General features: G+C 34.7%; 2 protein-coding genes and 2 long non-coding RNA genes across 4 annotated transcripts in view; 2 read left to right on the forward strand and 2 right to left on the reverse strand.

Annotated features, from left to right (window-relative positions):
• Positions 1 to 2,279: 2,279 nt before the first annotated feature.
• LOC145269801 (uncharacterized) lies at positions 2,280 to 125,155 on the reverse strand. Its single transcript, XR_013865246.1, has 3 exons — positions 125,046 to 125,155; positions 9,280 to 9,394; positions 2,280 to 4,555 (listed from the first exon to the last, which is right to left on the reverse strand). It is a non-coding gene; the product is annotated as an uncharacterized LOC145269801 (long non-coding RNA).
• On the forward strand, positions 69,951 to 83,971 carry LOC145269804 (uncharacterized). Its single transcript, XR_013865248.1, has 2 exons — positions 69,951 to 70,051; positions 80,036 to 83,971. It is a non-coding gene; the product is annotated as an uncharacterized LOC145269804 (long non-coding RNA).
• A 28,176-nt stretch (positions 125,156 to 153,331) lies between the features above and the next one.
• Positions 153,332 to 217,500, forward strand: part of LOC145269211 (uncharacterized) — a 113,949-nt gene continuing 49,780 nt past the window's right edge. Inside the window, exons 1-5 of the mRNA XM_080124829.1 lie at positions 153,332 to 153,445; positions 156,259 to 156,347; positions 157,997 to 158,111; positions 160,385 to 160,421; positions 160,747 to 162,657. Of these exons, the coding sequence (XP_079980955.1) occupies positions 161,862 to 162,657 (796 nt within the window). The 5' untranslated portion in view covers positions 153,332 to 153,445; positions 156,259 to 156,347; positions 157,997 to 158,111; positions 160,385 to 160,421; positions 160,747 to 161,861. The remainder of the gene's footprint in view (positions 153,446 to 156,258; positions 156,348 to 157,996; positions 158,112 to 160,384; positions 160,422 to 160,746; positions 162,658 to 217,500) is intronic.
• On the reverse strand, positions 195,413 to 201,529 carry LOC145269794 (uncharacterized). The gene has a single exon (XM_080125509.1). It carries the CDS (start codon positions 200,568 to 200,570, stop codon positions 199,167 to 199,169), a length of 1,404 nt encoding a protein of 467 aa, XP_079981635.1. The 5' UTR covers positions 200,571 to 201,529; the 3' UTR covers positions 195,413 to 199,166.

Raw genomic sequence — 217,500 nt, forward strand, 5'->3', positions numbered from 1 at the left:
CTGGTTCTAGAAGTCTTCGTTTGGCTCAAACTGATCAAGTGTGATGATTTCTTCATGTTCAAAACTGAGCGAGTGGCCATGTTCAGCACAGTGGAAGAAAAGTGCGTTTAACCAGTTGTTGATCTTTACATCTCTTGTATGTTTATTGAGTCTTATTTCTAAGTTACGTTGTGTTTCTCCTATGTATGTTTGGTGGTTTTTAATGTTTGGTTTATCATTAAAAAGTTTGTGTCGTCTGTATAACAAATCTATTGAGGGTGTTGCAAATTGTATTATTAGTATTGGTAATGAGGAGATATCTATTTAGTAGGGATGTCTATTGTTACATGTTTCTCTTGGCTTGTTAGAATATATTTTGTGGCTTTTGTCTTCACATTAGAAATGAAATAAGTACTTTTTAAATAAAAATAAGTTTTTAAGCAATGATTCAAAAGTACCGCGACTTCAGCTCGTCACAAATTGAAAAAAGAAAGATAACCGTCTTCTTTTTTTTAGAGTTGAGAACTTTGGTGGCTTTTAAGCGCCAGAATTAATCTCATTTTCTATTTCTGGCATGTGTTTGCTGTAAACAAAATTTGGGCTATCGTACTTGAAAAATGATCACATTTCACTGATCAGTTTTTTGCACTACTCGACCAAATTTCCCTTTTTTATTCTCTTAAAGAAATACATGAGTTTTTGATTTAATATATTTTATTTCTTTTTATGGAGTGATTTTTTTTATCTAAAAACACATTGAATGAAGTAGAAAACATTATTGTAGGTATTCAATCTTTTCAGGACAAAATTAAAAATGTGAGGTTTCACTTAAAAAATCAACATGTTTTTTTAAAAGGTTTTAAACTTTTGACTTTACATGTAAATTTGCACAAAAATATTCTTTTTTGTTTTAAATAAGATTATTTTATTTATTGATCTTTTATCTTCAAATTGTGATATATAAATCTGAGGTTAGAAAATTAATTATTTTCATTTTAATAGACATTTCAAAATGGGGGATGAATTAAAAATAAAACGTTTGTCTAGAATATTATATTCAGTTTATTGGAAAGAGCATAATATTTTACACTAAACCTGCAAATATTGTAAAAATTTAACAAAAAATGTTGATAGATTTTTAAAGTGAAAAATTGAAAAAAGAATAACTCATAAAATTCAATGAATTTTATTACGTAGAAAAATGGCTGCATGGGTGCGTGCAGGAACTTTGTAAACAGTTTTTTTTTTTAATAAATAATATTTCTATTATTTTTCAAAAAACTTTAATAGTTTATTTTTCAAGTATATTCCATAAGGAAATTAAACAAACCACTTTAAGAAGAGAAATTACGAGTTTTGTATATTTTATTAGCAGTTTTGTGTTAAGGGTGTCAAAAACTCCCCCAAAATTCTGCCACACCTAATGGTGCGAGTAGTAATGTAAGTAATTGTTCTTATGTGTAGTTTTTCTGTGTATTTTGAACATTAGATCAATTTCTCATCTTATGATAAATACATCTAGTAAGTGTAGGGAGTTGTCTTGCTGGGATTCATATGTAAATTTTATAGAGAGTCCAACTGAATTTAGTTTATTCTTTAGTTGTTCTTTTTGCACATTTACAGGGAGAAAACTAACAAATAAATATAGATAAAAATGCAGTACAAAATTTATAAAGCCAACAGAGTACGATACATTTCTAGACAACAGTGTAACCAAAAGAAGATATGTTACTCGTATATGTTTATATATCTATAACAATGCACTATATATTTATTAGTATATCTATAAAAGTGAACCTTTTATCTACAGATTTTAAATTTAGTATATATTTTTTTAATTACAAGAAAGTAACTTTTTAGAAAAAATACAAAGTTTTTTACTTCATTTCTTTAAAGAATTTAACGTTTCTGTTTATAATAAATAAAAAATCTGTAATGATCAAAATATAATATTTATGTGTATTTTACGACCTGGCAACGCAGGGTTGTCTACTAGTATATTTATGAAAGTGAAAATGTGTGTTACCAAGTCTCAACTTTATACACTTTATACTTGAAAATTGGTATATAGGGTATTCAGACACGTGAAAAAGTTTTAATCGGTATTTCTGTTTATAATAAAAAAAATCTGCAAAAATAAACATATAATATTTATGCGTATTTTACAACTGGACATCGCCAGTTTGCCTGCTAGTATATCTCTAAAAATGAGAATGTGTGTTTGTGAGAACAACTCTCAACCTATGTACTTTTTTATCTGAATACTTAGAAAATTATTATATAGAGTATTCAGACGTGGAAAAGTTTAAACCAGTATTTATTCGGAAACAAGAGCTCTTTAGGAGTAAAAATTGAAAAGTTGGGAATTGGAGTAATCGGATTTGTATGTTGTTCAACTGTTTCACGATTATGCATGCGTGAATCATTCACAGCTTCCTTATGTTAAGAATAGATTTGAAAACAATTTTCACATACGTGGTAAGCTGGCCTAATGGTTGTCGTTCTTGACTCACTCTCTTTAGGTTTTAGTTTCGATGTTAGCTCGAGTAAAAAACATAATACTCACATGCAAATGTCTCAGTTTCTTTCCATTTTATTTACTATATTGGGTACAATATAACAATCAGTGCATGATTGGCTTTAATAATGATTAATGCTAAATCTGCATAAATTAAACATCATATTTATAAGTATTATATGACCGGGCTATGCCGGGCAACCTGCTAGTTATATTGAAAAATATGTGTTTATTTTTTAGCATCATTACTTTTTGAAAACGAGTTAGTATGCTTTAAAATTAAGAAAGAGAGAGCAACGTTTTGAATTGGATGATCAGTGGACTAATATGTTTTTCGTACTAAATATGAGAAGCAGATTGGTCTATATTTGCTAGCCATGTGAGTGTCCTCATTTTTGGGAATAAGTGATGTACTGCCTACAGTAAGCCATTCAGGCGGCTCTTCATCACCACTGATGATTCTATTGAATGCCTTGGCATAGTGATGATGAAGTGCGCTCAGTTTTTTCAGCCAGAAAGTTGGTATGTGGTCTTTTTCTGGAGTCTTGAAATTACTGCATTGAGCTACCTTCTTGCAGACAGATTCCTTGGTAACTTTTAGAGCTAGCACTCTCCAGTATGTGTTTGCATGTGTCTGGTTACCTGAGTTTGTTGTGCAAATGCTTTACCACACACTTCACAAGAAAAAGGCTTCTCTCCAGTGTGTGTTTGCATGTGTCTTGTTACATGATGTTTATGTGCAAATTCTTTACCACACACTTCACAAGAAAAAGGTTTCTCTCCAGTATGTGTTCGCATGTGTGTTGTTACATGAGTTTGATGTGCAAATGCTTTACTGCACACTTTACAAGAAAAAGGTTTCTCTCCAGTGTGTGTTCGCATATGTCTCTTTACATCATTTTTTTGTGCAAATGCTTTACCACACACTTCACAAGAAAAAGGTTTCTCTCCAGTGTGTGTTCGCATGTGTTCTGTTATATGATATTTTTGTGCAAATTCTTTACCACAAATTTCACAATAAACAAGTTTCTCTCCAGTGTGTGTTTGCATATGTCTCGATATATTATTTTGATATGCAAACGCTTTACCACACACTTCACAAGAAAAAGGTTTCTCTCCAGTGTGTGTTTGCATGTGTTCTGTTATATGATATTTTTGTGCAAATTCTTTACCACAATATTCACAATAAACAGGTTTCTCTCCAGTGTGTGTTTGCATGTCTCGATACATTATTTTGATATGCAAACGCTTTACCACACACTTCACAAGAAAAAGGTTTCTCTCCAGTGTGTGTTTGCATGTGTTCTGTTACATGATATGGATGTGTAAATGCTTTACCACAAATTTCACAAGAGAAAGGTTTCTCTCCAGTGTGTGTGTGTGCATGTCTTGTTATTATTTTATGGGCAAAGTTTTTACCACACAAGGTTTCTTTCTTTTTTATTTTATTTTACTTCAATCGACGTTCTCAGATATCTAGGGGCCCACAATCTGGGGCTAACACTTGAAGTCTATATGAGATACATAGATATTCAAATGTTCCATTTAAGTTCTTTATCTTTCAAACACGGAGTTAGTAAAAAGTTGAGAACATAATTTTCCTCTCCCCAATTAACCATATTTATATGTTGTAGTATATCTCTCATTTTGGTTTCTTGGCCTTACTGGATTCCAGGACAAGTATTTTTCTAGTCTGCTGGAGTATCCAACTTAATGCTAGTAAGGAGATCTTATTTGGTCAGCAATACTATGTGATTTTGAATATTTGGTCAGGGTTTATTTCTATGGAAAAAGTATCCGCATGCCAGGTTGTTCTGACAAACCCCTGGACAGAGAGACTTAAACACTCGAGGACAGTGTCTAGTAGGCATTCAATTTCTCTCCAGTAGGTATTCAAATCCTCTCCAGTAGGTATTCAAGTTTTCTCTCCAGTTTGTTCGCATGTTTGATGGTACATCACGATTGTTTGCAATGAGCGTATTAGCCATATGTACCCAAAAGTACATTAGTTGTATGCATTTGAGACAATTATTCCAACGAGGGTTCCATTTATTAAGCCTACAAGTAGAAGAAATACATAGTTATCAGTAAAATGTGTTTTTATATGATCATAAACTACATTTCACATGCAAATGTTTTACAATGTTAGATTTCAAATAAATACAGATTGATTAATATTGAATAGATGTTTTATAGATTAAAAAATATTTGTACATTTAATTGTTTTAATGAAAACATGTGTTTTCAATGTAAATAATGATATATAATGCCAGCTCACTATAAAACCAAAAGAGTCCACATGAAATCAATATTGGATGTGAATTGATTGATGAATACTCAACATATATGATAGATCCAGTGAATGTTTATGCCTTTTATAAGATCATATTTGAACCTTACATATTATCATAATGTATGTAGATTCTCACAATTTGGTTAACTATAAATAATTATTTCAACTAGTTCCATATTTAATAAACTTAAGAATAGAAGAAATACATACTCAGTTTTTCATAAAATTCTATTTCATAAAAGAAAAACTCGTATAGTTCAGAAGGATATGCTTTCTCTTGTTTTACAACGTTTAACTTGGAGCAATTGGCATTATATTGATATTCTGCAAAAAAAGACCAATTTCACAAAATAATATAGTTTTGTACATGTTTTTCGCAAAATATTAAGATGCCATGAAACATAACCAAATAAAAATCATTCATCCTTTTCACATGAAAAAATGGAAATATCTAATATGCATGTAATAAATCTGGTAATTCTTTTCCCACGCTTTTTAAAAACTTTTACAAATATGTCTTAATATATTTCATTAGTTCATATATTTACCCACATAAAAAATAACATCAAGTTGAAGGTTAAAAATATTATAAACCGTCATTATTGATAAGAAAGATGTTTGCATCCTTTAATAAAATATTAAAGAAACATAAGTTATAATATTTGTATTATTTTTACTTGAATACTTTATTAAAATTAGGTTTATTTATACACAAATACAAGTGGATTATCATTTAATATTATATCTTTTTTTTTTTGAGAAAATTCGATTTTTATGAAAATATGTTTGTGTGTAATTGCCGTTGAAAATAAATCATTTGCAATACCTGTGCCTTGAATTTCTGGAATTATCAACGCATAAATTTAATGCTGCAAGTTTATACAGTGCTTCGTGCAACCAATTGTAAGAGATAAAGCATATTGGCATAGGATCTTTTGTGTCATCTATTATGGCTATAGTATCTTTACTAAATATAGGATGTATTGCTTTTATAAAAACAATTGTAATTAAAAATTTATACAATAATTTAGTAATGTGGACGAATATTGAATCCAATATTTAATTTATCAAGAAAGTTAAGCTAGCGCATAAGTTTTGTTTGATGAAGAAAATTGACTGTTGGTCACCTTAGATATGATTTGGGTCTGGAAGTAGTAAAGTGAGAAATAATGGAGTTTTGCATTTAAACAAAACTTCGTATTTACAACATTCACTAGTGCCATTTACTAGAATGAAAAGGGGAAGATTGCAGCCATATATCTCTGCCAAGTAGAACATGTTGCAACACTAATATTCTTAGAAATTCTACACCATACTGAGAAAGAAAATATGTTGCACTTGGAAAATCAAACTGTGAGATTGGACGGTTTCCTACACCAAACTGAGATAGAAAATATGTTGGAATTGAAAAAATCAAACTGTTCAGATGATCACGCTTGGTATTGAAATGCAGACATATACAGTTGGCAAGTGAAAGTAACATTATAATTTATAAACTGATAATTGTGTAAATATCTATCCCTATTGTTGTGAGTTTAGAGTGCTAGTGCGCATGCGCACCAGATGTTTACAAATAGAACGAAATTGGCGCCTTTTCCCAGCTTAGTCATTCGTTACCAACCATGTTGTTGTACCGGCTGAATTTTATGTTGAATAAAACCTTTCTAATATCTTAAAAGGCCTTTATTTTTCATTACAATTTATTCAACATAAAATTAAAAATTAACAGCAACAATGGATGCTATACTGAGACCTGGTAAACTCAAAGGATCGTCAGATACAACCGCTGACGAATGGAATCATTGGTATCGTACCCTCATCAACTGCATCGACTCTCTCACAGTCGCTCATCCTCAAAATCCTCCGAATAAGTTATGTATTCTGATTAATTTCATCTCACCGAAGGTCTATTCTCTTATATCTCACTGTTCAACATTCGAGAGGGCTATTAGCATCCTTCAAGCAACCTATGTAAAACCGGTAAATTCTGTGTTTGCTCGTCACCTTCTCGCCACTAGGAACCAAAATCAAGGTGAATCTATTGATCAGTTTCTCCTAAAACTAAAGAATCTTTCTAAGGATTGTAAATTTGAAGATGTTACTGCCTCTCAATATGCGGAGCTAGCGATACGTGACACATTTATCACAGGTCTCACTTCCTCAACTATTAGGCAGAGATTACTTGAAAGTTTTGAAATTAACCTAGATCATGCAACTGCACGAAGTCTAGAAATGGCCCAACATAATGCAGCAGCTTATTACACATCAATTGTAGCAAAGGCATCTATTCATGCAGATAAATCTGAAAATAACTCTAGTTTGGAACTAACTAATGAATGTGCTGCTGTTTCCAGAAATAATCAGGCGACTCACTTCGCCAGATGCCAATTCTGTGGACGAGAAAATCATTCTCGAAATATTTGCCCAGCTCGGAATGCAGGCTGCCTTAAATGCGGAAAGAGGGGCCACTTCTCTAAAGTCTGCCGATCTAAAATAAAACAAACAACTTATAATACCAGGACTAGTTCTGCATATATTGCCCTCACTGCGTCATCCCAATGCACTCCATGCACACAATATTCTGTAGTAAATGCAACAATTAATAGTACCTGTTTGAAAGCTATGGTAGACAGTGGAAGCACTCATAACTTTATACGAATGAACATCGTGAGATCACTCGGCCTTAGTATATTACCTTCTAATGATACGGTAAGCATGGCTTCCTCGAATCTCATGAGCAAAACCTTAGGACACTGTGTTGCGTCCATCGCTGTTAATGGACAAATTTACACTAATATGCGTCTATCTATCCTTCCCAACTTGTGTGCTCCAATTATACTAGGACAAGAGTTCATGCAATTGCATAACCGGGTGGAATTCCGTTATAATGGAAAGATACCATCTTTACAGATTTGTAACGTCACTCAGATGAAAATCGAGCCACCGTCTCTTTTTGCTAATTTAGCAAAGAATTGTAAACCCATCGCAACAAAAAGCAGAAACTACTCAGCATCGGACTGCGAATTTATCCGGAATGAGATACAAAAATTATTAAAAGAAGGTATCATAATCAAATCGAATTCCCCATGGAGAGCCCAAGTACTAGTAACTAGAAATGAAAGACATAAGCGTCGCATGGTCGTTGACTATTCTGCAACTATAAATCGGTTTACACTTTTGGATGCTTTTCTGCTTCCCAAAATTTCGAATATCATACGCCAACTATCACAGTACAAAATTTTCAATAAGTTGGACCTGAAGTTTGCATATTATCAATGCCCTATACGTAGAGACGAGAGAATTTACACAGCATTTGAAGCTGACGGAGGACTATACGAGTTTTCTAGGTTACCTTTTGGGCTAACGAACTCAGTAGCTGTGTTTCAACGTATTATGCATAATCTGATTCAAGAACATGAACTCCAAGGTACATTTGCCTACATTGATGACATTGTCATCGGAGGAAAAACTAATAAAGAATTAAACGAAAATATGGAAGCTTTTAAAAAGGTTATCAACCGTCTTAACTTGCAACTAAACCCTGTAAAATGTGAATATGGTATAACCAAACTAAACTTTCTAGGGCACTTATTGGAAAATGGAACAATCAGTCCTGATCCAGACAGACTTACACCACTAAAAGAATTACTGATTCCGAACTGCAGTAAGTCACTCAGGCGGGCTCTAGGTCTCTTCTCATACTATTCACCATGGATAGAGAATTTCTCAGATCGGATTTCACGTTTATTAAACATTACATCCTTTCCTATCACTGAGAAACTCAAAAATCAATTTCAAGCCATGAAAGATAAAATTTGCAAGGCTTCGGTTGCAGCCATTGAGGATGAAGTTCCTTTTACGATAGAAACTGATGCATCTGCGACAGCATTAGCAGCCATATATCTCTGCCAAGTAGAACATGTTGCAACACTAATATTATTCTTAGAAATCCTATACCATACTGAGAAAGAAAATATGTTGCACTTGGAAAATCAAACTGTGAGATTGGACGGTTTCCTACACCAAACTGAGAAAGAAAATATGTTAGACTTGGAAAAATCAAACTGTGAGATTAGATGGTTTCCTACACCAAACTGAGAGAGAAAATATGTTGAACTTGGAAAAATCAAACTGTTCAGATGATCACGCTTGGTATTGAAATGCAGACATATACAGTTGGCAAGTAAAAGTAACATTATAATTTAGAAACTGATAATTGTGTAAATATCCCTATCTCAAAATTTAAAGAAATATAACACTATTATTATGTTTAAATTCATCTTATTAAAACTTTTATGGCTCTACTTTTTATTATTCAACATATTATGGACATTATTAATTTCTGATTAGAACATCAGTAAAGTTTTTGGTGTTTAAATTAACTAGCCTTACAAAAATTTACAATTCAAATAAAACAAAATTCACACAATTAAAATAGTCATTAAAAAAATAAGGGAAATTAAAAATTTTTACAAATAAAAATAATTACCTGTTATTTAAAAAATATTTGAATCTTAAGCAGTATTTTTTCTTTAAAGGCCATGAAGCTATGCTTCAGGATTCCGACAATAGACATAAGGCAGTTCAGATTTTCTGGAATTGGTCTGAAAAAAGAATTAATAAAATAATTTTCGTTTAATATAATAAAAAGACATGAATTGGAACAAATAGATTGCTTCTAAGAAGGTTTGTTTGTTGTTACCTCAACCAGGGTGATGCATCTACTACAAGTCTTTTCCTTATAGACAGAATACTAAACAGAATTTCCAATCTAAAAAATTGCATACAATCAACCGAGCGCCAGCCCTTCTCCCATCGCCATAATGTTGCATCCATGTATCTGTTTTACAATTACTTTAATGAAGTGTTCTGATGAACTCATAGCACTTGTGCCCCATGAATATCCCAACATATCATATAGGCAACAGAATATTACTGTTAAGTATATACGTTCCTAGATTAATGAAATTTTTTTTTTTCTACAACGCACCCAACACTTATCAAGGCCTGGAGGCGATCCGAGGATAAGGGTTAATGAATGAGAAAATATCATAATCATTAATAGTGGAAATCTGCTAAATTAGATGACTTAAGGGGATGGCTCATCAAGAACTTGTTCGGTTTGGACCTCAAGACGACCATAATTTAGTCAGTTGAAAAGCAGGAAAAAGAAATAAAGTTCCACAAGCGTGTAGTTCTCAGAAAGAAGCTTAGTTCATGGAATCTACGTTAAGGTTTAGGCTTAGATAAAGAGTGGGGAAAATAATTGATAGTGGTATCAGCATGAAAGTCAGGCAAGTTGGGACAATAGATTAGAGCTCAGACGAGCACTTGCCATGAAAAAAAGGTGAAGCAAAGACAGGCTCGCAATGTCTTTCTGTGGAAATGTGGTTGCAAGGAAGAAAAAAGGGCATCCCCCACTAGGTTACGAAATCTATTTTGAACTCTGTCAAGGTGTGATGTTTCTAGTAGCTCTTGACCAGATGTGGCAATAGTACTCCATCGTAACACATACATGACTTTTATACAGGTAAAGAATTTCATCAGCAGTGAGATATCTACTGGAGCGGTAGAATGATTCAACCATTTTCTCAGCAGACTTGGTAACAGATTACATGTACGTGTTTCATCTCAGATGAGGAGTAAAGATCAGACCTAGAAGCTTGTAAAAACATGGATCAAGATGAGCCATTTATTTCAATTGATCCTAGATGAGGATCAGTGTTGATTATGTAAAGATAGAAGTTTTTTTTGTTTGATGCATTAAAAGTAATCAGTCACTTCTTTCCCCATTGACCATGTGTGCAAAGATGAGAAGAAAAAAAATCAGAGAAGACTTGTTCGTATATGGCCTTTGATATATTGCCATAGATGGTAGTGTTGTCAGCATATCTACAAATAAACTTAGGATGCGATTTGGGAGATCACTGACGTAGATCTGTCGACATGTTCCACAAATCTCAAAACCTCAACATGAAATATCTAAAAAAAAAACATGAATAAACCTAGAACCCCATCCTCCAACATAGACCCCTAGTACCATGTCTCCTTCTCCAACATTAGTTGTCTACGTTCCAACCTTCCAGAGGTTGAAATCCAATTACAGGAGATGAAACCAGACATATACTTTCTAAGTCAAACAGGCATAGGACCGGCCACTTCCCTAGATGAGTTAATAATTAAAGGATACTCTAACTTAGCATTTAAATCTGACCCCCAAGATAGCCATGGTTATGGAATATGTGCCTACATAAAAGATGGCTTCCTGTGTGGTAGGGATATCTGCAGAGAGGACCCTAATTTACCTTATATGTGCTTCCGGGTTGCACTTCCTTACACCATTGCATTTATATTTGCTCTCTATCACCCCCACAACAGCGGGGTTACTATCTTTAAGAGTATATCTGAGAAAATTGACCAGATCCTGTCTGCTCATCCTTCGGCTAACATTCACATTTGTGGAGACTTCAATGTCCATAATGTGGAAAGGCTGACCCACTCAAATAAAACAGATGATGAGGGGAGGTTCTGTCATGATTTTGCCATTGCATATGACCTCATTCAGATTGTTCGCGAATCTACTCGTGTGCCCGATACTACTGGTCAGTATGCAAGCCTTCTAGACCTTTTTCTCACAACTTCCCCTGAGCTATGTTCTATCTCAACTGGGATCCTCCAACCACTCTGTTGTATCAGTTAAGATAAAAATGAAATGTAATAAGTCTTCAGACGTACCTCTCCACCGTAGTGTATATCAATACTCTATGGCTGACTGGGATAGCTTCCATACATTCATATTTGATCTACCTTAATTTCATGTTTAAAAAGGATGTGTCCTCTATAGTATCAGACGTGACCGAATGGTTAATTGTAGGCATACACCGATTCATACCATCCAAAGAATTCCAATTAAAACCAAACAGCCAGCCATGGTTCTCCCCAGAATGTGCTGCTGCCATTGCGCACAGAAATCACTTTTTCCATAGCTATCAATGTAATAGATGTACCAAGACTAAAGCTGCTTTCAGGACTGCCAGCAACCACTGTAAAAGAGTAATAAAAAATGCAAGAGAGCTATATGCTCAGTCTGTTAAATCCAAAGTAACTGAGCAGCGGCTTGGTTCCCACCAGTTTTGGTAAATAATAAACAGGATCCTGAACAGAAGCGTGGATTCTATCCCAACCATCATCAATGGACCTGAGGTCATCTCGTCAGCATCAGACAAGGCCAAACTATTTGCCAAGAACTTTACAGCTAATTCTACCCTTTGTGGTGAAGGCCATCAACTCCCCGTATTTCCTCCTATAACAGACAACACACTATGCAACATACAAATATCTGTGCATGAAGTCGCCAAGCTAGTCAAGAACCTTGATTCCAGTAAAGCAACTGGTCCAGACGGCATAAAGATGTTATAAAGCAGTTCGTCAAAGTCCTCTTTCTAACACTGCAATTATTCATCCAATTTTGCAATATAGTGTGGTCATGCGAATGAACTGCGAGGTGGAAAATCTTTCCTGTTATCTAACCTTGTTTATTCTGTATATTTGTTGTGTTTTATTTTTAAAACAATACATTTACATTTAATTGTCGATCCAAGATGTGAAAATGCCAAGAACAGATTAAATATAATTGAGTCAAACTTTGTTTGTCATTGTTTTCTTAAGTGACATAGTTACATTTAAATGTAAAATGTACGTGTATGTTAGGTTGACTGGCGAGCCTGATGAAGAAGAAATGGAAATTGATGATACCACAGAGGAAGTAGAGAGCAACACAGGATGATAAACACACATAGACAGTCCTCCATCGTTAAGACAACCTTCACGTTTCAGAACAAGAGTGCCAAGAAACTTGTCAACACAAATGCATAGAAAATTGCACAAATTCACCGGTGCACATAAAAATGATCATGATAATTCATCCTTTGGTCACAGCGAGGGGGAGGGTGTATTATCTTGAAGTTATTTGCTAATTGTACAGGAAGTACTAGTGAGTTATCAACACAGATGCATAAAAATGTCCACAAGTTCTCTTCCATATTTACAGGACTTTAGTGTCTTTTGTAAAATAAATGAAAAATATTTAAAAAATAAATAAATTACTAACATCTACGATGTTTTATCTTTATTTAAAAAATGCGTTTTTAGTACTTAAAATAGAAGTTAGAAAATTATTTTGTTTACATAAAATAATACATTTCTACTAAGATGAAAAAAAATGTTTATTACATTCTGTGATTGTTAATAAATGCGGAAAATTTTATTTAAAATTGAGTTTCTGAATTTTGGTGAATTTTTAAGTGAAGGGACTTCCTGTTGTTATTCTTATTATTATCATCATCATCATCATCATTTGTGAGTATCAGTATTATCCTCCAACCTTTTTCCAAATTTTCATTCAAAAATTATTCTATACGTAATATGTTTGGTAATAGCGATGATTTAAATATAAAAATAATTTTCAAGGCACTTAAAAAAAACTTTAAAAAAAAAAAAAGAAACATAAAAAACGAAACTTTAAAAACAAAAGTAAACAATAAAAATCCGATTCAAGTGATTTCTATAGTACCATTTTTCGTTTCTATGCAATCATGGAATGTTGACTCATTTCTCTATTAAAACAAAGGCAATCATAATGGTTTCGACGCGCCCCTGTAGTAAAACAAAGGGAATCATAATGTAATAAAAAAGAGCTTCAAAATCAATTAAATTAATAAATACTTACTTTTTTTTTTTTTTTTTTTTGGCAATCTGTTTTTAACAAAGAAACGATTATAAGATGAGTTAATTTAAACGAGACGAGTTTGACGGGTGGAAGTCAACATTTTCAGATGGCGACCGGAAAAGTAAGTTCGCAGAAAATTAAAATATTTGTTTCATTTTATTGTGTTTTCATGTTTTTTTTTATTTATTTATTTTTTTTATTTTCATTATTATTTTTATTATTATTATTATTATTATTATTATTATTATTATTATTATTATTATTATTATTATTATTATTATTATTTATTTATTTATTTATTTATTTATTTATTTTGTTTATCTTATTTTATTTATTTATTTTTTGCTTTGTTATACATATTAACGTACTCGAGCCATGATTGGCGATCACGCATATTAACGTACTCGTTCCATTACCACGGCATAGGAAATGGACGATGATAGTTATGTATGGGCAAAAATGATCGAATATAGGGGAAGCTGTTTTGAAAGCCGATTTAGCATACATTTTTGTAGGTTTCCGACTACTTTAAAAACTTTGGGTTTGTTTTTCGAAAAAGTTGTCAAAAAACAAATATATAACAAATAAATGTTATCAAAGGCAAGATGTTACTTTTCTACCAAACTGGATATAATTTTCGTGTTTTTATTCAATTTAACATGTTTATTCAGCTCGAAAAGCATACAGTGTTTACCGATGTATTGGAAAATTCAAAATGGCGACCGATTCTCTCTTTAACACGGTAAGTTTTGAAAAAGGTGTAATAAATAAAAAACCGGGTAAAATACTGTTAAAAACTCGCTCACTATATGTTACCGTGACATAGCTTGACATATATTCGGCGGGTTTTTAATAGTATTTTGTATAGTTTTTTTTATTTATAACACCTTTTCCCAAACTTACGGTGTTAAAGAGGGTGTGAGACGCCATCTTGAATTTTCCAATACATCGGTAAACACTGTATGTTTTTCGAGCTGAATAAATATGTTACATTAAATAAAAACACAAAAAATATATCCAGTTAGGTAGAAAAGTAACTTATCTTGCCTTTGATAACATTTATTTGTTATATATTTGTTTTTTGACAACTTTTTCGAATCTATGTGTACAGTAATACAAACCCAAAACTTTTTGTTTTGTTTAACTTAATATAATTCTTTTACTTAACATATTTACCGAATTTCACACTTCAAAACTCAAAAGCGGGATAATTAAACACAATCGAAGTTCTGATATTCAGACGTCAAAATAAGGTTTTCAAACAAGTTTTTTTTTATCTATAATCCTGTCCCTTACAACAACACAATATGTTTTGTTCAGTTTCAGATGATTATTTTAAGCATATTTAGAACCCCCTCAAAACAAGGGGGGTGTAAGCAAAATATCGTTTATGACAAATAAGTACACTGTTATAAAGTTCATTCTTCTCTTAATAATCGCTGAAAATTTCGTATTGATTGGATTATTACCTGATTTTTGGTAGATTCTTAAAAAGACGGTCCGTCAAAACGTACTTACCTGCCCCCACCCCAGTTTTGGCAGTGCCTAGATTACATGGAAGCCCAAAATTTCAGACAGTCAAAAGGCTGTTTGAAAATGACGTAAAGTAGTTTAAAGAGAGGTAGAGAGGGATGTTTTTCTTTATTGACCCAAACGTGCAGCCCGTTTTTTTTTTGTTTTTTTTTTAATGAAACCGTGGTCCTTGCTCCTTTAATTGAAAAAAATTAGGGCTTGAATTACATTTTTCGAGTAGTTATAAGCTTGGAAAGACAGGGGTCGAATTAATTCACGCCTCCCATTTTGAAATGTCTATTAAAAAGTAAATAATTAATTTACTCACTAAAGTGTTATATATCATAAATTGAAGATAAAAGATCAATTAATAATATATTCAAATTTTTAAAAAGTAGTGATTTTTAGAAATTTACCTGTAAAGTCTGAAGTTTAAAACCTATTTTTTTAAAAAGAAGCACGTTGTTTGTATTTTTGTTGTTTTGTTTTTATGAAACCTTGGTCCTTGCTCCTTTAATTGAAAAAAAATTAGGGCTTGAATTAAATTTTTCGAGGAGTTATAAGCTTGGAAAGACGGGGTGGAATTATTCAATATTTTTCACGAAATTTTTGACACACCTGAACGTTTGTATCACTTTTCCATTTTTAAATTTAATTATTTTTCTATGTTCCTCTTTTTCAATTAATTATTTTTTCAAGATTATATTAAATTATGTTACGCCGAAACTTTCACATTCATGCAAGCAAAGAAAAGATTAACATCTTACATATAAAAAGTATGCAAAACCTGTAATTAAAAAAAAAGTAGAAATATTTTTTGAAGTATGATTTTTTTTGTGTGTGTGAAAATATTAAATAAACAATGCGTAGATAGACATTGTAGATCAATACGATATTGAGTTTGTCTTTTGTTACCATATAAAGTATGGAAAACAGTAATTAACCAAATTAACATTGTACATATTTAATGAAGCTGTATTTCATATTTAATATAAACATGTTTGTAATATTATTAATCATCAAACGATGTAAATCTTAAAAATTAACAAAATTATACAATTATTTTATTTATTTATTTCATTTATTTTATTTATTTATTTAAATTATTTATTTATTTTATAATTTATTTTATTAATTTATTATTTTATTTATTTATTTAAATTATTTATTGTTTTTATTTTATTTATTTATTTATTTATTTTATTTATTTAATTATTTATGTTATTTACTTATTATTTTATTTATTTATTTATTTGGAAATTTTTACCTGGTTTCCACCTTTACATTTTTATTAAAACGATGATCTGCATAAGTTTCACATTAATTTCATGCAAGCAAGGAAAATATTAACAGCTTACATATAAAAAGTATGCAAAACCTGTACTTAAAAAAAAGTAGAAATATTTTTTGCTACTATTATTTTTTTTTGTGTGTAAAAATATTAAATAAACAATGCGTAGATAGGCATTGTAGGTAGATCAATACGATATTGAGTGTGTCTCTTGCTACGATATAAAGTATGGAAAACAGTAATTAACCAAATTAACATTGTACATATTTAATGAAGCTGTATTTCATATTTAATATAAAAATGTTTTTCATATTATTAATCATCAAATGATGTAAATCTTAAAACTTAACAAAATCAGACAATTATTTATTTATTTATTTATTTGGAAAGTTGTACCTGGTTTCCACCTTTACATTTTTATTTAAATGATGATCTTTATAAGTTTTCGGATATGCTGAAGACGAATATTGCATTTAAATTTTCAACAAATAAAACATTTTCCAGATAATAAGTAATGCCATTTCTTAAATTATTGTGTGTGGTCATCTTAGTACGTGCGAGCATGTACTTGTGTGTATAAACACAACCCTGAGAAACTGTGCAAAACTACAAATGCGTATCTCGAATAGCAAATCAAGTTTCACAATTTTATTCGTTTTCAGCATACCCAAAAACTATAGTAGTCGTCATTTTTAAGGAAAATGTTACAATGGAAACCAAGTAAAAATTTATTTTTTTTGTTTAAGATTTACCTTGAAAAAGTTCTCATTGTTATATATTACTCAATTAATTATTATTTCCTGATGTTTTAAGGCTGTTCACACACACACACACACACACACACACACACACACACACACACACACACACACACGCACACACACACACACACAAATCTAGTGTAGACCTGTACAATGCACACTGTTAAGGGAAAACCTTTGACATTCTGAGTGATGTTGATGTTCCCTTATTTAGAAGTCTTTTCCTTTCGAAATCATGTGTTCTCTTTTTTGCTTTGATTAACTCTTGCAAAATAAATAGCCTATCTACCATTCATACACACACATTATATATATATATATATATATATATATATATATATATATATATATATATATATATATATATATATATATATATATATATATATAATTGCAGCGATCCAATGAATGTCAAAAAAACCCTTTTCGAAATGAAATGTTTGAGTTTCATATTAAAGATTTTTATTATTCTGAGCAAGACAAAGAATACTTTTAAAATTTTATCTCCTTATCCTATAGGGTTTCGATGTCTACCATCTCATCAGAGGAGAGAATATTAGCAAATATTTATAAAGGTATGTACCCTATTTGCTAAAGTCAGTGAAACATGGAAAGTCAAAGTCAAAATAAATGATTCATCAGAAGTCATATAGCAAGAGACTTTGAAGAAAAGGATATGAAAATTGTAGATCCAAATTGCGTTGTAAAATCCATGGTGAACATTCTTTAAAGCAGTGAGGTAATAAGATCCAAGCTGTATATTGGGTAATCCGCATAGCTGAGTAGATATCATTGTGAGAGAAAATTCCACTGACCTCATTGTATTAAAAGCAAGTAATGGAATTTTATTGGCTGAAGAAAAATCTCAAAATAAAAGTAAGAATTGTTTATTAAAGAAAATCTGCATATTTGCTGGACTGAACTAATGAATTTAACGCTATATTGCATAAGTGACTGTGTATTTTCATTAGTTTTCAAAACCCGAGAGAGGTGGTGTTCCTATATAATTTCATCTATCTATGTCTACTTGATCCTCCTCACTTTTTTGCGTCAGATAATGCCATAACAATCCTCTCCTTATACTTAAATGGGACGAAATATGTAATTCTAACTTGTTCACTATAAAGAAACATATAATATTGATAAGCCTATATAATCAGGAACACAACAAAGCACGTGAGTAAATACATGTGACTTTTTGTGGATATTTTTCACGTTAAAAGATACAAAAATAATGGGCAATCAACAATTCTCCCCAACTATCCAGCAATCATGAGGTAGTTTGCTCAGCAACCGAGAAGGCTAACATGCTTGCCAGTCAGTTTGCCTCCAACTCCACACTGGACCCTGCTAACAACCCACTCCCTGACTTTTTTTTTGCAGACAGACACCACACTAGACGATCTGCAAATCACCACTTTTCAGGTACATGCTATCATAAATAATATTGACACTTCAAAAGCATGTGGACCTGATCTCATCCCGGCTGTGCTATTAAAGAAAGTGCTCTGCTGAAGTAGCTCCACTTCTCTCCAAACTTTACAACAAATGTCTTAGTAAATCTTGCTTTCCTGACTGGTAGAAAACTACTTCTGTGGTAATAGTTTCTAAGAATTCTGGCGAAAGAATTGACCCAGTAAATTATCGCCCCATTAGCCTCCTCCCAAGATCTAGTCTATCACCTTACAGATGCTAAACTTCTGACTGACAAACAATATGGATTTAGGTAAGCCCGTTCCACAGCAGACATCCTAACCGTAATCTCTGAACATGTATACCATTTACTGCACAAAGCAGGGGAGGGTAGAGCGGTAGCTCTAGATATATCTAAGACTTTTGACAGGGTATGGCATGAAGGTCTTCTCAGGAAAACCAGACCATACGGTATCACTGGACGAATACTTAACATAATAAAATCCTTCTTAGATAAGAGAAAAATTCACGTTGTCCTCGAAGGTCATACATCTAAACAATAGGATATAAATGCGGGAGTGCCTCAAGGGTCTATCCTTGGACCTCTATTGTTCCTAATATTCATAAATGACATCCTGACAAAATTGTTTTTAGGATGGGTATATATGCTGATGACACCATGCTCTATAACTGACACGACAGAAAAGCAAATAAACCTATATCTAAAGGAAACACATATCCAAAGAAATGGCAGAAACACTCTGTAGTGGAATGGGGGAAAAATGGATGGTCACAATCAATGCTGCCAAGACTAACCTTGTTTCCTTCAATGATTATAAGAAATCTCTGCCACCAGAAGCAATGGCCAAAGACTCTTTATCTGAAAGTACATCTTTTAAATTCCTCAGCCTAACGTTCACAGGAAACATGAGTTGGAACAATTACATTTTTTTTATTACATTTTCACCCCAAACAAGGCACATTGCCACTTTGGTGTGGGGGGCACTAACAGGGGAAACAACTACTAGGGTACTATGTAGGGATTTCGGCAGCAAGATGTCGGTTCATGTTGCACTTGAACTTATGCACGTCAGTACAGTTGGGGATGCAGGGACCTGAAATGGAATTCCAAAATCTAGCAGTTCTGGGGAAGAAACTACTGGAGTAGAAAGATGTTTTACATCTAGGAATCTCTACAGTGTGTGGGTGGGATTTAGCAGCCTGTCGGGTTTGTCGAGGGTGTTCACGTCGTGGGGGCACAAGTGCTTGAAGTTCGTCAGAGCATTCACCATTAAAATACTTGTAGAACAGGCAGAAGGATACAACGTTTCGTCGATGGGACAGAGGCTGGAGCCTAGATGCCACTTCAGGGCCTATCAGATTGGCGACTCTCTTTTGAACCTTGTCAAGGAGCGAGAGACTAGTAGCAGATGCACCAGCCCAAATATGACAGCAATACTCCATACATGGGCGAATGGTGGCCTTATAGAGGTACGGGATACTTTCGGGCATTAGTAGTTTTCTAGCATGGTAGAGAGAGCCCAACTTCCTTGCAGCGGCCCTGGCAATGCATTCAATGTAATTGTTCCAACTCATATTCCCTGTGAACGTTAGGCCAAGGAGTTTGAAAGATGTACTCCCAGATAAAGAGTCGTTGGCATTTGCTATATGTGGTAGAGAAGGTTTCTTGTAATTATTGAATGAAACTAGTTTAGTCTTGGCGGCATTGAACGTAACCATCCATTTTTATCCCCATTCCACTACAGATATGGACTCCTGCAAAGAAGGTAGGTTCTCTCTACTGTGCTAGAAAGCTACCAACCTCTGAAAGTATCCTGTACCTCTATAAAGCCATCATTCGCCCATGTATGGAGTAGTGTTTTCACATTTGGGCTGGTGCATCTGCTACTTGTCTCTCGCTCCTAGACAAGGTTCAAAAGAGAGTCGCCAACCTGATAGGTCGTGAACTGTCATCTAAGCTTCAGCCTTTGTCCCATCGATGAAATGTTGCATCCTTCTGTCTGTTCTACAAGTACTTTAACGATAAATGCTTTGACAAACGGCAAGCACATGTACCTCCTCGACATAAATACACCCGATAAACCTGGCAAGCAGCTAAATCCCACCCCTTCACAGATGTATATCTCTAGATGTAAGAGAGCTTTCTAATCCAGTAGTTTCTTCACCAGAAGCGCTAGACTTTGGAATTCCCTTCCGGGTCCCTACTTCCCAACTGTATTGATATGCAGAAGTTCAAGTTTAATGTGAACCGACAACTTGCTGCCCAACTCCCTACATAGTACCTCTGATAGTAACCCCCTACATCAAATAAACAATGTGCCTTGTTAGGGGTGAAAATAATAAAAATATTTGATAATGCAGAACTATAATTGAAATAACGACACGTTAAACTACAAAACCGATGTATTTGACTCATTATCACTTTCTGAATATTGATGCTATTATCGTCAGCTGTTATTTTGGTTGAATTGTTCATTGAGTTTTATATAAAAAGTTTATAAAATAATTTAAAAATGTAACGCCATTTGTGATCGTCCAAGATGAGCTCGTGACCTGAAATACTGTCTAATATGAATAAATGTCAAGCATGAAAATCTGGAGAAGCTTATATACTGAATTACTTCATGAAATACAACAAAACCAAAGCTTATATACTGAATTATTTCATGAAATACAACAAAACCAAAGCTTATATACTGAATAATTTCATGAAATACAACAAAACCAAAGCTTATATACTGAATTATTTCATGAAATACAACAAAACCAAAGCTTATATACTGAATTACTTACATGAAATACAACAAAACAAAAGCTTATATACTGAATTATTTCATGAAATACAACAAAACCAAAGCTTATATACTGAATTACTTCATGAAATACAACAAAACAAAAGCTTATATACTGAATTATTTCATGAAATACAACAAAACAAAAGCTTATATACTGAATTACTTCATGAAATACAACAAAACAAAAGCTTTTATACTGAATTACTTCATGAAATACAACAAAAGCAAAGCTTATATACTGAATTACTTCATGAAATACAACAAAACAAAAGCTTATATACTGAATTACTTCATGAAATACAACAAAACCAAAGCTTATATACTGAATTACTTCATGAAATACAACAAAACCAAAGTTTATATACCGAATTACTTCATGAAATACAACAAAACCAAAGCTTATATACTGAATTACTTCATGAAATACAACAAAACCAAAGCTTATATACTGAATTACTTCATGAAATACAACAAAACAAATGTTATATACTGAATTACTTCATGAAATACAACAAAACCAAAGCTTATATACTGAATTACTTCATGAAATACAACAAAACAAAAGCTTATATACTGAATTACTTCATGAAATACAACAAAACCAAAGCTTATATACTGAATTACTTCATGAAATACAACAAAACCAAAGCTTTTATACTGAATTACTTCATGAAATACAACAAAACCAAAGCTTATATACTGAATTACTTCATGAAATACAACAAAACCAAAGCTTATATACTGAATTACTTCATGAAATACAACAAAACAAAGGTTGTATACTGAATTACTTCATGAAATACAACAAAACCAAAGCTTATATACTGAAATACTTCATGAAATACAACAAAACCAAAGCTTATATACTGAATTACTTCATGAAATACAACAAAACCAAAGCTTATATACTGAATTACTTCATGAAATACAACAAAACCAAAGCTTTTATACTGAATTACTTCATGAAATACAACAAAACCAAAGCTTATATACTGAATTACTTCATGAAATACAACAAAAGCAAAGCTTATATACTGAATTACTTCATGAAATACAACAAAACCAAAGCTTATATACTGAATTACTTCATGAAATACAACAAAACAAAGGTTGTATACTGAATTACTTCATGAAATACAACAAATCCAAAGCTTATATACTGAATTACTTCATGAAATACAACAAAACCAAAGCTTTTATACTGAATTACTTCATGAAATACAACAAAACAGAAGCTTATATACTGAATTACTTCATGAAATACAACAAAACCAAAGCTTATATACTGAATTACTTCATGAAATACAACAAAACCAAAGCTTTTATACTGAATTACTTCATGAAATACAACAAAACCAAAGCTTATATACTGAATTACTTCATGAAATACAACAAAACCAAAGCTTATATACCGAATTACTTCATGAAATACAACAAAACCAAAGCTTATATACTGAATTACTTCATGAAATACAACAAAACAAAGGTTGTATACTGAATTACTTCATGAAATACGACAAATCCAAAGCTTATATACTGAATTACTTCATGAAATACAACAAAACCAAAGCTTATATACTGAATTACTTCATGAAATACAACAAAACCAAAGCTTATATGGTTGTTAACTTAAAAAATAGGAGACCCTTAACATTTTGCCAAGAGCAGAAATCCTGATATCTCACAGTAGATTTCCTAGCAAAAACCTTGGTTGTAGCTTGCTCTTGTTTTGTACGCCCATGCTGATGATTGAATCAAAAACCTATTTTAGAATGTTATTAGAATCCATAAGGAATTTTCACTTCTATGTCTTACATTCAAAGTCATTGCATACCTGTTGCAAATGAGTTAATGTTGACAATATTAGGACAATATTTTTCCTAATTTAAAATGTCTTTCATTTAAAACACATGATATTTTAAATTGTAAAATATTTAACCGACAATTTCTATCTAAAACTTTATTTTAATAGAATAGTTCACGTTTTTTTTAACTTGTTTTTTTTTTTTTTTTTTTTACAGAATTGATGGTTGTAATCAAACGTTTGACACCATGTTATTTTAGATGAGAGGATTGATTTAAAATAAAAAATAAGAATATTTGCTAAATTGAAGTTTTGTGAGTTGAGCAGAATTGTTTCTAATCTTCAGTTCTGAGCCATTTTTAAGGAAGATGACTTTGCGTGTTTTGTTTGTTACTGTGATGTGTTTTTTACGTTATGGTTTAGCGTCGTTTAACATGTCTCTTAATATTGAGTAATGCTTCGGCATTGAGCATACACAAAAATAACTAAGATAACTGTATAATAATTTTTGTGTAATTTGCAATTCCCATTCATACAAAATTAATTCATTAGATAGATTTTCTCATAACAAAACACATTATTCTTTTCTTGTTCTTCGCTAGCAGCGGCCAGGTGTGATAGGACTCCAAGATACCAGATTCGAAGGTACGGGCAAAACTGGGCGGGGAAAAATAGGGGGACCTAGCTTTGAAAGCCGATTTATCATAATTTTTTGTAGGTTTCCGACTACCTTTTGATTGTATTTGAAAGATTAAAAAAGTTAATTTCCTAAAGGAAAAAAATCTGTACACGTGCAAAAAAAGTTATGAAAATGTTTTCACGCCTTTGGCATGGAATATGTGCCTACATTTAGGATGGCTTCCCGTGTGGCAGGGATATCTCTAGAGAAGATCCTAATTTACCCTATATGTGCTTCAGGGTTGCACTTGCTAACACCACTGCATTTATATTTGCTCTCTATCGGCCCCACAACCGCGGAGTTACTATCTTTAAAAGCATATCTGAGAAAATAGACCACATACTGTCTTCACATCCCTTGGCTAACATCCACATCTGTGGTGACTTCAACGTCCATAACGTGGAATGGCTGACCCATTCAAATAAGACAGATGATGAGGGAAGGTTTTGTCATGATTTTGCCATTGCTTATGACCTCACTCAGATTGTTCGTGAACCCACCCGTGTGCCAATACACCCAGTCAATATGCAAGCCTCCTAGACCTTTTTCTCTCAACTTCCCCTGAGCTATATTCATGTTCTGTTCATTCTCCTCTAGGATCCTCCGACCACTCCGTAGTATCAGTTAAGATAAAAACGAAATGTAAGAAGCCCCCAGACGTACCCCTCCACCGTACTGTATACCGATACTCTATGGCTGACTGGGATAGCTTCCGTACATTCATATCTGATTTACCTCTGCACTCCATGTTTAAAAAGGAAGTGTCCTCTATAGTATCAGATCTGACCGAATGGTTAATTGTAGGCATAGACCAATTCATACCATCGAAAAAATTCCAACAAAAACATTACAGCCAGCCATGGTTCTCCCCAGAATGTGCTGCTGCTATGGCGCACAGAAATCACTTTTTCCATAGCTACCAACGTAATAGATGCACTGAGACTAAAGCTGCTTTCAGGCCTGCCAGCAACCACTGTAAAAGAGTAATAAAAAATGCAAGAGAGCTATATGCCCAGTCTGTTAAATCCAAGGTAGCTGATCAGCGGCTTGGTTCCCACCAGTTTTGGCAAATAACAAATAGGATCCTGAACAGAAGTGTGCGTTCTATCCCAACCATTATCAATGGACCAGAGGTCATCTCATCAGCGTCAGATAAGGCCAAACTATTTGCAAAGAACTTTACAGCTAATTCTACCCTATGCGACGAAGGCCATCAACTCCCCATATTTCCTCCTATAACACAGAACAAGCTAGGTAACATACAAATATCCGTGCATGAGGTCGCCAAGCTAATCAAGAACCTAGATTCAAGTAAAGCAACTGGCCCTGATGGCATCCCAATTATAGTGTTAAATAAGCTTCAGCCAGAACTTGCTCCCATACTTACGAAACTGTTTAAGCGCTGCCTTAAGGAGAAGTGCTTTCCGACTCCCTTGAAGACCTCACCAGTTTGCCCTGTATTTAAGAATTCAGGTGATAAGTCATCTCCCTCTCAGTACAGACCAATAAGTCTCCTGTGTGTTATGAGTAAGCTGCTGGAATCTATATTAAATAGAGAAATAGTCAACCACCTCAGCAGGAATAATCTTCTTAGTGACACACAATATGGTTTCCGCTCTGCAAGATCTACCACAGATGTGCTGACGGGTATATCCCACAGGATTAGTGAATCTCTTGAAAAAGGCTCCCTTTCTAGGGCAATTGCTCTTGACATATCAAAGGCCTTCGACAAGGTATGGCATAAGAGTCTACTTCACAAGATTTCCAGCTACGGTATAACAAAATGTTTTCTCAATCATTAAATCATTTCTCTTCGATAGGCTCATAAGAGTAGTGGTAGATGGAAAAAAATCGGAGGCCTGCAATATAAATGCTGGAGTCCCTCAGGGATCAATGCTAGGCCCAACTCTCTTCCTGATCTACATCAATGACTTCCCTAAACACATATTTAAATCATTTGTTAACATCTATGCTGATGACACGACAACATGGCAACACATCAAAGGATGTAAATGACAAAGTTCTCTCTGATTCTCTCTCCTCTGATCTTGAGCGCGTGGTTCAGTGGGGGAAGATGTGGCTGGTTACCTTTAATGCATCCAAAACCAAACTCCTATCATTACATCATCAACGCTCTGATCCCCATCTGGCATCAGTTGTGATGGATGGCTCTCGTGTGGGTGAGGCGCTGTGTTTTGACAAGCTTCTGGGCTTGACCTTTACTCCTGATCTGAAATGGAACACGTACATCAAGTCTGTTGCCAAGGTCGCTGGAAAGATGGTGGTATCCTTCTACCGCTCCAGAAGATATCTCACTACTGATGCAATTCTCTATCTATATAAAAGCCAAGTACGTCCAAGGATGGAATACTGTTGCCATATCCGAGCAGGAGCTGCAAAAAACAGCCTATCCTGCCTTAACAGAGTACAAAATAGACTTTGTGGCTTAGTGGGGGATGCCCTTTTCTCTACCCTGCAACCTCTCTCCCACAGAAGAGACGTTGCGAGCCTATCCTTGTTTTATCGTTATTTCCATGGCAGGTGCTCGTCTGAACTACAATCTCTGGTCCCCCCTCGCCAATCTTTCATGAAAAACACTCTAGCTGAAACCACTGTGAAAAATTTCCCCCACTCTTTATCTGTGCCTAAATCAAAACGCGGATTCCATGAACAAAGCTTTTTTCTTAGAACTGCACGACTGTGGAACTCTGTTCCGTCTGCCTGCTTCCCACCAGACTCCAACTTGGATGTGTTCAAGTCCAATGTTAACAAATTCCTAATGAACTTGGATGTGTTCAAGTCCAATGTTAACAAATTCCTAATGAACCGCCCCCTTCATCAAATCTCCACACTAACGTAATGTACTTGCAATAACCCTTATCCTTGAGTGGCTTCCGGGCCTTGATAAGTGGTGATCAATGTGTAAAAAAAAAAAAGAAAAAAAAATTCAGCTAAATTTTTTAGTTAAATAAATTTATTGTAAAAATCTTATAAAATATAAATATTAGTTTTCTGGGTTTATTTCAAAGATAATTAGTAAAGTAAAGTCCTAAGATATTGAATTTAAAAAAAAAAAAAAAACATCTTTTTTGTACAAAATACAGCTTAATTAGCTCTCAAAAAGCAAGTAATTATGCCGTTCGGTAAAATGCAAGCGATAAAAGTTTGTAAACAGTAATATATGAAAGCCCAACATTTCAGCTAATAAAAACGCTGTTTCAAAATGAAGTCATGATAGTACAAGGAGGTAGGGGTGTCAGATTTCTTTTTTTCCCAGACGTGCATCCATACATTCTAAATTTTAAACGTTTGTATCAATTTTTCTAAATTTTTAATTAATTATTTTTTATATTCCTATTTTTAAATTAATTTTTTTTTAAAATTATTGTTCGAGATTATATAAAAATTATGTTACGCCGAAAGTTTCACATTCTTGCGAGAAAAGAAATTATTAAAATCTTACATATAAAAATTATTAGAAATCTGTAATTTAAAAAAACGTTGAAATATTTTTGCTATTATAATTTGTTAGAGTGAAAATATTAAAGAAACAATGTTTAATTCAATGGTAATATTAGTTCGAGAAATTCATTTTTCTTCGACTTATATCGAATTCATTAATACGGGTTTCGAATTCATTAATACGGACTTCAGGGCTTTTTTCATAATGTTCCTGTAAAATTTTTTTATTATTATTATTGTTACAGATTACGATGCTTTATATAAAAAAGCAAAAATAAATTCTTGCGTTTTTGATTTCGGTTCCTGCTTTTCTTTTTTGCTTCGCATCTCGATTCTAAAAATAGAATTGACGAAATCGTCTTTTCTTTCTTTGTTCTGCTTTTCGGCGCTAAGGAAACTCGCAACCAAACGAGGTCATGGACGTGATATTATGATTTGAGTTATCCCCCTTAGATTGTCCCTCTCTACTAAATAAAATAAAGATTAGTAGGAACCCTTACCACCACCACGGCTTCTGGAGAATAAAAAATATAGGTAATCGTGAAGAAAGAGAGACCCTGTTTCCTCCGTTTAGGCGTTACTGTCTGTCCACCCAGTTACGGAAGCACAAAATGTATATAATGGCACCCTTGAAATAAAAATAAATGTTTTTGTTATATTTTAATTTTAAACATTTTTTAAAAAATTTTTTTTCAAACATATTTACGTTTTTTTTTTAATTTTTTTGCAAACATATTTAAGTTTTATTTTCCCAGACATTTACGTTTTGATGCTTGTTTTTTTTTTTCAAACATTTACGTTTTTTGTTTTGTTTTTACGGTCATGGACGTGATATTATGATTTGAGTTACCCCCCTTAGATTGCCCCTCTCTACTAAATAAAATAAAGATTAGTAGGAACCCCTCCCACCACCACGGCTTCTGGAGAATAAAAAATATATACGCACACTGTTTAAAACTATGTCTTCCGACTTGTCTCTGTTATACATCATACAGTGATACCATGATATCTTTAAAATGGAGTGTGTTGACCAGACGACCTGTCAAATCGTTGACTCATACCGGAGGGGTTGGGAAGTGTTAAATTTGGTTGAACCTTTTATTCAACTCTCTCATTCTCTCTGTTTTCCTTTTTTTCTACACTCTCTCTTTCTTTCCCTCTTCCTCGTGGCTGATGAAATTTCTAGTTTGTTTTTTCTTTGGTTTCCGAGATTGGATCACAGTGTAGTAACTAACTGTTCTGCTGCTATGCATCACTTTCTCTATCCTCGGTCAGTGGAAGAGAATTTCTTCAGACCGATTTTAATACTGGATTTAAAAAATCAAATGTTTATCCTATCGCTTGCAAGCAGATAAAGAAAATAATATTTGATGTCGAGGTTGCCGTTTGTAACAATATAAATTCCAAAAAATCACTTACCTATAAAAATACTAATCAATGGGCACTTTCATTCTTCATTTTTAAGAATTTATCCATATTTATATTTTATATTCAGTGTACTGTTTAAATAAAATAATTTTTAAGCAAGTATTTTAAAAAAAAAGTGCGACATCAGATGTTTTAGAAGTGTAATAAAGAGAAACAAATGTCTCCTTTTATTCGTTAAAAACTAAATTCCTAAATTGGATTTTTCTATTAAAAAAAAAGAGGTTGTATTTTAACAACTCATAAATTAATTTTTAACAATAAAATCATAATTTTTCATTCAATAGAATTTGTCATTTTTTTTCTAAAAATAAAACAACACTTGCAATCACAAAAAAAAATAATTATTATTTCCATTTTCTGCCAACTTGCTTATTTATAAAATTTAAATGTGATATTCGTTTTCAGCATATAAAAAAAACAAAGAGATCGTCATTTTTTAAGCAAAATGTTTAGGGGGAAACCAGGTAAAAATTTCTAAATCAATAAATAAATAGAAGAAAGGTTTATTGGCTTTGGGGTCAAGATCAAAGTGTAGTATATGTAAGGATGCTGCATTTCACTTTCTTATTTTCGGTTAGTGGAGGAGAAATTCTTCATGAATAAGACAATTATTTTTGTTTCTATCCAGAGTGCACCTTTTCCGGGAGCTGGATTTTCCCACATTAAAAACCGACCTAGTCTTTAACTCTGCCCACGTGGGGAGACAAATAACTAAATAAATGAATGAATAAAAGAGCAATCAATAATATTCAAGTGATTATTAGGGACTACTATTTTTATGTGAACTTTTCCAAAATGTACACATGATCTGGTGAAGTCATCAAATGAGGTGCTTGATGCGAGCCACGGCGAACGATTAAAAAAAAAAATTATTATTTACTACTGTAATTTGATTTAATACGAATGTATTTTACATTCAAATAGTTCCTTTAAAGATTTAATGACCGAAATGTAAAAATGATTCATCATTATTGTTAGAAATAATTAAGTAAAATCTTCTTTTTTTTTTCAGTGGGGGTAGAAAACATAACACAAAAATAAAATGTTACGTGACTTTTTTGACATCTACGGAAGAGCAAAAGCCACAATAAAATACTTTGTAAATTCACTACACCTGTTATTTGTTTATTTAAGTTTTCGATACTTTGGAACGATTTAAATTATTTAAACGGAAGACCCCCCCCCCTCCGAATGCTACTTGGGAATAATTTTCCCTTTTACCAGTTAGGTAGAAATATAACTTTGGAGAACATTTATTTGTTATATATTTGCTTTTTTTTGACAACTTTTTCGTGTTATGTGAAAACAACCCCAAATTAAATTATTAAATACAAATAAACGTGAATTACATTATTAAATACAATAAACAGGAATTCCTTTTTGCTTTTTTTAACCTGACCACTTCATACTTCATTACTACTAATTTTTTTTTTTTTTTTTTTTTACTTATTTGAAGTCTTATGAACAGATTGAAATATGAATATGAATAGATTGAAATATATTTTCTTCGAATTTCGAAAAAATAAATAGAGGGGGCGGGGATACACGCACTAAAAAACTATTTCCCATGATATATTTTACGGAAACTGCATTTTATATGTAATTTCATTCTAAAATGGATAAGTATCGAAAATTTCACGAAAATCTGACCATTAGTAGATTTTTGCTAGATTTATTAAACACGGGTATGTTTTCATGTTTGAAATGCTTACTACATAGGAACGTTATTTTAAAACGCCAATTATGTAAACACGATTTTCGTCTCGCAATTTTTTTATTTTCGTACGATGAAAATTTTTTTTTTTAATTATTACTGGTTTATTTTGCCCTTCTTTTAAATGGTACAAAAGTTATACTGATAATATTAATTTATAATAAAGTTACATCGTTTTACATATAGTGGGGGGGGGGTAATTCTGTGGTGACTTTTGGTAGTGACTATTACCTATGGCATTGTTAAGTTAATATGCGTGAACGCCAATAATTTATAGCAATTAAAACATATTTTGCAATTTAATATGCGTGAATTTAATGGTATTCCGGCATAAAGCTCGAGACAATAGTCTCTAACCCCCTTTCACAACAAAAGGAACTAACTTCCCTATACAATACACCGCTTTTGGTTACTATGGGAACAGTTAATTTTTGTGATGATTCGATTTTTAATAATAAACACATTTTATTATTTTAAACAATATACAGGACATTTTAAAAGTAAAACAATATTTGTTTAATAGTAATTATTAAAGAAAAAGTTAAAATTTGACTTTTTTGGCCTTTTTTTATCTAAAAAATGTGGTTTTGTTTTTGAATTTGGCCTTTTTTGCTGAAAGATTTGGCTTCAAACATTTATTGTAGCCTACAATATACAGGATTTTTTTTAAAAGTATAAACAATATAATCACATATTTATTAATTTTTGTGATTCGAGGAATAAACCAATAAAATCTATTTTGCTTTTTATTATTGTTGATTTTTTTTTATTACTGTTGATTTTTTTTATTATTATTGTTGATTTTTATTTTTAAATTATTATTCGATCTGAAAACCCGCACAAATTATTAGTACTTTGCCGCTAATTAATCGAAAAATCGTACGCGTTCTGCTGCAGTGCAGTGCTGCTGCACTTATGGAGAAAATTGTTGATCATGTTATACCTGCAGCAGCTGACCTGTGTTTTTTGGATTATTCTCACTATTCATATTAAGCAATGTAATTCTTTATTATCGGTGGTGGCCATTTCTATACATGCAAGCAAGCGCATTTAAATTTGTCACAAAAAAGTAGTTTTTGGGATATTAATCAATGTAGTTCTTTATGTTATCAGTGGTGGGCGTCAAAAACATGCTCGTGTTTGCGCGTATAGGAATGCCCACCCCACCACACCAGTATATCCCGAAAACTACTTTTTTGTGACAAATTTAAATGTGATATTCGTTTTCAGCATACTCCAAATTATTACTATTAAACAAATATTGTTTTACTTTTAAAATGTCCTGTATATTGTTTAAAATAAGATAAAATGTGTTTATTAGTAAAAATAAATATTAATATTTAAAATAAAATAAAATGTGTTTATTATTAAAAATAAATATTAATATTTAAAATAATAAAATGTGTTTATTATTAAAAATCGAATCATCACAAAAATTAACTGTTCCCATAGTAACCAAAAGCGGTGTATAGGGAAGTTAGTTCCTTTTGTTGTGAAAGGGGGTTAGAGACTATTGTCTCGAGCTTTATGTCGGAATACCATTTTCTCCATGAGTGCAGCAGAACGCGTACGATTTTTCGATTAATTAGCGGTAAGGATACTAATAATTTGCGCGGGTTTTCAGATCGAATAATAATTAAAAAAAAAAAATCAACAATAATAATTAAAAAAAATCAACAATAATAATAAAAAAATCAACAATAATAAAAAACAAAATAGATTTTATTGGTTTATTCCTCGAATCACAAAAATTAATAAATATGTGATTATATTCTTTATACTTTAAAAAAAATCCTGTATATTGTAGGCTACAATAAATGTTTGAAGCCAAATCTTTCAGCAAAAAAGGCCAAATTCAAAAACAAAACCACATTTTTTAGATAAAAAAAGGCCAAAAAAATCAAATTTTAATTTTTTCTTTAATAATTACTATTAAACAAATATTGTTTTACTTTTAAAATGTCCTGTATATTGTTTAAAATAATAAAATGTGTTTATTATTAAAAATCGAATCATTACAAAAATTAACTGTTCCCATAGTAACCAAAAGCGGTGTATAGGGAAGTTAGTTCTTTTTGTTGTGAAAGGGGATTAGAGACTATTGTCTCGAGCTTTATGCCGGAATACCATTTAATTTAACACAACGCAAAAAAAAAAAAAAAAAAAGAAAGGAAATCACAATAAAATGAAAACATATTTTAATTTTCTGCGAACTTGCTTTTCCGGTCGCCATCTGAAAATGTTGACTTCCACCCTTTAAATGAACTTATCTTATAATCGTTTCTTTATTAAAAACAAATTGCCAAACAAAAAGTAAGTATTTATTAATTTAATTGCTTTTGAAGGTCTTTTTTATTACATTATGATTCCCTTTATTTTACAACAGGGGCGCGTCGAAACCATTATGATTGCCTTTGTTTTAATAGAGAAATGAGTCCATGATTGCATATAAACGAAGAATGGTACTATAGAAATCATTCTAATCGAGTTTTTAAATTTTTATTGTTGTTTTTTTTTTACACAGTGATCACCACTTATCAAGGCCCGGAAGCCACTCAGGAATAAGGGTTATTGCAAGTAAATTACATTAGTGTGGAGATTTGATGAAGTGTTTAATTAGGGGGGGGGCGGTTCATTAGGAATTTGTTAACATTGGACTTGAACACATCCAAGTTGGAGTCCGGAGGGAAGCAGGCAGACTGAACAGAGTTCCACAGGCGTGCAGTTCTAAGAAAGAAGCTTTGTTCATGGAATCCGCGTTTTGATTTAGGTACAGATATAGAGTGGGGGAAATTTTTCACAGTGGATTCAGCTAGATGGGTGTTTTTCGTGAAAGATTGGCAAGGGGGGACCAGGGATTGGAGTTCAGACGAGCACCTGCCATCGAAATAACGATAAAACAATGATAGGCTCGCAACGTCTCTTCTGTGGGAGAAAGGTTGCAGGGTAGAGAAAAGGGCATCCCCCACTAAGCCACAACATTTATTTTGTACTCTATCAAGGCAGGATAGGCTGTTTTTAGCAGCTCCTGCCCAGATATGGCAACAGTATTCCATCCTTGGACGTACTTGGCTTTTATATAGATAAAGAATTGCATCAGTAGTGATATATCTTCTGGAGCGGTAGAAGGATCCCACCATCTTTCCAGCGACCTTGGCAACAGACTTGATGTACGTGTTCCATTTCAGATCAGGAGTAAAGGTCAAACCCAGAAGCTTGTCAAAACACGGGGACTCACCCAGACGAAAGCCATCCATCACAATTGATGCCAGCTGGGCATCAGAGCGTTGATGATGTAAGGATAGGAGTTTGGGTTTGGATGCATTAAAGGTAACCAGCCACATCTTCCTCCACTGAACCACACGCTCGAGATCAGAGGAGAGAGAATCCGAGAGAACTTTGTCATTTACAGTCTTTGGTAATGTTGCCATAGATGGTCATGTCATCAGCATAGATATCAACGAATGATTTAAGTATGTGTTTAGGGAGGTCATTGACGTAGATCAGGAAGAGAGTTGGGCCTAGCATTGATCCCTAAGGGACTCCAGCATTTATATTGCATGCCTCCGATTTTTGTCCCTCTTCCACTACTCTTATGAACCTATCGGAGAGAAATGATTTAATGATTGAGAAAACATTTCCAGTTATACCGTAGCTTGAAATCTTGTGAAGTAGACCCTTATGCCATACAATGTCGAAGGCCTTTGATATGTCAAGAGCAATTGCCTTAGAAAGGAAGCCTTTGTCAAGAGATTCACTAATCCTGTGGGATATAACCGTCAGCACATCTGCGGTAGATATTGCAGAGCGGAAACCATATTGTGTGTCACTAAGAAGGTTATTCCTGCTGAGGTGGTTAACTATTTCTCTATTTATATGGATTCCAGCAACTTACTCATAACACATAAATAAATAACCGTTTTCGGTATGATTCATTTAAAATGAAACCTTAAAACCTCGCTACTAAAAACATCACAAGAAGATATTTAACAAATATTTAAGGAAATTTATAATGTTTATAGGAAATATTTATTTTAAAAAATTAAAATGGGGAAAAGGGTGGACAATAATACCGATAGTGAAAAACGTGGATATTGACAACAAACAAAACAAAAACAAACAAACAAACAAACAAATCAACAGGAAGTTCCTCTCCCTTCACTTAAAAATTCATCAAAATTCAGAAATTCAATTTTAATGAAGTTTTCAAACACAGAATATAATAAATCTTTATTTTTATCTTAGTAGAAATGTATTATTTTATGTAAACAAAATAATAATTTTCTAAAGTTCTTTTTTAAGTTCTAGAAACGCATTTATTTTAGTTTTGATGAAGATAAAACATCATAGCAATTTATTTTGTTAAATATTTCTTATATATTTAACAAAAGACATAAATATATTTTATAAAAGACACTAAAGTCCTGTAAATATTGAAGATGTGGTTCTACAATTCACTGTTAAGATCCACTCAAAACAAAAACGTTTTTTTCCATCCCTTCTTATATAATCTTGAGGGCAGATAACTCATTGGTTCTTCCTGTACAATTGGCAGATAATTTCTAGATACTATTCCAACACATTAGTCGATAACTCTTTTTCCGCTACATCTCCCACATGGTGACCACAGGATGAATTATCATGATCATTTTTGTTTGCACCTTTTCTATGCGTCTTGTTCGGCAGCGTGAAGGTTGTCTTAATGATGGAGGAATAATGTCTGTGTGTGTTTATCATCCTGTGTTGCTCTCTACTTCATCTGTGGTATCATCCATTTCCATTCCTTCTTCATAAGGCTCGCCAGTCAACCTAACATACACATATATTTTACATTTAAATGTAAATATGTCGTTTAAAAAACAATTCCAAAGAAAAGTTTGACTCAATTATATTTAATCAGCTCTTGTCATTTTCACACGTGGGATCAACAATTAAATGTAAATGTATTGCTTCAAAAATAAAATATGAGAAATATAGAGAAAAAATAAAATTATGTACAACAAATATAAGTTATTGGCAGCTTCAAACCAAGCCTTAATAGCCAGCCTGCCACTGGGTTTGACCCATGAGAATCGTGGTGTTATGAAATGTTGTTTTCAGGTGAGACTTACCACCTCACAGAGCAATCATGTAATGCGTGGATGACGGGTTCACCAAACTCTCATGATCTGCAATGCCATGTTTCTCAGTCTATCTTTGTTGATAGAAACATAGTAGCAAGTGTTTCCAGAAGATAGGGAGCCTGTAGCAGACTGTGAAAACAGTGTGTCAGTTAAAAAATTCATTCACATAACCACATAAAATTGGGTGAATAATTGCAGTGTTAGAAAGAGAACTTTGATTAACTGCTTTATCATTTTGCTCTTGTGGCGAATGTGGTTGTTGCTCAAGCTGAGGAATATGAACGTAACATCGCACTGAAGAGATGTCTAGCATCATTTGCAAAACAAACCCTTGTTAAACTTTTTCTGATATTTTGATTTTATTCCCTTACCATCACATTATCCTCTACGTAATTCATTCATTTTTTTAGTGTTATTCACTCCAAACAAGACATATTGCCACTTGGATGTAGGAAGTTACTATTTAAGATTATATCTACATGGACACTATGCAGTGAGTTGAGCAACAGGATATCTATTTGCATTACATTTAAATTTCTGTATGTTAGTAACAGTCAAGCAGGAAAGAGGGAGAGAATTCCAAAGTCTAGTAGGTCAAGGTAAGAAAGTATTATAGTAGAAACATAAGCCGCAAGAGAGTTGTATGCTCAGTCAATCAAGCTCAAAGTAGCTTAGCAGTGGCTTGCTTCCCACCAGTTTGGCAAATCAAGGTCTTCAATAAAAACGTGTGCTCGATTCTAACCATCATCAATGGACCTGAGCTACTCTCATCAACATTGAACAAAGCTAAACTCTTTATTAAGTACTTTGCAGGTAATCCTACCCTATGCGATCAGACCTCTTTCCTACTGTGTCTGAAAACATGCTATTCGAATACAAATATCTGTTCTTGATATGTCCGAACTAATCAAAAACCTTGACTCCAATATAGCAATTTGCTCTGACGGCTTTCAAATTATAAAGCTGAAAAAGCCTCAAGCAGAACTAGCTCTCATATTTAAAAAGCCGTTTAAGCATTGTCTTAAGAAAAATTGCTTTCCAACAGCCTAGAAAACTTCATCAATATGTGCTGTATTTAAAAATGAAGGTGATCAGGCATCTCCCTCTTAATAGAGAACAATCAGTCTCCTGTGCATTCTAAGTTGTTGGGATCTTTGTTAAATAGGGAAGAAGTCAACCACTAAGCAAAAATAACCTCCTATAGTTTCCATTCTGCTAGTACTGTTGCTATCTGTTATTGACTTGAATAATCTATCCTTATGTCATTTAAAGAATAAGAAAAAGGAAGATGGAGACATCATTTCAATTTGTTTGAATATTCAGAAGATGTAGTCAATTGCGGCTTAAATGATTTAATATTATTCATGCTGCATACGTGACAGATAGAGTGCAATGTTGATTTGAATGATAATGCTTGTAAAGAAAGATCGTCAAAAAACTTTAAATTGCCTAAAAAACTGCTGAATTTCTTTGATAATTTTTGTAGTTTTTCTTTCACCTCTTTGCCATAAGAATTAAATAATAAAAAGCAAATATTTCCTATAAACACTGAAATTTGCTGTTGACAAACCACATTTAGCACAAATTGATAAGATAGATAAAATTGGTCTCAATAACCTTAATCGTTTGCATGGCGGGAAACTAGGGCTTACTTAAGAAGTACAAACATTTTTACTATCAGTTTTGTAATGTTCCATAGAAAAACGTTGTTCTTTAGGCTGATGTTAGAGTTCGAGAGGAGTTTATATTTTATCTGTATATTCATGTACATGTAAATACGTGTATGTATATATGTCGTATTATTTAGTTGATCGTCTACTGTGTATATTTTTACATTTATGCAACAGTTCTTACAGGAAACGATTGATCTGGATGTATCGAAAGAGTTGTAGACAAACAGTACTTTTTAATAGCTGTAAATAACACAAAACAATGCTGAATTATTTACGGACATTTATTGTAATGATTCTGGCCGGCATCTTCAGAGATTACAACGTCTTCGAATCTTGGCTGTCTGAGGAAATGTTGCTCCTTGCATCATATAGAGACCAACTCCCTTTTAAGTTGTCCATTGTCTGTGGTGTTCTGTTAACAGCTGATTAGAATCTCCCCAAATTCACATCTCATCACGTGTCTAAGACTCCAACCGCTGACATATGACCTCCGTGCTGAAGACGGTGCTGAGTAAAACTGTACAGTGGACAAGGCCACTAGTTCATATATTGACAACATTCTTGTGGAGGAAGCAGAGGTGACAGCAGAGAAAGTGAGAGGCCATGTCGTGAGGTATGGGTTGACTGCAAAACCGGTGGAGTCCCTGGATGGAGGAGCGGCATTTGGGTTGAAACTATGCTGAGATGGCAAAGGAAGCCTTGTCTTTAGACGCGGGAATGCAATACTCGAAATCGGAACCGACCTGAAAAAACAAGAACTCTTCTTGGTCTGCGGGAGACTGGTGGGACACTATCCAATCGCTGACTGGCTCAGGATAGTGTGCAGCTTTATTAAATGAAAAACAGGCACTGATGGCTGGGAGAGCCATGTGACGAAGAAGGTCATGAACATGCTACAGAAATCATCGCGAGAGTGACGAAAGAAGACCCAGTAAAGGGGGAATGGGTACATCAGCGGTGGAGACGCGGGGGTGATTTGGTGTGATGCCAGCAGTCTGGCATTAGGCGTCGTATTAGAGGTGTAACTGTGGAAGATGCGGCATGGCTAAGAAAGAAAAACGACTATTTCCATATCAACGTAGCCAAACTGGAGGCCGCTATGAAAGGAATCAATCTGGCCCTGAAGTGGGGATTGAAAACGATTGAAATCAAATCCGATTCGGCAACAGTAGATTCATGGATCAGGTCGGCAGTGACTGGCGATAAGAGAGTAAGGACCAGAGGTGCTGCAGAAATGCTCATTAAGCACAGGCTTGGAGCACTCGCAGATATGTTAGCGGAATTCCAGTTGAAGGTATCTGTAGTGCTGATCCCATCAGAAAAGAACAAAGCAGATTCGATGACACGGGTAAAGAAGGCCTGACTGCAAGAGAGAAAGGAGATTTTCTCAGTATGCTGTGCAAGGGAGAAAGTTAAAAAATTACATGAAATGCACCACTCTGGTCGAGAACGGACGTTATTGCTGGCAAGAGAGGTTTACCTGGAAACCACCAAGAAGATTAGGGAGGTAGTGGAGCACTGTCAGGAGTGCCAATCGATAGACCCTGGACCATCAAGACACGAAGCAGGAGAGTTACACATTGCAGAGGACTGGAAGCGATTAGCCATTGATGTGACCCATTATTGCCATAAGCTGTATCTGTCGATGGTCGACTGTGGACCGGGTAAGTTTGCCATATGGAGAGAGATAAGGACAGAAGCTGCATGGGCGATTGGAGGGGTCATCGAAGAAATATTTTTGGAGAGAGGGCCAGTTGAGGAACTGTTAATGGACAATGGCCGTGGTTTCCGATCAGAAGCCTTTAAAGAGCTGTGTGATGAGTGGGGAGTAAGGCAATTTTTTGGGCAGCGTATTGGCCGAGTGGCAATGGGATAGTGGAGAGGAATCATCGCACCATCAAGGCTGCTGTGGCAAAAAGCAACATTTCACCCATGGAGGTGGTGTTTTGGTACAACATCTCACCAAAAACCAGACAAGATGAGACAACAGTGCCTCATAGAGCCATCTTTGCATATAAGTGGCGGCATCCGTGCAACACAAAGTGTAGGAATTGAGGGTGAAGAAGCTACCATTAAAGTGGGCGAGGAGGTGTGGATGAAGCCCCCCAATGCAAAATGTACCACTCGTTGGGGGAGGAGGGTCGTAACGGGAATGCAGTCGAAGAACAACGTGATGGTAAATGGCGTTCCCTGGCATATCCTTGACCTGCGTCATGTAACCCTGCCAGTGCACAGTGATGGCAGTGAAGAGGAGGAAGTCGAGATCCACCAAGAAGCTAACGATGCACCCCAATTCGTCTTAGCCCCACATTGTGGTTCTTTAAAACTGGACGAGAATGTCTGTAGTGAACCTGAAAACGTCAACCCCCAAGAAGTTGTCCTCCAGAGGCCTCAACGTGAGAGGAGGAGGCCTGCTTGGATAAAGGATTATGAAGTGTCTTATTGATCTCGAAGATCAGGGGGGGGGACGTTAGTTAGAAAAAAATGTACCGGGCATATCTGCATCGCTCTTTGGGAAAGAAGGAAAGGATGGCTAGCTGATTTTTATACACGAAGGGCATTTTGGAGAAGGCAGGGCATGATGGGAGAAGCTATTTTTTTTTCCTGTCTCTTCCTTTTTTATTCTAGATAGGAGGATATAAAAGCTGGGAAAAGTAAAATAAATAATTAAGATTTATTTATCAGCTCATTCCACTAAAAACTAAAGGCTGTCCTCTAATGCTTCAGTCATTATGTTGCATTTATTTTCCGTACATGTCGAGATTAGAACATGGAGTAATCAGTTAATATTAATTTAAAACTAAATTGCATCAGGGAGTTCGGTTATAAAAATATGGAAAATAAATATTCAAGAATCAACACTTGGGCCTCACTTGCATGAATGTTATGTTGTTTCTATATATGGTCAGCAACAAAACCCTGGATCATTTTTTGTCTAAGAATAATTTGTTGTTTACAAAAAACTGCAAAAATAAATACCATGTTCAACGCTTGAGGCTCACTTGCATAAATGTCCTGTTTATATATATATATATATATATATATATATATATATATATATATATATATATATATATATATATATATTTCAACCTTATGGTATTTTCAAGCATCTAAACTAGACAATTACATTTTTGATACTGCAGTATCAAAAATGTAATTGTCTAGTTTAGATGCTTGAAAATACCATAAGGTTGAAATAAGTTATTGCATCGACAATTATGTAATTTCCGTGTTATATTTTTTATGTTATTGCTCTGTTTACCACATTGAGCTCTCATACCCGGATTTCCTCTGGAATCATTCCATTATAACACTATATATATATATATATATATATATATATATATATATATATATATATATATATATATATATATGCTGTATAAGCAAAGCAGGCTCCTTCAGTCTTAGACAGACTATGGATACCCACAAAGAGTTACTTTGCGTGTGAAATTTTTGTGGCAGGAGGTGCGCAATCTCCAACCACACCTTTCCTGAGACGACATTGTTAAATACCAGTGGCAAGTGAAGTATAGGACGACTGGAAACAAATGCCGAGATAAGCAGAGAGCACATACAGCATGTAGAATTCCCAAATGGTCACCCATCTGGTACTAACCAGGCTCAGCATTGCTTAACTTCGGTGATCTGACGAGAACCGGTGTGTCAACGCGATTATGCGCGCTATATATATATATATATATATATATATATATATATATATATATATATATATATATATATATATATATATATATATATATTATGCTATATATATATATTATGTTATATATATATATTATGCTATATGTATATATTATGCTATATATATATATATATATATATATATATATATTATGCTATATATATATAATGCTATATATATATAATGCTATATATATATATATATATATATATATATATATATATATATATATATATATATATATATATATATATATATATATATATGGTATGGGTTATTTTTTTATCTAAGAATAATTTGATTATATGAAATATTTTTAGTAATACGGTAGTAATTAATTGGTATAATATTTTTTATACTAGACATTATTATGACTATATTTTTAACATAATTCGTAATATATTAAAATTATTTGATTTATTATTTTTACAGACTTATTTACGAGGAAATTTGAACTGCATATACATATAGCCCAAATGTTCAAGCTTATTTTTGTAAATTTGAAAGAACACAGACTGTTTATTGGTCGAATTGTTTTTGAATATCAGTTAATTATTTTTATTTGAAAAATGTTTAGTGTGCTTTATTTTTTAATGATTTTAATTGAGTGTGTTTATTTTTTTAATTTTAAGATTTATGTAAAGCAATTTTGGTGTTAAAAATACAATAAAAATGAAAATGTTTTTTCTTAAGATTCAAGTATTTTTTAAATTATTTCTATTTATAAAAATGTTTTCTTTGCATTTTTAATGATTATTTTGATTGTGTGAATTTTATTTTTTGAATGAAAAATTTTAGTAAGCTCAGTTAATTTGAACTCCACTAACTGTTCTGCGAATGTTCTGCTCTGAAATTAATACTGAAATAAAAGGAATCATGAAAGTTTTAATAAGATAAAGTAAAAAAAATAATAGTCTTATATTTTCAAGGTAGGAATTGATATTTTATATTCATTTGTATTTTTAGAAATACTGTTCTCATTTTGAGTATTTTCGCGTTTGGAAGATCGTACCTTTGACCTTTAAAAAATTTTTTTTATTACATTTTCACCCCAAACAAGGCAAAGTGCCACTTTGATGTGGGAGACTACTATCAGAGACAGAAGTTGCAGGGATACTACATAGGGAGTTGAGCAGCGAGATGTCTGTTTACATTACACATGAACTTCTGCATATCAATACAGCTGGAGAAGCAGGAACCCAGAAGGGAATCCCAAAGTCCAGTAGTTCTGAGAAAGAAACTATTAGAGTAGAAAGCTGTATTTCATCTAGGGATCTCTGCTGTTTAGGGGTGGGATTTTGATGCTCGTCTGGTTTGTCACGTGTTTTTACATGGAACTTGTAAAGCATTGGAGCATTCTCCATTAAATACTTGTAAAACAGGTAGAAAGATGCCACATTTTACAAATGGGACTGAGATTGAAGCTTAGATTACACTCCAGAACCTATCAGGTTAGTGACTCTTTTGAACTTTATTCAGGAGTTAGAGACTAGCAGATGCACCAGCCAAGATGTGACAAAAACACTCGAATGGTGGCTTTGTAAAGGCACAGGATATTTTCAGGCATAAGTAACTTTCTAGTGTGGTAGAGGGACCCCTCATTCTTCACAGCAGCCTAGGCAATGTTCTTTTGTATCTGTTCTAATTCACGTTCCTTGTGAACATTAAGTTGAGGTCTTGAACTAAGTACTTTCATGTAATGTATCTAGCCATAGCTATTGCTGGTTGAGAAGGTTTCATGTAATTATTAACGCAAATGAGCTTAGTCTTATCAGCATTTAATGTGACCATTTTTGTCCTCATTCTGAATGGCTTCCTCTTTTTTTTGGTATTGCATTGGCTATGTATTAATTTCTTTTCCCCTCGTACCTGTTAGACAGCGTAGAGTCGTTAGAAAATATGCCCATCTCAGGGACTATTTTATCAGGGAGGTCATTTATGAATATCCAGAAGAATAAAAGTCCAAGGATCGACCCTTGACGTACACCTTCATTTATATCATATTATTTAGTCTTATGGCCATCGAGAACAACCTTGATTCTTCTCTTTCACGATTTTATTATGTCAAGTTTTCGTCCAGTAATGCTAGAAAAAGACCATGGTGTCATACTCTGTCAAAAGCTCTAGATATATCTAGGGCTATTGCCCTCTCCTTTACTGCCTTAAATGCATCGTACATACGTTCATAGATTACAGTTAGGATATCTGCAGTAGAACGGGCTTGCTTAAATTCACATTGATGATCAGACAGAAGTTTATCAAATGTAAAGTGGTGGACTAAAGCTTGATTAATTATTGACTTTAAAATTTTGGCAAAAGTGGAAGGAGGCTTATGTGACAATAATTTAATGGGTCAATTCTTTTGTAGGATCACTAAGAATAATGATAGTGTTTCTGCTTGTTCTTCTTGGCAGAGAAATATGGCTGCAATTCTTCCTCTTTTTATTCCAGCACTAATGAATGTTGTAAATACGAGTTTTGTTTAAATGCAAAACTCCATTATTTCTCACGTTACTATTTGCAGACCATGAACAGTCAATTTTCTTTATCAAGCATAACTAACATACATACTTATCTACATTTATCCACTCAATAACAAATTGATATTTGTCCACATAACTAAACTATTTTTAAATTACGATTTTTATAAATGCAAAACATGTATTTATTACAGATTCCATCGTGTCATACCTTGGCAAAGCATTAGGTATATATATGCCTACCGCTCCTCTCTTGTCCAGTGTATGGTATATATGTTTGGAGATTACAGTAAGTATATTTGCTGTAGAATGGGCTTGCCTAAATCCATATTGGTTAGTAACTGTAAACTGATGGATTGATTAATTTTGGACTCACATATTTTGGGGAAAAAAGGGAGGAGGCTCATGCAGCAATAATTTAATGTGTCAGATCTTTCGCCAGGAGTCTTGTAAATTAGAACCTTAAAAGTAGTTTTCCAGTCAGGAAAGCAAGATTCGTTAAGGCATTTGTTGTAAGGTTTGGAGAGGACTGCAGCAACCTCGGTGTAGCATTTCTTTTAATAGTACAGACAGGATGAGATTGGGTCCAAATGCTTTTGAGGTGTCCAGGGTTTTTATGGTATAATGCACCTGAGAAGAGGTGATTTTCAGATCATCTAGTATGGTGTTAGTTCACAAAGAAAAATAAGGGAGGGAGCTGTTTCTGGGTCCAATGTAAAGTTTAGGGCCAATCGACTGACAAGAATGCCAGCTTTCTCGGTTGCCATGCCAACAACTTCATGATTGTTGGATTATGTGAAAATTGTTAATTGCCCATTGTTTGCTACACTGTTGTAGATTTTCCAGAAATCACAAGTTCCTCATTTCTGTGCTCTGATGCGTTTCCTGGTGGTTTCAGTGTATTCTCTATCAATTGACGCGATTTCTTTCTTACAATTACTTCTAGCTTCAATAAAATTTTGTCTGCATGTGAGCAATGGCAGCTGCACACGTAGAAGTAAAATATTTGTGAAAGTGGGGTTTTCTATAGAACTTCCAATTAGGAACATGAGCATCAATTGCCGCTTTGAACCATTCAGTGGTCTTATATGCACACTGTCTGCAAGGAGATAAAAGATATTTACCCAAGGGCATCTCTGATGAGGTTTCTGGTGGCTCCTTTGTCAGTCTTATAATGTCGTCGTTTTGAGTAATGGCTCTTCAGATTTGGGTCAAGAATTGCCAGTGATTTCTACCATTATCACGGCATGAGTTAACAGTATTTGTTACATAATCATCGGAGATTGTGGTCAGAAATAGGTCTAGAAGTGAGGTTTGTTGATTTTGCTGGTCTGGGAAATCTGTCGGAAATTATCATGATTCATATATTCTTCAATTTCTTAGAATTGTCAAACATTAAATATACAAACATTTATTTGCATTGTTCAATCAAAACATTGGAGAAATTGCTAGATTTATTACATGCATCGAGAAACATTATTCAAAATGTTTTTCAAAATAAAGATCATAAATACAATATTGTTGCTTTTCCAAAAGATTCATTTCTTTTTCTAAACTTCAAATCTTGTAAATAAAAAAATAAAATTTTGAAATTTTATTTAGTTTAATATATATGAAAAAGAATTCATTTTCTGCATTTTTCTGATTATATTTTTAATTTAATCAAAACTAAATTTGAGGACTTTTTTCAAAATTGTGCATGATTATTTAATTGTGCCTTTAGCTCATAATGCAGACGTCTATCTCTAATTCATCCATTTTAAAACTAACACTGTATACACCTTAACATTATTAACATTATTATTATATAACATTATGAAAATATGTATAAATTATATTATTTAATGAAATTTGTCTTTATTTCATTTTGCAGAATATCCAGCAGTCAATACAATGAAAATTGCACAAAGTTAAAACCTGAAAAAAAAGAGAAATCATATCTTCCTGAACTATACAAGATTTCTTTTATGAAATAGAATTTTATGAAAATATATTGAAAAAATCCTGACAACTGAGTATGTATTTCTTCTATTCTTAGTCTTATAAAATATGGTACAAGTTGAAATAACTATTGCAAGTGCATATGACTAATTGACTCATTGACAGTTTTATAAATGCAGTGAATAGTAGAATAATAAAAACGTATATAAGACGTTAATAATGAGCTGTAAAAATTGTTGATTTGTTAGAACTATCCATTAAAATACACAGAAATTATATTATTTATTAAAATTTGTCTTTATTTCATTTTGAGAAATATGCGGCAATCAATACAGTGCAAATCGCACAAAGTTAAAAGCGAGAAAACAAGAAAAAATCATATCCTTCTGAACTACATGATTTTTTCTTTTATAAAATATAATCTTATGAAAATATATGGACAACTTACTGCCAACTGAGTTTGTATTGTATTCTTAGAGTTACTAAATATGGTACTAGTCGAAATTATCACAAGTGTATATTTCTAATGGACTCATTGACAGTTTTCTAAATGTAGTGAATAGTTGAATAATAAAAACTTGTATGAGACTTTAAAAATGAGCTGCAAAAATGGTTAATTTGTTAGAACTATTGATTAAAATGCACAGAAAATGATTTATATATAACCGAATTATGAGAATTTACATACATTATGTTTATGCGTAAGACTTAAATATCATAAAATGCATAAACATTCACTGAATTTATCAGATATGTTGTATTCATTGATTAATTCACATCAAATATTGATTTGACTCTTTTGATTTTATAGTGAGCTGGCACAAAGTGGAGCATACATTATATATATATATATATATATATATATATATATATATATATATATATATATATATATATATATATCACTGAAAAACTTATTTTCATTGAAACTATTAAATATGCAGGCATTTACTGAATCTTTAATAACGATTCTATATGCATCAATCTATTTCAATCTAATATACTGGAGAGAAACGATATACTTGTGAAATATGTGACTCTTCTTTTAGGGGAAAACAGCACTTGCTCATTCATATGAGAACACATACTGTTGTGCTGTATCATCAAGCCATACAGAGCGTCCCCAGGTTGCGGATAGGGGAAACCCCTCTATTTATAGGGGGTAGCTTTGAATATTAAATCAAAAGCCGCTGACAATGAGGAAATAAAATGAAATTGAATACCAAAAATAATACATACTGGCTGGCCGTCGCCCAGGATAAAAAGGGTCCCTTACCTCGTTCACACACCAGACGAGAAAAGGTGTGAACCCTCTTACCTCAGATAATGGCACTACCATGACAGAGGTCCACTTGGATCAGCCAACAGATCGTGAATTAGATCCTGGCCCCAAACCATCATGTGCAACTACAAGAAAAGGAAAAAGAAGAGGCCTAAAAACCCAACCCTGGACAGTTGCACAAAAGAAGGTATTATTATATTGCTACCATTATTCAAAGTTTGAAAAATGGAGCAAAACGTCGAATGAGATCCTACAAGAGAAAATCAAGAATTCTGACCTCCCTGAAGACAAAAAGCAGACAACAGTTGCAAAACTGCGATCCCTTGTATCACAAATGACGAGATACATAACAGAAGAAGACGAAAATAATATAAAGCATAAAGCCCTAAAAGATGCTCAATATGATTACCTCCCTATTCAGGAAGAGGAGACTGAAAAAAGACTAAAGTCCAGATGGAGTAAGGATGAGAAGTGGACTTTAATTTGGGCTATTGAATATGCCAAGAGCAAATGTGTAAAACAAAAGCAAAGGACAGAAACCTGGAGGGAAATCTTCTTCTATTTCTGTCCATGGAAGAAGGATGTCCCACGGAGTAATTTAACCTCTCAAAAATATAATATTTTAAAAGAACGAGTGTTTAATGAGGAAGAACCAAAATACATGAGAGATGAAATAACAGTCCTAATAAGCACACAGGCTAACCCACTAGAGAAACCTATTCTGTATCCCACCAAATTTGATGAGACCGCAAATGTGAGCCTGCAACACCACCACCTTAGATCAGTGCAACAGTTGTCGGTAGCTACCCAACAGATAACCCTTACAGCACAAAGTCCAACAGAAGTGCATCACTCTATATCAGGAACTCAAATGCCTACAGAATCCTCTACACCAGCTCACTCTCACTATAAAGCAGGTAACACATCTGCATTTCCATCAACGTGTGAAATAACACCTTCATCAGGAAAACCTCCACCTTGTGTTTTGCTTCCAGAACCAGATGATGAGCAATTGGAAATAGAAGAGGAACTCTGTAACACAATAGAAAAAGTCAACAATATGAGCATGGAAGAAAGGCCTAGGTTACCTAAAATACAAGCCTCAAGATTCTTTAAGTCATTGATCATCAAAGTCAATATTGCTCTTATAAGGCTTGTTCCAGAAGAAATAGACCTCAGGCAGCTAAATAACATCACATATGCAGCTGGGCTGTACATTAGCAACAAAATACTTCCTCTGAATAAACACCAAAATAGAAATAAAATACCTAATGTAACCAAAGCAACACCAAAATGGAAAGCCAAGCTGATAAAAAAAATAAACACCTGTAGAAAGGAACTTAGCCAATTAAAGCAGTTCATGAATAATCCCACAGTGGAAGGTAGACTCAGAAACATCGTCAAAAGAATCTGTGCGAAATTTAAAACAAATTGTAAAAATATCAGAAGCATAGTGAAGGAACTGGAAGGCAAAATACCAGCCATTGCCCAAAGAATTAAACATCGCATGGCAAAGATTCATGCAAAGACACAGAATAAGCTTTTTGCAAACAATCCCAGAACTTTCTACAGGAATCTAATAAGAGAGGAAATTAAAATCCAAGATCCCCCATGTAAACAGGAATTAGACGATTACTGGAGACCCTTATTTGAAAAAGAGGAAGTACATAACGAAGAGGCCCAGTGGATCGGGGATATTATCAATGCAAACAAAAATAAAAGAGAAATGCCAGAGCCAGAAATAACGCCAGATAAGATAAGATCAAAGCTGGCACGAGCTTCAAATCACAAGAAACTTGGCATCGACAACATATCTAACTTCTGGTTAAAACAGCTAACAGCATTGCATGATCATTATAGCAGATGTTTCACCAGAATGTTGAAAGCTTATGAAGCGACACCATCATGGCTATTAAAAGGCGATACAAGCTTAATAGTTAAAAGCACAGAAACCAAAAACCCTAGCAAATATCGCCCAATATGCTGCCTAACCACGACTTACAATCTGTTTACTGGATTAATAGCTGACAGCATATATGACCATCTTTCATCCGGTGATTATCTTGAGGAGGAACAAACAGGATGTAGGAAAAACTGCCTGGGCACCAAAGATCAATTGCTCATTAATAAGACCATTTTGGAAGATTGCAGGAAAAGAAAAAGAAATATAAATATGGCATGGATAGATTATCAGAAAGCATTTGATAGTGTACCCCATTCGTGGATACTAAAATGCCTTGAATTATATCAAATCCACCCGACCATACGAGAAATTTTAGCTGCCCAAATGAAGGAGTGACAAACATCCATTACCTTAAACCATAACGGGGGAAGGATATCCATCCCAAATATAAGAATAAAAAAAGGTATCTTCCAAGGAGACAGTTTATCTCCTCTACTATTTTGCCTGTCAATTGATCCTCTAAGTAAGCTTCTAAAGAACTACCAAGGTGCTTATAATCTAAGCTACAGCCGCCAAAGAGAATCCTCCAAGTTAATAAACCATTTATTTTTCATGGATGATCTTAAGCTTTATGCTAGCTCGGATAAGGATTTAGATAATCTACTGAAAATTGTCCACACTTTTTCTAATGACATCAAAATGAAGCTCGGACTGGATAAGTGTGCTATGTGTACTCTGAAAGCTGGCAAGAAGATATCTACTGAAAATATACAGCACGATGAAAATAGTGTAATCAGAGAACTGGATGAACAGGAAACATACAAATACCTCGGCATTGATGAAAATGAGTCCATCCAGCATTCAAAGATGAGAGAGAAACTAAGCCAAGAATATTTACGCCGGGTAAGAAAAATCTGCAAAACTGAAATCACAAACAAGAACAAAATTACGGCAATTAACCAACTTGCCATGCCAGTACTAACATATAGTTTTGGCATTATTGACTGGCCTCAGAAAGACATAAATTGGCTTGACACAAAGACAAGGAAAATGCTAACCTTGTACCGAGTTATTTATCGAAATCAGTGCATGCCTCGTTTGTACCTACCCAGGCGAGAAGGAGGTATGGAACCCTTAGAAGTCAATCATCAACACAGAGCCACAATCGTCAGCATAGGTCAGTACATAATAAGTTCCTGTAACCCCAAGCTTATGAAAATTAAAGACCATTATCAGAATCGAGCAAGTAGCACAACATCTATAACACAACTTGCCACTCATTTTGGAAAAGATTGCCTTACAAATGATACTGAGAACCCAAACAAGCCTGCCACTGACATAGCCCAGAAAAGTCGGAAAAAATACACTAGCTAGTTCCATAGTGTTAAAACAGAAGAATGGACCAACCATAAACGGGCAAAATACCTACCGACTGAACTATCCCAAGAATATATTGATAGGGATGGTTCCCTGGACTGGCTCAAAAGAGGATCCCTCCATTACGACCAAGAGAGGTTGATATTGGCTGCACAAGACCAGGGCCTCATGACAAACGCCTTCAAAAAGATGTGTGGTCTAAGCAACAATAATAAATGCAGGTTCTGTAGCACTGAGGTTGAAATTGTGGGCCACCTGATTTCTGGTTGCAAAGTCCTACTTGGAGACGGTTATTATACAGATCGCCATAACGGAGTTTGCAAATACCTTCACTGGAAGATATGTAAGAAACTAAACGTCCAGTGTAGTAAAAACTCCTGGGAACATATACCCGAACGAACAGTTGGGAATGACAACTATACTATTCACTATGACTACATAATCCCTACTGCTACATATCTTGAAAATGCAGCTGTTAAACCAGATATAGTGATTTGGGACAGAGCAAACAAAAAAGCGACCGTAATAGAGGTCAGTGTACTCAATGATACAGGGCTTAACAGAGTTGAGAGGGAAAAGATTACAAAGTATCAAGGACTTATGTATGATATGAAACGAAATTGGAAATTAAAAGACGTTTCAATTATACCAGTCATCATAGGAGCAACTGGGCTTATGAAAAAGAACTTTAAAAAGAACATAGCACGCATACCCGGTGAACCAAGTGCAAGTGAAATACAAACGATTGCACTGAAAGGGACGGCTAGAATCCTGAAAAGATCTCTTGGTTGGACTCACTAAAATAGGGGTAAATGTCAGACATCTGGTTGGATGTCCGATCCCCTAGAAGAAAAAGTTTAAGAAAAATGAAAAAAAAAAAAAAAGAGAAAAACCATATTCTTGTGAAGTATGTGGCTCTTCTTTTACAATGAAATCCTACTTGGTCATTCACATGCGAACGCATACTAATGAAAAAAAAAGAGAGAAACCATATTCTTGTGAAGTATGTGGCTATTCTTTTACTCAGAAACATACCATGTTGCGACATATGCGAATACATACTGGAGAAAAACCATATTCTTGTGAAGTATGTGGCTCTTCTCTTAGTGGAAAACAGCACTTGCTCATTCATATGCGAACACATACTGGAGAAAAACAATATGCTTGTGAAGTATGTGGTTCTTCTTTTGCACAGAGACATCACATGTTGCAACACATGCGAATAAACCTTAAGAAGATCTCTATCATTCCAGTAATTATAGGAGCAACCGGACTTATGAAAAAGAATTTTACAAACTATCTTACAAATATACCAGGTAAACCAAGTGCAAAGGAGATTCACACAATTGCACTTAAAGGGACGGTTAGAATCTTAAAAAGATCTCTCGGTTGGAGTGTCTAAAATAGCAGGTGTATGTTTGGCATCTGGTAGGATGGCCCATCCCTGGCTTAAACAAAATGATAAGAAAAATGAAAAAATAGAGAGAAACCATATTATTGTGAATTATGTCCCTCTTCTTTTTCAAGGAAACACAGCTTGTTGATTCATATGCGAAGACATATTGGAGAGTAATAATATTTTTCTGAATGATGTGGCTCTTTTACAAATAAACAATATTTAACAATTTGCATGCAAACATATATCAGAGAAACAAAATGAATAAAAGTAAAAAAACAAAGAAAATCCTGAAAGGCCAGCACCTTAGGTAAAAAGGATCCCTCAACTCGTTCATGCAGTAGACGGGAAGAGGAAAGTAATAGTGCAGACATTTTTTCTCTGAAAGCTACAAAATTGCAATACCAGAGTCAAACTCAGATCAGCCATGAGACCTTAAAAAAGACCATGGCCTAACCCTAACCCTAACCCTATCCCCCTACCACTGCTCAAAGGAAGGCACTTTGCTATCAGTATTCAAAGTTTGAAAAGTGGAGAAAAATATCAAATATATATTACTCGAGAAAATAAAAACGTCTAAACTCTTTGAGGAAAAAAAGCTACGCTAGTGTCCTGCCTGCAGTCCCTGCTTTCCTTAGTGGAAAAATATATATCAGAAGAAGAATGCGCCCTCATAAAGAAGGAAGTGGAAAATGACTACGTTCTCATCAAGGAAGAGGAAACAAATCAAAGACAAGAGGTTTTTTTTTTTTTTTTTTTTACAAAGGCGTCACCACATTATCAAGGCCCAGAGGCCACTCAAGGATAAGGGTTAAAGAGTGTACAGTAGAAATTGGTCAATATAGTAATCATTAGTAATGAAAATTTGGTAAATTTAATAACTTATATGGAACGGCTCATCAAGAACTTATTTACTTTAGACTTGAACACAACCATATTGTAGTCAGCCGGAAAGCAGGAAAACGGAAGACAATTCCACAGGCGTGCAGTTCTAAGAAAGAAGCTTTGTTCATGGAATCTACGTTTAGGTTTAGGCACAGATAAAGAGTGGGGGAAATTATTGATAGTGTTTACAGCTAGACGAGTGTTTCTTGTGAAAATTTGGCGAGGGGGGACCATAGATTGAAGCTCAGTTGAACACTTTCCATGAAAATAACGATACATCAGAGACAAACTCGCAACATCTCTTCTGTGAGATAGAGGTTGCAAGGAGGAGAAAAGGACATCTCCTACGAGGCTACGAAGTCTATTTTGAACTCTATCAAGGCAGGACAAGTCCTTTCTAGCAGCTCCTGCCCAGATGTGGCAACAGTATTCCATCCTTGGACGTACCTGGCTCTTATATAGGTAGAGAATAGCATCAGCAGTGAGATATCTACTGGATCGATAGAAAGATCCCACCATTTTTCCAGCGGCCTTGGCAACAGATTTGATATACGTGTTCCATTTAAGATCAGGAGTAATGGTCAAGCCCAGAAGCTTGTCAAAACTTGAGGCCTCCTGAAGACGAGAGCCATTCATTTCAATTGATGACAAATGTGAATTAGAATGTTGATGATGTAAAGAGAGAAGCTTGGTTTTAGATGCATTAAAAGTAACCAGCCATTCCTTTCCCCATTGTACTACGTGCTCAAGATCAGAGGAGAGAGAATTGGAGAGAACTTGGTCGTTTACTGTCTTAGATGTGGTACCATAAATGGTAGTGTCGTCAGCATAAATGTCTACAAATGATGTAAGGATATGATTTGGAAGATCATTAATGTAGATCAGGAAAAGAGTTGGGCCCAGGATGGATCCCTGAGGGACACCGGCATTAATACTGTGAGCTTCTGATTTTTGTCCCTCAACTACTACTCTTATGAACCTATCAGAAAGAAATGATTTAATAATTGAGAAGACTTTTCCAGCTATACCATAGCTAGCGATCTTATGAAGTAAACCTTTATACCATACCCTATCAAAGGCTTTAGATATGTCAAGAGCAATTGCCCTAGAAAGATTGCCACCGTCGAGAGATTTGCTAATCCTATGCGATATAACTGTAAGGACATCTGCTGTAGATCTAGCAGAACGGAAACCATATTGAGTGTCACTAAGAAGGTTATTTTTGTTGAGATGTTTGATTACTTCTGTATTTAACACAGATTCTAGCAACTTATTCATGACGCACAGGAGACTTATTGGCCTGTACTGAGAGGGGGATGAGCGATCACCTGAATTCTTAAATACAGGGCATACTGATGAGATTTTCCAGGGAGATGGGAAACTATTCTCCTTAAGACAACGTTTAAACAGTTTTGTAAGTATGGGCGCTAGTTCAGGTTGAAGTTTTTTGAGTACTATAATTGGAATACCGTCAGGGCCAGTTGCTTTACTCGAATCAAGGTTTTTGATTAGCTTCGCAACATCACATACAGATATACGTATATCACATAGCGTGTTTTCTGATACAGGAGGAAATATTGGGGGTTGGCGGTCTTGGTCGCAAAGGGTAGAATTAGCTGCAAAGTTCTTGACAAAGAGTTTGGCTTTGTCTGATGCTGACGAGATTACCTCAGGTCCATTGATAATAGTTGGGATGGAGCACACGCTTCTGTTCAGGATTCTGTTTGCTATTTGCCAAAACTGGTGGGAACCAAGCCGCTGCTCAGCTACTTTGGACTTAACAGATCGAGCATAGAACACTCTTGCGTTCCTTATTACTTTCTTACAATGGTTGCTGGCAGTCCTGAAAACGGCTTTAGTTTCCATACATCTATTACGTTTGAAGCAGTGGAAAAAGTGATTTCTGTGCGCAATGGCAGCAGCACATTCTGGAGAGAACCATGGCTGTGAGAAGGGAAGAAAATTGGACACTTATGGGCTTTGGACTATGGTGAAACACAGAAAATAAAAACAAGACAGAGACACGGAGAAAAATATTCTTCAACTTCAGCCAAGGGAAATATTCAACTCAGAAAATAACCCAACAACCTGCGTTAATATTTGTTTAGTGAGGTTAAGCTTGACCATATAAAGTCAGAAATAGAAGCCCTCGTAAGAACCAACAAAAATCCTATAAAAATGCAAAAAGTATCTATCGCCAAAAGCAGAATAAATCAGGGTTAGAGCCAGAACCACACCATCAGTCATTAATGGTCCAAACTGAACAGTCTTAACCCAACTATTTTCACTATCACGATTCCCACCACCACCAGGTGACTATTCATAACTACCGAATTGTCCATCAATAAAAATCACATATGGTGCAGGACAAAACCAAATCATATGATGCAACACTCTACATTAATGTTGCTCTCAAAAGCCTTATTCCTCGTAGCTTTATCCTTTATGGAGTTGAACCAAATCACATATGCTGTAGGACTCTACATTGTCAGAAAAAAAACCCTCAATTCCAAAACCAACGCAAGTCCAAAGCAAAAAATATTACACCAGCATGGAAAGGAAGCTCCAGAATCAACTGAACAAATGTAGAAAAGAATAATATTTCCTTATTGCCCCTACAGTGCGGGGGTCATTCAAGAGTCGTCTACAGGCTCAGTTTCCAATATCAGATAATAATAGAGGAGATGGAAAAAGTGGCAAGAGAACTAGAAGGCAATATACCAGCACTTGACAAAAAGATCCAAGCAAAGGAGAACAAACAGAAGGCAAAATATGATTATAAACTCTTCAGGAATAATGCAAGGCTATTCTACAGAAACCTTATAAGAGACAAAAGCAAGACCTGGACGAGTATTGGAGGCCTCTGTTTAAGGATGAAGCCAACTTTGATGCCAATAGATCCAGGATATAGCCACAAAAAATGAAAAGAAGCCAGAAATGCCGGAACCAAAGATAACATCTCCTATGGTAAAACAAAATTTGGACAGATTCCAGAATAACAAAAACCTGGAATTTTAAACGTATCATATTTATGGCTTAAAAAACTTACAACACTCTATTTTCATTATGGTAGATGCTTCACTAAACTGATGAAGAGTGAGGGGGTCACACCAACATGGCTAATAAAAGGTGATACCCTACTTATACATAAAACGGTTGAGATATAACGCCCTAGCAAGTACAGGCCAATCTGCTGTCTCACTACTACTTACAAACTCCTCACTGGTTTTGTTGCAGACAACATTCATGGCAACCTTTCTTCAGGAGTATATCTTGAAAAAGAACAGGAAGGATGCTTGAGGACTTGTTTAGGTAACAAAAACAGTTACTCGTTAACAGGACAATTCTTTTAGACTTTAGGAAGAGGCCGAGAAATCTAAGCCAGTTTATATGCCGCATTAAGTGAACTATTACAAATTGTACATATCTTCTCTAAAGATATGAAATACGGTCTGGATTAATGTGCCAAGTGCTTCATCAGAATTGGAAAGAAGATCCACATATAAAACATACAGTTTGATGAGGATACCGAGGTCAGAGTCCTAGAAGAGCAGGAAAAGTCCAAATACTAGAAAACGATTCAATTCACCAAATATCATGGCATAGAAGAAAACGAAATGAGAATGAGAGAAAAATAGGCAACGGGTATGTGTTGCGTGTCAAAAACAAAGTTACTGCCATGAACATATTATGGATGTGGTGACTCGGCAAAATACACTAAAACCTTCCATTTCAGAAAACTGGAAGAATGTGCCAACCAACAGCGTGCAAAGTATTTCCTGGCTGAACTAAACGAATGGGAGAATGTTTGGCATCCGGTAAAATGCCCCATCCCCAGCAAAAATAAAGTGATAAAAAATTAAAACAAATTGAGAGAAACCATTTTCTTGTGAAATATTTTACTCTTCTTTTACACAAAAACAAAATATGTTGAAACATAACAACACATACTGGAAAAACATTTTCTTGCAAATATATAATTCTTCTTTTACAAGGAAAGAATCATGTCACGACATATGCGAGTGTATACTAAAATGAAAATATTTTGTTAATTATTTTTGTCATCTCTTTTATAAGAAATCCAATATGCTGCAGGCGAATACTTATTTTAAATCAAATCATATTTTTTCATAAAACATACTTTTTACAGACATACATTATGTGGTTCTTCATATTAAATGAATCTAATATTCTAATTTTACAAAGCAATCACATTATTTTAGTAATTTTATGTTGCAATATAGTCGATCACATATTTTGCTATGTGTGACCGCCTTACACATATACAAATAATATTATTAGCATGAAAGCAATGTCCATACAATTCATATTGCAAACATATGGAAAACTTGTAATTTTATTCCGTTTTAAATTATATTGGAAATAAATTGTTGGCTTTATCTATTTAATAAATACAAATGGTTTCTAAGACAAAATCAATTGGAAAATAATGTCATTGTAAACATTTGCAACAATTTGTTGGTGCAGATGTTTAAACAATTTTTTTTTTATTTACTCAAAAAGCTGAGTAATTTTTTGAATGAAATGAAAATATGAACATTTTTTAAATTAAAAAAAAAACGTTCGTTTTATAAAAGAAAAATAATGTAATTTGAACATTTTATAAGATTTATGGCTGAGCTTTTGGATTTATCAGGAATCAATTTTCATTTCATGCGATAAAATGATTTTTAAAATGATATTTCTAATTATACATTTATACTTTAACAGAAAAATAAAACAATATAACCTAAATTGCATAAAAAATGTGTGCAGTTTTTCTGTATTTGTGTATGAATTTGTCTATTTTGTTGCAAGTATTTATAATGTAACCAAAATGTGTGGTGTTTGTTGTGTATTTGTATATGAATTTGTCTTTTTACTTTCAAATATTTATAATGTTACCAAAATGAAACGATTTTTTTTTTTAAATCACGATGTACACAATTATACTCTAAAAGTCGATTATTAGTCGGAAGAAAATATTTTCTAACACAAACTCTATTTCAAACAGTGCCCTGTTAAAAACGTTCTTTTTATAATAATTTGTGCATTGAATCCTAGTTTATGCATGAAGTATTTTATTTTTATCAGTTTAAAAAACAGCATTTGTGATATGTTTACTTAATTTTTGTATGAAGTTTTGTTAAATATAGAAAATAAATCCGCCTGCTTGGGTGCGAAACAGGTGTGATATTTGAGTTGTGTCTAAAGCAGGGAAGCCCTCTGAGGTATCTCTGACATGCGGTGAAACTTGGAGATTTTTTACAAGCTTCTTGATGCTGCTGTTGGTGTGGATCGACTTGTTTGTTACTGTCAGAAATTTAATTTCTTCCTTCTTTTCGTCGTTGTCTTTTATCTTTCCTCCCTTCTTTCCTTCTTTAACTTTACGTCTTTTTAACGAGCTGCTGCTGCTGCTGCTGCTGCTGAAAGAATCACGCCACAATTGGTTCTACTAAGAGATATTTTTCCCGCGAAAATTCAACAAGTGCTCTAGAGAGCGGAGCGAAAGTCAGTTTTGGACAGAGATTCCACGAGGGTAACACGCAAGTTACGAGCTCTGGTCCTACTCAGACATTCAAGTCTTAAAAATAGTAAAAGTTATTTCATTGTTCATAGGAATGAATAATGAGTTTCAGTAAGAGTCGAATCAAGTTCGTTGACTCGAAAAGAAAAGAAAGAATCAATTCTAAGAAGAATTGATCTATAAACTTGACACACGAGATGCGATTAAATGTCAGCGTGTGGAACCCGAAATGTCTTTCCATGTTGTAACCAGTGAGAATTTCATCTGACAAGAAGGACGAACGAAGGTTTTACCAAACAACATTGAGTTTTCAAATTCAAGGATTATTTTCAAAAGAACTTTCAAGGATTCTGTCACTGAAGTGAGGACAGATCGATTTGGAGTGGTGTGAAGAAAATATATATGTAAAAAAAAGGACTCACACACATATATATAAATATAAAAAAAGAAAGGTTAAAAAAACGAAATCATTGTTTTACGCAGTAAGTTCTCTTATTCTAATTTTCTCTTATTTCTGTACTCTCTCTTTAGTGTTAATTAAGCCTTTAGTGCTTGCCATAAGGACATTTTTTGGCAGTCGAATTGGTGAACATATAAACTGTATTTTCTCTTGTAAATTGAACAGATAAACTGTATTTTCTCTTGTAAATTGAACATATGAACTTTTTTCTCAATAATTGAACTTTGCAGCTTTGCTGCCTTATTTCCTCAACCCTTATGCTTTCTTTTTCCCTCAATAAAATGTCAATATTTTTTTTATTCTTAAAGTATTTCCTTGTCTTTATTTTTTCATGTCCTGATTTTTCTAGGCTTATTAACATGAACCACGTGGGATAACCTTCACGGGACTCAGTGAATAAATTTCCCGCATTCTGCCAAAAAATTTACGAACCCTGTTAAGAAATAATTGCACCTAAGCCGAGATTACGGATGTTGCTATATGCTTTAGTTATTGGCAGTGTTCTTACCTGAAATGGTTATTTTCCTCCTATCGGACAAGATTTGGGGAGATACCATTTATTCTGTCAAAAGCTTGAGAAACGTTATATAGGATTATCCCTTTATTGGAAATAATTTAGGGTTGGTTCTGCTGAAGCTGTTAACTTATTCTTCGTATTATGTTCACCAGACTGTATCTGCCTGTCCTTTTTTTCTAGATATTATTTCCCATTTTGGGATAGTCTTAGTTCTTTTGGTTGTTGCATCATTCTTTTTTGGCGGGCTTTCTGTGCGCGCCATCTTGTCTTGTTGGCTTGATTGGTAACGGTTGGCGACATTTTGAGTGACGTCATAGATTATGTGGTAGCTCTCTCTTTCTTTATCTCCAGTATTGATACGTTAAGTGAGAATTAGTTGAAAATAAAATGGCTGCGACGCCAAAGGATGTTCTGTTGAAGAAGTTGAAAATTAATAAGAATAAAATACTTGTAGTGCTAGAAGCGATAGAATCATCTCGTGAAGTGGGAGAGGACAAATATTCTTTATGTAAAAATCAGGTTGAAAGAATACTTGTCGAACGCGGCATTGTTGGAGGAACAGTTAGTCGATATTTATTTAAATGATAATGTCGAAGAAGACATTGTGGAAACTTTCTCCAAGGATTGTGCCTTGTTTAGATTACAAGCTCTGGAGAAATTGGCTGGATTGAGACCTGCCAAAGTTGAAGAATCGGAGACCTTTTTGAAGAAGAGTGATAAAGTCAAGGGTGTAAATATTACCCCTTCTATCGTCTGTCCTAAATTCAATGATAGGGACTTAGAGACAGATAAGCTAGCCTTTTTAAATTTTCACCGGGAGTTCCTGAACTGTTTAATCCAGTTTGGATAGTGACTCGTTGAGATTGGTCGTGTTGAAAAACCATCTCACGGGTTACGCCTTTCAGATTGTTAAACACTTATCGGTATCGGACGAAAATTACGAGATTGCATTAGAGTTGCTTTCCAACGAGTTCCTAGATGAGAGTTGTGTTGTGGACTCAATTTTCTCGTCCTTGTTGAATACTGATCGTTTGTATAGTAATTTGGACGTGAAAAAATTCTTGACTGACGTGAAGACGCAGGCATACGAATTAAAGAATTCCTTCAGTATTGATTTTATGGAATGCAGTACCTCGGGAAATCGATTGTTGGGTTATATCGTATTCGGTAAATTACCCGTTACCATTAGAACAGAATTAGTGCACAAAGTGAACAATAATTACCCTTCTCTGGAGCAGATTTTGGATAACTGTACTGATATTATTAGAACTCTTGAGCTCTGTAAATATGATCCTGGGAGTCGTAGACCAGACTTCTCTGTAAAAAGGTCTAATAACAAGTTTAAACCTTCCTTACCAGATAAAAGACCCTCCACGTTGGAGAATTTCCACGTCAAGACATCTAAAGTCAAATATTGATGTTGTTTTTGTAAAAGTAATGATCACAAGGCTCATATGCGTAAATCCTATCCAACGTTTAAGGACAAGTTGAGAAGGTGTAACGAGTTAGTGATTTGTTCTAGATGCATCAGCCATCTCCATGGGGAAAAAGACTGTTTTTGCAATGGAAGGGAGTCTGAGCTGTGTTGGTCTTGCAATAGACCTGGGCACCGTAGCGTTATGTGTCCCATGGCGGTCAAGCCTACTGTTTCTTCTAACGCTTGTTGGATGACCAGTAGCTCGTCCTTATTACCTGTAGTTAACATTTCGGTTAATGTGGGGGGCAAGGATGTGTCCTTTAACTGTTTGGTAGATACCGGCAGTGAGAGATCTTACTTCTGCAAAGGACTTATAAGAAAGATTTCCATGTCCTCACCCATGAAAAGTCGCAGATTTCTTATAAAGACCTTTTTGGGTAATAAAGTAAGAGACCTGCAGGAGATAGATCTCCGTGTGAAATTTCAGGATGAATCAAGGCAAGTTTCATTCTTGTTGGATGTCCTTTAAAATTGAAGGATTAGGCGGTGTGATATCTGACTTGAGAAAGGACGAGGTGAAATTGGCTGCTGATTTCTCGTGTATGAAAAACGACATGCTGCCAGTCCATGGTCTGATTGGTATTGATGTAATCAAGTTTTTGGGCCCCTTGCAGCTAACCCAATTTAAAGACGGATTTGCATTTAGTTCGTCTCAGGGAATGATTTTGTTTGGAGACGTTTCCGACTTCAAATCCTGTTGTTCTGTGCGGGAGCAGGCTGGCTTGAATTACAATCGAGTCGTAGGGAAATTTTCGTCGTGTAATGTTACTCATGTATACTTTGTTTTGGAGCCTAAATCGAATCATTTGGATCCTTGGAGTTGTTTTGATGAAGCGGCAGTGGATAGGACCATAGAGAATATGTTCAATCTCGAAACATTGGGTGTTACATATGAGGTATGCAGTAACTACGATAAAATAAAAATAGCAGAGTTTCGTTCGTCTATTGAATATCGTGACGAAAGCTACTATGTAAGTTTACCTTGGAACCTAGATAAGTTGAACGAAGTTCCGTCTAGTTATAATGTGGCATTAGCTGTCTTAGACAAAGTAGTAAATAAATTGTCTGACAAAAATCTGTACTCTGATTATTGCAAAGTATTTCTTGATCAGGAGAATGAAGGCATAATTGAGAGAATTCATGTGCTTCGTTCAGAATTTGCCAAGTACACCTGGATACCCCATCGTCCTGTCTACAAAACTGAATCACAGTGCACAACAAAAATAAGGCCTGTGTTCAATTGTTCGTTGAGAACGGTGGTAAGCCGTCCCTCAATGATTGCGCCTATACGGGTGTGAACCTGTACACTGATATACTGGAGCTTTTGTTCAAATTCCGAACCGATACGTTGGTTCTATTAGCGGACATTAGAAAAGCGTTTTTGATGGTCAAATTGAAGAACGAATTTGACAAGAATCGTTTCTGCTTCTTTTTGAAGTTAGAGGACGAGCTGGTCTGTTTCAGGTACAGCACTTTGCTCTTTGGATTTGTGTCCAGCCCGTTCATTTTATGTTATATAGTGAAATATCATGTAGAAAAACATGCCGCAGGACCCTGCCGTGACATGCTGTTGAATAACTTCTATGTCGATAATCTGGTTAAAACACACCAGTCGCAGTCTGAATTGCTGAAGTTATATGTGGAAGCAGTAACTACCATGGAAAAGGGTGGCTTCGAATTGAAAACTTGTAGCAGTAACAGCGAAATAGTTTCGCAACGTATACAGTTGGACAACAATGGTTCCTCTAACGGAATGGTGTGTGAGAAAGTCTTCGGCTATACGTATGATCCGATGTTAGATGAAATTAAATTAAGTAGCGGAGGTGTTGAGAGAGTAGTCTCAACTAAAAGAGACATGTTGTCTGTGAATTCTTCGATCTTTGACCCGTTGGGTCTTGTGTTGCCTATTACTATAAAGGGAAAAATCATGTTGAGCCAAGTATGGAAGTTAGGTATAGGCTGGGACCAAGCAATTCCTAATGATATATTATCTCTTTGGAATAGTTTTCAAAAGAGTCTTAAGGGCATTCAAAACATTGGTTTTAATAGATGTTCGGTTCAAACTGATTTGCCGTATATCTTGATCATGTTCTGTGATGCTTCGAACCGTGCTTACGGAATTGTCGAATAAATGTACCAACGAGGAAGGGCTAACTTATTTTTTGCAAAAGCTAAAGTGGCTCCCTCTGTCAAGAGAACCCTTCCTACGTTGGAATTGTTGGCTGTATTTTTGGGCATTAAACATGTAATTATTTTGGTTAAGATGTTCCCGAATTTGTTCAAGGAAATCATAGTGGCTGTCGGCGCACAAGTAGTGTTGTCGTGGTTATTGTCGGAAACCATCAACACCAAGTGTCAGTTTACGAGAAACCGATTGAAAGATATCAAGTCTATGGTTAACGAACTGACAGATAAGGGTTATACGATCAAGTTTAGATATGTGAATACTGTAGAGAATCCAGCTGATCTGGTAACAAGAGGTGTTCCTCTAGACAAATTTACTAAAAGAGAAGGATTTTTGGTTAAGCGGCCCTGTATGGTTGCGGGGGAATTGCCTGGAATGGCCGGAGTACACTTTGGCTTGCCTTAGTGAGAAGAGTCGGGAGTTCACCACGGCATACACTGGCTGTGAGGTGGAGACGGATGTTGTGCCTGTGATAAAGTTGGAAAGATTTTCCGTTCTTTCTAGGGTTATCAGGATTCTGGCTATGGTTTTTAAATTCATTGCCAAGTTGAAAAAAGTTAAGGATGTTGACCCTTTGGTCAGGGCCAAGCTGTACTTGGTCATGTTCGTACAGAACCAGTTCTTCAGGGAAGAGAGGAATTTCTTGTTGAACTCAAGTGAGAAGGAAGTGTCTAGGCTGGTAGCCAAGTACAATCTATTTTTAGATGAAAGAAATATAATTCGTTGTTGTGGACGAATTGATGGTTGCCTGAAGGTGAAAATGTTGTGGAATCAGTTCGTGAGGATCAGTCTAGACCTGTTAGACATCAGAGATCAGTTAAAGAGAGAAATCCTGATTATCTCTGGTATTAGTTGGAATATGTCCACCTTTTTTCTTTTCTCTTTTTCTTTTTTTGTTCGGGAGAGTGTCAGAAATTTAATTTCTTCCTTCTTTTCGTCGTTGTCTTTTATCTTTCCTCCCTTCTTTCCTTCTTTAACTTTACGTCTTTTTAACGAGCTGCTGCTGCTGCTGAAAGAATCACGCCACAATTGGTTCTACCAAGAGATATTTTTCCCGCGAAAATTCAACAAGTGCTCTAGAGAGCGGAGCGAAAGTCAGTTTTGGACAGAGATTCCACGAGGGTAACACGCAAGTTACGAGCTCTGGTCCTACTCAGACATTCAAGTCTTAAAAATAGTAAAAGTTATTTCATTGTTCATAGGAATGAATAATGAGTTTCAGTAAGAGTCGAATCAAGTTGGTGACTCGAAAAGAAAAGAAAGAATCAATTCTAAGAAGAATTGATCTATAAACTTGACGCACGAGATGCGATTAAATGTCAGCGTGTGGAACCCGAAATGTCTTTCCATGTTGTAACCAGTGAGAATTTCATCTGACAAGAAGGACGAACGAAGGTTTTACCAAACAACATTGAGTTTTCAAATTCAAGGATTATTTTCAAAAGAACTTTCAAGGATTCTGTCACTGAAGTGAGGACAGATCGATTTGGAGTGGCGTGAAGAAAATATATATGTAAAAAAAAGGACTCATACACATATATATAAAGATAAAAAAAAGAAAGGTTAAAAAAAACGAAATCATTGTTTTACGCAGTAAGTTCTCTTATTCTAATTTTCTCTTATTTCTGTACTCTCTCTCTAGTGTTAATTAAGCCTTTAGTGCTTGCCATAAGGACATTTTTTGGCAGTCGAATTGGTGAACATATAAACTGTATTTTCTCTTGTAAATTGAACATATAAACTGTATTTTCTCTTGTAAATTGAACATATGAACTTTTTTCTCAATAATTGAACTTTGCAGCTTTCCTGCCTTCTTTCTCCAACCCTTATGCTTTCTTTTTCCCTCAATAAAATGTCAATATTTTGTTATTCTTAAAGTATTTCCTTGTCTTTATTTTTTCATGTCCTGATTTTTCTAGGCTTATTAACATGAACCACGTGGGATAACCTTCACGGGACTCAGTGAATAAATGTCCCGCATTGCTTATTCAGTTCGGGCGAGGGTGTCTATTGAGTCGGGTTTGTTGGCACGTTGTGTTATGTGTCTTTCTATCTGGTGGTGTTCTTGATAGAAAAATGCGGCATCTTGGGGGTTGGGGCGTGGGAGGAAGACTGGATGGGGGTATTACTATTGGTTCTACAACAGGGGCGACGTCGAATTTTTACACCGCGATCTAAGTATCTTTGTACTTCAGACGCTAAACCAGTTGTGGTCTAGTGATTGTCCATCGTTCTGATGAGGTGGAAGTCGATGTTTGTGTTGCAAACTTCAACTTTTCGGCTAATGAGCATTGGACTTCCGTCGACAGATAGTTCCGAGTTCCTGCCCGTCTTGAATTTGCTCTTAATGTGGACAGTCGCCTCTCTGAGTGCCTTTTCGAGTTGGTCTTTGAAGTCTGTCCGTTTTTTTATCCTCTCGCTATTCTAAGTCCCAGGCTCAGCATAAGTGCTGAAATGCGGTCAACTGACTTGTGAAAAGGTATACTTTTAGGTGGATAAAGGTAGATATGTTTTGTTCCGAGTCGAGCATCTGCTTAAATACATCCTGGTCCAGCATGTATTTCGCGAACTTGACAAATCTGCTTTCGAGGTTGGGGTAGGTTGTTAGTTCTGGTACGACATGTATTGTGTATATTTTTAGTGTTGTGATGAATTTATCGACGTCGTTTTCTGGTCAGAAGGCCTTCTCTTATCATTTGATCGCGCATTAGTAATATATAATTGTAAACTGTTTTTGGCTCCTAGTGGGGGGTATGAGACCAATGAATTGGCCAATCATTTTTATAACCACAAGCTGCAATGAAAACCTTCTAAAGTTACTATAAAAATTGTCGAATTTTGGATTCAATCAGTTCGCCCTTTAGTACATCACGGACCGCATTTGATTCTTGGCCGTCATCTTGGTTACTGCCAATTACACTCAGGATCTGATCCGAACTACGCCGCCATCTTTGTTCAACATAATATCTCAACACGTAACAGGTTATGCGCCCAGCCATCGTCTTTTCTTTGACGGATAGGAATTTAACTTCGAATTGTGGCAGGTAAAATTTATGGGATATCTAAGGATTCGAAAACTACACAAAGTGATACAATCTCCAAGAGAGAATCCTAACGACCCCGGATTTCTCGAAAAGAACCGACTGTTTTTGCAGAACTGATTCAATGCTTAGACGATAGAAGTCTGTCTCTGATTATAAAAGACGCCTCGGATGACGGACGGAATGCATTGTACATATCAAGAGAAAATTATTTATCAAAAGGGAAACCGAAAATTATATCACTATATACAGAACTAACGTCTCTGAAACGTAGCGAGGATGAAACTATTACCGACTACATTATAAGGACAGAAACAACCGCCAATGCCTTAAAACTCTCAGGTGAAATAATAAGCGATAGCTTGTTGATATCACTAACCCTCAAGAGACTTCCAGTCGATTTTAAAATATTTACAACTGTTACATCGCAAAAGACAAACCCATAAATTTCAGTGAATTTAAAGTGGCATTGCGCAGTTACAAATAGACTAAACGTATGCTCGTGGACAATAATAACTCCAGCAATATTATGAAGTTCCAAAATGCTTCTCGAAAGCAGACACCACCAAATTACGCACCTCACCACAAGGTGTTCCCCAAAAGTAATTTTCCCAAGAAAAAGAATAAAATTATCTGCTATAATTGTGGACGACCCAACCAGAAAAGTTTCCAATGTCAATATAAACGCTCTAAAATGGACTCCGTAAAAAACGTTGAGAACTTTGAGGAAAAACATACATTTCTAATCACATGTAACTTTGGCAATGCCACAAACGGTAAAAATCTCCTTGTAAACTGTGGTGCTAGAGCACACGTTATCACCAAGGAATCTGATTTTATTCATTTTAATTTAAACTTTAATCCACATAGTCATTTTGTCGAACTTGCCGACGGATAGTCTTGAAAAGATGCGGCGCTAAAATATCCCTAAAAGATAATAAAGGCGAAATTTGTAACTGTATTCTACAAAACCTATAAAACTTGTTTCCCATTGGTTTTCAGGTGTGCTGAAGGCGAATATCGCATTTAAATTGTCCACAAATAATTAATTTTCAACATTTTAAGCAATGTAATTCTGTATGTTATAAGTGGTGGTCATTGTTGTATCGACAAGCGCGCATATTTTTACCGGTTTTTAAAGGAAAGTTAGTGAAAGTCAAAATCAGCACTTGTGGCGATAAACAAAAATAAACAAAGCTTTAGCGTGTACGTACCTCTCATGAAATGTCATAGATTGAAACAGTGAAATGGTAGGTGTATCAGAATTTTTGTAGGAATTTTTGACACCCCTAACACAAAACTGCGAATAAAATATAAAAACCTCGTAATTTCTCTGTTAAAAGTAGGTTGTTTATTTTTTTATGGATTATACTTCCAAAATAAACTATTAAAGTTGTTTTAAAAGTAATAGAAATATTTTTCCTATTTTTTTAAAAACAGTAATGAATTTTCTGAACTCAATATTTTTCAATTTTTAAACTTTAAAAATCTATCAAAATTTTTCTATTGATTCTATTTTTACGATATTTTCAGGGTCAATGTGAAATTTTATGTTCTTTCCAACAAACCGAATATAATATTTTAGACAAACGTTTTTTTTAATTCACGCCCCCATTTTTAAGTGTCTATTAAAAAGTAAATAATTAATTTACTCACCGAAAAGTAAATAATTAATTTACTCACAAATTGAAGAGAAAAGGTCAATAAATAATATATTCAAATTTAAAAAAAAAAAAAAAAAACGTAGTGTTTTTTTAGAATTTTACCTGTAAAGTTTGAAGTTTAAAACCTTTTCTTTTAAACAACGTTATTTGTTTTTCTTTTTTTTTTTTTGTGATGGAACCTTGGTCCTTGCTCCTTTAATTTAAAAAAAAATTACGGCTTAAATTACATTTTCCGAGGAGTTATAAGCTTGGAAAGACAGGGGGTCGAATAATTCACGCCTCCCATTTTGAAATGTCTATTAAAAAGTAAATAATTAATTTATGTATCAAAGTCTTATATATCACAAATTGAAGAGAAAAGGTCAATAAATAATATATTCAAATTTAAAAAAAAAGTAGTTTTTTAGAAATTTACCTGTAAAGTCCGAATTTTAAAACCTTAAAAAAAAAAATAACACGTTGTTTTTTTTTTATGAAACCTTGGTCCTTGCTCCTTTAATTGAAAAAAAAATTAGGGCTTGAATTACATTTTTCGATGAGTTATAAGCTTGGAAAGATGGGGTGGAATTATTCACTATTTTCACGAAATTTCTGACACACCTAGTGAAATGGTGTTTGGTGCTTATTACACTTATTTATCCGCGCTATTTTTTAAATAGTATTTTCCAGTTTAATTAAAGTTTTAGGTACCTGTTCTTATTAAATTGTTAGGTGAAAGTACAGAATAGGTACACACACAACACGTCTCCATGTTAAGAATGGCCTTTTAAATAATGTCATTATTTCAGTACGGTTCAATAAGTGCATGAGTATTTCTTATTTTTTTTAATAAAATAAAAACTACTCGACGAAATCATTAAAACAATAACGCTAACATAAGTGCCAAAATTTTTGTTTTGTTTGGCTTTTATTTTGTTTGTTTGTTAAATCCGGCCCAATAAATAAATAAATAAATAGAAAAACAAGAAAAGAATACAATGACAATAATAAGAAAACAATCTGTAAAGTTCAAGCGAACTGGAAATTTTCATTTTTTATTTTTAAACAACAAAGAACGCAGGCATCGTAAAACTTTAATTAAACTTGAAAATAATATTTAAAAATAGCGCGAATTCCACTTTGACTTTCATAAATTTTCCTGTTAATAATTACATAAACTCCGGCAAAAAAAAAAAAAAAAAATTTAAATATCCGTCAAAAAACAAAAAAAAACAAAAAAAAAAACAGATAAAGTCATAATTACAAAAATCATGCGCAAATTTCAAGACAAAATAAAATAAAATTAGGCCACACACGCAAAAATTATTTCCTTGTAAAAATAATAACTTCTCCCTCAGTCAAACAAGGTACAACATCGGAGCCGATGCGTATTTCGCTACAGGGAGAGGTAGCATTCGTGTACGTCCGGCCAAATAAATAAATAAAAGGACAATCAATAGTATGCAATTGGGTAATCATGAACAAAGAGAGAGCCTGTTTCCTCCGTTTGACTATAGGTGGCGTTACTGTCTGTCCACCCAGTTACGGAAGCACAAAATGTGTATAATGGCACCCTTGAAATAAAAACAAATGTTTTTGTTAGATTTTAATTTTAAACATTTTTTTGTTTGTGCTTTTTTTTTCAAACATATTTACGTTTTTTTTTTTTGTTTTTTTTTTTTGTTTTTGATTTTGCAAACATATTTAAGTTTTATTTTTCCAAACATTTACATTTTGTTGCTGGTTTATTTTCAAACATTTACGTTTTTTTTTTTTTTGTTTTTACTTACTTTTTTTTGCAAGCATGAACTAAATGTTTTTGCTATATTTTTCTTTTAAACATATTTATGGGCACAACCGTTTTTCCGCGAGTATTTTTTACGCTCTTATAATAATAAAAAAAAAATCAACGTTTTTTCTTTTATCTTTTTTTTATTGACCCCCCCCCCTTTTTTTAAATTTTTCTGCACTTATTTTACCTTTTCCGCGAGTATTTATATATTTGAAAAAGGATATTGTAAAACCTGAATCTTACTTGAAACTACTATTTAAAAAAATAGCGCGGTACAATAAGTGCATAAGCAAACTTTTCAAAAAGAAAAATATTTCAAAAATATTTAGTTTATGCCTGCAAAAAACAAAACAAAAAAAAAACAAAAAAAAACGTAAAAACAAAAAAAAAAAACGTAAAAACAAAAAAAAAGTAAATGTTTGAAAATAAACCAGCAACAAAACGTAAATGTTTGGAAAAATAAAACTTAAATATGTTTGCAAAAACAAAAAAAACGTAAATATGTTTGAAAAAAAAAAAAACTTAAATATATTTGCAAAAAAAACACACAAACAAAAAACATGTTTAAAATTAAAATATAACGAAAAACATTTATTTTTATTTCAAGGGTGTCATTATATACATTTTGTGCTTCTGCTTCCGTAACTGGGTGGACAGACAGTAACGCCACCTATAGTCAAACGGAGGAAACAGGATCTCTCTTTGTTCACGATTACCTGTAATTGACTTTTTGGTCAAGATCAAAGTGTAGTATCTGTTATTGCTGCACTTCTATTTCTTGCTCTCTTTCGGTGGAGGAGAAATCCTTCACGACTGAGACAATTTTTTTTGGTACCTTTTCTCCACATTAAAAAAACGACCCTGGTGTCTAACTCTGTCCCGTGGGGAGGCATAGTAAATAGGGACTATCATCGTCCATTTCCTATGGCGTGGTAATGGCTTGAGTAACTTAATATACGTGATCGCCAATAATTTTTAACAATGAAATAATAATTTGTAATTTAACACACACAACCACACACACACACACAATGAAATAAAATAAAATTTAAAAAATAAGAATAAATAAAATTTAAAAAAGAAATTAAATCATAATAAAATGAAAAAAAAAATTAATTTTCTGCGAACTTGTTTTTCCGGTCGCCATCTTAAAATGTTGACTTCCACCCGTCAAACTCGTCTCGTTTAAATTAACTCATCTTATAATCGTTTCTTTGTTAAAAACAGATTGCTAAACAAAAAGTAAGTATTTATTAATTTAATTGATTTTGAAGCTCTTTTTTATTACATTATGATTCCCTTTGTTTTACTACAGGGGCGCGTCGAAACCATTATGATTGCCTTTGTTTTAATAGAGAAATGAGTCAACATTCCATGATTGCATATAAACGAAGAATCGGGTTTTATTGTTTACTTTTGTTGTTAAAGGTTCTTTCTTTATTTTCCATTATGATTGCCTTTGTTTTAATGGAGAAATGAGCAAATTTGCCGTTTAGTTGTACTAAGTCTATTATCACAAAAAGGGACACGGTGGGTCGACACCAGTATATAGCGCTTAAAAAAAAAAAGAAATAATGAAAGATAAAGTTTTAAAATGATTAAATGTGTTTTATTCTATAATTTAAAATTTTTATTTTATAATTTAAAATTTTTATTTTATAATTTAAAATTTAAAATATTGAACAATAAAATAATACGTTGGTTAACAAAAAAAAAAAAAAAAAGAAGGTACATTTTTAGTTTACTGGCCTCTCGGCATTCACCTTTAATTTGTCAACTCTATAGGTTTTCGGGTACGCTGAGAACGAATATCGCATACATTTTTTGCACAAACACACAGTTATCCGACATCCGTGTGTGAAGACATTCAGTATCCAACGTAATCTCCATCATTTTTAATGGCAGCCATCTTGTTTTCCAATAACGAAAAAACGCCAAAAAAGGCTAAATATGCCACATGTAACTGTAATCCCTCCTCCCCACCACCGACGTTGGCGCAAAAAAAAGTAAGGTTTATTGGAGGGGGGTAGGGATAAATTCCAAGAAATCTTGAGCGAAAGAAAAGAACGTAAAGACAAGACCACAAATCAAAAACAGTATTTAGAATAACATTTATTAAAATAAATTAAAAGATAAATATTACTTTTCACTAAAACAGAACACTGACCACTAATTTCTTTTTTAGGGATATTCGATGTTGCTGGCCACAAATCTGATAATCAAATCCGTTGCAAATTTAAGGTTTGCATGGTATTAACTTCTTTTAATTGATCTAAAAAAAAATTAAGTTTTAACGAGCGGTTTACAAAAGCATATTTTATGTTTTTCATTGTTTTTTTGGAAGGAGGGGTATTCAATTATAGAACTTGTGTAGTTCAACAGGTGCTTCTGCAGTTTAACTAATCGTTTTTCCATAAGTAACACGCCGACATTTACCGAGTAGAATACCGGCGGGAGCGGGTGTTTTGACAGCAATATTTTTGCTATTAAATGAGGTGAAAACTTTTTATTTAAAAAAAAATATTTCTTGTCTTTTAAAATGTCCACTATGTATTCATGCACCTTGTGCAATGTCAAGTGACTTTGTGCGTGCGCGCATATTAGTAAGAAAGTGAAAAGAATGAATGTAATTAAGAAAGTGAAAAAAAGATTGTCTGTTTCAATATCGGGAAGCGAAAAAATATCTGGAATTTTTTGGAGGCCATGTTTTGGCCCATTTGGCTTCGTTGGGCCCTTTTATGCATTTTTTCCTAACTACTAAAAATAAATGCAATATTTGTTCTCAGCATATCCGAAAACCTTTAAAAGTTGACAAATTAAAGGTGAATGCCGAGGGGTAGGTAAACTAAAAAAATACCCAAAGAAATAATGAAAGATGAAGTTTAAAACTTCATCTTTCATTATTTCTATTTTTATTTGTTAAACAATGTGATTAATTTAAATTCCATGATTGCATATAAACGAGGAATGGTTCTATAGAAATCACGAGTTTGTATTACTGTACACATAGATTCGAAAAAGTTGGCAAAAATCAAATATATAACAAATAAATGTTATCAAAGATAAGATAAATTACATTTCTACCTAACTGGATATCTTTTTAGTGTTTTTATTTAATGTAACATGTTTATTCAGCTCGAAAAACATACAATGTTTACCGATGTATTGGAAAATTAAAAATGGCGCCCGACTCTCTCTTTGACACGGTAAGTTTGAGAAAAGGAGTTAAAAATAAAAAATATACAAAATACTGTTAGAAACTTACCGAATATATGTCAGCCCATGTCACATGTATATATATTGAACGAGTTTCTAACCATATTTTGTATAGATTTTTTATTTTTACCTCCTTTTCCCAAACTTACCATGTCAAAGAGAGAATCGGGCACCATTTTTAATTTTCCAATACATCGGTAAACACGTTTTTCGAGCTGAATGAACATTTTACATTAAATAAAAACATTAAAAAATTATCCAGTTAGGTAGAAGAGTAACTTATCTTGCCTTTGATAGAATTTATTTGTTATATATTTGTTTTTTGACAACTTCTTCGAATATATGTGTATAGTAACACAAACCTGAAATCACCCTAATTGGTTTTATTGTTTACTTTTGTTTTTAAAGGGCAGTAGGCACCTCCAAAATTCACCAAATAATTAACCCACCCTAAATATAACACGATGTAACTTTATTATAAGTTCATATTATCAATATAAATTTTGTGGCCCTCTTGCACTTTAAGGAAACAAAAGTATGAGGAAGAAAATAGGACATAAGTCGTATTACACCGGTTGAAAGAATGATTGGATAGTGAAATATTGACGTCATTACTATGAGATATTGATAGAATTTAAAAACTGAAATTTTTGTAAAAGAATTTAATAACTAAGTATTTAATAATTAATAGTATAAAAAATAATATTGTAAAAGTTTCCGTAAAATATTTGAATGGAAATACTGTTTTTTAGTGCGTGCCCCCATATTTATTTTTTTCAAAATTTGAACAACATATATTTAAATCTATCGAAATTTCTATTTTTATGAAACAGCAGAGTTCAAATAAGTAAAAAATATTTATTTTTTTTAAATTTAAATACACGCATTGAACAAAAACTTACCTTGAAGTTTCTTACACAATCCCTAACGGTCCAAAATACATGAATGAAAAAAAAACGGTTTTCAGTATGATTCAGTTAAAATGAAACCTTAGAAACCCGCTCATAAAACATCACAATAAGATATTTAACATGTTAAGGAAATTTTTAATGTTTATATGAATTTTTTAAAAATGAAAATGTGGAAAAAATGTGTAAGAATAATACTGATACTTGCAAATGAAAAAATCAAAAGACAGTGCCTCTCCCTTCACTTAAAAAATTACCAAAATTCAGAAACTCAACCAATTTTAAATAAGTTTTCTGTTTTTATTAAGAATCACAGAATATAATAAACATTTTTATCTTAGTATAAATGTATTATTTTATATAAACAAAATAACCATTTTTTAAAGTTCTATTTTAAGTAATAAAAACGCATTTATTTTAGTTTTGATGAAGATAAAACATCATAGATGTTAGCAATTTAAAAAAAAATATTTCTCATATATTTTACAAAAGACACTAAAGTCCTGTAAATATGGAAGACGTGGTTCTACAATTCATTGTTAAGATCAACTTAAAACAAAAACGTCTTGTTCCATCTCTTCTTATAAAATCTTGAGAGACGGATAACTCACTGCTACTTCTTGTACAATTGGCAGATAACATCTAGATACTATTTCAACATATTAGTCGATAACTCTTTTCCCACTACATCCTCCATGCTGTGACCACAGAATGAATTATCATGATCATTTTTGTGTGTACCAGAGAACTTGTGCAATTTTTTATGCATTTGTGTTGACAAATATCTTGTTCTGCAACGTGAAGATTCCCATCAGTTAAACAATTCATTCGCATGACCACACTATCATTAAAAATCGGATGAATAATTGCAGTGTTAGAAAGAGGACTTTGACAAACTGCTTTATCATTTTGCTCCTGTGGCGACTGTAGTTGTGGCTCAAGCGGAGAAATATTAATGTAGCACTGCACTGAATAGATGGAGAGATGTCAAGAACAACTTACAAAACAGAGAGTTGTATGCTCAGTCTATCAAGTCTAAAGTAGTTGAGCAGCTACTTGGTTCCCACCAGTTCGGCAAATAACAAATGAGGTCCTGAACATAAGCATGTGTTCTATCCCAACCATCGGCAATGGACGTTAGGTACTCTCGTCAGCATTGAACAAAGCCAAACTCTTTGCCAAGAATATTGCAGATAATTCTACCCTATGCAACCAAGACCACCAACCCCCATATTTTATCCTGTATCAGAAAACATGCGATGCAATATACAAATATCTGTGCATGATATTGCTAAGCTAATCAAAAACCTCGATTCCAGTAAAACAACTGGCCCTGACAGCATTCAAATTATAGGGCTGAAAAAGCTTTAACCAGAACAAGCTCCTATACTTAAAAAGCTGTGTAAGCATTGTCTTAAGGACACCCTGGAAAACCTCATCAGTATGTCCCTACTTAAAAATTTAGGTGATCGGTTATCTGCCTTTCAGTACAGAACAATCAGTCTCCTGTTCATCAGAAGTTGCTGGAATCCATGTTAAATTGGGGAGTAGTCCACCATCTCAGCAAAAATAACCTCCTCAGTGACATGCAATATAGTTTACATTCTGCTAGATCTACAGCAGTTGTACTAACAGTTATATCTTTCAAGGGCAATTGCACTTGACATATCAATTGATATTTGATAGGGTCTGGCATAAAGGTCTGTTCCACAAAATCTCCAGTTAAAGTATAGCTAGAAATGTTTTTTCAATTATTAAATCATTTCTCTCTGATAGGTTCATAAGAGTAGTGGTTAATACGCATTAATCAACCAGAAGTAGCTCATATACTTACAAATCTGTGTAAGCATTGTCTTACCAATACCCTGAAAAACCTCATTAGAAACACCTCTATTTAAAAATTCATGTGATGGTTTATCTCCCCCTCAATACGGACGAATCAGTCTCCTGTGCATCAGAAGTAAGTTGCTGGAATCTGTTAAATAGAGAAGTAGTCAAGCACCTCAGCAAAAATAACTTCCTCAGTTACATGCAATATGGTTTACATTCTTTTAGATCAACAACAAATGTGCTAACAATTATATCTATTAGGCTACAAAAACATTAGGACGATGGGAGTTCTTTTTAGGATTCTGTCTATAAGGGAAAGACTAATTGTAGATGAACCAAACTGATGCAACATTGTGACGCTGGGACAAGGGATGGAGCTTGATTAATATTATGCCAATCGATCGTGTCCTTATAGAAATACAGGATCCTGGTAAGTGTGAGTAGTTTTCTAGCATTGTAGATGGAGCCCACCTTCTTTAAAGCAATTAAATTGTTTCAATTCATGTTGTCTGTTGATGTTATGCTGATAGTTTGAATGAAAAACCTTATAATTGTTAAAGGAAAGGAGCTTAGTCTTAGCAGCAATAAATGTTATCTTACTGTCCTAGCTTTTCTTACCTTATGCATTAAGAGATGACTATTAGAATACCTGCAATTGAATGATTTTACCTAAAAGAACAACATTATTCCTATGGAACATTAAAATCTGATAGTAAAAAGTTTTGTACTTTTTAAATAAGCCTCAGTTTCCCACCATTCAAACGACTAAGTTTATTGAGACAAATTTTATCTGTCTTATAAATGTGTGCTAAATGCAATTTGTCAACAGCAAATTTCAGTGTTTATATGGAATATTTTATTTTTATTATTAAAGTCTGTTATGCAAAAAAGGTTACAGAAAAACAACAAAAATTATCAAAGAAATTGAGCAGCTTTTTTTTTTTAGTAATTTATAGTTTTTAGACGATCCTTTACAAGCCTTATCATTCAAATAAGCATTGTACTCCATCTGGCACGTACGCAGCATGAATAATATTTCATCATCTAAGTCGTAATTGACTATATCTTCTGAATATTCAAACAAATTGAAATGATGTCTCCATCTTTATTTTTCTTATTTTTATTCTTTAAATGGCGTAAGGATCGATCGTTTCTCTCAGGAACATATACTAAGATGAACAGCTTTAAATACTCAGGCTACTGAAAGAGATTCTTGTTCGTCGTTTTCTACTAATGATCTTTTAATAACTTATTGGTAATATTTTCCACAGCTGCTTCTTCCTCTTTATTCCTCTTTCTTAGATTCAGCCTTTTCTTTTCTGTCACTTTTGTGTCACTATCTTGCTCCTTCTTACAGATTGAAACGTTGCAAAAGTATTCCTTAAGTTCATAGTAAAAAAAGTGTCACTTCTGATCAAGCGAGTTCTAGTTTTTCCGCCATGGTTTCCAACGTCAATTTTATTGGCCTCGTCAATGTGTGCCAAATAAAATTTGTCAACAACAAATCACCATCTTGTGAATAAGATCCAAGGAAATGATGACAAATATCTTGGCATTCATTGGTTCCTTTGCATAAACCTGCTCTTTCACTTCCATACTTTTTAATTCTTTGAAGATGTCATCTACACAATTAATGATGATAACAACAAACTATCTTGCTGTAGATTGTCCCCAACTTCTACCATAGACAGGTCATCTCCTACTGTTTTGCTGATATTTTCAGACAAGAATTCTGAAGATAACTTGAACGAACAAAGATTGTTACAGATGTAAAATTGATACTATTTCATGTTTAATAAAACTTCTACTATAAACAATTTATTGTACTTGCCATGAACTTGTCAAGTTAAATTGATTCTATGTCATGTTTAATTGATTTTATTTTACGTTAAATTGATTCACTTTTGTGTTTAATAGATTCTATTTCATGATAAATTGATTTTGTTTCAAGTTGAATTGATTCTATTCTATGGTAAATTGATTTTCTTCCATGTCTAATTGATTATATTTTACGTTAAAGTACCTATTTACTATGCCTCCCCACGGGACAGAGTTAGACACCAGGGTCGTTTTTTAACGTGGAGAAAAGGTACAAAAATAAAAATTGTCTCAGTCGTGAAGGATTTCTCCTCCACCGAAAGAGAACAAGAAATGGAAGTGCAACATCTGAAGAACAGATACTACACTTTGATCTTGACCAAAAGTTTGAGTTCATTGTACTCGCCGATGTTTTCAGACAAAAAATCTGAAGTGAACTTGTCAAGTTAAATTGATTCTATGTAATGTTTAGTGTGTTTCATTTTTATGCTTATTTTAATTGTGATGTTTATTTTATGTTTTTCATGTGTAAATTTTTTTTAGTATGGCAATTAACCTTTCTGAATGTTCTGATCAGTTGCAATATCACTAATGTAAAATTCATTTTTTTTGTGTTAAAAATACAATAAAAAAATTTAAATGTTTTGAATACATTTATAACAATTAAAAATTAGAATACTTTAAGGCTTTTTTATTGTGTTAAACCAAAATTATTTTATTTATTATTTTTTGCAGACCTATTACAAAAAATCTGAACTTCTTATATCTGTTGTCGATATTCTTAAGCATAGGTTCGTGATTTTTTAAAGAAAACTTACTGTTTAAGAATCAAATATTTTTGTATAAAAGGTAATTATTTCTATTTATAAAATGTTTAATTTTCATGATTTCTTTAATGATTATTTAAATTGTTTGAATTTTATTTTTTCGAATTGTAAATTTTTGTAAGCTCAATGAATTTGAACCCCAGAAACTTTATGAAGATTCTGCTAAGAAATTAATACTCTCCGAAAGACTTTTGAAAATAAAAATGGAATCATGAAAGTTTTAATAATATAAAATAAAAGAATAATAGTGTTATATTTCTAATTTTTTGAGCTAGGAATTGATACTTAAGATAAATTTTTAAAAAATCAATGTTATATTTCCGAGTTTTTGAGATAGGTATTTATATTTTCTATTTATTTTTTAATTTAAAAAATATTGTTCTTATTTTGAGTATTTTCACAACGTTTGGTAGATCTTACCTTTAACCTTGAACTTGGGAATCCTCCTGTTGAACTGTGCTGAATTTCATGAACTCTCCATAGTTCATTTTCTTTCTGTGGGTGTACTATAATTTGCATCGATAGGCCATAAAATCTGTAAATCTGCACTGTTTATTCTATAATGCAATGTTGGACTTGGCAAAATAAAACTGTTTAGATGATTACTCTTGGCATTTTGGGAAAGCAGCTAAGCACGTGTGTTAATTATGCTTGATGAAGAAAATTGAATGTTGGTCTCCATAAATATGTTCATGGTTTGCAAGTAGTAAAGTGAGAAATAATGGAATTTTGCATTAAAAACAAAAGTCGGATTTACAACATTCATTAGTGTCGTTTATTGACATTTATTGGAATGAAAAGGGGATGACTTGCTGCCGTATTTCTACAAGTAGAACATGCTGAAACACTTGTTATTTTTAATGCTCCTACACTATATTGAGCAAGACAATATGTTGGACGACAAAATCAAACTGTTCAGAGGATTACTCTTGGCATTGTAATGCAGACATATAGAGTTTGCAAGTGAAAGTAAAGTTATAATTTAGAAACTGATTCTTGTAAAAGGCAGATTCTTGTTAGCCTTTCAATTATCTGCTTCAATAAAACGTTTCAGATTGGGTGATTGTCTATTCATAAGTAGGACGTCCCAAACATTATTCCCAAAACGAAGCTGTTTTTATAGACGCAAAACATCCTATATTTATTACAGATACCATAGCCATAATACCTGACACAAACGAACCTCTGCCAATACGGATAAAACTGTTACATAAATTTGAAACGTCTAGTTTTTGTCTCTTACAGTTGGTTGCGATGAAGAAAGTAAAAACATGCATTCAAAAATTTCAAAAAACGAGTCATTAGTATTGCGAACACAAAAACTTATTTTCATAAAAAATTTGAATTTCATTAACTAAAGTAAAATCTAAAATTAAATGATAAGCAATTTGTATATGTGTATAAATAAAACTAATTTTGATAAAGTAATCAAGTCATAAAAATACAAATATTATAATTTATGTTTCTTTAATATTTTATTAAATTATACAAAAATATTTCTCATCAATAATGATTGTTTATTACATTTTTAATTTTCCACTTAATGTTATTATTAATACGGATATAACTGTTACATAAATTTGAGACGTTTTCATTATTTCTTTAAAACCATTCATTTTTAATTTAAGTTAAAAACTTATTAACTACAGGTAAATATATCAACTAATAAAACATATGAAAAAGTTGAAAAGGGAAAAATTGCTAAATTTATTACCTGCATATTAGATATTTCCATTTTTCCTGTGAAAAAGATGAATGATTTTTATTTGGTTATATTTTATCGCATATCAGAGAAATTATGGTGATTTATATATTTTTCAATTTCTTAGAATTTTCAAACATTATATATTCATAGTGATTTATCTATTCTCCAATTTCTTTGAATTTTCAAACGTTATATATTCATAGTGATTTATATATTCTTCAATTTAGAATTTTCAAATATTATATACAGGATGGGCCAAAATAAGGGTCCTATTTTTAAAAATTCATAAATTCATGTAAGTTTTAAGAAGTGTTTTTCGGCCAAAATTTGTTTTGTTTATTTCAAAAAAATCTCGGAAAGGTCAGTCTACACACACATAAAGTTTGGTGAGTTTAACTTTTATTTTGTGGAAGTTATTCAAATTTAAAGATAGAACCCTTATTTTGGCCCACCCTGTATTAGTAGTGATTTATATATTCTTAAATTTCTTAGAATTTTCAAACATTATATATTCATTTATTGTTGATTCGCTAAACGAATCATTTATTTTATGAACTATAAAATTTTATAAATTAAAAAGATGTGTTAAATGTAAAAAATCAAGCTTTTGTGGATATTTTGTTTAATGTCTATGAAAAAGAATTAATTTTCTGCATGGATAAATATTGCAACAAAGGTCCTGATTATATTTTTACTTTAATGAAAAATGAATTTGAGAACTTCTTAAAAATTGTGCATGATTATTTAATTGTGCCTTAGGCTCACAATGCAGATATTAATCTTTAGTTTATCCATTTAAAAAGTAACCCTCTATATACCTACATATTGTAAGCATGTATACACCTTAACACCTTAGTATTTTGCAAAGAACGTGAATAAAATTGTATTATTTACTGAAATTTGTCTTTATTTTATTTTGCAGAATATCCAACAATCAATACAATGCAGATTACACAAAGTTAAAAGCAAGAAAAGAAGAGAAATCATATCTTCTGAACTATATAAGTTTTGTTTTTAAAATATAGAATTTTATGAAAATACATGGAAAAAACTCAGAAAACTGAGTAGGCATTTTTTCTATTCTTATTAAACATGAAATAATTGTTGTAAGTGCAAATAATACTCATTGACAGTTTTATAAATGCAGTAGAATAATAAAAATTTATATCAGATTTTAATAATGAGTTGCAAAAATGATTGATTTGTTCGAACTATCCATTAAAATACACAGAACTTTTTTTATCTATAAGCAAATTGTGAGAATCTATATGCATTATGTAAATATGTAAGGTTCGAATATTATCTTATAAAATGCATAAACATTCACTGGATCTATCATATATGTTGAGTATTCATCAATTAATTCACAACCAATATTGATTAGATGTGTATTCTTTTGGTTTTCTTATGAGCTGGCACACAGAGGAGAATAAATTGTATATATGTCATAATTTACATTGAAAACATGTTTCCATTGAATCACATACAAAAATTAATAATCAAATGTACAAAAATTTACTGAATCTAAAAATATATATTCAATATTCTTCGATCTGTATTTATTTGAAGTTTAAAATATTGCAAAACATTTTCATGTGAAATGTATTTCATGATCATATAAAAACAAACATTTTATTAATAACTATGTATTTTCCATACTCTTAGGCTTAATAAATGAAACATTAGTTGGAATAATTGTCTCAAAACACACAACTAATGTACTTTTAGTTGCATATGATTAATGAGCTTTTAATAAATACAGTATTTAAGTCATCCAAATTATTGAAAAAGCCTTCAGTTAATAGGGAAAACTTATATGAGATCCTCAATTAGGGCTGCAAAATTGTCAGTCTTGTAGGATTATAAATTAAAAAACAGAAAATTAGGTACATATAACTGAGGTGTAAATATCTAAAAACAGTCACTGATTTATCATATATTTTCCGTTTTGATTGATCTGAAAATTATGATATGTGCATGTAATTCTTATATATTATCAATTACATAAAACATTTTATTTAAACGTGAGAAAATTACAAATTGAAAACAATCTACTAAATTTTAAATACATAAGACTTAAACAGAAATCTTTCTTATTCATTCTGTTTATTTAAATAAAAAATTAGAAAAATATAAACAAATCTAACTAAAAAAATTGTAAATATTTAAACTTGGAAAATGAACATTAAGTTAGATACCGGAGAAAAACCTTATTCTTGTAAAGTATGTGGCTCTTCCATTACAAGTAAAAAAGGTTTAACAATTCATATGCGAACACATACTGGAGAGAAACCATATTCTTGTGAAGTATGTGGCTCTTCTTTTACACAGAAACACAATTTTTCAACACATATGCGAACTCATACTGGAGAGAAACCATATTGTTGTGAAGTATGTGGTTCTTCATTTACACAGAAGCTACACATGTTGCGACATATGCGAACACATACTGGAGAGAAACCATATTCGTGTAAAGTATGTGGCTCTTCTTTTAGACGGAAAACTTACATGTGGGAACATATGCGAACACATACTGGAGAAAAACCATATTCTTGTAAAGTATGTGGCTCGTCTTTTACACAGAAACACACCATGGTCACACATATGCGAACACATACTGGTGAAAAACCATATTCTTGTCAAGTATGTGGCTTCTCTTTTGCACAGAAACAACACATGTTAAAACATATGCGAACACATACTGGAGAAAAACCATATTCGTGTGAAGTATGTGGCTCTTCTTTTACAAGAAAACGTGACTTGGTCAGTCATGAGCGAATACATCAGTGTTTGAGAGATAAAGAACTTTAATGGAACATTCGAATATCTATGTATCTCTTATAGAGTTCAAGTGTTAGCCACGGGTTGGGGGGCCTTGCTTTCTGAGAACTTCAACTGAAGTAAAATAAAACAAAAAAGAGAGTATAAGCCCATGGTTGTGGGCTCCATGATTTCTGAGAAATTACACTGAAGTAGAATAAAACAAAAAAAGAGAGAAACCATATTCTTGTGAAATATGTGGCTTCACTTTTACAAATAAAACGAATATGGTGAATTATATGCGAACACATACTGGAGAGAAACCATATGTTTTTAATGTTTGTGACAGTACTTTTACACAGAAACAACATATCTTGCTAAATATGCTAACGCATACTGGAGAGAAACCATATTCTCATGAAGTATGTGGTTTCTCTTTTACACAGAAACGAGCAAGGGCGCGACATATGCTAACGCACAATGGAGAATAACTTAATTATTGTGAAGTATGTGCCTTTTATTTTACCAGGAAACAACATATGTTGCAATACATATGGAAAAAACAAATTCTTGCAAATGTATAGCTCGTTTTTACAAGGAAAGAACTTATGCCACGAATATGCGAGTGTATACTAAAATTAAAACATATTTTTGTTGATTATTCTTTTCTTTTATGAGAAATCCAATATAGGTAATAGAACAATTTTTAAATGTAAAGACATCTGCGATCGTCTAAGATGACCTGGTGATCTATAGGACAAGAAAATAACAACATACAGAACCTAAAACTATCTCTGAAATATATAATATGAGGTTTTCACTTATGTGCTTTACATTACAGGTCCTTGCATACCTGTTACAAATGAGTTAATCTTGACACCATTATATTAGGACACAATATCTTTATTTAAAACTTTTGAACCATATTTTTATTATATAGGATAGATTTATTTAAAGTATAAAGTAAAAATATTCACAAAATTGAAGTTTTCTGAGTTGAGCAAAGTTGTTTGTAATCTTCATATTTAAGGAAGATAACTGTATGTTTTGTCTGTTACAGTGACGTGTCTTTACGTCATGGTGAGTTACGGTTTTGCGTTGAACATGCACAAAAATAACTTACATAACTGTGTAATAATTTTTTGCGTAATTTGAAATTCCCACTCATTAGATAGATTTTCTCATAACAAAACGCATTTTTTCCTGTGCTTCGTTGGCAGCGATCAGATGAGGTGTAACTCCAAGATACCTCATTCGCTTTCCTACATACGTATCACCACCAAACACTTCTCTTTTTATTCAAGTGTTCCCTTTGAATAAATGTGATTTTTACTTCAGCGGCAATCTCTAGTCTTATTCTAAATGACGCTTCCTACTCTATTCTTCAGTTTAATGATAAAAGTAATAAAATTTTTAAAATAAAGTTTATACAGAATCAAATTTTGAATTTTATTGTAAAGGTGTATTCGAATTTTAAAAAAGCTTTATTTTGCAAAATCAAATACTTCCTTAATATTTATATCAAATATCTTTCTACTTAGAATAACATAACAAAAAAGAAGGCAATTGTTATAAGTGTGGACATATGCAGAGGTATCATCAGAAATAAATTGTACAAGAACAACGATCTAAATGTTAAATATAAATTACAACCTAGAAAATTAAGAAAATAAAAATATTTTTCAGACGTTTTCATTTTTATTGTTCCAAACCAACGAAACCAACAGCAACGGGATAAAAGCAGGTATGGCCCACTCCAAACCAAATCTGGCAGAACTGTAAGAAGACCCTCACGATACAAAGACTGACCCCACTCTACAAACCAATGACATGAACTGTCACAAAAACACACACAAATATATATATATATGTATATTTGTGTGTTTTTGTTTTGTGTTTGTTTTTGTTTGACGGAGTCTATATATATATATATATATATATATATATATATATATATATACACACACACACACAATGAACTAAACAGGGAGTATGTTGTGGTAATACAATGCACTAAACCAATTAACTCCCTTTGTATAGGCCCGGATGTAACCTTACCGGCCTAGCTTTCATGCTCAATAAACGTCAATTTAATCGCTACTCTGTTCGGCTCTATTTCCTATAAATAGCACTCCAATAAGTTACACTTCATACAGAACAGCTGTCTATTTAGAATTCGTCATCTCCAGGATTTGTATAGAATAACTACACATTGGAAATATTTCTGAAACTAAACATGGCTTACAACTCAAGAAGTAATGGGCCCAGCGGGAGACTTTACTTCGATGGATCAGAATCAAAATTTGAATTTAAGTGAAACTTTTAGAATATTTACGAATCCAAAAGTTACACAAAATAATTAAGACACAACTTGAAAGCAGAAACGACGGAGACTTTATTGAAAAGAATGCAACTGTCTTTGCAGATTAATACAGTGTTTAGATGACCGAAATGAGAGAAACCTTGGACAATGGCTGCAAAACATTGAACATGTTAAGAGAGCATTATTTATCGAAAGGAAAACCAAAATTATGTCTTTATATATTGAACTGGCATCTCTCAAACGAATGGAAGCCAAGACGATTACAGATTAGAAGGTCTGAAACAACAGCAAATTCATTTAAAATGTCTGGCGAAGTTATTAGTGATAGGCTGTTAATCTCCATGGTTCTTAAAGGGTTGCCGAGTGATTTCAAGCAATTTACCACCATGATAACCCAGAAAGAAAAACCCATGACTTTTAGGCAATTCAATGGGGCACTCAGGAATTACGATGAAATTGAGAAAATGATCACAGAAACAACCGAATCTACAAATATAATGAAATAAAAAAATACCCACTTTAAAACAACAAATATTTATTATACCTTTACCGTGAATAAAAACCGCAATTTCTCCAAAAACAATTTTTCTCCTAAGAAAAGTATGAAAATTATTTAATATAATTGTCGGCGAACTAATCACAAAAGTTTCCAATATAGACAGGACACTCCAATAAAAATGTGGCGAGCTCCGTTAGCGAACATACATTTTTATTTCCATGTACGTTTGAGACTTCAACAAACAGTGACAACTTTCTTGTTGGTTGTAGTGTAACGGCACATGTGATTACGAAGGAATCTGATTTTATCAATTTTAATCCCAACTTTAACCCTCAGAGTCACTTTGTAAAACTAACCGACGGCAGTCGAGTAAACTATATCGTTCTGAAGAGAGGCGATGCTCAAATCTCGCTAAGGAACAATAAAGGTGAACTTTGTTTCTGTATTCTGGAAAACGCTCTTCTAATCCCGAAATTTAAACAGTAAAGAAAATGGAAGACTATATTATTTAAATAGCGTAGTCCCATCAAAAACCGTTTGCTATGAGTTACAGACACGGCATAAAGTAGTCGGGGTAAGGGGACTTCAGATACAGACAGTTGACATCGAGCTGTCATTTGCAACAGATAGGAGTTGATAGCGACATAGATGGACAGTTTTTACAGCTGACAATGAAACAGATAATTGCGACTCACAGACGAACGTAACATTGATAGAACGTGGTGAAGACAGACACACTCACAAGTTCAACCGTTAAATATATGTGAAACATTGGTGTCTGTGTTTTTCCTGTTTGTTTTACTCGATCCTTTTACTTTGTGAACCCGCGTGTGTTCTTATCGACAATCGCTTGCGAGAAAATGATGATCCGGCCATAAGAAATTGACAGAAAATCCACGACACACAACGTTGGAGGTCAGTGGTCTGTCAGGGGCCAAACACATCGGGGCGCACCTCACCTCTGATGGTGCCGTATTCGCTTGGACAATGGTACAGAATTTACTAATAAAGACTTTGAACTTTTATCGTATCAAGCATGAAAACTCGGCCCCTAATTCACAAAATGCAGAAAGATAGTAGCAGACACTTTTGAAATGGCAAGATCTCTACTCATAGAATCAAAACTCCCCCAAAACATCTAGCCGTCGTACGCATATATGGTTGCTGCAATGCTGCATATATACGCAACTCGTGCTTAAGCAAAATACTATCTAAAACCCAATATGAAGCTTTCTGATTCAAATTTAAGCAGAATTCATGTATTTGTTTCAACTTGCTTCGCATTTACAGATAACGTTCACAGGAAACATGAGTTGGAACAATTACATTGAAGGCATTGACAGGACCGCTGCAAGAAAGGTGGGCTCTCTTTACCGTGCTAGAAAACTACTAACACCCGAAAGTATCCTGTACCTCTATAAGGCCACCATTCGCCCATGTATGGAGTATTGCTGCCACATCTGGGCTGGTGCATCTGCTACTAGTCTCTCGCTCCTTGACAAGGTTCAAAAGAGAGTCGCAAACCTGATAGGCCCTAAACTGGCATCTAAGCTTCAGCCTCTGTCCCATCGACGAAATGTTGTATCCCTCTGCCTTTTCTACAAGTATTTTAGTGGTGAATGCTCTGACGAACTGCAATCACTTGTGCCCCCACGACGTGTGCACCCTCGACAAACCCGACAGGCTGCTAAATCCCACCCCCACACTGTAGAGATCCCTAGATGTAAAAGATCTTTTTACTCCAATAGTTTCTTCCCCAGAACCGCTAGACTCTGGAATTCCATTCCAGGACCCTGCTTCCCCAACAGTACTGACGTGCAGAAGTTCAAGTGTAACGTGAACCGACACCTTGCTGCCCAAATCCCTACATAGTACCCCAGTAGTTGTTGCCTCTGATAGTAGCCCCCTACACCAAAGTGGCAATTTGCCTTGTTTGGGGTGAAAATGTAATTTAAAAAAAAGAGCAAATTAAATATTAAAACCAGTAGAGGTATACGATTAAAACAGCCTAGATAATTAAAGAATCTGATGAGTACAATTCACAGAGACGTTTAATTTCAAAAATAAAAATCCATCATATGAAGAGGATGAAATAGTTCCTCAAATTAATAAAACAAATGGCGACAATGAAGTTGCCGTTGACGGGGACAAGAGTATTCATAATGATGATAGCGATGATGCTGATGCTAAAGTCAAACGTTACCCCAAAAGAAGTAGATAACAACCCGATTATTTTGTGGTCGACAATTTGAAAAATTATCAAATCGACTATTGCCATTCCATGGATAATAACGCCAAAAGCTTTATCAAAGCAATTAATTCAGAACATTGTGAATAATGGAAAATAGCAATAAAAAACGAAATAGATGAGTTAACAAAAGTTAATACCTATTTAATAATACTTCTCCCAAAGGATAAATATGTCATGTCTACAAGATAGGTGTTTACAAAAAAGACTACAACATGACACGTGGAACAGTATAAAACTAGATTTTTTGCTAAAAAATACTCTCAGATTTACAGTATAGAATATTTTTCGATGTTTTTACCGACCACAAGTCTAACGACAATCAGAACTTTATTGCTAATCGCATCACAATATGACCTAAACATCCACAAATGGATGTTAAAATGCTTATTTTATATAGTGTTGAGACATGATGTTGAACAAAGATGGTGGCACTAAATCAAATCGGCGAAGACTCAATGTATTCCCGATATCCTTGAGCCGATTGACGCCGTCCTTGTTTTACGCAGCCGACCAACTTTCCTGCGGCCGTCACATCCTGACAATATCAACATCGTCTACTATAATCCCATTGACCGTCACTAAAATTTGAACTAAACTTCTTCGTTTGTTCTTCTTGCTTCCATGTGCTCAGTTTTGTAACGGCCTGTTTTTGTTGTCTTGCCCTATAGGTCACCAGATCATCTCAGACAATCACAAATAGCTTGACATTTTAAAATTATTCTATTAACTTTTTTTATAAAGCTCATTAAACAATTCAAAGAAAATAATAGATTACGATAATGGTATCGATGTTCAGAAAGTGGTCATGGGTCAAAGACATCGGTTTTGTAGCTTAATGAGTCATTATCTCAATTATAGTTATGAATTATTGAATAATTTTTTGTATTTCTTTTGTCGTAAAAAATATTCATGAAATATCACATGTATTTCCTCACATACACTTTTTGTGTTCATGACTATATAGGCTTATTAATGTTATATGTTTCTTTATAGCGAACAAGTTATAATGACATATTTTGCCGCATATAATAAGAGGGAATTATGTTATCGAACACAAAAAAGTGAGGAGGAACAAGCAAACCTTGATAGGCTTGATTATATAGGAAATTCACTCTTTTCTCAGGATTGGAAAACTAATGAAAACAGTCACTTGTGCAATATTCAATATAGGGTTAAATTCAATAGTTCTGTCCAGCAAAGACGGCAAGCAGTACATTCCATTCTGGGGAGCTTAGAAGAAATCCAGACAGTGTAATGACTTCTTCTTCTTAAAACAGTATTTAGTTTCGTAAACAGTGCTTAACTTGTCTATATTACAAATACAATTTTGCCTATGACTTGTAAAACGCTAAAAACAATTTCCCTGATTTTAAAAATGAATTTTGTTACTTTCATTTACTCCTCCTACTCCAGTTGTTCCTTTATTTTTCAATCTTCATTTTGACTGCAATACTATTGTTTGTTGTCTTACATTGAAAATGTTTATTTTTACAATAGCAAATTGTGACAACGCATTTCAACACAGAAATTACTTCCTCCTCCCAAACATTACTTTCTCCATCACCGACTGAGTTGGGAGTAATTACTTTTTTCCTAAAACGATTTTTTAAAATTTCCTTTAAGAGAATAACACAAAAATATAGAATAAAACTTTAAAAGAAAAGCAAAAATATTTCAAATAATTTTATTTTGTCAGATAATTTAGAAAGAACATGAAATAAAACGCGGATTTATTTTCGATATTTAAACAAGACCTCATGCAAAAACGAAGTCAACATATAACAAATTATATGTTTTTCAAATGAAAGTGAATTTTACAAATTCTGCTATAACAGAAAAATGTTTTTGGTTATCACTGACGTGATGTTAATAAAAACTAATGAAATACAAGATTTCATACAAAAATTAGAATCCAATATACGAATTATTAAAGGAAGAATGTTTTTAACATAACACTGTTTCAAATCGTTTTTGTGTTAGAAAATATTTTATTCCAACTAATAATCCATTTTCGGAGTATATTGCATAAATCATGAATTTTATTTAAAATCGTTTCATTTTGGTAACAAAAAATTATCTGAAAGAAAATAGACCAATTCATATACAGATACTGAAAACTGCACAACGTCTGGTAATTGGGTGATATTTTATTTTTATGTTAAAGTATATATATATATATATATATATATATATATATATATATATATATATATATATGTAGAAATATTAAGTGCAAGTCTATAAATGGTCCACAAGTAATCTTTTTTACTATAAAAATCTGAAAAAAATCTTTATAATGTACGTACTTGTCACTGCATGAAAATGTCATATTCCAAAAATCACGTAAATCGATCTAGTAGTTTTTTCTTATTTAAGAAAATCAAATATTATGAGACACTTTATCGAAGAAAAACTTCCCACCATCTTGTTTTTGAATGATACACTGCTAGCGACACCTATTGGGAATATAAGATCGGCAAGGGGGCAGACAATCGACTTTCCACACTATAGAAAAAAAAAACTTGGAAAATTAAGACATTTATAAGTTTTTGAGGATGGGTAAAACAAAAATAACGTTTAAAATTTCAGCAAACGAGTAGTTTCACAGATATGAAGAAATGTTAGTTTAAAGAAAGTAGGTGATCACTTTTCTATAATAATTTAATGTATAATGATCACACACTTTATGGCCACCACTAGTTTAAAACTTGAATTTACGCCGCTGAAATACACATTTGCAGAATTTTTGTTGGAGGAGCGTCAATGGGTGAGTGCTCAATTTACGTAAAATTCTTCATATCTTGGAAACTACTTGTTTGCTGGAATTTTAAACATTATTTTCGTTTTTAACATCCTCAAAAACTTGTCTTAATTTTCCAAGTTTTTTTTTTCTATAGTGTGGAAAGTCGATTGTCTGCCCCTTCTGATCTTACATCTCCATTAGGTGTCGCTAGCAGTTTATCATTCAAAAACAAGATGGTGGGAAGTTTTTCTTCGATAAAATGTCTCATAATATTTGATTTTCTTAAATAAAAACAAACTACTTGATCGATTTACGTGATTTTTGACATATGATATTTAGGTAGTTCTACTGGCTCTCTTTTCTTGGTGTTCATATACCATTTTAAGGTTTGGATTCTGGCAGCTTATCAGATCTTGCCCAGTGCTCACAATGGTGGCTCGGTTTTTATCGTTTGTCTGACAAACACATACTTTCTGCTCATCTTGGGAGATACAGTCTTGGTAGGCACTGGTTCCTGTATAATACTCGGTATAATGTAAAGATTTTTTTTATGTTTGAGTTGAGCCAGTCAACAATGCAAAAGCTATAGGTAACCACTTACATAGCTAGTTGGTCGATGGCAGTCACTTTGTTTTGGCTTGTAATTTTCCTCTCATCCTGCCACGCTGAATTGCATCGTTTTCTTCTATGCCAAGATATTTGTATTTTTTCCTGTTCTTCTAGGTTTTTGATCTCGATATCCTCATCAAGCTGTACGTTTTCTATATGGATCTTTTTCCCAGTTCTATTAGAACAGTTGGCACATTTATCTAGACCAAATGTCATATCTTTAGACAAGGTATGTACAATTTGTAATTAAGCTCACTTAATTCGGCATCTGAACTGGCTTAGATTTCTCTGCCTCTTCCTACAGTCTTCAAGAATGGACCTGTTAATCAGCAACTGTTCATTTTTAAGGTTTACTCTTGAAGAAAAGTGGTCATGAATGCTGTCTTCAACAAGGCTAGTGAAAATTTTTAAGTGGTAGTGAGACAGAAGATTGGCCTGGACTGGCTAGGGCGTTGTGTCTCAACCGTTTTAGTTATGACGGTGGTATCACCTTTTAATAGCCATGTTGGTGTGGCTTTCTAACCCTCCATCAGTGTAGCGAAGCAGATACCATAATAAATATGGAGAGCTGTGAGTATTTTAAGCCAAAGATGAGATAATTCTGGACTCTTTCCAACTTTTTTTTACCATTGAAGATCTTAGCTTTGGTTCCAACATTTCTGGCTTTTCATTTGTTCTCGCTATACCTCAGATCTAAGTGGCATCAAAGATGCTAGGTCCTTCATCCCCAAATAGATGCCCCCAACACTCTTCAAGATTTGCTTTTATGGTGGCTCTTTCACAGTGCTTTTGTCTCTTTGATCCTTTTGTCAAGTGCTGGTATTTTGTCTTCTAGTTCTTTTGCAACTTTTTACATCTCCTCTATTTTTATCTGATATTGGAAACTGAGCGTGTAGATGATGTTTTTTAATCACTGCCACAATTATCAATTATCTTACCTGAGATAATTCCTTTCTACATTCGTTCATTTGTTTCTGGAGCTTCCTTTTCATGCTGGTTTAATATTTTTTGATTTGGACTTGCACTGTTTTGGAATTGAGGGAGTGTTTTTCTGACAATGTAGAGTTCTGCAGCATATGTAATTTTATTCAGCTCTGTGAAGGATTTCCTGTGAGGAACAAATCTTTTGAGAGCGGCATTTATGTTTTTACTTTCTGTCTGGGTCGCTCTTACAGCTTGGATTTTTGGCAGTATTGGTCCTTTTTCCAGGCTCATCAGCTGTACTTCCTTTATGGTATCACAAAGTTCTTCCTCTAAGTTCTTCATCATCTGCCTCTTACAATTCTTGAGATGATAGCAGTTTTTCAGGTATTGATAGTGATGAAAAAGAATCAAGTCTCATTGGTAGTAATGAATACTCAGCCTATGCTGGTGGGAAATCTCTGGTAGATGGAATCGTGGTAGTGAAAAAGATGGATTCAGACTGTTCAGGTTGACCACTAATGACTATGAATAATCCTTTTTTATGACTGGTGGTGTGGTTCTAGCTCTACCCCTGATTTATTCCGCTTTTGTCGATGGTTATTTTTGGCATCTTTATAAAGGTGTCAAGTGGATTTTTGTTGGTTCTCATGCGGACTACTATTTCTGACTTTATATAGTCAAGCTCAGCGTCACTAAACAAATATTTACTGTTATATCTTTGTTAGGTTATTTTTCTGGGTTAAATATTTCCCTTGCCTGGGTAAAAGTTGAAGAATATTTTCCTCCATGTCTTTGTTTCATGTTTTGTGTGTTTGGCTTGAGCTTAATCCATAGCCCATAACAGTGTCCACTTTTCCGCCCTCTCCCATCTGGTCTCTTCTCTTTGTTTTTTACCTCTTCCCAGATGGGAAAGTAGTTTCCCTCTTCCTATAGAGCTTCCTTCTTTATGAGGGAGAAATAAAGGTCTGTAACATTGCTTTTATTGTCGTATGAGTTATGGCGCCCTTATATCCTGAGTGTCAGCTTGTCAGTATTTTCTTTTAACTTTTATTCATTTTGTCTCTCCCGTATGTGTTCGTATATGACAAAGCTGTGTTTCCTTATGAATGTAGAGTGACATAATTCACAATATGGTTTCTCTCTTTGTTTCATTTTTCTAATCATTTTGTTTAAGCCAGGGACGGGGCATCATACCAGATGCCAAACATACACCTGCTATTTTAGACACTCCAACCGAGAGATCTTTTTAAGATTCTAACCGTCCCTTTAAGTGCAATTGTTTGAATCTCCTTTGCACTTGGTTTACCTGGTATATTTGTAAGATAGTTTGTAAAATTCTTTTTCATAAGTCCGGTTGCTCCTATAATTACTGGAATGATAGAGATCTTCTTAAGGTTCAGTATGTATTCGCATATGTATAAGCATAGGTTTTTGTGTGTAAAAGAAGAACACACTTCACACGAATATGGTTTCTCTCTTTTGTTTTATTTTACTTCAGTCGAAGTTCTCAGAAATCAAGGGGCTTACAACCTGGGGCTAACACTTAAACTCTATATAAGATACATATATATTCGAATGTTCCATTTAAGTTCTTTATCTCTCAAGCACCGAGTTAGTAAAGAAATTGAGAACATAATTTTATGTGTTGCAAATTTTCATATATTGTATTATATCTTTCATTTAGGTCTCTTGGTCTTACTGGATTCCAGGACAAGAGTTTATCAAGTCTGGTGGAGTATCCAGCTTTGAGCTATTACTTGAGGTAACATCACTAAGAGAAGCCATACTGGGGATATCTTATTTGGGCTGTGAATACTATGTGTTAGGGTTTACTTTTATAGAAAAGTATCCTCATGCCAAGTTGTTCTGGCAACCCCCTGTACAAACAGACAATAGAAACTTGAGGATATTTTCTAGTAGGCATTGTTTTCGCAAGTAAAAGCACGGGTACGCCATAGTGAGGCGATCTTATTTGGGCAGTTAATACTATGTGATTTTGAATATTTGGTCAGGGTTTACTTTTGTAGATAAAGTATCCTTATGTCAGGTTGTTCTGACAAACCCTGTACAGAGAGATCTTAGACTCTCGAGGATAGTGTCTAGTAGGCATTCAAGTTCTCTCCTCTCCAGTATGTATTCACATGTATGACCAAACTGTGCCTCTTCGTGAATGTAAAGTCACATACTTTATACGATTATGGTTTTTCTCTTTTTTCTTTTTTTTTTGTTTTCTCCAGTATGTGTTTGCATATGTCGCACCATCGTCTGTTTATATGTAAAATAAGAGCCACATACTTCACAAGAATATGGTTTCTCTCTTTGTTTCATTTTTCTTATCATTTTGTTTAAGCCAGGGATGGGGCATCCTACCAGATGCCAAACATACACCTGCTATTTTAGACACTCCAACCGAGAGATCTTTTTAAGATTCTAACCGTCCCTTTAAGTGCAATTGTTTGAATCTCCTTTGCACTTGGTTTACCTGGTATATTTGTAAGATAGTTTGTAAAATTCTTTTTCATAAGTCCGGTTCTCTCCAGTATGTGTTCGCAAATGTATAAGCATAGTTTTTTATGTGTAAAAGAAGAGCCACAGACTTCACAAGAATGTGGTTTTCTCTTTTTTTCATTTTTTTAAAACTTTTTCTTATAGGGGGTGGGACATCCAACCAGATGTCTGACATTTACCCCTATTTTAGTGAGTCTCACCAAGAGATCTTTTCAGGATTCTAGCCGTCCCTTTCAGTGCAATCGTTTGCATTTCACTTGCACTTGGTTCACCGGGTATGCTTACTATGTACTTTTTAAAGTTCTTTTTCATAAGCCCAGTTGTTCCTATAATGACTGGTATAATTGAAACATCTTTTTCCAATTTAGTTTTATATCATACATAAGTCCTTGATACTTTGTTATCGTTTCCCTCTCAGCTCTGTTAAGCCCTGTATCATTGGGTACACTGACCTCTATTATGGTCGCTTTTTTGTTTGCTCTGTCCCAAATCACTATATCTGGTTTAACAGCTGCGTTTTCAAGATATGTACCAGTCGGGATTATGTAGTCATAATGAATGGTGTAGTTGTCATTCCCAACTGTTCGTTCGGGTATATGTTCCCAGGATTTTTTACTACAATGAATGCTGAGTTTCTTACATATCTTCCAGTGAAGGTATTTGCAAACTCCGTTATGGCGATCTGTATAGTAACCATCTCCAAGTAGGACTTTGCAACTAGAAATCAGGTGGCCCACACTCTCAACCTCAGTGCTACAGAACCTGCATTTATTATTGTTGCTTAGACCACTCATCTTTTTGAAGGCGTTTGTCATGAGGCCCTGGTCTTGTGCAGCCAATATCAACCTCTCTTGGTCGTAATGGAGGGATCCTCTTTTGAGCCAGTCCAGGGAACTATCCCTATCAATATATTCTTGGGATATTTCAGTCGGTAGGTATTTTGCCCGTTTATGGTTAGTGCATTCTTCTGTTTTAACACTATGGAACTGGCTAGTGTATTTTTTCCAACTTTTCTGGGCTATGTCAATGGCAGGCATGTTTGGGTTCTCAGTATCATTTGTAAGGCAATCCTTTCCAAAATGAGTGGCAAGTTCTGTTATAGATATTGTACTACTTGCTCCATTCTGATAATGTTCTTTAATTTTCATAAGCTTGGGGTTACAGGAACTTATTATGTACTGACCTATGCTGACGATTGTGGTTCTGTGTTGATGATTGACTTCCGAGAGTCCCATACTTCTTTCTCCCCTGGGTAGGTACAAACGAGGCATGCACTGATTTCGATAAATAACTCGGTACAAGGTTAACATTTTCCTTGTCTTTGTGCCAAGCCAATTTATATCTTTCTGAGGCCAGTCAATAATACCAAAACTATATGTTAGTACTGGCATAGCAAGTTGGTTAATTGCCATAACTTTGTTCTTGTTTGTGATTTCAGTTTTGCAGATTTTTCCTACCCGGCGTAAATATTCTTGGCTTAGTTTCTCTCTCATCTTGGAATGCTGGATGGACTCATTTTCATCAATGCCAAGGTATTTGTATGGTTCCTGTTCATCCAGTTCTCTGATTAAACTATTTTCATCGTGCTGTATATTTTCAGTAGATATCTTCTTGCCAGCTTTCAGAGTACACTTAGCACACTTATCCAGCCCAAGCTTCATTTTGATGTCATTAGAAAAAGTGTGGACAATTTTCAGTAGATGATCTAAATCCTTATCCGAGCTAGCATACAGCTTAAGATCATCCATGAAAAATAAATGCTTTATTAACTTGAAGGATTCTCTTTGGCAGCTGTAGCTTAGATTATAAGCACCTTGGCAGTTCTTTAGAAATTTACTTAGAGGATCAATTGCCAAGCAAAATAGTAGAGGAGATAAACTATCTCCTTGGAAGATTCCTTTTTTTATTCTTATATTTGGAATGGATATCTTTCCCCCGTTATGGTTTAAGGTAATGGATGTTTGTCACTCCTTCATTTGGGCAGCTAAAATTTCTCGTATGGTCGGGTGGATTTTATATAATTCAAGGCATTTTAGTATCCACGAAAATGCTTTCTGATAATCTATCCATGCCATATTTAGATTTCTTTTTCTTTTCCTGCAATCTTCCAAAATGGTCTTATTAATGAGCAATTGCTCTTTGGAGCCCAGGCAGTTTTTCCTACATCCTGTTTGTTCCTCCTCAAGATAATCACCGGATGAAAGTTGGTCATATATGCTGTCAACTATTAATCCAGTGAATAGCTTGTAAGTCGTGGTTATGCAGCATATTGGGCGATATTTGCTGGGGTTTTTGGTTTCTGTGCTTTTAACTATTAAGCTTCTATTGCATTTTAATAGCCATGATGGTGTCGCTTCATAAGCTTTCAGCATTCTGGTGAAACATCTGCTATAATGATCATGCAATGCTGTTAGCTGTTTTAACCAGAAGTTAGATATGTTATCGATGCCAGGTTTCTTGTGATTTGAAGCTCGTGCCAGCTTTGATCTTATTTTACCTGGCGTTATTTCTGGCTCTGGCATTTCTCTTTTATTTTTATTTGCATCGATAATATTCTCGATCAACTGGGCCCATTCGTTATGTACTTCCTCTTTGTCAAATAAGGGTCTCCAGTAATCATCTAATTCCTGTTTACATGGGGGATGTTGGATTGTCATTTCCGTCTCTTATTAGATTCCTGTAGAAAGTTCTGGGATTGTTTGCAAAAAGCTTATTCTGTGTCTTTGCATTAATCTTTGCCATGCGATGTTGAATTCTTTCGGCAATGGCTGGTATTTTGCCTTCCAGTTCCTTCACTATGCTTCTGATATTTTTACAATTTGTTTTAAATTTCGCACAGATTCTTTTGACGATGTTTCTGAGTCTACCTTCCACTGTGGGATTATTCATGAACTGCTTTAATTGGCTAAGTTCCTTTCTACAGGTATTTATTTTTTTTATCAGCTTGGCTTTCCATTTTGGTGTTGCTTTGGTTACATTAGGTGTTTTATTTCTATTTTGGTGTTTATTCAGAGGAAGTATTTTGTTGCTAATGTACAGCCCAGCTGCATATGTGACGTTATTTAGCTGCCTAAGGTCTATTTCTTCTGGAACAAGCCTTATAAGAGCAATATTGACTTTGATGATCAATGACAAAGAATCTTGAAGCTTGTATTTTAGGTAACCTAGGCCTTTTTTTCCATACTCATATTAACTGTTTCTATTGTGTTACAGAGTTCCTCTTCTATTTCCAATTACTCATCATCTGGTTCTGGAAGCAAAACACAAAATGGAGTTTTTCCTGGTGAAGGAGTTATTTCACACGTTGATGAAAATGCAGATGTTCTATCTACTTTATAGTGAGAGTGAGCTGGTGTAGAGGATTCTGTATGTATTTGAGTTCCTGATATAGAGTGATGAACTTCTGTTGGACTTTGTGCTGTAAGGGCTATCTGTTGAGTAGCTACCGACAACTGTTGCACTGATCTAAGATGGTGGTGTCTAAGGTGGTGGTGTCTCTCCAGTATGTGTTCGCATGTGAATGACCAAGTCACGTTTCCTTGTAAAAGCTGAGCAACATATTTCACAACAATATGGTTTCTCTCCAGTATGTGTTCGTATATGTCCCAACATGTTATGTTTATGTGCAAAAGATGAACCACATATTTCACAAGAATATGGTTTCTCTCCAGTATGTATTCGCATATGTCTAAACATATTTGTTTTGTGTGCAAAAGAAGAACCACATACTTCACAAGAATATGGTTTCTCTCCAGTATGTGTTCGCATGTGAATAACCAAGCTATTTTTACTTGTAAAAGCTGAGCTACATATTTCACAAGAATATGGTTTCTCTCCAGTATGTATTCGCATGTGTTTATTCCTATGTTCTTTTTGTGTAAAAGTAGACCCACATACTTCACATGAATATGGTTTCTCTCTTTTATGTTTCTCTCCAGTATGTGTTCGCATGTGAATGACCAAGCCACCTTTCCTTGTAAAAGCTGAGCCACATATTTCACAAGAATATTGTTTCTCTCCAGTATGTGTTCGTATATGTTCCAACATGTTATGTTTATGTGCAAAAGATGAACCACATATTTCACAAGAATATGGTTTCTCTCCAGTATGTATTCGCATATGTCTAAACATAGAGTTTTTGTGTGCAAAAGAAGAACCACATACTTCACAAGAATATGGTTTCTCTCCAGTATGTGTTCGCATGTGAATAACCAAGCTATTTTTACTTGTAAAAGCTGAGCTACATATTTCACAAGAATATGGTTTCTCTCCAGTATGTATTCGCATGTGTTTATTCCTACGTTCTTTTTGTGTAAAAGTAGACCCACATACTTCAAATGAATATGGTTTCTCTCCAGTATGTGTTCGCATGTGAATGACCAAGTCACGTTTCCTTGTAATAGCTGAGCCACATATTTTACAAGAATATATTTTCTCTCCAGTATGTGTTCGTATATGTTCCAACAGTTGATTTTTATGTGCAAAAGATGAACCACATATTTCACAAGAATATGGTTTCTCTCCAGTATGTATTCGCATATGTTTAAACATATTTGTTTTGTGTGCAAAAGAAGAACCACATACTTCACAAGAATATGGTTTCTCTCCAGTATGTGTTCGCATGTGAATGACCAAGTTAGATTTCATTGTAAAAGCTGAGCCACATATTTCACAAGTATATGGTTTCTCTCCAGTATGTGTTCGTATATGTTCAAACATTTGATGTTTAGTTGCAAAAGATGAACCACATATTTCACAATAAAATAATTTCTCTCCAGTATGTATCCGCATATGTCTAAACATATTTGTTTCGTGTGAAAAAGAAGAACCACATACTTCACAAGAATATGGTTTCTCTCCAGTATGTGTGCGCATGTGAATGACCAAGTGATGTTTCCTTGCAAAAGCAAAACCACATATTTCACAAGAATATGGTTTCTCTCTCGTATGTGTTCGCATGTGAATGACCAAGCTTGGTTTCGTTGGTAAAGAAGAGCTACATACTTCACAAGAATATGGTTTCTCTCCAGTATGTATTCGTATATGTAGCAACAACTGTTGTTTTTGTTCAAAAGATGAACCACACATTTCACAGGAATATGATTTCTCGCCAGTATGTGTTTGCATATGCTCTAATTTGTATTGTTTCCATGAAAATGACGAATCACATTTTTTACAATAAATTTTTTTCTCTCCAGTATGTTTTCGCATATTTATTGCTAAATATTATTTTCTTGAAAAAAAAAAAAACGGTCACAAACCTTTCAAGAATTCGGCAGTATCTGGTTTAGTGTTTATTTTCAAAGTTGAAATGTTTACGATTTTTAAAATTTTATTAATTTCTTATATTTTTCTTATTTTTTGTTTTAGAAGAAACAGAATGAATGAGAATGATTTGTTAAAGGTTAATGGATTTAAAATTTAATAGATCATTTACAATTTAAATTGTTCTCATGTTTAACTGAAAATATACACTATATGTTTTTAAAAATAATTGATAATATATATAAGAATTGTGTGCACAGATAATTAAATGAATTAAGTTACATGTACAGATGAATAAAAACAGAAAATATCTGATAAATCAGCGACTGTTTATCTTATAAAATGATATTTTTTGATATCTAATAAGAAGAAAGATTTCTATATCAGTTTTACGGAGTTAAAATTTAGAAGATCATTTACAATTTATATTTTGTCATATTTAAATGAAAATATATATTATGTGTTATGCACAAAAATTTAGTAGTCGAAATAAATAGTTATCAGTAAAATATTTGTTTCTATAGGATCATAAATACATTTCACATGAAAACGTTTTACTTCAAATAATTACAGATTAATGAATATTGACTAGATATTTTAAAGATTCACTAAATTTAATTTTTTCAATGAAAACCAGTTTTTCAATGTATAATGGCATATATATATATATATATATTGTATGTTACTTTGTGTCAGCTCACTATTAAACTAAACGAATCCACATAAAATCAATATTTGATGTGAATTGATTGATGAATAATGAACATATATGGTAGATCCAGTGAATATTTATGCACTTTATGAGCTGATATTTAAACTTAACATGTTAACATAATGTCTATAGATTCTCACAATTCGGTTTTATATACATCATTTTTTGTGTATTTTGATAGATAGTTCAAATAAATCAACAATTTTTAAAGCTCAATCTTAAAGTTTCGTATAAGTTTTTATTATTCTACTATTCACTGCATTAAGAAAACTGTCAATGAGTCTTTAAGTCATATGCACTTGCAATAGTTATTTCAACTATTACCATATTTTATAAGCCTAAGAATAGAAGAAATACATACTCAGTTGTCTGGATTTTTTCCATGTAATTTTTATAAAGTTCTTATTCCTAAAAAGAAAAAAATCGTATAGTTCAGAAGGATGTGATTTCTCTTGTTTTCCAGCTTTTAACGTTTGTAATCTGCATTGTATTGATTGCTGGATGTTCTGCAAAATGAAATAAAGACAAATTTCATTAAATAATATAATTTTATACATGTTTTTTTGTAAAATACTAAGATATTTATGTGTATACATGGTGAATTTTTAATTGGATAAATTAGAGAAAAAACGTTTTTAAATAGATAAATTAGAGACAAAGGTTTGCATTGTGAGCTAAAGACAAATAATCATGGACAATTTTTTACAAAGTCCTGAAATTAATTTTTGCTTAAAGTAAAAATATGATCATTACACTTGTTGCAATAGTTATATATGCAAAAAATGAATTCTTTTTCACAAATAATTAACTAAATAACCACAAAAGTTTCCTTAGTGATTTTCAACATTTCGTATTTTTTTTAATTTACAAAATTTTATAGTTTACAAAAGGAAATGAGATTTAGGTGAAGCAAAAATATTGTATTTATGACTTTTATTTGGTAACACGTTTTGACTTATGTTTCTTGATGCATAAAATACATCAAGAAACATAACATGAATACTGTTAACTCATGCTGTCATAATGGTAGAATTAGCCATAAATTCATTACCCAAAGCTGGAGAGCCATTACTCAAAATGACAGGAAAGCTGATTGGGAAGACATCAGGAATATCGTCAAAGATGTTCCATGCACAAATGAGACCACTAAATGATTCAAAGCAGCAATTTAAGCTCATATTCCCAAACGGAAGTTCTATACAAAAACACTCTCCCCAATTGTTTAGTACTACTGGTGCAGTTGCCATTTCTCACAGGCAGAACAGATACCGTGATTTATCTGATATAAGTCCAGTACAAACAGATAAAAGTTTACTGAAGCTCAAAGTAATTGTAAGAAAGAAATAGCGTCAGCTAAGAAAACACACAGGAACCACTAGAATATGCATCAAAGTACAGAAATTAGGAACTCATGATTTCTACACAATCTACAACAGTGAAGTAAATAATGGACAATCAACAATTCCCACACACTCCAACAATCATGAGGTTGTTTGCACCACAACCAAGAAAGCTAACATGCTTGCCAGTCAGTTTGCTTCAAACTCTACATTGGATCCAACAAACCACTCCCTCCCTTATTTTTCTTCTTCTCGGGTGCATGATATAAAAAACTTAGACATCTCAAAATCTCATCCCAGCTGTACTATAAAAGAAATGCCCTGCTAGGTTGATCCATTCCTCTCCAAACAAATGCCTTAACAAATCTTGTTTTCCTGACTGCTTGAAAACGACTGGTACCAATTCACAAGAATTCTGGTGAAGACCTGACCCATTAAATTATCGCCCCATCAGCCTTCTTCTCTTTGTCAAAATATTTGAGTCCATAATTAATAAAGCTCTAGTTCATTACCTCACAGTTGCTAAGCTTCTGACCAACCAACACTATGGATTTACGCAATCCTGTTCTGCAGCAAATATCCTAACTGTAATCTCCAGACATATGTACCATACACTGGACAAAGCCGGAGATTAGGGCAGTAGCCCTAGATATACCCAATACTTTGCCAAGATATGGCAGGATCGTCTTGTCAGAAAAATCAGATCATACTTAACATAATTAAATCTTTTTTAATAAGAGAAGAATCCAGGTTGTCCTCAATAGTCATACATCTATCCAATATGATATAAATGTGGGTTTAACTCAAGGGTCGATACTTGAACCTTTATTAGTCCTAATATCTATAAATGATGTCCCTGATAAAATTGTCCGTGAGATGGGTATATTTGCTGATGACACCACACTCTATAACAGACACAAGGGGAAAACAAATGAACACATATCTAAGGCAAAGGCCAAAACACTAGAGGAAGACTTCAATCTATAGTGAAATGAGAACGATATGAGAATGTTACCGTCTATTTTCATAGATGGTAACATTCAATACTGCCAAGACTAAGCTTGCTTCCTTCAATAATTACAAGAAACCTTCTCAACAACTAATAGCTATGGCCAAAGATACATTACCCGAAAGTACTTTGTTCAAACTCCTCAGCTTAACATTTGCAAAGAATATGAGTTGGAAAAGATAAATCGCGAACATTGCCAATGGTTCTGCAAAGGTAAGCTCTCTCTACCATGCTAGAAATTTACTCATGCCTGAAAGTATCCTGTACCTCTACAAGGCCATCATTTACTCATATATGGAGTATTGTCAAAATTTTGGCTGCTGCATCTGCTAGTCTTTCCCTCCTGGACAGGGTTCAAAAGAGAGTTGCCAACCCAAAAGGTTCTGAACTGTCATCTAAGCTTCGACCTGTGTATCATCGATGAAATGCTGCATCGCTCTGCTTGTATTACAAGTATTTTAATGGTGGATGCTCTGACGAACTACTAACCCTTGTACCCCCTCAACGTAAATGCTTCTGACAAAACAGCAAAGTCCCACCTCTACACATAGATCCCTAGTTGTAAGAAAGTCTTCTACTCTGATAGTTTCTTCCTCACCAACTGCTAGACTTTTGAATTCCCTTCCGCTTTCCTGCTTCCCCTACTGAGTGTAATAAACATCTTGCTGCTCAACTCCCTACATAGTATCCATGCAACTCATGTCCCTGATAGTAGTCCCTCTCACAACTAAGTGGCACTTTGCCTTGTTTGGGTTGAAAATGTGATAGAAAATTATCTGATATGCCATAAAGTATAATAAAAATCATTTATTCTTTTTCAGAGGAAAAGAATGGAAATCTCTAATATGCATGTAATTGAAAATGTGATAAATAGAAATATCTAATATGCATGTAATTGAAAATGTGATAAATAGAAATATCTAATATGCATGCAATTGAAAATGTGATAAATAGAAATATCTAATATGAATGTAATTGAAAATGTGATGAATAGAAATATCTAATATGCATGTAATTGAAAATGTAATAAATATAAATATCTAATATGCATGTAATTGAAAATGTAATAAATATAAATATCTAATATGCATGTAATTGAAAATGTGATAAATAGAAATATCTAATATGCATGTAATTGAAAATGTAATAAATATAAATATCTAATATGCATGTAATTGAAAATGTAATAAATATAAATATCTAATATGAATGTAATTGAAAATGTGATAAATAGAAATATCTAATATGCATGCAATTGAAAATGTGATAAATAGAAATATCTAATATGAATGTAATTGAAAATGTGATAAATAGAAATATCTAATATGCATGTAATTGAAAATGTGATAAATATAAATATCTAATATGCATGCAATTGAAAATGTGATAAATATAAATATCTAATATGCATGTAATTGAAAATGTGATAAATATAAATCTCTAATATGCATGCAATTGAAAATGTGATAAATAGAAATATCTAATATGCATGTAATTGAAAATGTGATAAATAGAAATATCTAATATGCATGCAATTGAAAATGTGATAAATAGAAATATCTAATATGCATGTAATTGAAAATGTGATAAATAGAAATATCTAATATGCATGTAATTGAAAATGTGATAAATAGAAATATCTAATATGCATGTAATTGAAAATGTGATAAATAGAAATATCTAATATGCATGTAATTGAAAATGTGATAAATAGAAATATCTAATATGCATGCAATTGAAAATGTGATAAATAGAAATATCTAATATGAATGTAATTGAAAATGTGATAAATAGAAATATCTAATATGCATGTAATTGAAAATGTAATAAATATTAATATCTAATATGCATGTAATTGAAAATGTGATAAATATAAATATCTAATATGCATGTAATTGAAAATGTGATAAATAGAAATATCTAATATGCATGTAATTGAAAATGTGATAAATATAAATATCTAATATGCATGTAATTGAAAATGTGATAAATATAAATCTCTAATATGCATGCAATTGAAAATGTGATAAATAGAAATATCTAATATGCATGTAATTGAAAATGTGATAAATAGAAATATCTAATATGCATGCAATTGAAAATGTGATAAATATAAATATCTAATATGCATGTAATTGAAAATGTGATAAATATAAATATCTAATATGCATGTAATTGAAAATGTGATAAATAGAAATATCTAATATGCATGTAATTGAAAATGTGATAAATAGAAATATCTAATATGCATGTAATTGAAAATGTGATAAATATAAATATCTAATATGCATGCAATTGAAAATGTGATAAATAGAAATATCTAATATGAATGTAATTGAAAATGTGATAAATAGAAATATCTAATATGCATGTAATTGAAAATGTAATAAATATTAATATCTAATATGCATGTAATTGAAAATGTGATAAATAGAAATATCTAATATGCATGTAATTGAAAATGTGATAAATAGAAATCTCTAATATGCATGCAATTGAAAATGTGATAAATAGAAATATCTAATATGCATGTAATTGAAAATGTAATAAATATAAATATCTAATATGCATGTAATTGAAAATGTGATAAATAGAAATATCTAATATGCATGTAATTGAAAATGTGATAAATATAAATATCTAATATGCATGCAATTTAAAATGTGATAAATATAAATATCTAATATGCATGTAATTGAAAATGTGATAAATATAAATATCTAATATGCATGTAATTGAAAATGTGATAAATATAAATATCTAATATGCATGCAATTGAAAATGTGATAAATAGAAATATCTAATATGAATGTAATTGAAAATGTGATAAATATAAATATCTAATATGCATGTAATTGAAAATGTAATAAATATTAATATCTAATATGCATGTAATTGAAAATGTGATAGAAATATCTAATATGCATGTAATTGAAAATGTGATAAATAGAAATATCTAATATGCATGTAATTGAAAATGTGATAAATAGAAATATCTAATATGCATGTAATTGAAAATGTGATAAATATAAATATCTAATATGCATGCAATTGAAAATGTGATAAATAGAAATATCTAATATGAATGTAATTGAAAATGTGATAAATAGAAATATCTAATATGCATGTAATTGAAAATGTAATAAATATTAATATCTAATATGCATGTAATTGAAAATGTGATAAATAGAAATATCTAATATGCATGTAATTGAAAATGTGATAAATAGAAATATCTAATATGCATGTAATTGAAAATGTGATAAATAGAAATATCTAATATGCATGTAATTGAAAATGTAATAAATATAAATATCTAATATGCATGTAATTGAAAATGTAATAAATATAAATATCTAATATGAATGTAATTGAAAATGTGATAAATAGAAATATCTAATATGCATGCAATTGAAAATGTGATAAATAGAAATATCTAATATGAATGTAATTGAAAATGTGATAAATATAAATATCTAATATGCATGTAATTGAAAATGTGATAAATATAAATATCTAATATGCATGCAATTTAAAATGTGATAAATATAAATATCTAATATGCATGTAATTGAAAATGTGATAAATATAAATCTCTAATATGCATGCAATTGAAAATGTGATAAATAGAAATATCTAATATGCATGTAATTGAAAATGTGATAAATATAAATATCTAATATGCATGCAATTGAAAATGTGATAAATATAAATATCTAATATGCATGTAATTGAAAATGTGATAAATATAAATATCTAATATGCATGTAATTGAAAATGTGATGAATAGAAATATCTAATATGCATGTAATTGAAAATGTGATAAATAGAAATATCTAATATGCATGTAATTGAAAATGTGATAAATAGAAATATCTAATATGCATGTAATTGAAAATGTAATAAATATAAATATCTAATATGCATGTAATTGAAAATGTAATAAATATAAATATCTAATATGAATGTAATTGAAAATGTGATAAATAGAAATATCTAATATGCATGCAATTGAAAATGTGATAAATAGAAATATCTAATATGAATGTAATTGAAAATGTGATAAATAGAAATATCTAATATGCATGTAATTGAAAATGTGATAAATATAAATATCTAATATGCATGCAATTTAAAATGTGATAAATATAAATATCTAATATGCATGTAATTGAAAATGTGATAAATAGAAATATCTAATATGCATGCAATTGAAAATGTGATAAATATAAATATCTAATATGCATGCAATTGAAAATGTGATAAATATAAATATCTAATATGCATGTAATTGAAAATGTGATAAATAGAAATATCTAATATGCATGTAATTGAAAATGTGATAAATAGAAATATCTAATATGCATGTAATTGAAAATGTGATAAATATAAATATCTAATATGCATGTAATTGAAAATGTGATAAATAGAAATATCTAATATGCATGTAATTGAAAATGTGATAAATATAAATCTCTAATATGCATGCAATTGAAAATGTGATAAATAGAAATATCTAATATGCATGTAATTGAAAATGTGATAAATAGAAATATCTAATATGCATGTAATTGAAAATGTGATAAATATAAATATCTAATATGCATGTAATTGAAAATGTGATAAATATAAATATCTAATATGCATGTAATTGAAAATGTGATAAATAGAAATATCTAATATGCATGTAATTGAAAATGTGATAAATATAAATCTCTAATATGCATGCAATTGAAAATGTGATAAATAGAAATATCTAATATGCATGTAATTGAAAATGTGATAAATAGAAATATCTAATATGCATGTAATTGAAAATGTGATAAATAGAAATATCTAATATGCATGTAATTGAAAATGTGATAAATATAAATATCTATATGCATGTAATTGAAAATGTGATAAATAGAAATATCTAATATGCATGCAATTGAAAATGTGATAAATAGAAATATCTAATATGCATGTTATTGAAAATGTGATAAATAGAAATATCTAATCTGCATGCAATTGAAAATGTGATAAATAGAAATATCTAATATGCATGTAATTGAAAATGTGATAAATATAAAAATCTAATATGCATGTAATTGAAAATGTGATAAATAGAAATATCTAATATGCATGTAATTGAAAATGTGATAAATAGAAATATCTAATATGCATGTAATTGAAAATGTGATAAATATAAATATCTAATATGCATGTAATTGAAAATGTTATAAATAGAAATATCTAATATGCATGTAATTGAAAATGTGATAAATAGAAATATCTAATATGCATGTAATTGAAAATGTGATAAATATAAATATCTAATATGCATGTAATTGAAAATGTGATAAATAGAAATATCTAATATGCATGTAATTGAAAATGTGATAAATATAAATATCTAATATGCATGTAATTGAAAATGTGATAAATATTAATATCTAATATGAATGTAATTGAAAATGTGATAAATAGAAATATCTAATATGCATGTAATTGAAAATGTGATAAATAGAAATATCTAATATGCATGTAATTGAAAATGTGATAAATATAAATATCTAATATGCATGTAATTGAAAATGTGATAAATAGAAATATCTAATATGCATGCAATTGAAAATGTGATAAATAGAAATATCTAATATGCATGTAATAAATCTAGAAATTCTTGTCTCATTTTTTTTACAAACTATTTTATATATCATAATATATTTCATTAGTTCATATATTTACCTGTAGTAAATAATGTTTTTGTTGAAAATGATTTTCATTTAAATAAAAAATCAATAAGTATTATTTTGAAGAAACAATAAACAAGATGTTTCAAATGTATCTAACAGTTTTATCCATATTGGCATAAGGGCGTTTGTGTCATATATTATGGCTATATTATCTGTAATAAATATAGGATGTTTTGCTTCTATAAAAACAATTGTAATTTAAATTTTATACAATAATTTAGTAATATGGACAAATATCAATCTGTTATTGAATGAATTAAAGTAGCTTAGCACGTGTGTTAGTTATGATTGATGAAAAAAAATGGACTGTTAGTCTCCATACATATGTTCATGGTTTGCAAGTAGTAAAGTGAGAAATAATGGAGTTTTACATTTAAACAAAAGTCGTATTTACAACATTAATTAGTGACAAGTAGAACATGTTGAAACACTATCGTTATTCTTAGAGCTCCTACACCATATTGAGCAAGAGAATATGTTGGACGTGGCAAAATCAACAGAGAACCATCCGATTACAGTGATACATTATTGTTGGATGGATTTTTACCATAAAATAAGTTTGAGCTCCTGTCATCAAACATCACAAAGCAAAAGTTGTGTTATTGACTAATAAGAACTCCTCTTTACTATTGTTTCACAAAATTTTGATAATGATTTTAGCACCAAAAATAACGAAAAACTGATGTTGATCAAATATTGTGCTCTTAGATCGTTGCTCTCACTAATAATTTCAACACTTATCGTTTAGCATGTCAATATGTATTACTTATCAAGAGTGGGATTTGCTGTGAATAGGACTCTGGAAATATGATTCTAGAAATTAGCTGTGAATATGATTCTGGACTATTAGGGCATAGCTTACAATGGGATAAATCAAGAAAGCAATAGCATAATATGTCTACAACATGTGTCACATATGAAACAGTTGGAAGGAAGTTGTATTTTCTCTCAAAACACTCAATATCTATAATCCAATTATCAAGTGGAATACTAATAACTAATTTGTTGTAAACAAAAGATATTGAAACCAATATTTTGGAAGGATGTATTTCAATAAGAAGTTTGGAGATTGGATGGTTTTCTATTTTTAAATTTTGAAGGAAGGTGTATTTTCTCTTTCAACTCTCAATATCTATCATCAATTATTCTCCAATAATCTAGTGACATACTAATAACTAATTTGTTGTTAAAAAATATTGACAAAAAATCACATTCACAATTTTCTAGCAAACGTCATAATAAAGAAAAAAATACAAAGTAATGGTAGTTATTCCAATTTTCATTTCATAAAATACAAGAGAAATTTCATGATTATGACAATTTAATTATTTCCTTTTATAAAACAAACACTGCAGATTCACAGATTTTACGGCCTGTCAATGCAACATTATATTACAATGAATGTCAATGCAACATTATATTACAATGAATGTCAATGCAACATTATATTACAATGAATGTCAATGCAACATTATATTACAATGAATGTCAATGCAACATTATATTACAATGAATGTCAATGCAACATTATATTACAATGAATGCCAATACAACATTATATTACAATGAATGTCAATGCAACATTATATTACAGTGAATGTCAATGCAACATTATATTACAATGAATGTCAATGCAACATTATAGTACAATGAATGTCAATGCAATATTATATTACAATGAATGTCAATACAACATTATATTACAATGAATGTCAATGCAACATTATATTACAATGAATGTCAATGCAACATTATATTACAATGAATGTCAATGCAACATTATATTACAATGAATGTTAATACAACATTATATTACAATGAATGTCAATGCAACATTATATTACAATGAATGTCAATGCAACATTATATTACAATGAATGTCAATGCAACATTATATTACAATGAATGTCAATGCAACATTATATTACAATGAATGTCAATGCAACATTATATTACAATGAATGTCAATGCAACATTATATTACAATGAATGTCAATACAACATTATATTACAATGAATGTCAATACAACATTATATTACAATGAATGTCGATGCAACATTATATTACAATGAATGTCAATGCAACATTATATTACAATGAATGTTAATGCAATATTATATTACAATGAATGTCAATGCAACATTATATTACAATGAATGTCGATGCAACATTATATTACAATGAATGTTAATACAACATTATATTACAATGAATGTTAATGCAACATTATATTACAATGAATGTCAATACAACATTATATTACAATGAATGTCAATACAACATTATATTACAATGAATGTCAATGCAACATTATATTACAATGAATGTCAATGCAACATTATATTACAATGAATGTCAATACAACATTATATTACAATGAATGTCAATGCAACATTATATTACAATGAATGTTAATGCAACATTATATTACAATGAATGTCAATACAACATTATATTACAATGAATGTCAATGCAACATTATATTACAATGAATGTCAATGCAACATTATATTACAATGAATGTCAATGCAACATTATATTACAATGAATGTCAATGCAACATTATATTACAATGAATGTCAATGCAACATTATATTACAATGAATGTCAATGCAACATTATATTAACATTGAATGTCAATGCAACATTATATTACAATGAATGTCAATGCAACATTATATTACAATGAATGTCAATGCAACATTATATTACAATGAATGTCAATGCAACATTATATTACAATTAATGTCAATGCAACATTATATTACAATGAATGTTAATACAACATTATATTACAATGAATGTCAATGCAACATTATATTACAATGAATGTCAATGAAACATTATATTACAATGAATGTTCATACAACATTATATTACAATGAATGTCAATGCAACATTATATTACAATGAATGTCAATGTAACATTATATTACAATGAATGTTAATACAACATTATATTACAATGAATGTCAATGCAACATTATATTACAATGAATGTTAATACAACATTATATTACAATGAATGTCAATGCAACATTATATTACAATGAATGTTAATACAACATTATATTACAATGAATGTCAATGCAACATTATATTACAATGAATGCCAATGCAACATTATATTACAATGAATGTCAATGCAACATTATAGTACAATGAATGTCAATGCAACATTATATTACAATGAATGTCAATGCAACATTATATTACAATGAATGTCAATGCAACATTATATTACAATGAATGTCAATGCAACATTATATTACAATGAATGTTAATACAACATTATATTACAATGAATGTCAATGCAACATTATATTACAATGAATGTCAATGTAACATTATATTACAATGAATGTTCATACAACATTATATTACAATGAATGTCAATGCAACATTATATTACAATGAATGTCAATGTAACATTATATTACAATGAATGTTAATACAACATTATATTACAATGAATGTCAATGCAACATTATATTACAATGAATGTCAATGCAACATTATATTGCAATGAATGTCAATGCAACATTATATTACAATGAATGTCAATGCAACATTATATTACAATGAATGCCAATGCAACATTATATTACAATGAATGTCAATGCAACATTATAGTACAATGAATGTCAATGCAACATTATATTACAATGAATGTCAATGCAACATTATATTACAATGAATGCCAATACAACATTATATTACAATGAATGTCAATGCAACATTATATTACAATGAATGTCAATGCAACATTATATTACAATGAATGTCAATGCAACATTATATTACAGTGAATGTCAATGCAACATTATATTACAATGAATGTCAATGCAACATTATATTACAATGAATGTCAATGCAACATTATATTACAATGAATGTCAATGCAACATTATATTACAATGAATGTCAATGCAACATTATATTAACATTGAATGTCAATGCAACATTATATTACAATGAATGTCAATGCAACATTATATTACAATGAATGTCAATGCAACATTATATTACAATGAATGTCAATGCAACATTATATTACAATTAATGTCAATGCAACATTATATTACAATGAATGTTAATACAACATTATATTACAATGAATGTCAATGCAACATTATATTACAATGAATGTCAATGAAACATTATATTACAATGAATGTTCATACAACATTATATTACAATGAATGTCAATGCAACATTATATTACAATGAATGTCAATGTAACATTATATTACAATGAATGTTAATACAACATTATATTACAATGAATGTCAATGCAACATTATATTACAATGAATGTTAATACAACATTATATTACAATGAATGTCAATGCAACATTATATTACAATGAATGTTAATACAACATTATATTACAATGAATGTCAATGCAACATTATATTACAATGAATGCCAATGCAACATTATATTACAATGAATGTCAATGCAACATTATAGTACAATGAATGTCAATGCAACATTATATTACAATGAATGTCAATGCAACATTATATTACAATGAATGTCAATGCAACATTATATTACAATGAATGTCAATGCAACATTATATTACAATGAATGTTAATACAACATTATATTACAATGAATGTCAATGCAACATTATATTACAATGAATGTCAATGTAACATTATATTACAATGAATGTTCATACAACATTATATTACAATGAATGTCAATGCAACATTATATTACAATGAATGTCAATGTAACATTATATTACAATGAATGTTAATACAACATTATATTACAATGAATGTCAATGCAACATTATATTACAATGAATGTCAATGCAACATTATATTGCAATGAATGTCAATGCAACATTATATTACAATGAATGTCAATGCAACATTATATTACAATGAATGCCAATGCAACATTATATTACAATGAATGTCAATGCAACATTATAGTACAATGAATGTCAATGCAACATTATATTACAATGAATGTCAATGCAACATTATATTACAATGAATGCCAATACAACATTATATTACAATGAATGTCAATGCAACATTATATTACAATGAATGTCAATGCAACATTATATTACAATGAATGTCAATGCAACATTATATTACAGTGAATGTCAATGCAACATTATATTACAATGAATGTCAATGCAACATTATATTACAATGAATGTCAATACAACATTATATTACAATGAATGTCAATGCAACATTATATTACAATGAATGTCAATGCAACATTATATTACAGTGAATGTCAATGCAACATTATATTACAATGAATGTTAATACAACATTATATTACAATGAATGTCAATGCAACATTATATTACAATGAATGTCAATGCAACATTATATTACAGTGAATGTCAATGCAACATTATATTACAATGAATGTTAATACAACATTATATTACAATGAATGTTAATACAACATTATATTACAATGAATGTTAATACAACATTATATTACAATGAATGTCAATGCAACATTATATTACAGTGAATGTCAATGCAACATTATATTACAATGAATGTCAATGCAACATTATATTACAATGAATGTCAATGCAACATTATATTACAATGAATGTTAATACAACATTATATTACAATGAATGTCAATGCAACATTATATTACAATGAATGTCAATGCAACATTATATTACAATGAATGCCAATGCAACATTATATTACAATGAATGTCAATGCAACATTATATTACAGTGAATGTCAATGCAACATTATATTACAATGAATGTCAATGCAACATTATAGTACAATGAATGTCAATGCAACATTATATTACAATGAATGTCAATGCAACATTATATTACAATGAATGTCAATGCAACATTATATTACAATGAATGTCAATGTAACATTATATTACAATGAATGTTAATACAACATTATATTACAATGAATGTCAATGCAACATTATATTACAATGAATGTCAATGCAACATTATATTACAATGAATGTCAATGTAACATTATATTACAATGAATGTTAATACAACATTATATTACAATGAATGTCAATGCAACATTATATTACAATGAATGTCAATGCAACATTATATTACAATGAATGTCAATGTAACATTATATTACAATGAATGTTAATACAACATTATATTACAATGAATGTTAATACAACATTATAGTACAATGAATGTCAATGTAACATTATATTACAATGAATGTCAATGTAACATTATATTACAATGAATGTTAATACAACATTATATTACAATGAATGTCAATGCAACATTATATTACAATGAATGTCAATGCAACATTATATTGCAATGAATGTCAATGCAACATTATATTACAATGAATGTCAATGCAACATTATATTACAATGAATGCCAATGCAACATTATATTACAATGAATGTCAATGCAACATTATATTACAATGAATGTCAATGCAACATTATATTACAGTGAATGTCAATGCAACATTATATTACAATGAATGTCAATGCAACATTATAGTACAATGAATGTCAATGCAACATTATATTACAATGAATGTCAATACAACATTATATTACAATGAATGTCAATGCAACATTATATTACAATTAATGTCAATGCAACATTATATTACAATGAATGTCAATGCAACATTATATTACAATGAATGTTAATACAACATTATATTACAATGAATGTCAATGCAACATTATATTACAATGAATGTCGTCCTGCAGAAGTTAAAATTATCTCAATAGAGCCACTTATTGAGAATTATGATTTCTCTGATTTTCTTTCCATAGAATGGAAGTTCTATAGAAAACCCCACTCTCCCCAATGATTTACTTCTACTTATGCAGCTGCCATTGCTCAGAGGCAACGGGCATACTGCAGATTTATCCGATATAAGTAAAGTACAAACAGACAAAAGTTTATAGAAGCTAGAAGACTTTGAAAGAAAGAAGTAGGGACAGCTATGACAGAATATACTGAAACCACAAGAAGTGCAAAACTTAGCAACTCGCGATTTCTGGAAAATCTACAAGTGTAGGCAATAATGGGCAATCAACAGTTCCCCTACAATCCAACAATTATGAGAAAGCTAACATGCTTGTCCGTCAGTTTGCATCAAACTCTATTGTGGGCTTAGCAAACTACTCCCTTCCTTATTTGCCTTGTGCACAGAAATAACATTAAATGATCTGAAAATCTCCCCTTCTCAAGCACATGATATCATAAAAACCCTAAACACCTCAAAAGCATGTGGACCTAATCTTATCTCGGCTGTACTATGAAAAAAAAATAAGGTTCCTCCAGTGCTATCCAAACTTCTAAACAAATGTATTTTCAAATCTTTCTTCCCTGTCTGTTGGAAAACTGCTTCTGTGGTACCAATTTACAAGGATTCTGGGAAAAAAACTGACCCATTAAATTATTATCCCATTAGTCTCCTCCCACTTTTTGCCAAAATATTTGAGTTCATAATTTATCAAACTCTAGGCTACAATTTTACATTTGATAAACTTCTGTCCGACCATCAGTATGGATTTAGGCAAGTCTGTTTTACTGCAAATATCCTAACTGTAATCTCTGAACGTATATACAATGCACTAGATAAGGCAAAGGTGAGGAAGGCAGTAACCCCAGATATATCTAAGGCTTTTGATAGAGTATGGTACGATGGTCTTCCCAGAAAAATCAGATCTATGGCATTACTGGATCCAAACTTAACATAATTAAATCCTTAAATAAGAGACGAATCCAGGTTGTCCTCGATAGTCATACATTTAAACAGTATGATATAAATGTCGCTGTACATCAGAAATTGATCCTTGGACGTTTATTATTCCTGATAAAATAGTCTCTGCGATGGGTATATTTGCTGACAACATTATGCTCTATAACAGGCACGAGGAGAAAAAAAATGAACACATATCTAAATCAATGGCAAAAACCCTAGAGGAAGACCTTCAATCTGTAGAGGAATGGGGACAAAAATGGATGGTAACATTCAATGATGCAAAGACTAAGCTCATTTCCTTTAATAATTACAAGAAACTTTTTCAACTACCAATAGCTATGGCTAAAGATACATTACCTGAAAGTACTTAGTTCTATCTCCTCAAATTAACATTCACAGGGAACAGGAGTTGAAACAGATACATTAAGAGCATTGCCAAGGCTGCTGTGAAGAAAATGAGCTCTTTCTACCATTCTAAAAAGTTACTTATGCCTGAAAGTATCCTGTACCTCTACAAGACCAACATTCGCCCATGTATGGAGTATTGTCGTCACATTTGAGCTGGTGCATTAAAGAATAGTCTCTCCCTCCTGGACAGGGGTCAAAAGAGAGTCGCCAACCTGATAGGTCCTGAACTGTCATCTAAGCTTCAACCTCAGTCCCATTGACGAAATGTTGCATCTTTCTGCCTGTTAAATAAGTATTTTAATAGGCAATGAATTGGTGAACTAAAAGCCCTAGTGCCCCCTGAAATGTAAGAAAGACTTCTACTCTAATAATTTCTTTTCCAGAACAGCTAGACTTTGGAATTCTTTTCCAGGCTCCTAACTGTACTGACATGCAGAAGTTCGAGTGTAATTTAAACTGACATGTTGCTGTTCAACTCCCTACATACTACCCTGCAATTTCTGTCCCTGATAGTAGTCTCCTACATCAAAGTGGCACTTTACTTTTTGGGGTGAAAATGTAATAAAAAAGTTTTAAAAGAGGGTTAAAGGTAAGATTTCAAAACTTTGTTAAAATACTCAAAATGAAAACAAACATATTACTCAACATCCGGGTAACATGCCTCATTAAGATGTTTTCTGTATATTTGTTTTATTTTAATTTTAAAGCAATACATTTAATAAATCTCCGGTGGCTTTAAGCGACAGAATTAATGCCTCTTTCTATTGCGTGCTATAAACAAACGTTAGTAAATATGGGCCACCGTAGTTGAAAAATGATCCTATTTCACTCATCAATTTTTGCCGTTAAAGAAAACAGTCTACCGATTTTTTATTATTTTTATTCTCTTAAAGAAATACATGAGTTTTTGATTAAATATATTTTATTTCTTCTTCATGCGGTGATTTTTTTTTAATATCAAAAAAAAACATTGTGTTATATATTCTTATCATCGAGTTATCCTTGAGGGGTACCAAATTGAGCTTTCGTTACATTTGAATATGTTATATAGAGTTCTTCATTTAGGGGCACATTTTACGTTTTCTATATAACATAAGAAAGATTCCGTGTGATTGTCTCTAATATAAATGGTTGTGTGTTTGATTATCATAAAGGGAATCGTGTGTGTGACATGTAATTTCTGAACCTACCTCTGTTTCTCGCTGTTGAACCATCTGGCAATTTCTCATCCTGGAGGGAGACTTGATACCTGTTTGACGAAGATTTATCACTCCAAGACGATGAAATGGTTTTATAGTTTTTATTTCACTTTCCCCAGAGGTCCTGCAGCAGGTGTAAAGTGAAATCTGCTTGTGTGTTTCTTCTTCACACACGTCAGCGTTCGTCTCCCCCCTCCCCAGTTAAGAGGGGGGAGACCACGGAAAACGTCTGTCTTCTTCAAAGCTCAAATCAAATCTCACAGATCTAGCCAACCACGTCACACATACGTAATTTGGTCAGCTGACCTTTGGTTCTCGTAAACGTGTCTACCTCCACATTTACTCACCTCTCTCTCTCTCTCTCTCTCCCTCTCTATTCTCTTATAGAGACACAGAGAGAGAAAATAGAAAGAGTAAGAAAGCCAGAGATGGGGGGAGATGCTCATTAGCAATTGAATAAAATAGAAAAAACTGTCGTAATTATATGAAATTTTCTGAACAATATAACAAGATTATAAGGTTTCATTTAAAAAAAAAATTCAAGGTTGTTTTAAAAAAGATAAGGTTTTAAACTTTGGACTTTACAGGTAAATTTGCAAATAACTGTTCTTTTTTGTATTGATCTTTTATCTTCAATTTGTGATATATGAATTTGAGAGGGGTACCTGGCGTTCCAGGCATAGCCCTGGTTTTTAGAGGCATGTGTAGATGGGGGGGGGGTAAAATGAAAACAAAGTGAAGTCATAACCCTGTTTAAATATTATAAAAACGTTAAACTATTAAAAACAAATCATGTAAAAAAACAATTAAGAAAATTAACGTGATGCAATCATAATGGCCCGGCAGTGCCCCTGTATGTTTATCAATGATTATAATGAAATAGAAAAAATTGGGGGGGGGTTAAAAAAACCGCTAGTCTAGAATATTATATTCGGTTTATTGGAAAAAAGCATAAAATTTTACGTTGAACCTGAAAATATTGTAAAAATTGAACCAATAGAAAATTTTTTTATAGATTTTTAAAGTTAAAAATTGATAAAAATTTAACTCGTAAAATTCAATTGATTTCATTACGTAAAAAAAAGTGGCTGCATGAATGCACCCAAGTACTTTGTAAACACTATATATTTTATTCACAGTTGTGTGTTAGGGGTGTCAAAAATTCACAAAAACTTCTGATAGACCTATAGGATCACGTCTTTCATATTTACAGGACTTTAGTGTCTTTTGTAAAATATAGGAGAAATATTTTTAAAAAATACATTTGTAACATCTACGATGTTTTATCTTCATCAAAACTAAAATAACAAAAATGAAAATAAATGCGTTTTTCGGACTTAAAATAGAACTTAAGAAAATAGTTATTTTGTTTACATAAAATAATACATTTCTAAGAAAAAAATGTTTTTATATTTTGTGATTGTTAATAAATAAATGAAAAAAATTGCATTAATATGCTTAATATCTTCTTGTGATGATTTTAATAGCAGGGGTTTAAGGTTCCCTTTTACCTGAATCAAATCGAAAACCATTCATGTATTTTGAGCCGTTATGGTGTGCCGAATTATTCTTGAGCTGGAGAAAGTTGCAACAGGTTGCCCAGTTGCAACCTCTAATGTCTGGAAGCACTAATGTGCGTCCAACCTCTCCCACTGCTCGAATGCAAGTGTCCCAAAAAACAACAGCCCCTATGCGGTATTCTGTTGCTTTAAATTCGAAGCAGGGGAGGGCATAATGTGTAATCACGTTCACACGTGATTCACGCATGCCCAAGAATTAGAAGATGGCACAGCAGACGCCCAGAGAGGCAGACGCTTACATAATTTCTCACACATTCCCGTCTCAAGACACAAAAAAGAAAAAGAAGTCTTGGAATATATTTCCTTTTTCTTTTTTCCAGAACCAGACCCCAGGTAAATGCCTCAAAGATCACCTCACATTTAAACCCCGGCTAGTCTCGCTCACCAGTCGATGCAAGATATCAACCCCCCACCTGCTAGTCTCACTTACCAGTCCACGCAAGATATTACCCCGCTGGCCTCGCTTACCAGTCCACGCAAGATATCCCCCTGTTGGCTTCGCTTACCAATCGATGCAAAATATCATCCCCATTGGCCTCGCTTACCAGTCGACGCAAGATATCACCCCACTGGCCTCGCTTACCAGTCGACTCAAGATATCCCCCCACTGGCCTCGCTTACCAGTCGACGCAAAATATCCCCCCCCCCGCTGGCCTCGCTTACCAGTCAGCTCAAGATATTCCCCCCGCTGGCCTCAGTTACCAGTCGACGCAAGATATCCACCCGCTGGCCCCACTACAAGTCGATGCAAGATATCCCCCGCTGGCCTCGCTTACCAGTCGATGCAAGATATCCCCCCACTAGCCTCGCTTACCAGTCGATGCAAGATATCCCCTGTTGGCCTCGATTACCAGTCGATGCAAGATATCCTCCCGCTGGCCTCGCTTACCAGTCGACGCAAGATATCCCTCTGCTGGCCTCGCTTACCAGTCGACACAAGATATCACCCCGCTCGCCTCGCTTACCAGTCGACGTAAAATATCCCCCCCTGTTGGCCTCGCTTACTAGTCGATGCAAGATATCACCCCACTGGCCTCGCTTACCAGTTGACGCAAAATATCCCCCCCATTGGCCTAGCTTACCAGTCGACTCAAGATATTCCCCCCGCTGGCCTCGGTTACCAGTCGACTCAAGATATTCCCCCCGCTGGCCTCGGTTACCAGTCGACGCAAGATATTCCCCCCGTTGGCCTCGGTTACCAGTCGATGCAAGAGATCCCCCCCCCCCCCGCTGGACTCACTTACCAGTCGATGCAAGATATCCCCCCACCCCCGCTGGCCTCGCTTACCAGTCGATGCGAGATATCCCCCCCGCTGGCCTCGCTTACCAGTTGACGCAAGATATCCCCCTGCTGGCCTCGCTTACCAGTCAATGCAAGATATCCCCCTGCTGACCTCTCTTACCAGTCAGCGCAAAATATCCCCCCCCCGCTGGCCTTGCTTACCAGTCGACGCAAGATATCCCTCCGCTGGCCTTGCTTATCAGTCGACGCAAGATATCCCCCCACTAGCTTCGCTTACCAGTTGATGCAAGATATCCCTTCCCTCCCCCGCTGGCCTCGCTTACCAGTCGATCCAATATATCCCCCCACTGGCCTCGCTTACCAGTCGAGGCAAAATATCCCCCCCCCCGCTGGCCTCGTTTACCAGTCGACGCAAGATATCCCCCCACTAGCCTCGCTTACCAGTCGACGCAAGATATCCCCCCACTAGCCTCGCTTACCAGTCGATGCAAGATATCCCCCTATTGGCCTCGCTTACCAGTCGATGCAAGATATCCTCCCGCTGGCCTCGCTTACCAGTCGACGCAAGATATCCCTCTGCTGGCCTCGCTTACCAGTCGACACAAGATATCACCCCGCTCGCCTCGCTTACCAGTCGACGCAAAATATCCCCCCCTGTTGGCCTCGCTTACTAGTCGATGCAAGATATCCCCCCACTGGCCTCGCTTACCAGTCGACTCAAGATATTCCCCCCGCTGGCCTCGGTTACCAGTCGACTCAAGATATTCCCCCCGTTGGCCTTGGTTACCAGTCGACGCAAGATATTCCCCCCGTTGGCCTCGGTTACCAGTCGACGCAAGAGATCCCCCCCCCTCCGCTGGCCTCGCTTACCAGTCGATGCAAGATATCCCCCCCCCGCTGGCCTCGCTTACCTGTCGATGCGAGATATCCCCCCCGCTGGCCTCGCTTACCAGTCGACGCAAGATATCCCCCTGCTGGCCTCGCTTACCAGTCAATGCAAGATATCCCCCCGCTGACCTCTCTTACCAGTCAGCGCAAAATATCCCCCCCCCCGCTGGCCTTGCTTACCAGTTCGACGCAAGATATCCCTCCGCTGGCCTTGCTTATCAGTCGACGCAAGATATCCCCCCACTAGCTTCGCTTACCAGTTGATGCAAGATATCCCTTCCCTCCCCCGCTGGCCTCGCTTACCAGTCGATCCAATATATCCCCCCACTGGCCTCGCTTACCAGTCGAGGCAAAATATCCCCCCCCCGCTGGCCTTGCTTACCAGTCGACGCAAGATATCCCCCCACTAGCCTCGCTTACCAGTCGACGCAAGATATCCCCCCCACTGGCCTCGCAAGATATCACCCCGCTGGCATCGCTTACCAGGTGACGTAAGATATACCCCCGACTAAGCACACCGAATTTAATGTCAAATTTCTCCTTAAAAACGACGACTTCATACATACAGGTCGACCGAATTGCATTTTTTAAGTTCTTTTAAAAGAAAAGCGTTTGACTTGAATCGTAGATTCATAAAGAACTCGAATTGCATTTTTTAAGTTCTTTTAAAAGAAAAGCGTTTGATTTGAATCGTAGATTCATAAAGAACTCGTTTATAAGCGACTTCTTTTTTTTCTTTTTTTCAAAAGACAATGGGATTGCATAACAGAGTCCACGTTTAAAACAACCACTTTTTAATACATCAAGTCGACCATATCATATAAAGTTCTTTTAAAACGACTTTTTTCCAAAACAAATTCAACTCAAATTTTCTTTTCATTAAAGAACTTCATTTAAAAGCGACGATTCTTTTTCCAACACAACAGGATTTCATTTTAATTCTGTATTGAAAACGACTTGCAGGTGCACATAAAAAATTATCCCAAAGTCCGAGTTTTTAACACGTGTTTAACTTCATCGCATAAAATTTTCACGACGACAATTAAAAAGGACAATCCAACGAATGCCTGCAAGAAGTCACAGAAGGTTTTCTCCGAACCTGCAGGCTGTTTAACTCGATATTCAGGGCCCTTCCAGGAAAGAGATACACGCTGGCAGGCATTTTGCCCAGGAAGACACCATCACAGAAATTAATTCAATTTGGTATAGAAATTACTGACGGCAACCTGTTGCAAAATGCGGTGAATTATCCTTGTGCTGGGCTTGAGACAGGGAGAAAGTTGCAACAGGTTGCCCTGTTGCGACCTCTAAGGTCTGGAAGCACTAATGTGCATCCAACCTCTCCCACTGCCCGAATGCCAGTGCCCCAAAAAACAACAGCCCCTATGCGCTATTCTGTCACTTTAAATACGCATGCCCAAGAATTAGAAGATGGCACAGCAGATGCCCAGAGAGGCAGACACTTACATAATTTCTCACAATGGATAAGAGTATGTAATAATATGTTAGGTAATTTCCGAAATTTTACTTTAAAGTTTCTTGTCGCCATCACACAGTGCAAGTGGGGTGGGAGATGGGCTGCCTTGAGCGACTGACTCGCTGGCTTTGTGACTCCCTTTCCTTTTTTGCCTGGTACACGGATTTAGTAGTCAGCCGTTTAGCAGGCCTGTGAGTGTGTGCGCTTCTCTCTCGCCCCATCTTCCTCTTTACCTCTCTCTCCCAATTTGAAACGACCTGTCTGTTCTTCCTCCTTTTTGCCCTTGGCGATTGGCCAATCACAATCCTTGTGGAACTTCTGGCAACGCCACAGTGCCCCGTTTTGTGTGCCCTTTTAAAAAAAATCAGTTTTGAGGTTGGCCATCTTGGAAGAAGCATCCTTTAGACTCCGTTGCTGACCGTTTTTCGGCAACGTATTTTGTATATTTTTTATCCTTTTCTGACAGTAGAGTGCTTTTTTTAAAGGAATGTATTGAAGTGTTTTGTAAAGCACCTCCCTTTCAAAGAAGAACATTCGACGTGCTGTCGATAAATTTCATTTTATTTACCTTGGGTAAAGAGCCCAACTATAAGAACTGTGTCGGAATTTTTGAGCAAAACTGCTTACTCCAAAGAAAGGAGGAATAAGGAGAGAGAGAGACACTGACAACCCTTTATGAAAAAGAGAGTGGACCATTTGTTTGGAACCCTATTTCGGGCGAGAGAGACATTTTAAAAACCCTTTGAAGGTTCGTTTTATTTGTGAAAAACCACGTCTTAAAGGACTCCCTTTTTGGAAATATTTATTCTCATTTTCATTCAGACTTCAAGTAAGCCGTTGATTTTTAAGAAAATTTTCTATATTTTGAAAAGTCTCCCTTTTGAGAGACCATTTTAAAGTGAATTTTTGCCCAGTTGCCTTTTTTCCTTTTTATATTGAATGCCTTTTTGTCTTTGATTTTTTCACCCTTTCTTTTTCTCTATTTGTTACTTAGTAAATTTTATTTTACAAGCTTTTGGGAATTCAAAGCAACCAGCCACCTTTTTCTTTAAATAAACATTTGTAATTCAAACAGTTTACAGGGTCTCAATTAATTACCTTTTATTTCTCTTTGTGTTGTTGCATGACATTATTTTCTCATTTTTTACCCCAATCGTTTCCCAAAAAGACGAGTTTTGGCGACACCCCCAGAAATTTTCGTCAGTAATTGTGATGTTTTCAATATAAAAATAATTTTCAAGGCAGTTAAAAAACTTTAAAAGCAAATGTGAACAATAAAAACTCGGGAAAAATTCACCTTTCGTCTTCCTTTGTTTACAAAGCCTTTTGGCGGAAGTGACGTCCGACAGATTTTTAGCTAGGGATGATCAAAACCGTATAGAATGAACTCTTTTTTTTTTTTTTTTAAGAAGTTTTATTTAAACAGTCTTTGAACTTAATGGATTGGGTTTTCTTTTTTATATCTATGAAATGTTTTATTCTTTTTATCAAACAAAAATAGAACTTTTATAATGAAATATATATTACGGACTGTTTTCCAAACATCGTAATTTTAAAATTAAAGTTAGTTTTATTAAAAAAAAAAAAAAAAGAGGTGTTTTTTCTTTTAGAGATATTTTTCCTCCATTTATCACTTGGAAAATTTATTCAACAATGAAATGCTAAACCAATTTACAATAAAAAAAAATACAAAATTTATTCTTCGAGATTTTTGTAACGAGATTTTATTTATGTGAAAGTTTGTTCAAATAAAGTTTATAATGTAATTGAACAAAAAAACTCGTTTTTTGTATTTTTTAAAAATAAAAGTAACTTTAATTTTAAAATTTCGATACCGACGTTTGCCTTACTTTTATTAGAAAAGTTAGGTAAACGTTCATAAACATATGATTCGGGAGAAAACAATTCATAAATATTAAAAAACAAAAAACAAAACAAAAAAACAGTCCATTAATGTCAAATAAAGACTGTTCGAATAAAACTTCTAAAAAAAAAACAAAAACGTCACTTCCGCCAAATGGTTTTGTAAAGGTGAATTTTACCAAAACTCGATTCGAGTGATTTCTATAAAACTAAAAAAAAAAAACTTTACAAACAAAACTAAACAATAAAAACTCGATTAGAATGATTTCTATAGCACCATTCTTCGTTTTTATGCAATCATGGAATGTTGACTCATTTCTCTATTAAAACAAAGGCAATCATAATGGTTTCGACGCGCCCCTGTAGTAAAACAAAGGGAATCATAATGTATTCCAAAAATAAATATTTCCTATAAACATTGAAAATTTCCTTAACATGTTAAATATCTTCTTGTGATGTTTTTAGTAGCAGGGTTTTAACGTTTCATTTTAACCGAATACCGAAAACTGTTTGTTTCACTTTCCATTCCTGTATTTTGGGCCGTTAGGGATTACGGTAGAGTACGTAATAATATATGTTAGGTATTTGCGTTGTTTTCAAAATAAAAATAATTTTGAAGGCACTTGAAAATAAAAATAAAACTTTATAAACGAAAGTAAACAATAAAAACCCGATTAGAATGATTTCTATAGTACCATTCTTCGTTTCTATGTAATCACGGAATGTTGACTCGTTTCTCTATTAAAACAAAGGCAATCATAATAGTTTCGACGCGCCCCTGTAGTAAAACAAAGGGAATCATAATGTAATAAAAAAAGAGCTTCAAAAGCAATTAAATTAATAAATACTTACTTTTTGTTTGGCAATCTGTTTTTAACAAAGAAACGATTATAAGATGAGTTAATTTAAACGAGACGAGTTTGACGGGTGGAAGTCAACATTTTAAGATGGCGACCGGAAAAGCAAGTTCGCAGAAAATTGAAAAAAATTTTTTTTTCATTTTATTGTGATTTCATTTACAAATTATGTTGAATTAAAAATTATCATTTTATTCTTAAAAACATTTTTATGAGTTTTTAAGAATAAAAAATAAGCACCTATATTTTATGTAAAAAAAATCCAACCAATTTGAATATGAGTGGGGATAAAAAAAAAAAATAACAGTAAGCCTAATTGTTGTTCTTTTTTTTTCATTTATTATTTTTTTTATTTTTTATTATTTAATTATTTATTTTTTTAAATTTTCACCCCAAACAAAGCACTTTGATATATAGAGGGCTATATATATATATATATATATATATATATATATATATATATATATATATATATATATATATATATATATATATATATATAAAGTGATGGTTGTGTAGTTCCAACGAGAAAAAAAATGTATATTTAAAAGAGTGTAGCCATCAACAATTGTGGGTTTTTTTTAAAGGTTTTCATCATATTTTTATTTTAAAATATTTTTATAACGCGTTTCGAGCTTAGGGTGTGCTCTCTTCAGATATTTTCGTAAAAAGTTTTTCTTTAAAATGGGAGTTTGTGGATATGCCTCCGCTGATATTAAATATGTTTTTCATAGTGGTGCGATGCGTGTGTTCAGTGTTTAGCCGTTCTGTCTCCAAGTGTAAGTGTTTCACTGTGACCGGTCAAAGTTAGTTTCAAAGAGTGTTTTTTAGTCCATATGGTGAAGGTTTTTATGGCTTCTTTAGGGTTCTTTTTTAAAGACTTTCTTTCCCCATGTATAGCATACACTCACACACAATCCCATACGCACATATACATGAATATATATGTATGTGTATGGGATTGTGTGTGAGTGTATGCTATACATGGGGAAAGAAAGTCTTTAAAAAAGAACCCTAAAGAAGCCATAAAAACCTTCACCATATGGACTAAAAAACACTCTTTGAAACTAACTTTGACCGGTCACAGTGAAACACTTACACTTGGAGACAGAACGTCTAAACACTGAACACACGCATCGCACCACTATGAAAAACATATTTAATATCAGCGGAGGCATATCCACAAACTCCCATTTTAAAGAAAAACTTTTTACGAAAATATCTGAAGAGAGCACACCCTAAGCTCGAAACGCGTTATAAAAATATTTTAAAATAAAAATATGATGAAAACCTTTAAAAAACCCCACAATTGTTGATGGCTACACTCTTTTATATATATATATATATATATATATATATATATATATATATATATATATATATATATATATATATATATATATATATATATATATATACTTGTGCCCGATATTATTCATACCCCTCGGATCTTTGAGATTTCTATAAGAATATTGCTCAAACCAGAAGGTAGACAATATTAAAGGGATTTCAAACAATAAATCAAGCATAAGCATTTAATTTAAACTCAACAAATAAATAAATTATGCAAGTTTGAAACAGTATACAAAGAAAAACAATAATGGCACTAGTTCAAAATTATTCATACCTCTCTTACTAATAGTCAATAGCATGCCCTTTATTCTTAATAACTGCCTGTAACCGTTTTGGATATTTATCAACAAGGTTTTTACAAGCATCAACACTGATTTTTTACCATTCTTCAATGCAGTAGTTCTCCAAATCCCTCAAATTTCTAGGTTTCCGCTTTTTAACCTCAGTTTTCAATATGTGCCAGAGGTTTTCGATAGGGTTCAGGTCGGGACTCTGGCTAGGCCATTCCAAAATATTAATTTGATTATCCTCAAACCATTTCTTGACTATTTTGGCAGTATGTTTTGGATCATTATCCTGTTGAAGGACCCAGTTTGGTCCTAAATGGAGCTTCTCCGCATCCTGTCTAATGTTTTTCTGGAGTATCTCCAAATATTGCTCCTTCTTCATGGTTCCATCTATCTTGACCAAACTACCTGGACCACTAGCCGAAAAGGAGCCCCAAAACATTAGGCTACCACCACCATGTTTCACCGTGGGTATGGTGTTCTTTGGGTTGTAAGCTTCTCCTTTCTTCCTCCAAACGTAAGAAGCATCCATATGGCCAAACAATTCAATTTTTGTTTCGTCAGTCCACAAAATACTTGAGAAAACGGACTCTGAAGAATTCACATGGGTCCTAGCAAACTTTAGACGTGCTGCAAGGTGTTTTCCGGTGTGCAATGGAGTCCTTCTTGGTCTTCTTCCTTTCAGACCATTTTCATGCAGAGTCCTTTGCAATGTTTGCCTTGATATTTTTATGCCAGAAGACTCCAGATTTTCTAAAATGTCCTTAGTAGTGGTGGTTGGATTTGCATTAACACTGCTTACAATATTCCTGGTAGCTCTAGCAGACAGTTTCCTTTTCCTTCCTCTACCAATCAAGTTGTTTGTTGTGTGGTGGCTCTGGAATTTTTTGATGATGCTCTGTACTGTTGCTGTAGGGACCTCAAATTTCTTGGAAATTGACTTGTAACCTAAACCATCCTTATGTGAATTCACAATTTTAGTCCTAAGATCATTACTAAGCTCTTTTTTCTTCCCCATTCTAATAATTTTTATTCTTTTATTGGTTTTCAGTTGATATCATTTTAATTTCTGAAAAATGCAAAAAACGAAATGAAATTAATCAAAGGTTGTATAAAAGCATTCAAAATAAGAATCAAACAGGAAACAAACAGTCAGAAACTCGATTAATACTGAAAAAATAAGGGGGTATGATTATTTTTGAACATTGCAGATTTTATAAATGGCTGTATATTTCTTTTATTACAAGTATCCCGAGATTTTAAAATGACGAAAATGATCAGAAGAGGTTTATTAAGAATATGTATCAATACGGACGTAAACAATAAATTCTTACAAAGTTACACCTAATAAACTCAATTTTCAAGGAGGGGTATGAATAATATCGGGCACAAGTGTATATATATATATATATATATATATATATATATATATATATATATGTGTGTGTGTGTGTGTGTGTGTGTAAACTCTTTAAAAAATGTTGAACCACTATAAACTTACAAAGCTAGGTAGAAAACTAACACTTAGAAAAAATGATTTCATTTTTTTAAAAGAACAGTGAAGTAGTAAAAATATATTTTTTAAATATGGGATGTGTTTTCTCTTTTAAAAACAATATCTCATTTGTTGGAAAAAATCATATAACTGAGAGTAGCTAACCTGAAGTGAGGTTGTGAAAAAATACAATCTTCTTTGCGACCTTCTTCTCAGGTCTTGTAACCACAGTAACATAAAAAAAAGAATGAAGTGACTCTTCACAAAGGAGGAAGGGTCTTACAAAAATTACCTTACTCTATTAGTATAAATAACCACAAGGCTATTGTTCTTCTTGGCTGTTGGAAGAGCTTCCTTACCTTCGGCAGCTACACCCAGGTAAGTTATGTATTATCACTACACTCTCCCAACAAAAGAAAAAAAAATCATTATATATATATATATAGATATACATAATAAATATATATATATATATATATATATATATATGTGTGTGTGTGTGTGTGTGTATATATGTATATATGTCTTCATAGAAAAAAAGTTTAAGTTGGCGTAACCCTGCAGGGGGACTCACAGGTGCTAGCCCTCAGTCAAGGGCCACCTGGAGATCACAGTGATTCAGGGTACCCTCATTCTGTCTGTTAAGCAAGGCTCTGCTGTCGGTTGTATTTTATTGTCATACCCAAGACTACTCTTATTAAGCAGGTAATAGACTAGGTCTACCCCTTTGTCTCTTTTGAGCTGCACAATCACTGTAGTACCATTTCTGTATAGCGGGTGGGGCCAAGTCAATTCCAACACACTCAAAATGATACCACTCATCACAGGAATCACAGCATATTATATCTTGGTTCCCTGGAGGTCTATTGCAGACAGAACACAACTAAATGGTGCCATCTCCTTCCAAAAATGAACCAGAAGATTCCTGGTTTTGACTGCTATCTGCAGCAACAGGCGAGGATGCACCCGCCTTACTCGGTTGACTTTCCTCAAGGCCATCATCAGATTGCGAAATTTCTATCGGATATAAATTCTTTAACTAAAGGACGTTCACCAAATCATCGCCCTGTCTGACACGAGCTGTTCTTACCACCCAATCTTGTCCTGGGAGAACCTCAAGTATAGTACCCAACATGCAAAAGGGTCGTGGTTTTAAAGTGCCCTTGACCAAGATTACATCATTTCTTTTAATGCGATTCTGGAACGATAACTGAGATCTTCCTGGCATCCTTCCTCTACGATCAAGAAGGTACTCCTTATACCACAGTTCTCTAAATCTTTACAACCATTTATCTCGTAATCCAATCGTATCGATCAACCTTCTCCAGCTGGGAGGAACCACGGTGCAGAGATCATCTCCTCCCAGTGGTAATAATAGACCAGGGCTTTTATTGGGTCTAATAAACATATTGGGTGGGATAATCATTGGTTGCCTGTCAGTGGACTCTTGATAAGTAAGGGGCCTGTTGTTTACTGCCCGCTGAATATCAGAGACAATAGTTAGGAAGGTATAATAATCGACCTTACCCCTACCAATAATTTTGTATGGGCAAGATTTTAAAATCTTGACGCTACGATCCTATACTCCCCCAACCTAAGGGGTAAATAGTGGAATTGTCTCCCACTTAATGTTAAATGACCTAAACTTGGCCTGGTAGTCCTGGAGAAGACAAAGGTGCTCAAACAGTCTTCCACTACCCAGAAAAATTTTTGCATTGTTACTGAGAATCGACTCTGGAACACCATGTGCATTAGTAAATCTGACTAGTGCCTGAAAAAAGGACAATATACTCATGTTTGGCACCACCTCTATATGCACTGCTCTTACACTCAAACAAGTGAATAACAACAGATACATTTTTTCTCACTGTTAACCTCCTTCACCCCAAAATGTCCTGTGAAGTACACTCCAGTTTTCCTAAAAGAAACCTCAAATTTGATACGAGAAGTTGATAGATTGGCCACGTTGCCAAGCGACACCGGCCTAGAATTGTATCTTTTACACTTTGTGCAGGTATTCAGGGCATTTTTGACTGCCTGCCTCCCTTGAGGTACCCAATAGTCACAACATCTCAATTCAGTTAAGGTTGACCCTATACCCAGATGGGAACATTTAAGATGGCAGTCTAATATCACAAGTCGGGCCAGGTGATGATTCTTCCCCAGCAACAAGGAATTCTTAACTTCATAAGAAAACTGAGAAGAACTGTCCAATCGTCCATGCGAAGGGATCAACCCTTCCTCATCCAGAAAAAGATCAAGTGCCTGAACCCGGTTGGGCGCAGGCTTTACCATAGGATTCCGCAGGTAATTCAACTCAGTAGTTCATTCTTGCTCTTGAGAACATTTTATTAAGTAAATTGCGGCTTTCTTGTTGTAGTTGTCTTTCCTTTTCCTTATCAAGCCGATGAATCGGAAGACCAAAGCTAACATCAACAAACGGGTAAACGTTGAGAATCGCCGCATGGAGATCACCAAAGTACACTCTGCATCTACAATCACAGAAAAATTTGTTGACGAACACACAATGTGCTGGCACCTATCATCAAGGCAGGGCAACTTCTGCTCCGGCCAAGTCAAGAACCCACATCGCAACCAAGAATGGCCATGATACCAAAAGTCGAAGTTGTCCCAGAACTTCCTTATCGTTAATCCATGAGTGATTAAGTCAGCCGGGTTTTCAGTGGTAGAAACATACCTGAAGGTTGGCCTTATGCCGTAGTTGGTTTCAAAATCCAGGCTCATTAGCAAAACACCCTTCAGCCTGCCTCTAGCAAAGATACTTTTACTAGTCATCGTTTCTGCCCAAATCCATGACAGTACTACTTGTGCATCTGTTACCACACACAACCTAGAAGGGCGAACACCCTTGCATCCAAACAAGATAGTGAGCAAAACACTTGAGAGCAAGAAATACCGCCATTAGTTCTAAAGTTGGTAATGTCTTATCCTTCACTGGAGCAACTGGTGCTTTGGCGAAGATCAATGCAGAATTGTTGTCCTGAACATAGTATGTGGCAAAGCCATATGCTTCTTTAGAAGCGTCACAAAACAGATCCAATTCTCCAGATCGGTTCCCGTTATGGGCATGTCTGCAGAAATGCATATCACGCAATTTAGATAAGTCTTCTGCCAGGTTCCTCCAAGAAGACTGAAACTCTGGAGGGATTTGTCATCCCACTTCACACCTCGCTTACACAATTCTCCCATCAAAATCCTACTCCTTATAGTCACGGGCAGGCAAAGAGATAAGGGATCAAATACCCTTGCCGATTCCGAAAGGATTTGCCTCTTAGTAGATGCACTCGCATCACACTTAACAGGGGCAGTGCGGAGCTTTTCTGAAATAGGATCGTACCGGTACTCGAGCACCATCTCTGGTCCGACCTCATGAGTACCATGTTTCCTCATCTCATCCCTAAGGCTAACGCAGTTTGAGTTATATGACTGTACCACAAATCCACCTTCCTGCAAACGCTTCCTAACCCGCGAATACAAGATTTGCTGGGCCAGACTCAGTCACCACCAGGTTGTCGACATAAAATTGGTTCTCCATTGACCTTCAGCAAAAGGGTACTGGGCTGCCTGAAACTTCAGGATACTTCTAATATAAAGGGACTCGAGGTAAATTCGAAAATCAGAGTGGCATAGTGGAAACATCGAAGACGATCACCATCCTTAACAAAGAAACAGAACCTGTTCTTGTCTGCTTCTACTGCAAGGCGGACTATCAAGAAAGCTTTCCTGATTCCTAATTTATTCGATCTAAAAGACATCAACAAGTCCAACATATCTCCTGTCATATTCACACCAGAGTAGGTAGCCTCGTTAAGAGAAGCAGAGCCACCGACCTTCAAGCTACAGTTAAATACTGGCCTGATTTTAGTAGTAACTGCTGGATCTGTCTTAAAAATGGGCCGATGAGGTATCCAGACATAATCCACAACATTCTGAGGATCCACCTATATTTCCTGAATGGTGCGCTCCTGTTGCTGTTGAAGGAACACATTTACATACTCTTGGTACTGCCCTTTTTTCTCCAGGCTCCTAACCACTTGATCCAAAATGTGCAAAGCAATAACATGATTTGAAGGTACTACACCCAGTTTATCTGCATTCCAGGGTACCTGCACGTGATATTTCCCATTCCTGAATATTATAGATTCCTGAAATCGAAGAATCATACCCTGATCATATCCTAAAATCTCTTCTCTGTGCTGAATGCCCAACAACTCAATGCTGAACATTTTCTCCAATCCTCTTTCCACATTGCTGAAGGGGAAAACATCCACCCAGGGGTCTGCATAGGTAGGATCCGCTTCCTGGACGAAGCAAACATGAGACGATTCCACATGGGGAGTGTTCTCCATTACTGAGTTGAACAAAGTAGAATCTCTTGAAATAGAGGCAGAATTTGTAGGAAAAAAATGTCTACCTCACCAATAAGAATCAAACCAGCGGGAAAAAAAGTCCGACCCCCCAAACAAGGAGCCAACTGTAAGGGACCCAAATGTTGTACCAGATCCAGACCCATAATTCCACTTATAGACACAAAATCAGTGCCCGACTCAAATTGCCCAGCAAGAGAACATCCAGTTCGTTTGAACTCTTCCAACAGCAAGTGCCAATTTTTGAAATAGAAAGATAGGTCCAATGTATTGGCAAGCAGCAGCAGAAAGTAACCCACATTACCAGACCCTAAGTCCACGTCCAATTTCACCTCTCTGTATATTTGCTCACATTCTTAAAAAAATAGTAGTCAGTCTCAAATGACAATCCAAACTGTCAGAACTCAAGTAACCCAAGGAGTGCAAGACATCACCAGACAAATACGTTCGGCCACTACCAGTATCCAATAGGCAATTTACAGAGATAGTCCTTCTTCCTCGACCAAAGGTAACACAAATAAGAGAAGGTAGTTTACTCGAGTAACAAGAGGGAGTCTGACAATCTGAATCTATGCGGAAAGAAACATCTCGGTTTGTAGTGGCTCCTCTAGATTTTGAAACGGTTACCCGAGAATTGTTTCGATAGATATCAGAATCACCAGCCAACCCGCCGCCTTTAATTAGCAAGCGTTTGATTGCCTCACTTTGGTTATCTCGCAACAAAACTGTCAGAAAAGGGATTCTAGTGCCGCATAACTGAATAAGCTCTCCCTTCAATGCTCTCAAAAATTTCAAAAAATGTATTTTTGCAATTAATCGGGCTCCCGCAGAACCATCCTCAGAGAAATCACAATCAAGAGAGCTGGCCAGTTCTTCCAGGATGGAAGCATTTCTGCTAATGAAAGTCCCAGGATCCTCATAAGAACCCTCCCTTTTGGGGGAGAAATCGATAATATCTTGGAATATCTTATCAATGATGTTATTAACATCTAGATATTCCCTTTTTAATACTGCAAGTGCTTGCTGATAATTTGTATTGACACAACTCAAGTGATTAATCAGCAGAAGACGTCTCGCTGCCAGACAACATTTTAAAAGTTCAATTTTTCTGCATCGTTTGCCATACGTGCAACACAATTTTTAAATCTTGGCAAAAAATTGTAAAAACTCACTCTATCGTTTTCCATTTCACAGCCACTGAACGTTGGTCCAGTGATCTGAACCTATGGAAGTCTAACAGAAAATGATGAATGAGCTCTATCCATAGAAGGTCCAGGCGTATAAGGAAGGAAAGGTCGCTCCAAATAACAACTAGCCTCTGGGAAAGGTAACTTGAAAGAGAGATCCTCTAATTCCTTCCGTATATTCAGCTGGCAAATTAGCCAATCGGACTCCATAAGCTCTCTTTCCTCTTCGGAGACACAGGAAAGTTGCAACTTGCAGATGGAGATTTCAATTCCGTTGATATACTCCATAATTGTTCTGTGGAATACAGAAAATGTAGCAGGAGTAATCTCTGTGCCACAGGACAATATTATGGAATTTCTTTTTTCTCTCACACATAATAGATGTGGTCTTTGTGCTTTGCAAAGCGAACACGTCTACCTGAGGATGTATTGAGTCTTGTATGTCCTGTATTTGAGCTAACATGCCTTCTGATGTATTCTCATTTGTTGTCATTTGTTCAGTACCTTTGTTATCAGTATTTTTTTTTATTGTTGACTGAATTTGACTGAAACTGTCTGCTTCTCTCCAGATGACATTCTGTTTGGAAAAACTTGTTTTGTCTTTGGAATATAAAAATAGATTTACCTCCCTTTTCATCTTATTTCCTTTTCCTTACAATTTAACTAAGGCCCTCTCTCACTGGCCAAAGGTGCCGCTCTTCGACCAATCCCGGCAACCTATTTATTAAGCGGGACTAAAGACTCTCTTTAAACGCCCTCTTTCGTACGAACATCAGTGGAGAAAAGACGTATTATTCCATTTCTCTACTTCTTAACTTGAAAAGAGCCGTCACTCCAGACGTAAAAATAACTTATTTGGACTTCTTAAAAAGCCGCAAACACAATTGTTTTGCAACTTACTTATTTTACGTCTGTGTTAAATACACTTTTATTGTTCTCTGGTTTATATTCGTGTTTCTTTTTCATGTGAATCCAAAGTGTCAGGTCGAAACACAACATTTTGCAAAACAATTCTCAAGTTTAGCTGGTTGTCCCGGAAAAAGAAAACACACAAAAATATAAAATACAGGAGATCATTTTTTAAAGAAGTCCCCTATTTATATATTAAAAAATCTCTACATACACATGAACGAACTGTGTTTAAATTCTCAGGGCGCGAAAGAGTCGCCATCTTTATGACCTCGTGCGGACTGGGAAATATTTGTTGAAAAGGAAATAAATTCTTCGCTATTATTTGCCATTGGGACAAAAAACTTCTTTACTATTTGTCTTGTGACAAAAAAAACTTTTAAAGCAAAGCTTATTTATTGCTTATCCCCCGCCCGACCAACAACAACAATATATATATATATATATATATATATATATATATATATATATATATATATATATATATATATATATATATATATATATATAACTATTCTTGAGCTAAGCTCTGCTCTCGTGGTGAGACAAGAAAATAGAAACATTACTTGGGTCTCTGCACGTATTTCAAAGCTGTGATTCTCCGGTGAGACTCTTTTACGAATTGTCTGTCGCTCTTCGGGAAAAGAAGAAACTGGACTCACTTTGATTTAAAATAAATAAGAGTGAATCCTAATATGAAGAATTTTAAGACATTGAAGGGTGTAAGGGCTCTCGAAGTTGCCCGGGAAGTCTTAAAGGATGATATTACACTTAACATTGAAATGCTGGAACAACGTGAAAGACTAAGAAGGATGACTTTTCAGAAAGAGGAAGATATATTATCAAGGAGATGCTAGTTGAAGTTCGTTCCTTGAATGAAAAAATTAAAGCAATATGCATCAAAGCAGAGTTTGATTTGAAGAACTGTGGTTTCGTCGACGAACAGAAGAAAGAAATTGAGTTTCGGTCTAATGTTAATGATCGTCTTGCCGACATCGAAGACACAGTTAAAGAATTCAACACATCAGAGAAATCTGAATTTGGCTCTGTATCTCTGTTATCCATGCCCAAGTTACAATGTGCAACCTTCAGCGGAATTAATCCATCCAAATTCGAATTGAAGAATTTTATTTCACAATTCAAAAACTGTACAGACTCTGTTAAATCCGGTAAGTCTAAATTGGCTTCATTGAAAGGTTATTTAAGCGATTATTCTTTACAATTGGTTTCTCATCTAACATTGGAAGATGAAAATTTTAATGTTGCTGTCGATCTATTGACAAAGGAAGTTTTAGATATCCCATTTATTATTAAAGACATTTTAAAACAGATAATTTCTGCATCACCTGAATAATATTCAGGTGATGCAGAAATTATCTGTTCATATTCAGTGAATATGACCCTGAATTTGTGTCTGTGAAACAATACTTTGCGGAAGTGAGAGCGGATTTGTCTGAACTGAAAACGTCATATCAGATCGATTTTTTTAGAATAATTCCCCTGGGTTTTTGTTGATCAGTCACAATATGTTTGAAAAGTTACCTGTGGTCTTGAGAAGGGAAATTAGTCACAGAGTGGGCACGAATTACCCGTCTTTGACTCAAATATTTGACAATTATAATGAAGCTGTTTGTGCTCTGTCGTAGAATAATAAATATTCGCAATCAGCAGAAACTAATTCTAAAGGCGATGGAACACGTTAAAAAACAGGAAAAGGGGAAAGGAGATGCTGCCTTACGGAATTTTTCTACTAATTATGCCGGTACATACTGCAAACTTTGCTCAATACGTGGTCACTCTATGTTGAAGTGCAGCAAATTCTCTACTTATAAAACAAGAGTTGAGAGGTGTAAACCGTTGAAATTGTGTATCGGATGTTCCAGTTATAAACACAAAAGCGAAGATTGCCTTGGGCGCCAGAACAATTCTCTCTCCTGCAAACTGTGTCGATCTAAGGCACATATTACACCTTTATGTGATAATCCCCCCAAAAGAATTTCACTATATTCCCATGTTGATGAAAACATCATCATATTACCTATTGTAGCTATTTCATTACATAATAGAACAAAGAAAACTACGGCCTTTTAGACACTGGAAGTCAGCGATATTATTTTTCCAAAAAATGTTAAAAGAACTAAGGTATCTTGATGGAGATTCGAATCTTACCTATTACCAGATGAAAACCTATGCAGGTGTTTTACGGTAAAGAGTCTTGAGCAAATGGTTGTGAATGTTAATGTTGGTAAAGGGAGACAACTCACCATTCCGGTTTTAATAGATGACCAATTTGGAATTAAATTCCAGTTTGATAAGTTTTGTCAAGTAAAGTCCAAGCTAAATAAATTAAAATACAGGTTGGCATTTTCTAGTAAAAATATAGCAATGCTATAAAAATTGACGGTATCCTAGGTGTAGATATTTTCCAATTCGTGACTAACTCCAAAATTATTAAATGCATGAATGGACACGCATGGGATTTACCTCAAGCGATTGCTCCACTTGGTAATGTTCAGCATATTTTATATGCCGATCAAATCTTTTCTGTAGGAACTGGAAGATCCAATCATTGTACCAATTATCATACTATAATATCGGAACATGCCCGTTGCCCAGAGCGCCAATTGAACGCTATATTGGAACCCAAATTAATCTACCAGGATCCATTCTCAGATATATTTGAATCTTCAAATGTGGAGAGGAATTTAGAAATGATGTTTGCTATGGAAACTAATGGCACTTCCCTTGATGAAGAATTAAACGCGGATTATGACCGAAATAAAATCGATAGCTTCAAGAAGTCTATCGAATTTAAAAACAACTCGCATTATGTGGATTTACTCTGGCATAAAGATAAAATTAATTTTGTGCCTTCCAACTACCAAGTCGCTCTGAAAGTACAGAACTTTGCTTTCCTTGGAAAAGAAAAAAATGGCTGAGGCCTATACTGATATTTTTCGTCAACAAGAAACTGAAGGAATTATCGAGAGAATTGAAGTTGCCCCACAGGATTTTCACAAATATATATGGATACCCCATAGACCAGTTTTCAGATTTGATCAACCGGTAACTACTAAAATAAGACCGGTTTTTAATTGTTCCTTAAAGGCTGGAGGTGGTTATTCTCTTAATGAGGCATGTTACCCGGATGTTAATATGTTATGAATAATATGCTTGAACTTTTACTTTTATTCGTCACTGATAAATATATTCTGCTAAGTGATATAAGAAAAGCCTTTCTTGTGATCATACTCAAGTCTGATGAAGATAAAAATAGATTTTGTTTTTTTTTTGTGTGAAAGTTGATTTGTTATCGTTATTGCACATTGATATTTGACTTCGATGCAAGCCCTTTTATATTGAATTATGTCCTGCAGCATAACATGAGTAAATTTCCAAATGACACATGTACTAAGATGTTGAAAAGTCGATTTTATGTTGACAACCTATGTATGACAAGCAATTCTTCGGGGGAGATAATCAGCCTTTGTAACTACCTGCCGGTTTCGAGGAAAAGAGTGACGCTTCAACTGATGTATATAGCTTTATTAAACACCGTGAATACTGTAAAAGAGATTATTACATTTAATAAGGAATACATTTTAATATTAATTTCCAAAAGAAACTTGATAAGTTCTTGAGATAAATTAATGAATGTCAATTACCATGTTGTCTCTCCAAGGGCCAGTAGTCAAAATGATGTGGAATCGTTCTAGCCTCTTTCTCTACTTCCGCTTCGAGCCCGCAGAAATAGGAGGACAGCAACAACTGGTGATAAGGAAAGGGGGTTATTGAAATTGATGGGACTACTATGGCCGCAGCTACACTCCCGCCAAATTATCATCGATCATTGGCGAACCAGTTACTGATCGGTGGCAATTTCACTACAAGATCAAGTCTATTGCCTTATTTTTTTGTTGTTGTTGTTGATGCCAGCAAGTTACGAAAGTGGCGCCAGCAGGGTTTCAATGTGTCCTTGCTGGATCTAAGAAAAGCATACCTGCAGGTCCGAATTAGTGAAACAATGTGGCGATTTCAGACGGTGGTGTTTGCTGGCAGGAGGTACTGCCTTACCAGACTAGGCTTTGGGCTGAACGTGGCACCCCAAATAATGAAGACCATTATTAACACTGTGCTGTCACAGGAAGAGACAATAAAAAATGGGACATCGGCGTACCTTGACATATATGTGAACGAAGACATTGTGTCATTGTCATGTGTGAGGGCCAAACTGGCTGAGTTTGGTTTGACGTGCAAGGATCCAGAACGTTAGGTGAATGGCGTTCGTGTCTTGGGCCTGAATGTTCGACAGGAGAAAGGGACTTTGAAATGGAGGCGCGGACCTGCTGTTCCTGAAGTGCCCGATATCTTCACGAGGCGAGCAGTATTCTCCTTGTGTGGAAAACTTGTGGCGCACCTACCAGTGTGTGGATGGAGTCGCGTGGCAACAGGCATCATAAAAAGGAGGGGAAGTGCAGTCACCAAAGGCTGGGATGATGAAACAGCCGACGATCTGTTGGTTTGCATGGTGAAGGAGACCATCGCAAGGGTAAAGCAGGATGACGTCGCCAAAGGAGACTGGTGCGTGCAGGGAGACAAACTGAATGTGTGGGTGGATGCGAGCTCTCTGGCAATTGGTGTGCTGTTGGAGAAGACTGGTGCTGCGATTGAGGACGCTTGCTGGTTGTGACCGGCGAGTGACGCTGCTCATATCAACCTGGAAGAGCTCAATGCGGTGATAAAGGTTATCAACCTGGCACTCCAGAGGAAAGTCAGGAAATTACGCATACGCACAGATTCACTATGCATGTACCACTGGATATCAGAAACGCTGACACGCAAGACTAGGGTGCGCACTAAGGCAGCCAGCGAGATGCTGATCATATGGAGGTTGGAGACCATAAAAAAGCTGGTAACAGAGTACAACCTGTCTGTGGATGCGGTACTGGTCACTTCAAATTGCAACCTTGCTGATAGGCTCACTCAGATGCCACAGAGATGGTATGAAACCATGAAGAAGAAAGCCGAGCCAGTACCAAAAGTGCAGTGAAAGCTATAGTCAGGGAATGCCAAACATGCCAGTCAATCGACCCCGCCCGGGCCAGATGGCGGAAAGGTCAGCTGGGAGTAAGTTCGACTTGGAACCGACTGGGTATGGACATAACCCACTATGGCAGCCACACTTCTCACCTTTATCGATTGCGGACCGACAAGGTTTGCAATCTGGCGCCCATTAATAAGACAAGATTCCTTAAATGTAATCCGTGAATTGGAGTCCATATTTTATGAAAGGGGGCCGCCTGAAGAGATCCTCACAGACAATGACACGGCCTTCTGCAGTGGGGAGTTCAGACGTTTCGTAGACGAGTGGGGGATCCAGCTCAGACACAGATGTGCATATGTACCAAGTGGCAACGGCATAGCAGATAGGTACCATCGAAGCGTGAAGAGAATCACAGCAAGAAAACAATGCATGATCACAGAGGCAGTCTATAGATATAATGCAACTCCAAAAGATGGCAGGACTGCTGCAAGCGCACCCACCAATGCGATCCATTGCTATCGAGTGCGCATCAAGGACATTGATGCCCGAGGACCGAATGAGTTAGGGGACACTGTTTGGGTGAAGCCTCCCAATAATTGATGCACCAGCAGCTTTCAAAGAGGGCGAATCACTGGAATTATCAGTGAGCAAGCTGTGATAGTCAATGATACTCCATGCCATGTGAAGGATATCCGGCCTGCCCTAAATACAAACCTGTTGGTGAGTAGCAATGATGGTGAATCGTCCAACGATGACCTGTGGATTCGTACTCTTCCCCACGATGGTAGAACTGTGAACCCCAACACTGACACCGATAGTTCCAGCACCCGTTCTGAGAGCTCCGATGAAGATGAAGTCAAACCTTATGGTATGACTGTGCGCCCTAATGCTGATGCTAATGGTTCTGACACCTCTTCTGAGAGCTCTAATGAAGATGAAGTAGTCCAGCCAATCCCTCTTCATAGGAGTGCCCACAACAAACGACCACGACTACGTCCACCATGCCAAATGTGTGGTCTGGAGACCAGAGGGGAGTGTAGATTTGAATGTAATAATCAAAGAGGAAACCGCCCTCGTGTGTGTGTGTGTGTGTGTGTGTGTGGTGTGTGTGTGTGTGTGTGTGTGTGTGTGTGTGTGTGTGTGTGTGTGTCGTGCAGTCATACAACTTACCCTCGCGTGGGATCTGTGAGAAATAGAAATTAAAGATGGCAGCCATGGATTTACAAGATGTAGTCTCGTTGAATCTCACGAGATCTCATATTCCACTGCACATATATGCAAATGGAATGGGGTCAGTTTTCTGATAAAATGTCTTTTGGCAGAGGCAGTGGGGAGAGACGTGTTGGAAGTTGAGAGAGAAAGTTGTCAGTGACGAATTCTAGCTGGACTTTTGCGTATTGTATTTGGTTTATTTTGTTTTGTTGTTTACCAGCCCATTTAACAAATCTGCCGAAACACAGAGTTAGGCTAATAAATCCCTTTCAACATACCGGTATTGATTACACGGGTCACATCTGGGTACAAAGAGAAGGAAAATCTACAAAAATGTATCTTTTGATTTTCACATGTATGAATGTGAGAGCTATTCACATTGACCTTGTGCCAGATATGAGCACTCAAGCTTTCATTCGTTTTTCTTATATTTATGGAGTACCGACTCATATATACAGTGATAATGCACGTTCTTTAATGCTGCTTTAGGTGGCGATGTAATTAAACATTACATCAACAACAATGAATTCAATAATGCATTTACCAGCTCTGATATCATGCACATGCAAATACCTCTTTACTCCCCTTGGATTGGTAGTACTTGGGAGAGAATAAAGAATTCTGCCAAGCCTAGACCTTTCTAGAAACTGGGCAGAGTTATTGAACTGTTTAGTGGGAGCGATGGCAAAGTTCGTTCCGCTCGAATAAAAAGAGGTGATGGTGCAGTGGAAACACATAGTTTCAAGCATTTGTTTCCATTGGAGTTGTCTTTAACTCATAACTATTTTCCTGACACTCCAGTTGAATAGGAATCTGATTAACGGACACCCTCTTCTATTGAAGTTTGTAAGAATCCTAATATGGGACCAGCCAGATGCTTCAGAAGAATTTGTTACTTACAAATCTAAGAGAATCAAGAAACCAACGTCTAATCCAGAATATATGTATTATTAAAAAAAAAAAATTATTAAGAACTACATATACATTCTTGTAATCGGGCCATAATAATGCCTGAAATTTTATTTAAGCAAGCTATTAGCTCTTGTTAAGCATTTATGTTTAAATATTAAGTCCTAAAGGGACATGCAACGAATTCATTCGTCGCATTTTGTTGTTGTTGTTGTTGGGAGAATATAAAAAAAATAGAGTTATCCCTTTTCGTATTATTTCCCTTTCCTTACACTTTAAATAAGGCCCTGTCTCATTGGCCAAAGGTGCCGCTCATCAACCAATCACGGCAATCCATTTATTAAGCGGGAGTAGAGATTCCCTTTAAACGCCCTCTTTCGTACAAACATCATTGGAGAAAAGACGTTTTATTCCATCTCTCTACTTCTTAACTTGAAAGGAGTCTTCACATCCCTCGGCTAACATCCACATCTGGTGACTTCAACGTCCATAACGTGGAATGGCTGACCCATTCAAATAAGACAGAAGGGGAGGTTTTGTCATGATTTTGCCATTGCTTATGACCTCACTAAGATTGTTCGCGAACCCACCCGTGTGCCAATACACCCAATCAATATGCAAGCCTCTTAGAACTTTTTCTCTCAACTTCCCCTGAGCTATGTTCATGTACCGTTCATTCTCCTCTAGGATCCTCCGACCACTCCGTCGTATCAGTTAAGATAAAAACGAAATGTAAGAAGCCCCCAGACGTACCCCTCTACCGTACTGTATACCGATACTCTATGGCTGACTGGGATAGCTTCCGTACATTCATATCTGATTTACCTCTGCACTCCATGTTTAAAAAGGAAGTGTCCTCTATAGTATCAGATCTGACCGAATGGTTAATTGTAGGCATAGACCAATTCATACCATCTAAAAAATTCCAACAAAAACCTTACAGCCAGCCATGGTTCTCCCCAGAATGTGCTGCTGCTATCGCGCACAGAAATCACTTTTTCCATAGCTACCAGCGTAATAGATGCACTGAGACTAAAGCTGCTTTCAGGTCTGCCAGCAACCACTGTAAAAGAGTAATAAAAAATGCAAGAGAGCTATATGCCTCGTCTGTTAAATCCAAAGTAGCTGATCAGCGGCTTGGATCCCACCAGTTTTGGCAAATAACAAATAGGATCCTGAACAGAAGTGTGCGTTCTATCCCAACCATTATCAATGGACCAGAGGTCATCTCGTCAGCGTCAGACAATGCCAAACTATTTGCAAATAAATTTGCAGCTAATTCTACCCTATGCGACGAAGGCCATCAACTCCCCATATTTCCTCCTATAACACAGAACAAGCTAGGTAACATACAAATATCCGTGTGTGAGGTCGCCAAGCTAATAAAAAACCTAGATTCCAGTAAAGCAACTGGCCCTGATGGCATCCCAATTATAGTGTTAAAAAAGCTTCAACCAGAACTTGCTCCCATACTTACGAAACTATTTAAGCGCTGCCTTAAGGAGAAGTGCTTTCCGACCCCCTGGAAGACCTCATCAGTTTGCCCTGTATTGAAGAATTCAGGTGATAAGTCTTCTCCCTCTCAGTACAGACCAATAAGTCTCCTGTGTGTTATGAGTAAGTTGCTGGAATCCATATAAAATAGAGAAATAGTCAACCACCTCAGCAGGAATAACCTTCTTAGTGACACACAATATGGTTTCCGCTCTGCAAGATCTACTGCAGATGTGCTGACGGTTATATCCCACAGGATTAGTGAATATCTTGACAAAGGCTTCCTTTCTAGGGCAATTGCTCTTGACATATCAAAGGCCTTCGACAAGGTATGGCATAAGGGTCTACTTCACAAGATTTCCAGCTACGGTATAACTGGAAATGTTTTCTCAATCATTAAATCATTTCTCTCCGATAGGCTCATAAGAGTAGTGGTAGATGGACAAAAATCAGAGGCCTGCAATATAAATGCTGGAGTCCCTCAGGGGTCAATCCTGGGCCCAACTCTCTTCCTGATCTACATCAATAACCTCCCTAAACACATACTTAAATCATTCGTTGACATCTATGCCGATTACACGACCATCTGCGGCAACACATCAAAGATGACAAAGTTCTCTCTGATTCTCTCTCCTCTGATCTCGAGCGCGTGGTTACGTGGGGGAAGATGTGGCTGGTTACCTTTAATGCATCCAAAACCAAACTCCTATCCTTACATCATCAACGCTCTGATCCCCATCTGGCATCAATTATGATGGATGGCTCTCGTCTGGGTGAGGCCCCGTGTTTTGACAAGCTTCTGGTTTTGACCTTTGCTCCTGATCTAAAATGGAACACGTACATCAAGTCTGTTGCCAAGGTTGCTGGAAAGATGGTGGGATCCTTCTACCGCTCCAGAAGATATCTCACTACTGATGCAATTCTCTATCTATATAAAAGCCAAGTACGTTCAAGGATGGAATACTGTTGCCATATCTGGGCAGGAGCTGCCAAAAACAGCCTACCATGCCTTGACAGAGTACAAAATAGACTTTGTGGTTTAGTGGGGGATGCCCTTTTCTCTACCATGCAACCTCTCTCCCACAGAAGAGACGTTTCGAGCCTATCCTTGTTTTATCGTTATTTTCATGGCAGGTGCTCGTCTGAACTCCAATCCCTGGTCCCCCCTCGCCAATCTTTCACGAAAAACACCCGTCTAGCTGAATCCACTGTGAAAAATTTCCCCCACTCTATATCTGTGCCTAAATCAAAACGCGGATTCCATGAACAAAGCTTCTTTCTTAGAACTGCACGCCTGTGGAACTCTGTTCCGTCTGCCTGCTTCCCTCCGGACTACAACTTGGATGTCTTCAAGTCCAATGTTAACAAATTCCTAATGAACCGCCCCCTTAAGTAAACACTTCATCAAATCTCCACACTAACGTAATGTACTTGTAATAACCCTTATCCCTGAGTGGCTTCCGGGCCTTGATAAGTGGTGATCACTGTGTAAAAAAAAAAAGAAAAGAAAAAGGAGCCGTCAAACTCAAGACGTTAAAATAACTTGGGGGGGGCGGACTTCTTAAAAAGCCGCAAACGCAATTGTTTTGCAACCTACTTATTTTACGTTTGTATTTATTTGAAGTTGAATACACCTTTATTGTTCTCCAACTTGTATATTCACGTTTCTTTTTCGTCTGAGTCCAAAGTGGCTGGTCGAAACACAACAATAATAATGAACCAAGATAACTGAAACTATATATGTAAGTTCCCACTCCCAACCCCGAAAAAAAGTATTAACAATTATTTATTTTTCGCCGTCTTTTTGTTCCAGGTCACATCCTCGAAAAAAAAAAAAAAAAAAAAGGTATTAGAAAGTGAATAATATCTGCCTACCATGGGTTGTTAATAAAAATCCTTTCAATCTTATTTACAATTCTTAATTATTTTGTGGACTTATAAGATAAATTTACATTGATATTTAATCTTAACAGATTGTAAAACATATCATTCACACATGAATTTCATTAGTTAAGATTAGTGGACTTATAAAAAAAAGTCACATTGGCAGATGTTTACTTTAAGCGAAAAAAGTCAGCGACAAAGGGTTATAACTCTTACATGACTGGAGGGGACATTTATAGGGATCACATCATCGGTACCAAGGTTACAGTTAAGACGTCCATATGATTGATTAAAGAGTTTCCTTTTATTCACTTAATGTTAACAAACAATTACTGAAGTTAATAAATATTTTATTTTTAAACAATACAGAAATTTATAAAATAAACTTTTTAAATAACTATATTATTTTAAAACAAAAAAGAAATTTCAATAATTGTTTTATTCATAAACAATGCAGGCAGAACAGCAGAACAGAACAGCAGAACTTAAAACTCTATTAAAGAACATTTTTTTGGTAAATATATGCTACAACAGAACAGCCACCACTCTAATTTGTTTTTTTAGAGGTAACGAGGTCGTTGACAACGAATCTGATAATCAAAATCGGCGCAAATTTACCGTTTGCATGGTATTAACCCCTGAACCCGAAAACTAATTTCTGCCATTTTACAGCCTCCGTTTACGCTACGCGTGAGCGTGCGGTAACATAAACGACGGTTGTTGAATGTGCCTTCACATAGCAAACTGCCTTTTCACATGGCGTACGAATCTTATGTGGAACATTTAAAATTAAATTATACGAAAAAGAAGAAAAGCACTCCAAGTGTGTGTGTGTGTGTGTGTGTGTGTGTGTGTGTGTGTGTGTCGGAAAGACATTTTTTTTTATTGATGGACAATTAAAAATGTGAAGAAAAAAGTGTCCAAAACAAAATTTAAAAAGAATACATGACAGTACTTTTGGGGGGGGGGCGGAGGTTGTCTTACATAGTTTTTAATACGGTTTACAAAAACAGCACCAACTATTTTTATGTTATTCTTTCTTTTTTTGCGGGAGGGGGATTCAATTATAGAACTTGTGTGGCAAATCTCCACACTAACGTAATGTACTTGCAATACCCCTTATCCCTGAGTGGCTTCCGGGCCTTGATAAGTGGTGATCACTGTGTAAAAAAAACAAAAAAAACAGGGGATTCTGCAGTTTAATTAACCATTCTTCCATCAGTAACGCGCCAACATTTACCGATTAGTATACATTTTTAGATTTTACTGCTTTCTGTTTACATTGGGGGAGGAGACGGGGTGGTGTTGAGGCGAATCTCCTGACCGGTCTAAATTGTGACACCTTGCACTTGCTTCATACTTTCGGTAAGCATCAGCGCACTGCAATAGGTGTATCAGAATTTTGTAGGAATTTTATACACCCCTAACACGAAACTGCGAATAAAATATAAAAACACTCGTAATTTCTCTTTTAAAAGTGGGTTGTTTATTTTCTTTACGGATTATACTTCCACAATAAACTATTAAAGTTGTATAAAAAGGAATAGAAACATTATTTATTTATTTAAAAAAAAAACAGTAATGAAATTAATTGAATTTTACGAGTTCAGTATTTTTCAATTTTTAAACTTTAAAAATCCATCAAAATTTTTCTATTAATTTAATTTTTACAATATTTTAAGGGTCAAAGTAAAATTTTATGCTCTTTCCAATAAACTAAATATAATATTTTAGACAAACGTTTTTTTTAATTCACGCCCCCCATTTTGAAATATCTATTAAAAAGTAGATAATTAATTTACTCACCAAAGTTTTATATATCAGAAATTGAAGATAAAAGATCAATAAAAAATATATTCAAATTTAAAACAGAAGTGATTTTTTAAAAATTTACCTGTAAATCCAAAGTTTGAAACCTTTTCTGTTTTAACCACGTTGTTTGTGTTTTTTGTTGTTTGTTTTTAAATGAAACCTTGGTTCTTGCTCCTTTAATTGAAAAAAAAATTAGGGTTTGAATTACATTTTTCGAGTAGTTATAAGCTTGGAAAGACAGGGGTGGACTTATTCAATATTTTTCACGAAATTTCTGACACACCTAGGCAAGCGGTGGAGTTTCCCATTTGGGAAACCTTACGAACAGGTCGTCCCTATTATATACACACGACAGTAAAAGAAATATGAAAATAAAAAAATAAAATTGGCCACGTTCAGACCGCATGGCAAAAATTAATACTTGGCGCCAAACTTCAAACTGTGAATAAGCATTGTTTTTCGTGTTTCAAATGCAACGAAAATAAATAAGTACATATAAATACATACATATATATATATATATATATATATATATATATATATATATATATATATATATATATATATATATTACTGTCATTAAAAGAAAAATATATACATAAAAAATATATACATATATTAGGAAGTTTACCTGCGCCATATACTGGGAATCAGAGAATTTCGATGACTTTCTGGCCCGGTGTAAATCGCAGGCATTGAAATGCAAGTTCCGGGATATCCAGGAAATGGAGGAGCGCCCCATCGAGCAGGTTATATCAGGAACAAAGCACCCAGAACTCCAAAAGCAGCTTCTAGTGAAAGGCGAACAATTGACACTGCCGGAAGCTATAAACTGTGGTAGGACGCATGAAGTTTCCATAACCCACATGAGACAGTTGGCTGAACTAGAGCAGAATAAGCATGAAATAGATGCAATCAAGTACAAACAGTGTAACAGATGCGGAGGCTTCCATCCGAGGCAAAAATGTCAAGCATGGGGTACCACATGTTCCGCGTATGGACAACAAAATCATTGGGCTAAGGTCTACGCAAGCAAAAAATAAAAACGCAGCAGGACGTTTTCCGACACGCACAACATGGAAAGATGGAGGTAATAAACCAGGACATGGAGAAGCACAAAGGGACCAGTACAAACACTGGAAACACGGATACCGTATGCACTCGGTAAATACCTCAGAGGGACAATGAAGGGATTTATAACAAGTTTGAACAAATGTCTTTCGACTCTACTCAAGAACAAGGCGACAGTCGGACAGAGGTTTTTACAGACCTTGTAATTAAGCTTCCCAACCTCCCAAGCACCCATTTTCTGAAAGCTAAGGTTGACACAGGAGCAAAAGGCAACATACTTCCATTACGTACCTTCCGGAAGATGTTCCCACACCTAATAAGTGCAGCAGCACAGCTACTCCCCGGTGCAACAAAGGATAAACGAACTGTTCTAACAGCCTATAATGGCTCTCATATTACCCAACATGGATCCGTTAAAATAGCTTGTTCACACAAAGGAATATGGAAGACCATCAAATTCTTTGTAGTGACAACAGAAGGGCCTACCATCATAGGACTACCTTCAATCAGAGACCTGAGACTGGTAACGTTACACTGTGCAATCCAGGAAACATCAGTGTCAGTACGTTCAACACATGATCTGGTAAATATGTACCCAAACCGTTTTGACAATATCGTCTGTGTTTAGATCCAAAAGATTTAAACAAGGTCATCATGAGATGCCATTACAAGACCCCAACAATGGAAGAACTTGCACATAAACTCTCTTGTTCCAAATATTTCTCCAAGTTGGATGCCAAGAATGGATATTGGTCCATCAAACTAGACGCAGTCTCACAACTGTTGACTACCTTCAACTCCCCTTTTAGAAGAGTCTGTTTCAAGCGGATGCCTTTTGGTCTGGTGATGTTTCAGAATGTGTTTGCCCAGAGGATGGACGTGATTCTGGAGAAGTGCTCTGGCACCTTAGGGCTAGCTGATGATGTCATTGTCTTTGGAAAAACCGAAGAGGAGCATGATAGCAACCTCCACAATCTAATGAGAATTGCTCAAAAGGAAGGACTGTGCTTCAACCGCGAAAAGTGTGCCATCAATGAGAAACAAATTTATTTTTTTGACGCAATCTATGATCAGAATGGTATTCACCATGATCCCAGCAAGGTAACAGAAATAAAAATGTTACCTAGTCAATAAACACTACCGACCTGCAGAGGGTGTTGGGAATCATCACATATATGGCACTTTTCATTCCACACCTGTCCGATCTCACAGCATCTTTGAGAGATCTCCTAAAGAAAGAAGTGGAATACCAGTGGGCAGAAAGTCACCAGAGATCCCTCCAGCAAATCAACAATCTAATTTGCAAAGACATGTTGCTATCATACTTCGACCCTTCCAAGCAAACTGTTATCCAAGTCGATGCATCAAGTAAAGGACTCAGCGCCGCACTCCTGCAAGGAGGTAAACCCATAGCTTTTGCATCCAAGTCCTTAACAGAAACTGAACAACGCTATGCCAACATAGACCGGGAGTTCCTTGCAGTTGTTTTCGGTTGCGAACGATTTCGGACTTATATCTATGGAAGTGCGTTCCAGGTGAAAAGTGATCATAAACTTTTGGAAATGATCAACTTAAAAAAGTTGGTTGCAGCTCCACCTTGCCTCCAACGCATGCTATTACGTTTGCAGGGGTATGATATGACAATTGTATATCGCCCTGGAAAAGATATGGCACTAGTAGATGGATTCTCAAGGTTACCAAATAAAAAAGCTAAAGAAGCTATTGACTTGGATCTGAGGGTGGATTTTGTTCAATTTTCAACCCAAAAGCTATCTCAGCTAAACCAAGCAACAAGTGAAGACGCCACGCTATGTGAATTGAGGGGCATTATTCTGAGAGGTTGGCCCGACACTCTCAGACAAATGAGCAAGAATATGAAACCTTATTGGCCCTATCGAGACGAACTGTCCATTGAAAATGGCATATTATTGAAAGCAAACAAAATAATAATACCTAAATCGATGCAACAAGAGGTATTACAGAAAATACATTATGGGCACCAAGGGATGGAGAAATGTAAACTCCGAGCCAAAAGTTGCGTTTTTTGGCACAACATTAACAAAGACATCGACAACATAATACAACAATGTACTATTTGCCAGCAGCACCAAAAAATGCAGAGTACTGAACCCCTGATGCCCCATGAGATTCCGGTGAGCACATGGCAGATAGTGGCTACCGACTTATTTTACACTGAAGGTCTCAACTTTATGCTCCTTGCGGACTATTATTCCAAGTTCCGATTTGTGCGAGTGTTGAAGGAGTTCTCCAGTCAGGAAGTTATTAAACTGACAAAGCAAATATTTGGAGAACAAGGAATTCCAGAGAGAGTGATAAGTGACAATGGCCCACACTTCAGCTCGATACATTTCAAGCAATTCGTAAAAGAATGGGGGTTTGAACACCATACATCCTCACCTAAGTTTCCGAGGTCAAATGGTTTTTCTGGACGCTGTATCCAGGGAGTGAAATCTGCATTAAAAAAAGCTGCCCCAAGCGGACATGACTTGGATATGGTACTATTATGCTTGCGTTCGACTCCTTTAGATCATACCCTTCCCTCACCAGGTGAGCTTATATACCAAAGGAAGTTAGCAGGGAACATCATAGTTTAATGCACCAACCAAAACGCTAACAAGGAGAAAATAATGGAACGACTGTATCAGAAGCAAGGAAAACAGAAGATGTACCACGATCACCATACAAAAGAGCTGCCCAGACTGCCCATGGGACAACCTGTACGAGTGTTAAATAAAGAAGCAGGTGAATGGTCTCCTGCAGTTGTCACACAATTGGACCGAGAACCAAGGTCGTACATAGTACAGACCCCTTCCGGAAAAACTCTTTTCCGAAATCGACAGCATCTTAGAGTAATCCCCTCCAGAAGCATAGCACATCCAGAGATGCACTCCACTGAAATTCCTCAGGAACCTACCAAGGACGGTTCATCGAGTATAGAGACGGACAGTACACAATGTCAACAGGCACCTTTCAAACGTAGACCCCATGGAGTGCCAGACATGAGCACTTATAGAAACCATATGACAGTTAAACCATCAGATCTGGACGTGTCGTCAGACCCTCCAAAAGATTCAGAGATGAGACAGTTACTAACTCACTTTTTATTTTATTTTTTATCTCATCATTGTAAATAAATTTCTTTTTTTTCTCTTTCCATTTCAATTATTGAAAGAAGAGGGATGTGATAGTATGAACCATTACCTCCCCTTAAAGAACTCTTCAGTAAAGAAGTCTCGGATATGACTTCACTTCCGCTTGACACGGAACTGGAGTTCAATAAAAAATGGAGACCGTATTCCGCTTCTCATAAATGAATCTCATGTTTTGGTATTCTTTTTACATAATGTTTCAGTATCAAATAATGATGACGAAATATAATGAACCCATGTTTTATTTTGTTTATGGTTTTCAGTAGTAAAACAAAAAAAAATTTTTTTTTTTTCTTTTTATGAAGATAAACCATCCTAAAATAGAAGAATTAAAAAAAAAATTTTTACAGCAACATTATGAAAAAGACAACCTAAAGTCTGTATTAATGAATTCGATATAACTCGAAGAAAAATGAATATCTCGAACTACCGTTGAATTAAGCATTGTTTATTTAATATTTTATTTAATTTTAATTTTGTTTATTTAATATTTTATTTAATTTTAATTTTGTTTATTTAATATTTTCTCACAAAAAATATAATAGCAAAAATATTTCTTTTTTTTTTTAATTACAGGTTTTGCATATATAAGATTTTGTTTATTTTCCTTGCTTGAAAGAATGTGAAACTTTCGGCATAACATAATTTTTTTTATATAATATTGACCAATAATTAACAAAAAATATTTTTAAAACAGGAACATAGAAAAATAATTAAATTAAAAAAATGAACAAAATTACACAAACTTTACAAGAGAAATGTACGGATGCTCGCCTGGGAGAAAAAAAGAAACCCAGCACCCCTCCCTCCTTTTAATTACATGACGTCATTTTCAGACAGCTTTTCGACTGTCTCAGATTTTGAGCCTCAGTATATTCCGTGTTTACAAAAGTACGGTTTGTTGCGCTTTTGTGCATGGCAAAAGCACTCGGTTTGGGGCTAATTCAACTATTTTTGTGCGCTAACAAGGTGTTTGTTATTTTAATTCAATATCTCAGTATTTTACTTTAATAAATATCTTTGAAATAGACACAGAAAAGTAATATTAATCTTTTAAAGGATTTTTACAATGGATTTATTTAAATTATTTAATCGGAAAACTAATATTTATTTTTAAAAGGATTTTTACAATGAATTTATTTAACTTCAAACTTTAGCTGAATTGGTTAGCTCGCCATGAAAACATTTTTCACAACTTTTTTTTTTTTTTTTCATGTATACAAATATTTTTTCCCCTTTGGGAAATTAAGTTTAGTTCTTAATCTTTCAAATAAAATAAAAAAGAAATCGGAAACCTACAAAAAAATTATGATAAATCGGCTTTCAAAACTAGCCCCCCCCCCCTCCTTATTCGTTTATTTTGGATCGTACCTAGTTTACCTTTAACGGTGTGCATATAATTGTACCCTAGATTTTTTTTTTGTGATAACAACCTTAAAAATATCAGGAATAAACCTTTTCAAGGCAAATTTTAAACAAAAAAGTAAATTTTTTACTTGGTTTCCACTTTAACATTTCTTTTAAAACGAGGACTTTTCTAAAAAAAAAAAAAAAAAAACGATGCTGAAAACGAATAAAATTGTGAAACTGAATTTGTCATGTGAGATTTCGTGCACGCACATGCGCGTCGAAACTGCTCGCGCATGCGCATAGTTTATTAGAGTCGCATTTATACGCACGAGGGCATCCTCGGGCGTACCAAAATGGACGCCAGCAATAACATAAGAAATGACGTTGCTTAATATCTGGAAAACTACTTATTTGCGAAAAATTTAAATACGATAACCAAAACATCGTCATTAAAAAAAGAAAATATAAGGTGAAAACAAGGGAAAATTTACCAAATTCTACAAATAAATAAATAAATAGGCAATCAATAATATGTAATTAATTGACTATCATCGTCAATTTCCTATGACATTGTAATGCTCGAGTAAGTTAATATGCGTGATCACCAATAATTTTTACAATGAAAGAATATTTTGTAATTTAACACAACGCGAAAAAAAAAAAAAAATAATGAAATCACAATAAAATAAAAAAAAATATTTTAATTTTCTGCGAACTTGCTTTTCCGGTCGCCATCTTAAAATGTTGACTTCCACCCGTCAAACTCGTCTCGTTTAAATTAACTCATCTTATAATCGTTTCTTTGTTAAAAACAGATTGCCAAACAAAAAGTAAGTATTTATTAATTTAATTGTCTTTGAAGCTCTTTTTTATTACATTATGATTCCCTTTGTTTTACTACAGGGGCGCGTCGAAACCATTATGATTGCCTTTGTTTTAATAGAGAAATGAGTCAACATTCCATGATTGCATATAAACGAAGAATTGTATTATAGAAATTACTCTAATCGCGTTTTTATTGTTTACTTTTGTTTTTAAAATTTATTTCTTTTTTTTAAAAAATGCCGTGAAACTAATTTTTATATTGAAACCATCACAATTACCTAACATAACGTACTCTAACATAATCCCTAACTGTTCAAAATACATGAAAAAAAAAAAATGATTCAGTTAAAATGAAACCTTAAAATCCCGCCACTAAAAGCATCACAGAAGATATTTTGATAAATTTTTAGTTAACCGACCCCTCCGCATTCACCTTTAATTTGTTGACTTTGTAGGTTTTCGGGTACAATGAGAACGAATATCGCATTTATTTATTTTATTTTATTGCACAAACATGCAGTTATCCGTATTTGAAAACATTCATTATCCAACGTAATCTCTATCATTTTTAATGGCGGCCATCTTGTTTTTAAATAACGAAAAAACGCCAAAAAAAAAAAAAAAGGCTAAATATGCCACATTTAACTGTAATCCCTCCTCCCCACCACTGGCGTTGGTGCGAAAAAAAAGTCATCTTTGTTGGAGGGTGAAGGGGTAAATTAAAAAAAATCTTGAGCAAAATGAAAGAATGTAAAGACAAGACCACAAATTAAAAGCAGTATTTAGAATAATATTTATTAAAATAAATTAAAAAGGTAAATATTACCGTTCGCTACAACTAAACACTGACCACAAAATTGTCTTAAGAAAATTGCTTTCAAACACCCAGACAACCTACTCAGTATATCCCATATTTAAAAATTAATGTGATCGGTTATCTCTCTCTCAATACAGACCAATAAGTCTCCTGTGCATCATAAGTAAGTTGCTGGAATCTGTGTTAAATAGAGTAGTTAACCACCTCAGCAAAAATAACCTTGTTAGTGACATGCAATATGGTTTCCATTCTGCTAAATCTACAGCAGATGTGCTAACAGTTAAATCCCATTGGATTAGCAGATATTTCAATGGAGGCTCCCTTTCTAAGGCAATTGCTCTTGACATATCAAAGGCCTTTGATAGGATATGACATAATGGTCTACTCCACAAAATCTCCACCTATGGTATAGCTGGAAATGCCGTCAGTTATTAACGTTTCTCTCCGATAGGTTCTTTATAGTAGTTGTTGATGAGCAGAAATCAGAAGCTCACAGTATTAACGCTGGAGTCCCCCAGGGATCCATCCTGGGCCAAATCTCTTTCTGATCTACATCAATGATCTCCCAATTCACATCATGAGATAATTTGTAGACATGACAGTGCCAACACTTAAAACATCGTAAACGACCGATTTCTAACCGATTCTCTCTCCTCTTATGTTGAGCACTTGCTGCAATGGGGAAAGAGGTGGCTGGTTAATTTTAATACATCTAAAACAAAGCTTCTATCTTTACATCATCAACACTCTTATCCTTATCTGACATCAACTGAAATGATTAATTGTGTCTGACCTTTACTCCTAATCTGAAATGGAACACGTACATCAGATCTGTTGCCAAGATTGCTGGAAAAATGATGACATAATCCTACCGCTCCTGTAGATATCTCACTTCTGATACAATTCTGTACCTGTATAAGAGCCAGGTATGTCCAAGGATGGAGTACTGGTCCCACCGTTGGGCAGAAGCTAGAAGAAGCAGATTATCCTACCTTGATAGACTTCAAAATAAACTTTGTAGCCTAGTGGAAGATTCCCTTTTCTCTTCTCTGTAACGCTCTTTCCCATAGAAGAATTATTGCGAGCCTTGCTCTGCTTTATTGTTATTTTCATGAAAAGTGCTCGTCTGAGCTCCGATCTATGGTTCTCACCTTCCCTGATTTTATGAAAAATGCTTGCATAGCTGAAACCACTATCAATAATTTCCCCCACTCCTTATCTGTGCCTAAACCTAAACGGAGATTACCTGAACAAAGTTTCTTTCTTAAAACTGCATGCTTGTGGAACTCTGCTCCGTTTCCTGGTTTCCAACTGACAACAATATGGTTGTCTTCAAGTCCAACATGAACAAATTCTTGTAGAGCCGTCTCCTTAATGCAATTTATCATAACCTTTTCTCATAACTTTTACAGGAAGTTGCTTTTTCTTTGTAACAATAAATCTTATTCATTTATCGACTCATTCCACTAAAAACTAGAGGTTATCCTCCAATGACTCGGTGATTATATTGGATATGTGTGCGTTTATTTTCTCCACATGTCAAGAATAGAACACGAAGTAACGAGGAAATATTCATTTGAAACTAAAACTCATTTGCACTTGGAAAAAAATATCCATATGACCCAAACATCCAAGCATATTTTTGTAACTTTTAAACAAAACAGACTGCTTAGTGTTCAAATAGTTTTTGAATATCAGTTCATTATTTTTATTTGTAAAATGTTTAGTGTTCTTTATTTTTTATGATTATTTTAATTGGGTTTATTTTATTTTTTCATTTATAGATTTTAGTAAGACAATTAATTTGAGCACTATAACCTTTATGAATGTTCTGATCAGTTACAACCTCACGAATGTAAGATTTATTTTTTGGTGTTAAAAATAAAATAAAAAATTAAATATTTTGAATACATTTATAACAATGAGAAATTAGAATACTTCACGTTTTTTTATTGTATGAAACCAAAATTGTATTTATTATTTTTTTCACACCTATTCCAGAAAATCTGAACTATTGTCGAAACCTGCAAGCATAGCTTTGTGACTTTTCAAAACATACTGCTTAAGAATCAAACATTTTTAAATAACAGGTAATCATTTCTATTTATAAAGTGTTTTTTCCAGAATTCTGAAATTTCTTGAAGTTCAATATTGTGTATGCATAGCGAAAATGCAGTCACACAAGCTCAGTAATATTTTTGAAGCTCCTGTTACTTGATGCTAATCTGTGAGAATTCTTCAGAGTTGTAATTGCCATTTTTCTAGTATGCCACTAGATACTTGGAGAGTAGTAGATGATATATAATTAATGTTTTGCGAGAAAATACAACTTCCTTCTGAGAATAATGTTTGTGACATCCTATTTAAAAATAGAAAATCCTCAAATCTCAAAATCTCAGAAATGAAGCTGGTAATTGAAAGCTTAACAAGTGTTCAGAAATATTGGTTTATCCCATAAGCTATGCCCATAATTGTACTGATAAATTACAAAATAATGTTCAGAGCTAATCCCACCTTAGAAAATAATACCTATTGCCATGCTAAACTATGACATGATGGATCCAGATTGATTTTTGACAGGATTTTAAACTAGTCAGAGCACAATATTTGATCAACATTGGCTGCTTTTTGCTATTTTTTGGTGCCAAAGTCAGTATCCAAATTTTATGGATCAACAGTAAAGAGTAACTCTTATTAGTCAATAACATACCCAACTGTTGCTTTGTGCATCAGGGAAGCCACAATTGTCAGTAGGTGGGCTTATTGAGATAGTTTTAAATTATTTTAAATTCTTCATTAAGACAGTCAGTGTACTATAATTCCACATCGACAGGCCATAAAATCTGTTAATCTGCAGTGTTCGTTCTATAATATAGAATCATTTAATCGTCAATGTTTATTCAATAATCATTAAATTTCTATTGTTTTTCATGAAGTTCAACAATTCTTTGCCTGCCATTTTATATGTAGACACACAAGCTCTCAGTAACATTTTTGAAGTTCCTGTTGTTTAATGTGAATCTGTTAGAATTCTTCAGATTTGTAATTGTCATTGGTGTAGTATGCCACTAGAGAGTTGGAAAGTAGTGGATAAGATATATTGAGTGTTTTGAGAGAAAATACAACTTCCGCCAGTGAATAATATTTTTGACATCCTATTTAAAAATAGAAAACTATCCAATCTCAAAAAACCTTTTATTGAAGCAGATAATTGAAAGTGTAACAAATGTTAAAAAATATTGGTTTCATATGTAACACATATATGTTGTAGACATATTACGATATTGCTTCCTTGATTTATCTCATTATAAGCTTTGCCTAGAATAACTCTCATTTGTAGAATCATGTTCACAGCTAATCCAAGCCTAGATTAGTAATACCTATTTCCAAGCTAAACTATAATATGATGGATCCAAATTGATCTTTGACAAGCTCTTTAATGTAGGCAGAACACAAATCTAGGAGCATGAAATTTGATCAACAATATCTGCTTTTTTGTTATTTTGGAGTCTAAAATCAGTATCAAAATGTTATGCATTAACAATAAGGAATAGCACATATTACTCAATAACATAACCAACTTTTGCTTTGTGCTGCTTGACGACAGCCATCAACGTGAGTAGGCATTACAGGAGCTCAGTATTGTTTAGGAGTATTAAGAATAAATATAATGTTTCAGCAGAAGGCTTCACGTTTTTTATTGTATTAAATCAAAATTATTTTATTTATTATTTTTCAGACCTATTCTGGAAAATCTGAACTGCCTATATCTATTGTTGAAATCCTCAAGCATAGCTTCGTGATCTTTAAAGAAAACATACTACTTAATGTTCAAATATATTTTTAAATAACTGGTAATTATTTCTATTTGTAAAAATGTTTAATTTTTATTATTTCTTTAATGATTATTTTGTGTGAATTTTATTTTTTGAATTGCAATTTTGTAAGGTCAATGTATTTGAACACCACAAACTCTGTGAATATTCTGATCAGAATTTATTACTTTCCGTAATATTTTTGAAAATAAAGATACAGAACCATGAAGTTTTAATAAGATAAAGTACAAAAAAATTAGTTTTATATTTCAAAATATTTTAAATAGGTGTCGCTAGTTTATATTTCTATTTTTAGAAATACTATTCTCATTTTGCATATTTTCACAACATTTGGAAGATCTTACTTTTAGCCTTCTTTCGGTGTATCTTGAACTTGGGAATCTTCCTGTTGAACTCGGAAATCTGTTCTAAATTTAGTACTGGATTATATATATTTAGTGTTCCAAGATAAAATATAGTTTCCTTCTACAAATAATGTTTGGATGTCCTATTTAAAAATAGAAAACAATCCAACCTCAAAACTTCTTATTGAAGCAGATAATTGAAAGCTTAACAAGTATTTAAAAAATATTGGTTTTATATGTAGACATATTACGATATTGCTTTCTTGAGTTATCTCATTATAATCTATGCCCATAATAATCCTCATAATTAATAATATGCAAAAACAAAAAAGTCAATAACACAACCAAGTTATATTTTGTGCTGCGTGGGTCGCCATTACAGGAGCTCAGAGGTTAATTTCTGGTAAAAAGCCAACTTAGCTACCTTAATCCATGCAACAACGGATTGATATTTGTCAACATAACTAAATTATAAGTTTTTTTTTATTACAATCGTTTTTAAGTAAGCATATATTTCTTACAGATACCATAGCCATAATACATGAGACAAACAACCTCATGCCAATAGGTTTTATCTCTTACAATTGGTTGCAGAGCACTGTATAAACTTGCAGCATTAAATTTATACGTTCATAATTAAAAAACAAGTCATTGTAAATTATTTATTTTCAATGGCAATTACATAACTATTATTATACCAAAACGTAATTTCATAAAAATTGAATTTCATCAACTAAAGTAATATATAATAATAAATGATAATCAACTTGCATATATGTGTATAAATAAAACTAATTTTAATAAATTAATCAAGTTATAAAAATACAAATATTAGAACTTATGTTTCTTTAATATATTATTAAATTATTCAAAAATATTTCTTATCAATAATGATGGTGTATTACATTTTAAACCTTTCACTTAATGTTATTATTACGTTTCTTTAATATTTTATTAAAACGTCATAAAAATCCAAATATAATTTATGTTTCTTTCATATCTTATTAAATAATTCAAAAATACTTCTCATCAATAAAGACGTTTTAATAGATATTTAATAATTTAGTCTTAATGTTATTAATACAGATTAAACTGTTACATAAATTTTAGAAGTCTTCATTGGTTCTTCAAAATCATTTTTTATTTTAGTGAAAATCATTTTTAGCAATTTTAACCTTCCACGTAATGTTATTATTATTTATTATGGATAAAACTGTTATATAAATTTGACACGTTTAGCGAAAACCATTAAAAATATTTAGTATAGATAAATATATAATGATATATATGAGAAAGTGTTTTAAAAAGCATGGGGAAAGAATTTTCAGATTCTTTACATGCATATTAAATATTTCTACTTTTACATGTGTGAAAGATGAATCATTTTTATTTGGCTATGTTTTATGGAATATCAGAGAAATCGTGGTTGTTTATATATTCTTCAGTTTCATAGAATTTTCAACCATTATATATTCAATCATTTATTTGCATTGTTGAAACAAAAGTGTTGGAACAATTGCTAGATTTATTTCATACACTGTGAAACATTAGTCAAAATGTTTTCCAAAATAAAAATTATGAACAATATTGTTGCTTCTCCAAAAGAAACATTTATTATTATAAACTATAAAACTTTGTAAATTAAAAAAAAATTCTTAAATTAAAAAAAAACGCGAAAGAATTGTGTGGATATTTAGTTTAATATTTATGAAAAGGAATTAATTTTCTACATGGATAATTATTGCAATAAATATCCTGATTATATTTTTACTTTAATCAAAAATGAATTTGAGAACTTCTTAAATAGTTGTGCATGATTAATTGTTCCTTTAGATCATAATGCAGACGTCTATCACTTATTTATCCATTAAAACAGCTTCGCATTTTGCAAACAACGTATACAAAATTATATTATTTCGTGAAATTTGTCTTTATTTCATTTTGCAGAATATACAGCAATCAAGACAACGCAAATAACTTGAAGGTAAAAGCCAGATAATACAAGAAATCATATCATTTTGGAACTTTTTTCTGTTTTATAAAATAGTATTTTATGAAAATACATGGAAAAAATCCTGACAACTGAGTATATATTTCTTCTATTCTTAGGCTTATTAAATATGGTAAAGAAAATAATTCATATTGTGCGTGATTATTTAATTGTGCCTTTAGATTATAATGCAGACGTCTATCTCTAATTTATCCATTTTAAAAGTAACACTGTATACACCTTAACATTATTAACAGTATTATGAAAATATGTATAAATTATATTATTTAATGAAATTTGTCTTTATTTCATTTTGCAGAATATCCAGCAGTCAATACAATGAAAATTGCACAAAGTTAAAAGCCGGAAAAAAAGAGAAATCATATCTTCCTGAACTATACAAGATTTCTTTTATGAAATAGAATTTTATGAAAATATATTGAAAAAATCCTGACAAATTAGTATATATTTCTTCTATTCTTAGGCTTATTAAATATGGTAATAGTTGAAATAACTATTGCAAGTGCATATGACTAATCGACTCATTGACAGTTTTATAAATGCAGTGAATAGTAGAATAATAAAAACTTATATAAGACGTTAATAATGAGCTGCAACAATTGTTGATTTGTAAGAACTATCAATTAAAATACACAAAAAATGATTGATATATAACCGAATTCTGAGAATGCATATACATTATGTTAATACGTAAGGTTTAAATATCTTATAAAGTGCATAAATATTCACTGGAGATTTTTATGATTTACAAAAATTGCTGATTTGCTAGAATAAAATACACAAAACCGAATTGTGAGAATCTGTATCCATTATGTTAATACATAAGGTGTGAATATATTGAACAGAAATATACTACTAATATGGAAAAACTCATATGAGACCCTCAATTTTGGCTGCAAAATTATCAATTTTGTCGAATTATCAATTACAATACACAGAAAATGATATTTTACTGAAGTTTTAGATTTCTCAATATCTTCTCATAATATTGATAAGAAGTCTGATTTATCAGATATTTTCTGATTTGATCGATCTGTAGATGGTAAGTTCATAAACCTTATCAACTGTGCACACAATTCTTATATATATATATATATATATATATATATGTAATGAAATATGCATCAATCAAGTGCAGTTGTAAGCCAAATCCCGGCGGAATATAATGCAGGTGTGAAGTTCATAAACTTTATCAAAAACAGTATATAATGTATATAAACATATATACATAATAAATTATATTTAAAACATATATTTTCATTTAAACATGGCAAACTATAACTTGTAAACAATCTACTAAATTTTAAATCCGTAAAACGTCAACAGAAATCTGTCTTATTCTTTCTTATTCTTTTTATTCAAATAAAAGAAAAATAATGAAAACAGAAAGTAATTAAACTAGAAATCGTGAAAATGAACACTAAATCACATACTGGAGTAAAACCTTTTTCTTGTAAAGTATGTGGCTCTTCTTTTAAAAGTAAACAATCATTATCCATTCATATGCGAACACATACTGGAGAGAAACCATATTCTTGTGAAGTATGTGGCTCTTCTTTCACACAAAAATGCAGCTTGGTCCTTCATATGCGAACACATACTGGAGAGAAACCATATTCTTGTGAAATATGCGGTTCTTTTTTTGCACGGAAACAAAATTTATTGCAACATGTGCAAATACATACTGGAGAGAAACCATATTCTTGTGAAGTATGCGGTACTTCTTTTGCACAGAAGCAACACATGTTACAACATATGCGAACACATACTGGAGAGAAACCATATTCTTGTGAAATATGTGGTACTTCTTTTGCACAGAAAACAAATATTTTGGAACATATGCGAACACATACTGGTGAGAAACCATATTCTTGTGAGGTATGTGGCTCTTCTTTTGTAAGGAAACACGATATGGATATTCATATGCGAAGACATACTGGAGAGAAACCATATTCTTGTGAGGTATGTGGCTTTTCTTTTGCAAGGAAACTCGATATGGCCATTCATATGCGAAGACACACTGGAGAGAAACCATATTCTTGTGAAGTATGTGGCTCTTCTTTTACAAGGAAACCCAGCGTGGCCATTCATATGCGAACACATACTGGAGAGAAACCATATTCTTGTGAAGTATGTGGCTCTTCTTTTACACATAAACAGAGTTTGTGGCGACATATGCGAACACATACTGAAAACAAATCAGATTCTTGTTAATTATGTGGCTCTTTAAAGTAGGCATTCATATGCGACTGAAGTTAAATTAAAAAAGAAACTATTCTTGTGAAGTATTTGTTCTTTTACACATAACATGTTCCAACATATGCGATCACATTCCGGAGAGAAACCATATTCTTGTGAAATATGTGACTATTTTCAATATAACATCATATGTTACAACATATGCGAACACAGCTCTGAAAAGGATGGTTAAAATCTTAAAACGATCTCTTGGTTTAATGTATAAAATAGCAGGTGAATGTTTGGACGTGGTCAGTAATAAATGGGTGAGAATTTGGGACTTTTAGTTGCTGTATGTGCTCTCTGCTTATCTCGGCATTGTTTTCTAGTCGTCATGGTCTTCTCCTTTCCACTGGACTCGAACAGTGCCGATTCAGGAGAGGTGTGGTTGGAGATTGCGCAACCCTTGCCTTACAATTACATGTGCTATTGCCCCTAAGGGGTATTCTTTTTTCTTTTAAGACTGAACGAAAGCAGGGAAGATGCCTAATACATGAAAAAATCATATCCTTGTAAATATATAGCTCTTTTTTTCAAATATCACAATAAAATATGCGAACACACCACTGAAAGGGACGGTTAAAATCTTAAAACGATCTCTCGGTTTGAATGTGTAAAATAGCGGGTGGATGTTTTGCATCTGGTAGGATGCCTAATACATGAAAAACGTTTTGTATACACTCGCAAATGTCACAAGCAAAAATGAAAAATTATTATCTTGTCTCGTTTAGATGCTACAAAATCATATAATTTTATGTCTAGACATCTCTCTCTATCTGTCTCTCTCTCTGTTTGCGTTTGTGTATGTCTCTCTCTCTCTCACTTCGTCTTCCTTAGTCTAAAGACTAGAAAATGGCGTCTGGCTGTTTTTATTTTTAAAAACTTCGATCGTTAATATTTTTTGGAAGCATATTTTTTTTTACTTCACATGTTTGGCTTGTTATTTTTCGTTTAACTATCGTATCTAACTATTTTGAATGTGCTAATAAATTTGGTAACGTTGCCATAGCGTAGAAGTTCATAGTTTAGCTTTAATTAATTTTTTTACCGATAACAACATTTTTAAATTGTAAATTCAGACCGCCCTTAGAGCTTGCTGACGTCAAGATCACGTGACATGACTCAGCAGGTTTTAAATACAAGTTGACCCAAAATAAACGGCCGCGTGTATACTTTATGTAGAAGAGTTGGCGCCTGTATTTTTGGGGGCAGTTATAAATCGATTTAAAAATATGTAATGTTTAACATTAAAATGTCACTTTTGCCCCCCCCCTGCAAAAGATCGATTAGTTGACGTACTTCTGAATGTCATTTTGGGCCAATTTTTCGATATTTGTCGTCCGGAAGGTGGGGCTTTCATATAAGACCAAGTTTGTGAATTTTTGTTCCGTCGGTCGAAAGTTTTTAGCAGACACACAAACATACATACATACATACATACATACACACAAACATACATACATTTTCGCTTTTATATATATAGATTTTAATTACTTTATATTGCAAAACTGTCGAACACATATTTTGCAGTGTGTGATCGCCTTATACATATGCAAATATTATTATTATTAGCATGTAACCAATGTACATACTGTTGATATTGCATGGAAAACTTGTAGTTTTATTTCTGTTTTATGTATTTTATGCTGGAAATAAATAGAGTATTCCGTTTATAAAAGAAAATTGGTTTCTAAGACAACATCGGTTGCAAAATATTGTCAATCAAACATTTTGTGCCTGTGTTTAAATACTTATAATTTATGGCTAATCTTTCGAACTTATCAGAAATCAATTTTTATTTTATGCAAAAAAATGATGATTTTTAAAATCATATTTCTTATACATTTATAATTTAACAGAAAATAAAGTTATATCACATAAATTCCATAGAGAATTTGTGCAGTTTTTCTGTATTTGTATATTTCCTTTCAGATATTTATAATGTTACCAAAATGAAACATTTTCTAAAATAAAATTCATGATTTCTTGAATATACTCTGGATTATTAGTCCGAAGAAAATATTTTCTAACACAGAATCGATTGGCAACAGTGTCATGTAAAAACATCATTTTTCCAATAATAATTTGTATATTGGATCCGAATTTGTGTATGAAAATAACTTTCATTTAAAAAATACAGCATTTGTGATATGTTGATTTATTTTTTATGAGGTTTTATTAAATATAGAAAATAAATCAACGTATTCATGTTCTTTTCCAAACTTATTTGACAATATAAAAAACTATTAAAATTATTAAAAAGATTTTTGCTTACTATAAAAAATTCTATTCTATATTGTGCTATTTTCTGAAACAAAATTAAACTAAAATCGTTTTAGGAAATAAGTTATTACTTACAGCTCAGTCAATGATGGAGAAGGTAATACTTGGGAGTAGGAAGTATTTTTTTGGTAAAATGCGTTGTCAGAATTTGTTACTGTAAAAATAAAAATTTTCAATATAAAAGAACAAACAAGTAGTATTGCAGTCAAAATGAAAATTGAAAAATAAATTGAAAGAGAAAATGATTTAAAAGAACAACTGGAGTAGGAGGAGTAGAAAAAGCAAGAAACAAAATTCATTTTGAAAACCAGGGAAATTGGTTTTCGGTTTTTACATTTGATACATTCAACATTGTATTTGAAATATAGACAAGTTAAGCACTTGCAGTTTGAAACAATATTTACGAAACTGAATAATATTTTCGTAGTGGAATAACTGAAATGGGGGTAAAAAAGAGCTTACCTCGGATATGTCTGTTGTGTTGCACGACGAGGGGAAGAGAATTCCAAGATGGCGTCCATGGGTTTTTATTGGCGTTGACCCCATGCAATTCTCGCAGAATCACGTGAGCTCTCGCACGATTATGCAAATAATTCCCGGCCACTATAAAGGCAGGACGCTGGGAAGCAGCCAGGCAGTGTCGTGCAGAGTGTGTGTTACTGGTTCTGTGGTAGGATTGTTCTTTGTGACGAACCACAAATCTGCAAGAAACAAGTTTTCTTCTGTCTTTTTTCTGTTTCCTTCTATCTCTACAGCCAAAAAATCTCTCTCTTCTAGAGGTGGGCAGTGCAGGGCGAAACTGACTATTTTCTATCTTTGTTCCTGATTTTTGCCGACTACATTTTGCTACAAGCTATTCCAACTCGACTATGACAAAGGTGCGGATAAGCAGTGATATCATCAAGCCGTTTTCTGGCGAGGGAGATGTAGTGTTGCTACAAAAGTGAGACTTGTCTCACAATTTCAGCAGGTGAATGATATAGTGAGTCAGCTACCTTTATATCTGGAAGGTGATGCACAGGCCCTCCACATGGAAATGGAGGAGGACGATCAAAAGAAGATAGACCAGATTGATGCCCGATTAAAAGAGGCACTTACCGACTATGCGTTTGCAACATACAGAAATATAACTATAGTCAGATGGACTGGCGAACATGTGGATCTTTATCCCAACAAAATCAGGCAGTTGGTTGGATTGGCCTAGTTCACAGGAGATGGCCTAGAGAGATTCATGAAATTAACTTTCATCACTGGGTTCCCTGACGTCATCTCAATTGCTTTTCAACAGGTACCAAACATCAAAGCCCTGACCATGGGGGAGCTAATGTCAAGAATGAGTATTTTGACAACGATTGGGAAACAAAATCAGGATGTGGTTGTGGCCACACGTTCACCCAACAACAACAGGGCCAAGAATATTTCTGTTGGTGTGACCTGTTTTAAATGCAATGTTAAAGGCCACCTTCCAAAGAACTGTCGAAAACATGGAACACAGTGTGACCGGTGCGGTGAGAGTGGACACTGGGCTCGGAAAACAAGCAAGGGGTATGCATAAGTGTCAGTCTCCTTCTCCACCAAAATGCGAACATTATGCTCCCGGTGACAGGCATCCATGTTGACGGGACGCAATGTTTGGTGCTTATTGATACAGGACGATTTTACATGCAGACCTTGGCCGGTCTTGGAGAAAAACAAACATGAATGTCGAAATGATTGGTGGAATATCTCCTGCATGCTGCGGTGTTGCAGTGGTCTCTGTATCCACTGATGAAGGTGTGTCTGCCAGAATTATGTGTTGGTGGTGCTTTGCAAGCCGCTGGGGTTTGACTTCTAGGGATCGATGCTATAAAAGCTCTGGGAGGTGTCGCTGTGGAACCTACAGGATCAGTGCAGCTGAGTGGCAGGAAAAATATTAAATGCGCAGCCATTATTATTAATGAACTTGATTTCACCGCCACCTTTGACCATCATTGTGGAAGTGGTCTGAGGACCACCCTCCTGAAACGCTACACAATCGAGTGTCCGAATACCCAGTGCCAGCAGAAATCTGTGAAGAATACATGCAGGAGCTCCATACCTGGATAGACAATGGTTTGCTCATGCCGTACCCAGAGGATTAATTGGGACCCCCCAAAGGCCTAATTCCCCTGATGGCTGTGATACAGGAAAACAAAGCCACAGTGCGCCCGGTGATGAACTACTGGGAGCTAAATCATTACGTAGATGCGTTTACAGTCAACGCATATATTTGTGCGGCTAAGCTGCATGAATAGAGACAAAAACGTGCTAACGTGTTTCTACTAGACCTCAGGAGAGCATACCTACAGGTATGGGTCCATGAGACACTGTGGCCATACAAGACTGTTGAAATCGACAGGAAAAAGTACTGTGTGACCCGTCTAGGGTTCGATTTGAATCTGGCTCTCCTGATAATGAGAGCAATTAATTATTATCCCAGGAAGGAGTTTGTAGGCCGCGCAGCATATGCTTACATTGATGACATATTTGTTAATGAAAACGTGGTGCCTGCAAAACGTGTAAGAGAACACCTAGCGCAGTTCAGGTTGGAGTACAAGGACCCTGAGCAGTTGAAGGACAGTGCACGGGTGCTGGGATTGGCGGTTGGGATGGAATGCAGTGAACTGCGGTGGAAGCAAGGAAATGCAATTCCAGAGGTTCCCAGTATTGTTACGCGACGAACAATGTTCTCTCTGTGTGGTCAACTTGTCGGGCACTCTCAACACATCAATTTTGCTGAACTGGACGCCATATCATAAGGCATCAATTTGGCTCTTCGGTGGCAGGGCAAGGTGCTACACATAAAGACAGATTCTCTTTGCGTATACCATTGAGTATGTGCTGACTGTGGACGTGACGCTGGTTCTATCAGCACGAAACATCGTTGACCGATTGACACGAATACCACAGCGGTGGTTTGAGGCGATGAAAAGAAAAACCGGCTTTACCCGGTTATCGGCGAGGTTCATACAGACAGGCTGGATGAGAGTCAAATCATGGCTATTCACAAAGGAAGTGGACATCCAGGGGTGCGACACACTACCTACTCTGTGAGGAAAGTTGCCAAACCACGACAAAAGTAACTGTTAAAACGTTCATACGGAAATGTGAGGAATGTCAGTCCATTGACCCAGCGCCGGTCAAGTGGGAAAAGGGGAAGCTGGAAGTGAACAAGAATTGGCAGAGAATTGGAATGGATATCACGCTTTATGGCACCTTCCATTTTTTTGAATTCTAACAAACTGTGGTCCATCACATTTCTTCATTTGGTGGAAATTAGCGAGGCAGAACTCGGCAAGCATGATTCATCAGTACGAGGCAGTGTTTCTTGAATGTGGCTTGTCGCATTAAAACCTTTTAGACAACGATACAGCTTTCTGCAGCAACGTGTTCCAAGCATTTGCACATAAATTGTTCACTTGTGATTCCGTTCTGCATGTGCTTTAGCTGGGACTTGCATAGCAGAACTATGTATCACTGTACACTGAAACGAATAGCAGCTAGAATGCGCTGTCCCATACAGGAGGCTGTCTACTGGTATAACATCACACCCAGATACGACGTATCTTCCTTCACTGCGCCTGCCAACAGGATTTATCGATACCAAGTTTTTACTAAAGGAGACCAATCTGGCAACTGCATCCTCAGGTCTCAAGAACAACTCTTACCAGGTTGGAGATTGTGTGTGGGTCAAAAGACCGCAAAATCAATGTACCACAAGGTTCGGCAACGGTGAGGCGACAAAGACAATCAGCCCTTAATCGATTTTGGTGGACGGTGTGCCTCGCCACATGGAGGATCTGCTCCCTCGCCATTATGTTGTAACATCGGAGGAAGAGGAAGACTGACAATACGATGTCTTTTTAAAGGACAGAGAGTATGATGCAGTATGATGGAGAGGATTTTGAGCCATATAATGCACATACTGAAGAATTGGAAGAAGGACCCCTCTTGCCTTTACTAAGGAGTACCCAACAAAGACGGATGCTGCCCTCCCTACCCTGATTGTGAAACACTGCCCATGGAACCAGGAGAAGGGATAATGGAACAGACTGGTAGCAATAACGGTGGTAATGAGGAAGATAGCAATGGGGAAGTGCTGTCCCCGGTTTTTCGAAGAAGTACCCGACAAAGACGACTGCCCCCTGCCCTGTTTGTGATCATGAGATCAGAGGGAAGTGTAGCAGAATTGGTGATAACCGAAATGGGAGGAATAAAGAGCTTACCTTGGATACGTCTGTTGTTGTGTTGCGGGGCGAGCGGAAGAGAGTTACAAGATGGCATCCATGGGTTTTTATTGGCGTTGACCCCACGCAATTCTCGCAGAATTAGATGTGCTCTCGCGCAATTATGCAAATATATCATTCTCGGCCGCTATAAAGGCAGGACGGTGGGAAGCAGTCAGGCAGTGTCCTGCAGATTTTGTGTAGGTGGTTCTGGCGGTTGGATTGTTCTTTGTGACAAACCACGAATCTGCGAGAAGCGAGTTTTCTTCTGTCTTTTTTTTTCTGTCTCCTTTTTTCTCTACGGTCATTACAGCCAAGACATCTCTCTCTTCTAGAGGTGGGTGGTGAAGGGCGAAACTGACTATTTTCTATTTTTGTTCCTGATTTTTGCCTACTACATTTTGCTACAAAATCCCCCCAAAACTTTAGTTACATTTTTTATGGTATCGTCTGAATTTAATTTAAAAAATATATAGCGACCATTGGAGACCATATTATTATTATATTGGAAAACCAGGGAAATTATTTGTCTGCGACATTTTTAAATGTGATATTCCTCTTCAGCACATGAAAACCTATAAAAGTCGTTATAATAAACGTGAGTGTTCATTTGGAAATAAACTGCAAATTGACCAAAACATCTTTAGGATACACGTTTCCTTCAGCCAACGAAAATGTCATATTCCAAAAATTACATAAATTGATCGAATATTTTTATTTTTTACTCAGGAAAATTAATTTTTATGAGAAAGCAAGAATCGTCTGTCTTGCTCCGTCATATTTAATGAAAGGAGAAAACTCAATTTAATGAAAGCAGACAACTCAGTCCCTCTGTATTAATATTCATCAGGGTAGTACAGATACAAAAGGCTCGCATTTGGGGGTCAAGGTAGCACCCGCGATATTTCAGCAAGTCATGCATACCAGGCTGAGCGACCTGGACACTGCCATCGCATATCTAGATGACATCATTATAGCAAGCAAAAGCAGGGAGGAACACGCAAACCATATCAGACAAGTATTCAGTTGAATACAAACTTATGGGTTTAAGGTCAAAGAAGACAAGTGTGAATTTTTTTACACAAAATCAAGTACCTAGTGCATGTCATTGATAAAGATGGCAGACACTCAGATCCGGTTAGGGCGGCCGCCATTAGAGAAATGCCGGCACTGGAAAACATAGCACAATTACAAAGCTTTTTAGGCCTGGTAAATTATTACCAAGGGTTTATCTCTAACATGTACAAATTGCGCGCACCACTTAATCAATTACTAAAGAAGGATAAGATTTGGCAATGGACAGAGGATTGCCAGACAAAAAAATTTAAAAAATCCTTATTTTCAAACTGTTCCTAGCTCATTTTAACCCGAAGTTGGATATAATAGTGGCTAGCAACACGAGCCAATATGGCGTTGGTTGCCTGCATGTTACATAGGATGTCAGACAGCTCCAAACAGCATCTAGCTTTTGTGTCCCGGACTCTGCTTCCAGTAGAGAAAAATTGAATTGAAAACCATGGTTTATAATATCATTCGCGAACTGCCGGTTACACTTCAGGAAATTAAGAATCTATGAATGAAAATTTCATCCGAACTACTAAGCAGTAATGGTCAGAGATCTTGAGATGCAAAAAAAAACAAAAAAAAAAAAACGACTGCGGCGACGATGACAATGTTTTTTTTTATTTAGTTGTTTGCTCATTTTGGGGTTGTGGATTGTCAGCGACAACCGTACTCAGTTCACCTCAGCCAGCAGTGTTCAGAGAATTTTGTGAGACGTACCAAGTTAAACATATTACGCCCCCCCCCCCAGGAGTAACAGCCAGGCTGAACACTTTGTCGACATTCTAAAATGAGCGTTAAAAAAGGCGTGTGGCACACCGACAGAAAAGGCCCGCCAGCAATTTCTGCGGGTCAATAGAATAACAAAAATCCGAACAAACCAGATGCCGGATCCCCACATGAAATGATGTTTGAGTGGAGAATAAATTCAGATATCTGCTATCCAAACATATAATACAATACAGAACCTCCGCAATGTCAACAAAACTGATTAACCTCGGGGATAAAGTATATTTTAAACATTATAAGAATATCGTTTCCTTTGGGAACAGGGCACATTCTTACGAAAAGTCGGCTGTGTTACATACATCATTAAGGTCCAAAATTCAAACATAAGAGGCACCCAAACCTAATTAGGAAACGCATCATCTCAGAGGATCAAAAAGAATCACCATAGGAAAGCAGAGAAGCATTGACTGTTTTGACGTGGAACCTTTAAAAGGCATGCCAGAACTAAGATGTTTCGGCAGAAAAAGGAAGCTGGTCTGTCCCTAAAAGAAAAGATACTGATTTCACACCCGGAGAAATCAGCTTGGGGTGTTGTGTTGTGAGGGAACCACCCTTCAAATGGATGGACTAATATAAACTTGACTCATAGCGATCCCAGGCGGGGATCTAATTCCAGAGTGATAATATTATAGTGATAATATTATAGTGATATATATTATAGACAATATTATAATATTAGTAGATAAGTTATAATAATAATAATAATAATAATAATAATAATAATAATAATAATAATAATAATAATAAACAAACAAAGAAAAACACGGGAGCACAAATAAAGAAAGTTATAGACTGAGAGAGAGAGAGAAAATGACACACAAAAACAAAATGAAACGGTCGAATTCATAAAAAACGAACACACAGACACACACAAAAAGAATGTGAAAGAAAACAAACAAACAAGAGAGCGTTCGCGTTTTAAACTGAAAAAAAAAGACAGCAAGAAATCGATAGTGCTGAGTGAGTAAAAAAAAGTTTTTTGGTCTCTAAGGTCAACATTTTTACTTTCGTTGATAAATCGTCTCGCGTTATTTGGCATTTGTTTTTCTTGTCTTCCCCTGCATTTACCTATTTCGAGATCGTATTAATATTTAGAAATTACCCACCTAGTTAATTGTTTTTTCTGCTGATTGTTAGGATATAGAAATAGTCATGAATGAGGCTGATATAGATACCGCGCCCAATCATATCCTCCGAATTGGGTCAGACAGGTCAAAACTCCCAATATTTACAGGTGTTTTACCTGCAGAGTTTTAAATATGGGTAGAGGCGCTAACAAAGAAGGCCAGGATTCACCGGTTAACATCAACTGATTTGGTCTTTCTGGCTTACGACTATGCTGACAGTTTGTTATTAGAATATATAAGGCTCTACCTAGATGAACATCCTCAGGACAATTGGACCGACTTGATACAACAGTTGACTAACCACTACAGTGAATTTGTCAGTGCAACTGATGCTGCTGTTAGAGCCTTAGTAAGGATCAAGCAACGGCAAGGATAATCACTTTCAAAACTGGCTAATAGGGTTTTAAGATTAGCTAAATTAGCCTATAAGGATGCTGTTCAGAGGAGGTGGAGACAGTTCATAGGGAAGAGGGTTGCAGTTCAGAGGGAGGGGAAGGCAGTTCAGAGGGATGGGGGCAGTTCAAACACAAACAACCCAGCCAGCCTGAATGATCGGCCTATCATCGGCCTATTACATAACCGACGATCAGCCGACAAACACTGTAATGGGCCGATGATGGGCCGATCATTCAGGCTGGCTGGGAATATTATGTGAATGCACTAAATAACCCGTTTGTGAGATAAGACACTGGTAAGAGCCGCTTCCACCTCACTAGCGGAGGCGTTTGCGGCTGACCCCAAAGTTTAAGGTTGTAAGACAGATTAGTAGCCTCCAAGTACATGGAGTGGCAGAGGCTGGAAGAGAAGTCCGAGAAAGAGCAATGGGGTTCGCATTGGGGCTAAGAGCTTTGGAGTGTACTTATGCTATAGTATATACCTTACAGGAGCTAGACTATTATCTAAGCAGGGCTACCTTTATTATTAAAACCAATCACCAACATCTCCAGCATTTGTTCGAGGCAGAGTGGACAAACAAGAAGTAAGCACTTAAACTGAGTTGGTATAACTGCAAGATCGAATACATGTCGGGCAGAAAGAATACCTGTGCTGATTTGCTGTCACGAATTCCTGAACGCTCGACCAGTAAAGATGTAACAAACACTGCTCCGATGGCATCGGCCACCAAAGCGCTCATGACTATCCAGCCTTTTGCATCCAATCGCAAGTAACGTTACTCATCTCTCAATGGACTCTCATTCTTTCTATCTCTTTATTAATATTCTTCATGTATATTAATGTAAATTGCATTCCTTTGCTGATATATAACGGAATGTTTTCTTCGTCATTATGCGACCTTTTGCCTTTCAATCCTTCATCCAATACATTCACCATATACACATGAGGACGGGATCGTCTATCACGCAACCATCCCGTGCTGTCCTCATCACCCCACAATCAGTATTTAAAGCTGTTCATCTTGGTATCTGTTCCTGAGAAAAATAGTATATCCTTATGTCATTTAAAGAATAAAAATAAGAAAAATAAAGATGTAGACATCATTTCAATTTGTTTGAATATTCAAAAGATGTAGTCAATTACCCTCACTGCAATAATCACTTATATGTCCGCAAAAAATTATAGTTCTAATTATATGAATTTATGTATGTAGCAGAAGTAGCAATAACTAAAATGAGGGGAAAAAGAGCTTTCCTCGGGTACGTCTGTTGTATCATCGGTTGGGGGGAAAAAGAGAATTCCAAGATGGCGTCCGGGAGTTTTTATTAGCGTTTACCCCATGCAACTCTCGGAAAATCACGTTTCTTTCTTATGTGATTATGCAAATGGATAATTCCCGGCCACTATAAAAGCAGGAGGCTAGAGACGAGTCGGCAGTGTCCTGCAAATTGTGTGTGTGGGTGTTTCTGGCGATTGGAGTGTGTCTTCTTTTACCACAGTTATCACGGACTACATTTTTGTTTCAAGCTATCTCGGCCCGAATATGGCGAAGGTGCGGATAAGCAGTGATATTATCAAGCCGTTCTCTGGCGAGGGAGACGTTGTAGCGTGGCTGAAAAAAGTGAGACTTGTCGCACAACTTCAGCAGGTGGATGACGTAGCGAGTCTGCTACCTTTATACCTGGAAGGCGATGCGCTGGCCCTCTACATGGAAATGGAGGAGGACGATCAAAAGAAAATAGACCAGATTGAGGCTCGATTAAAGGAGGCATTTACTGATGACGCGTTTGCAGCATATAGAAAAATAACTATGGTTAGATGGGCTGGTGAACGTGTGGATGTGTACGCCAACAAAATCAGGCAGTTGGTTGGATTGGCCGGATTCACAGGAGAAAGCTTAGAGAGACTCACAAAATTAATTTTTGTCACTGGATTCCCTGACACCATCTCAATTGCTCTTCAACAGGTGCCGAACATCAAAGCCCTGGGGGAGCTAATGTCGAGAGCGAGAATTTTGACGACGACTGGCGAACAAAATCAGGATGTGGTTGCGGCCACACGCTCACCCAACAACAGGGCCCAGAATAATCCTGTTAACGTGACCTGTTTCAAATGCAATGTTAAAGGCCACCTTGCAAGGGACTGTCGAAAACGTGGAACACGGTGTTACCGTTGCGGTGAGCTGGGCTCGGAACTGCTCGGGAAACGAGCAAGGGGAGGACGCATAAGCGCCAGTCTCCTTCCCAACCTAGATGTGAACACGACGCTCCCGGTGATAAGCATCCATGTTGACGGGACGCGATGTTTGGCGCTTATTGATACAGGATGCTCCAGGACAATTTTACATGCAGACCGGTGCCGGTCTTGGAGAAAAACAAACGTAAATGTCAACACAATTGGTGGAATGTCCCATGCGTGCTGTGGTGTTGGAACGGTCTCTGTATCGACTGATGAAGGTGTGTCTGCCAGGGTCGATGTGTTGGTGGTGCATGGCAAGCCACTGGGATTTGACTTGCTTCTAGGGATCGACGCCATAAAAGCTCTAGGAGGTGTCGTTGTCAAGCCTACAGGATCAGTGCGGCTGGGCGCCAGGAAAAGTATTAAATGCGCAGCCATTTCTATCGATGAACCAGATTTCACTACTACCTTTGACCATCAAAACCGAACGTGGACCACATCGTGGAAATGGTCTGTGGACCACCCCCCTGAAAGGCTGCATAATCGAGTGTCAGAGTACCCAGTGCCAGCAGAAATTCGTGAAGAATACACGCAGGAGCTCCACACCTGGATAGATAATGGTTGGCTCGTGCCATACCCAGAGGATAAATTGGGACCCCCCAAAGGTCTAATTCCCCTGATGGCTGTGATACAGCAGAACAAAGCCAAAGTGCGCCCGGTGATGGACTACTGGGAGCTAAATCATTACGTAGACGCATTTACGGCCAACGCAGATGTTTGTGCGGCTAAGCTGTGTGAGTGGAGACAAAAAGGTGCTAACGTGTCTCTACTGGACCTCAGAAGAGCATACCTACAAGTCCGGGTCCATGAGACACTGTGGCCATACCAGACTGGAAATCGATGGGAAAAAATACTGTCTGACCCGTCTGGGGTTTGGTTTGAATGTGGCTCCCTTGATAATGAGAGCAATTATCAGCGAAGTACTATCTCAGGAAGAAGTTATAAGCCGCGCAGCATCTGCTTACATTGATGACATTTTTGTCAATGAAGACGTGGTGCCCGCGACCCATGTGAGAGAACACCTCGCGCAGTTCGGGTTGGAGTGCAAGAACCCGGAGCAGTTGAAGGACGGTGCACAGGTGCTGGGATTGGCAGTCAGGATGGAACGCAATGAACTGCGGTGGAAGCGAGGAAATGCAATTCCAGAGGCTCCCAGTATTGTTACGCGACGAACAATCTTTTCCCTGTGTGGTCGACTTGTCGGGCACTTTCCGGTGTGCGGTTGGCTTCGTGTGGCTTGCGGAATACTCAGAAGGAGAGTAAGTTCGGTAACGAAGGGCTGGGATGATGAAGCAAGGGACGCCGTATTACATCATATGATGTTCGAAACCTTAAAATCTGCGCAGCAGAACGATCCGGCACAGGGAAATTGGTGTGTGGACGGCAAAGAGCTGAATGTATGGGTCGATGCTAGCTCCCTAGCAATTGGGGCAGCCTTGGAGATGTGTGAAACTGTGTTGGAAGATGCATGTTGGCTGCGACCTGAAGATGACTCTCAACATATCAACTTGGCTGAACTGGATGCCGTATTGAAAGGCATCAATTTGGCTCTCCAGTGGCAGAGCAAGGTGCTACACATAAAGACAGATTCTGTTTGCGTATACCATTGGGTCTCAGACACGCTAACTGGAAAGGCGCGAGTACGCAACAAAGCAGCAAGCGAGATGCTTATTAGGAGCCGATTAAGCACTCTTAAGGAGCTCTTGAAAGAGTACGGGCTGACAGTGGGTGTGACACTGGTTCCATCAGCACGAAACATTGCTGACCGACTGACACAAGTGCCACAGCGGTGGTTTGAGGCAATGAAAAAGAAAAACGGTCTTGACCCCGTGATAGGCGCGGTCCACACAGACGAGCTGGATGAGAGTCAAATCATGACTATTCACAAAGATAGTGGACATCCGGGGGTGCGACGCACTACCTACTTTGTCAGGAGAAGATGTCCAACCACGACAAAAGCAACTGTCAGAACGGTCATACAGAAATGCGAGGAATGTCAGTCCATTGACCCAGCGCTAGTCAGGTGGGAAAAGGGAAAGCTGGAAGTTAACGAGAATTGGCAGAGAATTGGAATGGATATCACGCATTATGGCACCTTCCATTTTTTAACTTCAACAGACTGTGGTCCATCGCGTTTCTCCATTTGGAGGAAATTGGCAAGGCAGGACTCGGCAAGCGTGATTCATCAGTTGGAGGCAGTGTTCCTCGAGTGTGGCGCGCCGCATGAACTCCTTTTAGACAATGACACAGCTTTCTGCATCAATATGTTCCAAGCATTTGCATGTAAATGGGGAGTTCACTTGCGATTCCGTTGTGCATACGCTCCAGCCGGGAATGGCATAGCGGAGCGATGTCACCGTACAGTGAAACGAATAGCGGCTAGAATGTGTTGTCCCATACAGGAGGCTGTCTACTGGTATAACATCACACCAAGAGACGACACATCTCCCTCCACTGTGCCTGCCAACAGGATTTATCAATACGAAGTTCGAGTAAAGGAGACCAATCTCGCAACTGCGTCCCCAGGTCCCAAGAACAGCTTTAACCAGGTTGGAGATCGCGTATGGGTCAAAAGACCGCAAAATCGATGTACCACGAGGTTCGGCAAGGGTGAGGTGACCAAGGTGATCAGCCCTCAGTCGATTTTAGTGGACGGTGTGCCTCGTCACGTGAAGGATTTGCAGCCTCGCCATTATGTTGTTACATCGGAGGAAGAGGGAGACTCAGACAGTATGATGTCTTCTGAAAAGACAGAGTATGATGCAGGACGACGGAGAGGATTTTGAGCCATATAATGTACATACTGAAGAAGCGGAGGAAGGACCACCCGTCTTGCCTTTACGAAGGAGTACCCGACAGAGACGAATATTGCCCCCCTGCCCTGATTGTGAAACACCGCCTATGGAGCAGACTGGTGGCAATAATGGCGATGAGGAGGATGGCAGGGAGGAAATGCTGCCTCCGGTTCTTCAGAGAAGTACCAGACAGAGACGACTGCCCCCCTGCTCCATTTGTGATCATGAGATCAGGGGGGAGTGTAGCAGAAGTAGCAATAACTAAAATGAGGGGAAAAAGAGCTTACCTCGGGTACGTCTGTTGTGTCACCGGTTGGGGGAAAAAGAGAATTCCAAGATGGTGTCCGGGGGTTTTTATTAGCGTTTACCCCATGCAACTCTCGGAAAATCACGTTTCTTTCTCATGTGATTATGCAAATGGATAATTCCCGGCCACTATAAAAGCAGGAGGCTAGAGACGAGTCGGCAGTGTCCTGCAAATTGTGTGTGTGGGTGTTTCTGGCGATTGGAGTGTGTCTTCTTTTACCACAGTTATCACGGACAGGAATTCCCTCTCTTCTGGAGGTGGGCGATATTGACTATTTTGAAGGTGTACTGTTGCTGACAGAACATTTATTTTTTTTGCCTACTACATTTTTGTTTCAGTATGCTCATGTCATTTTATTATAAATCATGCATTTGCATATTATTTGTTCATGAATTGACCATTATTATCTTTATTTCACAACAAACTTTAATAATAAAAACTAAATATTTCCTATAAACACTAAAATTTGTTGTTAACAAACTGCATTTAGCACAAATTGATAGGACAGATAAAATTCGTCTCAATAAACTTAATCGTTTGCATGACAGGAAAATGGGGCTTCAGAAGTACAAACACGTTTTTACTATCAGTTTTCATGAGAAAAACGTTGTTCTTTACGCTATTGTTAGAGTTCGAGTATACTGGACCTGATAATATATTTTGTGGTCTTTATATTTGAACAACTAGACAAGGCGGTGGAATATGGACTGCCAGTGGAAGTAGACATTCTGTTATTGAATGTAGACAAAAACTTAAAGATTTTGATATAAATATTTGATGGCGAATGCATGTCGGGACAAGATCAAAGTGTAGTATCTGTTCTTCAGATGCTGCACTTCTATTTCTTGTTCTCTTTAGGTGGAGGAGAAATCCTTCACGACTGAGACAATTTTTATTTTTGTACCTTTTCTCCACGTTAAAAAACGACCAACTCTGTCCCGTGGGGAGGCATAGTAAATAGGTGCATGACATTGGTCAGATGAGAGTGGGTAGAGTGAGCATTGAAAGGATCAACTTAAAGTCACAATAGCAGAAACAGTAATTTTCAAGTGAATGAATAATCCTAACGCATGTAGCAAAAGAATCACAATAAAAAGGAACAGATTTATAGTGGTTAATAAATGCTAAATATTTTTTGACAAACAGTGTAGATTTAGTTAAAGTCATTCAACTGCAGGAATTCTAATAGTCTTCTCTGAACGCATATACCATACGTTGAATAAGGAATGGGAAGCTAGGGCAGTAGACCTACAATATACAGTAGCGTCCAAAAGGTAAGGAACGATCGATCATTTTCTTTTTAATGGCTTCTAACTTTATCTATGAAAAAGAAAAAAAAAATTGGGGGGAATTTTCCAATGTTTAATAATGGTAGTTAAAAAATTTTTTTTTTTTAATTTTTGATTTTAATACATATTAGTTATCGAAGCCGCAGTTTTAAAGCGATCAGAACGAGATGATGGAGTGATTTTTCTATCCTCCCTTTTTGTTGTTATTCGGGATCGGCCCGATTTTTTCTTTTCAGTCAATGTGAAGTGGGGTGCTCGCTGGGCAAAACAACGAGCATCTCACTTACGATTAATTCTTCAAAACATTTATACGAAAGTAAACATCTGGAAAAATCAATTAAAAACAAACAAATCATCAGACTTAGCTCTTTGTAATAGATGTGAATTTATTTGCCTGGAATATCTCACTCGTGTTATTTTTTAGTCCGAAGATAAAGAAAAGAAATCCTTCTTGACCGGTTCAATGTTTTTTGACGTCACGTTGGATATTAATTTTTTTAGGAAATGCGTCGAGTAAGGAGCTGAAGGAAAGATAAGAATGTTTTTCTTTCTTTTTGTGTATTGTTTCATCAATGGGAAATCAGCACAAGGTGTGTGGCGGCTGTTGCGCACAAGCGACGGAGCGTGACAGTAACGCGTCTTAACTTTCCGGGTGCCGAGCAAAAAAGAGGTCGAGAGAGTTCTTGAATTTTGGCGCCAAGCCTTTTTTTGTCTTTTTTTCGGAGCTCTCCGGAAACGGTGAAATGTTCAAATGTCCTGACAAAATAAATTCCCGGGTAGACGCTACATACCCCCCTACTAGACAGTATGTCAAACAAAAGAGAGTGGAAAAGTCACTGGGTATACACAGCAAATCGATGAGGACGTTGCACTAATCTGCCAGATTTGGTAGAAGTTGTACTTACTGGTGAATCGAACTTTCCGTTCTGAACTGCAGTGTTTTGTGTCCGTTTGCATGCTAGCACATCGTCATCCAGAATAGCTTTCTTCAGGCGATCAACACTGACTGAATCTCGTCTTCCGTCAATGTCGATAACGAAAAACTTTGAGTAGCGTTTCAATACCTTAAAGGGACCGGAATACGGTGTTTGCAGTCGAGCTGTGCCTCCATCGTTCCGAACAAACACATGAGTCCACGATTGTATGTCTTTGGGGACGTGAGTGCATGTGTTCTGTGTTCTCGGGGCAACGTTAAAAGGTTTCGCCAAGTATTCCCTCACACAAGAGGTATAACTTGTTGGGTCAGGCATGCGTGTAGGAGTGGTCGGTGCGACCATCTGTCCAGGAAGAGTTAGCGTTGTTCCGTAAATCATTTCGGCAGGCGTAAAGCCAATATCTGCTTTTATGGTGGATCTAATGCCTAATAGAATGAAGGGGAGGTACTCTGTCCACCTGTTAGGGTCGGAATGTGCTCTAATGGCTGCTTTCAACTGACGGTGCAGGCGCTCGATCATGCCGTTTGCCGCCGGGTGGTACGAGGTAGTCCTTATGTGTTTGATTCCCAGTAGGCGAGACAACTCAGAAAAAAGATAGGAATCGAATTGTCTGCCCCTATCGGTTATGATGGTGTGAGGCACACCATAACGCGATATCCAATGTGTAACCAGGGCTCGGGCAACAGTTTCTGCGGAAATATCTGCGATGGGGATGGCTTCAGGCCATCTAGAGAATCTGTCGATGCAAGTCAATAAGTATGTGCAGTTTCTCGAATGTGGGAGTGGACCCACTAAATCTATGTGAACGTGTTGAAATCGTGCCTCAGGGGTTGCGAAGGTAGCAAGGGGACTTTTAATATGCCTCTGTACTTTCGATTTCTGGCAAGGGACGCAACTCTTGGTCCATTCGCGAACGTCTCGGTTAATGGCTGTCCAGATGAAACGAGAAGTCACCAGCTTCTGCGTGGAACGAATGCCAGGATGTGACAAGTTGTGTAATTGAAAGAAGACAGCTCGCCTATGCTTAAGGGGTACATAGGGGCGTTCAGGACCGTTCGAAACATCGCACCATATTGTCTCGTTGGAACAAGGTACTGGGACTTGCTTGAAAGTTAGATTTTCGGAGTGACGTAAGCGATTTAGTTCTTCGTCATCCCGTTGGTCGATGGCGATCTGGTGAAGGTCGATTCCGTTAATCGCTTGAATGGCATTGGGTTTAAGTCCGCGCGGGCGCGCGCTCACAGACAGTCCCCTTGTTTGGATATGATGTGTGACATCGTGTTTGACTTTGTCACCGTTAAATATAGGACGCGTTAATTCCGGAAAACCTCGCAGCAAATCTGTATACGGATCCGTGGTGTCTTTACGTATAACTGGGCTGATCTCGGTCAACCCACTGATTATGCCTTGCACGGAACGTCCAGTGTTATTATCAATGAGTTTGCCGCGTTTGACATCTACAAGGATGCCGAAATGGTGCAGAAAATCCGCTCCTAAAATCGGAACGGGTAGCTTTGCGACGATGAAGACCCAACGTAGTGCACGCTGTAATCCAATATTTAATGTTATCGATGTCTCTCCGTAAGTAGGAATGGAGGAGTGATTCACTGCGTGTAGAAATATATTTGATTGAGGATGCTTCTCTTTCACGAACTTCTTAGGGATGATACTGACTTCCGCACCGGTATCAACGAGAAATCGTATACCAGTGGTTCTATCAGTCACGTACAGGGTGCGACGAATGTTGTTCTTGCCAGGAGTGTCTGCCGCTCCTACTGCCTGGCCTGGGCGTTTCCCGAGAGACGTTTCTTCGTATATGAACATGGCTGGTGGCATCGGTAAGCTCTTTCACCGAAATGCGCGTGGTACTTGCAGAGCCCACCGCTGTTCTGAGTGTTGCTAAATCGCCGGCGACGGACTCGCTCAGTGGGGTGCTTATGCATTTTTGGTTTGAGCTCGAGGCCACGTAACTGTTCACTCAGGTCGTGAATCATTTGAGCCTGTCGCTCTAGTTCCTCGTGTATATCCGTGGAGGGGTTTGCGACGTTAGGCAGGGCATCGTTAGAGCTGTGCGTGTGAACTGTGGCTATGGAAACGGTCATGTCCATAATTTTGTCGGCTAGGTCCGCTAGCTCCTCAATGGTTGTGGAGTCATTCGAAGAGGCGAGTATCATTTGAATACTCGATGGCAGTCTATTAACGAAAAGTTGTTTAAGTATGTCCAGCGGTAGAACGCTTTCGCTCATTAATTGTTTCATCCGCCTCAGTAATTGGGATGGTTTTCGGTCGCCGAGTTCCTCTTCTACGAGAAGTTGATGAAGGCGTTTCTGCGGTGAATCGGTTGTCCTCCGAATCAATTCCGATTTGAAATAATCGTAGCTGATCGATCCAGGGGGTGCCATTATCAAGTCGCGGACTTCAGACATCACTTTGTGCGTTAATGCGGCCACCACATGGTTAAATTTCGTCACATCCCTCAGAATCCTTTTCGTGTAGAACTGGGCCTCTACGTGTGCGAACCATAACGTTGGATCGTGCGTCCAAAAAGGAGGAATCCTAAAATAGCCTGAGTAGCCATCGTTGAAGGAAGCGCCTCACTGTCCATCATGGGGAACGCGTTGAAGAGAACGATGATCGCAGAAAATCTCCGTGAGATCCTTTATGCCTAGAAAAACCGATGTGCCGCTAAGGTCGACATGTATGTACGTCATTCGGTGTGCGCGTAGTCGCTGAGAATTTTCCCTTGTGTGATTACAGGTAATATCCACATTTCCTTGCGTGTTCTGCCAAAGTCTGACGAAGAAGAGGGGTCACCAGTGAAGCGGGGTCACTAGTGATGCGCGGGGTCACCAGTGAAGCGGGGTGCTCGCTGGGCAAAACAACGAGCATCTCACTTACGATTAATTCTTCAAAACATTTATACGAAAGTAAACATCTGGAAAAATCAATTAAAAACAAACAAAACATCAGACTTAGCTCTTTGTAATAGATGTGAATTTATTTGCCTGGAATATCTCACTCGTGTTATTTTTAGTCCGAAGATAAAGAAAAGAAATCCTTCTTGACCGGTTCAATGTTTTTTGACGTCACGTTGGATATTAATTTTTTTAGGAAATGCGTCGAGTAAGGAGCTGAAGGAAAGATAAGAATGTTTTTCTTTCTTTTTGTGTATTGTTTCATCAATGGGAAATCAGCACAAGGTGTGTGGCGGCTGTTGCGCACAAGCGACGGAGCGTGACAGTAACACGTCTTAACTTTCCGGGTGCCGAGCAAAAAAGAGGTCGAGAGAGTTCTTGAATTTTGGCGCCAAGCCTTTTTTTGTCTTTTTTTCGGAGCTCTCCGGAAACGGTGAAATGTTCAAATGTCCTGACAAAATAAATTCCCGGGTAGACGCTACAAATGTAAACCTTTTTTTCTATTTTCAATAATCGGAAAAACAACGGTTTTAGACCTTTTCTATATTTTAGCAGTCTTCCCTATGGACTTTTTTTTCATCATAATGGTCACAAATAAGCTGTTTTCTTGTACAGATAGCCTTTTTCGAATATTCGGTGTCGACATTTTGTTGTTGTTAATAAAATTGTTAACGTTTATATTAATTTTCTGCGTTCCTAAACTTTTGGACGCCTGTAGTTTAATTAAATTTATTTATATGTAAAAAAAACCTAATATGTATTAAAATCCAAAATTAAAAAAAAAAACTTTTTCTTTAACTACCATTATTAAACATTGGAAAATTTACCAAAATTTTTTTTTTCTTTCTCATAGATAAAGTTAGAAGCCATTAAAAAAAAATGATCGATCGTTCCTTAACTTTTGGACGCTACTGTATAATAAAAATGCAGGTATGCTTCCGAGTTCAACCCTTAGAATTTTAATATTTCTGATACTCATTAGGAACTTGATAAAATTTGGCCAAGATTGTATATTTACTGTGGACACCATAATTTTTATAGACGTGAGAGAAAAACTAATTTACACATATGTATGTAAAGTACAAAGCCTTAGAAAATTATTATCAGTCTATAGTGGAATGAGGCATAAATGGTAACATTTATTGCTGCTAAACTAAGCTTCTTTCCTTTAAGAATCATAAGAACGCTTCTCATTCACTAATTGTTATGACTAATAACATACTAACTGAAAGTTTTTTGTTCAAATTATCAGCAACATGAATTGGAAAAAACTGATTGATGCAAAGAAGGTGGACTCCATCTACCATGCTAGAAAACTACTCATACTTATCAGGATCCTGTATCTCTATAAAGACACAGTTGGCAAATGAAGGCTGTGTTGTTACCTCATCTGAACTGGTGCAATGGTGCATCAACCACTAGTCTTTTCTTTATAGAAAGAATCCTAAAAAAGAATTTCCAATCTTATAAATTGTATTCTATTAACAAAGCTCCAGCTTTTGTTTTCATCGTTATTATATTGCATCCATGTGTCTTTTCAACAATTACTTTAATGAAAAATGCTCTGACAAACTCATAGCACTTGTGCCCTTTGACATGAATATAATAAACCAAATAGGCCGAATCTTGCTGTAAAGTGTATACGTCCTGTGTCAGAAATCGATCTTAAGAATGCGTGAAAAAAAATTGAATAATTCGACATCCTATCTTTACAAGCTTATAACGATTGAAAAATGTAATTCAACCCCTATTTTTTTTCAATTAAAGGAGCAAAGACCAATTAAAAAAAAATAACAGGTTTAATAGCAAATTATGCAATATTTGTTTTTTAAATCGGTTTTCTTAAAAAAAAAACATTTGAAGAAAATCAACGAAATTTAATTTACTTCGATTATAAAAAAATTGATATAAATTCCAAAAATCACTTGCCTAAAAAAATACTATTCAATGTTTAGTTCCATTCTTCATTGTTCAGAATTTATCCATATTTAGATTTTAAATTCCATTTATTTTTTTAAAGAAAAGAATATTTTAATCAACTATTTGAAAAAAGCATGATTATGCAAACATTTTTACGTTCTTATCGAAAAACCAGAAGTAGCAGTTTGTCCTTGTTTAGAACCACGGATGGACAGAAGGCAGTAAAAACCACATGTTCGCATTAGTCATCTAGCCTTGTACGTGAAGAAACATGTGTTCCCATAGTTAAAAATTAGTCAAATTTTACTTATAAGTTTTTGCCTTTCAAAAAAACAGTCGAGGAATTTTTTTTCTTTTCTCAAAGAAATACATAATTTTTTTATCTCTATATAAATAAAATGAACTAATTTTTTCCCGTCTGATTTTGACCTTAATAGGATTAAAAATCAAGATATTTCATGCAAATATAATATACACAAACGGCAGAACAATATCTGAGGTGTGTTATAGGCTTATTATTTCTCAAATTCCTCGATAATCTTAGATTTATATACTTTTTTCTGCTGAGAAGTCACGGCCAAAATCGATTAAGATCAATGGAAGTGGTAAAATATTTTCTCTCTAATAAATTCCTCCTCCCCCTGCCACCACTTAACACCGTTTGGGGATCGTTCACAAGGAACAGTTGAGAAGAGAACACCGGTTTGGCTTCGTAGTTCTTTCATGTGAAGTTATTTAAAATCACTAAACTAAGCTGCAGTGCTCTGTGGCGTAGTGGTTAGCGTGCTGGACAATTCACATTATATTTTCACGTTCGCGCCGACCTACCGTAGTCGTTTTTTTCCCCCCCTAAACAACTGGGATGGACTTTTCTTGGTGGCCGAACTATTAACGTTGCAGATGTTTTTTTTTTGTTTTTTTTCACACTTTATTTTCCTACTTTTACTCATGACTCCGGGTTTGATCTTTCCTACTTACCTACCATAACATTTTTTAAAACTCCCCCCCCGACCATCCCGGAAACAAACACTCGGGCAACGCCGGGTACCCCCGCTAGTTTATTATATTTTCATTCTTCTTTATCGAGTGATTTTTAAAAAAATATCTATAAAAAGAAAACATTGAATGAAATAAAAAAAAATTGTCGTCAGAGTCCAATACTTACTGGACAATATAAGCAGAACATAGGCTTCCAATTAAAAAAAAATGAGCGTGTTTTTTTTTAAAAAGATTTTATACTTTGGACTTTACAGGTAAATTTCCAAAAAACACTTCTTTTTTGTTTTAATTTACAATATATTATTTATTTATCTTTTATCTTCAATTTGTGATATAAAAAACTTTGGTGAGTAAATTTAAAATTTTAATTTACATTCCAAAATGGGGGGGGGCGGTTAATTAAAAAAAAAACGTTTGTCTAAAATATTATATTCGGTTTATTGGAAAGAGCATAAAATTTCACATTGACCCTGAAAATATTGTAAAACTTTAACCGTTAGAAAAATTTTGATAGATTTTTAAAGTTTAAAAATTGAAAAAAGATTAACTCATAAAATCCAATTGATTTTATTATGTAAAAAAATGGCTGCATGAAGGCGTTTAAAAATGTAATTCAAACACTAATTTTTTTTTTGAATTAAAGAAGCAAAGACTAAAATTTAAAAAAAAATAATAGATTTAATAGCAAATTATGCAATATATTTTTTATAGGATTTCTTTAAAAGATTTAAAGAAAATAAACGAAATTTTACTTTGGTCGAATCTAAAAAAATCAATATAAATACCAAAAAAACACTTACTTATAAAAATTACTAATCAATGTGTAGTTGCATGTTTCATTGTTAAGAATTTATCCATATTTATATTTTAAAATCCATTTATTTTTTAAAAAAATAATTTTTTAAATGCCTATTTGAAAAACCCGCCATGATGCAAATATTTTACGTTTTTATTTAAAACCGGAAACATTTTTCTTTTAATTACAGGTGAACAGAAGGAAGTAAAAACCACACATTCACGTTAGCCATCTACCTTTGCGCGTAAAGAAATTTGTGCTTCCATACCTGAAAAGTAGTCACATTTTATTTATAATTTTTTGCCTTAAAAAACAGTTAAAGAAATTTTTTTTTCTCAAAAAATATACGAGTTTTTCATGTAATATATTTAATTTCCACTTTAATATCTAAAAAAACATTGAATGAAATAGAAATGATTTTCGTAATAAAACGAAACTTTCTTTACAATATAAGAAGATTATAAAGTTTAATGAAAAAAATCAACGTGGTTTTTTAAAAGAAAAGTTTTAAATTTTGAACTTTACAGGTAAATTATAAAAAAAACACTTCTTTTTTTGTTTTAAATTTGAATATATTATTTATTGATCTTTTGTCTTCAATTCGTGATATATAAAACTTTGGTACATTAATTAATTATTTAAATTTAAATAGACATTTCAAAATTGGGGGATTTAAAAAAATGTTTGTCTAAAATATTATATTCGGTTTATTGGAAAGAGCATAAAATGTCATATTGACCCTGGAAATATTGTAAAAATTTAACCATTAGAAAAATTTGGATAGATTTTTAAAGTTTAAAAATTGAAAAATATTTAACTCGTAAAATTCAATTGATTTCATCACGTAAGAAAATGGCTGCATGGAAGCGCGCCGGCACTTTGTAAAGACTTTTTTTAATAAAAAAAATAATATTTCCATTATTTTTTATACAACTTTAATAGTTTATTTTGGAAGTATATTCCATAAAGAAAATAAACAACCCATTTAAAAAGAGAAATTACGAGTTTTTTTTTATTATATTTTATTCACAGTTTCGTGTTAGGGATGTCAAAAATTCTTCCAAAAATCTGATACACCTAGCGCCGCTGCACGGCATTATTCTGTTTGAGTAGATCTCGCTGTTGTAATGGCGAGGCTACGACATGGCAGATACGTAGTTCTGTCAGTAAAAAAAAATGCAGTTATAACATAAAAAACACACAAGAAAACAAAACTTTTATTTTTTTAAAAACACCTTTTTAGAAAAACATCACATGGCCCTCTCTGACAAAACAGCAAATCTGTCACCTCATTGGGGACAAGAATTATCAACTAAAATAGACGGTGGGGGGAATTCGGGAGCTTATGACGCTACACTAGCTAAGTTAAAATGGGTAAACTCAAGAAATAACATACGCTAGCCCTAACAGGGGTAAAAGAATTGGTCGCAGTTCGTTTTGGCTACTCGGTATGATTGAACCAACTGCTAAGTATCATTCAAAATTAGCTCCATTCAAATGACGCAGTCGCAAAAACTTGCACCCACCTTTCATTGAAGTCTGCCGAGGAGAGTTTCATCTTCTCTAGCCTGATACGTATTCTCATGTGCTATTTGAAAAGGCGCTCAAGCTGGGGAGCAGTGAAGGTCTCATCCCATAAACTGCTGTAGCAGCCGACACCCTTGTCAAGTCGACTATATCACACCTCATGCACAATAAAAGCATTTATAAATGTGTGTGTAGAAGGTTGGATTATTCTATGTATATATACACACATTCAAACATTATTTATGTACATATATACATGCATATTTACTAAAACGTTAAATTTTTTTATGCATTTTTATTTATATTTCTTATTTTATTAATTTTGTTGAAATCATATAAGGAGAAACAATTAAGCATATAAAGATTAGCTGCCCAGGATCTACATTCATGTTTTGCTCTTTGATTCAATCAAACCACAGTGAACCCAAGCAACTCGAACGATGCGCACCAACATCAGTACAGACCCACATGTATTTGGCACTGCAGACTCACTTGCAAATCTTAGGCAACTGACTTCGATCGTAGTTTCCCACTAATCTTGACAATTATTTAACGACACGGACAATGCAATCAACAAGTGCAGACTCACTTGCCCTCATCATTCCGGCAATCTTTGCAGATGCATTCACAGACATCTACAGATAGTTTTGACATTGTTTCTTAGGTAATTGATAATAATCAATTATCCAAAATGAAAGCCTTGTCGTGATGTGTATCAGAACATTGCTTTCCACTCAAACACGTCAAGGTGGTATGTTAGCAGAATCAGCCTCATTACCTCACATCACAAGTATTGATGTGCGTGAACATACGTGGTCGTTACATAAATTTTCATTTCGTTTTAACTGCAAACGAAAAAAAAATCATAAAATTTTACTTTTCTCTAATAATTAATGCCAGCAAACTTTGCATTTCATGTAGCATTGATCATAAAACAATCAAGGTACTTCGGAAACTCCTTTGATTGTGACAGGTTCGACAAGTAATTAATTTTACTCACTTGTTTTTAAGTAAGATCGACGCATGTTGTAGCAAGATATTTAACCAAAAGACTTTTGACAGCTGGCAAGCAGAAGTTTCTCCCCCCCCCCCCAAAAAAAAAAAACTTGCGTGTCGGGAGTTTTGTTTTGGGGTTTTATTTAGGGAAGCACCCTCTTGCTTCCCTGGTCTGTTTTTCCCTGTTGGGCCATTGTTTCTTTCCTTTTATTTTTTGACGGTTTGTTCTTTTCTCAAGCTTGCCTTAAGCAGCTAGCTGGTCTGCATCTGGAGTGGTTGGAGTAAAATCTAACGGAATCTCCATTCAGGCCAAATCAGCGAGTCTGGGCCAGAGAGCGAAGGGAGGAGAGGATGGTGGCTAGTGAAAGCCCCAGTGCTGAAATACCTAGGTTGGAGTCCGGGTCCTAGAGAGGGCTACGGCCCAATCTGAGGGTAGGATCAGAGTCCAGAACAAATTCACCATGTTGCAGTTCAAGTTCCACTACAGTGCAGAGCCAGGGTTCTGCCGCCCGTGTCTCTGATACAGACGTTTGAACAGACCCAGACTCCAATCATCGGTCCTCTGCTGGTGCTTCCCCCTGCACTGTACTGATAGAGGTGTTTGTTACATTAGGTGACTTTCCCTGTACTTTTGACATTGCTGTCCCGGCATTGGTAGTAGATATAATCCAGCTAGGGGAGGTTATCTGGTTCAGTAAAATCGATGGAAGAAAAAGACTCTCAGCCCTAGAAGGCCAGGACTCTTAGGGTCAGGAATGAAATCAACCAGCTCCATTAATTTCTCGATTTTGAGAACCACCGACCCAGATCAGGCGTCAACGAGTTTGGTGTCAGGTGACTAGAAACAGACCATGGATATCACCCTAATGAACTCTTACTTCAAATGTAGGAGCTTCACCATGTGGGACCTTCTGCTTCCGACCGACGGTGATGCGGAGATTTCTAGGTCTGACTTGAACTGAAAACATTTACGCTTCAAGCTGAAATACATAAGTAGGAGACGTGGCAACGTCTCTAATATAGACGTCCTCTGTTATGTCGACTCTAAGTAGCTTGGTGCTGTTATGAGTCAATATAGGGACGTCGAAACCATTCTTCCAGTCTGTCATTCCCGTGCTTTTAAGATAGTGGGCTACACTATAAAGATGAACCTGGATCGGGAGGGCTTCCAAAAAATTCACGCCCTGTTCAGATGTGACACCTTGACGATAAGCATCAGCCTTGAGGGTCAAAAACTTCATTCTTGGCATATGGAGAGGGAGTGCCCTAAGAGGAATCCTCAGTGACACTAGCAGCCAGGAAAAGCCAGCCGGAGGGAGCGCTACTACAACAGCAGAGCAGCAGTAACAAGTACAGACGGTTGAAGGATAGTTGTGAAGAAATCAACAAAAACTACAAATACTCCCTCCACAAGATATCAGAAGGTTCATATCCCATAGTTTTATGCCCTTCCGGAGCTCAGGCCATCTACAACTTTGCAGATGCTTTTATATCGAGGAGCTCCTTTTTTGGAGGGGGTGGTAGCCTCACATCCTGGCCTGGAGATGGCTCGAGTGGCTATTTGTGATGGTCCGCTTGCAGAGTGTGAGGTAGTTTCTGCAATGAAGCAGGTCGCCATCAACAGGTCACCAGGACTTGATAGTCTGACCTACAAGTTTATTTGAGGCTGTCGCACATGTTTATTCCAATTCTAACGACAAACAACTGGTTTGCCATGGCATCTATATCGGGTCAAAGTTACCAAAGGCGTGGTCACACTTCTAAAAAAAAAAAGACACATATATTGGGAGTTAGATGATTTTAGGCCCATTACTTTGTTAAATGCAAATTTGAAAATTTTGGTCCAAGTTCTTGCGAATCGTTTGCCGGTCGTTATCATTGAATTGGTTTAACTAATCATAAATGGATTTGAAGACGACAAAGTAGGCGAGCTTATCAATTGGAATCAGTCCAACATGTTCGATAGAGTGGATAATCTTTTCCTGGTGTCTGTTTTGAGAGACAACCGGATTTGGTTCATACTTCTTAACCCTAAACCTAACACGATCAGACTTAAATTGGATTAAGATTATTTTTTACAAAAATCATAAGATTTAATGCAATTACATAAAAGTATATATATATATATATAATTATATATATATATATATATATATATATGTCAGGTCAGGTCACATGCTACTGGTACCATGTAACCCAGTACTACCTGTCTCATGGTCGGGTCACCGGCGACTAAACTGGTTCTCCCACCAGACTTGTTATGTGAGGAGGGTGGCTAGTCTCCCTGAAGGTTTAAAAACAAGACTTTCCAAAGGGCGAATGAACCTTTCTTCGGGGTCAACGGCCAACTAGCACCATGTGTGTTTGTGTGTATGTATGTGTGTTGGGGTGGGGAGGGCTCCCGCAAGTCATGGTGAAGGCAACCTTTCTAGCAAAAGCAAATCACTGATTCAAAAACCCATGAAGCGGGAGACCAGTACCCGCATTAAGCTGGTCTGCAGTTTAACTTGTCGCTGGCTATCTTGCTCTTGCTTATTGCTGGATCTCAACATTTTGAACCGAGAGAAAGAGACTTACCTGTTGTACAAAACTAAGACACTGGAATATCATCTGTGTATAGATACTCCCTCATGCATTTTTCTATTAAAATAGTCCTGTGGCGATTGAAGTCATTTTGGGGCTCATAGACTTTAAATGTCTGAGGGAGTGGCACTCGTCTGATAAGACGTTGCAAGTATCATATATATATGTATATATTTATATATATATATATATACATATATATATATATATATATATATATATATACCATAAAAACGATAGGTGAAATGTGAATGAAAAGGAAAACCTAAACACATACACACATTGAAACGTTATTAATATACATATACACATTCTAACGTTATTAATATACATATACACATTCAAACATTATTTATATACATATACACATTCAAACGTTATTAATATACATATACACATTCAAACATTATTTATATACATATACACATTCAAACGTTATTTATATACATATACACATTCAAACGTTATTTATATACATATACACATTCAAACGTTATTTATATACATATACACATTCAAACGTTTTATATATATACACACATTCAAACGTTATTTATATACATATACACATTCAAACGTTATTTATATGCATATACACATTCAAACGTTATTTATATATATACACATTCAAACGTTATTTATATATATATATACACACATTCAAACGTTATTTATATATATATATATACACATTCAAACGTTATTTATATATATATACACATTCAAACGTTATTTATATACATATACACATTCAAACGTTATTTATATACATATACACATTCAAACGTTATTTATATACATATACACATTCAAACGTTATTTATATAATACACACATTCAAACGTTATTTATATATATATATATACATTCAAACGTTATATATATACACACATTCAAACGTTATTTCTATACATATACACATTCAAACGTTATTTATATACATATACACATTCAAACGTTATATATATATACATTCAAACGTTATTTATATATATACACATTCAAACGTTATTTATATACATATACACATTCAAACGTTATATATATAAACACACATTCAAACGTTATTTATATACATATACACATTCAAACGTTATTTATATACATATACACATTCAAATGTTATTTATATACATACACAGATTCAAACGTTATTTATATACACATAAACATTAAAACGTTATTTATATACATATACACATTCAAACGTTATTTATATACATATATACATTCAAACGTTATTTATATACATATATACATTCAAACGTTATTTATATACATACACACATTCAAACGTTATTTATATACATACACACATTCAAACGTTATTTATATACATACACACATTCAAACGTTATTTATATGCATATACACATTCAAACGTTATTTATATACATATACACGTTCAAACGTTATTTATATACATATATACATGCACATTTACCGAACCGTTAATTTTTTAAATGCATTTTTATTTATATTGATTTGTTAGTTAATATCTTATTAATTTTTAAATGCATTTTTATTTATATTGATTTGTTAGTTAATATCTTATTAATTTTGTTAAAATCATATAAGAAGAAACGGTTAAGGATATATAGATTAGCTGCCCATGATCTACATTCATGTTTTGCCTTTTGATTATTATATTTCCTATAATGGCGGCTAAATTGCAGAATCATTTTCTCTGCGTGATGGTGCTAGTATTTGAAATTAGTGCTGATTCTAGAAATCTTCGTTTGGCTCAATCTGATCAAATGTGATGATTTCTGCATGTTCAAAACTGAGCAAGTGGCCATGTTCAGCACAGTGGGAGAAAAGTGCGTTTTACCGGTTGTTGATCTTTACATCTCTTGTATGTTTATTGAGTCTTATTTCTAACTTATGTTGTGTTTCTCCTATGTATGTTTCGTAGCAATTATTACAAGGCATAGAGTATTTAACGGTGTTGGAAGTGAAGGTTTTGGAGGAGTTCCTGGTGGTTTTTAATGTTTGGTTTATCATTAAAGAAGTTGTTTGTGTCGTGTGTATACCAAATCTATTGAGGGTGTTGCAAAGTGTTGTATTATTAGTATTGGTTGTTATGAGGAGATATCTATTTAGTAGGGATGTGTCTGTTGTTTGATGTTTGCTTGCTTGTTCGACTATATTTTGTGGCTTTTTTCTTCATATTAGAAATAAAATAAGTAACGTTTTTAGTTTGTGATATGTTGAATTTCATCATCAAAGTATTGGGGGCTACGTATTCTAAAGGCACATAATAAAAAGCAAATGACGATGCCCGTTTGTATCTATCATTGTGGTGTGATAGCATAGTCAGAAATCGCCATTAAAAATGCGTGATAATAACTTCAATGATCAGACTTTATTTTTTACAAGGTAGTCACCACTCATCAAGGCCCGGAAGCCACTCGGGGATAAGGGTTATTGTGTGTACAGTACGTTAGTTTTGGAGATCTGATAAAGTGTCTTACTTAAGGAGGCGGTTCATCAGGAACTTGTTCATATTATACTTGAAGACATCCAGGTTGTAGTCAAAACAAACAAGCAACCGGAACAGAGTTCCACAGGCGTGCAGTTCTAAGAAAGAAGCTTTGTTCATGGAATCTACGTTTTGTTTTTGGCACAGATAAGGAGTGGGGAAAATTTTTGACAGTAGTTTCAGCTAGGCAGATGTTTATCATGAAAGATTGGTGAGAGAGGACCAGAGATTGGAGTTCAGACGAGCACCTGCCATGGTAGTAACGATAAAACAAAGACAGGCTCGCAACGTCTCTCCTGTGGGAGAGAGGTTGCAGGGAAGAGAAAAGGGCATCATCCACAAAGCCTATTTTGTACTCTGTCAAGGTAGGATAGGCTGTTTTTAGCAGCTCCTTTCTATCTTTCGAAACTTATAACTACTTTAAAATGTAATTTAAACCCTCTCTTTTTTTCAATAAAAAGAGAAAAGACCAAATTTTAAAATAATACCAGGTTTAATAGCAAAATATGCAAAATTTGTTTTTTAAAATCGCTTTTCTTTAAAAAGAAATAAATAAATTCCAAAAATCACTTACCTATAAAATACTAATCAATGGGTACTTCCATTTTTCATTGTTAAGAATGTATCCATATTTATATTTTATATTTAATGCACTTTTTAGATAAAATAATTTTTTAAGCAATAATTCAAAAAATGGGAAAAATGGGAGATAAACGTCTCCTTTTCTTAGAGTTGAAATCTATGGTGGCCTCTAAGCGCCAGAATTAATCTCATTTTCTATTTCTGGCATGTGTTTGCTGTAAACAAAAGTTGGGCCATTGTACTTGGAAAATGATCACATTTCACGTATCAGTTTTTGCTGTTTAAAAAACTACTCTACCAAATTTCCATTTTTTAATTCTCCTAAAGAAATACATGAGTTTTTGATTTAATACATTTTATTTCTTCTTTATGGAGTGAATTTTTCAATCTATATATATATATATATATATATATATATATATATATATATATATATATATATATAGATAAAAACTGGTAAAAACAAAAATATACAATACGTAAATGTTATATATGCTCAATCGAAAATAAAGAATAAAGGTAAAAGAAATATACAAATGTTTAGAAAAAATGTGAGGAAGGAATATATACAAAATAATATAGAATAATAAAATAAAAAATAAAGATTACAAAATGCAGTAAATTTTATGAAGTCAACATAGTACGATCCATCAAAATATCCAAGAAGCAAAGTGGTAATCGATTAAGTCTACAGTACAGGAAACCCAAAATGATGATCTGAGGTGTAAAATATAAAACATACATTTCTAGACAACAATGTAGCCAAAGGAAGATATTTTACTCATATATGTTTATATATCTACAATAATGTACTATATATTTATTTGTATATCTATAAAAGTGAACCTTTTATCTACAGACTTGAAATTTAGTATGTATATATTTTTTAATTACAAGAAAGTAACTGTTTAGAAAAAACAATATTTACGTTTTTTACTTCATTTCTTTAAAGAATTTAACGTTACGTATAATAGTACAATATTTCTGTTTATAATAAATAAGCAATCTGTCTATTTTCTAGCATCATTACTTTTCGAAAACAAATTTGTATGCTTTAAAATTAATATGGGAGAACACGTTTTCAATTGGATAGTCAGCCCTTCATGTGCTTTTGACTAGTCTTTCAACACTGCTGGAGTATAATTTATTTAACGTTCTCTCAAATCATGACTGTACCCTAATCGATCATGTCACTAATAGCATGGATACTAAAGCCTAAATACCGTTTGGTGACGTCAATATCCACCATAAAAATTGGCTTAGTTCCTCAAGATAAACAGATCGACCCTGTACTTATAGCTTCTCTATAGATAATTTCCTCACAGACACAGTCATGTTCCACACCCTCTTGCCACATCAAGAAGACTACCAACTTTAATTCTAGACCAATTCCTTACCACAGTACCCAAGGATGGTGTGACTCATGCCCATCGTCCACTTGATAACACAGTAGTATCAGTAGACATCATCTTAAATTCCCAAGCCAAATGTTAGAAGTCATTTATCAAAACGACTGTGTACTACGAAAGAAATCACTAAGAAGCTCTCATATAACACATCAGATGCTCAATGGACTAATATGTTTTTCGTGCTAAATAGTATGCGAATGAGAAATCAAATGATGCAAAGCGGCCATCGAAGCACATATGCCCACATGAAATTATAGCAAGAAACGCTTTCTGCTGATTCGTACGTCATAAGTAGGGATGTGACAATAGAATATTCTTTTCATTCTTTTGACTCTCGGGTATATATCAACACAGATACAATTAATCAACCGAGAACCACATCCGTCTATACAAAAACATATAAGATATTAATGGATATGTACTCAAGCGTCAAAACAATGAAAAGAATATGCTGTTGTCACAGCCCTAGTCATAAGGCAATCACAAGTAGACAATTTATAGATGCTAGAAATCCTTGTGAGAGTGAAATAACCAGTCAAGAGAAAGCATGTTAAAATAACCAGGAAACACATAGAATCACAGAAGAGTTGTAACATAATCGTTATTTTTATGAAATGGTGTTGTTAGATTTTAACACTCAGAATCGCACGTTGTGTCTGAGACAATCACACGAAAACAAAAAAAGTCGACTTTTTCAGTTGAAATGAAATACATTTATTTCTGGTTTTCGAAAATAACGCATTATCTCTCGTTTTATAAATCTTTTAGTTTATGTTGTCTTCAATGTAGTTAAATGATAAGGTGGGCGACCCAGGGTTGTAGCTGTTGATAAATCCAATGCCTTTTACAAAGTCTGAAATAAAGCCTTCTAATAAAAAGAAAATCATATGGTATACCTGGACGGATATTAAATATAATTAGACACTTCTTAGACAAGAGGACCATCCAGGGTGCTTTTAATAGACGTACATCCAAACAGTGTAATATTAATGTAGGACTGCCTCAGGGGTCAATCCTTTTGTCATTATTATTCCTTATAATCAATAACGACTTCCCTAATAACATTGTGTCCTAGATGGGTATATTTGCCAATTTTGACCACGCTTTATTAAAGGCACAAAGAAAAACGGATATACACAAATCTTAGATAATGGAAGAATCCTTAGAAAACTACATCTGAACTGTAGTGAGGCCGGAAGATTACTTGAAAGCAGGTACCTTTCTCCCTTTTGCCCCATACTAAGTATGTAAGTCGTTTAAAAGATTGCCGGCAGCATGTTAGCGTTAGGGTTAGCTGTTCTCATATTTTTAATTAAGATTCGAATGTCTTCATGTGTAGCATTGGATTTGACTGCAAATGCTTTGCCACATATATGATAAGAATATGAACGTAATTCTAAGTCCTTTCTGCTAAATTAGCCTCAGAAAAGATGGAAGATATCTTCTCACAAACTTAGACTCTTGAAGACAGTGTCAAGTTGCCATTCAAGTTCTATGAAGAGAGTGTTCTGCAATGTTTTGATATTTTTATCAATATATATTTAAATGCAATTGTTTTACCACACACTTCATATGAATAACAACTCTCGTTAGAGTATGTTTTCATGTGTAGTTAAGCATTGGATTTGACTACAATGGGTTTGTTACATATATTACAAGTTTTCTTAGTAGATTGTAAAGTTGACAATCAATTTCTATGCAGACTGTGTTCTCCAATGTTTTCCTATGTTGCATCAATAGATATTTAAATGTAATTGTTTTACCACACTTCATAGTAATTCTTGTGTCTTCATATGTAGTTTAGCATTGTATTATTCTACAAATACTTTGCCATATATTACAAAGTTATTAGAAGTTAGGAAAATAATATTCTCTTACCCCAGTTGAACATATAAATATGTTGTAGTCTTCCTTTCTTGTAATCTATGCGTCTGACTATCTGAGGTTAACACGTGAACTCTATATGAGATACTTAGATATTCGAATGTTCCATTAAATTTCTTTTTCTCAAACAGTAAAGAAATTGAGAACATAGTTTTCCTCTTCCCAATTAACAATATCTATGTGTTGCAATATATCTTTCGTTTTGGTCTCTGGATCTTACTGGATCCCAGGACAAGATTTATCGTGTCTGGTGGAGTATCCAGCTTTGTGTTGTTACTTGAACTAACATCAATTAGAGAAGGTGTGTCATTCCCCGTAAAAGCTTATGTGGACTAACCATCGAAAGAAAATCGTGTTTGGGCTGGAAATACTATGTAATGTAAATATATGGTAAGGATTTACATCTAAGGAAAATTATCCTTATTCCCGGTTGTTCTGACAAACCCCTTGGACAGAAAGACCTTACACACTCGAGGAAAGTGTCTGGTAGGCATAAAGGTCTCTCCTTAAGCATTGAAATTTTCTCTTTTGTTTGAAGAATTCAAGCGGCTCCATCGTGGGGCTAACACTTTATTCTGTTATGATTTAAATTTATATTCGGCGGCTCATTTAAGAATAGATGCTGTTTACTTTATGGCTGCTATTTGTATTCCGTTACAGCTTGATCTTCCAGGAATTGTTTCTACGTATTTCTGACGATTCTTTTTTATTAAACCAGTTGCTCATGTCACAACCGGTAGAATGTTTATTTATTTCAGAGTCCATGTCATTTTTAGATCATTTATTAGATCCTGATATTTTGTTATCTTTTCCCATTCAGCTCTATATAGGCCAAAATCCTTTGGGACTTTGAAATCGATAATGAGCGCAGCTCTTTCAGGCTTGTTCCAAATTACAATATCTGGTTTGATGGCCTTGTCTTTTATGTATCTGCCCGCCTGTATGCTCCAGTGTGTGTTTGCATATGACTCGTTACATTCGTTTGATGTTCAAATGTTTTACCACAAACTTCACACGAATAAAGTTTCTCTCTAGTGTGTGTTCGCATGTGTACTGTTGCTTGATATTTATGTGTAAATGCTTTACCACACACTTCACAAGGAAACAGTTTCTCTCCAGTGTGGGTTCGCATATGTACCATTGCACACGTCTGCCGTCCAAATGCTTTACCACACACTTTACAAGAAAAAGGTTTTTCTCCAGTGTGTGTCCGCATGTGCATCGTTGCACATGTCTGACGGGCAAATGCTTTACCACAAATTTCACAAGAAAAAGGTTTCTCTCCAGTGTGTGTTCGCATGTGTACCGTTGCTTGATTTTTCTGAGCAAATGGTTTACCACAAATTTCACAAGAGAAAGGTTTCTCTCCAGTGTGTGTTCGCATGTGTACCATTGCACACGTCTGACGTGCAAATGCTTTGCCACACACTTTACAAGAAAAAGGTTTCTCTCCAGTGTGTGTTTGCATGTGTCTTGCCACATGATTTTGATATGCAAATGCTTTACCACAAACTTTACAAGAAAAAGGTTTTTCTCCAGTGTGTGTTCGCATATGTACTGTTAAATTATTTTGAAGTGCAAATGCTTTACCACAAACTTTACAATAAAAAGGTTTTTCTCCAGTGTGTGTTCGCATGTGTTCTGTTAGATTATGTTGATGTGCAAATGCTTTACAACACACTTCACAAGAAAAAGGTTTCTCTCCAGTGTGTGTTCGCATGTGTAGCGTTGCCCTACTTTGATATTCAAATGCTTTACCACACACCTTACAAGAAAAAGGTTTTTCTCCAGTGTGTGTTCGCATGTGCATCGTTGCACATGTCTGACGTGCAAATGCTTTACCACAAATTTCACAAGAAAAAGGTTTCTCGCCAGTGTGTGTTTGCATGTGTACCGTTGCTTGATTTTTCTGAGCAAATGCTTTACCACAAATTTCACAAGAATAAAGTTTCTCTTCAGTGTGTGTTCGCATGTGTACTGTTGCTTGATTTTGATGTGCAAATGGTTTACCACAAATTTCACAAGAGAAAGGTTTCTCTCCAGTGTGTGTTCGCATGTGTTTCGTTACATGATTTTTACGTGCAAATGCTTTACCACAAATTTCACAAGAAAAAGGTTTCTCTCTAGTGTGTGTTCGCATGTGTTGCATTGCACCGCTTTGATCTGCAAATGCTTTACCACATACTTTACAACAAAAAGGTTTCTCTCCAGTGTGAGTTCGCATGTGTTTCATTACATGATTTTTATGTGCAAATGCTTTACCACAAATTTCACAAGAAAAAGGTTTCTCTGCAGTGTGTGTTTGCATGTTTACAACTGCCTGCATGCCTAACGTGCATATGCTTTACGATACACTTTACAAGAAAACGATTTCTCTGCAGAAAAGATGCACCATTCCGCGTAAAAGCTAATGTGGGTTAGGGATAGTAAGGAGATCTTATTTGGGCAGCAAATACTATGTGATTTTTAATATTTGATCAGAGTTAACTTCTATGAAAAAGTATTCTCATGCCAGGTGGTTCTGACAAACCCCTGTACAGAGCGACCTTAGACACTCGAGGACAGTGTCTACTAGGCATTAAAGTTCTCTCCAGTAGGCATTCAGTGTGTGTTTGCATGTATCTTGTTACATTATTTTATGGGCAAATGATTTATAACAAGAAAAAGGCTGTGTTCTAATGTCTGATTTTCATTCAGCATTCGTTACAAATGTTTTATCTTACACGTCCCAAGAAGTTTTCTCTCCAGTGTGTTCGCATGTTTGATGGTACATCACAATTGTTTGCAAATGCTTCGCCACCCACAAACTTCCTCTTTTTTTTCAAAGTTTGCAGCTACTCCTTAGTTTCAGAATAATTTGAAGATGGCATACCACACACTTCACATGTTTTATGTGTCAGCATGTTAGTCTTTAAACTTAAACTGGTTAAATATGTTTTACCACACAATTCAAAAATCTTTATTTTTTCTAGTCTGTTATGATTTCAAATTTCTGGAAAATGCTCCTGCAATATATTTTTATAGCATTTTTAAAAGATAAGCTTTTACAATCGTGTTTATTTCTTACTGAAAATTTTAAACTAAGATTTATTCAAGAATAACATTTGTTTTCAATGTCTCCAAACATGTTTTTATATCAAAATGCAACACATTTTCTTCAGTTTCTGTTTTATTTCTGCAAATTGATTCATCTTTGTTCTTTAATAGAAAATCAGTCATAATCTCAGTTCATAAGAATAAAATTGACGTTCCCGTTTATTATATGAGTTTATTGTCCACTGTAACTCTTACCTGTGAAGAAAAAAAAACAAATTTTACATAAAAAATATGCAATAAATCAAGCCAAAAACTAATAAAAAATAGCTGTTTAATCCAGCTAGCATTATGCTATAAACTGAAGTCCCATTTTACCTCTTTACCAACTGGACGACTCTCTTTCCATTGTGTCTTGACCTTTTCTTTAATATGGGTGTTCTACTAATTAGAGCTTTGTCTCATTTTCTAACTATTTCTTTTGGGACATACATCAAAACTCATTTAAATCTTTGTGGTTGGCTTCTAATAATCAAAGTATACCATTATATCATACTGATTCACTTGAATCCTTAACTATGATCGTGAGTTTATGTGATTTTCCTTTCTTTTCCATAAGAGCGTCCAGGATCTCAAAACAGGGATATTCCACACACATTCATCTCTAAAAAATTATATGGTATCTTGTTATATCTTTTCTTTTTTTACGTATATACATATTTTTTATATACAGCATATTTTAGTTTTTCCCTTTTATTACTCTGAGTAATTTGCCCTTGTACTGACTTCCTATGAAGACTTCTCGTATCTTCCCAACGTCTGAATTTTTAACTTGTTGAGATTTACTATTTGATCCAAAAAAGGGGTTTTAACAATTTTTTTACATGCATTAAAAGTAACTTTATAACACATTTAAAATATGATCTTCTAGACATCAACGTTCAATAAACATCTCTTCAGTTTTCTCGATTTTTTCTAAAGATCGAAACAACAACAACAACAACAACAAAAGTCTGTTAAAACATTGGAACACTAAAAAGGATTTTTATGTGATCACAGGACACTCTAAAAACAAATTTCTTTTCCTTAACTATGATGGTGATTTTATGTGATCTTTCCTTTCTTTTCCAGGATCTCAAAACAGGGATATTCCACACACATTCATATCTAAAAACAAATTATATGGTATCTTGTTATATCTTTTCTTTTTTTACGTATCTATTTTTATATACGGCATATTTTAGTTTTTTCTGATTACTCTGAGTGATTTGACCTTGTACTAACTTCCTATATACCTGAAGACTTCTCGTATCTTGCCAACGTCTGCATTTTTAACTTATTGAGATTTACTATTTGATCCAAAACAGGGTTTTTTACAATTTTTTCTAGACATCAACGTTCAATAAACATCTCTTCAATTTTCTCGATTTTTTCTAAAGAACCAAACAACAACAACAAAAGTCTGTTAAAAGATTGGAACACTAAAAAAATTTTTTTTACGTGATCACAGGACACTCAACATTTTCAATTATATCGGAAATGACATTTACATAAATTCAACATTTTCAATTATATTAGAAATGACATAACTATCAGTCTGACTCTCTCCTTGCTCTGTCTGACTAACTCGAACACTCTTTCAATGCACTAAGAATTCCCTTTCTTTATGATGTCAAAGCCTGCCTTCTCATGCAAAATTCATTCACGTGGATTTTACATAATGCCACACACCTTTGGCAAACAAAGACATTATTAAATAGAATTGTTTCATTTATGATCTTTTTGTTAATCATTATTTCCAACTTGTATTGTCCATTCTTTCAACTGACATAAATATTAGATTTACTTATTTCTAAGAATAATCACTACATTCCTAGAATTTCAATCTCTACTATCTTTTTGACTCTTGCTTACTGGGTTCGATTCTATCTTCTTCCAAATATCATTTTAAAACTTTTCTCGTTTGTTATTTTACTTACTGGCGTATATCCCATTCCATATAATACGTCATAACAAAAACTTATATGAAAATATTATAATCTATATAATATTCTGCTTGTTCATTCCTTAAACTTGTTAATGTGCAAAGTTGTTACTTTGCAACACTGTTACTTTGGCAACCTTTTGTCAGCAAATCAAAAAAAAGGGAATAAATCATAAACATTTACATATCTTTCCATGTTCATAACAACTGATGATCGTGTTTTATTCAGTTTTATATACTTATGTGCACATGTCTCTGCAGCTGTTAATGTGACGGATGACAACAAAAAGATGAAGAGGATGAAAACTACACAATCTGCTAATGTTATGGATGACAACAAGGAGATAAAAACTACAAAAACAGCATTTAGTTGTTGATTGTCGAATAATTATCACACAAACAAAACATAAACTAATAAAATATAAATTAAGGAATAAACGAGATGTTACAGAGTTAAGTCGCACGTTTCCTTACACTCCCCCCTGATCTCATGATCACACACAGGGCAGGGGGGGGGGCAGTCGTCTTTGTCAGGTACTTCTTTGAAGAATCGGACGAAGCACTTCCTCATTGCCATCTTCCTCATTACCACCGTTATGGCCACCAGTCTGTTCCATTATCCCCTCTTGTGGTTCCCTATGCAGTGGTTAACAATCAGGGCAAGGGGGCAGTATTCGTCTTTGTCGGGTACTCCTTTGAAGAATCGGAGGCATCACTTCCTTGGTTTCATCTTCCTCAGTATGTTTCATCATCCCCTCTTGTGGTGCTATAGGTGGTGCTTCACAATCACGGCGGGTGGGCAGTATTTGTCTTTCTCGGTACTTCCTCATGTCCATCGTTCTCATCATTATTGCCACCAGTATGTTCCATTATTCCCTCATCTGGTTCTGTAGATAATGTTTCTATGCTCACCTGAAGGGGCAGTAGGCGATCAGGATCATTCCTGAACTGTATGTGATCTTCCTTATTGTCCTCAGAATCAGAAGAGGTATAACAGGGGTGGATATCTTTTACATGACGTGGTACACCATCAATCAACATGGTTTGAGGACTTATGATTTTGTCTATTTTTCCTCTGCAAAATTTTACAGTGCACCCAGCATTTGGGGGTTTTACCCAAACACGGTCTCCCACTTGATATCGTGTATTGACAATGCTAACCACTGATGGTGTGACATCAATTCCTTTTATACGCTGTTCATAGCAGTAAATCCCACTAGCTGGCGCAGTTTCTGGTGTTGCATCGTCCTTTGGTGTCAAATTATACCAGTACACAGCTTCTGGAATAGAACACTGTGTCCTGGCAGCAATTCTTTTAATGGTGCGGTGACACCGCTCCACTATACAGTTACCTTCTGGAAAATATGCACATCGGTAATGCATTCTAATCCCCCATTTCTGCGTAAATTTCTGAAATTCTTGACATCGAACCGTAGTGGTGTTATCAGTCACAATTTCCAGCGGGGCACCATGTTCAAAAAAGACAGCTCTCAACTGTCGTATAATGCTAGATGCATCCTGTCGTGTCAACAGGCGCCATATCGTGAAACGTGTTGGACCACAATCTGTCAAGGTCAAAAAATGCTTGTCCTCATAATGCGTTACATCCATTCCTACTCAATACCAGTTGTCCTCCACCTCAAGCTTCCCTTTTTGCCATTGGGACGGTGCTGGATCAATTCGCTGACACTCTTCACACGAGTGTATAGCTGCCTTGATTGATGCTCTTGTAGTTAAAGGACACACTCTTCGGACAAAATATGTTGTCCTCCAAATTCCGGGATGTCCACTCTGCGGATGTATTTTATGGATCTGGTCAGGTGTTAATTGATCTGTTACAGCCACGCATGTCTGTTGTGGAGGATCAGATCCTGGCCTCATTAGACAGTCCACCTCTAGTAAAGCTATCAGCCAAGTTCTGCATCAACGAAACTAAGGTAATGTCCACCTGCAAGCTGTATTCATCAACTATATGCTTTATTATTGCTAGTCTTCTTCGTACTAACATCTCACTTGCAGCTCTAGTCTTAACTCGAGCCTTTCCAGTCAAAGTGTCGGTCAACCAGTGGTAAACACACAACGAGTCAGTGTGGAGTTTCACAACCTTAGCCTGCCATTGCAATGCAAAATTAAGTCCTTTTAATGTGGCATCAAGTTCTGCCAAATTTATATGCTGGGCATCATTTTTCGGATGAAGCCAGCACGCATCTTCCACAACAGCACCCAACTGTTCCAACACGACACCTGTAGCCAGTGAACTTGCGTCAACCCATGCATTCAGTTCGTTTCCAGATACCTGCCACCCACCCTGGGCAGGGTGGTTTCTATGTACTCTGGACAACATTTCAGCCATCATTTGCTGGAGAGAACCATCATCCACTATGTCATCCCATCCTTTGGTTACTGAAGTTACTCGTCTTTTTAACAGTCCTGTTGCCGATCGGAGTCATCCACAGACAGGTATATGTCCTACTAATTTACCGCAAATAGAAAACACAATGCGTCTTGTCAATACACTGGATAATTCTGGAATTGCACTCCCTTGCTTCCATCGCAAAGTATTGCCATTCTCATAGACCTCTAGGCCTAACACAGGCACCCCATCCTTTAGGCACTTAGGGTCTTTGCTTATAAACCCAAACGATTCCAGTTTTGCTCAAACCACATCTGCAGACATTATATCCTCATTAACGTAGATGTTGTCAATGTAAGCTGAATCAGCTTTTGCTGTGGTCTCATCTTGCATCAAAACAGTTTTAATAATAGTTGTCATTATTAAGGTTGCTACGTTTAGGCCAAAACCTAAACGTGTCAAACAATATCATTTTCCCTTGATTATCACTGTCTAAAATGGCCATAATGACTCATGGACACGTATCTGCAGGTAGGCTCTCTTCAAATCCAGCAGTGCTACATTACTCCCTTTCTGACGCCACTCTCTTAGCTTAGCAGCGCACACATCTGTGTTTCCAGTGAAAGCATCAACAAGTTGATTCAATTCTCGATAATCTATTTTGGGCCGAATCTTTAGTAGGTTGTTCAACAGTCATGAGCGGAATTAATCCTTTGGGTTGTTCCAGACGTTCCTGTGGGTATGGTATTAACCATCCGTTATCAATCCACGTCTGAAGTTCATCTTCATATGCGGCCCTATTCTTTGTGGAAACTGCATACTCTGGAATGGTGTTGCACAGCCGATCTGGTGCCTGGCTCATAGTCCATTTCAACTTTGCAGTCCATGCCTTTTTGTTGTTGTCAAACGTAACACAGAAGTCCTTTTCTTCAATAGACATGGCTGCATAGACTTCTTTTCCTTCTCCAAGCATTACACCTCCAGTCGCTGTGATTATGACGCCTCCTAGTGCTTGTATTGCATCAATTCCAATCAACATGTGATAGCCAAGGGGTTTTTCTTGCATCACCAGAACATAAACTTTGGTAGTGTCACCCTTCTCAGTACAGATCGTGACTGTCCCTTCACCACAACATGCTCGGGATAAACCATTGATCATCATAATACTGACTGGTTGCTCCCGCCACATCTGACAGTAATATGCACTAATTATGGACTGGGAACACTCCGTGTCTATGAGTGCTGAACATTGCACATCGACAATTTTAACGCCAATGACCGGTAATCCAGTGTTTATTGGTTGGCAAGGGGCAAGGGTGGCGATAGTACCTTGCCCCCAACGTCATTTCCCGAACAGTTGCGAGATATGTGCCCATACTTGTTGCAGTGATAGCATTGTACTGTTCTCTGTGCTCGTGGATATACACACCTCCAATCACTCCAGCAATCCTTAGCAAAATGATTGACCTCCCCACATTTATAGCACACTGGGCCTACATATTATTACTACCTGGGAGAGAATCTACATTGCTTCCATGCAGTTCGACTGTTGCATGTTAAATACTAGTTGCTGTGGCAATTGGCTCCTGTTCCTTACAGATGTTTCGAGCTCAGGCTAATAACTCGTCTGTTATCAATTCATCACGATGCCCGCAACAGTTTGCTGACCTCCTCAGGTAAGCCTACTAAAAAGGCACATCTTAATATCTTATCGTTAACTCCACCAAATGGTACCGACAACTTTCGTAGGTCGGCTAGCTACACATCAACTGTTTCCTTGGGATGAAGTTGTTGGCTTGTGAACTGTTGCATTGCAACAAACGGATCTGTACCAAACGCTGTATACAGGCTATGTTTGATTGCATCCCAGTCTGGTTCATCCCCGAGTTGCTGGTAGACTGCATAGGCCCCTCAGGTTAACCTCAAAGGAATAACTGTGACTGATTCTTTAATTCTGCAGTGTACAGATCTTCTCAGCCTTTTCCACCCATTCGACGAGACGGTCCAGTGGCAGATCCATCAAACTCAGGTATCAAGCGAAAGTCGAATCTGTCCATTTTCTGCCTTTCGAGTCACCACACACCGAGAGCCGAAATAGCTTATAACTCAATAACTTGAGTGTTATTTCTTCCGCCCGTCACACCAATAATTTCCTGGGTATGGTTGACACTGTTGTCCAAACTTCCAACTTCGAAACTTCTGTATACGTAACGCACCTTCTCTCAACTCCAAACGAACTTCTGCTAATCCAACTTATTTCTTTGAAATCCAACTTTAAAATGAACGTCACTCTAAAAAATCAACCCTCTTTTATCTCCAACCAGAAGCATCTCATTTGCATATCGGGTGGTCACATTGCAGACATATAAAGAGATAAGGCAGCCATTTTTTTTTCTTTCTTTTTCATTCATTTCATTTCATTCCATGACCGACCCGTTGAATTATGCACACATGCTAGTTAGGTAAGTCGCACGTTTCCCTACACTCTTTGAGTGATAAATATGGCATTTTTTTATCTCCACCCCTTTTTTGCTTAAGATCGGGACAAATAGGTGGGTTTCACTCTACGTCTTAACTGACGAGCACGTTAATACATACTGGTTATGTCATGATATGGATTTTCTTACCTGCTTCTATCAAAAACCCATCGTTATTAAAAGATAACAATCCAGGGTGGATTATTAATGGGTCTGATGGGCAAACAAATCTTTAAAATATCATCGTGCAATATCTCTCTTTGCTAATCTGACTCAAGGGGGCAAAAATATTTGACAAAAATTAGTTGATGACATCAGCAGTAAAACTAAGTCTGAGAGCATCCAAGGACTTTTCAATGGATTGAAGCACAGCTATATGAAGGAAACCTCTAAAAGAAGCACAATGGTCACAAGCAGATACAATTTCGTTCACATTCATTTAGTGTTTATTACTATCTCCTAGCTTTAATGTGTTCAGCTATTATATGAGCAACAGTGTATGACAAAATATAGTTGATGACATCAGTTCGAGCTAAAAAGGCTCCCTTGAACAACATTCACTTAAATTGGCCTGAAATAAATGGCCAGGAGTCTGTGTGAAATTGAGGAGCGATTCACAATAGTAATTCCACCATAGTACAGATTGTCAGCAATTTTTGTTCCAAATATCCAGTTACAAATAAGTAACTGAATACTCAGTACAGTAGCCACTTAAGAGCTGTCTCTGATCATTGCAGGTCCATTGGGCATCAGGTGTAGACACATATTCATATGAAAGAGGTTACAATGTCACAATATTTCAAAGAGAATTTTCATAAAAGCGCAATTAAGACCATTTTATATAATCCATCGCCAGAGTGGAACCAGTATTAAGCATGGAAGGTGGCTGAGGCTTCAAACAGTGATAACACTAGAAAACCAGTGACAAGGCAGTGGCCTACTGAAGAGTTGTTGAGTATGCAGGAGAGACTGTTGTTGCTGGAATAAATGTTGAGATCGCTGTATTTGCTGTATTGCACTGGTGGTGTTGGCAAACTACATCCTCTCATCTACATCTCTTGCTTGAATTCCTTGTAAGTACTCATCAGGACAAATTATGAGAAGGGTTACGTATGCAAAGCATCGATTTACATAATTTTTGGAATATGACATTTTTATTCAACATTTTATATCCTGAGCTTGGGCAACGAAAGTTTTACTTAATTCTTAATATCAAGCCACTCTGTAATGCATTATTCTATTCTGAAGCCAACATAAAAAAATTTTAATTCTACATTAAAAGGAAAAGTATTAAACCATATATTAACTCCTTCCAACAAACCTGTTGCAAATATAGCTGCTTCCACTGCATGAACTTTTACTCACCCCCTCCTCCAGTAACAATGAAATAGCAATGTCCCTTAATCTCTTTGAAGAGTGTAATTTTTCAGTAAATATATAACCTTTACAAACTAACCCAGTAACATTAACTACCCATGCGGGGTCACAGAAATACTTGAATTAAGACTCAGGCGTGGGGCAAACCCACTCGGTGCTGATGAACATGTAGATCTTCCCAGGTTATCCGTCTAGGAGAAGGAAAACTCTGAAGCTAAACCTAAGGGGAGGAAGACCTATCCAGTCTTGGATGACAACCTTCCTAGAGCTGGTGACTCAAACAAATTACCGGTCTGCAAACCTAAACTGCTTAAGGAGTAGATAGGCACTGTCTATCGCCCAGCTTTCATACTCCTTTTTTGCCTATTAGCTAGGCGTAGAGGTCGAATCACAGGGATTCAATAGAAACACTCAGTGGTCGATCTTGTTTCTTGACTAAGGCAATGAACAGTGTGTTTCCCACTCCCGACACATCCCATTCCTCTGAACTGGACACTTAGAAGTGCTTGAATGCTATAATGCCAGTGCAAGTAGATTGAGTTGACCATCGTCTGATGGGTTGAGGGTACCAGATATACTGTTCCTGGCTGCTGTTCCTGACTGGTAGTACAGGTGCCCTAACTCTTTGGTAGTGATTAGAGCGGTTGCTCCATCAACAGTTGAATAATACTGGGATGTTTGTAGTGCCAGGGACCCTGCACTCATCCTCAGTGGGCTTTCAGAAACCACAATCCTAGTAGATGGAAGGTTAACTGATGGTCTACTTGTGTTGCATGGTATTCTGCATAACTTGTTCAGCACCCCTTACCTCTCTGGGCTTAGAACTAATTTAAATGATGTTGAAGCATTTCTTTTTACAAACACCCTGGATATCTTAGCACTAAGTGAGACTAACCTACACCTCCATTCCCTCTAACTACTTTAACAAGCCCGGATATCTTCCACTCTGTCGTAACGACTCTAACAGACATATGTACGGGCTTGGAGTCTATATTCAAAACACTCTCTCCTTGACTAGAGAAACAAAACTAGAATTGGACAATCAAGCCTTTATGTGCTTTAGACTTAACATGCAACATAACATTATTTACTTTTATTTTCTCTACCACTCTTTCTCGAACCAGGACTGGACCTTAATAAACAAAGTCTGTGACAGCATAGATACAGCACTTTCCCTCGACACTAGCACACAAGTGCATGTATTTGGTGACTTCAATATCCACCACAGACACTGGCTTGATTTTCTACTTACACAGCTGCAGCTGGTAGCACAACATATATCTTCTCTATATCTCATTTCCTATTACGTTACGTTTCCAACCCATTTCTGAGACCAGCAGAAATAACACGCAGCACTTATTGATATATTTCTGACCACAGTTCCTGATGATTGTGTTATGTATGCCCAAAGCCCACTTGGGAACGTTGATCATGCAGCGATAATGGTTGAAATCGCCCTAAACTCTAGAGCCCAAACTAAAGAGTCATTGCCCAAAACAAGATATTATAAAATGGTTGACTGGGAAGCCATCAGGGATCTCATCAGAGACAACCCATGGCGAAATATCTTTTCACTTTCTGCTGAACAGTGCACAAATGAGACCACTGAATGGTTCAAAACGGCTATTGAAGCACATGTTCCCACATGAAAGTTTTATATCAAGCCACACTCTCTCCTATGGTTTACTTCTACTTGTGCAGCTGACATTGTACAAAGGCAGCATGCGTACTGCAGATTTAACCAACAGAGGTCCATTTAAAACAGACAGAATATATAGAATCCAGAAGTAACGTTAAGAAAGAAATAGAGACAGCTAAGAGAGAATTTACTGAAACCACCAGAGAACGCATTGAAACACAGAAATTAGGAAACCATGACTGGAAAATCTACAACAGTGTAGTAAATAATGGGCAATCAACAATTCCCCCACTATCGAACAATCATGAGGTTGTTTTCTCAGCAACTGAGAAGACTAACATGCTTGCCAGTCGGTTTGCCTTCAACTCCACACTGGACGCTGCTAACCACCCCCTCTCCGACTTTCCTTTGCGGACAGATGCCACACTAGACGATCTGAAAATCACCCCTGCTCAGGTGCATGCTATCATAAATAATCTTGACACTTCAAAAGCATGTGGACCTTATCTCATCCCAGCTGTGCTATTAAAAAAGTGCTCCGCCGAAATAGCTCCAGTTCTCTCCAAGCTTTACAACAATTGCCTTAATGAATCTGGCTTTCATGTCTGCTGGAAAACTGCTTCTGTGGTACCAGTTTTAACGAATTCTGGCGAAAGAACTGCTCCAGGAAATTATCGCCTCATTAGCCTCCTCCCACTTTTCACAAAAATATTTGAGTCTATAATTAATCAAGCTCTAGTACATCACCTTTCAGATGGTAAACTTGTGACTGACCAACAATATGGACTTAGGCAAGCCCGTTCCACAGCAGACATCCGATGTGTAATCTCTAAACATATATACCATCGCTGGACAAAGCAGGGGAGGGCAGAGCGGTAGCTCTAGATACATCCAAGGCTTTTGACAGGGTATGGCATGAAGGTCTTCTCAGGAAAATCAGATCATACAGTATCACTGGAAGAATACTTAACAATTAAATCCTTCTTAGATAAGAGAAAAATCTAGGTTGTCCTCGACGGTCGTGCATCTAAACAATATGATATAAGTGCGGGAGTGAACTGCAAGCATTTATACCCCCTTGATGTACATACCGCCGACAAACCCGAGAAGCAGCTAAATCCCACTCCTTCACAGTAGAGATCGCTAGATGTAAGAAAGCCTTCTACTCTAGTAGTTTCTTCTCCAGAACTGCTAGACTTTGGAATTCCCTTCTAGGTTCCTGCTTCCCCAACTGTACTGATATGCAGAAGTTCAAGTGTAACATGAACCAACATCTTCCTGCCCAACTCCCCACGTAATACCCCTATAGCTTATGTCCCTGATAGAAAACATCTCACCAAAGTGGCAATGTACCTTGTTTGGGGTGAAAATGTAATAAAAAAACAAAAAAACAAATGAACCTTCCTTTATTAGTATAAATATTCAACAAACTATTGTTCATCATGGGCGTTAGAAGAGCCTCAGACGCCCCAGCAGCTACACATTGGTAAGTTATCTCATTATTTACAACAGATAAATTAAATCAAAATTCAATATTTGAAAGGGTGCTCGGTTTCTAATACAATGTTCTAGTAAATCTATCCTACAAATCGGAACCACGCAGCGATAACAGGCACACCCTTAAAGAACTTTTCATTTATTAATTTGATGGCAATAATTTTATCCAATATATTAAATCTTATTTTCATTGGTCGCCATGTTGGTTTTTGTGCAAGGGTACATTCAATTTTTTCGCGCTTGGAAACATTGAATGGATGTTCGCAGAAAATTTTATTTAAACGCGATATTCATTTTCAGCATACTCGAAAATCTACAAAAGTCGTCATTTTAAAGGAAAATGTTAATAATCTTGTAGATTCACCTTCCTTTGTTTACAAAGCCATTTGGCAGAAGTGATGTCCGACATATTTTTAGCTATGGATGACCACAACCGTATAGAATGAACCTTTTATTTATATACAAAATTAATTCAAACAGTCTTCATTTGAACTTAATGGACTGTTTTTTTATGTATTAACTGTTTTATTCGTTTTATCAAACAAAAATAGAACTTTTATATTGAAATATATATTACGGATTATTTTCCAAACATCGAAATTTTAAAATTAAAGTTAGTCATCTACAAGAATTCCTCTGGCGGCGGCGAATCAAAGACAATTATTTGGGGAACATCATGTATTGGATACGGTTTTTTATGATGTTTGATTAAAATACGTGAACAATGAAAAAAACAAAAACTTTTTCTTTAAAGAAATTTTAAAATCTTATGTTATAAAAGATCAAGAAAGTCTATTTTTATGCAAAAATTTGTTAAAAAGTTCAAATAAGCAAAGATAATTATTTGGGGAATATCAAGTTTCTTTCCAACTCCTCCAAAAACTTTAAAATGATGACTTTTGTAGGTTTTTGGATGTGCTGGAAACGAATATCACATTTAAATTTGGGGCAGATAAGTAGTTTTCAATTATTTGGGGAGCATCATGTATTGGATACGATTTTATGATGTTCGATTAAATATATGAGAAATGTCAAAAAAAACTTTTCGTTAAATATATTTTTTTAAAATTTACTATAAAATATCTATAAAGTCTATTTTTATGTATGTAAAAGTTTGTTGAAAAGTTCAAATAAAGTTTATAATGTAATTGAAAAAAAAACACCTCGTTTTTTTTTAAATAAAACTTTTATCTCAAAATTTAAAAATCAATGTTTACTTACTTTTATTAAAAAAGTTAGCTAAACGTTCTTAAACATATTAATGGGGGGGGGAAACAGTTCATAAATCTAAAAAAAAAGAAAAGTGCATTAAGTTCAAATAAAGACTGTTTAAATAAAACTTCTAAAAAAAAAAAAGGTTAATTCGGTCAATGTCAAGTTTCTTTCCAAGTCCTCCAAAAACTTTTAAAAGATTTTGGATGTGCTGAAAACGAATATCATATTTAAATTTGGGGCAGATAAGTAGTTTTCATGGTATGAAGAATTTACTTTTTCAAAAAGTGGGGGATCACTTTCATATATAAATTTAACATAAAATGAGCACCCACTTTCTGGCCACTTAGTAATTTCTTCATATCATAAACAAACTTAACTGTGATATTCGTTTTCAGCATACCCGAAAACAAGCGTCGTCTTTTATTTTTCAGTAAGAGATTCGTTCATTTTTTCATCTCATAATTTAGGACGCTAATTATGCAGTCAGTAAGTTTACAAAAACACATTTGTTTTCCGTTCTTTTTTCATTATAGAACTTGTTAACAGGTTCTGCAGTTTAATATTTCACAACAGTTCTGTTTACATTAGGGAGCGCTGGAGGGGCGGGTGGTGAAAACAAAACTAAATGTTAGCGATTGTGAATGACCACACATACACATCTGCATTAATTTAAAGACAAAAAACATTAATCTAAAACCGGTCGTAAATTGATTTAAAAAATTTATATTTTATTTAGAGTTTATAGATTTCATAGAAAATAAATCTTAATATATTTAAAAAAAAAAAAAAAAAAAAAAAAAGGGGGGGTTAAATTTCAAAACCGGAATTTTATAAAGTATGGATTTATTACACTACTGGTCTGCCATACATTCAAAGAAAAAAAAGATGTGTGGTTTAGTAGCAGCATAGACAACCATAACAAAAGAATACCAACGGTTTTGTTTATATCTATTCTAGAATTTGTTCAAATGTTGTTGTTGTTTTTTATTTGAACTTCGTAAAACAATGTCTAAACTCCATTTAAACATATTTTTATATAATAATATAATTTTTGGATTATAAAAATAAAATATTCAAATTTAAGAGAATGCGATTTTTTCGATCAATTCTTTTTACATTACAAATAATATCGTAAAAAGTCATGAAATTACTTACTTTTTTTGTTCAGTTTTTTCTTCTTTTCAATGATTTGATTTAAAAAATGAAAGAAATTTTCGATATTTTGATAAAAAAAATAATTGATTTAAAGAAAGAAATTAATTAAATTTAACGTTAAAAAAATGATATCTTTTTCGTTAACCAGTTTTTTCAAACAAGTCACGTCGTCGAAATAACTAAAAAAAAAAAAAAAGGAAGAGCGACAATCAAGGGAGGTAATTTTATCCTCAAAATACATTTTCTTAATCCACGGCGTTATGAAATTATAAAAGCAGGATAATATTTTATTTCTATGATTTCTAACAGATGTTTAAATTATTAATGTTTCAAAAAACAAAAAGAAAATCAAGTACAATTTTTTTTTTGTCGAAAATCATTAAACAAAACTAAGATATTAAAAAATGTTTTTGAATCAATTAAACTAAAATAAAACTTGTTTTCTGATATATTTCTTACATCAACTATAAATTTATGGTTTTATATTTTTTAGTTTCAATATCGTTTTTAATCTGCTTTTATATTTTCTATTTTTTTTCTCATATTTTCTTCAGATTTTTTTTTTAATAAAATTTTATTATTTTTATAATAGAATTTATTTTTAATTTCATTAAATCATTTTCCATTTCTTATTTTCTAATTAAGCCCAAAATGTCAGAAAGTCGAATGTCAGTCTGAAAATGACGTCTGATAGTTGGAGGGAGATAGGAAGTGTTGTCCCCCCCTCCCCAGCCGTGCGTGCATCCGTACAATTCTATATTGTATAATTTTTACCATTTTTTATTTAATTTTTTTTTCTGTTATTGTTCCTGTTTCAATTTTTTTTTTTTTTGCATAATATAGTATAACAGGACCACAGAACGAATGTGTGTATTTTAGTTTCAAGAATGGCCGATAGAGGTCGTTGTCAACCAAAGAACAGAGTCGATAACTCATATTTTTCTTGTAACTATAATAAACACTACACACTGTAATACACATTATATTTCAACAAGGTTTTAATGAAAATCACTCGTTGAAGGAAAACAAAATATTACAAAATTGACACATTTTTATAGTTTAAAATTCTAGTGTGCTACATTATCAAATTTTTATACAATCCTACTGCGAAAAAAATAATAATTAAAAAAAGAATCTATAAATGTTTCATGTTTTCAAAAATATATTTTGCGACATTGACAAACTAAAATGGCATTCTGATATATTTTTATACAATCCTACTGTGAACCCCCCCCCAAGAAAACAAATATTTATTATTTTATTTTCAGTTATAAATCAATTGAAAAGAAACGTTATTTTTAAATTTTTTTCTGTTACTGTTCCGGTTTCAATTTTTTTCAGAAATACATAAATTAAATACTAAAATAAAATGTAGCTATTAATATTTGAATCTAAAAATAATCCGTTAAGTCCACAGTAGCTGAGCAGCGGCTTGGTTCCCACCAGTTTTGGTAAATAACAAACAGAATCCTGAACAGAAGCGTGTGCTCTATCCCAACTATCATCAATGGACCTGAGGTAATCTCGTCAGCATCAGACAAAGCCAAACTCTTTGCCAAGATCTTTGCAACTAATTCTACCCTTTGCGACCAAGGCTGCCAACCCCCAATATTTCCTCCTGCATCAGAAAACACGCTATGTGATACACGTATTTCTGTCCGTGATGTTGCCAAGCTAATAAAACCTTGATTCCAGTAAAGCAACTGGCCCTGACGGTATTCCAATTATAGTACTCAAAAAACTTCAACCTGAACTAGCGCCCATACTTACAAAACTGTTTAAACGTTGTCTAAAGGAGAATAGTTTCCCATCACCCTGGAAAATTTCATCAGTTTGCCCTGTATTCAAAAATTCAGGGGACCGTTCATCTCCCTCTCAGTACAGGCCAATAAGTCTTCTGTGCGTCATGAGTAAATTGCTGGAATAATCTGTGTTAAATACAGAAGTAATCAAACATCTCAACAAAAATAACCTTCTTAGTGACACTCAATATGGTTTCCATTCTGCTAGATCTACAGCAGATGTGCTTACAGTTATGTCTCATAGGATTAGCAAATCTCTCGACGGAGGCTACCTTTCTAGGGCAATTGCTCTTGACATATCTAAGGCCTTTGATAGGGTATGGCATAAAGGTTTACTTCACAAGATCTCCAGCTATGGTATTGCTGGAAATGTCTTCTCAATTATTAAATCATTTCTTTCTGATAGGTTCATAAGAGTAGTAGTTGAGGGGCAAAAATCAGAAGCTAACAGTATTAATGCTGGTGTCCCTCAGGGGTCAATCCTGGACCCAACTCTTTTCCTGATCTACATTAATGATCTTCCAAATCACATCCTTACATCATTTGTAGACATTTATGCTGACGACACTACCATTTATGGTAGCACATCTAAGACAGTAAACGACCAAGTTCTCTCTGATTCTCTCTCCTCTGATCTTGAGCATGTAGTACAATGGGGGAAAGGAGTGGCTGGTTACTTTTAATGCATCTAAAACCAAGCTTCTCTCTTTACATCATCAACATT

This window comes from Euprymna scolopes, chromosome 45 (assembly GCF_053919585.1).
Source record: "Euprymna scolopes isolate OS-2025 chromosome 45, ASM5391958v1, whole genome shotgun sequence".
Taxonomy (NCBI): domain Eukaryota; kingdom Metazoa; phylum Mollusca; class Cephalopoda; order Sepiida; family Sepiolidae; genus Euprymna; species Euprymna scolopes.

Bases quoted from the DNA above. Each gene is read 5' to 3' on its own strand.
- LOC145269794 (XM_080125509.1), bottom strand. From the start codon at position 200,570: ATGCAGGCAGTTGTAAACATGCAAACACACACTGCAGAGAAACCTTTT.